The sequence below is a fragment of the Dreissena polymorpha genome, chromosome 2, assembly GCF_020536995.1.
Source record: "Dreissena polymorpha isolate Duluth1 chromosome 2, UMN_Dpol_1.0, whole genome shotgun sequence".
Taxonomy (NCBI): domain Eukaryota; kingdom Metazoa; phylum Mollusca; class Bivalvia; order Myida; family Dreissenidae; genus Dreissena; species Dreissena polymorpha.
The window spans coordinates 35,418,380-35,690,072 of NC_068356.1; the positions used below are offsets into that span (position 1 = coordinate 35,418,380).

The window sequence follows — 271,693 nt, forward strand, 5'->3', positions numbered from 1 at the left end:
ATCATCATTTATTTCCAAGTGTTCTTTGTCTCAATAACTATTGTGTTTGACATAAAAAATCATCACCTTTGAGTCAAACGTTATGTACTTGCGGTCCTTCTTATTGTGGTGGTGCCTAATTTTGTATGTCATTGCTAGATTTCTGTGTAAAATAATAAACTTATACTATGTCTGGTGATCTTAAAGTGTTATTTGACCCCCGAAACCTAGGTAAAGACACCAAAATAATAAATTTTGAGTCGATAGTTGCATAGTTATGATCATAAATAGGTTTTGGCGGCCATTTTGGCGGCCATCTTGAAAAAAAAACTTTCCGGAAGTCAGATTTCGGTAAACTTTCGATATGATATTATGAACCTTCTACCCTACCAGGATCAATCAAAATACCTTTTGTAGCAAATTTTGGGGGTTAAAGTGTATATTCACCTGACTATATCCAAACATTTACGAGCGAACGCGAGACTGGCTTCGGACAGCGTCGGAAGAACGGCGTACTTATGAGAACTACGTCTTGCTTCAGAATCCAATCTCGCGTTCGCTCGTAAATATTCGGATATCGAAGCCGAAAGTTCACATGGAATATAATGTGACACAAAAAATAAAAACGAGCATTTTGTATCGCGTTGAATCTATGTTACCAGATCTAGCGTTGAAATGTTTGGCTATTGCTATAACATTGATTTTTTGCGTTTACTTTATTTTCTAAAATATTGTTCGAAATATTCGTTGAATATGAGTGTTTATGGGCTTTTAACGTTTGAAGTACCAACATTAATTAATAGCATGCCGTGGTAACACATTGGATTTTGCTTCTAAAGTACCCGGGTTCGAAGCACAGGACACGCACATATTTTTATTATATCGTTTTACTTGTTTTTACATTGATATAATATTATACACAATACAGATTCATTTTATGACATTAAAAATCACAACAATATGTGAACACGTCACTTTAAACACGTGTACGCTGATGCTTCAAGTCTCACAGATCATACGTTTACCGTTTATAATTTTTATCTGTGAAAACTGTAGGATCCGATTTAATTCCTCAGCCCATTGATTGTCTGCGCAAGGATCCGATAATCTACCCGGTTCAAGATCTGTGTAGGGGAGAGCCCGGATCCGATGACGTCATGGCCTCACTGTGCTCGCGGGCGCGCCGTCGTAGTTCCGCCACGCTGCTCGTGCGCGTCTCGTGTCCGGCCAGAATGGACGTACATGGTCCACGTGATCCGCAACATCCGCAGAGTGGCATGTAGCCTGAAGGGAGCAAACGTACAGGAGCTGTGTGTTAAAAATATGTCTACAAATGTCTAAATGGTAATCGCTACATGATTGTCGCTAGAATAATGTATGTGTGTAGGGTGAGTATGTATTGTTTAAAAACCGTATTTTGGGTAATAGGAAAACGTGGGCTCTCTTTCTTCTGGTTTTATCCATAAATGCAAGATATACACCACGTTGTCGAGTAGTTTGACCTTCGGAAAAAGCGGAACAAAACACCATTTAGAATAAATGTTTTTACTAGCAATGGAATCACTCTTCAATACGAATGAAAACCAATGCAAATGAAAGTACAATCGTATATACAGCTGATTATGACATTTACATTTGTGGATACCGTTACTTAATATGGACTTATCCTTACTGCGCTGTATCACAAATCACAGCCACATACTATATCGGATTTCCTCGTATGTCGCTCGGCTAAGAGAAGGTACATACCTTTAAATGCTGGATGGGTGGGGAAATGCGATGGAAACATGGGCCGTGGGGCGAAGTAGTTGTCCAGGTACTGTTTATAGCTGCTGTAAATTGCAGTGTACTGTTAATAGTATGTTGGTATAAGATACATTATAAAGATGCATAGACTTCATACAATGTGCGAAGTGTTTCATGATTCATGACTTACAAACATAAAACCACTAGCACATATTAGATACTTTTTATGTTCTATTTCTGGCAAATGATAGGAGGATATGATTTTAATTACAAGTTAAGCAGATTTGAATGTTCAAACATATCTCTAAATCAACCGTTTGATGCGAAAATGGGTATTATGTTATTAAGGGCCAGCGTAGCTTATGACCACGTGTGGTCAAAACCTAACCTGTCAGTTAATGAGTCCATGAAAGCGTGCATGTCTATATAACGGACAGCGTATCTCCAGGCCGCATATGGCGTAACACCCATTTTCGCATCAAGCGGCTCATATATAGACTACTACGGGATCGATAGTGTGATACCTGTCAAGCATCGGGAAAAACGAAGGGCGGTTCATGGCGTTGTTACTCAGCGCCATGAGCGTTTGGGTGAAGGAGTGCTGCAACATGGGCTTTGACGTCATCATCAGGTTCGCTCGTGCGCTGTTAAAGAGCGCCATTGGCGCTAGCGGAGGTGTTGGCGGTTGCGGTGATGACGTCGCATCGACAGCTGTGCTGAGTTTGGGCGCGAACGGTGACGGTGAATCATTATTATTATTTGTAGCTACTAAATGGTGGATTGAGTGCGAATTTGGGACCTTTTCAATATGTTCCCGTTCATTTACAACTACTTTAGTGTCTTTATTCAAATGAACAGCATCACTCTTAGGCATTTCTTGTTCAGGTTCATCAACATCGTTTTTGTTTTCTCGTAATATGTCTTCTGTTTCAGTACCGGGTAAAGTCTCAGTATGCAATACACCCTCTTCGCTTTCTTTATCGTCTGCGTTCGTGCCCGTGTCCGACAAGTCACCGCAAGCATCGGGGTCAGCCTCGGTTTCAGATTTGACGTCATCAGTAGTGTCGTGCTCGTCCTTTGAGCCTGGCTGACGTTGTGTGAAGCGCTCACTTTTTCTCCATTTCGCTCTTCTGTTTTGAAACCAGACCTAAATATAAACAGCGACATAGCTAAACAAATCAAGCAACAGCGACATAGCTAAACAAATCAAGCAGCAGCGACATAGCTAAACAAATCAAGCAACAGCGACATAGCTAAACAAATCAAGCAACAGCGACATAGCTTAACAAATCAAGATATAAACAGCGACATAGCTAAACAAATCAAGCAAGACTCAGCGTGACGTTAATTAATTTATTTATCTATTCGGATATGTACATATTATCCCAAATGAAATTCACATAAAAAGTTGAAAAATAAGCACAACTATTAGATCTTATATTCTTCGCAACTCAAGACGCGGCAGCCTGCTGTTGTCATACAGTATGAAATCCGTCAATACTTATAGTCGTGTATAACGAGCTTCCTTCCATCCGCAAATCTTATATGTCACAATGGAACCTATGGGAAATAAACTTATCTCATTTCCGCGCATTTATATTTCATTTACTGCAATTCATAATCTAATATTGAAAATGTTTATTATGTTATGCAAACCGAATTAAAGATCTCACATTGTGGCACCTGAGACAGGCGCTTAAAGCTCCCGACGGATTAGGAGCCGATTTTTCTATTTTCCGTCTCCCTTTGTCCGTGGATGGGAATTCTATAGCGCCCGTCCCTTGACGACCATGAGCTCTCAAAGATAATGGAAAACTCCACAGAAGACATTTTCTCTGAGCTTTAGGTCTTTGCTAAACAAGCACCGCGATCAAGTAATAAATGTCATATCGCCTTGTTAAGGAATCGTCCAGAGCTTTGGTTACTATGGTAACCGTTAACCTGATCAGTATTGCTATTAGAATGCTTAACTCCATTAATTAGCTATTAACTTCTAATTTAATAACATTAAATGAAGATCAGTAAATAATGTAATCAGTTTTCCCCAGGCAGCAAGTACTCGCACTTATGCCGTCTGAATAAATCAGCACTCGAGCTAAATAAGAAAAAGGCGAACTAGATTCAGAACTTAAGTGGAAGTTTCAAATGTTGTACAACAATTTAAATTGTGTTGAACGTTTAGAACCTAGGTTAATTAGTTGCAATAGTACATCTACGTTAATGGCGTATCCATGAAACTTATAATAAATACATAAATAAAATCATTGAAACATATGTTTTTGCTACAAAGAACAATTTCAATATTTCAACTACATTGTATTTAATTGATCAATTTTAACAACGCACCCGAGTTGCTCTGCTTATTTAAACGCTAAGTTTAAACGTAATCTTATTGAAATAAACAAATGCGTGGCCTTAGAAACGTAACGAAATCGAATAATAAAAGTGTAGAATTCAGTGTAATTATACATAGAGAAGATGGTGAAGAACACGCGCATAATTCCGGAGCTGTCGGGTCTGATTCAAATCTTGAAACAGAAGTGGTGTCAGCCTATAGCTGCACCACGCACCCACACCACGCACTCTGTAATTTGATTTATATTAAGGAAATTGGATAATCGTGATTAGCTGTCCTTTCTTGTCACATCTGGGGCGCCGTCCGTAACTAGAGGAGGCACTTAGATCACGTGACCAGACTCGCTGTTAGCGCGCTAGTGTCATCGGGCGCTGTTGCCCTACGTTGAAGTTGCGAAGCTGTTTTCAGTTAACCCATTTATGACTAGTGGACTCTCCCATCCTTCTAAATTAGATCAATTTATTTCAAAATTAGGGATGTCTAGTATATTTCTTTATTTATAATATTTCTTACAGAAATTCATTCAGCAAACAGCGCAGACCCTGATGAGACGCCGCATCATGTAGCGTCTCATCTGGGTCTACGCTGTTTGCCAATGCCTTTTTTTCTAGACGCTAGGCATAAATTGATTAAGTGCAAGCTTTGAATTTAATTTCTAGAATTGATTTGCTTGAGTATATTTAAACTCTTGATGTATTAAATCAGACCGTAATCGTGTTAAATGTCAGTTTGCAAATCAGAATATTTATGTTTAACGAAACACATCAATAAAAAGCGGATTTTACTAACAAAATCTTTATTTCGGTAAAATAAGTTATTTTTATGAATACAATATATACTAGAAGTGGCGCGGCATAGATGTTATATTAAAAAGCAATTTTGGGTGGACAAGGCCTATGTTGGTCCCCGGGATGGGTGATGTGGACATGGATCGTCGAGATAGACCGTGTTGTCATAAGAGATGTTCAGTATTAATTTGAAGTCAATTAATGAATTGATGAAGAAGTTATGTTTAAAAAAAATGTGTACGAAAAAAAATGTGGGTACGAAAATTATGGGTACGAAAAAAAATTACCAAAAAAAATGTGGGTACGAAAAGAAAAACTTGGATAAGAAAAACATTTGGGTACGAACAAAATGTGGGTACGAAAAAACATTTGGGTACGAAAAAAATGAGGTACGAATTTTTTTTGGGAACGAACAAAATTTGTGTACGAAAAAATAATGCCAAAAAAATTGGGTACAAAATAATAACTGGGTACGAAAAATAATTGGGCACGAAAAAAAATTGTACAAAAAGAATGGGTACGGAAAAAAATTAGGGTACGAACAAATTTGGGTACGAACAAATTTGGGTACGAACACATTTGGGAACGAAAAAAAAATGGGAACAAAAAAAAAATAGGTACGAAACAAAAATTGGTACGAAAAAAATTGGTAAGTAATTAAAAATTGGTGCGAAAAAAACGGGTACGAAAAAAAAAATGGGTACGAGCAAATTTGGGTACGAAAAAAATTGGGTATGAAAACAATGGGAAAGAAACAAAATTGGGTATGAAAAAAATGGGTATGAAAAAAACAAGGGTACGAAAAAAAATGGGTGCGAAAAAAAAATTGGGTACGGCAACAAAATTGGGTACGACAAATTTTCGGTGTGAAACAAAATTTGGGTACACAAAAAATTGGGTACGAAAGTTTTTGGGTACGATCAAAAATTTGGGGGTACGAGGAAGTAGTACCCGTGGACCTCTCGTTAAATATGAAAGAGGACGAGAAACAAGCTGCATTTACCTGTAGGTAATGTGGACATGGATGGTCGAGATAGACCGTGTTGTCATAAGAGATGTTCAGTATTTATTTGAAGTCCATTGGTGAATAAATGAAGAAGTTATGTTAAAAAAATGGGTGGGCGTGGTCGGCCACTATCTCCTCCTACACTATTAGCACTAGAACATTGAAACTTACACACATGGTAGCTATGAGCATATGTGCTACGGTGCACTATTTGGAATTTTGATCTGACCCCTGGGTCAAAATTTATTATCATGTGCGTCGCATGTTGTTAGTAAAATGAGTTTTTTTACCCATTTTACCCATTTATTTACCCATAACTTTTGACCCAGGGGTCAGATCAAAATTCCGTCGCTCATAGCTACCATGTGTGTAAGTTTCAAGGTTCTAGTGCTAATAGTGTATGAGGAGATAGTGGCCGAACGGACGGATAGAAATATGGATACCAATAAAATATCCCCACGCTTTTCAAAGCGTGGGAATAATTTACATTGCATGCGTGTACAAAAATATACCGAGCATATTGATTTCTTTTCAGAAACGCGTTATTTCATCACCGGAGATTAAGATCATTTACATTTTCTTCTTCCCCTCAACCATGGTAAATCCACTCCCTTTCCAATAGCAGTGACCATAACAGAAAACACATTTGCGGTGAAAATTAGCTTCATACAATGCTGTCTTCATGTGAACAAGTTTTCAAGCGCAGAGATTGATATATAAATTTATATCATAACTTAGGATAAAAAAACACACATAATAAATGCATTTCTAAAACGAAAAGTAAGAAACGAAATGCGCTTGTCCTCACCTGTACCCGGGCCTCGGTAAGGTTGATCCTCAGCGCTAGGTCCTCCCTCGTGAACACATCCGGGTAGTGCGTCTGTGCAAACGCCTTCTCAAGCTCCTCCAACTGTAAGCGATACATCACCGTTGTTATATGTGCGACATAGTCATAAGAGATCCATCATCGTGGTAATATGTGCGACACAGTGATCAGAGATCCACCACCGTGTGCGACACAGTGATAAGAGATCCATCAATGTTGTTATATAGGCGGAACAGTGATAAGAGATCCATCACCGTTGTTATATGCGCGACACAGTGATAAGAGATCCATCACCGTGGTAATATTTGCGACACATTGATTAGAGATCAATCACCGTTGTTATATGTGCGACACAGTGATAAGAGATCCATCATCGTGGTAATACGTGCGACACAGTGATGAGAGATCCACTACCGTGGTAATATGTGCGACACAGGGATAAAATATCCACCACAGTGGTAATATGTTCGACACAGAGATAAGAGATTCATCACCGTGGTAATATGTGCGACACAGTGATAAGAGATCCACCACTGTGGTAATATGTTCGACACAGTGATAAGAGATCAATCACCGTGGTAATATGTGCGACATAGTCATAAGAGATCCATCACCGTGGTAATATGTGCGACACAGTCATAAAAGATCCACCACCGTGGTAATATGTTCGACACAGATATAAGAGATACATCACCATGGTGATATGTGCGACACAGGGATATAAGATCCACCACCGTGGTAATATGTGCGACACAGTCATAAGAGAACCATCACCGTGGCAATATGTGCCACACAGTGATAAGAGATCTATCACTTTGGTAGTATATGCGACACGTGATCAGAGATCCATCCCCGTGGTAATTTGTGCGACACAGGGATCAGAGATCCACCACCGTGGTAATATGTGCGACACAGTGAATGAGTATCCATCACTTTGGAAGTATGTGCGACACAGAGATAAGAGATCCACCACCGTGGTTATATATGCGACAGAATGATAACAGAGACATAACATTGGTACTATGTGCGCAAAGGAATAAAAGATCCACCACCATGGCTACACGTGTCATCCAACGGATAAGAAATCAACTGTGTGGTTATATGTGAGACGATGAGATACTACAGTGGTTATAAGCGCGATTGAGTGGTATGAGATCCTCCACCATTGTTTTATGTGCGAAACATTGTTTAGAAATCAACCGCCATGGTAAAATGTGCTATATAGTAATAAAAGATCCGCCAAAGAAGCTTCCGGTATATGCATGATACAGTCATAAGAGAACCGTGGCTATAAGTGCGATACAATAATCAGAGATCCACCACCGTGGTTATATATATTTTCGATAAGTGATTTACGATGCATCTCCATGGCTATGTTTTATCAATATAAAGCATTTAAAAAAGAACTTCATAAAATGTCAAAATATGTTAACAGTTACCTACAAATTTACGACACAATGATTTAAGACCAACTACCGTGGTCATACGTGTTGTGCAAAATGACAAAAGGTCCACGACCGTGGTAAAACCAAGGCACACGTGTACATGAAATCCATAATCGTAGAAAATTGTGAGAACATTTGGCTTGTACACAAAATCCACAACCGTGTTTATAACGTAAAATGCAATGGCAAAATAAATCCATTCGTTGGATACAATAACAAGAGATCCAACGATGGGATACTCCATGCCATTCTTTAACGTTCACACACAAATTAAAGAGACCTTCCACTGCAGTTATACATAGACAATAATGAAAAATTACCACAGCCCGTGGTCATTTGTGCGCTAACAATTCCCAGATGTCGACCGCCGTGATTGTTTTACACGTAGGAACACAATAACAAGAGGGCGAACCAGTATGTTGTTATACGTTAGCTTATAATGACAAGAGATCTAACGTCGTTTTTAGCTGTACCCAAACAGACAGGATACAGTGCGCAAAATAACATTGAGCACAATAATAACCGCTGATATACAATGAACACTAACACTTACGATCCACCAACGTGGTTACATGCGGGAAAAAAATATCAACCGACGTAGTTCAACTTAACTATGATTAGACGCCCACCACTCTGATTATATATTGGCACACATTGACAATAGATTCACCACCGTATTTATACGTGAGCACATGATGAGGACAGATCCATCGCTGCCGTTGAATGTGAGCATACAATCCGGGAAACAATGGGTAAATATCCGCAACAGTAATAACAATATACATGTACACACAATTGCAAACTATCTGTTGATATACATGTACATGGATGCTAAATGACAGGAGATCCACTCCCGTTGTCAACCTATTTATGCCTAGCGTCTAGGCAAACAGCGTAGATCCTGATGAGACGCCGCATGATGCGGCGTCTCATCAGGGTCTGCGCTGTTTGCTTAAATGAGTTTCTGTCAGAAATATTCTAAATATAGAAATAAATAAACTTAACATCCCTAATTTTGGAAATAAATTGATCCAATTTTGAAGAATCGGAGAGTCTACTAGGCATAAATGGGTTAAACGAGGGCACACAACGATAACAAATCCATTACCGTAGTTATACATTGGCACACTACGACAAACGATCCTAGTTACTAGAACGTGTTGACACTTACTTACACGTGATTCATCGTGTTGATTGGTGGAAACGATTTAACAGAAAAAGACAAAATGCACATATGCACATCATAAGTCAAGGGGTATCTACTCTTCCGAACAATGAAAAGAAATCCACCAAGGTTATAATACTACGTGGATAGAATGATAAAAGACGCACCAAGAAATCCACAACAGCGGTCAATCGTTATCAATCGAAATGAACAATAATATAATGACTATACCAACCAATTAACGTATAGCATATTATAAAAAAGATACTCAAGTAAACTAATAAAACTTTAAACTATATGAACTTTTAAGCTGTGTCAACTTAGATTGATATGATGAACATATAACGATGTATATATTACACAATGCTTACAATGTACACGAGTATATGCACTTCATAAACGAAAACAATTAATACATAGTTATTTTGTTTATTCCATATTAGATCTATGTGCACATACTTGTTGCAATGTGAATGTGGTGCGGTTACGCCGTTGTTTCCGTCTCGCAAAGGCGTCGTCATGGAGGTCGCTATGGAGACCGTATCCGGCAACTGAATGAAACGTAACATGTCAGTATATAGCATGTATGACATTTCATATAAATAGCCAACTGACAAATAGAACACAGTTGTAATGTCAAACTTTTTCATAACTGTAAATTGGGCACAAACGGAACTTTTGTCCGTCAAACAAAGAGATAACCAAAATAAATCAAATAAAATAACGCATCATCAATAGACAATGACTTTTTCTAAAATTGTATAAACTTGTGTATGATAATATATGATACGTGAATAATAAACGTATACTCATCTGTGAAGATTGATTACAAAAACAAATATGTTTAATCGCCGAATAATGCGAGTCGTTTGTTGCACGTATTTATGAACAAATAAACTTCAATAAACCATTCCGCGAAATGTATTCTACACTAAAGGCTTTTGTCGTATTCACAAAACAATTCTTAGAATTTAGCGTTATTCGTAAATTTGGAAGGTTAAGAATTGCTTAAATATTGAGTCACATTTGATTTTAACTGCCTCTATCTACATCATTCTATATGTAGAACATTTTGTTAGACATTATCGCCTATGGAAGTTTGTAAATATTGAAACGCCGAACGCATTTTTCTTGGTTCTCAATTATAAGAATGGTTTGGTTAATACGGGCCATATAAATATAGCTGCAGAAACTTCAGCGTTCATGTTTTATAGTTCCGATATATCTGTTTTAATCGCACAAAGTAAGACATTTATGGACGACATTTAAAAGCATGCAAGCCAGAAATAGACTATATTTTAAATCACGATGTAGCCTCAGAGAATGTGTCCTCAAGGATGAGTCGACGCTAATGAGAAGTAAACACGAGCCATAAGATGCTAATTCTCCAATAATTCCATTAAGTGAACTATTATTTCCAAAGGTTTTGTTCAATTGTCCACACCATTAGTCGTTGAAGAGAAATTTGTTTTTGATGACAAGATATCGTGCCTGACCAGTGATCGTGAAATCTCTCAAATGAGTAAAGAGGGGTTTGCTTCCGCTGCTGTCCTATAGCTGCAGTAAATTTTCAATTAGTCCCCGTGATTAGAAAACAAAGGAAGGAAATAAACTAATAAGGCATGGCTACGTAAGCGTTATTAGCAGGTTAATGTGTATCTATGGGCGCAAGCGATCTACAACTTCCGGGATTAAGAATTTAATGCAACCAATCAGATCCACTAAAGATATTCGCTTCGGAACAGCTTCCGGTAATAATTAACAAAGATCTAAGAAAGTATTGAACATGTATCTTAAACATGTAAACAGGGTATAATAACAAGTATTGACATGAAAATAAAAAAATAAAAACACTTTTTTTGTCGTAAAATGTCATCAAATATTTTGCTAAATGTTTTGTTCTTTTCGTGAGAATATACGAAAATGGCAAACCACATGTAATATAGAGTGTCCTGAATGTAGACGCAAGTCAGATACACAATGAAAACGTGACGATTTATCCTAAAGAAACTTTGTAGCTATTGGCTGCAATATAACGTAAACAATGCAATGTAACGTTTTTTACCTGTTTACTTTATATAAAATTTATCAAAGCATTGTGTGTTTGGTTGGTTTATTTTTATTTTTTACCATGGATTTTATGTATCTTTATTCGGCAAAAATAAAGTAGCCAAAGTTAATTCGCAACTTTGTTCCGTTATAATAACAAGAAACAAAAAGGTTTTAACACTTGAGTAAGTGACCTTGTCAAATAATTTCTGATTACTTCTAATATCCAACGATCGGTTTGTCATAATTAGTTCTTAGTGACCGTATGCCTCTTCGCGGATGATAATGCTTCTTAATTGTGTAACGCAGGAATTTTATTGAATAATTGTATTTGTATGTGAGTTTGATTTGATTAAATCCAGCGGCTCCTGCTAGGCCTTTTAAAGAAATGGCATTTTAAAAGCATGAATTCACAAAAGCGCGTGAAATTCAATGAAAGTTTAGATTTAATGTGTGATTCAATTTTCCCGTTTCACAGATAATTCAATTTACCGTTTACCGAACACGACCGTTGAAACATGGCTGTCACATCTCGAAACTTCGGAGACTGCTAAAATGTCGTAAATATTGAATGGCTTATCGTGGAATCAACTGAACAACATTTGTGCCTTGTTCGGAGAAAACGGGGCAAAATGCATATGCGTAAAGTGTCGTCGCAGATTAGCCTGTGCAATCCGCACAAGCTAATCAGGGACGACACTTTCCGCTTTTACTAGATTTTCGGTAAAAAGATACTTCCTTTCAACGAAATATACCATTAAAGCGGAAAGTGTCGTCCCTGATTAGCCTGTGCAGACTGCACAGGCTAATCTGGGACGACACTTTACGCACATGTATTTTGCCCAATTTTCACAGCACAAGACACGTTTATTTGAAGTTATTGAAGCTGTTGATGTATGTTTCGTCATATGTTTAGCTAGATGCAAACATGAAACATAGTGCAAAACAATCTTAACGCAGTAGATTAACTTTAATTATGTGTCGGTGCCTTATCTTAATTAAATATATAAAAAAACATGCACGATATACATCGGGACAAAAGTAGATAGTCACAAGTTGAAGATGTAACAAAATCAATAACTTAATATTGCTGTATAAACGTGTATGTGGCTTTTGCGGTGGAAGCGTATTGGTTGCTTCACGCTTAAATATTCGCCGAAAAAATTACCCGGTCCAGTAATACTGATGATAAAACAAAGATAGCTGCAAAATCACTCTTCGCCGCCACAATAACCAAGCGAATCGCCGACAATCAATTAAAACAAATCCGATCCCTTACAATCCATTATAAGCCTAAAATGACCACTCGAGGTACTCAGATGCTATCGGCGGCCCTTGATCAAATGCAGGGTCTGTCAAACGCTTGTCACTCGGATTGGAATCCCATCCGCTCACCTTGTATTTGAGAACACTTTATCCGATTGTACGCGCAAATGAAATTATGCTTCTAAACCATTTGGCCCTCCAATTTGATAACCAGGATGATATATCGGAAAGAAAGAGAAATCGAAAAAGTTTTGTTATAATTGTTATTGAGACTGTATTATATTTATGCTTCGTGCTTTTATGATCTACATAGAAATATCATAAATACATACATTGATCCTAAAATGCGTCTGTGTACTACAACGCTTTTTTCTCATGTGTTATGTTATTCTACATGTGTAAATCCCACAAAACGTTAATAAATTATATTGATAACAAACACAGCCTGTTTTGTTTCAGAAAGCCGTTAAACAAAAAAGTCGTTTTTAATGTTTATAAGTATTCGAAAACGTATGTCGTTTGTCAAAAAAACAAATTAAAACGTGAAAACAAAATTAAGCGTTTGTAACACCTATTGTAATAACTTTACTAAGACCCACTTCGCATAGTGTCTGATCCGCATATCTTGAATTGATCATACCCATGAATATTTCTTATTATATTCTTTTTTATATGGATTTGTTATACCATTTAAAATATAAAAGACTATTCTCGAAACGAATCAGCTGCGTTCTGGGAAACCTGGGCTTAATACATGAACGTAAAGTGTCTTCCGAGATAAGCGTGTGCAGTTCGCACAGGCTAATCAGGGACGACACTTTCCGCCTAAATTGGATTTTTGCTAAGAAAAGAATCCATTTAAACGAAAAATGTCATACAAGCGGAAAATGTTGTCCCTGATTAGCATGTGCTGACTGCACAGGCTAATCTGGGACGACACTTTACGCACATGCATTATGCCCAGTTTTCTCAGAACACGACTCATATGAATTTGTTATTTTAACACATCTCCGACATGTCTTGAAACAAATGTAATTTATCTTCCAATATGACTTTCCTTCACAATTTTTGTATCTCAGAAAACAGTTCCAGGCAGTTTACACTTTGGCAATACCGTAATTAGATTTAACTTCGTCGAATCGAATGTAAAACATGATTTGAATCACTTGATAGGATAAGTTTTATTCTGTTGAAAATTCAATTGTTAACACGAAGTTCTACAAGGCAGAACATTAATTTGGAAAAAAAATCAATCCAGAGACTTCTCTACAATAACATTTTTGAAGGCATTCTTTCCAAGTTGATTAACAGAATTACTACCCAATCAATGCCTTGGTTTAATTAATGTAATTGAATTTAAAGTCACAAAATTAGTTAGTTAAGAAACTTCGCACAAATGTATGTAACCTAAAAACGCGTTGTTTTTAGCGTATCGCATGTTAATTCTTCGAATCAAAACAACTCCACAAGAACGCTGACAGAGAGTTAATTCCCCTAATTACGTTAGCAGGGTTAATTACGCTGATTAAGGGCGCGGATGTGCTTAAATTTGGTTCCGTAATTCAATATAGGCATACAGATTTCGACTTTTAACCTTTTCATTGCCTCAGTTTGTCTTACGTGTTCCACGTTGTTCCAGATTGTCCTGGGAACTTATCCACGTGCGCACCAATATTCGGGTGAACGTGTGAATTGAATGTACCGAGCGAGCGCGTGAGTTCTTTATGACGCTATATTTGTTCTCTTTGATAAAGCTTTGCATCAGAAATGTTGACAAGATCACGAAATAGTGTTCATTAGAACATTTAATAGTTGAGTTCTCACTTTAGCATTTATAATCGAGGTGGTAAACATAACTTAAATACATTTTACAGAATTTGTTTTATAATTGTTTAACGATTAATTCCTTTGATGAATGAATCACGACTGTATACTAATTTTTGCCTGTAGATGACTCTACACTTATTGAAAGCGCAAATACAATACATCATGTATATATAGTTCGGCACTATAAAAAAAGAAATCATGTAATGTTGGAGTGACACATGAATTTATTATGAATAAAAACCGGCACATGTACAAATCAGTGGCAAACAAAACGCACAACAAAAAATAACTTGTAAGCAAAGATAATTTTAAAGATCATCTGTTAGACCATCCGACATGAAAAACAACGTGCAGTAGAGGTACAGAAACCACATCATTATGTATACATGTACTTACAAGACGGGTGTGTCTGGAAGGGTAGGTCCAGCCCGAGGGGTCGGGAGGCGGGGTGAAGACCCGGGGGGCAGTGGAAGCAGAACATGGCGGCTTGACTGAAATGGTAAACGAAATATAGATGGTATCATAATATATAGGAATACAAACACGACACTTCTTTATTTTTATCTTAATTATTATCGTATTATAGTAATGTCGTTTTTTGAAATTAATGTTATCATAATTATTACGTTATAACATGTATACATGTATGTATAGCTTATTACTTCTTTTAACGATATTTAGACAAACATTACATATGTGAAATTGTAATATTTATACCCTAAAAATATATATTTAAAATATGACTTAAAATTACAGATATCCGTTATACAGTGAGCAATAATTCGGAGATCTGTTGCGTAGATGGCACATGTCCAAGTGTTTATTAGCCACGCATCAGCACAATATATATGTTTATTGGGCTATAAATGACATTCAAACATAAGTTCGATGCTTACACGTCTTAAAATATTGATTTGAGCAAATAAAATAAGAACTATATTTTTCTATTATGTGGTCATGTTCGTGGTTCTTTTGGGTCATTTACCAAACTAGTATGCTTATATTACGAGAAATCGTGTTTGGAATTTATATTTTAATTGTAATCACTTCGTTGGGTTGAAGACTATAATTATAATCATATGTTGATGCAACGTTATTAAATGCTAAAATGATGCACATAATGTCAGTAGTACAAAATGTCCAAAACCGACCTTCAAAATAGTCTTACACTTTACGCGCATGTTTCCAAGTCCCGTTTTCCCAGAGCGAGGCTCATATATAGAGAATAACAGGTTACTGTCCCCTCGTTTTGAAATATATGAGGCGAGGCTTAGAATAATATAACGGCGAGGCTTGCCGAGCCGTTGTTTTATTCGTGCCGAGCCTGATATATTACAAAACGACGGGACAGTAACCTGTTTTTCTGTTTATCATACGACATTTTCCATAAAATCTGCAAAACAATCCATTTCTTTATATTGAATATGTACGGATTCCCTTTGATTTTGCTGATCCGGCGTTTACACGTTGACATACATGTAGAAACGGCGTTCGAAAAGACAACACGAATAATAGCTTATTTTAAACATCGTTTAGAGAAAAAAAGTTGTTTGCCCTACGAATGGGAAGAGTACAACCGCTTTAAAGCGGGTATATACGATTTTTATATGTGTTTAATTGTAATATATTGATACAATATGTTACAAAAACACAAAATAGGCAAGAAAAATTATACATTAAAACCGAATTTCATAAAATGCAGCAAAGACAAATAAGCGCCCCGAGCCGATAGTGACGTACATATTTTCCTACAATAACCGAAGCATTCGTCTTTGTATTAGGATCGGAGTTAGTGTTCGTGTGTCGTAGGAATAGATATCGTTGCAGGGATTCAAATAAACCGTTAAACTAAGTTTCAATTCAAATCGTACATGTATGGTATACATGCTGGCGAATTCGGCTGTACACCCGTTTTCAATTTCAGAATTAAAAATCTGGCTTATTTCGCAGTTTTCGAGACATGTTCTTCTTAACTTTTATTTTAATTTATATTGAACTATATATATAATAAGTGGTTTACACAGTTTATATAAATTCATAAATATTTGACAAAATCGTATATACCCGCTTTAATTATAAACGTCTTGAATTGGAGATCAGGAATGGACTGCAGCGACAAATTTAATCTAAGAACACACTTCACCGAATAATTTGGAGACGCCATTTTGGAGGTGTGTATTGAAATTGAAATTTTGATGATGGTGTCAATATCGACATAAGCGTGTAAAATCGTTTGTTTAAATAGTTGAGGATTAGCATACAGTTATCATTTGTCTTGACTTTCTGTGCAACATTTGCGAGTGCAATGACTATCGATATTTAAGATTTATTGCCCCATTGATGACGTCATTTAACTTATGCAGTAAGGGCGATTTTTTTTTAAATAAACGTTTTGTGATTTATGACTTTAAACTAGAATAAAATATGTACGTTCTTGGTATCAAATTGTTTGTTTTGTTGAACCTGATTCATGTTGATAGAAATTGTTGACTTTATTGAAAAACTCCAAACATTGACTGATATAAGAAATTCCTGTTGACCATGATATAAAAACATATATCAGGCACCGTTATATCAGGCATATATCAATGCGGTGGTATGATAAAAATCCAAGCCGAATGTTTCATATCATTTATATTTAAACAATTGTTATTATGTCCAACAATCATACACTTGTGTTCAAAACTATCGTCGAAAAAACGTTCCCATATAAAAACACGCTTTAAAAATATTTCTAAACCATTTCAATTTATGTTCAAAAATTATAATTCAATTATATTTTGAAATGCGTGAACATATCTGAAATTTTGTTTCTTTCAATTTTGACAAAGTGTGACTATTTCTTCGACAACCACGTCCATATAAATATTTTATTGACCAATGACATATGGGCGGACAGAAATGAATATACATGCAATTAGATATTGTGTTTATTCATCGGTTCAACTTGTAAATCGTGTATCTAATGAATATTTGATTGCGTTTACGTTTTTTTTAATTATAATAAATGACAACACATTTCTTATGCACACTCTTATTACAATAACCTGAATCTTATCATGATAACCTGATAGTGTTACCTTTACATATATGTGCAAGTAATTATAAAATTGTGTAATATGCCAAATTATTATTATTATTATTTTGTATTAATTCAATACTCAAATTCTAAAGAAAAACTTATCTATGCAAAGTAATATAAATTGGCTTGATTTACAATATATACATATTACATAACCATAATGTTAGTTACCCCAATATCAATCCTACTCCAATCTTGCATCTGAACTGACAAAACTGAGATCTACTGAATGCAAGACAAAGTCTTGATATTAATAGCTAAATTATAACCAATTAATTCCATTCATTGTTTATGTACCTTTTCATCATATACCATTTATCGGTGGTTAGAATAAACAAAAGCAAGTCGTAATTCGTTATTATTATTAGCGCATTAAAATTAGTGGAATGCATCTTTGATTGGCGGCACGCGCCCGCACGAGCGGTCCTGACCACAGCAGACGATAGACAAGCAAGAGCAGACGATAAACAGGAGACTCTCAGGGGACCAGGCATTCTTTGATACAGGTGAGTTAGAAATAATGGACGTATGTTGTAATAATGCCACTCATTCAAATAATAATTTAATTCAATTACATCGAGGCGAAGTGGATGTGGTAATCAACACTCGGTTCTGGTTAGTTTGGCGATATGCGTTGCTAGGTTGGCACGTGCCACGCCTGTTCCCTCTCGTGCATATTAAAATTAAAATGAATACAACAACAGAGTCTTATTCGTTAAAACTACATGCAATAATTATATGTTTTTAATTAAACGAAAATAATGAAATAATATTAAAACTTTAAATTTGACATATAACATTTAAACCATATTTCCCAACACAACATCAAGTATACCTTTTGCACTTAATGTCTCAAAACGATTAAACTAGAAAGCTAAAATTCCATAAACATTCAAGTATCACATAAACATTCAAGAATCACGTATTGTTCCACAGACTTCCTCTCGTCTCTGCGAAGAAACAACAGAGCGACACTGGGCATGCAAGTCTTTGAACATAAAACTAAAAATCATCGTCACTAATTGGATTTCCGCGGCAATTTGTAAGGCATCCGAAACCGGTTCCTGATACGAGGACCAGTGCTCTATGATAATTTTTTGTCGATAACGAGCATTGTATTCGATCACAGATTGTCCGATTATTCAGTTGTCCTCACATAATGCCTAATTATGAGCCACGCATGTGACGGTAGGCAGCGACAACCGCCGTTGATAATAGGCAGAAAACAGCTACTGGTGCTTTCGTCGCCATAGGAAACGTTTGAACCAATCGGAAACGTTGCACGCGCAAATATGGGAGGAAACGTATTGCTATCGGAAGTACGACACTGTTTAGAACATGCGCTTCTCTGTGAATGCATTTGAAAAATATCCGTATTTGTGCTCGAAGTTTGAGCGTGTCGGATAATAAACAATTTGTTTTCAATTACATCATAACGCACGTTGATTCGAAAAAAATATGACAAGTACAGACATACCGCTATTTGTTTAGCTGAATTAATTTTCGAATTCCACTTTTGTCGAATGACTGTCCGATGGAACACCATTCTCTTTAAAGTTATATTATTGTAGAAAACGTTATCTAGATTACAGGATCTGTTTACAAAATTATAAAATTATTATTTCCTGAACATGATTTATTATATAGATCGATGTCGTAAAATGAAAAGCATTTAGTACAAGTTATTTTAGAATCCCACACATTGGTGAAGATGAACTCAAAGCGTATCCTCCGCGGGTCTATGGTTACCTCACCTCAGCACGAAGTGCTCATGGTCTATTGTAGCAAGAGGCCTTCCGGCGTTCTATGCCGTGTGTCGTGTGACGAGTATGGTTTGTCGCCAACAAGTTGCTTCAAACACCATCTCCTACTATAACGCTTGGGACATTTTCATTACACTTCACAGGAATTACATATGTTCACATCGTTCCGGTCCGCTTCATATTATGTCGCCAATGCTAAAAGAGATTTTACAAAAATGATTGTTAACATCTTGTTCTCTGAAGCCGCAATGATCAGATGTTTTATATTATGTCTAGTGTGTAATACCGTAAAGTGGTCCTCTAAAAAGTTTGGTCAAATAATGTTCCGTGTGGTCACGCCACTGGGATCAAATGATTTATATAGACTTATATAGTAAAAAGTTTTAAAATCGTCTGGAAGGTTCAGAGGTTGAATATTTGTTATAACATCGTATAGTGGTCCTCTACTACAATTGATCAAATCATGCCCCAAGGGTAACAATCTGCCGTGTTTGGAGTTTTGATTGTAAAATGTTTGATATTTAAAGGGATCTTTTCACGGTTTGGTAAATTGACAAAATTGAAAAAAGTTGTTTCAGATTCGCAAATTTCCGGTTTAGTTATTATATTTGTGAGGAAACAGTATTACTTAACATTAGCCATGGTCTAATATAGCCATTATATGCATCTTTTGACGATTTCAAAACCTAAAAATTATAAAGCGTTGCAACGCGAAACGATTGAATAATTTGGAGAGTTCTGTTGTTGTCGTTTAAATTTGTGAAACTACGAAGATTGCTTATATAACGTATTAAATACGCAACTTATGTACGCTTGGCAGGATATCTCAATTGTCTAATGCGTTTTTACTTCAGGATTCCGGGGGTCACTGGTTCGAGCCCTACTGCGGGCTACTTTTTTTCTTTTTTAAATTTTATTTTTATTTTTTTACTGGAGCTTTTAAAATTTATTGTTTACATTTGTCAATATAAAACATTTAATGACAAACTTCAAAACATGCCAAAATCTGTGAAAAGGCCCCTTTAACCCAGTTATGCCTAGTGGACTTTCCCATCCTTCTTTATTGGATCAATTTATTTCCAAAATTAGGGATGTCTAGTATATTTATTTCTATATTTAGAATATTCTTTACAAAAATTCCTTTAAGCAAACAGCGCAGACCCTGATGAGACGCCGCATCATGCGGCGTCTCATCTGGGTCTACGTTGTTTGCCAAGGACTTTTTTCTACACGCTAGGCATAAATGGGTTAATTATATAGCACACTAACTCAAAATCTAACTGAAACCGCACAGCACACATATTTGATATTAAGTATGTGACATTAGGGTGTAGTCCTGTATAAGATTTTCAAAACATGACTCTTGGTTCGATACTGTCCACCGCCCATTACACAGGCGAGCATGCGACATAAGGCTGTGCTGGATTTCTTGTTTTTATATGTAATTCTATGTCAATAACTCCTAAACAACGCACACAAAAAATCTTGTGTAAGAGTTTGTCGAGAATCGCACGCATAGTGTAAACGGATTTCCACATAGACGGACGCACGCACGCACCCATAAAATGACGCCAAGCATCTCTATATCTCTTTGCCGTGCGGCGGGGTCTTAAAATAAATCGTGTATCTGGTATTGCAACAGTTTAACGATTTTAAAAAAAATCAAGAGACAACTCGAACTCCAAAGTTCAGAATTCATCGAAGCTAGTGGTAAATATTAGGATAACTTCTGTACTTTTAAGCGAGAAGACGCGTGATCTGTCGACATTGCGAAAAGATACGATATGTCTTCTAATTTATACTATATCTTATATAAATCGCTATTTGATTTAAATATAATTACCGATACAACAAATCGTTCTTCTATTGTCTTCAAGAACACGAATAGATCTCTCTTATTTCAATCAAGCAGAACATACATAATAAAAAAGCAAATTAGCATTCTAAACTCAGGACAAATATGATATACTCTAAACAAGACACATGGTACTAGTATATTGTAAGTCTATTGTGAATAGTTGCAAGAGTGCAAGAGAATTCTGGCCAATCGATGCATTTAAAAACGGTTGGCCAATACTAGTGCATTAACTGCATATTTGAGGATTCTTCAGAGCCCTTTTTAATGGCAACACTCAAAACGACGCGGAACATTTGCCTAAATGCACACTTCCTTATGTTACTAAAGCGTCCTACAAAAGTTAATTACACTCTGATCCCTACATACAAATGAATACAACGAATATTGTCGAGAATAGTTCAGTAAATACATATTTTAGAAAAGTTAATTTCCAATACTCTACACAATTGTTATACATAGAATATACTTGGTTCTGTTCCTATGTCACTTTGGTAATGCCGCTTCATAAAAATTCAACAGAACATACGGACATATTTGGTTCAGTGCAGACTCTTCGTGTGATGAAACTTCTAACAATCAAGGATCAAAATATAATACATTATGTACATACTTGGTTGAGTGCAGACCCTACTTGGCAATGAGACTTTAATCGAAAGGTTTGTCGAATTCTGACAAGCCGCTGCAAAGATGTATCCATCAGACAACAATAACGGACAAAAATTTGATTACAAATATGCAAAGACCTTTACTCTGAAAACAATAATTGCATCGAAACTTGTTTGGTTCAGTGCCAACTTACTCTCGGCAATACAATTCGGCTTCACTTTTATTTTCAATTTATTTTAGACGATAACAGCTGAGAAATACAGCAAACACGATAAGATACGGAATACCGTTAGGGCCATCGTGGTTACACATTAAAATCCAGAGGACGACAATGCGATGGTGCGATAGTACAATGGCGACAATGCGATGGTGCGATAGTACAATGGCGACAATGCGATAGTATGTTGGCGATAATGCGATAGTACGATGGCGACAATGCGATAGTACAATGGCGACAATGCAACAATACGATGGCGACAGGTCGATAGTACGATGGCGACGATGCGATAATACGATGACGAATGTACGACAACGCGATAGTACGATGGCGACAATGCGATAGTCATATCGTACTGTCGCCATCGTATCATCGCATTGTCGCCATCGCACTGTCGCGTTATCGTACTGTCGTCATCTTATCATCCCATTGTCGCCATCGTTTTATCGAACTGTCGCCATCGTAATGTCACACTGTCGCATTGTCTTCATCGTACTGTCGCATTGTCGTCTATCGCATTCCGGTACACATTCGCACATCGTAGTTTTTCCCAGATGGAGCCACTTTTAAAAATTCTTTACAGTTCGGCATACCTTACATCAATACCCATTCTATAACTTAAAAATAATCTGATTTCATTATAACTGTAACCTCTTTCAAAGTACATCTTTATAAAGTCATCTATTTTGTTTCTGGTACGATGGCAACAATGCGACAGTACGATGACGACAATGCGACAATACGATGGCGACAGTGCGATAGTACGATGGCGACAATGCGATAATACGATGGCGATAGGACGATTACTATCGAATTGTCGCCATCGTACTATCGCGTTGTCGCATTGTCGCCAACGCACAATCGCATTGTCGCCATCTGGATTTTAATGTGTAACCACGATAGCCCTAACGGTATTCCGTAATAAAGGGACGGGCGACAAAACGGCGACAAGAAGCCGCCCCGAAAGCATAAAGATATACGAAAACATGTAAATGTTGCAGAAAAACACATGAAACCGCACGACGGACGAAGCATTTTAACCATAGGCGCATCATTCATTAAACATGCAAAAGAGGTATTTTGTTCCTAAAAGGGGATAATTAAAATTCAACAGTGTTGCATCATAAGCCATTTTAACGTCAGTTTCGTCGCTTGAGTCGAGCATTTTAGCACAGTCTTCTCTACCATTATAATATTTATAACGATACAATCCAATAAAAAAATATTCAAAAACAGCCTAGGGATCTGAGATCGATATATTCGAGGAAATCTATTGCTTTTGAGAAAATACATCTGCCCAAGTTATTCAACATAATTCCATAAAATTTGCGCGCAACGACAAATCGCCTGTCAAGTCGAATCAGCATAATTGCAAGTTGAGATGAACACAGTTCCCCCATAATTGAAGTTAATATACTTAATTTCGTATATCTAATCGAATGTCTGTTTTTCTATAGCCGGGTGAGGCTTATTTATTCTTTATGAATGTGTTTTATTAAATTTACATGGCGGATTATTGTTTATTATATAGCGGCGTAACTCAATCAGCGGTCGTCTTCTCAGGATGTTCCAAGAAACTGAGGATGGCGGTCTGCCATCTATTGTGAAATTTGCATACAAGAACGGACAGCGTAACGCACAACAAAGTGGTGGATTGCATCTGATAAGCGGAGAAAACGCATTAACAATTGAATTATCCTCAAGTAAAACAAGATCGTGGTCATATCATGGTTTTTATACATTTAGCATTCAATTTTATTTGTTCACAAAACCCATTAAAATTGAATAAACCATGTTATTATAACAAATGCATTTTAGTACTGATAACATACATGTATATATCGTAAATAATACAACCACATGTGATGTATCATCACAGCTTAAATGTCAACTTAAAATTTTTGCACATATTATGTGCATTATAATTATATGCATACGTAAATAACAAAAAACGCGCCCTTGCAAGTATGCACGCTCTTAAAATCACTTTAAATATCTGCATGTAGACATAACATTAAATCCCGTCAACATATAAACAAAAATAACACGCCTGACATTTGGTGCATTTCGCGCCTCCATTGTCCATTAATCACCGATCACTTTCCCGTTTCACGTGCACAGGAACATTTCCGCTGGGAGCAGAGACGCTAATAGTTCGGTTAATCACGGACCAAAACGGTCTCCACGCTCGCGCTGGCATTCACGCGATCCGAGCTAGAGCTGGGCGGGGAATGTCGGGAGCCGCTTCCATGCATTATTGATCAAGATTAAATATCGCCGTCCTCTAGTGTTGTTTACTGTTTAATTAGCCTAATATCCTTAACATTCTCTTGTAAGCTCTCCGCGACCAGATTAAATGATGGTCCATTAAGACAGTCGCACGGGAATATATTTTCAATTACGGTTTTAATGACTTCTCTAATAATAATTACATTAATGCTTTGAAGGCATCTTAAATGCCGAATAACGCAGAATTGCGTTTCAGAACAACAAAGAAATGAGCCGCTTATTGAATTAATTGCAACTGAAATTATAGCTTTCTGTATTAGACGTGGATGTGCTCAGTTTTGTAGTTTACGGCGAACTCGACGATTTGGACCCAAAAGTCCACAAAAACTGCTGATTTCGAGAAAAAGAAAATTAATTTCCAGGTATTTCAAAAATCACGATTTCAATGTGTATTAAGGTTATTATCACAAACTTTCATTCCTGTCGTACGTAGTATACAACACATATTGGCAAAGGTTTCATGTTATTAATGACGCAGTTAAGTAAGTACTTCGGTGTATTATCAACGTTAATGTCATGGATCAAATAAGATACAATTACACTTGCCGAATATGTCATATTTTTCTGCTCAGTTTTACAGTAAAAAACGTATTTGTCACATAGCCACTCACTACATTCATCATCATAATCCTCCACATCATCATCCAAATCACTGATGATAAAATGATAATAATAAGAATTGTCGTCATCGGTCATTAGCAAATATTTATCATCATAAGTATCATTTGTCCACAATCGGACGCGCATTCACGAATTCGCAATATACTGACTTCCAAAACCGGGAAAATATCACAGATATTTACGCTTGATAAACGCTTTGAAACATGATATTTATGTATTTGCTGGGTTACGGTTTATTTGGCCTTTAGTGACTATGGCAAATATAATGACATGATAATCATTACGATGACAGTAATACTGTACTGAATATGACTGAAGCACGTGTGGGCCTACAAGAGCCCCTACTGGCGACCGTCAAACAACGGAAACTGATTTGGTTTGGACATCTCACCAGGCACGTCTCTCTGTGCAACACTGTTGTCCAGGGCACGCTAGAGGGAGGTCGACGTCGAGGCCGTCAGAAGAAAAGCTGGATGGACGATGTGAAGGAGTTGACATCCCTTCCAATGAATAGCACACAACAGATCTGGCTGTAGGAAGATTTTTGTATAGTCGTCCTTCATCCCCCCAACCCCAAACCGGTCAAGAGAATGATGATGAATATTCATGGCGATAAAATGATGGCAACCAAGATATTAATAATAGTGGCAATGTTGTGGAAGACTATTATGATGGTTCCTGATGGGGCTACTGAATATAAGGAAGGGAAACAATTTGTTCGTGGTGTAACGTGGGTTTGAATCGTTGCAACGCATCAAGGTTAGTCACCGCCTTATATCTTAAGTTCGGGTAATCGCCAGATATCGATCAGAAAAGCTGAAAAGAGAATGCGGAAACTTCGTTTGTCGTACGTATGAATCAAACTAACGTCTTAAAATGAATTTAATAAAACATACTATATATAGAGCGACTTTTTCCCCGAAGAAAATGATAACAATAGCATGTGTCAATGTTGTTGTTAATGATGATCAGCGATAAATATAGCGGAAAAAATACGATTTAATATAAAAAGATATGTATTTTAAAATACACATTTGTTCAAACCCGATCTGATGAACGAATTCGTTGCCATTTTCGTTTTTTGTGTCCACTTTCAAGTGTGTTAACAATTTGCTTTGATGTGCACATTAAATCTTATCAGAATATATCAATTATTTGGTCCTATGTTGCACTCTTGATACATATTCGATACCATATTCGCATTGATAAGTGACACATGGTGCAGCAAATTTCAGTATGCGAATTCTTTTCTCCGATTTAAATTACCCTGTAGTACATTTACATAATCATTATTCACATGTATTTAGAATGTTTGACAGTATAATTTGTTAAGAAAGTTGAAACAAATCCATGTTTTAAGAAAAAAAAATGTTTTTGTTGCATACACAATTTGTAGATATTGGTTGTCGTACTCTATATTGACAAGTTTAAGTACAGGGTAATATGTTCCTAACTAATGATAAATTATACTCTATCTGAAAGCTAGTTCAAACAATTGTCGATAACACACGGGTTTCTTGTAAACAATACATTATTTCTTGTGTTCTCCAGTAATGAAATAAAAATTCATAAAAACCATACTGCGCCATAATTCACATGTCATGCAGCACGATATTTGTTTTTGGTTTTGTTATACATGTACCTGTGTACAACTAGCTATAACAAAATGCAATTGTTTGTATAAATATTGTGCCCAACATTTATATTATTCGGTTATAAAATATAAGAATCATTTACACTGGTGAATAATTGCATACATTTTGCGACTGTTCTCAGAGACCTAGATATCTACATCTCTGCTGTTCTCAAGTATAGACAACTGATATGTTTCAATGTGTTTAATTTTATGCAGAATCTGAAACTAGGGCTCCGCTTGTGCCTCATTATTAATATGACTTATATAAACATTAAAAACTTAGTTTTAAGACTAATGGTTTCGTGCTTTCGTTGATACGTTAGGACTTGAAGAACTACACTTTTCAACTATTTTATTTATAAACAATTTGTTCAATTTAAAGCGAGAGACATCTAAGATAAATATTAGATTATTGATTATTTTGGTTTATTTTTGATGTCTTAGTTCAATTTAAAGGGAGTGGCATCTAAGATAGATACTAGATTATTGTATATTTTGCTTTATTTTTATGTCGAGGACTTGGTATTCATAAATGAATGGGACTTAAAATTATATCCAAAACAATGGAAAAACATTACTAAATACATGTAGATAACATTTTGCAATATCTTCACAATTTGACTTTAATGTACATTTGGTAGATGGAAATACATGCCATTGATATTATTATAGTACATTAATGACAGGTTTAATTTGGATATGGCAGACCCATGTTTGCCAAATGTTGAACAATAGGCAACAATTCAATTTCATATTTACAATTAAATATCATGGCTCATAATTGTTAGAGAAACATTGGTTTCCAATACCTATAATGTCTTAATATTTGCAGAAAAATGACTTATATGTTCCAATGACTTTGCATCCTAAACAATAAAGATAACATTTATTTGCACATGCAATAACAAATTCATAGCTAAAGCTCAATTCCTAGAGCAAAATCTTCTGTATCCTCAACTATAAATACTGTTGGTATATTTTCACAAGAAACCTGACATAGTTTCCGCCTCTCAAGTTCAACTTCCTTCAGTCTATCTTTTTCACTGAGTTCTCTCCCTTTTTCCATGACCATATAGAAGAAATGAAAGGCATCACCAACTGTTGAGACTTGCACATCCCAGTTGTACCTGGAACGTGCATACAGGGGCTTCCGAAAATGGGTCTGTGAAAAAGTGATAGAAATGAACTTCCCTCCTGGCTTTAATATATGACTCACCTGCAGTGAGAGAAATATACATTTATTATTATCATTATTATTCAAAAATGTAAATATACTGTTAAAAGTTTATGTCATGTAAAGCTTCTTGTATTCTTAGTATCTGTAAAATAAAATAATAAAGGAAAATTCGTTGAATTGATATCCGCCCGCCAAATAAATTTTGTTGATGGATGGATGTAAATCCATTCTTAAACGTTCTAATAAAAAAACAAGTGTAGGGTTATTGTTCTTGTGCATGACACTTCTTCCAATTGACTTCTACACACGCATGAAGTTTCACGCTGATATCTTGCATAATATCTGAGATATAGCCCTGAACAGTTACATCATAAAAGAAAAAACAAAGGGAACAAGCAAAGTTGTTGAATTGATATCCTCAGCCAAATAAACTTTGTTTATGAATCGGTGCAAATGCCTTGATAAACAGTATAATCATTAAATGTAGGGCAATAATTATGTGTTACTGTAAGGTAATTGTTTTTATGAATTGCAATTTTCCACATTGATATCTACACACCCATGAAGTTTCATGTTGAAATCTTGTAGCTTATCTGATATATAGCCTTGAAAAATTACATCATACAACAAGATATGTGTTTGTTAGAAACACTATGTCCCCTTTCTGCACCTCTTTGAAGCTATATATTTGACCTTTGACCTTGAAGGATGATCTTGACCTTTCACCACTTAAAATGTGCAGCTCCATGAGATACACATGCATTCCAAATGTGAAGTTGCTATCTTCAATATTGCAAAAGTTATGGCAAAATGTTAAAGTTGGAGCAAACAAACACACAAACCAACCAACCAACAGACAGGGCAAAAACAATATGCCCCACACTATAGTGGTGGGGGCCATAAAACACCAAAGGGCATTACGTTAGTTAAGAAAGTGCTGGGTTATGGTTCTTATGCATGGCACTTTTTACAATTTATTGCTTAACACCCATGAAATTTCATGTTGAAATGTTGTAGCATATTTGAGAATGATGTACCGGTAACTCTTATTTAAGAAAATCAAGGTTTATGGTTCTTAAGCAGCCTTGGCACTTCTCGGAGACATTTCAACTAATTATTGTGTTCATAAGTTACAGGTATGCTATACCAAAATGATAATTTTGATGATTGAATATATTTTGTACATATTAACAAAACAAATGTAGTACATTAAATACATTTTGAATTTAACAACAAACATTTAGCTTACAATAAACATAACCTGATTCAAAATACTGTCAATTTTCTGGCAGGTTTCTTCAGAAACATTCCATGGATCTCTCTCCTGAACCATTAGAGCGTCTATAGTTCCCTTCTCCAGAACAATGTCAAAACTGGCCTCTGGAAACTCTATATTGCACATATCCATCACTTGCCAGCTCATTTCAATCATATCTGAGTGCTTCTTGCTCATCTTGTCAATAACGATAGAAGAGAAATCAGTGTTCACGATGTGATGGAACCCGTCTCTGTACATCTCAGCACTCATTGGGCTGTTTCCACATCCTACAAGAATTAATATGTATATTAAAATGAAATCATCTTCAAACAAACTTGTGAAAATATGCATGTATTTTTGCTCAACAAAAATCAAAGTGGACAATGGGAAAAAACTATATTCTGGTTCCATATAACCATTTTATTCAAATTCATTTTAACCCTTTACCACTAAGATTCATATCTTTACCCATTTGTAGTCTCTTATAAAGTTACATTTAAGACCTTTCTTACAAGATTAAGTTTTAAAGGCTTCATTTCAAACCCTAAGATACTGATGAGCTGCAAATAGCACTAAACCTGAACAGACTGCGAGTTACTCACAGGCTGTTCTGGTTTCATGCTGTTTGCACTGTACATGTATAGCCATTTTTACCTTGCTTCTGAGTGAGAAAGGGTTGAAATAGTAGCAGTACAAGCTTTTGAAATATGTTAACATGATGGTAACACACCAAGAGTAAGGATTCTGTGGTGGGCCTGTATATCTGCCTTCAAGAGATGCTTGAATGATGTATAGCCCGAGAACCAGTCATAACTGTCTTCAGAGGTGTACCTCTCATCCCAATAGGATTGCTCTCTGTAGTCTAAGTTAGAGGCTGGAAGATCCATGTTCATTCCAGCTGAAATTAACATGAACATAATACATAAATGTAATTCAGTTGTACAAAACTGTTTCTTTTTAACAAATAAGTGATATTAAGCTTATTATTTGTTATTATATGTGTACTACATTTTTTACCGAGAGGTCCTGGATTTTATCTGATGACAATCGGCACTAGAAGATCTGTTAGTTAAAGACAACCCTGGTTTGTGCCTGGTGTGTAGCAGCAAGTGCACTGCAGCTCAGTCTAAATGTCTGACATGTGCATCCAGCCTGCTATGTTCTGGAGTTACTGACCATTGTCTGCTCTATAATCTAGGACAACCTGGTATGTAGTTATATAGCATATTTAAAAATGTAAAATGGTATGATATGGCATATATACGAAATATGACGCTAGTCAATTATCCATGTGTTTGTAGCATTCATTGGCTTATGTGATGACTTATCTCACGAGAGGCGGAGCCTCGAGTGTGATACGAAAAAGCGCAAGCCACAAAGTGATTCAAACACTTGTAACAATTGACTTGCCTAATATTCCTTTTATTATGTACAACTTTGAATAATTTAAGTTAAAAAAATGAGTTTAAGCATTCATAATTAACCAAGAATGCTCTTATAATAATTTTTTGCATTTAAAGTGACATCATTAAAAGTAGTCCGGCTAGTTCGGTAATACGGAATTGGAAAAGTAGTGAGTAGCCTAATATGGGAGTTATTTCTGTGTAGCTGTATTTTACCGATTGATACAACTTGCATTTTTTGGGAACATAAAGCAGGTATATAATAAATGGCATTACAGAAATGTCTCAAGGGATATGGCATGTGTAGCACTGGAAAAAGGTCTGTATTGATGAGGCAAATATGGCATGGAAATATGTCAGTAGTGAAATGGAATAAATTGCATTGCAAAAACGTCTGAAGTGATATGGAATATTTGGTACAGTACTGCCAAAGTTCTGCTGACAGCAATATTGCCATATGTCATAACAAGAGGGTTTCAACGTAGTATACTGTATTTCCTATGAAGTAGATTTTTGCATAATCTGGGGCTTACAGCAAAATATCATTGAACATCAAGCGTCAATTTGATTGTAATGGCAAAATAAACATTTATTTATGCATAGTGACTTGTCACACAGGTACTTCAATTTTTTTTATTTTAGTCCTTATTATATATATATATATATATAATAAGAACCAACATAATTTGTTCAAGTACCTTAGACTTTTTATATAAAAAGAGATGCGTTTGTCAGAAACACAATGCCCCCTATTGCCCCGCTTTGAAGCCATAAATTTGACCTTTGACCCTGTGAGATGACCTTGACCTTTCACCACTCAAAATGTGCAGCTCCATGAGATACACATGCATGCCAAATATAAAGTTGCTATCTTCAATATTGCAAAAGTTATGACCAAGGTTAAAGTTTTGACGCCGCTTTGAAGCCATATCAGGGGTTCCGCTGTCGATCGCCATTGGCGCCAAATGGCGCTAAATTTTTAAATGTGGCTCCAATTTTTTTAAAGTGGCGAATTTCAAAAAATCGGTAAAACCCTATCCGAAAATGTACTGCGAGTCGAAAGCACGCGACCGAGCATCAGCGGCCAGCGTCTGTCAGTTGTAAATATTGATTTACGATGATGTAAGCGACCTACAGTGCAGAGTGCATTAGAAATCACCGAAGCGTGTAAGTGTTACAAACGGTGTTTTTACTGCTATTGTCAAGTTTTATGGGGGTTATTATCGGATTAACGGCTCCTTTATGATATTGAGCAATAAGTTAAGTAACACGGGGACAAACTGTCACGACGATCAATAATTATAATGATTATTAGGGCCGCTATTTCTTTGTTAAAATCAAAATCATGGCCATGGGGCTGGCAAAAGCATTTAATTCTTCACATCAACAAATAAAAACTTTTTTCAACAGGTATTTGTGAGCATTTCTGTTTAATAGATTCATTATTGTAATGTTCTTGGAAGGAGATAAATTGATTAAGATAACAACAATTTCTGAATTAAATATAAAACATTCACTCGATGTACTATATTTCGGATATGTTAAATTCGGACATTTAAAGATAGGGACATTTGTGAGTTGGTTTGATGTTGATAGTTTGTAAAAATATGTTTTATGTTATTTCAGGCAACTAGAATGGATTGTGGCAATTATCTGGGCCTTTCTGTCAGGAAAAAGGCGTGAACAACAGTCATTTAATTGAACCTGGAAATCATCCACCACTAACAGAAAACTTGTTAACAACAGAAGCTGATGTATATCATGTCCAAATGACCAAATACAACTGTTAAACAATTTGAAGTGAGATGCTTTATTTTCTGATTCCCTTTCAAATGATGAACATTGGTGTGATTTGATGTTTAAATGATTACTTTCGAAACATTTATGCAGCATACTGTTTAATACATTGATGTTAACATTATTATATTATTTTGGTTATCCGTGTTGTTTATCAAGTTGAAAAAAATGTTATTTATATACAAATAAAGCTTATTAAGACTTATAAAGGTATGACTTATGAAGGTACTTATTGTTTTCTTTATGAAATAACATACTTTTTAAAGTGATAATATAGTAAATGACAATAATGTAGTAAGGTTTCTTAAAATGATTGTTCTTATTGATAAGGTGGAATAACTGACAGTATTCACGCCGCGAAAAAGTGGCGACAACTTTTTTTGGGCCAGTGGAACCCCTGCATATATATGACCTTTGACCTTCAAGGATGACCTTGAACTTGACCTTTCACCACTCAAAATCAGTGCTCAAACTGGCCTTCAGAAAATAGTAGCCATCATTTTTTCCTTAAAAATATAACAGCCAAAACAGACGCGGACTTTTCCGCAAAAAGGTACTGAAGGCACAAAGAAAAAACAATGAATCTCATTTTATCTATGTTTTATTAAATGTATATCTATTGGATTTAAGTTATAATATATGCTTAAAAACAAGCATAATATCAGTGTCATTTCCTTATAAAAAATTTTCATGGCTTTACAATAAAGAATAAAATCAAGGATTTGTGTGTGACTTAACAAACCCGAAATCAGCTACAGTTACATACATATATACTTTAAAACAAAAAGATAAATACTTTTATTAAAGTACTATTATTAAAATAAAACAAAAAACTGCCCTTTCAAATTGTTCAATTTTTAAAGTCTGTCTAGGTGCAAGTTCTGGTTAGAAAAATACGAAATATTGTCAACCAGACCATCCGTAACACAGCATATGTATTCGTCATTCTATAAAAATGTTATAAAGAACGTCGAAAGTAAATTAAAATCGAAAAACCATACCGTATCCAAAAAGGACTATCCGAAAACATGTCGAAAAACCTCTTTTGCACTTGAAATAAAATATGCATATCGTTTAAATGCAGAAAATAAAAACCCGTAACCTTGCGAATACGCAATCAATATAGGTTGAAATATTGTTTTAAAATGTGATATTGCAGTGCTTTACTTTTAAGTTTACACATAGATACATAATTTAAAATTGCGTGATGGCGGACATTTGAAACATGCGTAGAATGGTACGTTTTCATAAACTAGCGAAAACGTGAATAATTGCAACATTGCAAAACTCAAGTTTTTATACTACTTACCTATGAGAAGTGCCAAACGTTTTTAACGTTAATTAGTATTCTGAGCAACAAAAACACATTAATAATAGAAAATAACAAAATCGGCTTCTTTATTATAAAGAAACATTAAAGCAGACAACAATTAGCGCCCACTGACTTTAATGCAATTACGGTATCATTTGAGCAACTTGACAAAATAATTACAAAAAAAAAATGAAATCATTATCACACATCAAGAAATGTTGAAGCAGATGACAGATAGCGGTAATGATGGCGATTAAATAATTATTTAATTAAGAAATGTTCAACGTAATCTAATTTACAAAAAAACGACGTGAAAAACTAAATCAGCTGACAATATTCGCGGTGATTTTCAATAATGACGCTTAAATAATAATTGGGGAAAAATAACGAATATCTAGCAGTTACCAATAATTGGTTAAGCACTGGTAGATTAAAGACGTTTTTTCCGAAATATATCACTTCTGTCAGACACTGATTCAGAAAAACGCTCTAGGCCACGATGTCGCAGAAGTTATTGACGCGTGATTGACAATACACAGAGTCGAGTGTGTACACAGGTAATCTCGTTATCATTTTTTGCTGCTTGATGGCCAGATTTACAGACGTTTCGCATTCGCCGGAAAACTTGTAGAGGCAAATTTATTTTTGATGTAGGACGATAAAATAATCGTTATTTTTTTCTCGACAATTTTAAGAAATAATAGCCAGTTGGTTTAAATAATTGCCATTGGCGATAATGTCTGGCAGCAGCGTGAGCACTGCAAAATGTGTAGCTCCATGAGATACACATGTATGCCAAAAATCAAGTTGCTATCTTCAATATTGCAAAACTTTAACCAAGGTTAAAGTTTTCCACAGAATGACAGACAGGCCAAAAACAATATACCCCCGATCATTCCATCCGGGTGCATAGAAAGTGTTATTTAAGATAAACTTAAAATGTTTGATAACCATGGGTAATTACTTTTTTGTCTGCTGTTCCAGCCTACAGGTTTGATTTAAATCAACTGTAAAAGGCGAAGGAATTTTTGTTTCCTTTATATTACTTTAGCAGGGGACAAAAATATTTATAAATTGCACTCGTCCTGCAGGACAAGTGCATTAAAATTTTCACTCGTCCTGCAAACACATGCACTTGTCCTTCAAATATGTGTGAAAGAAAGATTGCAAAGGACTGATATGACAAACAATGTTTCCTATATCACTGCTAAAATGCTGCTTACTTAGTTATTCATGCCAGCTGATCACAGAAGAAATGTTAACTTACTTTATTTATGAGGAACACAAAATAAATAAATGAAGACAAATTTGTTTTTTCCTTTTTCTGATGCTTGCGTGCTTTCCATTTCGGATGGTTGAACATCGCTCCTGCCCCCTTTAAAGAACGCTCGTATGTCAGACATTTTTCAGATGAAATTCAGACTGGTTTAAAACCGTACTTCGCAGTAAAATAATTCTTTAAAAAAAATCAATACTTACAGTGAATGAAGTCAGATGGTTCCCTGTCAACATGGACACGCAAAGTTTACACCAAAAAGCCAATATTTACTCGGGACACAGTCTCGCATAACAACGCGCACCTGCTGTATGAAATTTACAATTACGATTTCTGGTTCATCATCGTTCTACTTTCGGAATAGATATGCTTTAAGAAATGATTTTATTTAATGAAAAAGAGTCTTACTGGTCAGAAAATACATATTTTAACATCAGTTTTTTTTTCACTCGTCCTGTAGGACGAGAGCTTTAGGGAAATTCACTCGTCCTTTCAAGATTTCACTCGTCAATACGAGCGGACGAGTGGAATTTTTGTCCCCTGACTTTAGCTTGTTTTCATTGAAACATAAATTAGTATTTCAAGAAAATTGATTGAAACAACCAATTTTGAGGGTTGAAATTTAGATGTCACAGGATCATCCCTTGTAAAACCTTTATTTTCACAACCTTGCAGTAAAACTTTGAAATCAGAATTCGAAAAGATGTGGTCAATATCAACTTTATTCCTAAATATAGAGATAATTGTGATATTTCGGCTATTTAATGACCCATGACATTAATTTAGTTAATGTCAACATAGCTCGTTCTTAATAAACCTGCTTATACAGTGATTTTTTTTACCTGCGAGTCATGCATCCTAGACTCACATAAACCCCCGGGGATGCAAAGTTTTCAATTATGCGAGTCCCAAAAATGCATTGAAATTTCTAAAAAAAAATAATCGTTTAATATTTGGACTCAATCTTTCAATTCGAGGACTCATAAATTTGCAAGTTATCGAGTCGATTTTTTGTAAAAATATCACTGCTTATAGAACTACTCTTCATATTTATCCGAAAATTGGTGTATCCGAAATATATAGCAAACCATTTACCCGATACTTTACCTTTGTTTCTTGTAAGTCTTTCACAAGCATATACACTAAAACACTTCTTAATATAATTAATGAGTTTCAGTAAACATATCTTGTTTTTTTTCGTATGAGTTAAAACACAAATCAGTTACTAAAATTAATATTGCTGTTCTTGTTGCAAATATTATGGGGAAAATATTGGATTGTAATTATCGCAAATTACTTTGGGTGAAAAACAACCAATTGATAAGCGTTTTGTAGTTCCAGATCCTTTTTGGTCGCTGGGCTGTCAAATCCGCATAAAAGCTCAAGGCTTTGCTCAAGAAGAACTATGTTGAACTGGGGAATGATTGACATACAGACAGTGATACCCTTAAATATGGACAGTTATTTAACTTAAGCATATAACTTAAACATATTCCCACTCAATAATATTTAATTAGAGCAAACAGTTATATTGCCAAAAATTATAATACAACAAGAAACCGTCGGAGACGGGTGACGCTCCCCAAAGTTGTTTTTTTTGTCACAATATTGCACTATATATTCAGATAAAAGGAAATGTCTTGAGGGGCATAACTTTGGACACAATAATACGATGGATGGTTTAGCAACTTAAAAATTTCAAAGGGCCATAACTCTCTAAATAAATCATCTTACCAGAACCCACAAATAACATGCGCATCTCCTCAAGGTAGTTAAGCTTCCCATAAAGCTTCAGTGAATTCCAGTCAGTAGTTGCTGAGAAAGCGCCCAGACAAGAATTGCACTATATGTACAGTTAATGGAAATTTTCAAAGGGCCATAAGTCTGTGAAAAATCATCGGATCATAACTGGCTGATGATATGCACATCTCCTTTTGGTAGTGAAGCTTCCCATAAAGTTTCATTGAATTCCGGCCATTAGTTGCTGAGAAATAGCCCGGACAAGAATTGCACTTTATGTACAGTTAATGGAAAATTTCAAAGGGTCATAACTCTGTGAAAAAAATCATCTGACTAGAACCCGCTGATAATATGCATGTCCTCTTGGTGGTGAAGCTTCCCATAAAGTTTCATTGAATTCCGGTCATTTGTTGCTGAGAAATAGCCCAGACAAGAATTGCACTATATGTACAGTTAATGGAAATTTTCAAAGGGCCATAACTCTGTGAAAAATCATCCGACCAGAACTGGCTGATAATATGCACATCTCCTCTTGTTAGTGAAGCTTCCCATAAAGTTTAATTGAATTCCGGTCATTAATTGCTGAGAAATAGCCCAGACAAAAATTGTGCACGGACGGACACACGCACGGACAGACGAAGCGGGGACTATATGCTCCCCCAAAATTTTTTGGGGGAGCATAATAAACTCATCCTGTGTAACATTGGGATTAGAATTCATGCTTACAAATTTCTTACTCCAATGGGAGGTATTCATCAGTGTGCATGGATATGGCAGATCTTCACAGACATTTAATTCATCCCGATTTAAATTTAACTACTAATTATTTTCAGCATCTGCAAATTAGCTTTTTATATGTAGGCCTGAGAACAAATCTATAAATATATTCTGAAAAGGACAATAATGGAATAAACGTGAACAGAAAATATGTCTACATTTTTATTTGCTGGTACATAGCTACATATACACAATTATATTTTGTTGACCATGCAGGGCCTTTGCAGGCTGCACCAACCCTGATAAACTCTTCATCCGACAAGCTGCTAGGTTTTGACTACCAATATAGATCTTCATGATGAACCAATCATCAAGCACATACCAGATATACATAACAATAAATAAAAATATGACAATAAAAAGAGACATATGTACAGTCAAGGACAGTCTATGAACTAAAATATAAAATAAAACATTAATGTACAATATAATTTTTCCATGCATACCAATAAACACTTGCTAAAGTTCAACATGTGCTAAAGTGCAAACCATATTTACACAGATGACACCTATGATTTTACAATGAAATTATGTTTCAAAGTATTATTTCCTAATGTAAATATATAGTTATTATATGTCTTTGAAACAATACAGTGAGGAATGGTTTCCGTTTATCACAGATCTGTCAATGATTCTTTCATCTACTATTGGACCAATCTGTACCACCTACGGCAGACTCATTCTACTTCTAAGTACAAGCAAATATTCTGTTGAACTCTTATCACAGAAAATGATGTATGGTTATTTAATTTTGAAATAACAACTAACACTCTTCATTGTATCATTCCATTTTCACAAACACTTTGGGTCGTGAGAATATTTTAATGGCTTCCTCCATTTCTGCTAGTTTGTTCTCCAACTCCTGCTTACAGCTTCGAATTCTGAACGTGTCGGTTCTAAGGGGAAGAGAAGCCAGTTTGCTGGTCAGTTCTTGTTGCTCTGAAAACAATAATTTTCAATGAATTTTTTTCTTCTGACAACAAGAACTTGCAAATGTGTCTCTAAATTATATTTGAAACACATATTTTATACACACACCATCACTGCATAAATAATGTACAGTAAATGTTGTCTATTTCTGATCCACTTGTACTGTTCAAGAAGTGACACATTATTTTGAAATTACATACATTTTGAAACAAGTTTAATTACAAATTTTCTAATTATTACTGGCATAGTGTTCTATTTCAGCAATTGTTATCACAGATTTTCTATAAGACAGAACTATGAAAATTGTAGCCTAATCATGAGCAAACATTAGTTCAATCATTTTTCCTGAATGGTCATAAATCATGAGGCATAACTAAATGTGTAACAACATAATTGTTAATTGTCAATAAATTCATAAAAAACAGTCCAATCTGAGCCTTGTTATGGGAAAACCTGGCTTCAAGCATCTGCGTATTGTTGTCCCAGATTAGCTTTCGCCCTAAATGTTTGTTTAGAAGAGACTTCCTTTTAAATGCAAAATTCCATACAAGGGGCCAGTGTTTCCCTGATTAGCTTTTGCGTGCTGCACAGGCTGATCTATGAAGACACTTTACGCACATGCATTAAGCCCAGTGTTCCCAGAACGCTGCTCATACAATGGTGCCTTCCTACTTTGTTTGAGTAGTTCCAGGGTTTCCTTCCTCTCTGCCTCTGCTAATGCTTTGTGGCCATCAGGACAGGACGGGTCAGGGATGTTGGCTATACGTTCCTCCTCTTGCTTCTTCCATTGCTCCTTGCGTGTTTTCAAACTTTAACAGTCAGGCGAATGGTAGACATAAAAGAAACTGATAGTAAAGTTTCAAACATAAATGCAGATTATCTGTTAAATAATATCTTTTTAACATATTGGCCAATCAGTCTTGTTACTTTAAAAGAGCATTACATTTTACTAATTAAATCTAATTGAAGAAACAATTAAACAAGGACATGGGGCATAAAAACCTTTAATATTATTTATCCACAAGCAATTATTGCATACTAACTGTAAACTAATTGCGGGTATTGGAATCATCATCTTAATGAGGAGTGATGTGTTTAAAACCTCTTTGATGAACCTGAAGTAATAAAGAGGCAGTTAAATACTCACTAAGTTGGAACCTCTCCTTTTTTGTGTTGCTTGTATTCCTCCTCTTGCTTCTTCTTGAGGTCGTCTAGTGCAGTGAGACTGGGTGAGCGGACCATGGTGGTATTTTTCACAGCTTTACCATTAATCTTTATAAAGTCAAAGTTGTTCCTTTTTAGCTGCACCTGAACAATCACCATCATATGTTCTGTTACCTTTTATAATATGACCTACGTGCCAGGAGTGAAATAACGTAATGCTCAATTTTGTTTATTACACGGGTGTTATTACACTAGTTATATAACTGTAAAATGACGTCATTTTTTGACGAAATGACGTCATTATTCCAGCGAATTTCTTCAGTTAAACTCTTTTACAATGTAAATAAACAGTGAAAAGAACATAAAATAAAAAGAAAATTTGTTGGTCATGTTATAAATAGAATCTTAGATTCGTGGTCATTTTGTATTGAATTTATTAAACTCTTCATCTGAATAAAGATAAAAACTTGGCAAGCCTCGTTTTAATCTTTATTTAGATGACTTGTTTAATAAATTCAATACAAAACAACCACTCATGCAAGATCCTATATTTATTTGACAATTAAGATATAGGGAATAACAGGTTCCAGTACAATCTTTGTGTCGTGTTTCAGTCAATGCTTTGAATAAAAGAAGTGAGCAATGCAGAGTCATTGTTTTATTCTTGCTGAGTCTGATATATTACAAAACGAAAGAGAAGTATCCTGTTTTTCCTGTTTCAGTATCATATCATATGTCCTCATTTTTCAAGAAATAATGAGATTGACATATAATGGCTTCTATGCTTGATTTAAAGCGGGAATGAATATATTGTATGACATTTGACCTGTTAATCATGCTGTCATAAGAACTTGCCCTCAATATTTTTAAAATGTGTTTTTTGCTATTTTTGTTGCTTTTTGTGTATAAAATATATAAAATCTTGGTATTAAATTGTCTGTTTTGTTGAATCGTAAGTCTGTTTTGCCAAAAGTGATGACTTAATTGTAGATTCTGCATAATATTACCAACTTGCAAACATTGACTGATATAAACCCTGATGGCGTTATATAACAAGAGCACCACATAACGGGTGCCAACAGTCGGCTGGAAAGCTTGTCAGAATTTTTTTTTTTAGAGGTCACAGTGACCTTGACCTCTGACCTAGTGACCCAAAAAATGGGTTTGGCAAAGAACTAATCAAGGTGCATGTACATATGAAGTTTCAAAGTTGTAGGTGGAAGCACTTTGATTTTAGAGCTAATGTTAAGGTTTATGTTTAAGTTTTATATTAGCGGTCACAGTGACCTTGACCTTTCACCTAGTGACCCAAAAATGGATGTTGCGTGTAGAATTCATCAAGGTGCATCTACATATGAAGTTTCAAAGTTGTAGGTGGAAGCACTTTGATTTTAGAGCCTATGTCAAAGTTTTATATTAGAGGTAACAGTGACCTTGACCTTTAACCTAGTGACCCAAAAATGGTTGTGGCGTGTAGAACTCATCAAGGTGCATCTACATATGAAGTTTCAAAGTTGCAGGTGGAAGCACTTTGATTTTAAAGCCAATGTTAAGGTTTTAGCACGACGCCTATGGCGGACGAGCTGGCTATGACAAAAGCTCGGGTTTTCTCCGAAAACGGCCGAGCTAAAAATTATATCAGGCACATTTATATCAGACAGATATCAATGTCGTGGTATAATAAAAGAGTTTAGTAGATTGATAGATTTTATTTTTTATAAGATATTTTGAGTAATGTAATAAATTGATAATAAGTTATATGTGTTATGCCCTGGCACATGAATACTTAACAATATGTGGCTGATTAGCAATAATTTTTACAAGAATACCATTTAAATATCAAGATCCATCTAATACCAGTCGCCCTCTGTATTTTGCTTACCTCACTTGCAATGCTTGCTGGAGGTACTGAAAGTTTGGGGTCAGGTGTGCATGGGCGTGACTGTAGTTGAACTGAAGGCCCCGAACGTGTATGGGCTCTCAGAAAGTGGGCACTGTGAGGTCTCGGGGCATCCGGCTCTTTCTATAAAACAATGTTATGCTGTGATTATTCAAGATAACAAGCAAATTTGTTGAATTGATATCCTCCACAAAAAAGTTTGTTTATGGATGGGTGCAAATCCTTTTATATTTGGTATATTCCTAAATAAATATTTAGGTGTAGGGTAATTGTTTGTAGGCATTGCAATTCTCCTCATTGATATCTATACACCCATGCAGTTTTACATTGAAATCATGTAGCGTATCTGCTTTATAGCCCTGAAAAGTTACACAACACAAAAACAACAATGGCAATAACTCTTATTTAAGAAAGTGAGGTTATGGTTTTTGTGCATGGCACTTCTCTTCATTAATATCAATACACTCATCAGGGCCATGAAGTTTCATTTTGAAGTCTTGTATGGTTTCTGCGATATAGCCCTCAGAGTAACATCATACACAAAACAAAGGGCAATTACTCTTATTTAAGAAAGTGTAGGGCTATGGTTCATGCCCATGGAACTTCTTGCCATTTATATCTATACACCTATGAAGTTTCATGTTGATATCTTATATAGTTTCTGAGTTATAGCCATGAAAAGTTTTGTGACAGATGGACAGAATGACAGACTGACAAACAGGAGATTTTATATCCCTCCGCCTTTGGCGGGTTATAAAAAAGCATTTACAAAAAGGATTAGGAAGCATAAAAAATGTTAAATAATCTTTATGCTTGCTGCCAGTACAAGTCTATAAAAATGCATCAGATTAATTGTCTTGCAAAATACTGTTCCATTATATTTGCATATTATAAAGACATGTCTTAATAAAACAAAACTTCTTTAATTAATATCTGAGAACCATTTGTACAAAGGACTGTTTTGGGTTTACAAGTTAGATGGTAAGTTTCAACAACATTAATCATTTGTATATGTATGTTTACGCAATCTACCTCAATATCTGATTTTATCTTTGAGGGAACATCCTTGTATTTTTCTGATTTCCAAAGTGCCTTCATTGGCTGAACTGATTCCACTTCTTTCTCGCGCGCTTTCCTTTGAATCTGTCTCATACGTCTAACATTTTCCCGGAAGTGGTCCTTAGGCATTTCTGCAACAACAAAATAAACTTTTCTTTTAATTACTCTTTTTCTACAAGATTTCCTTTCACAAAATCAACTTACTTTTGTAGACTTGATCCAAAGCAAATACTGTAGGATCTACAATAAGGTAACGCTTGTACTCACATGATGCTTTACCTAGATCAATACATTCATAGTAGAAATTTATACTTGTTAAAAATCTATTACATCTCACACCATGTATCTTTGTACAGTACTGTATATAAATATGTGTATAATTAATGCTTAGGTTGAATAAATTTTCTGTTCTGATCTGATACAACCCAGTTAGACTTGAGACTTCGATATCAAGAGAAATTTGACTGAGAAGCAGGTCACTCATTTACTGGTATTATCCTTTTAAATATAATGTGTAAAAATGTAGTAACATTACATATAATGATAATAGATATCCAGAGATTTGTCTTGTTAATACCTGATTTGTATTGCTTCGGCATGCCATACCCTTGTCCACTCACTTGAATTGCAAGCCCAAGCATGATTGGTATCTGAAAGTCGAATTAAAGTAATTTTCTCAATTAAAATATTTTAGTTTACGGGTTTTTTTCTCACACTATTTTAGGAATTAAGATCTGGCCCCTGTAAGTGGAAAAATTATATCATTTTGACTAAAATTGAGAAAATAAGACTAATAAGTTGTTGTTCTTTAGCTTACAATACTATACGGTTGAGAAGGTCTTTCAGAACCATTACTTATTTATGTCACGCCATACGTGTATATCAATATTTTTGACAATTATGAAGGGAAACAATTCAAATACAGGTATGTCAGAGTAAATATAGGATCTTGCATGAGTGGTCGTTTTGTATTGAATTTGTTAAACAAGTCATCTAAATAAAAATAAAAACGAGGCTTGTCGAGTTTTTATCTTTATTTAGATGACGAGTTTAATAAATTCAATACAAAAATGACAACAAATCTAAGATTCTATTTATAACATGACCATTGACCAACACATTTTCTTTTTATTTTATGCTTTTTTCACCGTTTATTCACATTGTAAAAGAGTTTAACTGAAGAAATTCGCTGGACTAATTACGTCATTTCGTAAAAAATGACGTCATTTAACAGTTATATAACTAGTATAATAACACCCGTGTAATAAACAAAATTGAGCATTACGTTATCTCACTCCTGGAGAGAAGGTCATGTTATAAATTATCATAATGTGTTTTTTTTGCAGATCAAAATTGTAAAATGTATAGATTAATACCACAAAATAATGTCTCTAATCGTCATAAGGTTGGTTGCTATTGTTGTTTTATCACGTAACATAGGCAATGCTATGGGAGCTTTCTCCTAACTTTATTTTGCATTGTCAGAAATTATAGAAAGCAATATCATAAGTAATGGAAGCTCACCGTAAGCGCTTAAAGGGGCCTTTTCACAGATTTTGGCATTTTTTAACTTAATCATTAAATGCTTTATATTGATAAATGTAAACATTGGATCGTAAAAGCTCCAGTAAAAAATCAAGAATAAAATTAAAAAAAGGAAAAGAACATTGCCCGGACCAGGTTTCGAACCAGTGACCCCTGGAGTCCTGCCAGAGTCCTGAAGTAAAAACGCTTTAGCCTACTGAGCTATTCCGCCGAGTACATATACTTCTAGTATTTTATACCTTATATAAGCAATCTTCGTAGTTTCACAAAATTTAACGACAAAAACAGAACTCTCCAAATTATTCAATCGTTTCGCGTTGCAACGCTTATAATTTTTAGGTTTTAAAATCGTCAAAAGATGCATATAATGGCTATATTAGACCATGGTAAATGTTCAGTATTACTGTTTCCTCACAAATATCATAACTAAAACGAAAATTTGCGAATCTGAAACAACTTTTTTTAATTTTGTCAATTTACCAAAGCGTGAAAAGATCCCTTTAATAGTCAGCGGCGCTAATAATATAAATCCCTGATATTTGTTCCTACAGATATATTCAAATAATAAAGTTCAAGTAGTTTACAATCGTCATGCACTAATAGACCTTTTTTTAGGTCACAACTGTGAAAAATATAAAAGCCTCATTTATTGTGGAAGCAAAAAGCATAACTCATGGCTTAAAGTGAGGAAGGTTGAAAAAGCCTAAAACAAACTCTGGGGGGGCCAGGGGGCTGGAAGACCCCCGGTCAGCTCGAGGGCGATGCTCTGGTCGGGGGCCAAAGGCTCCCGGAAAATAGCATTTTAGATGGCCAAGGAATGCACTATCCTGGCTTTAAATTTGGAACAAAAATTAGGTCCAGAAATTAATATTAGAATTTAGAATGAGTGAGAAAAATCATATCTTATACACCATATTGCATTTTTTATACAGCTGCAGACCATTTCTTGTTTCTTGTCTTCATAAGCTTCAAAGCTTACCTTTTACCAAAAACAAATATTTACAGGTAAAAATTTAAAGAATTCAAATCAGAACCAATTGATGGAAACTTTACACATATCACTATATCTATTTATAAAAACACAACGATATTGTTTGGTGAAGACACACATCACTTTATTGATTGTTGGAACTCATTTTACTATCAGAGCTCCAGATAAGGTTTTGTGAAATTCTTAAATTACTACCAGATTTTCAAAAAGAATTCTTAACTCTGAAATTTTATTCTTAACGTTTCTACTATGTTTTGGAAAATAATTCTTATTTTTTTCTAAATGACCTAAATTAAATAATAATGGTTATTTTCATGCAAAAAAATCAAAATAAACATACTAGCCACTTTATTTATACGAGTTCAGCAGTGTCTTTTCAGTATTATACAATTTTATTTTTCCAATACCTTCATATGCCCAAAATGTGCTTAGATTGCATGCCTTAGATGAATTTTTACATATTTCACATTTAAAACGAGTCTCCCCTTCAATCTTTTCAACGATAAGCCACGGGACTTGTCCCTTCCACTTGTTCAATGTTTTTTTGTGTTTAAGTTTGGACCCATCGTGTCGCGTTTTTGTTTAGCTTTTCCGACTGTGTCGGCAACTGAACATACAACATCGTATAAGATCTTTTCTATAATGTCTTTCTAAACATTTAACTTCTGCTCACTTTGCGTACAATTTGTTAAAAGCGTGTTTTTGGACGCTTTGCAGTTTTTTAGGACGCTCTCTGGGCGCCGCCATTGTTTTTGGACAGATAGACTGTACACGCCGCTTTTATTGGAAAAAATGCGCTTTGTTAAACAAACCCGATAACCATTCTATATAAGCACCGCAAAGATCTTAATTACGCGAAAAGAACTCAATAAAAATCGAAACAAACCGATGTAAAAATAATATTCGTAACTTGATTTTGTAATTCTTAATGGTACGACAAGATTTTAAAATAAATACGTAACGGACTTGAAAATAATTAGTAATTACGAAAATACGACCCTTATCTGGAGCTCTGACTATACACTATTAACACACCCTGATGATAGAAACTTGATTGACAATTAATTATGGAAAACAAATATCACTACAATTACACTTAATAGCAGCGCTTCCGTTAGCTTTTATAAGTTGGAAGTCCTAACTTCCAAGCCTAAAATATTGGACGTCACAGACATAAATTTTGAAGTCCTACTTTTAATTCAGAAGTTTAATATAGGTACATGCTCCAACTCTATCCATTACCCGATAATCCAGTATTATTACGATTACTATTTTCAAAACCAAAATACGGCCAATATTGACGTCCGCCATTTTACGCAAGTGAATATAAAAATTGGGATGGGGGAATTCCCATTGAACATGCGTTAATCACGTGACGCGATTTGAGCGCATAGAGCACTGTTCATATTTAATAATGACGACAAATCAACGACTGAATTTAAAATGTTACATTGAGAATATATGAGTTAAAAGTAAAAGATGTCAATCTTTCCGATCATGTGGTTGATTTGGGTCAATAACTGCATTTAAAAGCTGTTTTGGACCGGTCATTGTTAACTGTCAACTTTTCGGGAATTTCTGGTTGACTTACGGTACCTCATGAGGTTGGTCCATAACTATAAAGTTGAGCCTGTCAAAAATCATAAAACGCAACATTTAAAGTTATGGTAGCCAGAACTAAGTTCATATTTGTCAAACAACAGGTAGATTTTAGATACATACACTTGTAAATACTGTAATTCCCATTATAGTATTGCATTTATTTTTCATTATGGTTTTTACAGACCGGATTTTTCAGCGTTCAGATTTCTCTGAACGCGAATTATTTCAGCTATGATCAGCTGCAGAGAACTGTGGTTGTCTTTATGAAAAAGGTGAATATGGGAATGCGTTTATATGGACTAGATACGCGGTAGTCCTATTTATAAGACGCGCAAAGAATTTAGAGATACTTTTTATATGGGCTAAATTCTTTGGAACGTCTCATCGTTGAAGGACCTTTTTTGTGGTGGAAACCAGAAAGTTAAAATTTTCATCAATTTGCGTAAAATTGCAAAATAACATTACCAACTCATTCAGTTTTAATTCGGAAGTTCATTTTTACATCAAATATCGTCGATTCGAAGTTAGAAAGGCATAAATTCTTCAGTTAAACTTCTGCTTAAATCGCAAAACAATCACTGACCTGTAGCCATGTCATGAAACTGATTTAAATATTGATCCAATCAGAAGAAGGCATTACGGTGTAACGTGTACGCGTAATTTTATTTAACATGAGCTTTTAACACCGACTTTTACGTAACTAGATCTAGTATGCTAAACTTTGTCGATTTAATAAGCATATGTTCAAAACAGATATGGTGCAGTTTCTATTCACTGTTCTAAGTTTCAGAAAGTGTTTATGCATGTCTTTTTCGCACCTGTGTCTGTGTTGTTTTATGTACTTACATTCTACGTTACAAAGGACGGTATACTGTACGATCTGTATCAATATTATTTATGTACAGTATAAAAATAAAAGATGTAATTTATTTCAGAACTTTTTAATTGTCAATTTAGAAAAAAAAAACAATGCTAAATTAATCCAGAAAAGTATAACATCGGTTTACTATGTAACGCGCTGCACCACAACAGACGAACGCAAACTGTATTTTACGCTGTTTATTCTTCCACTTTAAACCAGATGCTTTACATCGAGGTCGTGTTATCGATTTATATCTACACAGCGAGCGAATCGAGAGATATTGAAAAATTGAATAGTGGTTGGATTTAAATTGCTCAGGCGTGAAAAATTCAAAGTGTCATTACACATTTTTTACGGAACATTATCGAGAAATGAATTATCTACACAGGTATGTAAATATTATTGCAATCCGTTGTTATTAAGTGTCTTATATCGGGGCTTGAATGTTGCGCACAAAATCCTTGCGCAACAATATAGACAAAGAACAAAAAATTCCCACCACATAATTGGTCTTTCACCCTTTGTACGCTCCAAATATTACCCATATAAAAAGTAGCTTAATATTTAATAGTCCAAATAATTAGACGTAAGCTACCCCGCTTACGTCTAAACGGCTACCGTCGTTTTCCTATAGCAAATTAAGTTCAACTTAAACTTCAGGTTTTCTCGTTAAATCTTTGCTCATGCATAAAATTATCATTAATTAGACATAAATGTGAGCGATTACCTCTTAAATGTGTAAAAATTGTGCTTTTAAACCACTTATGTACATTTTTAAAAATAAACATACACAACACACGAAGTGTGTTTGTCGTTTATAGAATTACATTGAATTATTTTGAACGAAATTATTTTTTGAATAGGTTACACATAACCAATTGTTGTTGTACAACAAACCACATCACTTTTTAGCTTTCTGTACTCTTTAATTAAATGAAACCTATATGTGTGTGTTAAAACTGCCAGTTGTATCACGGAGTGTATATTGATAGGAGATGAATCGAGTATTTTACCCTTACTGTAGTAAATTCAATCTTATGCAAAAACTATTCATCCGATTTTATTGGTTTATACGTTATCTTGTTGCTTATTAATTCCTCTTTCAAAAAATATACGTTTTAGTATATTCCCGTTGTTATTAATGGATTTATAGCGAGATAAACACAATAAATACACATTTCATGTTTTACCAACGCGCGTTTTATCGTGTTGTGGCTATCGATCTTGTACAATTAGCGTTCAGCGAAGCGCCGAGGTTATACATTTTGATGTACCCACTCACGTCTTTTGTTGAATTATAGTTTCATTTCTCGGCCGATTTTGACAAATTATATATCATTAGAAAGCTTACGTTACGTAGTAAACAGATATATAAATATATATTAAGTTTTTCTTCTGATTTCGACAGCCCGGCGATTTATTAATTTAACTTAAATAATAAGTTGCAAATATCATACCGTTTTGGAGTTTTAGAATCTAGATTTACGGTTGACATTTTCGTACTTAATACCAATTTGTAGCGTTGATAGTTGGAGTTCAGTTTTAAAAAGTACATCTTGCTTAGGAGAATAGAATTCTGTGTCCGATAGAAAAAAAATTGTTTAAAAACGAAAGTAATTAAGGAATGAAGGCGGACGAAAGTAGCGCGCGTTCCTAACGCACTGAACTGATGCTACGGTCTTGGCGATTATGCTTTTGTTTAGAAACCGGCCATTGAATTTCCTTTGCCATGATTATTATATGTTTATGGAATATATTGTAATATTTTGTTCACGAAACATATCAATAAAGCTTATTATAAATAAATCTTAATAAATTAACGATTTCAGCTCTTGTTTATAACACAGAAAGGGTGTTAAATTTATGATGAAACAGCGTATATAGCGGACCCTCACGATTTTATTCGGCTTTGCATGCATACTTGAAATAAAATGGGTGTCAAAAACATTCATCGTTTGCTGTTAATTATCAACGACGGAATTATGTATAATTATATTAAATGTTATTTACCTTAAATTATCAATTTATTAAAGATTCTTGAAAATCACGGTCGGTGTTACGCGGGTCATTTCATATTTTGACATCAGGGCATGATGTCCAACTATTCAAAATCAGATTTTTTTTCACTGGGACGATGGCGGCTTAGATTTAGACAGGCAGACAGATAGTTTATTCAGACTTATACAACAGTACATCGTTTGCAACTCAAATATATAAATTATTTTAAGACAAATTGTTAGGTGATTACACTTATAGCAGTGATGATTCTGAGAATGTTGCCATGTTTCTTATCCGTGTAATCTAGAGTCCGTGGTTTGAGCATTTTTATCGCGGTGTTCAATAAAAGATATCTCAATAATCTTGTTTATTGATAGATCTGTGGTTTTATTGCCCCTGTGTTCAGCACAAACCAATTATCTCGTTATGATCAGATACTGTGCCGACCAATACTAAATAACACTATGGTGTCATACGCCACAGCAGGGACCTATACTTGTGATCATGGAGTCTAAGTGCAAGACTTAAAAAAGTATGTTGTTTCGCTTGCGGTTGTTAAAGCCAAAACGGGGCTTCCCAGCTGGCACAGCTGCTGATATTCGGATCTGAATACTTAAACTTATTCAGACCTTATTCTTAACCGTTGCGCGTTTTACGATATCGGATTTTAGGCGGGAATACAACTCAGTGAAACTATTCAATTTCTTATACAACATTAAGCATATTAACAGTTATTGAAATTAACAATATCAGCGACATCTCTTTAAAGACTAAACACCTTTTCAAGTATCGAATTTAACCTGTCAATAAAATATATTAATACCAAAAAAGGTTTCATTTAATATTGTTCACATTAAACCTTTAAATGAAAGTGTCGCTTTATCTATTTTCCGTGTCTTATTAAGCCGAGAATCGTTTGCTAAAAACAGTTAACAAAACAGGCTACACGTTCTAATTCTTAATTAAATACAAAAATAAGTATAACATAATTAATAACGTCCATAAACACACACGGCAAGATCAAAGTTTTAATGGAAAACTAATATGACATTCCACGTAAATTATTATTTTCGTCTAAATCGAATACTATATATAGAGAAACAATGTATTTATAACCGACCAATGAGGTAACATTATGCAACTTTCAATTTACACAGTGCTATATGGCAACAATATGGAATTTGAACAGTGGTAGTGTTCTAAGGTCTGGACTATCATTACTTGTAAGTTTGTATAAACATTTTTCTAATGCAATTAGTAAAATAATGTTTATATTTAATATTTAATAATTTATTGCATGATTATTCTGTGCTGTTATATGAATTTGATGCCGTTAAAGCTTCCGACATGAATTCATGTCGGAACGATGCTATTGCAAAATAACGTTAAACGATATGAGGTCGATGTAAATCGACCTCATATTTATAGGAGTAAATATTTAAGAGCGTCAAAAATTTGGACTAGATACGCGGTAACAAGAGAGTATTTTAAGTTAACATTCTTTTCTTATTTTTATACTTTAGTTTTTAATATCCTTAAAATATATTTAATTAAGGTATTTACTGCTTACGATGGAATGACAATATCCTTTCTTTTTTAAATTTTAGTTTATAAGCTTCAAATCAACACTTTAGATTTCGTCCTTTTTTTAGCGGAAATCAATAATATGAAGCGTGATTGTTATTGAATAACACTTATTTATTGTTAAAAATAAAAGCAAACCTTTTTAAACAGACGTGTTCTGAAATAAAATTAGTTTTTATGATAACCAAACGTTCGGGGTTTTGAAAATACTTGTTCAGTCCGCCATGTTGTTTATGCAATCACGTGACGGATACTACTTTTTTCAAATAGTCGAAACATTACTTATGGTTCATATAAAAAGATCAATTTTCAATTGAAACTCAAAATTTAACCAAACATTAATATTGAAACAAATAAAACCTGGAAACAAATAATTCCCGCGGTTTTGTTATCAAATTCGAGATGTAAACAACTCCATAGAAACAATGACTTCCGGTTAAAAAAAGTTTGTGTAATAAGTTGTGGGGTAAATTTTTAATATTTTGTGAAATGCTTGCGTAAAGAGATATAATACTTAACATTTGATTATACTTATACGACTGTGTGTTATGGTCCCTGGTACAAATAGAATATTCTTTCCTTACATTACGATTTCCTTATAGCTTTTGTTATTTTCAATTTGATGTTTTGAAGCAAAGTTTTGCAAAATGTCTTAAGAATATTGTAAAGCATGCTATTTTGTGTTATGTAAATTACGGCCTTAATGTATTTGTATTTTTTTATTTGCAGCAACACAATAATGATACAATTATAATGCTAGAACTGTTGCAATGTCTAAAGCTACAGTATCAAAGTCCCGAGCTGAGAAGGCAGGTAAGGTGCCTCCGGCTCAGACTCCAGTCGTCTCCCATGAAATAGTTCCAGGGAAATTCAATGATCATGACTGGTAAGTACATGTCAGAAATTTGGACTATAAGTTTATATGAAAATTGAAATGACAAGTGTCACGTGCACATGAAAGAACTCGGCCCAATGGTTCGCTAAAGATGGTGGTTATTATTTACAGTTATAAGATTGTACAGAAGAGTTGACATTTTCATAGTTTATATTCACAATAAAAAATTCACAGTATTAAATATTACATAACTAACTGCTGTCTGAATAACACATTCAAATGACGGGAAATGCTATTTGAAACTTTGATGTTGTTCTTTTGTTTTTACTGATGTATACTAGGTATTGAACACAATATATGTGCTGGGTGTTTCTTTGGTTACCAAAAAGATCTCTCTTGTGTATACAACTTCATTACAAATTTGTATTCACAAGAAAAATACTCTGAAATCAAACCTTTTTTAGAATAGATTGTTAATGTATTGAAACAAATAAGGATGACAACAAACAACATATAAAGATCTATGTCAATAATAAAATGATACTTCATTACAGCGGATTATTTCACATATTTTTACCATTCTGCTATTGACAATATGCTTGTTACACATGTCTGTATTACTTAACATATTTTCACCATTCTGTTATTCACAATATGCTTGTTACACATGTCTGTATTACTTAACATATTTTCACCATTCTGTTATTCACAATATGCTTGTTACACATGTCTGTATTACTTAACATATTTTCACCATTCTGTTATTCACAATATGCTTGTTACACATGTCTGTATTACTTAACATATTTTCACCATTCTGTTATTCACAATATGCTTGTTAAACTGTAATGGTGTGACGAAGCAAAATGCAGACAGCCTTATAACCATATCCATAAAACCTATGTAATACATGTACCAGCCTTTGTTTCAATAAATAAATTTCCTGTGCTAACTTGCATTAATATGATAGGTATACAACCATTATTCAGGTTCAAATGCTTTTACTTTCAAATTTAGTCAACAATATTAATACATGGAAAAAACATGAAAGTTTTTGAAAATGTATGTTTTTCTGATTTCCTATAGGAATATGATGGTAGATCGAGATGGCGCTGAGGACTTTGTGGATGACATCGTTGATGATCTGATAGGGATTACACTCAACAAATGTTATGAACTGTTTATTCAACGTCAATTAATTCCTTTCACTGTGTCTCAAGCAAAAGATGCCATCTTAAAAATTGTTGAGGTAAAGAAACCTTTTTGTGTGGTTATTTAGTAAGTTTTCAATGACACATGAATGAAAAGTTAATTCAATACGGGTTGTCTTCAACTTTATCCAGATAATACAAAAAAAGACGTTTTCAGTAATCAAAGCAATATTAAAGTAGAAATCAGACCTGCAAATATCTCAAGCATACATTTTTAGTTTCTTTTTACCAGTTTTTTTAGCACTTTCAGCACAAACTTTTTAGCACTTTCAGCACAAATTAAAAAAAAGAACAACAAAAACATGCTTGAGGTGTCTGCAACTTTATTGCATCTACTTTTTCTATAAAACTAGGAAATGACCAGTCAGTGTTTGTTATTTAATTTTTAGGCATATTGTTTTGCAAAAATTTGCTATTTTTTTAACAGTGGAGATTCTTGAAACGTGATGAAGGCGAAAAGTCACCAGAAACAGATCCAGGATGGATGCAGGATGAAGGTTTGCAATATCAACATTTAAATATTTGTTTAAATGTCTTGTAAGAACTGAACACTACTATGTCCTGTGATTTTCGTCCTTCATGTTCTATATTAAAAGATAACCCCTTCTCTTGTGGCCGGTTGTAGCACAGACTTGAATTTCTTTGGCTTGCAAATTACATTTATAATTATTGAACAAATGTCAATTGTTCTTTAATTCACATATTATGTTTTGGTCTTGATTGTTTAGAGCCTGATCCAGCAGAGACCGACTGCTGGGCACAGGGTTCAGTTCCAAAAACATTCTTACCCAGTCAAGCTGTTGAAATTCTTCCTGAAGTGACAGAAGAAGTGGCTGAGGTAGAAGATGACGGCAACCAAATGATGGAAGAACAGTGAGCATGCATTTAGTATTTACCATTTCCTTTGAAGACAAGCAATGGCTTTTATGATTAAAAACTAATAGTATTGTGAACTTTTCCTTAAAAAGGGATGCATATATTGTTATCACATTGCTTGTACTTCCATCCTTCCTCCCATCTATTATAATGTTCCGCTTCTCCTGCTGATTATAACCGAGGAAGTAAAGAAGGGATTCAAATAAAGCTTCATATAATGGTTGAAGCTGTTAGGGAAAGTGCAGAATAAAAGAACCAAAGCTCTTGTCAGGATTAACTGAGTCATTGCCTTTTAGTGAATTTTCTTGGTGAAGAATTTCTTAGTGTTGAGTTGAATGTATTTAAATGAAACTTGTCAAATTGAGAGGACAGGAACCACAGCTCTCTTATCAGTATTTTTATTATTGCCCTTGGGTTATTTTTGTCTATGGCATTGGGTCATTTCTTGTAGGGCATAACTAAAGAAGGAATGGAGGCATTCAAATGAAACATAATGTAATGATATAGAACAGTAATTGGAAATGCAGCATATTCAATACTTTGGGAGCATTAGGTACAAACAGTGACAGTCCTCTTTTTAATTTTACATTTTAAGATTTAAAACAATGTTTTAAACATATTAATCAGAGTATAAAATGGGCATTTGCACAGATTTTGGCATGTTTTGAGGTTTGTCATTAAATGCTTTATATTGATAAATTAGAATATTGAATCTTAAAAGCTTCAGTAAAAAATCAAGAATAAGACTAAAAAAAGAAAAAAGTAACCCTCAGCAGGGCTCGAGCCACTGACCCCTGGAGTCCTGGAGTAAAAGAAAACCACTTAGACCACTTGACCATCCATCCTCATACAATGCAATTAGTAATTTATACCTAATATAAGCAATCCTCGTAGTTTCACAAAATATAACGACAACAACATAACTCTCCAAATTATTATTTAATTGTTTCGCGTCGCAACGCTTATAATTTTTCAGGTTTTTATATCGTCAAAAGATGCATATAATGGCTAGTTTAGAGCTTGGAAAATGTTCAGTATTACTGTTGCCTCACAAATATCATAACTAAAATGAAAATTTGTGAATCTGAAACAACTTTTTTCAATTTTGTCAATTTACCAAAACGCGAAAAGACCCCTTTAAGAGAAATAATGCATATTAAATAATGTGCTTATTTTAAGTCATAGGCAAAAGGCAGTTTAAGTCTAGTTGGTACATTGTTTATTGAAGCTTAATTTATTCAGGGATAATGTTGTTGTGAACGATGAGCCAGAACTGGAGGATCAAGTTTCGGAGCCCGACATGACGAGAGAGGAAGAGTTGCGCAAGGCCAGGGAACAAGAGGAGAAAGCCAAGGTAACAAAGGGGGCACTAAGTTACTTAAGTTTTATATGAGCTTACATACTGACCTAGCTTGCGACTACACAATTATTTAAGTTAAATTGGTTAAATGAAAACCCGGTTTCTTAGTGTTGCCATGTTTCTTGTTCACATTTCAAAGGCTGAACCAGAAAAGAAGAAGAGACGCAAGTTCAAACCATACACAGGCAAACTCCGCCCACAGCCAAACAATTTGACAGAATCTCTAGAACAGACAGAGATGACTCTGCTGTCGGCAGAAATTGCTGCCAGTATGCCGAGGCAGCTAGGTTCCCTGGTACCCATTGTCACCATGCCAGCTTCATGTCATAACATACTTAAGGTAAGCAACAGAATCAAGCTGTAACAAGTGTAAATTATTACTTCATGTAAATAAATAATAAAGCTGGTTTCCTTAAGAAAAAAACATTATGACTCGTGTTACAGTCTGTTGTCATCATTGTATATCATTTCTGAACAAAGTATCAAACTAATATTAGGCTTGTGATATAAATTGAGCCGCGTTCTGAGAAAACTGGGCATAATGCATGTGCGTAAAGTGTCATTCCAGATTAGCCTGTGCAGTCCGCACAGGCTAATCAGGGACGACACTTTCTGCCTAAACTTGATTTTCGGCAAGGAGGGACTTCCTTGAAACTAAAAATACCATAAAAGCGGAAAATTTCGTCCCTGATTAGCCTGTGCGGACTGCACAGGCTAATCTGGGACGACACTTAACGCACATGCATTAAGCTCAATTTTCTCAGAACAAGACACAATTAGTGGGTAATGCGGAATGTTCTTATACATTTCATGTATGATATATTTTCCTATATCCAGTACAATCATGGTATGTTTAATAATTGTGTTTATCTACAGCTAGGCCTTTGCATCTCTACTTCATTATCCTTTGAGCCTTGTTCTGGGAAAATTGGACGACACTATCCACTTTTATGGATTTTTTTTTTTAAAGAAGATTCTTCTTAATGAAATTCTAGTTAAGGCAGAAAGTTTTGTCCCTGATTAGCCTGTGCAGACTGCACAGGCTAATCTTGGGCAACAGTTTACGCACATTCTCTAAGCCCAGTTTTCACAGAAGGAGACTTATTTGTTGTTACTGTATCAACCAGGTTCAGTCAGGCCGGCCCCCTGGCAACAAAGATGTTGAGTATGATGACTATGGCAATGTTGTAGCGGTGATCAAATTAAACCCAGAAAAACTACCTTCACACAGGTATACATGTAATATCAGTTATTCTCAGTATTTATAAAGTGAAATAAATGACAATAAAGCTTTTTATAGGGAGAAAAGATTGGATAACTGACAAGTTTTAAATAAAGTTTGCTTCTTTGAAAAAAGTCAACACTATTACCAATAAATGGTAATAAACATGGTAATCAATTTTGAAACAACTGTTGCTTTATTCTTGCTTAAATCTGTTGAATAAATAATAAGTTTTCAAGGCCAATCTAACCCATATATGTAATGAATTTTGAAATGACAATCCAGGGTGAAGGTCAACTACCAGGTGGTGGATCCAGCAGTTGAGGCGGCACAGGCTAGACTGGATGCCATGAGGACCGGCAGATATGTGGCCCCGAAACCCAAACGAAAACAAACCAAGAAAGATGAACTGACAGACAGCGGTAAGTTAAGAGTGATCACTACTGTAGCATAGTTAACATGGTTCTTAATCTCTGTTGCCACCTCTTTTTATGCCCCCGATAAGGTGGCATATAGCAGTTGAACTGTCAGTCTGTTTGTCTGTCTGTTGTTCGTCCGAAAACTTTAACATTGACCATAACTTTTGCAATATTGAAGATAGAAACTTGATATTTGGTATGCATGTGTATCTCATGAAGCTGCACATTTTGAGTGGTGAAAAGTCAAAGTCATCCTTCAAGGTGAAAAGTAAAAAAATACAATCCAAGGGAAGTAATAAGCTTTAAAGGGGAGATAATTTCCAAACCTGCCAAATGATTTATTGAAATTTTATTTCAAAGCGGCACAATAGTGGGCATTGTGTTTCTGACAAACACATCTCTTGTTTGGAGATGATTCATAAACCTAAATAGTTTAATTGATAGTATTTGATTCAAAGAACATTTTGACCTAGGTAATGTATTGCTGTGTTGTAGACACTAAATAGAGGGGGGAGCTTATAATGCTTACATAAATGTAAGGATCACAAAGAGGGATGTCAGATCCTTGTGCAAGGAAACCCCAACAATTGTATAAAACTTTCTTTTCATAGCATTTACATTTACAAAGACACAAGTTTAGATCCATCAAAGAAGTATTGGCAAACTACATGTTAGGTTTAACTGTTTGTCATAACATACTCAACTTAAATCATTTATTTTACAAAAACAAATAGTGCAAATTCTAAAAACATAATACATAGTAATGGTGGTATCAAAATGTCAATTTATTATAGTTAAAGTATTTATTGGCACCAGTTTCAGTTCTAAGCGCCACCTACTTTGCATTGGTTCCACCTTTTTGGGGGGAAAATGCAAAAATAATAAGGACTGTTAACCAATGTGTTTGTCCATGTTAAAGTTATATTTCATTATGTTATATTTTGAAAGCATCTGTTTATTGTCATTACTGATATATTTGAGTTTAAATGTGTGCTTCACATAGGACAAATCATGGATTTACTGTTAGATTCCTTCATGCATCAAATCATAAAGGTCCTCACATGTGTAAATGTTGTCATCATATCTTTTTCACATTTGTTGATGAATTTATCTTTGCTGAATCACACTATACATGACTTGATTTTTAAAATAAGGCCAAATAAATTGAAAAAACTAAATAAAAACCTACTGCTATCATAGATGTCTGCAAAATAAAAAAAAAACTCGCTTCTAAATGCCATGATGGCACATATCAATGCATCCCCAAAAACAATCATGGTTTAATTAATTACATAAATTTGTTAAAAATATTTAATGTATTTTAGCTGTAATCATATTATTAAGCTGTGTTTATTTAATATTCTTATGCACATATTTACATTAAAAGCTGAATTTCTAGTAAATAAATTTTTATTCTATTATTTGAATATGATTATTTGCAGATGAATATAATGAACTGATGGTTGCTTTATTTCAGTGAAAGAATCAAACTCTAATCAGCTACCAGCTAAAACACCATTACCACCACCTATGGTATGTTGTTATAAAATAATATTATGTATACATTTATGTCACGTATTTAACAATAAATGGCATACATTTTATGATGATTTTTCAAATGTAGCTATCATTCTATAATCATTATTTCACACTACATATGCATTACATTAATATCCTACCATTATAGGCAAAAAAAACACATTAACGAGAACTTGTGAATAAGTTACCAGTTAATTAACATAAGCTTGGTAGGTCTTTAGTTGACATTGCTTATTCCACAACATATAAATGAAAAGTGTTGTTAACTGTATTATCATATAAAGGTAATGTGACATTACCTATGTAATTATTTTGTGTCAATAGATTGAGACCATGGAAGTTGCACCGGGAGTTACCATAAGGGAAGGTGGCCGTTTAAAACAAGGGCCCTCTAGAGTAAGGAAATCTGCTGACATATTGTCTTTTATTCAATATTTGCACTTTAATATTTGGGATATAATGGCTATCTTCGACAAAGATTTTTTTCCTCATAATACCTTCTTATGATGATCATTGCAGGTTTAAAAGTGTATGGTTATTAATGGTAACATGGTGGATATGGTCCACCTAGAAGTCTTAAGGTCTCAGATTTGCTTACCACTCTGGTAGCATTCTCAGGATTTCCGCTTTATATATCATGTACTGGTTTTCTCAGGAAAAGGACTTGAGAGTGTCTCAATAAGCTTAAGGCTTTTAATACAATGGAGCTTAAATACATTGGTTCAAACAAAACTAATTGTGTTTTCAAATGTTTGTTAATTGTATTTCTCAGCTGTTCTCTATTATTTCGTCCAAGATTTTATGCAGAATTCCACTCATACATTTTACTGTACCAATTGGTTTATTTCAGTACATTCGCCGAATAGACATGTTGAATCAGAACCACAAGGGACTTAAGCCTGTTATGACCCAGTCTACCACTCCACGCCTCAGTGTTTCTGAACTCCTCGACAGACACACCCCTATACTGCGGCCAATACACGATAACTCTCCACTACCACCTATCATGGCAATACCCCACCCACCAGAAAAACCTAAAGTGGCAACATGAATAATAGAGATGATAAATGTGATATAATAATTGACTTGTAAAGCACAAATAGAATACATTTGCTTATTGTTACCTTTTTGAATTACCGGTAAAAAGCATAAACTGATATTCATATACTATTTTAAAATACAGACCCAATTATACTCTGAACAGAATTATGTTGTTACCTGTTGTAATCATTCCATATGTTTTGTGTACAGCTGTGAAATCTTAAGTATCTTAAGTCTAATTATTACTCGCTTTCTACGATGAAATTCTGTTTTACAAATACCACTATATAAGCTATTTAAAGCCTATCAAGTTGTCTCTCCCTTGGCAAAAAATGCTGATATGCTTTTGGGGTTTGTGTGATATATACTTGCATCTACATTTTAAGTCTATTGTTAACTGCATTTTTAAATATAATGTTCAAACACTGGTGATGTGCATGTTCTTTATGATGTTTACACAAAATGCGACATTTCATTCAGCATTAATAATTCTTCGTTCAAAGATTCATTACATGCATTGGTATGGAAAACCATTAACACACATTACCTAACCTCATTTTGACCTTGTCATTTACCTCCTTTATGGTACTTGTATAGATGTTATGTATGAACAATCTTTTGGACTAAGACTTATTTAAATCGGTCAATTAATTAATATGGACATGGCTTCCACTGGGGTAATATGTGTTTATTGAACGCTGCATCTTGTTTCCCTTTTCTTTTAAACTTGATTCAACAGATCATCAAAATAATAGCAATATTGCATTGTGATTTAAGAAGAAATTTTAAGTCATTTTCTTGTTCAAGCCTTTATTGAGCTTATGGACATGGACATAATTATCCCTTTTCCACTTAGATACTTATTTTGACGCACTTGTAGTGCCTTAGAAAGTTACATTTAATTATATACTTTCTTACTTAATTCAAGTTTAAAAGGCTTCATTTCCAACCCTTAGTTACTGATGAGCAGCAAACAGCAAACAATCTTTTCATAAAGGGACATTATAAATCCAATATGAAACCTCTGGGTCTTGTAGTTTCAGAGATGTCTAAAGCTTTGGAATCATTAATCTTGTACTAGGCATTTACAAATGCAGCAGTCTCAAACAAATTAAACACCCAATGATTATTTCTGTGAAGTTTAATAGCAATCTGGTGGGTTGATGACTGATGCATTCAAGGATTCCAAGAATATGCAATAAGGACAGTTACAGCAACTGAACAGTAACAATTTTTATCTCGGCTGTTTTCGGAGAAAACCCGAGGTATTGTCATAGCCACTCGTCGTGTTCGTCGTCGTGTGTCCGCAGTCGAGCGTGGCACCCGTTATGCGGTGGTCTTGTGTAAGACACGGACCCTCCTTTTTACACATCACGCGACATGCCATGTTACCTTAATATTCTTTGAAACAAGATATTTCTACATCTGTGTTACAACATAATTTTGGTAAGCATTGTAACCATTTCCCACTCAGAAGCAAATGAAAATGGCTATGTGCAAACAGCATAAAACCAGAACAGCCTGCGAGTAACTTGCAGTCTGTTCAGGTTATATGTTGTTTGCTGCTCATCAGTATCTAAGGGTTGGAAATAAAGCCTTTACAACTTGAATATAGTAAGAAAGGTCTTAAATTAAACATAACTTTCTAAGGGACTACAAACGCGTGAAAATACGTATCTTAGTGGTAAAGGGTTAAGTAAAGAACTATTCCTTTTAGTAAATAAATTCAACAAGAGGGCGTGAAAGGCCCAAAGTGGCTCACCTGAGATAACAAGATATTATTGGGACAAATCTTCTAACCAAGTTTCATGAAGATCGGAAAATGTGGCCTCTAAAGTGTAAACAAGGTTTTACTATAGCCATATAAGGAAAAATGCCCCGCCCCCTGGCAGCCATGTTTTTCAACCAACTGGCATCATTTTTAAACTCATCCAAGATATTATTGTGATGAATCTTCTGACCCAGTTTCATGAAGATCGGACAATAAATGTTGACTCTACAGTGTTACAAGATTTTACTATAGCCATATAAGGAAAAATGCCCCGCCCCTTTGCAGCCATGTTTTTCAAGCAAATGTAACCATTTTCAAACTCATCCATGATATCAATAAGACAAATCTTCGGACTACATTTCATGAAGATTGGACAATTATTTATTAAATGTGGCCTCTAGAGTGTTAACAAGATTTTACTATAGCCATATAAGGAAAAATGCCCCGCCCCCCCCCCTGGCGGCCATGTTTTTCAACAAAAGGGCATCATTTCTAAACTCGTCCAAGATATCATTGGGATGAATCTTCTGACCAAGTTTCATGAAGATTGGACAATAAATGTGGCCTCTAGAGTGTTAACAAGATTTTACTTTAGCCATATAAGGAAAAATGCCCCGCCCCTTGGCAGCCATGTTTTTCAAGCAAAGGTTTCCATTTTCAAACTCATCCAAGATATCATTGGGACAAACTTCTGACCATGTTTCATGAAGATTGGAAAATAAATGTGGCCTCTATAGTGTTAACAAGGTTTTACTATAGCCATATAAGGAAAAAAGCCCCGCCCCCTGGCGGCCATGTTTTTCAACCAACCGGCATCATTTTCGATCTCATCCAAGATATTATTGGGATGAATCTTCTGACAAAGTTTCATGAAGATTGGACAATAAATGTGGCTTCTAGAGTGTAACAAGATTTTACTATAGCCATATGTAGCCATATAAGGAAAAATGCCCCACCCTTGGCAGCCATGTTTTTCAAGCAAAGGTTACCATTTCTGAACTCATCCAAGATATCATTGGGACAAATCTTCTGAGCAAGTTTCATAAAGATCGGAAAATAAATGTGGCCTCTAGAGTGTTAACAAGGTTTTACTATAGCCATATAAGGAAAAATGCCCCGCCCCCTTGCGGCCATGTTTTTCAACCAACCGGCATCATTTTCGAACTCGTCCAAGACATTATTAGGATGAATCTTCTGACCAAGTTTCATGAAGATCAGACAATAAATGTGGCCTCTAGAGTGTTAACAAGATTTTACTATAGCCATATAAGGAAAAATGCCCCGCCCCTTTGCAGCCATGTTTTTCAAGCAAACGTAAACATTTTCGAACTCATCCAATATATCATTGAGACCAATCTTCTGACCAAATTTCAAGACAGTTGACAAGGCAAATGTTGACGCCGCACAATGGACAACGCACGACAGACGACGGACAAAAGGAGATCACAAAAGCTCACCATGAGCACGTTGTGCTCAGGTGAGCTAAAAATGGAGAGGCATACAAACATACAAAGTCATGTCAATATATACATTGTGCACCATTAGTTGGCCACGAGAATAAAGAATTGTTATGCATACAATCCTTAAGTTAGCAGTTCAGTAAACAATATCTTTAGAGTAAACAACAATATAAAATACATTAAAATATTCATATTACGTTAAAGCAATGGAATAAGTGTTCACAACAAATAATTGAAAATAATTGTACCCAATTATATCACTCTAGCAACAGCTGGTGAACAGCTCATGAAGTTGTATAAGTATACACAGAAGTATATCCTGTGCTCTTCAATGTGCACATATGTAACTGGGCGCTTTAAAAATCCTACTGGAGAGAATCTTTAAGATTTATTTTGAAAATAAAGTTTCATAATTTAAAATAACACCAGTCTTCATTTTTGTTTTCTGGCTTTACTGAAATCAAACTCCTTAGCAAAGTCTTCAAAATCTTTGTCAGAAAAAGCAGTTCCAGATTGTTCCTCCTTTGCTTTTGGCGGCTTTTCCTTTTCACCTTTTCTTCTATGTCTGGAGGAATGATGCTCAAACACCTGTCATGGATTTAGAGCGAACTTGTTCACAGATATTTTTGATAAATGTCATTATATGAGTTTAATAACAAAACTGTTTTATTTGGAATACATATAAATAATTATATTGACTAGGAAAAAGTAAAATAAATGCAAATGGGGTTCGAACTTGGAACCTTTAGAAGCAAAAGGTAATACCAGTACACCATTCAGGCTTTTGAATTTAAATGGTTGCTCAAAAGCTAATTGGAGTTTGTGGGCTGCCTAACAAAATTCGTATAAAAGGAGGGGTTATTCAGCTTTATTGCAGGACCAAATTGTGGATCCTGGTCAATCGCCATAATTATGTAAATTTATGAGAATTAAGACATACCGGTACATTTATATTAAATTGCATATCTGTATAAGATAAATGGATATTGAGTTGTTCAACGAAAATAATCACCAGAATTTTCTTAGTATAGTCGCATTATTTGGCCAATTCACATGTCATAGTTACAAGACTTGATAATTGACCTGAAATGATGGTCCTGAAAGCATGTGTGAAGTTAAAAATGAATTTCTGTAGTAAATTGTCACAAAACCAGGTTTCCAATTGGAAAAAAAAAGTCTGATAAAGGGAGACAGTTCAAAATGTGCATTGTTACTGATTGTTCCTAGTTACCCCCCTTGTGTCAAATTCAATGTATTTTTAGTCGTTGCGACCTTGACTTCGACCGAATCATAAAATCCCACCAATATGCTCCAGGGCACTTGGTGCCAATCTTGTGAAAGTTTCATTGAAATCCGTTGAGAAATGAAGGAGTTGTGCTCGGAGGAATTGTTCCGCCTGTCCACCGAAATTCACCAATCTTATAACCAGTTTTTTCCTTCAGAACCTGGTTAAAAATGGGTGTCAGAGTTATAGATTTTGGTCAGTGACCTTACACATTGAGTCAAATAAATACCTGTTGTAGAAACATCAATATAAAGTTGTTAAATGTTCACCTTAACAAGAGCATTATGCAGACGCCTGGCGCCAATAAATAGGTGAGTAATAAAGCTAACCAGTTCATTAATTGTCAAGTTGATGGGTTGCAGTGCAACAATATTCTTATCACAAGACCAGGTAAGAGAAGCTCTGATTATCTGGCTGATGGGTCATATATGAAACATCATAATACCAAGGAAGAAGTTATTATGATAATGCATGAAACATCATACCACTTTTGCAACAGATTCATTTGCTGCACTAAGCTTTGATATTCTGCATAATGACTGGACACTCATATCTGTGAAGTCCACTGCTTCTTTCAAGCCATCTGAATAGGTAAGAATAACGCATTGTGTAATTGTCTTGTAAAATAATTTTCCAACATGTAACAAGCAATTTATGGTTAGTAGTTGGGTTAAGTCTGTGCCTAGACATATTTGCACAGTACAAATACATAACATGCGTGTCATTTTATTTTTTTCGCTCAATAAATAAATCATAATTAATACAATAGATTTGAAAGGGACATTATATCACTGGTTTCAGCATAACTGTTAATTAATCATGTACCCATACAAAATGAATAACAGAGCATGTATAATGCATTGTAATTAAATAAATGCTTGTTTAACATATACAAATAAGTGCAGTTTATTTCAAACCAGGAATCCTGAGCTATTGCTTCATGTATATTCTTATGAAATTTGAGCATCGATCTGGGAAAACTGGGCTTAAATAATGTGCGTTTAGTCAGCACAGGCTAATCTGGGACCGTACTTTCTGCCTAAACTGGATTTTGTATTTAGAACTTCCTATCATCAAACAAGAGATGTGTTTGTCAGAAACACAATGCCCCCTAAGTGTGCACCTTTGAAGCCATATATTTGATATTTGACCTTGAAGGATGACCTTGACCTTTCACCACTCAAAATGTGCAGCTCCATGAGATACACATGCATGCCAAATATCAAGTTGCTATCTTCAATATTGCAAAAGTTATGACCAACCTTAAAGTTTTGGGACAGAATGACAGAGTGACAGAATGACAGACTGACAGACAGGCCAAAAACAATATACCTCCGATCATTCGATCCGGGGCAAAAAAATTTCCATAAAGTTTAAAGTGTCTTACGTGATTAGTGACATTTAGTCTGTGCAGACTGCACAGGCTCATCTGAAACAATACTTGACGCAATTGCATTAAGCCTTATTTTCCAAGAGTGTGGCCAATTTATCCATTTTTCTCACCTGGAAGCTTTTTATCTGTATTCCTTTTACTGTTCAAAGACTTCATTTTTTGTTGTTTTTTTATTCTGTGCAATTCTTTCTTCACACCTTTCTTCTTGCTGCTTATTAACTGCATTGGAGATTTAGTTGACTTCTTCTTTTTAACTACAACACAAATAACTAGGCAAGTTTATATTGGCCAAACTTATAGTTCAGTACTTTTTATCTCGCATAAGTGATTGTATTAAATGGGAACAAATTGGGTTCCCACATAAACCGGGATTAGGACTATTGCAAATAATTCATATTGTCATATTTACTATAGGAAATGGATTTGATTTGTAAAAGTCTCTGTTTGTATTAAGACTGTCATACAAAATATAACAAATTCAAATCAAGATAACTAAAGTGTTGTTTTTTTTCCCAATTGGGAATAAGCACCAACTCGATTGAGAAAAATGTGCACGAAAAAACCTTAGATTGGGAAATTTTGCGTCCTGACGTCTTCAAATTGGGAAATTGGTGTATATGATTGTTTGCTCCCAGATACTTTAAAATTTATAACTAAGTGTTGTCAATATTGTATTTACTAAGGTTCAAACCATAAAGCTGCATAGGGAAACTGACTAAATGTTACATTTTGTTTATAAATGTCTTTTTTTATTTAGAAACCTTCAATTGGGAAGTTTTTTTTAATCAATAGGGGAATGCCCAGAGGTACTCAACGCAGACTAAAGCCACATAGGGAAAAATAACATCAAAGACAATGGTTCAATGTAAAAATTGTCCTTGTCCTTGTGTGTATTTTATGTTCTTGTTGAGTCTTGGGTCCTTTTTGAGTTTTGGTAATAGAGATCTTGTGAAATCCCTTGATAGAATATTTGCAAAGATGCAGTTCGTTATGGTAAATAGATTTGACACAGTCACCATTGTTTTGCTGATAAATTGGCCAAAGAAGGTCAATATTGCAATTCATCATAACTCAATATTGTCTTATCAAATGCATACAATATTTCCTCCTTTATGTACTGTTCATATATGGTGTCTAAATTAATAAAACAAATAGTTTTATATCCGTCTTTTCCAATCTTCATCGTCTGTTGTAACATTTTTTCACAAGACACTAAACTTCCCTGCAAGGGCAGTTTCAAGAATATTTATTGATTGTGTTCGTCCAGAATATCCTACAAGATGAACAGAACATGCACAGTGAGTGACTTGCATTTAACACAAAGGTAAATACTCTTTAGCATGTTGACATTTTTTTTGTCAAAACTTGTTTATACACAATCACAGAATAGTGAATACCTGTTTCTGATTGTGATGATAAATCGTCATCAAAAAGTGACAAACTTTCCTTAACAAGATGATATGACATTATTTATTTATTAATTGGCAAAAATCTTTTAACTAACTACTAATTACTATGACAGTAAGTTGTTTACAATTTTCCATCAACATGCTGTTTCCGGTTCATTGTTGTTGTTGTGCATTCTAGTATAGTCTCTAAAGTCTATAGTCTCTAAAATATTTACTTCTTTAACACATTGTGAAATGTTAACACGTATATCAAGTACACATGTAATAGATATTATATATTCATGAACATTTAATTGTGTATTTATTTCATCAAATTATGTAAATTGATAAATATTCAACAAATTGTTTTCTTTCAATACAAATTAACTAGCTAGCAGCTTATAGATTACAGAAATTCAACAGACTGTTGATAAAAGAAGGTATTTTGTAATTTTGAAACTTTATCTATTTATTTAATAATAATGTTAATTTCTTGAAAATGTTGCATTAATTTCAAGCGGTTATTTGGTAGTGTTTTTGTATAACATAAATTATATTTCAGCATGTGCGCTCTTCAGTTTTTCCCATCCCAGTCATTGTAAACAGGGTGGAGAAATGTGTTTCGATGGCTACTCACTTGTTAAGGCTGGGGTGTAGTATATAGACTGAATAGAGATAACCACAATATTGTTTCACTGAATAGAGATAACCACAATATTGTTTCATTTACTTTCTCAGAATAGACCTCATACCTATTGTTAAGCTATATAGCCAGATACACCGAACAGGTGATTCCTGTGAGTTGTAGATCTGTTGATTGTTATTCTTTACTATATTTTGTCAATAAGAATATTTATTGTTAACAATTAGAATTTTCGTACAATTCCCTGATATAGAGCGTCTCTTGATTATTTGTTAACATTAAGAATGTGGGCTTCTAAAATTAAGTATGAAACTCATTTGAATTTATTGTAAGGATTTGTTACTCTACAGATAAACTATAATTGTAAGTTAATACATACTATTTGATTGCATGTTTTAGCAAAGTTTTTCTGATTTTTTTAAATACTTATTTACTGATATTCACATACCAGCCAAGTTAGTCAAGCGTTTCCAAGTCAACCTCTTTAAAAAACTGCATACATACTGAGCAATTCATCTTTTCTTGAACCTCATCTAAACAAAGCCAAGGTTGATTTTTTTGTCCATGACAGTTGGAACTTTTGACTACAGACACAAAAAGCTGAAAAGGACTGAATCTTGTCAAATGTTTCCTCCTTTATGTGTTGTTCATATAGTGTTTCTTATTAACACGCAATTGTTTATTTATGAGTATTTTTCATGATAGAATGTCAGCTGACATTTTTTTCACAATAGTGTTTTTCCCAGGCCATTAAGCGTGGCGAAAAGCCACGCCGCCCTCCCGGATTGCCACGCTGCCCTTTTCAAAGGCAAATTTTACCCACGCGCTCTTTTTTTCAAAGGCAAATTTCGCCACGCGCCCTAATCGATTACATCTTTATTGCCTTACGATCTAACTTGGTCCGCAAAGTCAGCTTCCTTGATTGTCTGTGACGCTCCGACTGTGCTTGATTTACTCGAGAGACGTCAACGTCTAATCGACTATATTAATTGAGCAGATTTAATGTATAACAGTGCTCGATTTATAGGTAGGTCTTACTGACTGCTCCAAAGCTGTGAATTAGTCATGCGTGAATAACCCCGTGTCAGTATCAATCGATAATGCAGGATTCTGTGTTATACCAAGCACACTTTTCGCTCGGCAACGTGTATTCCTCCACGATAAAATCATTACTTCGGAGACTTTTGATGAAAAACTCTATGTTATTCTCGTGGCAATTGTGCATTGCATGCATTATTCAGTTAATCAAAACATATATTTTTACGCATAATTACATTTAAAATCACAATTTTCTTATTCTTTATCGTTTTCGTCTTTAGGATAATTAGATCTAATTATTGAAATAATTACTGAGACGTATACTAATTTAACAAAATGCGAATCGTGTATACGATTTAACGTTGCTATGCGCACCTGTCGCTTACATAATTTGACATTTTATCAACATGGCGGACTATACCAGTGCTCACACTGGCCTTCAGAAAATAATAGCCATAATTTTTTTCCTTAAAAAAATAATAGCCAAAACAGACGCGGACTTTTCGGCAAATCGGTACTGAAGGCAAACAGAAAAAAACAATCTATCTAATTTTATCTATGTTTTATTAAATGTATATCTATTAAATTTAAGTTATAATATATAATATATAAACAAGCATAATATCAGTGTGTCATTTTTTTATAAAATATTATCATGGCTTTACAATAAAGAATACAATCAAGGTTGTGGGTGTCACTGAACAAACCAGGTATCAGCTACAGTTACATACACATGAGAATAAAGGGCAGAGCCCCCACCCCACCCAGAGCCCTTACTAATTATACTTTTTTATTACAGTTTTTCCAATTGCAATTTCTGGTGAATACAATTCTAAATATTATAAACAACTCCTTCCGTATCAGGGTATGTGTATTCGTAATTCTATTTTTTTAAATTATGAACTTCGAAAATAAATCATAATCGACGACAAAAATACAGTATCCGAAAACGGCAATCCGAAAAATTGTACGCATTTTTCACATTAATGATTAAATAAAAGGTGCATATCGTTCGATTGCTTTATCTCTTATTACGACGTTGCCATCGGCCGCTATATTGTAGGCAGAGGCCAATATCAAATGTAAATGATTTATTCCAACAATAACACTTTCGCAGTGCCGATCATGTTTACATCAAATAACGTCACAGAGCATGATTTAAAATACACCACATCAGTGTAATTCCAAACACGTTTCGTTAAAATTAGCTGGCCATGGCATATGCCGGGACCCTTTGAATGGGGAAAAATTCGCAGCATTTTGACTAAAATTGGGGGATTTGTGTTGTTGCTGCTTTGCTAAAAATGCTTCAAATGGAGAAAAGAAGTGTTTTTCAGTATTATTTTTAACCAGGTTACCTGGTTAAAAATTGAAATCATTATCACTTTATCACACATCAAGAAATGTTAAAGCAGACGACAAACAGCGATAATTACGGGGATAATTCGTTGATGGGGATTTAATAATTATTACATCAAGCAATTTTCAACTGCGTGAAAAACAAAATCAGCCGAAAATATTCGCGGCGATTTTCAATAATGACAAATTATAATTGGCGAAAAATTAATAGATCTAACAGTTACCAATAATTGGTCAAGCACGGGGAGATTAAAGACGCTTTTTACAAAATATATCACTGCTGACTTTTAGAGGCAATTTTTTTTGGATGTAGGCGGATTAAATTATCGCCATTTTTTCTAGACAATTTTATGAAATAATAGCCAGTTGGATAAAATAATCGCCATTGGCGACAATGTCTGGCAGCAGCGTGAGCACTGCTATACAGAATTAAATTGTGACTCAGCAAAAATGGCAAATAACATCGTAAACGATCGAATTAACGATGGAGATTATACATTAAGAAGGTATTAATGAAATGTCTGTGATAATCAACGATGCATACAAATGTTTTAGATATCAACAACATTATTTATTTATTTGTTATCTACTCGCTGGATGTATGTCACGGAAACGAGTGTTTGCATATTGTTAGCGATCAATTTACTCGCAATGTTATTTTAAACATCTGTCGAGATTATTGTTAGAAAATGGGATAAGGCAAACATGGTTTCATTTATATGTTAGTGGATCTGTGTATAATAAGATTCATATGCATATATTGCTTTATTATGTTTGTCGTGCTGTACAGTTTATTGAAACAGCATGGAACTTAAATGTACATTACAAGGTAAATATATTAATATAAATCATAGTAAGTTAAATACATCTATTACCATTAAATTTGCTTGTTTATATGTTATTTTTTCCACAACTGCTTCTGTTGCGATTACATGTTTCCTGTAATTCAGGTATTCAGGAAACGTTTTTGCCCTTTTTTGCCTAAACTGCGCGCTAAAATGCCCTTTTTGAAAGTAATACGCCATGCCCCTTTGCCCTCCTGGGAAAAACACTACACAAGATATTCACCCAGAGAGAAAAATGATGAAGAAAGGCAAACATGAGTTTATTTAACAATATTTTTATACTATTATAATGATATACTATTTTAATATCAATATTCATAAATTTCACTCATAAATAATGAAACTTAATTCCTCTCAATCAAATAATGTACTTTTTGGAGAATCACTGTATTTATTCCATTTAGAGAAAGTAAATATTTTCATTATATATTTGTTTCTTTGTTTATTTTATTTCTGTTACAAAACTGTATTGTAACTCAAATCACAAGCAGATATTAGAATTTTGTTTATGCTAAGCTTGCTTACGAATTCATGGGATAAACATGAATCAAATCGCACATGGTTGTCAATTTGCTTTGACGACGCAGCAAAAATGTTCTGATACTGTATATACACCTATGTCATTCAGAAAATGCAACCAATTAAAAAACATTTACATTATTGGAGTAATTATTATTATTTTTATTTTTTTAAATAAATTTCTTTGTTCCTTCAGATACATGTAGGCTAGTTCGTCAGGAATGCTCAAAGGATGTCTTTTTTGTAAATAAGAAGAGAACTTGCATGAAAAGATCACCTTATTTATTGGATTCTTCCTATTGAAATTTATTAAATGGGCCTTCCAACAGATTTTGGCATGTATTGAAGCTTGTCATTAAATGCTTAAAATGCTTTATTTTGATAAATTTAAAAATTTGAACTAAAAATCTCCTGTCAAAAAAACAAGAATACAATTTAAAAAAGTAAAAAAAAGTAAACCTCAACAGGGCTCGAAACACTGACCCCTGGAGTCCTGGAGTAAAAAGCCTCCCGCCAAGACCACTCGACCATCCACGCTCATGTTTTGAGCGGATGTATTTTATAGCTATATAAGCAATCCTGGTAGTTTACCAAAATATCGTGTGCGTTGATACAACGCTTTATCTGTTGGACGGCCCCTTTAAATACGCCAAAAATTCAGACAAGCATGGAATGCATATGTTTTCCTGCAGCTGTTGTTGGTTTTCAGAAGCCATTAATATTTTAAATCTAGTTTCCTTGTGAACAATCAATAGACTTTCTGCAGCCAGTGTCAGTTTATGAGGCTTTGTGGCTTAGACTGCTTAGTGGAGACCCATTCCTGTTATTATAGCTTCCTGAAATTAAAAGCACCATATACTTTGAGGAAGGAATTGGAACCTATGCAAGATTTAAAAATTACAAAATAGAAATTGTGGGATTATGATCTTCAAACAGCAATTCTTGAAAATTACACGTAAAATACTGAAAACGAAGAATGAGTGGAACTAAATATTGTTGCCAGTTCTGTAAGAATTGTGTATCCTTTTAATTTGTATCTTTGTTTATTGTATGTATTCATTTTTCACACTTCTTCAAATCCTGTTATGAATCAAATAGAGGTAGGTATGAGATGTGCATGTTATGAGTATTGTGTACGGTCTTATATAACATATTGGATCAAATATAACAGTATACAGGGATCTGACAGGAAAAGTCTTATACATAAAGCTAATTTAAAGCATATTTAAACTAGAAGAAAGTGCAAATTCTATCGCCCCAAGACAACATATATGCAAATGTGGGTGATTCAGTGATGTATGAGCTCCATCAGTGTGGGGTCAGTAGCTATCAATAATAGCTGTTGTTTTGCAGTTTAACCCTTTCCCCCATAAAAAGCAACCTGAAAATGACTTCTGCACCCATCATAATACCACAACAGCCTGCGAGTCACTCGCAGTCTGTTGAGGTTGTTTGCTGGTTGCTGCTTATCAATATCTAAGAGTTGGAAATAAAGCATTTAAAATTTCAATTTAGTGTTAGTGGTATTTAATTAAATGTAACTTTCTAAGGGACTATGAATGCGTTAAAATACGTACATGTATCTAAGTGGTAAAGGGTTAATTTAGTCAGGGCTCGGCTGTGAGGGCGACATGGGCGATATATTCGCCCGGGACATAATTATGTCGCCCTTAAATTACACGAAGGAGATGTCGACTTCGCCTTCTTTTTTTACATGGACGTTTTTTTTTCTCAACTTTTCCATCTAAGAATTCTCTATTTTGACATGTCAAAGTCACCGATGACGCTTGTTATGTTATCAGTTTATTATCACAGCAAACAATCAACTGCTGTAAAAGCTTATCCAGGCAACTAGCATACATGGGCATTCACTACAAACAATAAAGGCTTAGATCAAACGATGAAAGCGAGTGTCATTTCGTCGACAGTTTTGATAGTTCTCTGTTCTGTAAGCGCTATTAGTACATGCCTTGCAGAACGCGCGCATTGTATATACATATGCAGTAGTTTACCTAAGCGATGAAATGACGTCGTTATAGACATGTATTTTTGCACAAAATAGTTTACACGCGCGACACATTCCGAACAGTAAAAAGGAATTCGATTTATTCTAGTATGTTCTACTGTTAACTTGTATTGTGTTTCAAAACTCTTAAACACTAATTATCCAGTCGTTGTACAATTTATTTTGTCAGACATTAATTCATAACCATTTAAACGGAAACTAACTCACCTGTGCATAGTGCTAATTTCCATGATTTTATAAATCCATACGTAAACAACTCTTATATCCCGCTTAGTGTATTATGTAAGTTAATGCATACAAATAAAAAAAATTGGTTAAAATATAGTGATCAATTGAATCAAAACACTTAAACTCGAAAAACAAAATGTTTACATTCTATCTAATATGTTCACATTAGTTCTTATTAAACAAGACACGTAGGCCAATAACGAATGTGAATAATCGTGTTGGTATTGACGTAGTGCACACAATCCAATACACCCTCGCTTTCCATGCGGATAACGTGACGTTTTAAACAGGGCCTTGGGTCAACACATTATACATGAACACGGTTTATTTGAAGCATGAATGTTTTTTATGTCGCGTTAACATTAAAATTTGGAAGTGTGTTTCGATAGAAAATCTATTTATGCATGAAATGCTCAATATCCATGAGGATTACACCTGCTTTTCATCATCAGTCTTAAGTAACTGGAAACGATTTTTTCGTGGATGAATATACCCGTAGGGACCGATTAGTGTGGTTTATTAAAGCCTGTATGTGACAGACGGCATGAGAACAGCTGGCATTTTGTCTGCTAATTAAAATAACAGTAGTAAAATGAGATTTCTAATTGGACGCAAGCTCTACTATATGTAATTATCATGTACATAATAATGTAAATAGGGTGTTGGATTGTCATGACAATATTAAAGTACTGTTTATTTTTATGATGCACATGGAAATCATAGGTTTTATTTGTATGAATTGATTTATGTGACTTAATATGTAAGGATTTATTGAATTTGAATTTGATTTTTTTTTTTCATTGATGATAGGCTTGGTGTAATGAGGGGTATAAAACAAGTGAAAATTTTATTTAACGCCCAACAGAAACCACTTCTCCTTTTAGTGGCCTCATTTCTCCCTAATATCAGCTCAGGGAGTAGTCACTTCTCCCTCAAGTTTGAACCTAGGCTGAGCCCTGTTAGTGGGCTTTGTTATACGGTCAACACTTACATATACATGTATGTTCTCCTCAGTGCTCTTCTCCATGATACATTGTAAATATTGGCCAATTACTTTTCAGACTGATTACAGCAAACGGATAATCATCATGGAAAGTGTACATTGTTGCATGATGGTTAAATTGATGTTTTTCATTTAGTTTGACCGGCTAGCTCAGTTGGTAGAGCGTACTTGAAATCTGAGGATTGCAGGTTTTATCAACAGCCCTGCCACATAACTAAATGTGTGGGCATTGGTCCTACAATTCTATTTATGGCCATTCTCCTCCTTCCTCTGATTCAATAAGAGCAGTGGTCAGTTATTGGGATTAATATTGAGACTGAGTTGGTTAACTGACAGACATGATACATTTACATTTAATACAGCATTAACACAACAAGAACACTCAAGCGTGTTTGTTGATATTTGTTAATGTTTTCCCCATATGAAGTATAATAAAAAAATACTGAATTAAATTAATACTATTAAAGGGGTTATGATCAATTGGTGTATTTAAGAATCTATAGATTATTGCAAGTTTAATATGCATGGGGAAGGATATTAACGTAATATTGTCTTCATTGTAAGAAGACATTAAAGCAGCACTTTATAGTATACAAATGCTGTCAAACATGCACTTAAAAACAATTTTAATTCTGTTACGTATACTCATATTTATAATGCTTAACGTTTCCCAATTTCATGGTTTATCGCGCTATTTTTCCCAGTTTCATGGTTTATCGAGCTAATTTTCCCAATCCAAATGGCACAGGCTGTAACAAATAAAAGCAAAAAAAATCACTGCACTTTTAAACATATTAAAACAAATTTTATCATTTATTGATGTGTCAAAACTCTATAGGTAATAGTTTAACATTTAATACAGTTTTTTGCTTAAGCACTATTTTTGGGTAAACACCATTTTTTATAAAATTGAAGACAAAACGTGCGATTGGCATACCTCATGACCTGCCCACTATTTTCCAAAATGTACATGGGGTATAAGATATGCATAGTATTTCAATTAAAACGTTCTTTTCGTTCTCTGTTTAGTCCTCCATAATTTTGCCTTGTATACGGTAAACATTGACCTTTCAAATAATGAATTATTATAATTAATAGAACAAACCAACCGATTTGAGATGACACTGTCACCTTAAATACTTACTGAAGTACTTTTTGGCATCTTATCAATATAAAATTAAAGGGTGAGAATTCCGCTTCTTTAAAAAAATGTTATTGCATGTTTGTTTTAATGTCTGATGCATCAGAATAAAAAGAATTTGGTATATATATTTTGGTACAGAACTCCATGTGTTTTGCTTAATTTACAAGAACTGAATATTAGGGATGCAAGAGGTTAACCGTTTAACCTACCGAAACGACCAGTAAACGGTTACATTTTCGGGAAAAGGTTAACCTGAAAAAAAAATTTAGTATGTTTTTTTTTTCTTGGAATAATGTTTTCTCTTTTTCATAATACAATTCATACGATTAAAAATTAAGTTTTGCGGGTGACATACTGCCAATTTGAAACTAGTAAAAACAACATGCCGCACCATCAATGGTAGAATATAATGTGTCAACAAACAATGCAATAAAGCAATATATCCTATCCTTTGTTATAACAAGCAGGGGGTACGTTTTGATAATTGGCACTGTTGTTTTGTTTAACTCGTGAAAATTTAACTAGAAAACTGCGTTGGTTGGGGACTATTAGCAAAGAGGCAATTGAGATAAATTCTCGCGATAAATTTCAATTGAGACATTGAATGGTTTATTTTGATATTTTGTTAACCAATATCCAACACTTGATTGCCCGCGAAAATATAGTATTTATAAGTAACAGTTTAATCAAGAATTGCATTCGTAGTCAAAATCTTGTCTTATTTGTTCTATCAGAAATTAAAATCATTGTTAGTAATTTACATCATCCACGATGCCACAACTACCGTCTGAGGCAAGTTTTATTTAAGAAAGCAAATAATTAAACTAGTTTAATAAATAATCATTAACAATAAAATTAAAACAGAATACACCAAGAAACACACCATTTGTGAGCGATACGACGCAAACGTAATGTACATGTAAGCGACCCAACCAAAAATAAGCTATTGACACAGGAAAATGAATATTGTGTAATTCTTTATTTTTTGCTCATATTCTTTTACGCAGGAAAAATAAAAACAATATATAGCAAACATTTACAAAATTATTAAAATAACATGTTATCAACGCAAGGGATCTGAAATTACTCCGTTTCTATAGAGAGTAGAGGTACGAGTGGTTTGACATTGTTTACGTATACTTTAACATTTTAACTACTTAAGGTGTTTCGGTTAACCCGTTAATAACCAGTTACGGCAAAAGGTTAACCGGTTAATGATTTTTGTAACCTCTTGCATCCCTACTGAATATACACTTCAATAAATATTTATTCCTAGACACTGAATGCAATCATTCAACGGTAGTGATTACCTGTCATTTCATATGAATCTTAGTTTCTGTCCTTTCTGTGGACAATCCATTTATTGATTGGAACTACAAAATTCTGGGAATTATTGCTGGATTTGTAATCATTAAGCTAATAAATTTCAAACAACCATTACTGTGACATTGCATTATAAATATCAACTCATGTCACACCAGAGGCCAAAGAAAATCAATGTTAATGCCTTTATTCATTTTGAGGAATAACAGTTACAATTATCAGAAAAGTCCAGAGACAAACCACCATCTTTTGAAGCAGTCATTATTATTTTAGTTTGTCAAACCCATATAATATACAAATGTATACGAGTCTCGCTCTGGGAAAACAGGGCTTAATGCATGATGGTAAAGTGTCATCCCAGATATGCCTGTGTAGTCCACACAGCCTAATCAGGGATAACACTTCCTTGTTTCATAGTATTTCTGATTATACACATTAGGAAGTCCAGTTAAGGCAGAAAGTGTCCTCCCTGATCTAGGATGACACGAAGCACATGCATTTAGCCCAATTTTCCCAGAGCAGGGCAAATAGTTTTTATAAAAAAAGATAGTGATCAGGCAATGATAGATGGTAATGATATAGGCCAATATGTAGTAATCTGGCATTCAAATTTCAAAGTAATGATAATCAGGAAATTATCTGCCTACTTGTGTTGCACAGGTTTCACTGGCTGTGTTTCAGAGAAGATGTCCACGGATCTCCCAGACCTCCAGGCAGCCAACAATGCCAAGATCTCAAGTGGAGATCCAGGCTCCCCATTGCACAATAAATTTCTCATCCCTAGCCCTGTACCCACAAGGAGGAATAGAACCTACTCAGCGTAAGTTCCATTGTATTTGTATGTCCCCGGTAGCAGTTGCACTGTCGTCCATCTTTCAGTCTGTCCATCTGGTATTCCGTTTCCGGAGTTTTTTTACGCAAAGCTTTCAGAGATTGAGCTGTTTTTTGGCATGTGAGTCTAGATGTACTGTATGTGGTATGTACATGTATGTGAGACTTACAGATGCAGTGTGAATTTCGTTTGGGCCCATTGATTTTTGGCGAAGTAATGGGCTTTGTGCATAATTTTTCTCTATACTAACAGTTTTGTTGAGTTTTTTTTACACAACACTTTCATATAATGAGGTTACTTTTGGTGTGTGTATCTACCTATATGACTTACAGATGTAGTATGAGTTGCGTTCCGGTCCACTGATTTTTGGCAAAGTTATGGGCCTTGCCGTTGGACCAATTTTCTCTTAAATAGCTGATGTGCAGCTTCAAAGCGCAGTAGAGGGCATTGTGTTTCACAAACAACACATGTCTTGTTTTTATATAACTGCATTTCAGTTGCTAACTTATTTTTTACAAATACATGTACATCATAGGTTTTATGGTTGTGCCACTATTATTATCCCCCGCAAAAGAAGATGGTATTGAATAGGCATTAGTCCGTCAGTACATCTGTCAGTCTGTCACAAAATTTGTTTGGCAGTAATATCAATTGAACAAATTTGCTTTTTTTTAGTTGTTTTCAGACAGTTGACAGCTTAAATATTGCTTTTTACAAGTTAATGAAAAAAAGAATAAGATGTTTCAGCAAGCAAAGTTTGACATGGCAACCGCTCCTTTGTTGTTTTTTCGTTGACTGCATTATGCTATAAGTCTCTTGAGAAAACTACTTCCACTTTTCTAAACTGATTAAATCAAAACTTAAAATATGTAGTGTAAATGTGCATAAATTTTGTACTCTTGAAAGCATTGAGTATGGCAGTTGCATAAAATGTTTTATGTTTGTGGTGAATACTTCTTTCTCATTTGTCAATGTAAATAAGTTGGAACTTCAAATATGTCATTATCAGAGAAGATGTGCATTTTTTCATCCTGTTGATCACAAATATAACTGTCAAAGTGGTGCCGGCATGATTATCAAGTTTGTGACAAAGCTATAGTTAAATTTCACCCTTCATGTTGCATGTATATTTCTTCATAAAGCATTTATTTGGTAGCAACTGCCAGTTTTACTAAATTAATATTGCATATAAATATAAAAAAAACCATAATGTAACAAAGAATTTGTATATATAAAAAATGCTTGCATTAATTGGAGGCAATCTGCTAAAGATTCCTCACACGCACAGTGTGTAGATTTATATCCACTAACTGTCAATATTTCCCTTGCTCAGAGCATGATTGGAGAAGTGAAATGGTGACAGAATTTGCTTTTTAATTGCTGTATGGACAATTTGAAAATAGAAATTTAGCCTCCCTCTGGGAAAACCCAGCTGAATTCATGAGCTGAAAGTGACTTCCCAGATTATCATTTGCAGTCTGCATACGCCAATCAGTGACAATACTTAATGTCTTTACATGCTTTTTTGCAAAGGAAACACTTCCTTTTAACAAAAAAAAAACTCAATGTGAATGTGTGTTCACTGATTAACCTGTGTGGACTACACAGGCTAATCTGGGATCACACATTTTACATGCATGTATTAAGGTTGGTTTTCTCAATGTGTTGCCCAATTACAAGCAAATTGGAGATTTGGCCGCCACATTTATAATTGGAAGTTTCTATTGACAGGTCTGAAAGAGCCATGAACAGTGAGAGCTATACAGGGAAGGTGAAGTCATTTTGTAGGAACAAAGGTCACGGCTTCATCGTTAATAGTGAAACACATGAACAAATATTTGTTCACATATCAGAGTATGTTTGTCTTTTTAATAAACAGTATTACATATTATGAATTAAATTATCTCCATCACTATAACGCATACAGGAATCACCATGGAAGTCTGTCTGCCTGTCCAAAGATGCAAACTTGTTTTTGAAAAGTTTGTGGCATCAATATTTAAAAATATTTATCAATATCATAATCAGTCTTTCTTCAAGGAAATTCATTCATACATGTATATTAAATGTGTATTTTTAAGCCAGTTAAACTTATTGTGAAAGTATAATGTTAAACCAAGTATGTATACTAAGGTTATTTGAGACACTGTCATTCCTCATTATGACCATTGTTTGCTAGGCTGGAATGTGGGAATTCTTCCTTATGAATCCTTAATGATGCCTTAACTTGTTCTGACTATTTGAATGATGAGTCTGAAAGCTTCCGTTGAGGGATAGATATTTTTGTTAAATCATCTTGGACTTGATATACATGTTTTGTGACAACGGTAACAGAGTATTGATTGGATAAAAGGGACTTATGTTTTTCCTGTATTTAAATTATAATTTACAATTTATTAATATTTTTTTGGAAGAATTTAAAATATTCCTTAATCAATAATAATATATGACAATACAATAGCAGTTACATAATGAATTAATCTTGGAGCTTTAAATCACATTTAAGGCAAATACATTAGTAAGCTGTTGTCTCGTATATAAATTCCCAGTATGGTTAATGCAAACCATTTTACAAATACAATTCATAGTTGATTAACATAATACATGTACTATCAATTTGTTAATATGAGCCATGCTCTGTGAAAAGGAGGTTTAATGCATGTGCCTAAAGTGCTGTCACAGATTAAGCTGTGCAGTCTGCACAGGCTTGGCAGGGACTACACTTTCCGCCTAAACTGGATTAAACGAAAAATACCATAAAAGCAGTAAGTGTCTTACCTGATAGCCTGTGCGGACTGCACAGGATTATCTGGGACGGCACTTTACCCACTTTCAATTAGCCCCATTTTCACCGAGCACAACCCGTATGCTTTGCTTGCAGACTACCACGATTGTATAATCCATTTTTCAGTATTGAAGGCGAATATGTCCCAAAGGAAGGTGATGACGTGACGTACAAACTGTGCCCACTGCCTTTCAACACCGCCAAGAAGCAGGCCGTGCATGTTAAAATCACCCATCTGGCCCCTGGCGTGTCCCACGAGACCTGGAGCTCCTTGGCTGATTCACCCCGATAGACTCCGAACGTTTGATACCTCACATTTGCATACTGAACTACATGTACACAACTTGGAATACTTGGAACAAAACCAATTATGCACTGTTTAATGGCATTTTTTCGTGGTACAGTAATGGAGCTTTTAATAATGCAATACGGGATTGTTCAAAGCTTTAATGCAGTTCGTAATTTTTGAAGGTGTATTTTACTTTAATTCATTATTGGTGTCCCAACATACTTTATTTTTATTTCATATCTCTTACATTATAAATTAATTTGAAAACAAATATGAGTACCATAAAACTGGACCATCTTAAATAGCACATACAGTTCATGTATGTACATATGCATGTTCTGCTATTGTAGGCTTCTGGACATATTTAGATGCTCAAACTCATATATGTCAAGCAAATCTCACAATTTTATTTTTTATAACATTTCTTAAGACTTGTTTGTTAATGGTTGAGCCTTGATGTTTTTTTTTAATCATTAAGTAACTAAAAATCAAAATACAATTCTTATACTATAGTTACATAAATAAATTGTTAAGTTATCAACTGGTTAGCAGATAAGATGTCGGCTTTTAACTAAATTAATGAATTAAATGTAATATCCAATAACTTGACACATTAAAACACAAATATATGTTTCATTTGTCAAAAAGTTATTGTGAAACATTTAAGCAGGCAGCTGTATTCATGTTTGTATGTATAAAAAGCAAATGTGTTTGCTGCAAGTTGTTAAAGATTATGTTATTGATACATGAAAACCAGGGTCACTGTTTTTTAGGTGCCACATTAAGGCATAATATAATATTTTTGTTTGAGTGACCATATTTGTTAACCATTTTGTTATACCCCCATTACTGGTAATGGGGGCTATATAGGAGTCACTTTGTCGGTCTGTCTCGAAATTTCATCCGATCTTCACCAAACTTGGTCACAAGTTGTATCTAGATGATGTCTAGGTCAAGTTTGAATATGGGTCATGCCAGGTCAAAAACTAGGTCACGGGGTCACTTAATTTGTGTTTTAAACCGAAAGTTTGTCCGGACCATGACTGTGTCATTTATTGTTAGATTTAAAAATAACTTGGTACATTTGTTCACCATCATGGGACGGTGTGTTGTGTGAAAAAAAGTGTGTTGATATCTCCAATGTCAAGGTCACACTTGGAGTTTAAAGGTCAAATGCTTGTCTGGGCCATAACTTTGTCATTCATGGTGAGATTTTAAAATCATTTGGAAAATTTGTTCACCATCATTGGACGGTGTGTCGGGCGAAAGAATTACGTTGATATCTCCAAGGTCAAGGTCACACTTTGAGTTCAAAGATCATAAATTAGCTTGCCCGGGCCATAACTATGTCATTCATTGTAAGATTTTAAAATCATTTGGCACATTTGTTCACAATCATTGGACGGTGTGTTGCGTGAAAGAATGACGTAGATATCTTCAAGGTCAAGGTCACACTTTGAGTTCAAAGGTCAAAAATGGCAATAAATGAGCTTGTCCGGGCCATAACTATGTTGTTCATTGTGATAATTTAAAATCATTTGGCACATGTGTTCACCATCATTGAACAGTGTCGCGCGAAAGAATTACGTCTATAGTTCCAAGGTCAAGGTCACACTTTGAGTTCAAAGGTCAAAAATTGCCATAAATGAGCTTGTCCGGGCCATAACTATGTCGTTAATTGTGAGATTTTAAATCATTTGGCACATTTGTTCACCATCATTGGACGGTGTGTCGCGAGAAAGAATTGCGTTGATATCTCCAAGGTCAAGGTCACAAAAATGGCCATAAATGATCTTGTCTGGACCATAACTATGTCATACATTGTGAGATTTTAAAATGACTCTGTACATTAATTTTGTTCACAGTCATTGGACTGCAGTCATTCAAGAGTTCAAAGGTCAAAATGGCTATAAATGATAATGGCATAATAATTCTTCAAAATTGCCATAAATTAGATTCTCTTGTTTTGTGAAGACAGCATGCAAATAGTCTGTGTCAATGCGGCAAGTGGGGGTATACATCACGTCTGGGACAAAGCTCTAGTTTTAAATGAGCAACACTGGCCATTTTATGTAAAGTGTAAAAGAGAATTTGTAAATTGCTTTGACATTAACCCATAGTGACTTTGTTTATTACATGTACCGGTATTAGGAGTTATAATGTTTGTTCTTTTAATCACTTTCATGATTGATTCTTGAATGTTTTGATGAAATGAGTGAGTGAGAACCATATTTTGCATGCACAGTACTCTTAATTATGTGTGTTCTGGAAAATGTGGACTTAATTCATGTATGTAAAATGTCGTCCCAGATTAGCCTTTGCAGTCCATAGTGGTATCCTGCTAAAGCATTAATCTGTTCTGTTGCTTAGATTCATTCACACCAGTGATACATTTGGGCCCTTCTCTGAGAAAAAGGTGGTTTAATGCCTGTGCTTAAAGTTCCATCCCAGATTAGATCAGGGACGACACTTTCCCTTTTTATGGTATTCTTCATCTAAAGCAGGTCTCTTCTTAGCAAAAATCCAGTTTAGGTGGAAAGTGTCGTCCCTGATTAGCCTGTGGAGACTGCACAGGCTAATCTGGGACGGCACTGTACACACCTGCATTCAACCCCATTTTCAAAGAGCACAGCCCATTTATGTAGTCTATATTGTTAATATTACAACTTTCTTCAACATAATGATAGCAATCTCTCTGTGCACACATTAGTTGAGAGGTAATGGATCTGATCAGTAATGATTGACATCCCCATTATGACAAATATTAATTACTGTATTAGCATCAGGGCAGTGATGCTGGTATTTATAGAGCTCCTAATGGAAATATTAACTTCTACTGGTCTTAGAGAGAGAAATTCTCACTAATATTTTCAAAGTGAAAATCCATAATCTATATTGATAAAATTGTTAAATGCTAAACCTCTAAGCAATATTTGCCAGTTTAAAATAGTTGTATGTATGAAACAACCACAGCCATTAGGCAAGAAAATTTATGAAAAAGGGTCCATTTTACAGCTCTTTGCAGATATTTTCAGGTAGTTAAATGAGTGCTATCTTTTAATAAAAGAGTGCTTCTTTGAGATGATTACTTAACATAAGCTGACTTATTCTTTATTTGAATAGGATAGTAAACTTTGTGTAGATTAGATAGTGTAAATGTCTTGATACAACATAACCAAGAAAATACTGTCCTAGATTATTTGTGTATTCCAAATTGATTATTAAACACAGAAATGTGTGACAAAATCTATCTTATAAACAAGTTTATTGCTCTTAATTACGTGCAAAAGACTACATGTTCTTGTTTTAAAGCAAATAAATAGTAAAAATGCAAACAAAAATGTCATATATTGAATATGGTTTAGTTGGATATGTATATGTTAGGATTGTGTCTAAAATGTGAGCTATCAATTAATCATTCATTATTATATATGTACGGACAATTTTTGTAATGATGTGCCACAAGTAGTATACAGTAAGATTGTCTGATTTGTTCTTTAGCCATTTTATCTTCATGGCATGTGACACACTAGATACTCAATACATTAGTTGCAAACTTGCATCATGAGTTGATATATATTTTTTATCTCTGTCCAACCAAGTACCGGGTATTGGTCTGATTGATTTTTCATAACATCTATTGAACAGTAAGGCAAGCCTGTAAAATATCTAAAACATTTCATTGACCAAACAATAAAAAACAAGAAATGTGTCCACAGGACACAGATGCCCCCATCTGTAACTTTGTCACTACATAAAAGTATAACTGTGTAAACTGCTTGGTAGAAGTTATTAGCTTTTTTCAAATCCTAAACGCAGATTTCGAACCTAAACGCGGACCCTTAGTTCAAGGTCAAGGTCATAGGGGTCAAAATTTGTGTGCGTATGGAAAGGCCTTGTCCATATACACATGCATGCCAAATATGAAATTGCTATCTGAAGCGACATAGAAGTTATGAGCATTTTTAGAAATCTAAACGCAAAGTGTGACGGACAGACGAACGGACAGTCCGATCACTATATGCCCTCCTTAGGGGGCATAAAAATGTCTTAGAATATCAAAATAAATCAGAAAGTCACATAAACTAGAGAGCGGACAACATGCTTAATCCTTGAAATGCACTAAGTGACCCCGTGACCTAGTTTTTGACCCGGCATGACCCATATTCGAACTTGACCTAGATATTGTCTTAATACAACTTCTTACCAAGTTTAGTAAAGATCAGATGAAAACTACTTCAATTAGAGAGCGGACACCATGCTAAATCCTTGAAATGCACTAAGTGACCCAGTGACCTAGTTTTTGACCCAGCATGACCCATATTCGAACTTGACCTAGATATTGTCTTGATACAACTTCTGACCAAGTTTAGTAAAGATCAGATGAAAACTACTTCAATTAGAGAGCGGACACCATGCTAAATCCTTGAAATGCACTAAGTGACCCGTGACCTAGTTTTTGATCCGGCATGACCCATATTCGAACTTGACCTTGATATTGTCTGGATACAACTTCTGACCAAGTTTGGTAAAGATCGGATGAAAACTATTTGAATTAGAGAGCGGACACAAAGTGTGACCGACCGACTGACTGACCGTCCGACCGACAGTGCGAAAACTATATACCCCCTGTTCTTGGAAATGGGGGCATAAAAATAATTAATGTATTCATATAAGAAAACAAAAAATGAACTTACCATCTTGATCATGTTCATTTTGAAACCCAAATGCTTACTAAGTTTAGAGTAAAACATCATACACAAGTGTAAAATACTAGTTATTACATATATTCTGAAAACTTACTTGAAGCAAATATTATTGATTTGCTAAGGAAGGTATATGCCCAGTTATTTCGTTTAACAAGATTTAAATTTGGTGGCAATGACTGGGCTCCTCTTGCCATGACATGGCAGTTCACACTAATTCTAGGCTACTATGGCCATGGCATGGCAATTCACAGTGATTCTATGCTCCTCTTGCCATGGTATGGTAGTTCACAAAGATCCTACTCTCCTCTGGGCATGACATGGCAGCTCACTATGATTCTATGCTCCTCTGGCCATGACATGGCAGTTTACAAATAAATGAGTCTACTCTGGCCATGACATGGCAGTTCACAATCATTTTATGCTCCTCTGGCGATGACGTGTTAGTTCACAATCATTATTTGCTCCTCTGGCAATGGCATGGCAGTTCATAATGATCCTACTCTCCTCTGGCCATGACATGGTAATTCACAATGAAATGAGACTACTCTGGCCTCGACATGGCAGTTAACAATCATTCTATGCTCCTCTGGCCATGTCATGGCAGTTTACAATAAATCTAAACTACTCTGGCCATGACATGGCAGTTGACAATCATTCTAAGCTCCTCAGGCCATGGCACGGCAGTTCACACTGAAATGAGACTACTCTGGCCATGACATGACAGTTCACAATCATTCTATGCTCCTCTGGCCATGACATGGAGGTTCACGCTGAAATGAGACAACTCTGGCCATGACAATGCAGTTCACAATGAAATGAGACTATGACATGGTAGTTCACAATCATTCTATGCTCCTCTAGCCATAACATGTCAGTTCACAATCATTCTATGCTCCTCTGACCATGACATGTCAGTACACAATCATTTTATGCTCCTCTGGCCATGGCTGGGCAGTTCAAAATGAAATGAGACTACTCTGGCCATGACATGGCAGTTCACAATCATTTTATGCTCCTCTGGCCATGGCTGGCATGGCAGTTTACTATGAATCTAGACTCCTCTGACCATGACATGGTAGTTCACAATGAATCTAAATACTCTGGCCATGACATGGCTGTTGACAATCATTCTATGCTCCTCTGGCCATGGCATTGCAGTTCACACTGAAGTGAGACTACTCTGGCCATGACAAGACAGTTCACAATGAAATAAAACTACTCTTGCGAATGCCATGACATGGCAGTTCACCATCATTCTATGCTCCTCTGGCCAGGAATCACAATGAATCTAAACCACTCTGACCATGACATGGCAGTTGACAAGGATTATACGATCCTCTGGCCATGACATGGCAGTTCACCATCATTTTATACTCCTCTTGTCATGGCATGGTAGTTCACAATGAATCTAAACCACCCTGACCATGACATGGCAGTTGACAAGGATTATATGCTCTTCTGGCCATGACATGGGAGTTTACAATGAAATGAGACTACTCTGGCCATAACATGATAGTTCACAATCTTTCTTGCTCCTCTGGCCATGGCATGGTAGTTCACAATTAGTCTAAACTACTCTGGCCATGACATGGCAGTTGACAAGGATTATATGCTCGTTTGGCCATGACATGGAAGTTCACAATTGAATGAGACTACACTGGCCATGACATGGCAGTTGACAAGGATTATATGCTCGTTTGGCCATGACATGGAAGTTCACAATTGAATGAGACTACACTGGCCATGACATGGCAGTTCACCATCATTCTATGCTCCTCTGGCCATGACATGGGAGTTGACAAGGATTATATGCTCCTCTTGCAATGACATGGCAGTTCACAATCAATTCTATGCTCCTTTGGCCATGGCATGGCAGTTTACAATTAAATGATGCTACTCTGGCCATGACAATGCAGTTCACAATCATTCTAAGTTCCTCTGGCCAAGACATGGACGTTAACAATGAAATGAGACTACTCTGGCCATGACATTGCAGTTCACAAGGATTCTAGGCTCATCTGGCCATGGCCGCCATGGCAGTTTACAATTAAATGAGTCTACTCTGGCCATGACATGGTAGTTCACCATCATTCTATGCTCTTCTGGCCATGGCATGGCAGTTTTCAATGAAACCAGACTCCTCTGGCCATGACATGGTAGTTCACAATGATCCTACTCTCCTCTGGCCATGACATGGTAGTTCACAATGAAACTAGACTTCTCTGGCCATGGCATGGCAGTTTACAATGAAACTAGACACCTCTGGCCATGACAAGGCAGGTTACAATGATTTAATGCTCATCTGACCATGACATGGTAGTTCACAATGATTGGCATGAGGCATGTTAGTGTCATTACCCTTTGTTTGTACACAAAATGCAAAATTTGCTGTTTCTGCTCTCTACTAATAATTTTCTACAAATTATCACCTAACTTAATCAAATGTATGTTGTCATAAATGGTGACTAACAGTTCATAGCATTGCCTTTTTTAACAAGAAATTTAGATTTTGCTGTTTCAGCTGTTAGATCCAGATATCCTAAATTAAACAATGACTTACTTGTAGTCAAATGAAAAACTCACTGAATAATCATGGAAGTGTGAAAACCTGACAATATGGACATGCCCAGTTTGCCACCCTTTCATATTCACAACATGTAGGAAGGACACAAACCGCCAGACCGAATGAGGGACTGACATCGAACACCCCTATATAAAGTTATGAAAGAAATTTTCAAAATGAATACAAATTGAACCGAGTGGCGATTTATGGCTTTGAAGGATCATAATTTTATAATTGAATACAGAAAGCAAAATAATCTTCAAATTTTGGAGCAAACAGCGTTAACACACTATCTGCTTGTTCATTAATCCTAAATGCACCATCAGCTTTCTGGTTATATGGAAACTTAATTGTTTGAAGTTACCAAATACTAAGGAGTTTTTAAGTTAAAGACTGTTAGGGAGCTACCCTAGCGTTATATGGCACAATACCCATGTTCTCATGTAACGGCTCAATTAAAGAGGGCTTTCTGAAGGCCAAAAGGTTGGAAATTTTATAGGACTAACTAAATGACCAAATGGCTTATCATTAAGGACCGAGTATAAAAAGGCAAATGGTTGACTTGTTCAACTGTTTTACTGTAAATACTTTGATGTATAACTTAACACAAACCAAAAATTAGAGCATGATGTGTTTGCAATATCTAGATTTTGGTATGCAATGGATTGGGAAAATAATTCATTTCAATATGGCCCAAATATACACAATAATATGAGTAAACATTTATTATCAAATGTGTATAGCACTAACAATTTCTTGTTGAAATATGTATTCACTGAGACATATGGAAATAAGCAAAAAACAGTGCAGATATATGAAAATAAACAAAAAACAGCGGCATTAATTATACCAGTTACTACGCCAAATTTTTATTTCTGCTTTTAGATATTCTACATACCAGTAATGACAAAAAACAACTTAAACTACAAATTCATCTAATGGTAAGCATTGACCAACATTTGCACTGATTTCATAGACATACTTTTATGTTTACTATGTGGTATAATTGCCCTTTATTTAAGTTTTGCTCATGTATGCTGTGAAAAAAAATAACCAGAAATACCACTGCTAAATTACCATTAATGTAGATGGTGTCTGGGAAAACCGGCCTCAATACATATACGTATGGGCCTGTTTTTGTAGAAAACAACGGTCTAAATGCATGTGTTTAAAGTGTCATTCAAGATTAGCCCGTACAGTCTGCAGAGTGGATTTGAGTTACTTAAGACATTTCCTTTGATTTTTTTTTGCCATAAAGCAGAAAGGATCATCCCTGACTATACTTCACAGGCTAATCTAGGACGACACTTCATGCACATGCATTAAGCCTTGGTTTCCCCAAGCAAGGATCAATTGATCATTCAACACTTTCTAATACAAAGCCAACATCACATTAGTCAGCAAGTGAGTTAAATGCTTTCAATTAGCCTCCCATTCCGACGGGCACTGCATGATGGTAAGGCACAGTCATGTGTTGCGAGTTCTATTCCAGCTTATGAACCATCTCCTCCTTAGTGATAAGGTGTGTGGTCTTGCTAACGAGTTGCATCAGAGTGTTAATGTTCAACGACCAGTCATTCAGAATGTCATTGGGGTCCTTCTGCTCTGTGAAATTCACAATGCCCTCCAGTCGATCTATTTTGGCCTGAATCGTCTTATTTACAACTAATGTGGACAGGAATTCTTCAATTTCCTGGAGATAAAATAGGTGTCAGATGTAATACTGTTAATATGCCATGTAACAACTTACAGAATACATAAGACTATCTCTTATAAACCATGTACCATGTATTTAATATCTTCACAATTGTGACTTAACTATTAGCTTATATTGTCTTCCTACATGGTTAAGCATATAAATGTCAAGAAAACAGTGGTTACACAGTAAATCAAGTCTGTAAACACTCTCTGTCAAATTTGTATTTTTCATTGTGAAACAGTGTAAAACAATGTTCTATTGAAACAATATATTACAGGTCTAGGCAAAAGGTGAACCACTTGTAAAGTTAAGTGAATGTTTAATTGAGAATATTAAAAAAATTCAAGCTGTTAATATCATATGTCTTGAATCCTTATCTCTACCATTAACCATAACAGAAAAACACAGTGCAGCAGGTGTTCTGCTGTGATTATATCTGACTGTGATTATAATAAGTACTTGAACATCAAAATGTCATTATATATTTAAGCATTTATCCTCAAAACAGGTATGTGTTTCCATGTATATTCACCACAAGCACAGTAACAAAATCCACCTGACTTTCGAATCATTAAAAAGCTGTGTTATAGAATAGACTATTTCTGTCTTAATGAATAATTCAAAATTGAATGAGCAAATTCAAAATGTAAAAATAGTTTTTTTGCTTCATAAAAATACCAAAATAATAAAACTAAGCTGCCTAATGTCATACTTACAGCCTCTGTGAGGTCCAGAAGCTCTCCCATTCTTCTCATACGGATTCGTGTGTAGTATTTAGCCATCACACGGATATTCTGTAAATAGCATTATATGATGATGTTGAAACAAGGAACGTGTACTAGGGTACAAGACACTTTATAATATGTCTTTTAAATAAACAAGAGATGTGTTTGTCAGAAACACAATGCCCCTAATGCGCCACTTTGATTTTTTTTTACCCTTGACCTTGAAGGATGACCTTGATCTTTCACCACTCAAAATGTGCAGCTCTATGAGATACACATGCATTCCAAATACAAAGTTGCTATCTTTAATATTGAAAAAGTTATGACCAAGGTTAAAGTTTGATGCAAACAAACCAACAATCCGGGGGCATAAAAACAATGATAGAGTCTAAAGAACAAAACAATCAGCACAAATCATGTCTAACCATTTTATATATTAACATTTTAATTTCCGCAATCAATATAGAAAGACCTCGGCTAACTCATTAATAATTTAGACAATTAACAGTTTTGGAAGCTCCTAGTACAGGTTGTTTTTTTTAGAAAAAGGGGAAGACGCTGGACGCTGGGTAAAATGGGAAAATCGAGCGCGAAAGAGACATATTTGGGGAAAAATTAAAAACTGTTCATTTCAATGTCTATAACTCACCTACACACTTCAGGGTTTTTTTTAGAAAAAGAGGCATGTCTCTGACCTTTTTGTTCTTAAACACATGAACAAGTATGATATTAAAGTCAAAGTCCTAAATAAAGTTGCAGGGGTAGATCTAATAATGGAAAATGATTTCAACTTGGGCCGGGGAACGATGTCAATATTGTGATTTCAATTTCATGATGAATTTTTGTGTGATAATGGTATATAAATGTAAAAGGTTAACATATCATGGGTTTCTTAATGCAGAGTACCGCTACTCACATGTTCAACGACCCTGTTCTTGAGATCCCCCCAGCGTTTGGTCCCTCCCTCTAGCTTGGTGTTGAACACATTGGTGGCGGGACTGCCTGCCGAGCCAAACTTCAGCTCGGACTCAAACTGCTGACAGAACGGCTTCCATTGTATGATCTCACTGGTCACAAAACACTTTAACAGCTCTCTACAAGCATAGAACACAGAATGTTCTCTACAAGCATAAAACATAGAATGTGTGAAATCAGTTCTAGTGAGACCCACCTCAGAAGACATTCAAGTCACTTGTATTCTAGAACAATAATTTCTTTTAATCGCACTTTACAAAAGCAAACAAATAATGCAGCAAAGCTTGACTTTCCAAGTGTTAAACATGTACATAGTATTGAATGTTTCATCTTAATACCGAAAGTCATGACCTACTTGTACTTTGGTATATCATTCAGCATTTTGTCCTCTTGAAGTCTGTGGATCATGTCAGATTGCTCGTTGTCATAAGGGGAGAGAACCATGTACAGGACTACGTATCTCAGGGCCTGTCAGGTGAAATACAGTGAAAAGGCATATCATGATTGTGTTAAGTGAGGTTAATTAAGAAATTATACTGATCATGAACTCACAAATTCCAGTATGGTTTCAACTGCTGGCTCATATTTAATCATTTTCTGTTCAGGGTTCCTGCTGTTGATTGCCATTGTCAGAAATTCCACCATTTTCAGAATTTTTTATGTCCCCCACTATAGTAGTGGGGGACATATTGTTTTTGCCCTGTCTGTTGGTCTGTTGGTTGGTTGGTTTGCGCCAACTTTAACATTTGCAATAACTTTTGCAATATTAAAGATAGGAACTTGATATTTGGCATGCATATGTATCTCATGGAGCTGCACATTTTGAGTGGTGAAAGGTCAAGGTCATCCTTCAAGGTCAAAGGTCAAATATATGGGTCAAAATCGCTCTTTTAATGTACACTTTTGCAGTATTTCAATATTCAAGATAGCAACTTGATATTTGGCATGCATGTGTATCTCATGGAGCTGCACAATTTGAGTGGTGAAAGGTCAAGGTCATCCTTCAAGGTCAGATGTCAAATATATGTGGCCAAAATCGCTCATTATATGAGTACTTTTGCAATACTGAAGATAGCAACTTGATATTTGGCATGCATGTGTATCTCATGGAGCTGCACATTTTGAGTGGTGAAAGGTCAAGGTCATCCTTCAAGGTCAGAGGTCAAATATATGTGGCCCAAATCGCAAATTTTATGAATACTTTTGCAATATTGAAGATAGCAACTTGATATTTGGCATGCATGTGTATCTCATGGAGCTGCACATTTTTATTTTTATTATTTTTTGGCTGCCATAGAAACCACAATGTTTGACGTAGGAACAAAATGAAATGACGTGCATAATGTCCATATTGCCATCTATCAATGTTGTAAGTTTCATGAAAAAATATTAAGAACTTTTAGTTATCGCAGGATCCAGAAAACCACCATTTTCAGCAGTATTTCTAGTCTATTTGTTGCCATAGCAACCAGAATTTTTGACGTAGGAACACAATGAAATGATGTGCATAATGTCCATATTGCCATCTATCCATGTTTCAAGTTTCATGAAAAAATATTAAGAACTTTTAAAGTTATCGCAGGATCCAGAAAAGTGTGACAGACAGACTCACAGACAGACAGACGGACACACAGAGCGCAAACCATAAGTCCCCTCCAGTGAAACCGGTAGGGGACAACAAGAGGGCAAAGATGGCCCTAGTTCGCTCACCTGAGAGGAGTCGGTTCATTCAATATTTACCAAATGTCAAACTTGACCTAGATATTGTCCAGACAAACATCCTGGTCAAGTTTCATCATTATTGAACCAAAACTCTGGCGTATGGAGTGTTATTGTTTTTGTAAGATTTGACCTGGTTACCTATATTTTGAGTTGACCCCCCTTACCAAACATCAAACTTAATTGCTTACAAAAATAAATATTATGACCAAGATTCATAAATCTGAAACAAAATTGTGACCTCTAGAGTGTTTACAAGGATTTTGTATAATATAATGAAAATTTGGACAATCTAAGGGCAATAATTATGGGATTTATTATGTGATTTTGCTCATTATCAAACTTGAACGAGATCTTTCAGCAACTTTGATAAAGAATGCTTAAGAAATGTGAATACTAGAGTGTTTACAAACCAAATGTGGAGGGACGGACGGCGGACAAAGACCAATCCTAAAACCTCACCTGAGCAGTCAGGTGAGCTAAAAAGTGTGTTTCACCGATCTGAGCAATTTTCCAACTTGTCAGAGAAATCAATAAAACCAATGTATTGACTAAGTTTCAGGATGATTAATGTGACTTATATAGTGTTCAAACACAAGGTTTCTCTCTAGTCACATAAGGAAAACTGCCCCACCCCCTTGCGGCCATGTTTTTTTACCGATCGGGACCATTTGCGAACTCATCTGAGATATATATAAAACCAATCTTTTCACCAAGTTTCATGATGATTGGGAAAATAATGTGACTTCTAAGAGTGTTCACAAGCTTTTTTTACTACATAAATATAAGAAAACTGCCCCCCCAGCAGCCATGTTATTCAACTGACCGGAACCATTTTTTAACTCAACTCTTGTATCAAGGAAACAAATGTTCTGACCAAATTTCATGAAAATTGGGCCAAAAATGTGACTTCTAGAGTGTTCCCTTTTTTTCACTATATACATATAGAGAAAAATGCCCGCCCACTGGCGGACATGTTTTTTCACCGATCTGGACCATTTTCGAACTCTTTCGAGATATCAATAAAACCAATGTTTTGACCAACTTTCATGACGATTGGGCAAAAATTGTGACTTCTAGAGTGTTAACAAGGTTTCTCTATAGCCAAATAAAGAAAAATGCCCCGCCCACTTGGCGGAAATGTTTTTCAACGCACCTGAACCACTTTTGAACTCAACCAACATATCATTAAGGCAAACATTTTAACCAAATTTCATGAAAATTGGGCATAAAATGTGACTTCTAGAGTGATCACATGTTTTCACTATATACATATTGAGAAAAATGCCCCTCCCACTGGCGGCTGTGTTTTTTCACTGATCTCGACCATTTTAGAACTTGTCCGTAATATCAATGAAACCAATGTTTTGACCAACTTTCATGATAATTGGGCAAAAATTGTGACTTCTAGAGTGTTTACAAGGTTCCTCTATAGCCAAATAGGGAAAACTGTCCCGCCCACTGGCGGCCATGTTTTTGCAACGGACCCAAACCATTTTTTAACTCAACCAAAATATCATTAAGGCAAACATTTTGACAAAATTACATGAAGATTGGGCATAAAATGTGACTTTTACAGTGTTTACAAGGTTTTTCTTTTTTTTTTGACCTAGTGACCTAGTTTTTGACCCGACACGACCTAGTTTCGAACTTGACCGAGATTTCATTGGGACAAAGCTTCTGACCAAGTTTCACGAAGATCAGGACAAGAAATGTGGCCTCTACAGTGTTTACGAACAAATGTTAACGGACGGACGGACTACGGACAAAGACCGGTCACAAAAGCTCACCTGAGCAATCAGGTGAGCTAAAAATTGGCTACACATTTCGCAAATTGCAATTTTTAGAAAATCAACATTTCTTCTGCTCATTATTTCCTTAAAATGATATACGAAATAAATGACGCTGCCAACTGCCACAAAGTGGCATGTTAAGGTTATAATTGCGATTATTAGGGGTGATGTTACAAAGTAGCATAATTGGATGGCAGTTTTACTGCTTCAGAGATAAGACAAAATTGAAATATACCGACTTTGCACTTAAATTTAAAGGGTTTGTCATATTATACGCAGAAGATTAAATACTGTAATGTTGACACCAACGACATTCAAAAAGCTAAGTATCGATTGTTTTTAGCAAATACAGTGTTATTAAAGGCAATAATTCAACATTTTATATTGACTGGTGCTATATAAATGTAAAACAATATTCTCAGTTTCACTTGTCAAAATGTCAAGTTCATAAGATTCAGATGATGTTGAGACTCCCCCTGAAAGACGTACAGTTGTAAATTATAATTTCCATTCCTGAATATGATTAATTTCCAACACACAATCCTTGCAGAGTGAACTCTGTATATCCTCAAAACTATGTAGTAGGTCATATGCTACAACACATTTATATTATCTATACACTATCAAATGAATTGATTTCTATTATATTAATATTTCCTAATTTGTATTTTCAAATCATCAGAAAGCTGCTGAAGCATCCAAACTGAGGCAATAATGCAGGCTGCTAAGGAGGTGCCAATCAACAAGACTTCTAGATTAATAAATGTCTTGTTCCATCATAAACTTGTTGCTGTAATTAAATAAACATGCTAAATGTAGTTTTCAAATCAACGTATTAAACATACTGTAAAATGCTTAGTTTTTGTTTGTAATATTAAAACATGAGTGCCAAACTCACAAGATATGCCTGTTTGAAGGTTTTGGACAACTTGATAACTTTACCATGACCCATATTTGAACCTGACCTACATATCATCTAGACACAACTTCTGACCAAATTTGGTGAAGATCGGATAAACTACTTCAATAAGAGAGCGGACACCATGCTAAATGCTTGAAATGCACTAAGTGACCACATGACTTAGTTTTTGACCCGGCATGACCCATATTTGAACTTACCCTAGTTATCATTTAGACCCAACTTCTGACCAAATTAAGTGAAGATCGGATGAAAACTACTTCAATAAGAGAGCGGACACCATGCTAAATCCTTGAAATGCACTAAAAGACCCTGTACCCTAGTTTTTGACCCGGCATGACCCATATTCGAACTTGACATAGATATTGTCTAGACACAACTTCTGACCAAGTTTGGTGAAGATCGGATGAAAACTACTTCAATTAGAGAGCCGACACCATGCTAAATCCTTGAAATGCACTAAGTGACCTCATGACCTAGTTTTTGACCCGGCATGACCCATATTCGAACTTGACCTAGATACTGTCTCGATACAACTTCTGACCAAGTTTGGTGATGATCAGATGAAAACTACTTCAATTAGAGAGCGGACACCATGCTAAATCATTGAAATGCACTAAGTGACACAGTGACCTAGTTTTTGACCCGGCATGACCCATATTCGAACTTGACCTAGATATTGTCTAGATACAACTTTTGACCAAGTTATGTGAAGATCGGATGAAAACTATTTGAATTAGAGAGCGGACACTGCTGTGGTCGCCTGCCAAGGCTGAAACTATAATACATCTTTTTAAAGACGGGCCTATAAAAATGATCTTCATTGCCCAAATGAGGCCCCAGTTTGGAGACAGCTTTTTGAATTTGGCAAAAGTAAGTGGCGACAACTTTTTTAATCCCAGAGGGAACTCTGTCTGTTAATTTAGCATGATTAACTCTATACTTTGAATATTTAATCAATTTCAATTTAAAACAAGATATGTGCTTGTCAGAAACACTATGTCCCCTTTTGCGCCGCTTTGAAGCTATATATTTGACCTTTGACCTTGAAGGATGACCTTGACCTTTCACCACTCAAAATGTGCAGCTCCATGAGATACACATGCATGCCAAATATCAATTTGCTATCGTCAATATTGCAAAAGTTATTGCAAATGTTAAAGTTGGGGCAAACAAACACACAAACCAACAGACAGAGCAAAAACAATATGTCCCCCACTATAGTGATGGTGGACATAAAAAGTTTTATTTTATTCATAATTTGACTTCTAACAGAAAACTGTATGCAAACTGTCTACATGTATTATGCAAACTTTCTTTATCAATTCACTACTTTTACAGTTCCTCTAAAAGTTAAGCTATATTTTATTTAAAAACAAAAAACTTTCAATTAACCAAAAGGCTATAACTAATAAATATGTAGCCAGTGCGGGTCTGAATATTCATATTAGAAAAACCACGCTTAATGCATGTGCATAAAGTATTGTCCCTGAAAAGCCAGTGCATTCAACACAGGGACAACACTGCTGGTTGTGTTTAAAGGAGTCTCTTCTTTACAAAAATCCAGTGTAGGCAGACAGTATTGTCCCTGATTTGCCTGTGTAAACTGCACAGGCTAATCTTGGATGCCACTTTACTCACTTGCATTATGCCCAGTTTTCCCAGAAATAAGGCAGTACCTCCCTGGCCTTGTCTGCGCTCTCCTTGATCTCTGCAGTGTCGTACACAGCCCTGTAGTGCTTACAGATGGACAGGTAGGAGCCCTCGTGCTCATCAAGCTCTATCATTAACTGGTAGTACTTCAACTTCAACTCCTGCAACAAAGCAAATGAAACAGTCTAAATAACTTGCAGCATGTTCACTATCTTAGCATGTGTTCTAATTCTCAAATCTTCTATTGGCATCTATTTGGCATCTATCTAAAGAAATCTTATTGTGGCAGACTCACAAAACACAAACTAAATATATTTCATTTTGTGTTTTGTCAACTATTAACTAATGTGGAAAAACTATTATCCGACAAGGTACTATGTTGTTCAGAAGAATAAGCAAGAGGAGCCATTACCATTACAAAAATTCAACAGATAAATGGACAGCCACCTAAATATGTCTGCATTTTAGCATTCACATGCAAGGTTTATGAAAATTAAGATGCCAAATGTTCCTAAATTAGATATTTTAAGTATCTAAATAGTTTACATTGAAGAAAATATAAAAAAAGTGAAAATATTACTAGTTGAGTCTTTGTCGTAAAAGTTGAGTGCTTAAAATGCAGCAAGCAGCACCATGCTTTTTTTCTTCATGAAATCAATATTAAGGCACTTTAACAAATGACCCTTGATCTGGGAAAACTGTGCTTAATGCATGTGCGTCAGCCCTGATAAGCATGTGAAGTCTGCACAAGCTAATTAGGGAGGAGAGTTTCCGCCTATATGGAATTTTTATTATGAGGTATGTTCTAAATGAAAATCCAGTGTAGGCAGACAGTATCTGACTGAACAGACTAATCTGGGACGCCACTTTAAGCACATGCATTAAGCCCAGTTTTCACAGAATGCAGCTACGATGAAGTCAGTTGTCCCAATATGCTGCTACTATAAAGTCTTACTGTTGTGTTGGCATCCTCAAAGTACTTTGTATTGATCTTCTTGCTGATGATCTGCGTTCTTATGAAGTCCTTCTTTGCCAGACAGAGCCGCATTTGTTCAAGGATAAACTCCACCTTTTCTTTCTTCTCCATTGAGCCGAATGTCTCAACCTGGATCACAGTAAATATATTTAATAATATTGCTCATTATTCTTGTAAAACCTACATTGATATAACAAGAACATAAGCTTTATTTCTTCATTAACTTCTCAGAGGCAAATGGATATAATAAGGCACTCAAGAAATAAAATAAGACCCTACTTTGTAACTTACTACATGTTTTATGTTAACTGAGTAAAGGTCAAGTGCAGAAAAAAACATATTCAAAACAAGTTTAAATTGGGGTAGACAGAGAACATCACAAAATTTCAAAATACCAGTTCCTTCATTTTTATCACTGTATTTATTGTAGTTTGGTAATTGATATTTAAAATGTTATACTTTATGATTTTTATTTAAACTCTAAATGCACCTCCACTAGCTTTCAAAAGTTGGATGTCCTGAATTCCAAGTCTTAAACGTTGGACGTCCGAGACAAAAAAATTGGAAGTCCTTATTTTATTTCAGTACTTAGTAAAAACCAACAGTATATGTGTTTATTGCTTGATACATACTTGTTATATTTCTATCCATTACCCTATAATTCAGTATAATTATTATTTCTATTTTCAAAACCAAAATAAGACCAATATTGAAGCTAAAGAATTTCATGAAAACACACTCGTCAGCAATTTTATGAAAGTGCATATACAAAGTGAAAAGTGGGATGGGGAATACCATTACACTTATCAAGTGACACGATGTGCAAGTATCAGGAACTGTTCATATTTAGTAATAATGACCAATCAAGGACTGAAATCAAGGACCATCAAACAGAAATTTGCATTTTTTAGAATAATTTTTTCCCTATTGCATAACAATATATATGGTGATGATGTAATAATAGCATTTAAACAATAAAACCTGCAAAATGCTGCACTGAACTATATACCTGTAACTCTTGCAAGATATCTGCAGCTTCAGCAATTTTTCCAGCATCTTCTCGAATTTTGGCCAAGGTTCTGGTCAATCTGGCTCGTTCTATTTCGACATAGATCTGAAAATGAACATTAATTCCAATAAAATGCCCACTTCACAGTTCGCTATTAGATTATAGAAAAAATTATTCATTAAATTGCTAATAACTAGCAGTACTATGCTATAAAAGTATTATTCGGTCCAATAATCTATGTACCATACAGTATTTTACTATAATTATAACAAATGAACATTTTACTGTTTTAATAGGCTTTCATAATGAATAATAACATGATTCAAACAATTATGGGAAAATTACATATGGTCTAGGTGTTAGTGTCTGGAAAAAAGCCTTGAAGAGAAATTTGACCCTTGTCATGCAAAATGGGTCTTATGCCATAAGGAGACAGCGTAACTACAGGTAGCTACAAAACAGCCTTTGCAGTCGCATAGTCAGCTCAGGAACTGCACTGTCTGCTATAATACCAAGAAAGGTTTCATGGTCTCATAAGCAGCCAGTGAAGCTACAAACTAGCCTGTGCAAATGCACAGGCTGGTCAGGAGCTACTCTGGTTGTATATGGCAGAAGACATATTTTCACATGATTCAGGTCTACATGTAACTGTAACTTTAACAATAAAGCTCTTCTTTGAACAATCTTACGAAAGAGATGAAGACGCACCTTTCCTGCCGTCACCGTCCTGAGTGTGTCTATAAGCTTCAACTTTATGTCCAAGTTTGGTGTCTTTTCAACGTATGAACATGCCTCCTGGATCATTTTTGTCACTGACTAAAACAAAAAAATGCTATCTTCTAAACAGCTGATATTAAATTTCAAAAAAGTGTTATCCATATTTTTCTGCTTTGATAGTGTAAACTACATTTTCTGTCAGTCACAGTGGTCAACATTCACTGACCAATTAGTAGACTTAAATATAATGAATTGACTTTAACTCAAACTGCTTTAGGGTTTGTATATAAACAGACTTCAACTGGTGCTTTTGTAATTTACATAATGTTCTAAATGAAGAATGTTGTAATTAGAGGTAGTTAATGCCAAGTTAGAATGAAAAGATAAGTAATTCTTAAATATTCAAATTTAAATAACGTTCTTTTTAAAAAATCTTACTCTATAATCAAAGATTTGCTTTATGTGAAAATGGCCCTGATATGTGAAGAACTCATTGTACTCAGATAAGCTGAAAATATTGAGCTGTTACACAGAATTACAAAATGATTTTTTTAACAACAAAAGGGGCAATAATTCTGCTAAATTGCTGGGCACAGTTGTGGGCCTTGGGCGATGACATCACATGATCGTCGAAACAAATGGGCAAAGCTCCCACTGAATATCTTTAGTAGAAACAGTGATATGGAGATGTTGCAACCAAACCTTCACATAAATTGTAACAAGCATGCAAACACCTTAAGTGGTTATACAACAAAAGGGGGGGGGGTCCAGCTAAGAAGCAGTTGACAATTATAGGCCATTGTAAGTAAATGTTTATAAAGACCCAGAACACACAGATATAGTTTCATTTTAATATCTGTAGAAGAGATTTATTCCATTAAATTGTCAGTGACCTCGCACAATCAGCGGGGACATATGGCTAAAGTTTCAATTGAATACCTGTAAAAGAAACATAGGCATGGAGATGTTGCATATTTACCTAAACCAAAGCTTTATGCAGGCACTGACAAAAGGATATTGTACTGCACTAACTATTGAGTCAATAGTCAAGCTCAAAATACCTGTTTGATTTGTCCTCTCTTCTTTGTTAGTAGAACTATATTTTCATTCAATGCCTCCCAGCTTTTTGTCTCAAAACACAGCCTGACCACAGTTTCCAAAACCCTGCTTAGTGAGTGCGTATCTGCTCCCTGTAATGTAAGAATATGTCTGCTTTCACATCTACATAAACAAATGTTTTATTGCATATATCAGGGATGGAAACTATCTTTTTACAGTAAGTTGCAGTGAAGGGTAACTATCCCTTGTACTCCAGTCAAAGAATGAGTTGACCAGAAACAAACACATATCATAATTATCCAACACTTATTTGAAACAAAACAGAATCAGACAATAAAATTGCTGTCATGCAGGGCTTAAGATAACTTTTGGGGTATATTGGGTAATCACCCCCTATTTTCGACAACAATAGGGTTTATGTAATTTCAATAGTTTTAGCAAAAATTTTGACCCCCTACTTTTGGGCTTAATTGTTTTTTTCATCCCCGGTTTTTTAACTCAATTGGGTAATTAAGGGAATGACATATATAACAAGTATGGTGAACAAAAGAGCCAAATGATTTAAAAATCTCACAATAAACAACATAGTTATGGCCAGGACAAGCTCATTTATGGCCATTTTTTGACCTTTGAACTCAAAGTGTGACCTTTGATATATCATGTAATTCTTTCGCGCGACACACCGACTAATGATGGTGAACAAATGTGCCAAATGATTTTAAAATCTCACAATGAACGACATTGTTATGGCCCGGACAAGCTCATTTATGGCCATTTTTGACCTTTGAACTCAAAGTGTGACCTTGACCTTGGAGATATCGACGTAATTCTTTCGCCCGACACACCGTCCAATGATGGTGAACAAATATGCCACATGATTTTAAAATCTGACAATCAATTACATACTTATAGCCCTGACAAGCTCATTTATGGCCATTTTTGACCTTTGAACTCAAAGTGTGACCTTGACCTTGGAGATATTGACGTAATTCTTTCGCGCGACACACCGTCCAATGATGTAAAGCAAATGTGCCAAATGATTTTAAAATCTGACAATGAACGACATAGTTATGGCCCGGACAAGCTTGTTCCGCCCGCCAGCCAGCCCGCCCGGTTCGCCAATCTAATAACCAGTTTTTTCCTTCGGAAAACCTGTTTAAATAAAGGTAATATAGGTTTTAAAAAATATAGGAAAAGTCTCCAAAATATAGGAAAATATAGGAATATAGGAATCAGTTGACGGCCTGTAATTCTTTCGCGCGACACACCGTCCACTGATGGTGAACAAATTTGCCAAAAGATTTTAAAATCTCACAATAAATGACAAAGTTATGGCCCAGACAAGCATTTGACCTTTGAACCCCAAGTGTGACCTTGACCTTGGAGATATCAACATACTTTTTTCATACGACACACCATCCCATGACGGTGAACAAATGTACCAAGTCATTTTAAAATCTAACAATAAATGACATAGTTATGGTCCGGACAAACTTTCGTTTTAAAACACACTAAGTGACCCCATGACCTAATTATTGACCTGGCATGACCCATATTCAAACGTGACCTAGACATCATCTAGATTCAACTTGTGACCAAGTTTGGTGAAGATGCTGATCGGATGAAATTTCGGGACAGACCGACAGACAGACCGACAAAGTGACTCATATATAGCCCCAGGGCTTTCCTTAGACCTCAAATCTCATGAGTCAATGACTCTTGGGACCAAATTTTAAAGAGTCAAAATCAAATTTGTATGAGTCATAATAATAACGCAGGAGAGTCAATGATATTTTGCTTTAAGCAAATTACTGAGATTCAGAGACCGTAGGATAAAGGGAATAGAGGACAGAGCCCCTCAAGCCCTTGCTTTTTGTTAATCTTTATTTTCTTTCTATGTACAATGCGAAATTTTATCAATCAGACCATCCGTAACACCGCATGTGTATTCGTCATTCTATAAAAAATGTTATAAAGATCGTTGGAAATAAATTAAAATTGACGAACCATACCGTATCCGAAAACAACTGTCCGAAAACAGGTAGAGATACGTCGTTTGCGAATGAAATAAAATGTGTTTTGTTTGTCAGCAGAAAATGAAAGCCAGTAATAAGTAACCTAGCAAATACCCAATTAATATATAATTCGGTTGACATATTGTTTTAAGTATGATATTGCAGTGCTTTACTTTGCTAATCGATAATTTATAGTTGGCGGACATTAGCAACGTTCCTAGAATGGTACGGTTTTCGGAAAGTAGCAAAGATGTTTCGTCAGTTACTGCTCATGTCAGTGCCAGCCGTTTACCATCAAAATACCTCCTTTAACTAACTAATCGGATTTACATTTATCTCAAAATCGACCCTGGACGGCTCAAATCCGGATTTAATTATTTCATGTGCCATCTTTACCAAAGACGTGTGACAAACACGCCGATTTTCTATGCCGCCTCAAATGGTCAATTATTGCACCTATGTTGTAATCAATTAGCACATGCAGCATCCAAATTTGTCACTTTGACACATGGTCAATTATACCACTTCTATGGTTATTTTAAGCGCCTTTGAACGTGCACTCTTGAATGAAAAGGGCGCTATATAAATCCGGTATAATAATAATAATATTTTTAGCAACTCTGATGCAAAGCATAACTTTCCCGCGTCTTTGAACGGAGCAAACATGGAATAAAACAGGGTTGGGTACACTGTAAATCAGCATTGGAAATGCATTCTGACATATTGTGGAAGTATTTCTCAAAATATTGTGGATATGGATGTTATAATTATATATTGGATATTATTAAAACTGACGCGGGTGAGTCCATTCTGTTTTAGTGGGTTTAATACATGTCGTTTTTGCAAACAGCTGATAACAAACGCTCAGATAAATAATGGAATGTTGATACACGCGTCATCGAACCAGCAGTGTTTTAATTGGTCATTTCTAGATTCCTCATTGGGCAAAACTCCGCCTACTGGGCGGACTTGTGCTTCAACGATTGGAAACGGGCAATAACGGTTAGCGTCTTTCAAAAGATACTCCGTCCCAAGCCAATTATCGATTACTCTTAACAACTTTTGATCTCTTTGACACAAGTCGGTACATTCCCCCGGGTCAAATGTGACGCATGACGTAATTTTCTCAGGAGTCAAACTAAGGTATTCTGTAATTTTCAAGAGTCAAAACCCGGGAGCTCGGGTCAAAGGAAAGCCATGTAGCCCCAATACCAGTAATGGGGGTATAAAACAAATCTACTAAGGTTACTATATTACAACTCTCTTTTTACGTCCACGAGTGGTCATTTTGATTATTTCAGAAAATGAAAGTAGAAATCGGACGGGTCTAGGAATAATTACAATAATACCCCCAAGATTGATAACCGCTGGAAAGGCTGCCTTCTTATCTTCATAGGACGGCATATACACTATCCGGTACATTTTTGTACTGAAAATAACCAGTCTAAAAAATACGCCCGGTGTTTGTAAGAATAGTGTTTCGTGACGCAAGGTTTTTTACTGGAATTACATTATTAAATTTGTATTAGCGTTTTTGTACGCTTTATTTTGAATTTAATTACGTTTTTGGTTATTTTAATTGCGTAATATCAGAAATACACTTGTTATCTATAGCCCTTTTGAACTGCTCATCTGTTATAATGGTCAAGTGGGGTTATTTTTTGTCGCATTACACACGTGAATGCAGTGCTCCAGCAAGCAATAAATAGAGGGGCGCTGCGCCCCTCTAAAATTTGCCCTCTTAAAAAGCGCCCCTCTATTTTTCTGTCAAATTCCCTTTTAATCTATAAATTCCTGCTTTCAGGCCGTATACATCGCCAGAAACATCGACATGAATACACAGATAACACCCTTACAATGACTGCCTGGGGTGTATTAAGTCAACACATTGTGAACAAACAAGCCCCAAGGCCATGATTTTTTATCAGATCACTAATTAGCCTTTTGTTGCAGACGATAGTAACATGCTGTGAAAGATTATCTCTGAGGTCACACTTGTTTAGGCACAATCACACTCGAATAAAATCGAACTCAGCACTATTGATTTTTTTAAACTTCTGAATTCTTTGGCTATATCTTTTTTTTGCTTGCAAAAATAGACACTTTTAATTAAAAATACCCATTAACATTTGAAAATTAATCATCTTTTTTTAATGCGCATATGCAGTTAATTTTTAGTCCAAAATTACGGCATGGAAAACATATTTGTGTTTGGATATTATTTCTGAACTTTAAAACACTGTCTGTCCTCAATCATGATGAATTTTAACATGAATAGGGGCAGACAGTTGTTATTTCAACAAATAAAGAACTTGTTTGGAAGGAGGATTTATCACTCTGCAAGTAAAATGTAATGTTGATATTGCCATATATTTTCGGATCTAACAAAACTGTCAACTTTGTTGACATTAGTTGAAATAACGTGTTGTGAAATAAATCCTATTATTAACAATAACAATATTTCATTTTAATCTCCAGACTGGATGCTACTTCATGGTCATTGTTGATCATTGTTTAGACTTTAAATTTGTCAATATATATTTTTGTTTTAATTAATATTATTATTGTGGACAAACATTGGCTCAAAGTTATTTAAAGCAAAGAATTTAAGTTGTGACAGTCACAACGTTTTTTTGACCCAGTGAAACTCCTGAATTTATTTCATGTTTTCTTCATTTCATTTTCTTTCTAAAAGGCCACTGATGCTGAAACTGGAACCTGAAAGATTAACATGCAGTTCAATGATGATAGGTGATAAAAAAAACCATCAAAATTCCCCCCCCCCCCACACACACACAGCGGAAAGAAATATGATATCTACATATCTCTGATGCGTGAAGTCGGATGCTAGCTCAAGTCGGTTAGGAAATTACCTACTAAGTTGTTTTCCTTAGCGCCAATGTAGATAGTATTATATTTATTGTAATTTCATTACACAAAATGAGGAACAGCATACAATTGGTGAAGTCATCCAATGCACTTATGTTTATAATTAATAAGTATATAGTATAACCAAAGTATATACTTAAGTATATTTATAACCAAATGCCCTATTTTCCAAAATTACACATGAAATGTGCCCTTTTTGGGGAAGCTCCCCTCTATTTTGAAAAGCTGGCTGGAGCACTGGAATGTGATGTACAATGGCCTTTTTAAGTCTTGAAAATAATCTCGTCATAAAACTGTTGAGTTGCCTTTTAAAGTTTCCTGTTTAATTGCGACTAGATAGCCATGTGATGTCATTGAAATGTTGATATACCCTGATCCACTACGTTTTTCTTCTGCTCATAGATGGGACCCATACTTTTTCTCTGAGACCCATAGATTTAAAACCTACGAGTCCCTGGGACTCATCCTTTTGATTTCTAAATTATCACTGCTTTTGATATTTGAATTATTTTCACAAAATTGTCACAATTATTATTGTTAATAAGAAGTATGACACAATAATACTTATGTTACTTAATAATAAACTAACATCATCCCAAACTTACAGTTCTTGTTTGTTTTTCTAATGCAAGGAGTATTTCCAGAGCATCATTCAGTTTTCCTTGCTGAAAACAAATACAAAATGAAGAATTGAAGATCATTAAAAAAAGACAAAAAATTATAATTAAAATCCAGGAATATGACACATATACTGCGACACGGTTGTCCCGCGGTACTTGAGGACTATTCACTTGTGTCTGGAAACGATCTTCATATATCAGATAAATGATTTAAGGGACAATCATATTTAACTTTACTTTATTGGACAACTGCCTTTTTATGAAGAAAATCCTTCAATATAAACTGCCGTAGAAACAAATCCAACACCACTGTCTGCCATCGTTGTTTATTTTTTCTTCCGATTGATTCGTGGTAAATAAGTGAACGAGCACCAATTTTAAATTAAACATGAATAATCAAAGCTCTGATGTACTTTTTAAAGTAACAATAAATAAAGTATATAATAATTTAAATATATGGAATTTAAGACATCAAATCAAATAAATAACACAGTTATTTTCATGCAATTTGGTATTTTTTCATTAGAAAAATTAACTGAACTATAAATATTCAAATATTGTTCAAGTCTGAGTTTTACGACATTTAATTACCAAAAATCGATTCCAATCTGTAGCGAGAGATGTTTTCTGTCAGATTTGACAAGAAGGTCATGCAGGTTTAATTATAAACAAAATCCAGCGGCGCTAATGAAATACCGCTACTCAACCTGACCCGCGAGTTAACCAGGTTTGAGAATACATCTATACAGATCTACAGTGTTCTCCGGAAGCACCGGCGGCCGGCGATTTCGCCGGTTACTAACAATCTAGGCGCCGGCTACTTTTCCCAAAAGTATACAATCGAAACGCCACAAAAACGCCTGTGTTTATACGAATTTCGACGCGGTACTTTCGCTTTTGTGTTTAAACAAACTAGCACAAAGTTAATATTCTAATGCGTATAAGTTTCGCGCAGAGACAAGCACGGATAAACTATCGATAGTTCGTATCTTTACGTAACATTTTTTTACCACTTTATTGCACGCTCGTTTATGACGGAGATTTACGAACACAGAGGTATTTTTAGCTAACTACGGTAAGTTTACGGCTGGCTAATTTAACCTTCGACCGGTCATTTTCCAATTAACGCGCTGTATTTAAAGCGTTTGTTTGAAATAGTTGTTTAGAAGCAGACGTCACGATGCCTCCACCTTAAAAATGACTTACAAAGTGCCAAGTAGACACAAGTCAAAGAACCCTTGCCGATTTTTGTAGGCGTATTCAAGGATGAACAATCCATAAATAGACCCATTATATACGATCAAAACTTATTAGTTCACGTGAAAAATCATTTATAACTCAGCAGAAATCATTTATAACTCAGCACCATGCATGTAACCGGTAGACTTTGTAGATGTTCTTCTGCATTTATTAACGGCTGCTACGTTAAGTTGCTTTGTTTATACCAGTACAAAATCCGTCATATTTATAAAGATGTTTGTATGAGATACGTGTGTCGGACACGTTTGATATATAACATGTTTTTTTCAAATTAATACTGTGTATTAGCAATGGATAATTGTACACGCCTTTGTAGAAAGAATAGTTATGTATTTGAATTTAAGCGTGCACACCAAGCCCTTGACCTAGCGCATGACTCTTACTATAACTCTGATTCAGATTGTTGAAATAAAAAAAGTTGCAATTAAAATGCATTTTTTAAATTTTAGAGATTTCAAATAAATATTTCATTTTCTATGACAAATGCTTTGTTACTTTAATAAAAAAAAAACATACTAAAATGCTCCAGATCACCATTTCGCTCCTGTATTTCAATTGTTTACCCCATACCCCCCTGGACGGAGGGGATACCCCTCCCGAACCTACCCCGCTCGCCGCTTCGCGGCTTGTGAACATGGCGAGCTGTGTGCATTATCGCCGGCTGCTCTGTTACTATCGCTGGCTACTCCGTTTTTTACGGAGAACACTGGATCTATGCCCTTATTTATTAACTATTGTCGACTCATGGCACAACTATAAGTATAAAACATTTTCAGGCTTTTTCCGCTCCATTTTGGGAAAACGCCACACTGGAATTTTGGGAATTTCGCGTCGTGAAAGCCCCCATTTTGGGAAAAAAATTAATCGCAAAATTGGCTCAATTGGGAAAAATTATCGCATGTAAACAGTGTTTCTTATATTTCAAAGAAGCCGTTAACTGGTAAATAACGACTATTTGGATAACTTATTATTAAAATTTTACAAAATATTATGAACATGTGTGATAAGTGAAGGTTTTTTAATCTGAATTTGGGGAAAAGGCTTGGCCTTTTTTGAGGTGAAAAAAAATCGCGCAAAGCGCCGGATTTTGAGGAAAATAAGGAAAGTCTTAAATAATCATTAACATATTTTACAGTTTTTAAAACAAATTCAAGGCAACAGATAATTTAATTATGCAATACTTTCTATTTTCTACACAGGATCAGGTTAACTTATATATTTTAAGGGTAAAAAAAAAAAAAAAAAAATTTTTTTTTTTTTTTGATTTGGGATTTTTTTTTTCAATTGGGAAAAAAACAACCAGATTTGCATTGGGAATGGGGCCGAATTTCGGACCCGTGGCATAGGGCGGAAAAAGCCTGATTTTTTATGACCATATGTCAGGGAAGGCTGTGATTACAATAAATTATTATAATTTAGTTTATGGTCAATTGTGAGATCAAATTACATATTGAACAAGAGATGTGTTTGTCAGAAATACAATGCCCCCTACTGTGCCGCTTTGAAGCCATATATTTGACCTTTGACCTTGAAGGATGACCTTGACCTTTCACCACTCAAAATGTGCAGCTCCATGAGATACACATGCATGCCAAATATCAAGTTGCTATCTTCAATATTGACCAAGTTATGGCCAATTTTAAAGTTTTCGGACGGACGGACAGACGCCATGTATTTGACCTTGAAGGATGACCTTGACCTTTCACCACTCAAAATGTGCAGCTCCATGAGATACACATGCATGCCAAATATCAAGTTGCTATCTTTAATATTGAAAAAGTTATGGCCAATGTTAAAGTTTTCGGACGGACGGACAGACTGACTGACGGACAGTTCAACTGCTATATGCCACTCTACCGGGGGCATAAAAATATCCTATGAAATCACTACATCCCCTATACATGAGGCAGCCACAGTATTTTCTTCAAAACTATTACGGCCGCCCCATTGTACCCCTTATCCACTTACAACTGAAACTTACAATTTAAATGATTCTAAATTAACACTCATATGAGACACCTTTGAAAAGTTTTCACCCTTTAGCCGGCACAAAATCTTTTTAGAAGGATTGCTGTTACAGAACAAAAAGAGGAATACATATCCCCACCCACTTGTTTTCAATAGAATGACATGCAATTTTGTGCATTAAAGAGCTGGTCTTCTTAACACGAATAATGTCTAAACGAAAGTTGTCTGTAGCCAAAATGTATAACCTTTGCTAGTTTTTCACACTTAGGGATTTTTTCGTCAACAGTGGAACTGTAATCCACTTCCATTTTTTGGACACGATCTTCGTTACCGGCGTCGGCCATCTTTATTTGTGTAGACTATGTCAAATATGGACTGTATTTTTAAGTAAAATATTTCTAGCACAGTCTACAAAAAAATTGTGTCATCAAACAAGGAAATGGACCTGACATATTAATCTTTAGATGTCAATTTATTTATGTCAACACTTTTATTACAATCGCATTAAGTGAAGTTTGTAGAAGTGGAAACGACTAGACGACACAAATCAAAATGTATTTGAAGGAATACAGAATTTGCATGCCATTGACAGTGGAAGAGGTAAGCTTTTTAGTCACTTAAGTCTTAAAGGGGCCTTTTCACGTTTTGGTAAATTTACAAAATTTAAAAAAGTTGTTTCAGATTCGCAAATTTTCGATTTAGTTATGATATTTGTAAGGAAACAGTAATATTGAACATTTACCATGCTCTGATATAGCCATTATATGCATCTTTTGACCTGATTTAAAAACCTGAAAATTATAAAGCATTGCAAAGCAAAACGATTGAATAATTTGGAGAGTTCTGTTGTTGTCGCTATATTTTGTGAAGCTATGATAATTGCTTATATATAGTATAAAATGCCTCTGACTTTGTATGCGGACGAATATGGTTGAGGGGTCTAAATCGCAGAATTTTTACGCCAGGACTCCAGGGGTCAGTGGTTCGAGCCCTGTTGAGGCTTACTTTTTTTTCTTTTTTAAATTTTATTCTTGTTTTTTTACTGGAGCTTTTTAGAGCAAAAGTTTACATTTATCAATAGAAAGCATTTAAAGACAAACTTCAAAACATGCCAAAATCTGTGAAAAGGCCCCTTTAACTCTGGGGTACCGTTATTTCTGGCTCTGCATGTCTTTTCAAATGACACTTCTGTTAAAATAAATTTAACTTTATTATACCTCACTTTTATTCACAATGCTAAACTCACATAGGCCATCGTGACATAGGAATACTGTCAGACCCAGCGGGAAAAATTTACTGTCCAAAAAATACTGTCACCTGCTAAAAAAATACTGTTGCCTGCTACCTTAGTCACAGGTGTTTGGCGCCTGGCCAAGTAGTGACTTGGCCACCTGCCCTAAACCTGTGACCTTAGCAATCACGTGCGGAATGGTTAAAAATTATACTGTCCCATTTGCGCATGCGCAGTACACAGTTTTGCATTTCCGTTGTAAACAGACAACCAAATATGTCTTATCAAGATCCAGTGAGTTACACGCAGCGCACATTTTTCATGTTTGAATAATTTTTTCAGTATAATAAAATAAATATTACATGTCTAATTTGTCAACTTTCGGAAAAATACTGTCAACCTTTGCATGAAGCAGACAACTTCACTATAGTGTAAACATGTAGCACTTTCATTTATTTGATTTGTTAAAAAGAAATATACATTCACTTTCTCTCCATTTTCAGGAAATATTGCATAAAAAGTTCTAGCATAAGAACTGTTTATGCATATTGTTTCAGGTGATATGCACATGAAGTGTTTTTCCTAGGTCCTTTTTGCGTGTCGCTGCACCAGGCCACTGTTCTGAAGCGCCACTTTTCCGGGTTTTTCCTTTTCAAAGGCAAAAGCCTTATTGATAACATCGTTATTGCCTCTTGACCATACTTCTAAGCCGAATAGTATCAGAGTATAAACCAAGGCAGGGAAGATGTGCTCGGTTGTGAATTAGTCATGCCGGCAGTGATATTTTTACAAATTTTCTCATCTGAGCCCTGGGACTCGAATACTTGCAAATCTATGAGTCCCCGTATATAAAGAATGAGTTCAAATATTAAAGGATATTATTTTTTGAGAAATTTCAATGCATTTTTGGGACTCACATAATTCGAAACATTGCATCCCCAGAGGTTTTTGTGAGTCCAGGACGCAGGACTCGCAGGTAAAAAAATCACTGGCATGAATAACCCCATTGTGGGCAGTTACTTAGGACAGGGTTCCCAGCAAACCTGGAAATCAGGGAAAACCTGGAAAAAGACTTTCACTTTTTCCAGTCAGGGAATTTGGGGAAAGTTCCTGAAATCAGGGAAAAATCAGGGAATTTTGTTTGGTCAGACTTTCCCGACGTTCTCTTAGTACTGTTGTTCCTGTTACTGTTTAAAAATGTTGAATTACGTAACATTATGTTCCAATAATTGTTGCAAAACAAACATTATTAAAATGAAAATAAATGAAAGGGCCAGGAAAGGATGGCTGTGAGGGGAGATGGGAAGCCATGGCTTTAAAATTACGTAAATAAACTACATGTTATTGTCTGCAACTGCTATTTATTAAGGGTGTCTAAAACAAGAAATAAGTTGAAATTATGATCCTGGAATTTTAATTTTCCATTAGGGAAAAATCAGGGAATGTTGTTCATACAAAAAGCTGGGAACCCTGTAGGAGACTAAATATGATGAAAACTGAGTGTAATCTTCATGGAAATTGTGCATTTCATGCATAATACAGTAATATCAAAATAGTTATTTCTACATGTAAATGAATGTCATATAAAACAAACTGGATCTTTTTTGTTATGGTCTTTTAGATAAGTAATTATTGAAACAATTATTGTACCATATACTAATGCAACAAAATGTGAATCGCGAATATAGTCAGACATTTACGATTTTATGTTGCTATGCGCACATGTCGCTTACATCATTTTAACAATATGGGGACAATATAGAAAAGAAATTGTGACTCTGCAAAAATAACAAATAACAATCAAATTTAGAATTGACATCATACATTTATGAAATGCCTATGATTCTTTACAAGGCATAAAACGTTTTAAATACCAACAACATATATTTATTAGTAATCTACACAATACACAATAAATGTATGTCACTGAAACAGCATAGAACTGAAATGAAAGACATGGCAAGGTAAATATAATATAAATTTAAGTTACTTAAATACGTCAATTACACTTAAGTGTGCTTGTTTATATTTTAATGTTTTTCCCACAACTGCCACTGATGCAATCAAATGTTCCTCTCAAAAACAGGTTTTCATGGAACATTTTGCCCTTTTTTGCCATGTTCAGTGGGAATTCTTTGTCCGGATTGGAAGTGTAATTCATCAAATCTTGAAATAGTAACATATATTCCAAAATGTATTTGAACAAATGACAGACGTTTGTGTTTATGAAATTCTTGAGCTCTTTTATGTGCCAGTGTTGCTCAAAAAAAGGATGACCAAAAGAGGAGAAACTTGTCAAATTGAAAAAGAAGTTTAATTACTGTTTAAAGGGGCCTTTTTACAGATTTTGGCATTTTTTAACTTATTCATTAAATGCTTTATATCGATAAATGTAAACATTGGATCGTAAAAGCTCCAGTAAAAAATCAAGAATAAAATTAAAAAAAGGAAAAGAACAATGCCCGGACCAGGTTTCGAACCAGTGACCCCTGGAGTCCTGCCAGAGACCTGAAGTAAAAACGCGTTAGCCAACTGAGCTATTCCGCCGATTACACTAGTTGATGTATTTTATACTTTATATAAGCAATCTTCGTAGTTTCACAAAATTTAACGACAAAAACAGAACTCTCCAAATTATTCAATCGTTTCGCGTTGCAACGCTTTATAATTTTTAGGTTTTAAAATCGTCAAAAGATGCATATAATGGCTATATTAGACCATGGTAAATGTTCAGTATTACTGTTTCCTCACAAATATCATAACTTAAACGAAAATTTGCGAATCTGAAACAACTTTTTTCAATTTTGTCAATTTACCAAAGCGTGAAAAGATCCCTTTAAGTTTATGAAAAATATGTTCAGTGAATCAAATTCTAAAGATTAATTGGCCTGATGGCTATTGCAATCTAGTATTCTCCTTTTTTGTGTGACATCACATTACTAGGTCACCCAGGTGAGTAGTGAATCTTAATGTGGTGTACATGGAGCTATAGTCTTAGGATGGTTAAACACTCTGAAAGTGAACATATTTGACCTGGATTAAACTGGATCTATATATATCTTTGAAAATAAATCGTTTGTTGTTGCATTATTTACATTAAGTCAGAAATTCTGTTACTTGTTTTATTCAACCGATCTATGATCAGTCATCGGAAGATACATAACGCCCAGAAATGCATTGTATGATTTTATCTTAAGGGAGTAACAGTAAAAAATGTTTTACCTGAAAAGCAACAATTTATGAGCAAAGTCTTTCACAAAAGAACATCCCAAATGCGTAATCATTCAATGCACAATTTGTCACTCAGTGAAAAATAAACAGTACTATCACGTTCCCACCTACCCCTCACAAAATGAAAGATATTAAACAAGCAAAATTAAATTAATTATAACCACTCTTCTTGAAATTAGTGTTTATGGCATAATGTGGTTTTTAAGTACTCGTTTAAATCACTCCTTTTACTCAGTAAAATTACTCAGAAAAAAATAATTACCGGTATGCCATGGGTAACACTACTTTTTTCTAAGATAAAAAATATCTATAGCTCTGTGAAGTATTCATATTAAATAATAGAGATATTGTAATTAATACCTGTACTGTAATATTGTATACATGCACTCTGCAATTGATACATGTTTATTTATGTAAGTTCTTTGGTTATGTTTAGCGCTTGCATGCACAGTTATATCTCAGACTTAGCTCAACGATGTCATGATAATATACAGACTTTACTGTACAAGTGTATTATATCAGGTTCACTGACACATTGTGTTTCTTTGTTACACTTTTACCTTGTTTATTTACATGAAAACCTCTTAATCTTGATCTTTATGAAAGCAAATAGTGCCATTGATTTATGACATATATTCTATTGATATATGAAGACATGAATGACTTGGCAAATATGGCAGCAAGTAAATATAAGATCTGAATATTGGTTGGCAACAATGTCAATGGTCAGCATTTTTAGTGCTTAACTTAGATTCATGCATGGTTCCTTATATAGTAAGTTTGCTCTGTATTTACAGACACCTATCAGTGTGTTTTAACTTTTTTTCCATTGAAAATCGGGTCCGGTAATCATCCCCTTTCCCAATGGAAAAAAGTACATATTTTTCCCAAATGGGAGCTACAAATTCCCAATTAGATTCCCCCCCTCCCACCCCAAAAAAATAAAATAATAATAATTTTTTTTTTTTCGATCTCAATATTTTGTAAATCTCCCATCCATATAAGTTCAAACTTAGTAAATATAATACAGAAAACACCGGTATTCTCAATTTTGACGCATTTTTAGCAAAACAACAACAACACTTATTTCCCAATTTTAGTCAAAATGCCTCAAATTTTACCAATTCAAAGGGACCCGGCTCCATTCCCAAAATGGTGGAAAAAACACTGCCTATTGAGTATTCTAAGCACAGGATAACCTGCCAAAACCACAATGAGTTGGGACCGAGGGCCCTCCGGTATGAAGATCTTACACTTGGCAACATAGGCTGTTTGTAGGTCTCTTTAGATTGAATAAGATCAAACTTTCGATCAAAGTATTCAGTTTTCAGTTCAGACAGGTTTTGGTTTATTAATTTTTTACTGTATCAAATAAAGTTGAAATATCAGGAACAAGGCAGCTGTTCATCTTTGACACCTGTTTGGTTTTCAATGTGTTAGACAGGTTTCAATGTAGTTACTTTAATTAAGCAGTCAGCTGCAATCATGCCATAATCTCTTTTGCTTAAGCAAATGTTAATTAAAGTATGACTTTGGTCGGTTTGCATTATCTTTATCATACACAGTGTTTCCTGAAACTTATTTACTTTTATATGGTTAACATGGCATATAAAACTGGAAACAATGCAAATACTTGAACCTTTACACCTGTAAACAAAATATTCAAGTCTATTGGTATTTTGTAAACCAACAGAAACATACTTAGGTTAGGTTGATACCAGATCATAATTATAGACTGTGTTTCTCCTAAGGACAAGATGTACTGAGATCATGAAAGGTCAAATTCTAGAGCATAGTTTCTTCTCTTCCTGGCATTTTGCTTAAATAATCCGAGGATCATAAACATAGATATTGGGAGCAAGACAACATCTCATTCTATATAACCTGTTGTGAACATCAATGCCAATTATCATCAAAGCTGGGTTTACTCTGTCATTTGCCTTATTAGCCAATGTCTACAAATACTAGTAATCGTATTTGCCTTAAGAAAATTCTGTTTGGCTACAACCATTCCTTCATAAAATCCAATACAGACTTGTGCATACATGATATAAGGATAAGGATTCTTGTTATTTTAGTATCGAATCGGCCAGCTGTTTATGATTGCCAAACACAGTCATGAGCAAAGTCAGAATGGGGAAGGTGTGGAGGTGGTAAAAAATGAACCCTGTGAACATGAGGTGCATGGCAAGGGACAGTACACAGAGAAACGTATACACCTGTCTAGGTAAGATCAAATATTAGGTCCCCAGGTCAAATCTTTGAAAACCCATGTTAACATTAGAAGCAACTTTTATGTCTCAAACTTGATGAACTTTGTTCAGAATGTTTACGTTGACAATATCAAGGTCATGTTTTAATATGGGTCAAGTGGCTTAAAAAAACTGTGTCACCAGGTCAAGACTGCAACATCTGGTGTACCTTTTACTCATGTGAGTGCCAGTGAGTGCCTCAGGGCCACTTATAATGGCTGTCTTGTTTAGAAATTTGCTTCATAAGCCATATTTACAATCAGCAAAAGTAATTTGTAATAGCTCATGTTGCAAGATGTGTAATCCAACATAATTTTGTACATTATTTCAGCAAACTTCCCACCTGGATCCGGTCCATGATTCCTCAGATATTCTACATCACAGAGAAAGCTTGGAACTATTACCCCTATACGATCACAGGTATTTTATTTGTATGAATATTAGATGAACATTTTGAAAATCAATTTTGACAAGTTATGAATAATTTTATGAGTGAAATAACCTACATTCAATCAGGTCATCAATATCCAACAAATCTCTTGAAGTATTGTTCTGCCAAAAATGATTAATGTATTATCTATTGATTTGTGTGATAGCATAAGGATTCCAATGCCAGAACATATATATGAGCTGCCAACAGTATTTTTGTTTTCATCAGGTCATATTAGGCATTCTTTTTTAAACAAAAGGGCAACAGGGCTTTTTTCCCACCTTTGTCATGCAGCCTTAGCCCCCTAATTTTGTGAAACATGAGTAGTGAACTTTTCAAGATTGTGAAAAAAGTCTCAAACGGTTCATAGTATTGGAAAAATGAATTGCTAACTCTTTAAAATTATAAAACATGAAACGCTTAATATTTAAAATTGTAAAAATTGTCTCGCAAACTTCTTTACATTGTGAAAATTTGAGTCGCAAACTTCTCAGATTTGTGGAAAACAGCCATTCTGTAAGAAGGAAAAAAAGCCCTGGGCAATGATTTCTCTAAACACTCTGACAACTGATACTGAATGAGTCTCATTAGGCAGATAACTTACTTAACCCTTTCCGACTTAGAAGCAAAGGGAAAATGGCTATGTGCAAACAGCATAAAACCAAAATAGCCTCCGAGATACTGGCAGTCTGTTCAGGTTTGATGCTGTTTGCTGATCATCAGTATCTAGGGGTTGGAAATGAAGCCTTTAAAACCTGAATCTAGTAAGAAAGGTCTTGAATTAAATTTAACTTTCAAATGGACTACAAACACGTCAAAATACGTATCTAAGTGGTAAAGGGTTATGTTGAATAGTGTTCATATTTCATAAGATTATTGCACCAGTTGACTGCTGTATGAAATAATATGAGCCTTGCTCTTGAAAAATGGGGTGTCATGAATGTGTGTAAAATGACATCGCAGATTAGCCACTGTTCGGCTGTTCTTTTAGAAAAGACTTCTTTTGAACAAAATTTTATGTAAAAGCAGAAAGTGTCATACCTATTCTGCCTTGCACGCTGCTTGGACTAATATGAGAGGTCATGCATTAAGTCCTAAAGCGAGTATGTTATTCCTGTTTTTTATCCTGAAGGTAGGAATTTCAATCCTGTTGGAGACTCGTGTATTACTTGCAAGACTGTCAATGTCAAATAGTGCATTATTGAGGATTGCTTGTTTATTAAGAAAACATAGGTTTATGTTTTTATGCCCCCGGTAGGGTGGCATATAGCAGTTGAACTGTCCTTCAGTATGTCAGTATGTGTCAGTCTGTCCGTCCGTCCGAAAAAGAACGTTGGCCATAACTTTTGCATTATTGAAGATAGAAACTTGATATTTGGCATGCATGTGTATCTCATGAAGCTGCACATTGTGAGTGGTGGAAGTTCAAGATCAAGGTCATCCTTCAAGGTCAAAGGTATTTTTTTAAATAAAATTTCAAAGAGGCGTTCTCATGAAGCTGCACATTTTGAGTGGTGGAAGTTCAACGTCAAGGTCATCCTTCAAGGTCAAAGGTCAAAAAAATATAATTAATTTTCAAAGCGGTGTTCTCATGAAGCTGCACATTTTGAGTGGTAGAAGTTCAAGTTCAAGGTCATCCTCCAAGGTCAAAGGTCAAATTTTAAAAAAAAAAATTCAAAGCTGTGTTCTCATGAAGCTGCACATTTTGAGTGGTGGAAGTTCACAATCAAGGTCATCCTTCAAGGTCAATAGTAAAATAAATTATTTCAAAGCGGCGCAATAGGGGGCATTGTGTTTCTGACGAACACATCTCTTGTTTACTATTAAATTTGTATTTACAAATTATTTTGCTTGTTTTTTCTTTCATTCCTGTCGACTGGATGACAGAATACACTGTAAGTATATTCATAATCTTTTCATAGCTTTAAATGTTCATATAGTCTGATTAAAAATTGTTAATTGTTCATGATTTAATTTTGTAATATTGATTTTTAAACATAATGATTATGTTATGCACCAATATATTTCCACTATTTATTATATGTTATTTCATTAGTTGGAGTGAAGTATGGGAGTCAAGATATCTGGATATGAGAGTAACATTCTTATGATATATGCTTGCATAAAAATATTTCACATGTTATTTCATTTCAGTGTTCCTTTATTCCAAGATTTTCTGTTCATATAACCACAAGATATGAGAACAACAATGGGACCACAGAAAATGTATGTTCAATATCGCAATTACGCCTTATTTTCATGGTCTATGAAATTTAAAGTAGATAACTTCAACGTCATGTACATTTTATCTGGCACATATTTACTAAGAATTTCTTTCCAACTTCCATAATTTAAATACAATTTCACTGACATACCTTCATTTTCATTTATTGTAACTAATAAATTTGCCTGCATTTTAATGTAAATACTTCTAAGTTCTATCATATGAAAATGTATGTCACTCTACCGTATTTATGTTTCCAATGTTTAATTGGGCTGTATTTTATTCTCTTGTATGCAATTTGCAGTGTTTTCCTTGGGGAAATATGTCATTTTCATTTCATGTTTTATTTTATTTATTTATTTTTTGAGATTTGTGATTTTCATGTTGTGTTTTCTGAATGTTTTCTTTGCTGCAAAATGTAATTCTTATAGGATGTTTTCAGTGTTTTCCTTGTAGAAATATTTAAATATAATTGTGTGTATTCAGAGTGTTTTTTCCTTGGAGCAAAATGTAGTCCTCACATTGCTCATGTGCAGTGTTTTCATTAAATATAATGTAATTCTCATTTTGTGTGTTTGCTGTGTTTTCTTATTGGCAATAACATATTCCCTGTTGTGTATATGCAATGTTTTCCTAGTGGCAATAACATACTCTCCTGTTGTGTATATGCAATGTTTTCATTGTGGCAATATGTATTATTCTGTCTGGTTATATTGCCCTGTTAAGACTCATAGGCTGTTTAACATCGGTTCAAACCACATATGAATTTAATGCTTGACTGTGCAGAAGTATAGTTTTATTATTACAGGAACACATAAATATATAAAATATATAGTAAAGATATACAAAATTAAAACAATGTGCTGATGGTGAGCTTTTGTGATCGCCTTTTGTTGATCGTGCGTTGTGCGCAGTGTGTCGTCAACATTTGTCTTGTTAACACTCTGGAGGCCACATTTATTGTTCCATCTTCATGAAACTTGGTCAGAAGATTTGTCTTAATAGTATATTGGACAAGTTCGAAAATGGTTCTGGTTGGATGAAAAACATGGCTGTCTGAGGGTGGGGCATTTTTCCTTATACAGCTATAGCAAAACCTTGTTAGCACTCTAAAAGTTACATTTATAGTTCATTCTTCATGAAACTTGATCAGATCATTTGTTCTAATGATATCTTTGGCTGATCAGTTCCTTTGTATCTCAGGTGAGCAACTTTGGGCCTTTCAGGCCCTCTTGTTTAAATATTCATCTGTCCGATATTCTTGCACCCTTTTGAAAGTGACATTCTTTATTTTGAAATGCAAATGTATGTTATTCTACTCTTTTCTACTCTTTTCATTTAGGAAGCTTATATATCTGTCAATTAGAATATTATAAATAATTTTACTATTCAAAAATACATTTTATCATGGAAGACTTCTTAAATATCAAAGTACCTATGTGTACTTTCGGATTTTGATGATGTTTTTTATGATTTTATCTGATTCATCTCAAAATGCAAATAAAAATTACAGTTTTGAGCCAAACATTATCACTGAAAGATATTTTAGCATAATTATTACATGTATATTCTTTGATAAAAGATTGCTGTTGGTAAAGAAATGCAGCCTTTTGGTATATGGGTCATTTTTATGCCCCCCTTCGAAGAAGAGGGGGTATATTGTTTTGCACGTTGGTCCTTCGGTAGGTCGGTCGGTCCGTCAGTCCATCCACCAGATGGTTTCCGGATGATAACTCAAGAACGCTTAGGCCTAGGATCATGAAACTTCATAGGTACATTGATCATGACTGGCAGATGACCCCTATTGATTTTGAGGTCACTAGGTCAAAGGTCAAGGTCACAGTGACTCGAAATAGTAAAATGGTTTCCGGATGATAACTCAAGAACGCTTACGCCTAGGATCATGAAACTTCATAGGTACATTGATCATGACTCGCAGATGACCCCTATTGATTTTCAGGTCACTAAGTCAAAGGGCAAGGTCACAGTGACTCGAAACAGTAAAATGGTTTCCGGATGTTAACTCAAGAATGCTTACACCTAGGATCATGAAACTTCATAGGTACATTGATCATGACTGGCAGATGACCCCTTTTGATTTTCAGGTCACTAGGTCAAAGGTCAAGGTCACAGTGACTCGAAACAGTAAAATAGTTTCCGGATAATAACTCAAGAATGCTTACGCCTAGGATCATGAAACTTCATAGGTACATTGATAATGACTGGCAGATGACCCCAATTGATTTTCAGGTCACTAGGTCAAAGTTCAAGGTCACAGTGACTCGAAACAGTAAAATGGTTTCCTGATGATAACTCAAGAATAATTAGGCCTAGGATCATGAAACTTCATAGGTACATTGATCATGACTGGCAGATGACCCCTGTTGATTTTCAGGGCACTAGGTCAAAGGTCAAGGTCACAGTGACAAAAAACATATTTACACAATGGCTGCCACTACAACTGATAGCCCATATAGGGGGCATGCATGTTTTACAAACAGCCCTTGTTAATTTACTTAGATTGTCTGGAAACATATACAAATGTGTCGGTATATGGTCTATGTTTTAGCTCTCAGAACAAGTTGTATTCCTAATTTTAAGCAGGAAATAATTCAATCATTGTCAAATTTGTATAGGTGTTTACTAGACCTTCAGAGGAGTGATCAAATTTAGGAATTTTCACCAGCCAATAGTTATAAAACATTTTAAGTAAGACGACATGCTTAGTATGAAAAAAATTGGTGAATGAAAGATATAAAAAAAAATGCATTTTTTAAAATGTTTTGTTTAATCTTAAATTCAAATGTTAATGAATGTTAATAAATAGTTTGCGTCATCTTCATAATTGGCCAAACAACAAAGTTAATTGCAAGATTAACAGACTTGACTATATTTCACTTATGGCATATTTTCAGTGTTTACCTTTGGGCAATATGACTTTTTTCTTATCTTGATACTTTTTTTTATCGCAATTTGTCATGTTGATGTTGTTCATTTGTAGTGTTATCCTTGGGGCCTTATTCAACTCTCATACAGCGTATTATAGGGCAATCATGTATTTGTCTTGTTGTATGTTTGCAGTGTTTGAACCTCAGTGAAGAGGAGTTGGGTCAGCGTGAAGTGGACTTCATTGACATTGTGAATGATCCAATCCAGGAACGCCATTACAAGGACTCTGAGGTAAGCGTGAAGTGGACTTCATTGACATTGTGAATGATCCGATCCAGGAACTCCATAACAAGGACTCCGTGGTAAGCGTGAAGTTGATTTCATTGACATTGTGAATGATCCAATCCAGGAACGCCATTACAAAGGACGCTGAGGTAAGCGTAAAGTGGACTTCATTGACATTGTGAATGATCCGATCCAGGAGCTGCATTACAAGGACTCTGAGGTAAGTGTGAAGTGGACTTCATCGACATTGTAAATGATCCAATCCAGGAACGCCATTACAAGGACTCTGAGGTAAGCGAGAAGTGGATTTCATTGACATTGTGAATGATCCGATCCATGAACGCCATTACAAGGACTCTTAGGTAAGCGTGAAGTAGATTTCATAGACATTGTGAATGATCCAATCCAGGAACGCCATTACAAAGGACTCTGAGGTAAGCGTGAAGTGGACTTCATTGACATTGTGAATGATCCAATCCAGGAACGCCATTACAAGGACTCTGAGGTAAGCGTGAAGTGGATTTCATCGACATTGTGAATGATCCAATCCAGGAACGCCATTACAAGGACTCTGAGGTAAGCGTGAAGTGGATTTCATCGACATTGTGAATGATCCAATCCAGGAACGCCATAACAAGGACTCTGAGGTAAGCATGAAGTGGATTTCATTGACATTGTGAATGATCCGGTCCAGGAACGCCATTACAAGGACTCTGAGGTAAGCGTGAAGTGGATTTCATTAACATTTTGAATGATCCGGTCCAGGAACGCCATTACAAGGACTCTGAGGTAAGCGTGAAGTGGACTTCATTGACATTGTGAATAATCCGGTCCAGGAACGCCATTACAAGGACTCTGAGGTAAGCGTGAAGTGGATTTCATTGACATTGTGAATGATCCAATCCAGGAACGCCATAACAAGGACTCTGAGGTAAGCATGAAGTGGATTTCATTGACATTGTGATGAATGATTCAATACAGGAACGCATTTACAAGGACTCTGAGGTAAGTGTGAAGTGGACTTCATTGACATTGTGAATTATCCAATCCAGGAACGCCAATACAAGGACTCTGAGGTAAGAATGAAGTGGATTTCATTGACATTGTGATGAATGATTCAATACAGGAACGCCATTACAAGGACTCTGAGGTAAGTGTGAAGTGGACTTCATTGACATTTTGAATGATCCAGTCCAGGAACGCCATTACAAGGACTCTGAGGTAAGTGTGAAGTGGACTTCATTGACATTGTGAATGATCCGATCCAGGAACGCCATTACAAGGACTCTGAGGTAAGCGTGAAGTGGATTTCATTGACATTGTGAATGATCCGATCCAGGAACGCCATAACAAGGACTCTGAGGTAAGCTTGAAGTGGATTTCATTGACATTGTGAATGATCCGATCCAGGAACACCATTACAAGGACTCTGAGGTAAGTGTGAAGTGGACTTCTTTGACATTGTGAATGATCCGATCCAGGAACGCCATTACAAGGACGCTGAGGTAAGCGTGAAGTGGATTTCATCGACATTGTGAATGATCCTATCCAGGAACGCCATAACAAGGACTCTGAGGTAAGCGTGAAGTGGACTTTATTGACATTGTGAATGATCCCATCCAGGAACGCCATTACAAGAACTCCGAGGTAAGCTTGAAGTGGACTTCATTGACATTGTGAATGAACGTTCAGGAACGCCATAACAAGGATTCTGAGGTAAGGGTGAAGTGGACTTCATTGACATTGTGAATGATCCGATCCAGGAACGCCATTACAAGGACTCTGAGGTAAGTGTGAAGTGGACTTTATTGACATTGTGAATGATCTGATCCAGGAACACCATTACAAGGACTCTGAGGTAAGCGTGAAGTGGACTTCATTGATATTGTGAATGATCCAATCCAGGAACGCCATTACAAGGACTCTGAGGTAAGCATGAAGTGGACTTCATTGACATTGTGAATGATCCGATCCAGGAATGCCTTTACAAGGACTCTGAGGTAAGCGTGAAGTGGACTTCATTGATATTGTGAATGATCCAATCCAGGAACGCCATTACAAGAACTCTGAGGTAAGCGTGAAGTGGACTTCATTGACATTGTGAATGATCCAATCCAGGAACGCCATTACAAGGACTCTGAGGTAAGCGTGAAGTGGACTTCATTGACATTTTGAATGATCCGGTCCAGGAACGCCATTACAAGGACTCTGAGGTAAGCGTGAAGTGGACTTCATTGACATTGTGAATGATTTGATCCAGGAACGCCATTACTAGGACTCTGAGGTAAGGGTGAAGCAGACTTCATTGACATTTTGAATGATCCGATCCAGGAACGCCATTACAAGGACTCTGAGGTAAGCCTGAAGTAGATTTCATTGACATTGTGAATGATCCGATCCAGGAACGCCATAACAAGGACTCTGAGGTAAGCTTGAAGTAGATTTCATTGACATTGTGAATGATCCGATCCAGGAACGCCATTACAAGGACTCTGAGGTAAGCATGAAGTAGATTTCATTGACATTGTGAATGATCCGATCCATGAACGCCATTACAAGGACTCTGAGGTAAGCATGAAGTAGATTTCATTGACATTGTGAATGATCCGATCCATGAACGCCATTACAAGGACTCTGAGGTAAGCGTTAAGTGGACTTCATCGACATTGTGAATGATCCAATCCAGGAATGCCATTACAAGGTCTCTGAGGTAAGTGTGAAGTGGACTTCATTGACATTGTGAATGATCCGATCCAGAAATGCCTTAACAAGGACTCTGAGGTATACGTGTACACCATGACAGTCTCTTAGTCTAACAGATGTATATGGCAGTTGTATTTAATATTCTCGTGTATATGGGAGTAATGGGTAGTAATGGTCGCTAATGTCTTTTAAATTATAAACTGCAGTTATTTTCATGTATATGGAACTATGGGTAGTAAGGATCATTGCTTGTTTTCAAATTATATATTGCTGTTTGTAGCCATCTTGATTTGTATACCCCATAGATCATCCTGGATGATTTTGTAACATACAGGTTTACTGCTCTATTGGAGCAGTTTCAAACATCAAACCTTTCTGTCAATCCCACACCAGAAAGCTCAATATAGCTCAATATAGCAGTCTTAATGTTCTAGTTTGTGAGCCTGCATGTGTGTATATGTCCCGGCTGTAACTTAGTCATTCATGGTGCAATTTGAAAATATCTTACCACAAATGATCAGTTTTTAATGAAAATTGGCTTGTGCTGTCTACTCCTCTATAATAATGATGGGTGAATATGATCAAATTTTCTCAGTTGAATGACCTTTATGTGAAGATGATTTAAAAGAAAGAAACTTTGGCTGCTACATTGTTTTTAGCAGCAGTATGACTAATTTTGTCTGTGTAATTTTTTTCCACTCGTCTGTCCTCTCAGAAGAAGTTATTCCAAAATAATACTTTTGGTCCAATACCAAAAATCCTACAAATTTTGAAAACTGCATGAATTATGTCTTTTATTACTATCACAACACACCCTCATCACCTGACCTCATTTTAACCTTGACATTGGCCCACTTTTAAGCTTCAGACTATGTTAAAAGTTCCAAATTCATGGTTAACACAAAATGACATGTTTCATCTTAAATTAATGATGCTTCCTACAATGCTGTGATACTTCCATTGATGTTATCTATTGACCATGTTCACAACAACAGCTGGCCTCATTTTGACCTTGACGTTGACCTTAGTTTTTATTTATACTTATTAACACTTTCCCCGATAAGAAGGGACATAAAATGGCATTTGCAACCAGCATAAAACCAGAACAGCCTGCGAGTAACTCGCAGTCTGTTCAGGTTTTATGCTGTTTGCTGCTCATCAGTATCTAAGGCTTGGAAATGAAGTCTTTAAAACTTGAATCTAGTAAGGAAGGTTTTTAATTAAATGTAACTTTCTAAGGGACTGCAAATGCCACAAATTAGGTATCTAAGTGGTAAAGAGTTCAAATGGGAAAATGATCAAACCTGACATGGCTTCCAACAGAGGCATCAACTTTATTGAGCAGGGCATCAATGTTATTGAGCAGGGCATCAATGTTATTGAGCGCAGCATCTTGTCCCACTCTGGTATAGCCCCAAAATTGTGTATAACAAAGTCCTCTTACTGCTTGAAGGATTTGCTAAAACTTTTACAGCTGAATGACCTGAATGTGAAGATGATTATCAAGAATGGAATTTCGACTATGGTCTGTTTAAATTGGATTGATCATAGCCTTGACAACAGTGAATTATTTCCTTTACAGGACCTCACGAAAGTAAAGTCCACCAAAGCCAACCGAGGACCCTTTGATAAGAACTGGCGGGTAAGGCATTTGGTTTTGTAAGTTAAGACAGCTATGGAAACAACATGCTTTAACCATGCAATAACTTATAATAGTTTGTTTATTTAACAAAGTTTACATGTATACTGTGTAGAAGTTAAAAGCGGCCAACTATTTGATGGATTATTTCAGCTGTTTCATCGGATGACACACACATTTTTAACAAATATTTATCCAATTATATTGGGGTTAGTGCCTTCATCTAAAACACAGATAATCATAATGAAATGATACATTATGAATTAATAAGAGAGATGTGTATTTCTTGCCTTATATAAATATTCATAAAAACAATAAAATCTAAAAGTACTGTCCCTGATTAGCTGTACAGACTGCAATATTCTTTCTCTGGTAGTCATTGTGCTTATCTGTGATGGTTTATCATTCCTCTTGCAGAATACCAGTGAGCCAATTATGTGTTCATACAAAGTTGTGCGCTGCTTTTTTGAAGTATGGGGCCTTCAAACAAAAGTGGAGGAATACGCACAAAAGGTACCATTGTGTTTTTGCTGTGTGTGTGTATAAATAAAATCGTAAACAATTAATAACATGTTCGAAAATCTATTGTAAACTGGCTATCAACATTTAATTTCAGATTTAATCACACAATATTATATAGCATGAACATTAATATTGAAGTGTGCAATTTTAAGCATTAAAATGTGCATTTGTTTACAATATGCATGTTCTCTTAGAATTTAAGAAGAATACAATACACTGACTCTGGTTACTAGTATCTGTAACTAATACTGTACTTGTGCATTTAAAATACAGTACTAGTACATTCGAAATACACACAGTTTAGTACATTCGAAATACACACAGTTTTACACTTGAAGTCCAGTACTAGAACATTTTAAATACAGTATGAATTAAGTATGAAGATATAGCATACTGGAGCTCTAGAGCTATATAACATGTTGCAGTCATACCTGTAATCTTTAGTCTTAAGTTACACATATAACATTCTTAATCTTTCCCCATTGACTTCAAACATTCTTTAAGTTTATCATCTTAGTCATAACCTTGAATCCATTCATAGCAGAGCTAAATGGTTAAAGCTTTCTTATTGAACCTGGTCCTGGGAAAACTGGACTTCCATTATAATGAGGCTTCCTTTATACTAAAGATTGAAGTGGACTGCACAGGCTAATCTGGAACGACACTTTTTGCACATGTTTTAAGCCCAGTTTTCCCAGAGCAAGGTTCAATGTATCAAAATGTCATGTTATGAATAAGAGTGGGATCGGAACTTGCATTTTTACATGGGCCCATACTAAGTGTTTGCATCACAAATACTTACATGGTGTTTTGTTTCTAATCATAGTCGTGCCGTGATGTTAATCTTCTGGGACACAGGCAGGCAATATCCTGGATGGATGAGTGGATAAGTAGGTACCATAGATCAGACTGATCTATCCAATTTTGGCTGTGTTTTGTTGTTATTACTTAAAAAAATTCATGGCTATGTATAATTAGCTCGACTATTATATTTATATATTATATATTTATAATATATATAGTGGAGCTATCCTACTCACCCCGGCGTCCGCGTGAGCGTGAGCTTGCAAATGTTTAAGTTTGCGTACCACCCCAAATATTTCCTATGTCCCTTGACATATTGCTTTAATATTTTGCATACTTCTTTACCAACATGATCCCAACCCAAGAGGAGCAGACAACTGTATCAAGTATTTTGTAAGAATTATGGCCTTTTTTCACTTAGAATATGCATATTATTGATAAATCTATGTTAAAGTTAGCGTACGACCTCAAATATTTTCAATGTCCCTTGACATATTGCTTTCATATTTTGCAAACTTCTTTACCAACATGACCCTAATCTATAAACAAGAGCACACAACTGTATCAAGCATTTTGTAAGAATTATGGCCCTTTTTGTCTTAGTAACTGAATATTTTGTTAAATTTTTCGTTTAGATCCACTTGACTTCTAAAGTATCAAAGCTATTGCTTTCAAACTTCAAATATTTTCTTACTATCATGAGGGTACTGTACCTGGCAAGTTCAATTTGACCTTGACCTTTGAATGACCTTGACTCGCAAGGTCAAAAGAATAAATTTTAGTTAAATTGCCATTACTTCTTTATTTATGATCAGATTTTATTAATACTTTGACAAAACAACACTTACCTGAATACCACAATGGATTCCACCCAAACAATACCCCACACCCCAACCCAGATTCCCTCCCCCCCGCCCTCCCCCCCCCCAATTTTTTTTTTTCCTTTTTTATTTTTGAAAGATTGTCTAATAAATGACCACACCCACATTATACCCCCCTCTCACCCCCCCACCCAACCCAAAAAGAATTTTTTTTCTTTGAAACATGGTTTACAAAAAAACAAAACAAAAATTTATTTACTTTATTTTTGAAGGACCGTCCAAACTTCCCACCCAAGCTATTGCTATCAAACTTGAAATAAAATCTTATTAGTTTGTTTTATGTCTTTACAAATGTTCAATAGATTGTGGAAAATATACCTGAACTATTACCTTGACCATATTGAATAATTTGAACAATTTCACCATGATGGCTTACATTATACTGTCAAGCTCTCGAATAGTCGAGCACGCTGTCCTCTGACAGCTCTTGTTTTAAAATTGACTTTTTACAAGATTCAAGTTTTAAAGACTTCATTTCGAAGCCATATGAGCAGCAAACAGCATTAAACCTGAACAGACTGCGAGTTACTCGCAGGCTGTTCTGGTTTTATGCTGTTTGCACATAGCCATTACTTGGTTTTTGACATTTATATGCGTATTTCCAATTTTGGATGTGTTTTTGTTGTTATAATTTTCACAAATTCATGGCTATGTATAATTTAAAAACTAAATGTAAAATCAGAAAATGAATGTTTTTGTTGATTCAACTTGCAAAAAGCTTGATATGGCTGTCACAATGCGCTAGTCTGTTAAAGCTTATCTGGACTGTTACATTTTCATTCATCATGTACTACAAATATTTACAATGACACGAACGATTTTCACTTGTAACACGTACTAGTATTTCCCAACCTCAAAGGTCAAGTTCACACTTATGAGGTCAAATGTCATCCAATTTGGACATCAGTTTTTGTATATTTTCTGTTACTTTGTCATTCTTCATTACATATATCAATAACTCAGCACAAATGTTAACCATCAGTATAAGACTTAACCATTTAAAGGGATCTTTTCACGGTTTGGTAAATTGACCAAAATGAAAAAATTTGTTTCAGATTCGCAAATTTTCGGTTTAGTTATGATATTTGTGAGGAAACAGTATTACTGAACATTTGCCATGGTCTTATATAGCCATTATATGCATCTTTTGACGATTTAAAAACCTAAAAATTATGAAGCGTTGCAATGCGAAACGATTGAATAATTTGGAGAGTTCGGTTGTTGTCGTTTAAATTTGTGAAACTAGGAAGATTGCTTATATAACGTATAACATATGCATGTTATGTATGCTTGGCAGGATAGCTCAGTTGGCTAATGCGTTTTTAACCAGGTTTTCCGAAGGAAAAAACTGGTTATTAGATTGGCGAATGCGGGCGGGCTGGCTGGCTGGCTGGCTGGCGGGCTGGCTGGCTGGCTGGCGGGCTGGCGGAACAAGCTTGTCCGGGCCATAACTATGTCGTTCATTGTCAGATTTTAAAATCATTTGGCACATTTGTTCACCATCATTGGACGGTGTGTCGCGCGAAATAATTACGTCTATATCTCGAAGGTTAAGGTCACACTTTGAGTTCAAAGGTCAAAAATGGCCATAAATGAGCTTGTCCGAGCCATAACTATGTCGTTCATTGTCAGATTTTAAAATCATTTGGCACATTTGTTCACCATCATTGGACGGTGTGTCGCGCGAAATAATTACGTCGATATCTCCAAGGTCAAGGTCACACTTTGAGTTCAAAGGTAAAAAATAGCCATAAATGAGCTTGTCTGGGCTATAACTATGTCATTCATTATGATATTTTAAAATCATTTGGCACATTTGTTCACCATCATGGGACGGTGTGTTGCACAAAAGAATCACGTCAATATCTCCAATGTCAAGGTCGCCACGACTAAAAATAGATTTATTTTAAAACAAACTTACAAAGGGTGTTAATTTTGTTTGTTCATTTAAAAAGTTCAGTTTGAGTTGTCTCCCTTTATCAGATTTTTTTTCACAATGAAAACCTGGTTTTGTGACAATTTTGTCCCTTGTTAATTCAGGATTCCGGGGGTCACTGGTTCGAGCCCTGCTACGGGCTACTTTATTTTTCCTATTTTAAATTTTATTTTTGATTATTTACTGGAGCTTTTAAAATTTATTGTTTACATTTATCAATATAAAGCATTTAATGACAAACTTCAAAACATGTCAAAATCTGTGAAAAGGCCCCTTTAACAACTGTCTCGCTTCTTTAAAGTTCAATGTCAAATGTCGTATTTCGGCACAAAACAGTTTTTCCAGATTCTAACTTTGTCATTCATCATGCAATATTTAAATATATACAGTTGTCCGTCATGAGGATACAGAATATCTTGTGTAACTCCTGTTAGTCTTCCTCAGGGGTCAAGGTCACACAGAAATGTCAGGGATCACAGTCTGGCAAAAAACAGCTCGTCTGGATTGTAACTTCGTCCTCCATCTCGCAATTATAAAAATACTTACCACAAAATGTTGACCATAATAAGGCTGTATATCACTTTTATTATTACCTTAAAGGTCAAGTCATACTTAGGGGTCAAAAGTCAAATTTTGCCATAATACAGCTTCTTTGGACTAAAACTTTGTGATTTATCATTCAATTTTGAAAAAAAAAAAAAAAAATTAAAACAGTTGCATCAATTTCCAACACCTATCTCCATAGCTCCAAGGTTTAAGTAACATTTAGATGTCAAATGTTAAGTCCAAACTGCGAACTTGCCCAAAATGTTGAATGTTTGGAGAGGGTATCACATGTAAGACCTGTGTCTCTTGCTCAAATGTCAAGGTAACACTCAACAGGTGTAATGTCAATTTTAGCATTACATGTATACAGCTTGTCTTTACCTCAAACATATAATTTATCTTGCAATTTCAAAGTAATGTGCCACAAATGTGTAGAAGACATGTCAAGTCTAGGTCCTGTGCCCCTTGAGCAATGGTCAAAGTCGCACTTTGAGATTGAAGATCAAGCATGAGGACACACTCTGATATTAAAAATTAAACATGAGCACACACTCTGAGATTAAAGATCAAACATGAGCATGCTATCTGAGTTTAAAGATCAAACATGAGCACACACTCTGAGATTAAAGATCAAACATGAGCATGCACTCTGAGATTAAAGATCAAACATGAGCATGCACTCTGAGATTAAAGATCATACATGAGCACACTCTGAGATTAAAGATCAAACATGAGCACACTCTGAGATTAAAGACCAGACATGAGCACACACTATGAGATTAAAGATCAAACACGAGCATTCTCTGAGATTTAAGATCATACATGAGCATCTAGGTCCTGTGCCCCTTGAGCAATTGTCAAAGTCGCACTTTGTGATTAAAGATCAAACATGAGCATGCACTCTGAGATTAAAGATCAAACATGAGCGCACACTCTGAGATTAAAGATTAAACATGAGCATGCACTCTGAGATTAAAGATCAAACATGAGCACACACTCTGAGATTAAAGATCAAACATGAGCACACACTCTGAGATTAAAGATCAAACATGAGCACTCACTCTGTGATTAAAGATCAAACACTGAGCATTCTCTGAGATTTAAGATCATGCATGAGCATCTAGGTCCTGTGCCCCTTGAGCAATGGTCAAAGTCGCTCTTTGTGATTATAGATCAAACATGAGCACGCACTCTGAGATTAAAGATCAAACATGAGCGCACACTCTGAGATTAAATATTAAACATGAGCACGCACTCTGAGATTAAAGATCAAACATGAGCGCACACTTTGAGATTAAAGATCAAACATGAGCACACACTCTGAGATTAAAGATCAAACATGAGCATGTGTAGCTTGTGTAATAAAAACTAGCATTCTTGACAAAAGGCTCAACATGTTTTATTTTATAAAATAGGCTTGTATAATGGCCTCAGAATTTAATTAAAAACTATAATAAATTGACCTAATGACATAACTCTAACTTTGCCATTTGTCCAGGTTTCCTGGCTTACATTTTATAATTACCATGTTCCGAAATTATTTACATTATTCATCAACCAGCCAGTGTACATTCCTTTTTCACTGCATATTTTCAGACATGAGCATGACAGACATACGAGACTACGAGAACCACATGCAGAAAAAGACAAATGAGAAAGTACTCAAAAACCAGGATAAGACGACAGCAGAAGAGAACTCCTAACAGACCTTGGCAACCTGCTTGTTGTTTTAAAAATTGCTATAGAGAAAACTGGTTCAGCTATAGATAAAAATGGTAAACCTATAGAGAAAACATGTTATGTAGCTTATTTCATTGATTCGTTATAGTATTGTAAAGTTGACAGTGTCGTTTTTTATATAAACAACAGGCATGTTTAAGTGTTGTTTATTTCATATAGAATTTTTATTAAAAGCTTGAAATCTTTTTATGATTCGGTTTTTTGTTAACTTTTAATCCAAAATGAACAAATTTAGCTTTTGTCTGCTGAAATAGGACTTTAAAATGTATGAGAAATCCAGGCTTGCTGTCCATTGTTACCCTGGTCATATTTGGACCTAGCTGCTCAAAACATGAACTATTCATTTTTTTTTTACTTTGAAACATATCAAACTTGGAAACATGTCAAACTTTGAAACATGTGAAATTAAGGAACATGTTAATTAAGATAAAGAGTTTACATTTACATAACTTGTTAATCATATGTCATTACACTGGTATTTGCTCGACACTGGAAAGATTTTTTTTTTTAATAGACTGACAATATTTTAAGCACCTTGTCCTTGTATATTATGAGATTTTTCCACTAGCGTGTTCAGTATGTGGTCAGGGCTCTTTTCCTTGTTAGAGAATGGCCGTTCTTCACAAATTTGAGAAGTTTGTGACCCAAATTTTCACAATTTATACAAATTTGAGACTCACGCTTTCACAATGTTAAAAGTTTGCAACTCATTATTTTTACAACTTTTCAACAGTTCATGACTCATTTTTTCATGATTTTGAAAAGCTTCACAAAATGAAAGGGCCAAGGCCGGTTCACAAAGATGGGAGAATAGCCCTGGTGGTGCACACAGACGCTACTAAAGTCATATTTCCTGATTACTATAAACATAGACTATATATGAACCGTGCTTTGTTAAAAAGGGGTTTTGATGCATGTGCGTAAAATGCCGTCCCAGATTAGCCTGTGCAGTCCACAGAGGCTAATCAGGGACTGACACTTTCCGCTTTTATGAAATATTTCGTTTAAATAAAAGTTTCTTCTAATCAAAAATCAAGTTTAGACGGAAAGTGTCATCCCTGATTAGCCTGTGCAGACTGCACAGGCTAATCATGGGACAACACTTAAGCACATGTATTAAACCCCCTTTTCACAGAGCACGGCCCATATGCTTATAAACTTTCTTAAAGAGACTTATGCAATGTAATGATTTGCTTGTGCAGTAAGTGTTCTTTAAATTTCTTTATATTGTTGACACACCGGATACATCACCGGATCACCAGCAGAAGTTGTGTTGTTTAGGTATTTATTGGATATATTGTATAATGTAGCTACTTAAACTTCACAGATACATGCTGTTTCTGAATGAATATCTTCTGAAAAAGATGTTTTCAGGAGTGCCTCTTAGTATAAATAGTTTGATTACAAATTGATTGTAACAAACACATCAATTGATTTTAAACATAGGGCATTTATCCTTTTTTTGAAATCCTAGAAAAGATATTGAGTTTAAGATGTTTTTTTTAAACTTTTGAACAAATGTATACATGTTCTTTTAATTGTTTGAACAAATGTATCATTATGAAATGTTGTATTAAGTATACTTTTGTTTTACGCTGTTATTCCATACATAGTTTGCATACTGCATTGCTTTCTTTATGACACATTGTGTGCTCGAGCATGTGGACTTATGTGATGATGCATTTGCTCATTCTTGATTTATTTTTTTTAAATCATTTTTACTCCATATCAAATGTTATTTATTTAATTCAGTTTTATTTTACTTGATTATGTTGACATTGTTCTTTAATAACATCAGCTGAAATGTGGAAACGCCATACATGTGCCTCATCATGCAAAATGGATCTTATGCCATGTGTGTCCAGGGTAGCTCCAGACCAGACAGCGTATCCTTGCAGTCATGTCAGGATCTACCCTGCTGGCTCCTGGCCTGAGGTACGTACTGGATTGCATCAATATTGGTATCATACAAGGAATAGAGTGAATGTTGAAGAGTTAATGCTTTAAAAGTTGAAATGTGTGCATTTTGTACCATATCAGTTTGTCTGCTTGGTTTTTAATACTCGGCCTTCAGTTCATTTCATGTATGTTAACCCTTACAGTGCGGGAACCGAGTTGTGAAGGCCTTTGCAAACAGTTTGGATCCAGATGAGCCGCCACAGAACGTGGCGTCTCATCTGGATCCAAACTGTTTGCTATTCTGTTAGTATTCTTTGAAAAAAAATCGAAGAAAATGCTAATTTTAGAAATTCAGCAGACGACATTTTAGCAGACGACAAATTTCCCAGCATGCAAAGGGTTAAATGAATCTGGCTCTCAGAAAAAGGGGCTTTATGCATACATGTGTGTCAAGTGTTTTCAAGATTATCCTTTGCATACCGCACAGGCTAATTAGGATGAGACTTTACGCCTAAACTGGATTTACAGTAAGAAGAGACTTCCTTTAAACTATTTAACTGAAAGTGTCATCCCTGATTGGTCTGTGTTGATTGCAACAGCTAATCTGGGACAACACTTTTGACACAATCATTAAGCCCGTTTGTTCCGAGCAGGGCGAAAATTGACTTTGAAAAGAGCAGTACTGAGGAATCTAATGTATTTAGTTCTTCAATACATAATTGTCAAGTGTAAGCTTTATTTCATTTACATGAGTCTACAAATGAAAGTGAATTCCAAAACATTATTTGTTACTATTGACTGCATATTAACATTTTATTAGCAGAGTAGAGTTAACATAATATTTAACACAGCAGCTATGTATAATTTTTATTTAATTATTTGTTAATTTGCATTAATTGTTTGATTTACTGTAAATGTTAGTGACGTTGTTTTTTTCGTTTGTGTGTTTATGTTGCTCAATGGTTTACCTCTTTACAGATAAGCAACTTGACAATGTGTAGTATCAGACCTTACCTGTGTCATTGTATAGTTTGATATAGCCTCGTTTTGGGAAAACTGGGCTTAATTCATGTCCTTATATTGTCATCCCAGATTAGTCTGTGCAGTCTGCACAGGCTAATAAGGAAAGACACTCTACTTTTATGGTATTGCTCGTTTAAAAGAAGTGCATACTGCAGAGGCTAATGTGGGATGCCACGTTTATTTAGCCCTGTTTTCCTAGAACGAGTCTCAATAGTTTGATCTCTTTGAGAGCTGTGGTGGTTTTCATAATGGTGCTAAAGGGAAATCTGTGTTGCACTTGTCTGAATAACAAAAAATGGTATAAATTTATCTTATTTTAAAAATATTTCATAAATAAAACATCTCTTTTATGTTTGAAAACTTGTACATATTTTATCTAACATTACATTCCATTTAATTTATACAGCACCTTATTTAAATTATTGTATGAGGTTAAGAAATGTACGTAGGTTCCCCTCTGGTTCTTTGTGAATCTGTACCAGTAATCTGTTTACATGTGATAAAAACAAGTGTATTCCTAATAGATTGCACACATTTAAAATGTTGTTCTGGTATGTGCTCTGATACTGATCAACACAGCACCATACTGTTGAACACAGTTTAAAACACCACAAACAAACGAAAGCTTGTAAAATGTCAACTTATTGTTATTTGATATAACTAAAACAAACAGCGAAAATTGTGTTGGAAACCGTTTATTTAAATATTATACATGTATTTGCTGTTAATATGATAACATTTTATCAGTTAATGTTTTATTTGTTAGATAGTATGCCTATTGTGAAGAATATGTATATCAGTTATTTTAAGAACGATGTTGTCTGTAAAGCTTCAACATTTTACAGTTGTGTTGATATTGTTTTATTTCATTACACTCCATCATATTTGACAGTTTTTGAAAAACAATGCGTAGTATGTGAACACCTGTTGCGGGGGCTATGGGCGATTGGGCACCCGGGTAGCATCCAGAAGAATAATGTCAGCTCAAAAAATCAAAGTTTTACAGTTTATTTTGGATGATGATGAAACTTGGTAATAATTTGTATGGGCTTACTATTTGGGCCAATGATGAGAACCAGCCAGATGGCACAAAGCATTCAGAATTATGGTCATTGACTTATACAAAGTGGCCAATTTAAATGTGCCTGCTCGTTAATGGGTGTTGGCCGGCCAATCACTTTAGTTTACATTAACCAATGTTGATGCAAGTGAAGATATAATAAGCTGCAATAGAGACGTAGCCAGGGATTGAATTTAGGGCACATCCATTTAAGGTCGAGGTCACTGTTATTAAAAATCGAAAAAAGTTTCCGTCCAATAAATTCAGTTTAGATAGTGTAATTGCATTCATATTATGTGCGTGGGTTACTTAAAATAAGGGATAGATTGGCCGTCAGTTTCAGGTCAAGACACTTTTACTTAAAAAAGGAAAAATAGAAAAACGGTTGCCGCTCAATACATTTATTTCATAACAAGTTGTTACAAAATTCTGCATTTGTTGCTAGTCCGGTTGAGGTTACCAACCATAAATGGGAACACAAATGTTTCTGCTCAATAACTTGGTTTTTAATGTAGTTATTGCACTGACATTCACACGTTGCGTACGTGTAGACCTAACTTGGGATTGCATATGGGCCCGCTGGATAACGTTCAAGGTCGCTGTAACTAAAAATAAAATAAAGTTTCTGTTTAATAACCTGAGTTTGGATGTAGTTATTGCGCTGATATTTCCGTGTGTAAATGCAGACCTAACTTGAGATTGCAATATTATTTTAATGTTATTACGGGAATATTAATACATTGAAATTTGAAGATCTGTTTTAAAGAACATTGTCATGTGTCATGTTGTCTCGCCTGTTGTATGTGCATGTACCATCATTGGCACAACAAATTAAGACATCCTTCAAAAATCAATGTTACCTAGACCTTTAAACAGTCTTATTTTTGACAAGTTTGGCACTTGTGTGCCTATTTAAGTTAAAATGAAATAGCGATAGTTATTTAAGTCATGTGTTATCTCGTGGAATGCGTGTAACGATGTTTTGTTGTGTGATAACAAATAAAGTTGGATGAAATCATGCAAGGGTTATTGAAGATTTTCGATGCTGTTTTTACGGTAGCGGTGCCTTTGACATCGTATGTGAAAAGACACAAGATTTAAAGCACAAATCGCTCAGCACACAGGAGGCACGTATAGAAAGATGGTGTTCCGAACTGCACTAGCCTTTCATGTGTTCACCGTACCGTACATTGACATTTCTAGGATTTTTGTAGTTAACATTATTAACATTATAACACCTAAATAATAATTAAAAGATAAATATTAAGCACGAATATTGTATATTGATAAACTTAATTGCATCTTTATGAAAATACGAGTTAGTATTACAGTACAGGTGGTCTACACAGAAGTGTACTATTATTATTAGAATCGCCGAATATCGTTTATACATTGTATTTAAAGCTTATTTTAACATGCACGTATGTTGGGTATTTGATTTTACGGGAAATTAAAACAAATATCAATATCATTATTTTTTGCCCACTTCCTTGTTTTAAATTACAAGCTGTCTTCATCTCTCATTCTCAGATATGCCTGCGGTCATTTTGGTCATTTTGATGTAACTGATATTGCGACATTCTGTTCATTGAATGTGAAAAGCGCGTGCTAAAAACTATTGCAACATGGCTATGACCTCAAACGAATCTAATTAATTATTATGTGCATTGGACATGGGCAGATAAATTTGGTGAGTTCCTAAATGTGTTTTGCTCTGAATTGTATATAAACATAACACGTTATATTATTTTTGCTATTATGTTGTATTAAGGACTATAAGTTCTTCTTAATACGGAAAATGCGAGATCATTTAACCATGCGTTTCAATGTCACATCCGAAGTACGCTATTCGAAAGTACATAGTAGTCAGTTGTCATAAAAAGCTTTGAATGGACTGTTGACGTTATTTTAATATTTAATTCCGCAGAAACAATAATTAAGATATACTATAAATTGAGAGTATTTGTTAAACGTTTTAGTAAAATTTGGCATAATGATAATGTATGTCGATAGCTTTTAGAATCGTTTTCACTAAGCTAGCAAAAAGGAACAGTTAAGAATTAAAAAATATGAACTGGATTGGCAGTTCACCTTTTTTATGATTTAGCGTCAAATAAAGATGTCATTTCACCGATTTCAATTTTCCGCATATGCAAAAAGTTACCTTCAGTTTGAGGTTGAACTTTAATACTTAATGCATGTCGGTTATATGTTGAGTCCGTTTTAATACATGACATTCGTTTAATTAATTACTTTAGTTAATGGAAAATGAATGTCAAATATTACCTTTGAGCGCCGGAAATATTTAATGATACAGTATTGGACCTTAGATCTTTAAAGTGATAGTATGGGCATTTTTCACTGTTGAATTGAGCTGAAAGGAATTAACAGGTCAAAAGAGTTAGTTAAAATGTGGTTACTGACCAATTATCGGCAACTCATCTTGCTACCAGTTGTTTATAAAAATATATTTTATATTCGATATTTTACGTGACTCACCCAGTCCTCTAAGCCGAAATGATCCGTAAAACAAAATTGTGTCTTTGTGTCGTTTGAACAAATCTGCACTAAAACTAAATTTAGGTTCACATCGTACATGTATGATCAGTTGTCAAACGAAAGTACAGTTGATATTCAAATGCATTATTTTTCTCTTTCCGGGATATTGTTTTATATGTTGATGCTGCATTAACAAATATAAGTGTATATGAAGTGAAAACATCAAAAATAAACAACGGTTGCGATAGACACCAATAAACTGTTAGATGCCCGTAATATCACTTTCAGTGTTCCATTGGCCGTTGGACTATCGCCACGTATCGTTCACCTGAACGCTGCCTCTAAATGGTGATCAGTGTTTTGCAAATTATTTTGAATTGCCCGGTGAGTGGTGAAGACGAAATTACTATTCGGTCGGACAAGCCTTAAACACTAAGTGTGACATTGAACGATGAGATAAGCACACATTTCTCGCATGAGACACACAGTGCTGGATTAAGAACCGTGGGGCCCATAGGCAGTGGACTTACAGAACCCACGCGGTGGTGTTGTTTTTGTTGTGACTTCAGTTAAAATTTAGGGAATTTTCGTTATAAAAAGTTATTCTAAAAAGAAGCAAATTAAAATGTGATTTTATATTCAATCATTTATAAGATATATAAATATGATGTTAACACGCGAATGAGTATTCCTGTTTTAACGCGAGCTTTCCGTGTTGCATGCTCAATAATTAAAAAGATGTATATCGTCATGGTCTTCTGTGGCCCCTAAAAGTCGCGGGCCCATAGACAGTTGCCTACTCTGCCTAATGGGTACCGTAATCAGGGACTGGCGACACGCCATCTCCACGATATAACTTTGAATATGCGTTGGTAAGTTTTTTAACATAACTTGGTGTATGTTGAAGAATCAGTGTAGGGAAGCTATAACATTCCTTATTGGACCTTTGATATCCATGTGTTACCATGCCATTTGACCAAGAGGAATGGGTCTTTAACACAGCGTATCTTCTCCATTGGGCTGAACCACGGAGCGTTTGATCTAGAGTCCGTGGCTGAACATGTGGTAAACGATAATTGCACTTAGAACGATGTAATTATTTTTAATTTGCAAACTTTGAGTACTGGAAATCGTTTTATTTATTTCAGACTATGTCGTTCGTTCAGCACATTCTCCGTATTCGAATACATCCTACGCTAGCAGTTGTAGCAGTTTTCATGGTAACAGTATTTGGAGCATACATGTACATCTCAGCATATTCCAGACTGGATGTTAGGACCAACAATACTAACGACCAGATACTAGTGGATGATCAAAACATCGACCAAGCGACTAATGTCGGTAATATGAAGTCATGGCGACCTGAAAGTATTCCCAAATCACATGATTTTGAATTTGTTAGCATCAACAATCGAACACACCAACTTAGTGGAGCTACCGATAATAACACGGCAATTGTCAAGAGCATGTTCGTGGACAGAGATTTATTCGTAAACACCACAGGCGAGATCGCAAAACACAAGATCCTATTCTGGAACCCACCCGGCTGGATGATAAATTGGTTCAGTGACACGGACATGACGCAATGTAATTATAAGAACTGCAAAATAAGTTATGACCAGAGGGAGTTTTTCACTAGTAAGGCGGTAGTGTACTCCATCCCGGACGCAGGCATGGACCATCGTCCACCCGTCAGTCCGGCCCAGCGCAATCCTGACCAGGCATGGATATTTTTCACATTGGAAAGTCCAGTGCATTTAGTGCGCAAGGAATTCCGGTCACCACACTGGCATAACACATTTAACTGGTCGTGGACATATCGTACCGACTCGGACATTTTCCATCCGTACGGGCTTCTTAAAACAAGAACGAAGCTTTTAGCCAAGAACTATACGGAAATCTTCAACCGAAAAACGAAAATGGCCGCATGGGCGGTCAGTCATTGTTCTACATATAGTGTAAGAGAACGCTTCGTCCAATTACTTTCCCGCCACGTCAAGGTTGACATATACGGCAAGTGTGGACTTCAGCCGCCGCAAGATTTGGACGCAATATTAGACAATGACTATACATTTTATCTTGGTTTCGAAAATTCTTTCTGTCAAGATTATATGACGGAGAAGTTGTTTCAGTATTACAAACGTGATCTTATAACAGTGGTACGGGGGTCAATGGGCTACGCGAAGTATCTCCCGCAGGAAACCTTCGTGAATGCCGCTGATTTCCGTTCAGTGAAGGAACTAGGAGAGTTCTTAAACAGGCTGTCGAATAATGAAGACGAGTATATCGAATACCTTAGACGAAAGGACTCGTATGAGGTGTACGAGAGGGAATATGTATTCAGGGACGCAATGTGCAACATCTGCGATAAAATCAATAATTTGGAGAAATATAGAAAGGTCTATAAAAATATAATCGAGTGGTTGGGTAATTGTTATAGTGCGAACGATCTGAACTAATATTTGTTAAAATTTCTATGATATTTATGCAAATAGTGTTCGTTTATGTTTATTAATTTTGTAAAACTTATTACGCGTATCAATTAAATACTCACAGATTTACGGATGACAACATTATTCAACCTGATAATTGTCGTGTTGTAATTTAATGTACATGTACATATTTTTATTAAGTCCGCATATGTGCTCGAGGTTTGTATTGTACTGTAGTGCCATTGTGGTGCTAACAAAATGTTCATTTCTGACATATTGAACACAATACTGCTAAAATAATTATTCAATTCTACACTAAAAGGAAATTAACACCAGATTGTGACTGTTATATTAGTTACCGGTACTGTATGCATAACGGTAAATCCTCCATGCACGACAATTACGACCCGAAAAGTTGTGTTACATATAAATCATATCCGCAATAAATTAATATTGATTTAATTAACTACATATTTAATGGACCCACTTGTTAAAATATAGTTTAAAATTTCAGTTAAAGAATCGGATAACAAAACTGCTACAAGGAACACGAAAATACCACGAAACCACATTTTCAACGTTTTAGTAATTAATTCATTTTAATTTAAATCATGGTATTTAATAATTCATTTCAATATATCAATCAGCAGTCATGAACCGCAGTTATTGAGCGGATATCGCTGCTCTCGTTTGTGCAATAGTGACCTTTACCTGCCTGTAAGGTACCATTACGCAATGTCAATACAATGCATCATTTAAGAAAACGTGTTACTATTTAACCTTGACCCGACTTGCCTTAAATAAAACCTCAAACAAGGTATCCACGCCAGCTTGCTTTATCCGGAGTTTCATTCAGATCGGTAATTGCAAACTCAAGTAATTGATAAGAAATCAAATGTTTGACATCACAGCATCCATTCCGCTAGCCATATTTATACAAGGGACAAAATTGTCATAAAACCAGGTTTTCAGTTGAAAAAAAGTCTGATAAAGGGAGAAAATTCAAAATGTGTATTGTTACCCCCCTTGTGAAAAATTTACCTTGATTTCAATTAGGTAACAAGGGCTGTTTGTAAAACATGCATGACCCCCATATGGGCTGTCAGTTGTAGTGGAATCCATTGAGTGAATACGTTTTTTGTCACGGTGACCTTGACCTTTGACCTAGTGACCTGAAAATCAATAGGGGTCATCTGCCAGTCATGATCAATGTACCTATGAAGTTTCATGATCCTAGGCCTAATTATTCTTTAGTTATCATCCGGAAACCATTTTACTGTTTCGAGTTACTGTGACCTTGACCTTTGACCTAGTGACCTGAAAATTGATAAGGGTCATCTGCCAGTCATGATCAATGTACCTATGAAGTTTCATGATCCGAGGCGGAAGCATTCTTGAGTTATCATCCGGAAACCATTTTACTATTTCGAGTCACTGTGATCATGACCTTTGACCTAGTGACCTGAAAATCGATAGGGGTCATCTGCCAGTCATGATCAAAGTTCCTATGAAGTTTCATGATCCTAGACGTAAGCATTCTTGAGTTATCATCCGGAAACCATTTTACTGTTTTGAGTCACTGTGACCTTGATATTTGACCTAGTGACCTGAAAATCAACAGGGGTCATCTGCCAGTCATGATCAATGTTCCTATGAAGTTTCATGATCCTAGGTGTAAGCATTCTTGAGTTATCTTCCGGAATCCATTTTACTGTTTCGAGTAACTGTGACCTTGACCTTTGACCTAGTAACCTTATAATCAAAAGGGGTCATCTTCCAGTCATGATCAATGTACCTATGAAGTTTCATGATCCTAGGCGTAAGCATTCTTGAGTTATCATCCGGAAACCTTTTTAATATTTCAAGTCACTGTGACCTTGACCTTTGACCTAGTGATCTGAAAATCAAAAAGGGTTATCTGCCAGTCATGATCAATGTACCTATGAAGTTTCATGATCCTAGGCCTAAGCGTTCTTGAGTTATCATCCGGAAACCATTTTACTATTTCAAGTCACTGTGACCTTTACCTTTGACCTAGTGACCTGAAAATCAATAGGGGTCATCTGCCAGTCATGATCAATGTACCTATGAAGTTTCATGATCCTAGGCCTAAGCGTTCTTGAGTTATCATCCTTTCATAGATACATAGTTGTTTCAAAATCAATCTATTTTTAGTTGTGGCGACCTTGACCTTGGAGATATTGACGTAATTCTTTCGTGCGACACACCGTCCAATAATGGTGAACAAATGTGCCAAATGATTTTAAAATGTCACAATGAATGACATAGTAATGGCCCAGACAAGCTCATTTATGGCCATTTTTGACCTTCAAACTCAAATTGTGACCTTGGAGATATCGATGTGATTCTTTCGCGCGACATACCAGCTAATGATGGTGAACAAATGTGCCAAATGATTTTAAAATCTCACAATGAATCACAAAGAAATGGCCCGGACAATCTCATTTATGGCCATTTTTGACCTTCAAACACAAATTGTGACCTTGACCTTGGAGATATTGACGTAATTCTTTCGCGCAACACACCGTCTAATGATGGTGAACAAATTTGCCATATGATTTTAAAATCTGACAATGAACGACAAAGTTATGGCCCGGACAAGCTCATTTATGGCCATTTTTGACCTTCAAACTCAAATTGTGACCTTGACCTTGGAGATATTGACGTAATTCTTTCGCCCGACACACCGTCTTATGATGGTGAACAAATGTGCCAAATGATTTTTAAATCTGACAATGAACGACAGAGTTATGGCCCGGACAAGCTTGTTCCGCCCGCCCGCCCGCCGACATTCGCCAATCTAATAACCAGTTTTTCTTCGAAAAACCTTGTTAATAAACTTATATAATAACAAAGATATTAAATTTTGAAAATCTAATCTATCTTTAAAGACGGGTATCCTTATCAAACTTAAATATTATCAATATTAAAGGCAGAATAATTATTTGTGTTTTCTTTGTACATGTAAAAGTCCGTTGTATCGTGGTGTCGGAAGGCTTGTATTGTCAATTGCAATCCCCGATTTTCGTACTCTTAAATATACCACAATGCAACACTGATACTGAAAATACGCTTAAAGGCACCCGATCATACTCCGTTTACGTTTAAGTATAGTTTTCGTACAAAGGTCGCATCCGAGATTGTATACATACCGAGTACCCGACGTACTTTTAAGTATTTTCTTAGCCGACAATGACCAATCTTCTTATATGCTTCAAATAACGCAAGGCAAATCTGTCAGCCGTAAGGTTCAAGAAAAGTTCGACAATTTGAAAATCTCCCGCCAATGTGAGGCGTGTTCGTAAACACTGCACACTCCGTCCTAATTCAATTGAATTGAATACCAGTGTATATGTGCCATGTAAGAAAAATAATGGAAAACCAATCCAATGGATGTTGTGAAATTTATTAAAACCCTTTATTTACATTTATAACCCTTTATGTACATTGGACAAAACAATACAACAATGTAACCAAAAGAACACAAACAAAAAAAGCAATTCTTCGTTCAAACATTCAGACTATACCGTAATTACTCTATGTTTTCGGACACTTAAAAAAATTCGTGTCAGAAAACTTAGATACGAAATATATTCACAAAATACAGGTGTCCGAAAACTAAAAGTCGAAAATGTAAGTGTCCAAAAATAGCGTCAATTGTATCAACGACTACCGGTAATAGCACGCGCTTGTAAAATACCATGCCGTATAGTATAAATTACAGTTATATATGTTTGTACTGCATTTTAAATGCTTAATTTATTTGACAGAAAGTTACTACAAGGTTGTAATTAGACCAACGAGTTCAAAGATGAGCATGTGATGTACCGATACTCCCTAGTATGAACCTGTAATTAACGCAATACAAAAAGCAAACTATGAATTCTTTGTTTGCTCATTTCCGATAGTTGTTGTCTAATAGCTTCCATTGTTCGTAAAACTTGCAATTGGGTGCATCACACTTTGAAGCGTTTAGTATTTATTTTACTGAGAAGGGGAAGTACCATTGCGGTAGATAATTGAACTGTTAATTGGCACTACTCCTGTTATGTCATAACGCTTATGCTATCGGGCGAAACCATTGTTTAATACCGGTTTACAAGGTTATTTACCCAATGACGCAAATGTCATGGTCCGTTGCCCTCAGGCATGCACCTGTCATGTTTAATGATGTTAATCTGGTTGTAAAACCCCATGATAGAAGTGTCATTAGATATCGAAAACAGGACCGAAATTTGGTAAAATAGCGCTGTAAAATATACTGGCCGAAAACTTAGAGACATTAATTATGGACAAAAACTTGTGTGTCCGAAAATTAAGAGTCACGAAAAATAATTATTTTTGCTAAAAAAGGGGGTGTCCGAAAACATAGAGTAATTACGGTATATAATAACCAAATTTAATGATTGCATAAATACGATTAAATTGCGATATTTGACAACCATATACCGGTAAGCGTTGGTGCAAATGGCACGATGATTATCAGCATATCCTTATGTGTTATGCTACTCTGATCAAAGGTTTATAGGTGCGGTTTATAGTCTGCTTCAATATACATCTTCAGCCGACTTCACAATCAACCCCCCATTCACTGGGATTTAAGTCGTCCGTTTACATATGGCGCACCAGGCAGTCACGGCACATTGGCTTATTTCCCTCACAGGTACCCTTTTATGGAGAGGAGCAAGCGTGGGATTAATTTTTCGCTCAGAAAAATCCAGTGCCTGGACGGGATTCGTACCAGGGAGATTTCGATCCCTAGCCCAGCATCTTACCACTAGACCACTGTCCCCACACCTTTAACCTATTTTTACTCTAATCAAAAAGCATAGGTAACAGGGAACATATGCACTAAAATCACTCCCGTTTAGAGAATAGATCAACAAAAAACGATTTTAGTTTACGTTCAAACTGAATTTATGGCGTAACATGCAGGATGTGCTTCTTTTGAAGGATGTAGTCCAAATAAGCATATTGTCACACAGTTCTTGCACGTAGCATGTATAGCATATTGCCATTGACATGTAATGGAACCACTTTTGTTCTAAAAAGGTCATGAAATGTGTCCTTGCTTGATATACAAGATTTCATTATTTTTAGCGAAGAGTTTGTTTGTATCATAGACTGTGCATGCAGCAATGGATTAGTAAAAGCTTAATGTACTTACCGACCGACATAAATAAATGAAACACAACCCGATGTTTGCTTAACTTTTGTATGACAAAAAATGCAAATAACGCTCGATTGGTCATTGTCGGCTCGGGTACTACTTACATGTACCCCGGGTACTCTTAAGTATACTTACATGTACCCCGGGTACGGTAAATATACTTAATCGTACCCGGGAAATTTAACGCTAAATCAGTCGTTGTCGGCTATTTTTTTGGAATTAATTATATTTACATATATGTCAATTTTCTGTAAAATGGCATCTATATTATCAAAACTCATACTCAAAAAGCATGTTGATGCAGATTTATTAAAAAGAGAAGTTTTATTAAAGATAATCGGTAGCGCGTTTTACGACATCGGATTTGGGGCGGAAATCCTTGGGTACAGTCTAATATCGACCGGGTACGATTTAGTATATTTACCGTACCCGGGGTACATGTAAGTATACTTAAGAGTACCCGGGGTACATGTAAGTAGTACCCGAGCTGACAATGACCAATCGAGCGCAAATAACAATTACCGGGATCTTCATATGGTCTAATGGAAGAATCTGCATTTCTGATATACAATTAAAGCACAATTCAACTCAGGCACTAAACGTACAGATTGGCACCACATGAATGTTTAATTCGTGAAGTTATTGTGATAGAATTTGCGGATCACACAACATATTACAATACGGGAATGCGCAAGCACTGCGGCGTTATCCTGTGTGTATGTCATGGGAATTCTACCGCCTCACATAATGGTTGTAGGTTTCCATGACGACAGCATACTGATGTTGTTGTGATCGGCTCTCAAGTCCATGTAAGCACAAACGGCTGATACAAGATGACGTTGGGTGACAGATCCACACTTAGTATCTGCAAACAAGTAAATAAAGGTGTAAGTGTATTTTATTGTGCTCTCTCAAAATAAATATATGCATGTCAGTGAACAACACACAATAAAGCAGCACAAATAGTTTCGTTTAAACTTAACTTATTAAGATGAAACTTGCGTCAATATCAGTAAAAGTGATGCATGTGGCTTGCCATGCAAGCTTGCTATATCCAAAGTTTCCACCAAAAACGTCCGTTCTTTCTTAAGTTATTTAGCATTAACAGTTTTTATTTTAAACAGTAGCCTTGACATTGGCCCTAATGACCCGAGATGCAAATCAAGCTTGGCATCAATGCAAGCCTGCTAAACCTATAATCTTACAAAGTTCGGTCCGTGTAAACTAGTTGATAATGCCATAAGAAGCTGCCGCGCACGAACCTACCAGTCTATTAACCAGTATTTTCTTTATTGAAAACATGCTATTAAGGTTGTTCTAAAAAATGGATACTGAAATGGGTGGCAACATCTAAGAAACAAATAAAATAAGGTATTTTGTTAACTTTAATTAGATTTGTAAACAAATGTTGTCTTTAAACAAGATGTGTTTTGTGAAACACAATGTCCCCCTATATGACGTTTGACCTTGAAGGATGACCTTGACCTTGACCCTTCACCACTCAAAATGTGCAGCTCCATGAGATACACATGCATGTCAAATATAAAATTGCTAGCTTCAATATTGCAGAAGTGACATTACATGAGCAATTTTGACCCATATATTTGACCTAGAAGGATGACCTTGACCTTTCACCACTCAAAATGTGCAGCTCCATGAGATACACATGCATGCCAAATATCAAGTTGCTATCTTCAATCTTGCAAAAGTATTCATAAAATAAGCGATTTGGGCCACATATATTTGACCTCTGACCTTGAAGGATGACCTTGACCTTTCACCACTCAAAATGTGCAGCTCCATAAGTTACACATGCATGCCAAATATCAAGTTGCTATCTTCAATATTGCAAAAGTATTCATAAAATGAGCGATTTTGGCCACATATATTTGACCTCTGACCTTGACCTTTCACCACTCAAAATGTGCAGCTCCATGAGATACACATGCATGTCAAGTTGCTATATTCAATATAGCAAAAGTTATTGCAAAATGTTAAAGTTGGCGCAAACTAACCAACCAACAGACAACCAACCAACAGACCAACCAACAGACCAACCAACAGACAGGGCAAAAACAATATGTCCCCCACTACTATAGTGGGGGACATAATAAAAAGCGGTATGCTCAATTTCAATATACAATTTATTGATTGGTTGTGCATATGCAAAGGCAATACTTAGTGACTTAAAATTAATTATTGTTGATTCGCTGGCTGGCCTTTAACAAGGTGAAAATTTAACATCCCCCACAAACTCCCATAAAGTACAGCCACAGCCTTGTTTTTTGGAAAACTGGGCTTAATGCATGTGCAAAATGTGTCCACACAGGCTAATCAGGGATGTCACTTTTTGCTTAAACAGAATTTTTGCTAAGAAGGGACTTCCTTTTTAAAAATGAAAAATACCATAAAAACTGAAAAATGTCATCCCTGATTAGCCTGTGCACACTTGACAGGCTAATCTGGGATAAAACTTTACAACATATGGAGACTCGGTCCCAATTAAAGATCCTATTCCGCAGCACTCAAAGACGTCTTTGACTTTTTGAAGCCACTGTTTTTACCTTTTCTCGCTATAGCCTATAAGTGGCTTACATTTTTGGGGTTAGCTTAAGAAATTTAGGGTATTATGTGATCCTATCTTGTTACATACCTTTCGTTGCCCATCATACTGGTAGTGCTGACTAATGTTGTTCAGACGCAGGTCACGTGGATCACTGTCAAATCCCCAGAAAGTCACATGGGAGAGGTTCGGCAAATCAGTGAAGTTGCCATGGCGAATAATGGAAGCCAGAAATGTCTGCAAAATGAAATAAATACAATCAGCTGTCATTGTCCTCATTTAATTTCCCATAATTATTGTTAAACAGACGGTTAGATTCTTACACATTAATGTTGCGCAAAACGTAACTGCAAAACGTGCTGCTAAAGACCTTGGAACCAGTCACTCATGCAGTCAGGGCCTGCACAGCTTGCAATCTTTACATCAGCAGTGATTTGAAAGGTAAATTGATTTGAATTGAACATTATGAAAATTTAAGGCTATATATTTCAGTTGTATAACAGCAATTACTTTCACCTCTTTCAAAATACGTGCATCAATGGACCTTAATGCACACGCATTTGGTTTGTAATCAATATGCACACATTATTATCATTATAAAAATGGTTGAAAAGATCACTTATACCTTTTCAACATCAAAATCAACAAAGAGATAACGGCCACTTTCAAACTCATCTGAAAAACAAACCCACATAGAAAAAAATGTATAATGTCAAACCAATGAATCTATAAACATGTATGCAATAATATCTCTTAGTAAAATCATAAACAATCAAACAGAGACTTAAACAAAAAAATAAAGCATTATGTCTCTCAAATTGAAAAACATTGCGTAAATTAAAATACAAAATGATACTACAGACATTAGAAGATCATTCAACCTCAATGTTCTAAGTTACTTAAAGGCGGTATGAACATTCTATGACAGAAGATATGTATATTAACATATAAAATTTTAATTGTAACTTGTATTTGGCATAAACCGAAGAAAATTGCCTTTCATAGTTATGATGTATTTGACATGTATCTCAAGCACACTAACAACAACATTTGTTATCCTCCCTCTGTGAAAACAGGGCTTAATGCTTGTGCATTCAGTGTTGGCCCAGATCAGCCTTTGCAGTCCGCACAGACTAAATATGGATGAAATTTCCGTGTTTTATGGTATTTTTCGTTGAAATAAAGTTTCTTTTTAATGAAAGTCCATTTTAGGCAGAAAGAGTTGTTCCTGTTACCGTAAGCCTAAGTGAACTACTTAGTTAACTTATTCACATGCATTAAGCCCAGTTTTCGCAGAACGTGGCTCATATATTATGGAGGTGCCCAGTTTGATCCCCACACTAGATAAGTTAAAAAATTGCCAATTTACACACAGCACAGATTTGACACACGTAATGAACTTTTATGGCTTGTAATGCAATAAATCTTCAATAAATAGATTTAAACTAGTTCCCTATACATTGAATACAGAAAAAATATATGATCACAAGAAAGTAATAACAATACAAACTTGTGTCTCCGTCATCCCAGTATAGACTACCGACTGCGGTACCATCAGTTGCCAGAGCAACTAGAAGTGAAAAATCATTCATCCGGCTGAAAGAACAATGTCATTTATACGTTTATAAATATAATTAAGTCAAAAAGGGCAAATGTATTTTAATTCCAATAGTCAAAGTTTATTAGTATTTAACTTTACTTGTATTATTAACTTTTGGCTAACAAATCCACTCAATGTATAAAACTTCAACACAAAGTGGCAATACCATTGATTTATATTAAATCAAGTTTACTAGTATTAATAAGGCAGAGATACCGGATATATTTTTGTCATGTGTCTAATTTCTGGTTAACACCTAAAATCGTTTATGGTGTCTTACATAATGGCGTGTATGCAATACCAACTGCCAATACCTTAGCTTGGTTGTAAGAGCTGGTTCTTGTCTGGGGATTATCCTCCCTGCTCTCACCAGAAGGTTTACCTTGTACAGTGGGGCATCCAAGGTAACATTCTGACCTTGACCTTGAAGTGACTGACCTTCATAGAAGTCATACCACAACGTGTCTGGGGGAAGGTAGACATCAACTTTAGTTGCCATCTGCATAAAAAACACAAACACACAGGCTTATATCAATTAGATATCTACATTATCAAATTTTAATTAAACATAACAAAATGCTGTAGATAGAATATATAACGGAATTGTGCTTATTATCACTGAAATTATGTCAGCAATGACTAATGATAGTCAGATCAGCTTACCTAATGAATTAAATTTACTAATAAAAATATTATTGTCAGAATATTGTTATATTAAGAGATAAGAAAAACGAACAAGGTTGAAAAGTATTATTATACATTGTGTATTTGTTGTATAAATCCGCATTTATTACAAGGCCACACATCCCAACGCAGAAGTAATTGAGCCTCGTGCTGGGAGAACTACCGTAATAACTCTATGTTTTCGGACACTCTAAGTTTTCGGACACCCCCTTTTTTGGCAAAAATAATTATTTTTCGTGACTCTTTATTTTCGGACACACGAGTTTTCGTCCGTTATTTATGTCTCTAAGTTTTCGGACAGTATATTTTACAGCGCTATTTTACCAAATTTCTAGCCTTTTTCGATATCTAATGACACTTCGATCATGGGGTTTTACAACCAGATTAACATCATAAATCATTGCGGGTGCATGCCTGAGGGCAATGGACCATTTCATTTGCGTTATTGGGTAAATAACCTTGTAAAGCGGTATAAAACAATGGTTTCGCCCGATAGCATAAGCGTTATGACAATTACCAGGGGTAGTGCCAATTAACAGTTCAATTATCTATCCCAATAGTACTACTCCTTCTCAGTAAAATAACTGTGACAAATACTAAATGTTTCAAATTGTGATGCACCCTATTACAAGTTTTACATACAATGGCAGGTGTTACACAACAACTATCGGAAATGAACAAACAAAGAATTCATAGTTTGCTTATTTTATTGCGTTAATTACAGGTTCATACAAGCGTGTATCGGTACATCACATGCTCATTTTTGAACTCGTTGGTCAAAGTTCAACCTTGAAGTAACTTTCTGTCAAATAAATTAAGCATTTACAATTATTTAAAATGCAGTGCAAACATGTATAACTGTAATTTATACTATACGGCATGGTATTTTACAAGCGCGTGCTATTACCGGTAGTCGTTGATACAATTGACGCTATTTTCGGACACTTCCATTTTCGACTCTAAGTTTTCGGACACCTGTATTTTGTTAATATTTTTCGTATCTAAGTTTTCGGACACGAAAAAAATTAATTATTTTTAAGTGTCCGAAAACATAGAGTAATTACGGTAGTCTTAATGCATACCTGTAAAGTGTTGTCTTACATTAGCCTGTGCAGTCTTAAATGAAAATAGATTAAAGTCCGATAGTGTTGAACCAGATAAGCCTGTGCAGACTACACATGCTAATCTGGTATGACACTTTATGCACATGTATTAAGCCCAGTTTTCCCAGAACGAGGCTCAATTGGTAAACACCTCAGTGAGGACTGGCGCAATCAGAAGTTCTGAGCCCCACAGAAACTGGGTGTCCACCCCATATGAGCCAACATCTTGTGGAAACCTGAAACCAGTCAAATCACACATAGACTGATGTACCTCGAAATCACATATGGATAAAGAAAGCTTTCATTATTTCACAAGAAAGACAAACAAGAGCTGTCAGAAGACAGCGCGGTCGACTATTCGAGTGCTTGACAGTATAACGTAAGCCATCATGGGGAAATTGTTCATATACAATAATTTATTAGAGGATCTTTTAAAAATAAAAAAAGGAAAAAAAAAATTATTTTTTTTTGGGGGGGGGGGGGGGGGGTTGACAGGGGGTATAATGTGAGGTGTGGTCATTTATAAGTCCATCTTTTAAAAAATAAAAAAATAAATTGGGAGGGGTGGGGGGGGGGGGGGAGTTGAGAGGGGGGGTATAATGTGGGGTGTGGTAATTTATTCAATGATGATTAAAAAATAATATTTTTTTTGGGTGGGGGTAGGGGGTTGGGGGGTGAGAGGGGGTATAATGTGGGGTGGTGGGGTGTGGTAATTTATAAGATGATGTTTAAAAAAGAAATTTTTTTTTGGGGGGGGGGAGGTTGGGGCTGGGAAGGGATTCTGGGTAGGGGCGTGGGGTATTGTTTGGGTGGAATCCATTGTGGTATTCAGGTAAGTGTTGTTTTGTCAAAGAAATAATAAAATGTGATTATAAATAAAGAAGTTATGGCAATTTAAGCAAAATGTTCAATTATCTAAGTGTAAAAGGGGTCATAATTATGTCAAAATGCTTGATACAGTGGTCTGCTCTTATATATAGGTTGGGGTCATGTTGGTTAACAAGCAGGGATCATATTTTTTTCGGTTTTGTCGGTCCTAGACCGATTGGGGTCATGAAAGACCGATTGAAAATCCCAAACAGTCGGTCCGATTCTGTTTGCAATTAAAATTCCCATGTCATGAAATCGATTACACAGTGTACATGCTAACACACCCTAATGACATTCTTATCTCGATTAGGTGTAATAAACCATTCGCTGCAGTCTCTAAACCGGTCAGGACCAGTTTATTGCACGTCAGACCAAGAATCAAAAACTTGTGAACAGCGGATTAAAGACGCATCCGAAAAGACGCGTCTGAATGCACGCGCTGTAACTAAACAAAACATGCCGATACATTTTCCACCAGCGTAATAATCCGGTAATATAATTATGAATGAAAGTCGCGGATCTGATCGACAGAACAGCCGAAAGTTATTTTTATGGGAGAAACTTCACATAAAATAGTACTCAAGAAAAATAATATACATTGAATAAATCTTTAGTAAAACCGTGTTAGAATCGAAATAATTCGTGTACTTTATACTTTGTTGCTGAATAACTCACGACCGGAAAATTAGATGCGTGGTTTCAAATGCTTCGCTCTCGTGATTAAATCCCTACGCATCTAAACTATCGTACGTGCGTTATTTGACAACAAATTACTTCTTAATTATTTGGTTTGTTGTTGTCAGTAGCCAATCTACGCACAAACATTTGTTTGGTTCAGTGCATGTAAGATATTATCGAGTCGACAACAATTTAAAACATCGGTATAGACTTACACAGATTAATAATATTGACAACGATGAAAAAAGTCTGATAAAACAGCACACGAAATAACAATGAAATACCAAATGATTAAACCAGTTGAGAAAACTCGTTCCGTTTTAAAAAAAAATGCCTAAGGGAATTTTACTTGTACATATATTATACCACCGTCATGAATGGCAAAATCAATGGTATATATTTTAACGTAATTTGTCATGATTTCGGATACTTTTCCCCATTTATATCCGGACCGATTGATGTTGCGGGAAAATATGATCCCTGTTAACAAGTATGCAACATATAAAAGCAATATGTTAAAGGATATAGGAAATATTTGGGGAAGAACACAAACTTTAATATAGATTTATCAATAATATGCATATTCTAAATATAAAAGGGGCAATAATTATTACAAAATGCTTGATAGAGTTCTTTGCTCTTGTTTATAGGTTGGGGTGATGTTGGTAAACAAGTATGCAACATATAAAAGCAATATGTCAAAGGATATAGGAAATATTTAGGGTAGTACGCAAACTTTAACATAGATTTATCAATAATATGCATATTCTAAGTTTAAAAGGGGCAATAATTATGACAAAATGCTTGATAGAGTTGTCTGCTCTTGTTTATAGGTTGGGTCATGTTGGTAAACAAGTATGCAAAATACGAAAGCAATATGTCAATGGACAATGAAAATAAATGGGGTAGTATGAAAACTTTAACATTTGCTGCATATTCTAAGTGGAAAAGGGGCCATAATTATGACAAAATGCTTGCTAGAGTTGTCTGCTCTTGTTCATAGGTTGGGGTCATGTTGGTAAACAAGTATGCAAAATATGAAAGCAATATGTCAAGGGACAATGAAAATAATTGGGGTCATACAAAAAATTTAACATTTGCATGCTAACACAAACGCTAACGGAAACGCCGACGCCTGGGGTGAGTAGGATAGCTCCACTATATATATTTCATATATAATAGTCGAGCTAAAAACAAAGTGAAATGTTTGCACAATATACATTTCTTTTTCATTTATTCATTTCACATAGGAATTGGATAAACACCATTTGTAAATGTGCAACGAATGATTTGTAATCACTTTGTGTTTGGGTAGAATCATGTAACCAAAAAAATTTAAATTCATAACATGTTCATCTTATTTAATAATAAATGTATTATAATGACTTTATACTTCTATCTTTTTTTTTGACTACAAATATGCAGTTCCCATGCAATCACAGTTGCATCCATGTGCTATTTTAGACTGAAAACTAGTTTGTATCTAAATAATTTATCTGAGGTGACAAATATTCAGGCTGTAGTTAAAGAGCTAATGAGTGATTACTTGAGTATTGTTCAGGGAAAATTAGGCTTAAAGCATGTGCGTAAAGTGTTGTCCCAGATTGGTCTGTGCAGTCCCCAGAGCCTAATCAGGGATGACACTTTCTGCCTACACTGGACTTTCTTTTAGAAGAGACCTCCTTGAAATGAAAAATTCCATAAAGGTGTTTAGTGTCATCCCTGATCAGCCTGTGCATACTACCAAAGTTTATGCACATGCATAATGCCCAGTTTTCTCTGACTGTGGCTTACTCTATGAACATAGCTCGGGCGACAGTTGACCCTGTGCTATAACTCTTGTAGAACAGCGTGTACAACAGAGGCAGCAGGGAGTAGCGAACCAGGTAGGCGTCTCGCACTGAGCTGGCGAAGAAGTCATCAAATGCACCTGGGTCCTGGTCAACCTTTTGTAATCAACAAAAACTGACTAAAATGGTACCAGGGAATCTACACCAATCTGGAAATGAATGCATCTCTAGACTTAACTGGACATAGTTATATTAGTATAATATTTGTATCATTATTATTATTGTCAATAATAATATTATTGTTATAACAAGAGGGCCAAGATGGCCCTAGTGCGCTCACCTTTTCTTACAAGGCCTTGTTCATTGCTTAGTTAACAAGAGCACTGCCTTGCGGGTGCAGACCGCTCATCTGTTTTCTTTTTAAAGGTCAAGGGACTCTCATTTTCAATCACAAAGGAGGGAGGGGTGGAGTGAAGAGGGGTGTATAGTGTGGGGGTGTGGAATTTATTACATTATCTTCCAAAAATACGAAAAAAAAAAAATCGGGGTGGGGGGGGGGAGTGGGGGAGGGATTCGGTGCGAATCCGGTATTTCAAACATAAAATAATAAAAATAAATATTTGTGTTTTTTAACCGTTTAGAAAAAATATTTGGGGATGGGGTGGGGGGGGGGGGGGGGTAATAGTGTGAGGGTGTGGTGGTTATTTGTGAGATGATCTTAAAAAAAAAAAAAAAATAGGGGGGGGGGGAAGGGGGGAGGGCACACGGGATGGTGTGGGTGGAGTCTATTATGGTATGTCAGGTAAGAGTAGTTTTGTCAAAGTATCAATCAAATCTAATCATAAATAAAGAAGTTATGGCAATTTTAGCAAAATTTAAGAATTTGACCTTGAGAGTCAAGGTCATTCAAAGGTCAAGGTAAAATTCAACTTGTCAGGTACAGTAACCTCATGATATCATGTAAGTATTTGAAGTTTGAAAGCAATAGCCTTGATACTTAAGAAGTAAAGTGGATCTAAACACAAAATTTAACCATATATTCAAAGTTACTAAGTCAAAAAAGGGCCATAATTCCGTAAAAATGACAACCAGAGTTATGCTACTTGTCCTTTTACTGTACCCTTATGATAGTTTGCGAGTGTTCCAAGTATGAAAGCAATATCTATGATACTTTAGGGGTAAAGTGGAACAAAACACAAAACTTAACCAAATTTTCAATTTTCTAAGGATAAAGGGCCCATAATTCCGTCCAAATGCCAGTCAGAGTTACATAACTTTTCCTGCACAGTCCCCTTATGATAGTTAATAAGTGCTGCAAGTATGAAAGCAATAGCTTTGATACTGTAGGAATAAAGTGGACCTAAACACAAAACTTAACCAAATTTTCAATTTTATAAGTATAAAAAGGGCACATAATTCTGTCAAAATGCCAGTCAGAGTTACATTACTTTGCCTGCACAGTCCCCTTATGATAGTTAGTAAGTGTTGCAAGTATGAAAGCAATAGCTTTGATACTTAAGGAATAAAATGGACCTAAACACAAAACTTAACCAAAATTTTCAATTTTCTAAGTATAAAAAGGGCACATAATTCTGTCAAAATGCATGCCAGAGTTATCTAACTTTGCCTGCCCAGTCCCCTCATGATAGTAAGTAAGTGTACCAAGTTTGAATGCAATAGCATTGATACTTTCTGAAAAAAGTGGACCTAAACGCAAAACTTAACCATAATTTTCAATTTTCTAAGTATAAAAAGGGCACATAATTCTGTCAAAATGCAAGCCAGAGTTATCTAACTTTGCCTGCCCAGTCCCCTCATGATAGTAAGTAAGTGTAGCAAGTTTGAATGCAATAGCATTAATACTTTTTGAGAAAAGTGGACCTAAACGCAAAACTTAACCGGACGCCGACGCCAAGGTGATGACAATAGCTCATAATTTTTTTCAAAAAATAGATGAGCTAAAAATTCAGTACATGTACTCTAGAGCATATTTAAGATTGTTTCTCTTCTGTTTACTTTTGCGGTGTGAGCATATGATTAATTCTGATTGAGTACTGCCCATTTGTATGGGTTTTATTGCAATGCAAACATTTGCAAGTAATGCTAATACTACATGTGTATACAAGGTTTTCGTAAGATTTGGACCTCTAGACCAAGATTTTGACCCCACATGACCCAATGTCAAACTTTGCCTAGATATCATCAAGAAAAACATCCTTGTCAAGTATCATCATTATTCGACCAAAACTATGGCCTCTAGTGTGTTTAAAAGGTTTTTGTAAGATAAGACCCCATTAGATTTTGTCCCCACATTACCAAACGTCAAACTTGACCTAGATACATATCATTAAGACAAATATTTTGACAAAGTTACATGAAGATTGGGCATGAAATGTGACTTCTACAGTGTTTACAAGTTTTTTTTTTTTTTGACTAGTGACCTAGTTTTTGACCCAGCATGACCCAGTTTCAAACTCAATCAAGGTATCATTGGGACAAATCTTCTGACCAAGTTTCATGAAGATAAGACAAGAAATGTGACCTCTAGAGTATTTACAAGGTTTCTCTATATCCAAATAAGGAAAACTGCCCCGCCGACTGGCGGCCATGTTTTTCAACGGACCTGAACCACTTTTGAACTCAACCAACATATAATTAAGACAAACATTTTGACAATGTTACATGAAGATTGGGCATGAAATGTGACTTCTACAGTGTTTACGATGTTTTTGTTTTGTTTTGTTTTGACCCAGCATGACCCAGTTTAGAACTCGATCGAGACATCATTGGGACAAATCTTCTGACCAGGTTTCATGAAGATCGGACAAGAAATGTGGCCTCTAGAGTGTTTACAAACCAAATGTGGATGACAGACTGATGGACGGACAGACGAACAAAGACCGATCACAAAAGCTAAAAAGTGGGGTAAAAATTGGCAGGAATATTGAGTTTGTGCACAGATGGAGAAAGTTGTTCCGGTGAGGCTAAAAAAGGAAATAGCCTTCGCTCTAGTTTTGTTTTTGTGCAGAAACGGATAATCTTTTAATTCCCGATACCAACTTTGTTTTCTGTGTTCCAGTTGCCACACAATTTGATTTTGAACTCATTTACTACAAGCTAGACGAGTTTTTAATTGTATGTTTAACAACCAGATTATAACCTAATTACACTTGCAATAATTTACTCTGCCCTCAAAACAACCCATCCGATTTCAGTCTCAACGTTTTTATTGATGGAAATATTGGAAGAAGTCTTCTTTTGAATTTAATGCTGTGTTTGATGTTATTCCACGTGTATGATTACAATATTAAGCTCATAAACCTTACCACTTCAAGATGTCTTGAGATAGGTGAATAAATAATCCTTTTCTTAGGTCAATGTTGATCGTAGAAACAGGATAAATATCATTACATAACTTATATGTGTAAAGATGTGTTCATGATAAACGATGTAAATGTTATGCATTCAGATTTGACACAATATTGCTCTTTAGATTTGAAGATTTTAAAATTTAATTTGACTGGAATTCACAAAAATCATCCGACAAATGCTTATAAAACATAAACTGAAAGTCTGTAACTCCCATACCAACTTACAGTATAATCGACATTGTGTGTCCTACTGAAGGGGTAGAATGCTCCGAGCTGGTAGAAACGCAGGCACAGCTCATAGGTGGCATTCAAATGGAAACCACAAATGTCAGCGCCAGTCATGGGGATGCCGAACATGTTCATATGTAATATGGCTGGAAAATAACGCTTCATATTTGTACAAATATTTGAACGCAGATAAATGAGTCTTTTTCTGAGAAAACTGGGCATAATGCATGTGCGTAAATTGTGGTCCCAGATTAGCCTGTGCAGTCTGCACAGGCTAATCAGGGACGACACTTTCCACTTAAACTAGATTTTCGGTAAAAAGCGGTAAAGGCTAATCTGGCATGTCACTTAAGGCACATGCATTTGCCCAATTTTTACAGAACAAGACACAAATAGTCAAGTCTTCACTAATTTTCTACCTCAAACAGTTATTAACCCTAATGTTCGTTTGCTTTGAATATAAAACAATTAAATGTTCATTAACAAACCTGATATTGACCTATACAGGTCATGCCATGTGTGTGCATTATCACCTGTCCAGTGCCCACCATAATGACCTTGACCTGGAAAAGTTGACCTTGAAATTATGAAAGGCCGCTGTCCCTGTATTGCAGACCTTAGCGCTCTGTAAGGATAAAATAAACTTACATAAAACTTTAACAAATTACTCATGTCCAATAACGTTTTGACTTTTGTTTTAATTAACAATAATCTAAAATCCCATTATTTCATACTGGCCTGTTTGTGACCTGTGTTTCCATGGATCCATACATATTATGGAGATCATAGGCCAGAGATAGGTTCTGTCTACAGGAACAGCACATGGTGCTGCTGAATAGTCGGCCTCCATTCACATCTGTGAACAAAACTAACTATAATGGGCCCGTTTCATAAATATTGTATAAATGTTTCTCTTACAACAGAAACCTTACAAAAATCTTAAGAATTATTTATGAAAGGGCCAAATATGACAATAAAATCATCTCTAATTATAAGCGTGTTCGATAAGAAACATTGTAAAAACATTCACCAATTGTTTTACATAAATCAATCATGAAAATTCATTCTTTTCAACATGTATATTAAAAACTTGATACTAAATGCATTGAACTGCATAGCTCCGTTAAAAAATTTCCAAACAAAAAAATTGTATATGTAAATACAACTACTTTATTCATAATCATATTTTTTCTCTTTCTTCCGTCTTTGAAAATACCGACATTGAAGCATTCATTCTAAAATATTCGTGCATGATAACTTAAGTTCAAAGAAATTTATTTTACTTTCAATGCATTCATTTTTTACATATATGCTTTTATTGTTTAAGAATCCCTTAATAAAAGTCAACACAATAATTAAATAAAATAAAAGCTAATGATGTTGCCTTAAAAATAGTTTGCAATCAAACTTATGTTGTTGTCCATTTTTTAACAACAAAAAACTGTAAAAATGTGCGCAGAAAAGAGTAAAGAATAAAGTACTTTAGTACCTGGAAGGTAGGGTGGGAAATCATAGCGAGTATCAGGGCAAGTTTGTGTGTAGAGGTCACCATCAACAAAATTGGAAACTTCATTCATATCCTTGAATAAGAAGTGCAAGAAACAAGTAATCACACTAATTAGTCAAAATATGTAAATAAATACTGGCACTGTTTCTTGTTTTAAGATTACAGGGTCTATATTATGTTACTATACATGTTTTTTTGCATTTGGATACAAAATTGTAATGTTGTAAAGCAAAATAGTTCATTTGATAGAGTTTTAACTTGTGAGAGCTTCCAAAATGTACATCTTTATTCTTATGTAAACAAGCATTCTGGGTCAGGGCATACCCAACATTCCGGTACCTAGTAATGGCATAACACAGATTCCGGTACACTGCCAAACCATGGTTAAACTTACAAGTTTCTTGGTCAAGACTAACATACAATAGTCTACATGTGGCATGAACTCTCATCAAATCTTGTGTCATATAGTAAAATCTAAAGATATATTTGACAAGAAACCGCACTCAGAACCTTAAACCTTTCCCACTTATAAGCAAAGTAAAATGTGCAAACAGCATAAAACCAGAACAATCTGAGAGAAACTCACAGTCTGTTCAGGTTTTATGCTGTTTGCTGCTCATCAGTATCTAAGTTTGGATATGAAGCCTTAAAAACTTGAATCTAATAAGAAAGGTCTTAAATTAAATGTAACTCTTTAAGGGACTACAAATACCTCAAAATACGTATCTAAGTCATAAAGGGTTAAATATGTATGAAAGTGGTAAAGGATCTAAGTGGTAAAGGGTTAAATACGTATCTAAGTGGTTAAGGGTTAACTGAATAAGAGCCTAGAACTTACGATCCACAGCCCATCAAATGGCACCTCCTGGTGGAATTCTCCTATCAGAGACGACCAGTATTGCTCCGTGGCAGGGTTACTGAAGTCCGGCCACACAGTTGGTCCAGGCCATACCTGTATGAAACAAATCTTGATAGATGTATACAGCATACAAAATCAATTACAGTATCTACTAACATACAGCAAAATTATTGAGGACAACAGTGACTTAATTTTTGCGTATAGTAAATGTCTGTAACACAATTTTCAGTCTACTAAAATATCCGTATTATCAGTAAATATGTATAATATTGGAAATTATTTCTTTCCATGTGTACGTGTAAACAGCTGGTTGCTTAAATATATACACAATCTACCATCACATACAATTTAGACGACTTTTAAACATTCAACAATACCGAATATTGATTGACAAAACGCTTATCTTCTGTGTGGAACCATAACTAAAGCTTTGTATTTTGACCAAATAGTCATTAAATGGTTATCTGTGTTATTGATTTATATGATTTAAATACATAAATAAACAAGGGACAAAATTGTCACAAAACCAAGTTTTCAATTTGAGAAAAAGTCTGATAAAGGGAGACAATTCAAAATGTGCATTGTTACCCTCCTTGTGTAAGATTCAATCTATTTTTACTCGTGGCGACCTTGATATCAATTTAAACAAGAAATATCTTTTAAAAAGATATACGGCTTTGATAGTTCAATGAATGAGATCAAGGATAGCGAATGTCTTTTTCTGTGCAGTTCTTAGCTGCATCACACGCAGTACGGGATGTTACGCGGAGTTTTCGCGGCTTATTTTACATTATTACATATTGCTGGTCATAAACCTATAGATACAAAACAGAAAACCAAAAGAAGAATGGAAGTGAAATTAAAACATATGAGTCAACCAGCCACATGCGAAGTATCCGTATTTATAGGCGCGTTCTTCTAACAAACCTGTTTTAGTGGTTTGTCGGGCATTGCTATTTGATTTGATTATTAACAGTATCGAGAATCATCGAACTCATGCTTAATACATTAGTCAATATGGTGGAATAATTATTGTTAAATTAATCAAAAATAATATTTATCATTGTATTGTTGAAAACACATTAAGAATCTATTATTGACATACCATGATTATATTGCTGAATATCTTCATTTAACAAATTTCTGGTCTAAAGAAAATTCCAGGTCACCTAGTTCACGGATAGAGTCTTTATTATATAACGATTATTTTACTGGCCGCGAACTCCAGTGATGACCTGTATATAAACTCTGACATTCACACACTGGCCGCGAATTGACCCGATATCTCGCGGGTTGAAATGCAATGCATTAAAGTGAGGCCTCGCTTAACCACTGCTCTTTATACTTTTACATGTTAACATGTTGACAGGAATATGGAAGTAAGTACTAAATATGAGAACATAGCTTTTAAGTATAAACGCTTTTGCCCTGGCAATCCTCTGAAAATAAAAGGTGCACGCACAAACTGTATTGCTGTCGAGAATTGAGTGTAAAACTGTTCTCTCTATTAAGCCTTTTCATTAGAGATAAAATTGTTTCATGCAGTAAAACAGTGTTAGAAAGACGCGTATATGTTTCCAATGTTCTGGTGGTATACTCAAATCAGCCAATGGAATAAATGAAGTGTATTCATTCGTACCTAGCCGCGGGAAATTTTATTTGAATTTTATTGGACACTTACAAAGGTCAGGTAAGGTAAAAAGCTGGCTAAATACAGCTACGCCGAAAAAAAACAAGGGAAAAAATTGTCACAAAACCAGGTTTTCATTGTGAAAGAAGGTCTGATAAAGGGAGACAACTCAAACTGAACTTTTGAACTGAACAAACAAAATTACCCCCCTTTGTTTCAAAATAAATATATTTTTAGTTGTGGCGACCTTGACCTTGGAGATATTGACATGATTCTTTCGTGCGACACGCCGTCCCATGATGGTGAACAATGTGCCATATGATTTTAAAATCTCACAATTAATGACATAGTTATGACCCAGACAAGCTCATTTATGGCCATTTTTGACCTTTGAACTCAAAGTGTTACCTTGACCTTGGAGATATGGACGTAATTCTTACGCGCGACACACCGTCTAATGATGGTGAACAAATGTGCCAAATGATTTTAAAATCTCACAATGAACGACAAAGTTATGGGCCGGACAAGCTTGTTCAGCCCTCCAGCCCGCCCGCCGACATATGCCAATCTAATAACCAGTTTTTTCCTTCGGAAAACCTGGTTAAAAAGTATAATAAAGGGAGACCAACTCAAAATGTGCATTGTTACTGATTGTTCAAAGTTACTCCCTTGTTTCAAAATCAATATATTTTTAGTCATGGGGAATTTGACCTTGGAGATATTGACGTAATTCTTTTGCGCGACACACCGTCCAATGATGGTGAACAAATGTGCCAAATGATTTTAAAATCTCACAATGAATGACATAGTTATGGCCCAGACAAGCTCATTTATGGCCATTTTTGATATTTGAACTCAAAGTGTGACCTTGACCTTGGAGATATTGATGTAATTCTTTCGCGCAACACACCATCCAATGATGGTGAACAAATGTGCCATATGATTTTAAAATCTCACAATGAATGACATAGTTATGACCCAGACAAGCTCATTTATGGCCATTTTTGACCTTTGAACTCAATGTGTGACCTTGACCTTGGAAATAGCGACGTAATTCTTTCGCGCGACACACCGTCTAATGATGGTAAACAAATGTGCCAAATGCTTTCAATATCTTACAATGAACGACAAAGTTATGGCCCAGACAAGATTGTTCCGCCCGCCCGCTGACATTCGCCAATCTAATAACCAGTTTTTTCCTTCAGAAAACCTGGTTAAAGATATTTTATCATACTGAATCCTACGTGATAATCTTAACCTGACTTTTTTCCTGACCAATTCAAGGCTGTTTGTTACCTGACCAATCAAAGGCTGTTTGTAACCTGATCAATGAATGACTGATTTTTACCTGACCAATCAAAGGCTTTTTGTGACCTGACCAATAATGGCTGTTCTTTAACTTACCAATCAAAGGCTGGTTGTTACCTGACCAATCAAAGGCTGTTTTTTACCTGACCAATCAAAGGCTTTTTGTTACCTGACCAATGAATGGCTGTTTGCTACTTGACCAATGAATGGCTGTTTGTTACCTGACCAATCAAAGGCTGTTTTTTACCTGACCAATCGAAGGCTGTTTATTACCTGACCAATCAAAGGCTGTTTGTTACCTGACCAATCAAAGGCTTTTTGTTACCTGACCAATGAATGGCTGTCCAGATATATTCTTCACAAAGATGTCCATGTCACGGCCAAGGTCATATGGCCTGTATGTTCCGGCAGGCTGGGTACATGAAATACCCGGGTCCTGCAAATATAACACTTTCATTATTTGAAGAAAAAACACTACAGCCAAACAAGAAGGCCATGATGGCCCTGAATCGCTCACCTGACTATCTGAAATACAATCCCAACCCAGTTTTCATGAACATCGACATTCTGCCCAAATTTCATAAAGATTGGATGAAAACTGTGACCTCTATTGTCTACACAAGGTTTTTCTAATATTTGACCTATTGACCTAGTTTTTGACCCCAGGTGACCCAAATACAATCCCAACCAAGATTTCATCAAGACAAACATTCTGACCAAATTTCATGAAGATTGAATGAAAACTGTGACCTCTATTGTCCACAAAAGATTTTTCTATTATTTGACCTAGTGACCTAGTTTTTGAGCCAAGATGACCCAAATACAATCCCAACCCAGATTTCATCAAGATAAACATTCTGACCAAATTTCATAAAGATTGGATGAAAACTGTGACCTCTACTGTCTACACAAACAAATTGTTGACTGCTTTCCTATTATTTGACCTAGTGACCTAGTTTTTGACCTCAGATGACCCAAATACAATCCCAAACCAGATTTCATCAAGATAAACATTCTGACCAAATTTCATAAAGATTGGATGAAAACTGCGACTTCTATTGTCTACACAAGGTTTTTCTATTATCTGACCTAGTGACCTAGTTTTTGACTCCAGATGACCCAAATACATTCCAAAGCCAGATTTCATCAAGATAAACATTCTAACCAAATTTCATAAAGATTGGATGAAAACTGCAACCTCTATTGTCTACACAAGGTTTTTCTATTATTTGACCTAGTTTTTGACCTAGTGACCTAGTTTTTGACCCCAGATGACCCAAATACACTCCCAACCCAGATTTCATCAAGATAAACATTCTGACCAAATTTCATAAACATTGGATGAAAACTGTGACCTCTACTGTCTACACAAACAAATTGTTGATGATTTTTCAATTATTTGACCTAGTGACCTAGTTTTTGACCCCAGATGACCCAAATACAATCCCAACCCAGATTTCATCAAGATAAACATTCTGACCAAATTTCATAAAGATTGGATGAAAACTGCGACCTCTATTGTCTACACAAGGTTTTTCTATTATTTGACCTATTATGTGACCTAGTTTTTGACCTAGTTACCTAGTTTTTGACCCCAGATGACCCAAATACAATCCCAACCCAGATTTCATCAAGATAAACATTCTGACCAAATTTCATAATGATTGGATGAAAACTGTAACCTCTACTGTCTACACAAACAAATAGTTGACGGACGCACGCACACACAACGGACGCCGGACATCACATGGTCACATAAGCTCACCATGTCACTTCGTGACAGGTGAGCTGAAAATAGAAAAGCTAACTGATAACTCAAATTTCTCAAGCATTCAAAATAGTCCACCCAAAACAAATATTTGACTGATTATCAAATACTAGTAGTGCAAATGTGATATGAAACAAGACTATTGCCAAGCAATTTAGTCCCCTACCGGCTCCACCATTGTCAGAAATTCCACCATTGTAAGATTTTTTATTTTATTTGTTGCCATAGCAACCAGAATTTTTGACGTAGGAACAAAATGAAATGACGTGCATAATGTCCATATTGCCATCTATCCATGTTTCAAGTTTCATGAAAAAATATTAAGAACTTTTAAAGTTATCGCAGGCTCCAGAAAACCACCATTTTCAGCAGTATTTCTAGTCTATCTGTTGCCATAGCAACCAGAATTTTTGACGTAGGAACAAAATGAAATGACGTGCATAATGTCCATATTGCAATCTATCCATGTTTTAAGTTTCATGAAAAAATATTAAGAAATATTTAAAGTTATCACAGGATCCAGAAAAGTGTGATTGACTGACAGACTGACAGACTGACAGACAGACAGACAGACAGACAGACAGACAGACAGACAGACAGACAGACAGACAGACAGACAGACAGACAGACAGACAGACAGACAGACAGACAGACAGACAGACAGAGCGCAAACCATAAGTCCCCTCCGGTGAAACCGGTAGGGGACAATAACCACACTGGACCAATGTTTGATGGAATTATAACCAACTATTATAATATAACAACTGATGAGAAAGTTCCATTCAATAGTTATGTGACCTGATCATTGGACTATGCTTTTGACAAATGTATTGCTTATGAAAGTGTACAGCTGACAACAATAATGTCACCTTGAAACAGTTTTTTTTAAATATTACAAAGCAAGTTAGTGAGATATTGTATGTATGAAATTTAGTGATCTGGCATACAACATGACATACCGTGATTATGACATACTTCAGTCCGCGTGCGTGAAGCTTTTCTGACATTGCAGAAATGTTTCCAAACCTGTCAAAGTCTATGGTAAAGTCACGCCACCCTACAGCATAGTCTATATCGCTCCACTGCACGTCCTGAACAATCATAACCACCCATTAACAGATTTGATATGAGGAAACAAGGCTAAATGCCGTCCAATATTAGCCTGTAAAGTCCAGTCAGGGACCATACTTTCTGCTTTTATATTTCTTTAAATGGGAGACTCTTCTTGATAAAAATCTAATTAAGGCGGAAAGTGTCGTCCCTGATATGTCTCTGTGTACTGGTACAGTATGGATCTTTTATCCACTACTCAACACAGAAATATGTAAGTAAATAGTAAAAATGATTATTAACAATGATCATTTGTGAGTTTAAACTGATATATACTGACAAATGTATTTGAATTCGAACTTGTAAAAAACAAACACATGTTGGCATTTTTGTAAAAATTGCACTGAGGTATTTAATGAGTGATCACAGTGTGATATATATATTCATATAAAGTACTTATGAAACAGATCATACAAATCATTGTTGGATTATCAAGAACTGAATAAATAGAAGCCTAATTAAAGATTTTACTTTTCACAAGGTTATACAACAATTAAAAATCAGAAAAAACTGATTGTCTTAATTTTTTTTAAAGGGTGTCATAATTTATCTTTTTTATCTTCAATTGAAATTAAAAGAAAATCAAGCTCTGCAAACTATCCTTACCTGTGGTATACCCGCTTTTTGTATTCTGTCAGTTACTTTAAGAGTATCACTGACATTTTTATATCCAAAGCGACAGACATGAAATCCAAGACTCCAATATGGTGGCAGAAACGTTCGACCTATCACCTCTGTGTACTGAGAAATAACATCTGCAGGGGAATCCCCCAGGAAAAGATAGAAATCCAGAATTCCTCCAATAGTCCTCCATGTTACTGCTGGCAATGGTTGCAGAATGACATCTGAAATATAAAGCATAACAAATATACAATGACAGTTCGAAATGAATATCTTTTATTAGTTCTTATAATCAAAGACAACATGTAAATCTAACGGCAGAGTCTTTGAGTACAAATACTACAAAACATAGCCTTTAAGTCAAAAAGTATCATTTGCATAATAAAGCAGATACCTTCAGCTCTGATCGAGGAGAAGAAAATAGGGGGATGCCCAGTACACAAATCACTATTAATAAAAAGGAATGTACAGTTTTGTCATTTAAATGATATAATTGCACACAGTCATGGCAATTATATATAGTTCATTTAGGATTACTATCAAACAATGCAAATATCTAGTTACAATATGAGTGTTTCCAAGCTTTAAAATCCAAAATGTGACCTACATGTACCCATAGAAATCCAAAATGTGACCTACCCATAGCATTGCTGTTGAGCAAAAAGAAGCCATTAGCTTTGCCACCTGTTTCCATAGCAACATAAAAGGGGTGGGAACCATAAAGGTTGGAATTCTCCTGCAATTCAAAAGGCATTAAAATCTTACAAATTACAAGATGTATTAAGGATACTTAAGAGTTTCTTATTTAGTGTTTAATACAATTAATACTTTTAATAGCTTACACAGGAACAGTTGATTTTTTTAAAATTATTATAATATTTTCCATTTTAAAGGCAGCATGTATTATCAATCCATTTTACACAAAGCATTTCCTTACAATTGTCCCAGTTTCAAAAACTAGTATATTCTTTGTACTTTACTGAGATAAAAGAGTTTCCAATATTAAGGTTAGAATGCTGTATTGGTTGTAATACACAACTACACATCTGGTTGTAATAAACTAGTAAGCATGTATAATGCTTATGAGTGTTCTGATGCGTTTGAGACTCAAATCATAGAACCTCAGGGCCATGGTCTAGATTCCAGAGAGTTCTACGGGTCCAGTTGACATCCAACATGATTCCCTCACGCTGCTCACCGAGACCAGACAAGAAAGGAGAGGTCAGCAGGCTGGTCAGTTGAAGAAACTGAAAATACTTGCATTACTAAGCAATTGTTTTAAACATAGTGTTTTTACAATTACTGGGCAAACAATCAATGCGGAAACAGATCAGCTTGATCTTTTCACTTCCAACATTTTAATTGCCACACAACAGTACAGTCTTATTTGCTGGAAATATTATGCAAACGCCAGTGTGCCATTGTATACATTTTTAATTTGTTTTATTTCTAAGAGACTCCAGAAGCTGCTGTAGATAACAGAAATTAGTGTTGCAGTTCTGGTACTGACTATAAGATATGCATAAATTATATTTTGATAGCAACAATTAACAAAATTCAATTCAAAACATGAACTGTTGATGATGATAGAACTGAACTTTCTTACCTGATCTGTGAAAATTAGTGGTGCATTTTGTAGAGTGCTAAATCTGAAAGGCAAAGCAATTCAAAAGCATTCATTTTGTACAAATGACAAATTAAATATTTGACACATAATATATTTCTGCCAATTTAATAATGAATTAAATTTGACAAAACAATAGAACAAAATCAGATTGGTGAATGTTGGAAATTTATTTGATTAATTTCTATTTTGAATAAAACCACACCAATCAAGTGATTGGACAAATGTGATACAACAGAAGGGTATTTTCAAGCAACAGAGATTAGTATCTTTCTTTTAATCAATACTATGGCTGAGACCATCATATATATATGGACATTTTAAAGGCTTTAATACAAATTATGGAGCGTTAAATTGTTAGCAAGACAAAAACATACATTCAGCTATGTCCTCTTCAGCACAAAATATTTATTTAAAATGCATTCCAAATTTAAGTTGGACATGATGCAAATGACTTAAAAGTCAAGTTTGTTATTTTTGCAATCAACTCACACTGGCTGCCCAGAACTGGTTCGGGTGACTGTAAGTGAGAATCTGGACCCGACCCCGCTGGCAGTCACATTGTAAGCAGTCATGTTGGCAGGTTCCTTAACCTCTGGCACATCAAGGGGAACCTCAAATCTTGCAGACTCAGCATCAGTTATCTATTAAATAAAAAAGCATTATAAATGTATTTTATCACATAACTGTGTAAGGGATGTCATAAATTATATTACTTATAATAAATTATCATTTTTTCTTTTAAACTTATCTAATTTTACAATAATAAGGTGTCATTTATCAGTATTAAAATAAAACAGCCACAAATAACTTGCATCTTGGACTTTTGGATTTGTGGTTAAATCTTTGCTGGCTGAAAATGAAACATAAGTACTGAAGCTAGAAGAATGAATATTTTATTACAGAACAGTGGATACAGATAGAAATGCACACAAACCTTAACATGAAGTCTTTTGGCTGTTTCAAAGCTGATATCAACACTAAGTTTTTCCACAGTTCCAGGATAGTATGAAGACATTGTCGAAGAGAGCCAAATCTTAAATCCAAGATGTGTATCAACTTTCTTGGTTACAATATAGTCATTATAATCGCTTGGATAAAAGCAGTACGGGACATCTACTGGTGCTAGACCATAAGGGGCTGCAATATCCACTGATGGTTTATGTCTGTAATTGGTATCCAGCCAGCAACATCCTCTTGCTTCACACTTTATTCTAGTTGAATTTACTTCAGGATGACAGTCAAATCGAGCTGATGGATTAGGTATGGAACATGCAGGTGTTCCTATTTTGTCAGGTGTTCCAATTTTGTCAATATTTTTATTCTTTATAGTGTGCGAATTGGTTTTATTTTTAAGTCGGTTGCCTGCTTGACTCTGAACTAAAGGTTCAATCTTGTGATTCAAATTTTCATACGAATTACCTAAATATTTGTGTGCTTGATAATAGTTTTTTTCTGTGTTTTTCGTATATTCTTGAGTTCCAAATTTTGAAAACTGGAGCCATATTATCATACCCTGACATTGGTTTAGCATTTGATAAAAGCCAAGCAATAATAGCATGATAACACAGCAAAGTAAAGTGATTTTAAAATAATGCATTTTTGCAACTTTATGAGGATAATGGTTAAGAATCTGTTTATGTATTACAATCCCATGCCTATGTCATTTTCTAGCATCTGAAACATAAGAAATACATTAATTAGTGACATAATGACAATAATATTTCAGGTATAAAACACGCACATCCAATAATTTATGATGCATCAAAATTTTAGTAAAAATAATCATCTTACAGCAGTCATATTGATTAGTCCATATAAACCGACTCCCAGAGCCTTTGATAATTTTCGCAATGACGGCTCTAGGACCTTACCGATAACGACACTAAAAGGGACTGTCAACAACCTGAACAGAAAAGAAAAGTTTTAAAATACCGTTCTTTTTTACAATTATTAGTTTATATTGATTAAAATATCACGACTGGTGTATTACATAGCTTGAAAAAGGTGTTAAGTTTTCATATTTTCAGTATATTCTGTAATAAATAGTACTGGGTATGTCTACCAGGTAACTTCCAGTTAACTATAAATAACGCCAGTAGATTGATCATCATTGTCATGTGGTTAACCCAGGAATGCAGATTGTGCATGCGTAGTGAATTGTATATATATTATATATAAAATGATCAATCTACTTGCGTTATTTATAATGTGTATATCCTTATTTCACCTATTTTCGTGATGTACTTTCGATATCACATCTCAAAATTTTATTACCAAATATACTGAAAATATGAACTTTGTTCAAGTAATGTAATATACCAGTCGTGAAATTTTTATCAATATAAACTAATAATTTTAAAATCATATGGTATTTTAGAAATTTTATTTTTTCGTCATTCGTGGTTTACAGTGCCTTTAAAGTCCGCAACATTACGACAGTTTCCAATATGGTAGATAGATCATACATAACAAAGAAAATTAAAAGCAATTATTTCTTGCTTTAAAGGTACTTTTTGCATGGGTTTGTGCTTTAGACAGGTTAACGTTGATAAGTTTTTGAAGTATCAGTGTTCCTTGGCCCTTGCAGTGAAGATCAAATATTGCACCTGAGGACAATAGACAGCGCCACAGGTGGTTATGATGTTTTTACTAATTAATAACATAGCCACACGCTAAGCACCCATGGAAAGCGCATTGCAACTCTCAGCAACCCTTTGGGTTATAAAGTTAAGAGTTGAATTATTGCAACTATTATACAGGCAAAAGCCTGTCACCCAGCTGCGTGCGTTGACCGCTATTTGTATCACTTTTTTAATATACATATAACCATACGAATCTGATTCATTTTTTTCTGCCCGCGTCATATATTTTCATTATGTATTCATAGACCACTTGCAGTGTGTTTTTTTCATTCAAAATCTGGTCTGGTAATCAATCCCTTTCCCAATGGAAACAAGTGTTCCACAGTCAGAGAGATATTCCCCCCCAAAACAGGGCTTTGAACTAGTGACCCCAATTTCAATAGGGGTCATCTACTGTCCAATTCCAATGCGAATGTGAAGTATCAAGCCATTCGGTCAATTTTCGTTGATGAGTTATTGATCGGAAACAATTTTTACACTTATTGTGATAGTGACCTTGACCTATGACCAAGTGACCCCAATTTTGCTAGGGGTCATCTACTGTTCAAGGTCAATGGGCATGGGAAGTATCCAGTCAATCGGTCAATTTCTTGACAAGTTATTGAGCAGAAATGCTTTTCCCACTTATTGTGCCAGTGACCATGACCTTTGACAAAGTGACCCTAATTTCAATAGGGGTCATCTACTGTCCCAGGCCAATGCACATGTGATGTATCAAGCCTATTGGTCAATTCGTTGAGTTATTTATCGGAAAGCTTTTTCACACTTAATGTAATAGTGACCTTGACCTTTGACCTAGTGACCCCAATTTCGATAGGGGTTATCTTCTGTCTTAGGCCAATGTACATGTGAAGTATCAAGCCAATCGATCAATTGGTTGATGAGTTATTGAACGGAAACAATTTTCACACTTAGTGTGAAAGTGACCTTGACCTTTGACCTAGTGACCTCAATTTTAATGGAGTTCATCTACTGTCCAAGGCCAATGCATATGTGAAGTATCAAGCTAATTAGTCAATTCCTTGACGAGTTATTGATCGGAAACGATTTTCACACTTATTGTGATAGTGACCTTGACCTTTGACCTAGTGACCCCAATTTCAATACCGGTCATCTACTCTCCATGGCCAATGCACATGTGAAGTATAAAGCCAATTGGTCAATTCGTTGACAAGTTATTGATAGGAAACAAATTTCACACTTAGTGAGATAGTGACCTTGACCATTGACCTAGTGACTCCAATTTCAATAGTGGTCATCTACTGTCCAAGGCCGATGCACATGTAAAGAATCAAGCCAATGGGTCAAAAGGTTGATGATATATGATAGGGAACAACTGGTCTACCGACATTAAGACTGGTCTACTGACAGGACATTTACCGACAGACAGACTGACCGACATCCAGCAAAACAATATTATACCCCTTCTTCTTCGAAGAGGGGAATATCAAGAGCTGTCAGAGGACAGCGCGCTCGACTTTTCGAGTGCTTGACAGTATAACGTAAGCCATCATGGGGAAATTGTTCATATTCACTAATTTATTAGACGATCTTTCAAAAATAAAAAAAGGGAAAAAAAAATTGTTTAATTTTTTTTTTTTGGGGGGGGGGGGGTTGAGAGGGGGTATAATGTGGGGTGTGGTCATTTATTAGACGATCTTTCAAATATAATAAAAGGAAAAACAAATTTTTTTTTGGGGGGGGGGTAGAGGGGGGAGTAGGGGGGGGGGGGGGGGGGGGGGGGTGAGAAGGGAGTATAATGTGGGGTGGGGTAATTTATAAGATGATGTTAAAAAGAAAAAAAAATTGGGGGGGGGGAGGTTGGGAGGGGGGTAAGGGGGTGAGAGGGTGGGGTAATTTATTAGATGATGTTAAAAACAAAAATTGGGGGGGGGGAGGTTGGGAGGGGGGGGGTAGGGGGGTGAGACGGTGGGGTAATTTATTAGATGATGTTAAAAAAAATAAATTTGGGGGGGGGGGTATGGGGGGGTGAGAGGGGGTGGGGTGTGGGGTTTGGTAATTATAAGATGTTTAAAAAAAAAATTTTTTTTGGGGGGGGGAGGTTGGGGGGGGGGGGGGGAAGGGATTCTGGGTAGGGGCGTGGGGTATTGTTTTGGTGGAATCCATTGTGGTATTCAGGTAAGTGTTGTTATGTCAAAGTAATAATAAAATGTGATAATAAATAAAGAAGTTACGGCAATTTAAGCAAAATGTTCAATTATCTCAGTGTAAAAGGGGCCATAATTATGTCAAAATGCTTGATACAGTGGTCTGCTCTTGTTTATAGGTTGGGGTCATGTTGGTAAACAAGTATGCAAAATATAAAAGCAATATGTCAGAGGATATAGGAAATATTTGGGGTAGTACGCAAAGTTTAACATAGATTTATCAATAATATGCATATTCTAAGTATAAAAGGGGCAATAATTCTGTCAAAATACTTGATACAGTTGTATGCTCTTGTTTATAAGTTTGGGTCATGATGGTTAACAAGTATGCAAAATATGAAAGCAATATGTCAAGGGACATTGAAAATATTTGGGGTAATATGCAAACTGTAATATTTGCTGCATATTCTAACAAGGAAAAGTGGCCATAATTATGACAAAATGCTTGATAGAGTTGTCTGCTCTTGTTTATATGTTGGGGTCATATTGGTAAACAAGTATGCAAAATATAAAAGCAATATGTCAAAGGATATAGATAATATTTGGGGTAGTACGCAAAGTTAAACATAGATTTATCAATAATATGCATATTCTAAGTATAAAAGGGGCAATAATTCTGTCAAAATGCTTGATACAGTTGTCTGCTATTGTTTATTGGTTGGGGTCATGATGGTAAACAAATATGCAAAATATGAAAGCAATATGTCAAGGGACAATGAAAATAATTGAGGTAGTACGCAAACTTTAACATTTGCAGGCTAACGAAACGGAACGGAAACACTGACGCCGGGGTGAGTAGGATAGCTCCACTATATATATTTCATATATAATAGTCGAGCTAAAAAGTATATATTTTTCCGGAATGGTAGTTACAAAATCCCAATTGATAGGTTTCCAAAAAAAATATTTTTATATCTCAATATTTTGTTCATCTCCAATCCATATAAGTTCAACCTTAGTAAATATTATACTGAAAACACTTATATTCTCAATTTTTAAGCATTTTTTTTAGCAAAACAACAACGACAGTTATTTCCCAATTTAAGTCAAAACGCTGCAAATTTTCCCAATCCAAAGGGACCCGGCTCCATTAAAAAATGATGAAACAAGAGATGTGTTCGTCAGAAACACAATGCTCCCTACTGCACCGCTCTGAAATAAAATTTCTATTTATCATTTGGCAGATATAAAAATCATCTCCCTTTAAAGCTTATGACTTCCATTGGATTTTGTTTTTTGACATTGAAGGATGACCTTGACATTTCACCACTCAAAATTTGCAGCTTCATGAGATACACATGCATGCCAAATATCAAGTTGCTATCTTCAATATTGCAAAAGTTATGGCTAATGTTAAAGTTTTCGGACGGACACACAGACTGACTGACAGACAGACGGACGGACTGACCGACAGTTCAACTGCAATATGCCACCCTACCAGGGGCATAAAAACTTGCGACAGGTATGTAAAGCTCTTAGAACCTAGACCACTGTGTTGTGATCATTTTTAATTTGACAGTGTACAAGTAGCAACAAGCTTGTTTAAGTAATTGATTAATATGATTTCCTGTTAATTGTAAAATACATAATTTTGCTGCTACTTGTTGTTTCATGTTAAATATATAATACGCTGGTACAAAAGCAGTATACCGTCATTATGTACTCTATAATTGATAAGAAAAGTCTCTGAATAGTTTTACAAATTCTATTTAATTTTTTCTTTTGAATGATTAAACACAAATTTGACACATTTTCTGTTTATAAAAACGAGTCTTAAGTTTAAAACCTAGCCGCAAGTGTGTTCTGTGCGTGATTTCACTCATCTTAGATACAAATCAATAGACAGGCATTTACATTAGTGTAACACTTATACTGCATCGCAATTTAACATATTCAATGATTATTTCAGTCTATTTGACTTGCTAAATACAATCATTATGCATGCCTGTGGTCTAATTGAGAGGAAATTAAACAAAATTACCTGATGGCATGTACTTGAATTGACATTTCAAATAGTAAGGTTAAAATTGTTTGTCATGCTATATACATGTACATTTTCTCCGGAATTTTAAACAAACTAGAGCTTTGTCACAGACGTGACGAATACCCCCACATGCCGCATTGACACAAAATATTTTGCATGTCATCTTCACAAAAAACAGCGGACACCATGCTCAATTTTTAAAACGCACTAAGTGACCCCTTGACCTAGTTTTTGACCTAGAAAGGCCCATGTTCTAACTTGGCCTTAAGATCATCTCCACAAAACTTCTGACCAAGTTTGGTGAAGATCGGATGTAAACTACTTGAATTAGAGAGCGGACACCATGCTGAATGTTAAAAAACGCACTAAGTGACCCTGTGACCTAGTTTTAGGCCCGGAATGGCCCATGTTCAAACTTGTCCTAGAGATCATTAAGATAAAACTTGTGACCAAAATTGGTGAGGATTGGATGAAAACTACTTGAATAAGAGAGCGGACAACATGGTGAGGTTTAAAACGCACTAAGATACCCCATGACCCAGTTTTTGACCCGGCATGACCCATATTCAAACTTGTCCTAGACATCATCTAGTTACAACTTCTGACCAAGTTTGGTGAAGATTAGATGAAAACTACTTGAATTAGAGAGCGGATAACATTGTGATGTTTAAAACGCACTAAGTGACCCCGTGACCTTGTTTTTGACCCGGCATGACCCATATTCAAACTTGCCCTAGACATTATCAAGATACAACTTCTGACCAAGCTTGGTGAAGATTGGATAAAACCACTTGAATTAGAGAGCGGACAACATGGTGAGGTTTAAAACACACTAAGTGACCCCGTGACTTAGTTTTTGACCCGGCATGACCCATGTTCGAACTTGACCTACACATCATCTAGTTACAACTTCTGACCAAGTGTGGTGAAGATCAGATTTAAACTACTTGAAATAGAGAGCGGACACCATGCTCAATGTGTAAAACATACTAAGTGACCCTGTGACCTAGTTTTTGATCTGGCATGGCCCATGTTCGAACTTGGCCTTCAGATCATCTAGATAAAACTTCTGACCAAGTTTGGTGAAGATCGGATGAAAACTACTTGAATAAAAGAGAGGACACCATGCTGAATGTTAAAAAACGTACTAAGTGTCCCCGTGACCTAGTTTTTGTCCCGGCAAGGCCCATGTTCGAACTTGGCCTTAAGATCATTTAGATACAACTTCTGACCAAGTTTGGCAAAGATCTGATGAAAACTACTTGAATTAGAGAGCGGACAACATGCTGAATGTTTAAAACGCACTAAGTGACCCCGTGACCTAGTTTTTGACCCAGCAAGGCCCATGTTCAAACTTGGCCTAGACATCATGTAGATACAACTTCTGATTAAGTTTGGTGAAGATCAGATGAAAACTACTTGAATTAGAGAGCGGACACTTAATACGGACCAACAGACAGACCGGCCGACAGACAAGTTCACTCCTATATACCCCCCTAAACTTCGTTTGTGGGGGTATAATGATTTGTATCAGAAATTAAGAAAGTAGGTATTTTATATAATACTGCAGAACATTTAATAATAATAATTCTATGTATGATTTATTAACATCTATTCTAATCTTAATTTTGTAATAAAAGTTGTATTGTTCTATGAGAATATTTTCTAATATCCAAGTATTCTATTAACTTTCGATAGGTATTTGTTAATAGTTTATAATTTATATATAGTAATTACCAATACTATTTATCATATTACCTTTTGATAAATAGATGTATTTATAAATTCCAAAATTAACTAGTTAATACATAATAGTGTACAATGGACTTCTATTATTTTATTACAACATTAAAACATCTATTAATAATTTCTAAAAGTCAATTTTTATATTTATGTTAGATGATGTACAATAAAAGTCGTTAGGTTAGAGCCGCATTGTTTATTATTTTAAAGGTAATACAATGTTATGATATTGTATTGAACAACGGCATACTATAATGACTGTATAATACTTGTTTTTCATACATGCACTGAATAGTTTATATATAATACATAATTCAATCTGTTGTCGACTGATTTTCAGAAAATAGTTTGTACATATTGCATCAATCTAAATTTAGACTTAATTGAATAAAATTGGCTGGGGAACTACTTAAATGTACCTGGGTACTCTTAAGTATACTTAAATGTACCCTGGATACAGATATATACTGAAATGTACCTGGGAATTCTAACGCTAAATTGGTGGTTGTCTGCATTTTTTTCTTCAAATTCATTATGTTCATATTTATGTCAATATTCTGTAAAATATATAATGGCCTCTATCTTATTGAAACCCCTTGCTCAAAAAAGCATTTTGAGGAAGTTTTTTTTCAAAGAGAATTTGGTTTGGTTCTCCGTAGCGCGTTGTACGACATCGGATTTTAGGCGGGAAAAAAACTTGGGTACAGTCTAAACTGGCCGGGAAAATGTTAGTATATTTTCTTTACCCAGGGTACATTTAATTATATTTAAGAGTACCTAGGGTACATGTAAGTAATACCCGAGCCGACAATGACCAATCAAACGTAAACAAGAGTTTGTCACAGTTGTGCCAAATGCCCGCCGAAATAAGTTTGCTTGTATGACAACATTTGTTTTAGAGAATATAATAATATTTGTATAGCATGGCACCTGTGTCATCTTTTATATTTCAAGGATCAATTAGTTATATAGTGTTGGAATTATGCTGTAGAGAACAAAATATATGGAAATGAAAGAAAGGGAGGTTATTAAAAAAGAAGACTATAAACAGTTACTGTTCCTGATCACTGTATTTTTCCTTAATAAACTCATCTATTCATTTTACAGTGAATACTTCAGTGTTCAAATTAAAATATTATTGTTAAATTAGATAAAGGGAGATATTAAAAATTGAAAAGCTAAAATATTTACTATGAAATTAAATTAAATATAATTTAAAATTATAAATACATAAAATAACAAGGGACAAAATTGTCACAAAACCAGGTTTTCAATAAAAAATATTTATAACTAGAGCTTTGTCACAGACTTGACATATACCCCCACATGCTGCATCGACACAGAATATTTTGCATGCTGTCTTCACAAAACAAGAGAAGCTAATTTGTGGGGATTTTTAAGAATTATTATGCAATTATCATGTATGGCCATTTTGACTTTTGAACTCAAAGTATGACCTTGACATTGGAGATATTGACGTAATTCTTTTGTGCAACACACCGTCCAATGATGGTGAACAAATGTCCCAAATGATTTGAAAATCGCACAATGAATGACATAGTAATGGTCCGGACAAGCTTATTTATGGCCATTTTTGACCTTTGAACTCAAAGTGTGACCTTGATCTTGGAGATATCGACGTAATTCATTTGCGTGACACACTGTCCAATGATGGTGAACTAATGTGCCAAATTATTTTAAAATCTCACAATGAACAACATAGTTATGGCCCGGACAAGCTCATTTATGGCCATTTTTAACCTTTGAACTCAAAGTGTGACCATGACCTTGGAGATATTGACGTAATTCTTTTGCGCAACACACTGTCCAATGATGGTGAACAAATGTGCCAAATGATTTAAAAATCTCTTAATGAACAACATAGTTATGGCCCGGACAAGCTCATTTATGGCCATTTTTGACCTTTGAACTCAAAGTGTGACCTTGACCTTGGAGATTTCAACTTAATTCTTTGGCGGGACACACCGTCCAATGAAGGTGAACAAATGTGCCAAATGATTTTAAAATCTCACAATGAACAACATAGTTATGGCCCAGACAAGCTCATTTATGACCATTTTCGACCTTTGAACTCAAAGTGTGACCTTGACCTTGGAGATATCGACGTAATTCTTTTGCGCACACACCGTCCAATGATGGTGAACAAATGTGCCAAATGATTTTAAAATCTCACAATGAACAACATAGTTATGGCCTGGACAAGCTCATTTATGGACATTTTTGACCTTTGAACTCAAAGTGTGACCTTGACCTTGGAGATATCGACGTTATTCTTTTAAGCGACACACCGTCCAATGATGGTGAACAGATGTGCTAAATGATTTTAAAATCTCACAATGAACGACAAAGTTATGGTTCGGACAAGCTTGTTCCGCCCGCCAGCCCACCAGCCGCAAGCTGACATTCGCCAATATATAACTAGTTTTTTTCTTCAAAAAACCTGGTTAAAAATAAAATAAAAAAGGGGAGATAATTAAAAAAGAGCTGTCAGAGGACATCGCGCTTGACTATTCGAGTGCTTGACAGTATAACGTAAGCCATCATGGGGAAATTGTTCATATTCAATAATTTAATAGACGATCTTTCAAAATAAAAAAAAAGGATTTTTTTTGGGGGGGGGGGGGGTTGAGAGGGGGGTATAATGTGGGGTGTGGTCATTTATTAGATGATCTTTCAAAAATAAAAAAAAAAGGAAAAAAATTATTTATTTTGTGTGGCGGGGAGGGGGGGGGGGGGGGGGGGGGGGGGGGCGGGCATTCTGGGTTGGGGCGTGGGTATTGTTTGGGTGGAATCCATTGTGGTATTCAGGTAAGTGTTGTTTTGTCAAATAATGGAAAAAGGGCCATAATTTTTACAAAATGCTTATTACAGTTGTCTGCTCTTGTTTATAGATTGGGGTCATGTTGGTAAAGAAGTTTGCAAAATATGAAAGCAATATGTCAAGGGACAAAGAATTAAATGGGGTAGTACGCAAACTTTAACATTTGCTGCATATTCTAAGTGGAAAAGGGGCCATAATCATACAAAATGCTTGATAGAGTTGTCTGCTCTTGTTTATAAGTTGGGGTCATGTTGGTAAACAAGTATGCAATATATGAAAGCAATATGTCAAGGGACAAAGAATTAAATGGGGTAGTACGCAAACTTTAACATTTGCTGCATATTCTAAGTGGAAAAGTGGCCATAATTATGAAAAAATGCTTGTCTGCTCTTGTTTATAGGTTGGGGTCATGTTGGTTAACAAGTATGCAAAATATGAAAGCAATATGTCAAGGGACAAAGAAAATATTTGGGGTAGTACGAAAACTTAAAAATTTGCACGCTAACGCAGACGCCGGGTACGAGTCTTTGTATTTTCACAAAATTAAACGACAACAACAGAACTCTCCAAATTATTCAATCGTTTCGCGTTGCAATGCTTTATAATTTTCAGGTTTTAAATCATCACAAGATGCATATAACGTCTATATTAGACCATGGTAAATGTTCAGTATTACTGTTTCCTCACAAATATCATAACTAAAACGAAAATTTGCGAATCTGAAACAACTTTTTTCAATTTTGTCAATTCACCAAAACGTGAAAAGATCCCTTTAAGTAGATTTAGAGTTATGCTTCAGTGCCCCATATAAGCTGCGTATCTGCGTCTTTCACCCTATTAAAATGTTTAAAAACGCAAAGAAATACAATATCATGCGTATTGAAAACGCAACTAATTTGACTTTTACGCAAAATCGTCAAATTAAATGCGTACAATACAATAGCTTTGATAAAAAATGCTTTGCTCATTTTCTGTATTATCTCTTTATGATACGAAATAAAAATGTCTAAGAGAGGTTGAAAGACGTCCGCAATAGTCGCGCCAAAATATCAGTCGATATGTTTGACAGTTACAAAGATGTCAGTTAACATCAGGTTTTTTTATTAAAGTTTAAAATTTATATTTATATATGGACAGTTTCAATGATTAATGACGCTATGAAACATCAGTTTATGTAAGTTAATTATATTAGATTACAGTTTTATTGAATCAATACAAGGGTGCAGCTTCAACTGAAGTAAAGCAGCGATGATTTTAAGGTTTGCATTTTTATAACTCATTTCACCCAATTTCGAGGATGAAATCACCCTATTTTTCTAAATCAATGGGTGAAAACCCTATTTTCCAAATAATTATCTGGGGCACTGATGCTCCGGACAAAAAATTACATTGAAATTAAATAAAGGGAGAGAATTAAACAAAATAAGGTAGATAGAGTTATGGTTCTTAGTCACTGCACTTCTCCTACTTGTCATCTGTTTATATTTCAAGTTTCAAGTAAATCCCTTCAGTAGATTTAGAGTTATGCTCCGGACAAGAATTTAGTTTGAAATTATATAAAGGGAGATAATTCAAAAACTAAGGTAGATAGAGTTATGGTCCTTAGTCACTGCACTTCTCCTTCTTCCTTCTTGCCATCTGTTTATATTTCAAGTTTCAAGTAAATCCCTTCAGTAGATTTAGAGTTAAGCTCCGGACAAGAATTTAGTTTGAAATTATATTTAGGGAGATAATTCAAAAAATAAGGTAGATAAGAGTTAAGGTTCTTGGTCACTGCACTCCTTCTAGTGGTAATCTGTTTATATTCTAAGTTTAAAGTAAATCCATTGCATAGATTTGGAGTAATGCTCTGGACAAAGTTTCGGACGGACCAATTACTATATCCCCTCCGAAAAGAAACCAACAATTATTTATTTTTTCAAAACTTATAAAGGAGCTCAACCGAAATATATTATTGTAATTATTTAATTGATACTATTCACTTCACAATTATCCGAACTAAACAAGTCCGAAATTAGGTCATACATAACCATCAGTTTTAAGAGCCTTTTTTAATTAATAAACACAATTAGGCTATAACAACCAGTTTTGTTTACAGACTCTTAGATATATGATGAAGGAAACAGTATGTTGCATGACACAATTAAATCGCAAATAATTTATAATAATATTGTAAACTATTTACATTTCGTCGTCCTATCTGTAATATCTCTGAACTCGTTCGCGTGTAACTCACAACTGACTTTATTCATAGATTCACACAGATATAAACCTCAATACAGATAACTCATGACTGCATGCTTTAACAAGACAATACGAGTTGTTTCCCTTACATTACAATACATGACATAACCTTTTCTTTCTTTTTTTATTTTCGGCGTAGTTGTATAAGCCAGCTTTTCAAAATTCAAATAAAATCTCCCGCGGCTAGACACGAATGAATACACTTCATTTAGTCCGTTGGCTGATTTGAGCAAACCACCAGAACCCCAGAACATTGGAAACATGAACGCGTCATTGTAACACTGTTTTACTGCGTGTTCAGCATGAAACAATTTTATCTCTAATGAAAAGGCTTGATTGACACTGTGAATGAACAAAAACTGTCACGTGACCACAAAAGTCAACGTTAGTAGTCATTTTTGACAACAAATAGGAGGTTTTGGGGATTCCGATAATGACGTCACGTTTGCGCATGCTCAAATTTTGGCCGTCAAAACTGCGGCCATTCTGCTATAGATTGCATTGATGAAGCGCATCGTGATAAGGTTACAAACAAATTCGCGACCCTTTTGAAGAACAAAAAATACTCAGAAATTGAAATTCTTTCAGATTAAATTGAATCCAATGAACGAACACAAATAAGGACGAAAACAAACAACAAATTGATTGATTTTATGTAATCAACATATAGAAACTGATTTGAACCTGTTTGTCTGTAAAAACTTACCTTGTTACAGATTAACTAAATCCTCTTGATAAATGTTAATGTTTTTTTTATTTAATTGTTCACACCAATTTTGACACTCTTTGTTTCAGCAGTTTAACCCAGTGTTTAATTGAAAAAAATATCCCGGAAAGAGAAAAATAATGTTCCTGGGTACATGGATTTTTTGACGTCATACGATCAACTTTCCAGTTGTAATCTACATGCATAGGTCATTGGGTTTATATCGTTCAATTTTATTTATATTTTCTCTCTGATAGACGTTTCTTGTTTGATTTAATTATTATTATTATTTTTTAGTAGTCACATAAACAGCCAAGCAATGTAATATGGATTTTTTACACCCATTATTGCTGCTTCTTCCTGTATTTCCGCGATGATTCATCTGAAATATTAACTTAATGACGTTATATTCTTAAGTCTTTTTTCATATAGAAGGAATGTAGTTGACACTTGTTTGTAGTTTCATTTGATCGTTCGTCAAAAAGTTGTAACTCTGTTGCTCTGGTATATTCAATACCATTGAGTAATTAAATTGAAATTAAATTGAATGCGTTTTAATTCCCTTTTATTATTGTTTAATTTGAGTTACAATGCTATGACGTTAAATTTTATTTACACTTAAATGAATTATGAATATTGCTTGGCCAAGTGTGAGGTTGAGCGCTCTATAACCTTTACTAGTAAACCGCCAATTCTTTGCTTTGACCGTTCCAAGGCGGTGACCCCAGCTTTATTCATATTTTGTGTTTATGTTGGTTTGTATTGTGCTGTATTGTGTTGTTTTGTACTGTTTGGGCAATCGGTCACTTGCCTTAAATAAAGGACCAACTAATTGTTTATGATGAGAATTCAATACTGCTCTTGCAGCTGGAGTTTCACTTCTTTATTTTGAATATCAACCGTACTTTTGTTTTGACAACTGACGATAGGAATGATTCGATTTACAGTGTGAATCTAAATCGAGTTTTATGCAGATTCGTTCATACGACACAAAGACACTATTTTGTTTTAAGGATCATTTCGACTAAGAGGACTCACCAGTCACGTAAACTATCGAATATAATATATATATTTTTTTAACGGGTAGCAAGATGCGTTGCAGATAATTGGTCATTAACCACATTTAACTACATCTTTTGACCTGCTAATTTTTTCAGCTCAATTCATAATATCAATTTAATAAAATGAAATGCAATCTTATTGATTTGTGACGTATACTATTTTACTTGTTTGAACATTACGAAATGATCCGTGAAACAAAATAAGTGTCTTTGTGTCGTATGAACGAATCTTCATAAAACTCAATTTAGATTTACATTGTAAATCGAATCATTCATGTCGTCAGTTGTAAAAACGAAAGTACGGTTGATATTCAAAAGCATTATATTTCTCTTTCCGGGATATTTTTTCAATATGTTGATGCTACATTAACGAATATACGTGTATATGAAGTGAAAACACCAAAAATAAACAACGGTTGCGATAGACACCTATAAACTGTTAGATGCACATAATATCACTTAAACATTAGTTCATTTTTGTTGTTGCAGAATTTATATATGTCGTGCATTAATTTATGACATCAATCTTAACTTGTTATATCTAATTTAAATCTAAATTAGCATAAATTATATTGTTTCACATGTTTTTCATTAAATTAAACGCTTGCATTTATTCGGCTACTGCCGTTTGCATATTTTTGCTACTGACGTTTGCCATTCCTAAACGTACTACTGACGTTTGCCATATTTGTTTTCACTCTTTAAACGTTTATTCAATATCTGGTATATATTTGCGTTTGTTTATGCATAGACATATGTAATAAATGTTCGTCCGGTAAAGCATAGACAGTTCTGTGATCGTTAATTTTCGAGAACACTGACTCTTTGTAATTTTACTACTGACGTTTGCTTCTTAAATGGAAATTTGCGCCGAAGTGTTCTCGAAAACCAGAGCAACACACAAAACGCGTGATATACCGATCGAAAGCTATATGCATGCCATATTGCATGCACTAGGTCGTATGAAAGTCAGAGGATGATCAGCAAAGATATTGGAAACAAGAAATATCTTTAAAAAAGATATACGGCGTAAATAGTTTAATGAATGAGATCAAGGATAGCGAATGTCTTTTTCTGTGCAGTTCTTAGCTGCATCACACGCAGTACGGGATGTTACGGGGAGTTTTCGCGGCTTATTTTACATTATAACATATTTCTGGTCATAAACCTATAGATACAAAACAGAAAACCAAAAGAAGAATGGAAGTGAAATTTAAACATATGAGTCAACCGGCCACACGAGAAGTATCCGTATTTATAGGCGCGTTCTTCGAACAAACCTGTTTTAGTGGTTTGTCGGGCATTGCTATTTGATTCGATTATTAACAGTATCAATTATCATCGTGCTAATGCTTAAAGTGATATTATGGGCATTTTGCACTGTTGAATTGAGCTGAAAAGAATTAACAGGTCAAAATAGTTAGTTAAAATGTGGTTACTGATTAATTATCTGCAACTCACCTTGCTACCAGTTGTTTATAAAAATATATTTTATATTCGATATTCTTACGTGACCCACCCAGTCCTGTAAGCTGAAATGATCCGTAAAACAATTTCGTGTCTTTGTGTCGTATGAACAAATCTGCACTAAAACTAAATTTAGGTTCAACTCGTAAACGCATGATCAGTTGTCAAACGAAAGTACGGTTGATATTCAAATGCATTATTTTTCTCTTTCTGGTATATTGTTTTAGTATGATGATGCTGCATTAATTAATATAAGTGTATATGAAGTAGAAACATCAAAAATAATCAACGGTTGCGATAGACACCTATAAACTGTTACATGCTCATAATATCACTTTAGTACATTAGGAAATATGGACGAATAATTATTGTTAAATTTATCAACAATAATATTTATCATTGTATTGTTGAAAACACATTAAGAATCTATTATTTACATACCATAATTATATTGCTGAATTTTCTTTAGACCAGAAATATGTTAAATTCAGCGATATAATTATGGTATGTCAATAATACATTCTTAATGTGTTTTCAACAATACCATGGTAAATATTATTTTTGATTAATTTAACAAGAATTATTCCACCATATTGACTAATGTATTAAGCATCAGCGCGATGATTCTCGATACTGTTAAAAATCGAATCAAATAGCAATGCCCGACAAACCACTAAAACAGGTTTGTTCGAAGAACGCGCGTATAAATATTTAAAATTTGTACGGATACATCGCGTGTGGCCGGTTGACTCATATGTTTTAATTTCACTTCCATTCTTCTTTTGGTTTTCTGTTTTGTATCTATAGGTTTATGACCAGCAATATGAAATAATGTAAAATAAGCCTCGAAAACTCCGCGTAACATCCCGTATTGCGTGTGATGCGTCTAAGAACTGCACAGAAAAAGACATTTGCTATCTTTGATCTCTTCATTGAACTCTTTAACATGTCACCAACTCCTACCACAATCAACGCCGTGTATCTTTGTAAAAATATTTCTTGTTGGCGTCGCTCTGGAGAGCGGCGACTAGTATGTAATGCATTTTTTTTTCGCTTATGGGAGGAGCAGTTATTGTACGGATCAATGTATATATTTTTGTTTTAAGAATATCTTGCATAGTGGTGATTTTTTGTGTAAATTAGTGTAAATAAGTACTGCATTTGTGCCTATTATATTTATTACAACATTTATTGCCAAAAATGCAAAGCAGGGACCTAAACCTGTTTGTATAGGTCCCTGTGCAAAGTTAATTCTTTAAATTAATAGCTTAACACAGGGACTGGGCACTAATAAAAGATCACAGGGACTGGGCAAATACGCGAACCGGTGAAACTTTAAATGAATAGTCAACATTTTTGTCTGAAACTTACAACAGACGCCGTGATGTAGTGGATGATGTGTCCGCCCAGCGATCGGGAGTAGGTGGGTTCAATCCTGGCGCAAAGCATTTTTTGATATATTATTTATTTAATTTATATATATATATATATATATATATATATATATATATATATATATATATATATTATTAATAGAATTTAAAAATACTGCGTTTTAATGCGACCTAAATACAACGTTGCACATTTTTATTAAAATTAATGGGTGCCGCGTGGTGACAACGTTAATTAAAATTTCTTACATCTCTAAAATATCTTACAAAAAATACACGTGTTTTTTATATTAACAAATAAATACAAACAACACATCTATTTTGCATGTATTTTTGTTGTTGTTTATGATTGTCTATCATAGGCCCTAAGTACTATCCCTACCACATATAGAGCGCGAAGCGCGACACGTATTATTGATTGTAACAATGAGTTGTGATAAAGGAAGCAGCCGCTTATCAAGGAGGAGCTGTGTCCCAGCAACCCGTTTCTCTAGAGTCAAGCACTCCTCGGAGTTTTTTTTAAGAACCACATATAGAGCGCGAAGCGGGACACGTTATACTATCCAGGTGGTATAGACCCTTTGGTGTGGACTTTTTTAGGTGACACTATCAATGCGCATTTTGTGAGATGAAGCAGATTTTTTAAAACACAGTTCTGTTCCATTAATGAAAATTGCACACGGATTCCAGTAAAAAAAGGAAACCAATGTTAATAAAATGAACTATGGAATATTTGGGGGTTACAACACAAAATCATAGATAATGGTTATTTGGGGGTTATAAAACAGCATCATAGATAGTGGTTATTTGGGGGTCATAACACAAAATCATAGATAATGGTTATACCAGTATCTTTTTCTATTTTGATTAAAATAATCAGCCAATATATTAATATTTACAGTAGGAAAATATCGTTCCATGTAACTTCATTGAGTGCCTTTTACACTGAAATTCCCGACGCCCTTTGATGCTTTGCATCAAAACTTAGCTTGTTTATATTACAAATACATGATACATCAACTACTCTATCGTTACGTATGCGAATAGGTTTAAATTTAAGAAAGAAAGAAAATATTAAACATAATGTACTTTTCTGTTCATAAAATCAAGTTAACACTTTAGCAACATGTAGGGACAACATTATTCCTAAAATACTAGTCAAACTTGTTGACGCTCTCAAATATTAAGCTACTTTTTATATTGGTAATATTTTGAGCATAATTTAGCACATATAAAAAGTATCTCTAAATTCTTTACGCGTCTTATAAATAAGACTTACTAAAATACATGTTCGCTAAGTTTCCACAAGATTATCGCTGTTATCTCAGATTCAGGCTTTATACAGGACAAAATGTTTTTATGACATATGCCAGATACCAATACACTAAATGTCGGGTTTCAGCTAGGAAATGATAACACACTGTGATCACACCGAAAACAAGCTAGGAGTAGATACACCTATAACAATGAAGTATTAGATTTCCGTGAGAAGAGAATTTTATGAACATTTTGTTGTTAAGAGAAAAACAAAACTGAATCTTTAACCATTAACCAAGATTTTGATATGATAAAATAAATGTGTGCAGCAACATCAAAACGAGTAATTATTTTGATGTAACATGCTTTATTGCCCAATACAATGCTAGATATTATATATGAAATATATAATACTGTCTTAAAAGGAAGTAGACTTGCTACAGTACTTTGATTAAATTAGCGTCTTTGCGTAAACTATTGCATGATTTTTGTGCAATAAACTAAGATTATTAGTTTAAAAATACTGTGCTTCATTTTACACCTGTATGTTATGAATAGATTTTCGTAAATCAAATAAAACTGTATCATATATGAACTTGATAATGATACAACACTGTGTTATTTCTTCACACCATAAATTGTGAAACGGAATTATTATTACCATGCAACATAATCTTTGAGATAACTTGGTGTTTCACTGCTCGTCCTGAACGCATACGCATTTGTTCTGTCGCGTCGTTTCGCTGCTGTGCTGAATGTTGTAGCACCGGTGGCTGCTCTCTTGACAACTCTCTGTTATTTGTTGGCAATTTCATGTCGTTCCTTGCCAAATTTCTGTTGCTCATTGACAATTCTCTACCGTTGTTTTGTAAATCTCTGGGAACCATCGGTAATTTTGGTAATGTTTCATCGTGTGTTTCAATGACACGTGTGACTCTTCGGTTTCCAAGAGCATAGACGTGTTACGCCGATACTCACGTCCACTTTCGCCAGCCTTAACGATGTGCGAACGAGGATATGGCGATGTCCGCACATATTATGCAGGTCTCCATCCTGTTGGTGTTTTTATTCGATTTTTGAAGGCTTCTCTGGCTTCTTTTGTCCAATACCAATTTTCCTTATTTTTAAGGTCTTGTAGAGGAGCATTAATTCAGTTTACTCAATCAAGGAATGAATTTAGCGACATAGGAAAGCATTCATAGTATCGTAAGCAATTCACTCTGGTTCTCGGGCTCTTTCATTTTAACTATTGCCGTAATGCGTTCCTCTGTCGGTTTCAGCCCCTCTCCTGTCAGTTTGTGACCAACGTAACTCACTTCAGGCTGTGCACAACACACTTCTCTTTGTTGAGTTTTAGCTTAATGCTTTTTGCTTTTTTCCAGTACAGCTCGTAGCATTAAATTATGTTCCGCTATGGTATTTCCATGGACTAGAATACCGCAAACAACGATCTCTACACCGTCCATTGCTTCAAAATGCTTCTCCATTTTTCTCTGGAACACTTCACTTGAACATGGTGCACCAATTGGCATTGTAACGTATCGGTATCGACCGTATGCTGTGTTAAATGTTGTGAGTTTTGAGCTCCTCAGTCAATTTTTCTTGAAAATAATCAATGTTCACATCGTATGTAGTGAAATATTTGCTTCCATGCAATCTTGATGCAAGTTCTTCAATTGCGTTCATTGGATAGTGTTCACGCATGATCGCCTTGTTCAGATCAGTTGGATCAATAAATATGCGAACTTTCCATTCTTTTTTCTCACGCACACCATGCTATTCACCCATTCTGTCGGCTCTGTTTGTTTTGCTACTATTTTGCATCGCTCAAGATGGTCTAACTGCTCTTTCAATTCACCTCGTATAGCTACTGGAACTGAACGAGGTGCATGTATCACAGGTGTTACTGTCTCATTGATCTTGATGTAATACTCCGCTGTCAAACAACCAATTTGATCGCCTAAAACATCACTGATTTCTTTAATCAGTTGCTCTATTTCCATCTGGGTACTGTTTACTCTCGCGATGAAGCCTAGTTTAACTGAATCATCTCTGCCCGACAGATTTAAATTTCTTTGTCCATCAATTACATGAAATGTTAAATTTTGCTTCACGTTCTTGTTTTTGCATGGTAAAGTTATTTTTCCCAATGCCTTGATCAGTGTTCCGCTAACACCATTTATGTGGGCATCACTCTTCAATATTGGGAATTCTGCACACAATTTCTCAGCGATTTGTCTCGAGAGCACGTTGCATTGTGCACCACTGTCTATCTCCAAACGCAAAGGCTTGTTGTTGACCTTCATGTTTACTGTCCACTCTTTGTTACTCGTTTCATTGCCATCGTTTTGTACTGTGTAAACATCATATGTGGATGTATTTTGTTCGAACATATCAGATAGTTTGTCTTCTTCTGCGTAGTGAATGCCCATTTTTACCACATACATCGCATATTTTGTAGAATGCTGGACAATTTTTAATTGCATGCATTTTGCAAAACTTTATGCAAAATGACATGATACTGTTTAACTGTTTTGTTTCGCACTACGTTTGCCATATTTACACAGACGCGCCACGTGTGCTGCTGGATGTTCTTGCAAAGTTCAATGCTTTGAATTGACCGTTCCGAGGCGATGTCCCCAGCTTTATTCTTATATGTGTTTATGTTGTTTTGTATTGTGCTGTTTTGTACTGTTTTGGAAATTGGTCACTTGCCTTAAATAACGGACCAACTAATTGTATATAATGAGAATGCAATACTGCTCCAGCAGCTGGAGTTTTACTTCGTTATATTAATGTGAGCGTTTGTGAGTTCGATAGGACGACACGGTTGAATCACCCTTTCTAATGTTAATTGGTCTGGTGGAATTTCCATGAGCTTCTCCGAACACTTTTTGTCGTTTATCCCATTAATAATCATGTCACACATGAAACCATCCTTTTGCGCTCTAAATTGGCAGAATTCCGCTTTTCGTTGCAATTCTGCTATGTAATCCATAACAGATAATTGACCTCTTTTGGTGTTCAGAAATTCCTGTCGCTTAATGTTTCTAAAGTAGTGGACATCAAAATGATGATCAAATTTTGTTAGCACAGTGTCCAAATCATATCTATCTTCTGCCGGCCTGTGTGCATTACCACTGTCTTCATCTGCCAACACTTCTGGCATCCATACAAATGAATCATAAATTTTGACACATTCGCGACCCATATTGGATAATAATACTCCAACTTTTCGACGTCCTGGTTTGTCATGCAGACCTAATGCGTCCAGGTGAACTAGGAAATTACGTTTGTAAATCTCCCGTACACCCACATTTTTTTGGTACCCAATTTATTTTCGTAACTAAATTTTGTTCCTACCCAACTTTTTTGTAACACATTTTTTTTCGTACCCACTTTTCTGGCATAATTTTTTCGTACCCAAAATTTTCGAACACAATTGTTTTTTCGTACTCAAATTTTTGTTCCCACATACGCAATTGTGGTGATGAAGATAAACTAAAATTAATGCTTTAATATCCAGTCTCTTCAAAAGCATCGTCACACCAGTACTGTAAGTACTTTAATTGTCAGTGATATTCATTAATGTTTGACGGATGCAATACTTTATTTATCTTAAAAAAAGATATGTTTAAAGTATAATATTAGTAGAAACAATTCGACATGTGAAAATATTTTGGGAATATTTTATAAACGGATTAATATTTTTCCTGTGGTGAACACTTTATCAACGGAAACATACTTACAATCACAATGTGTCTGATAAGATATAATATAGACCAATTACTGGATTTATCTGCAGTATCGAGAAATCATATAATACCAAACAAAGGAACATTAACCATTTTAAAGTATTACAATCTTTCGAAATATAGAGGTACCCGAGGTGGTATGGATAAAGAGTGTCGTGTATGTGACACAAATAGCGGAATAAATTTAAATAATCTACAAAGTTTACCATCACAATTTCCAACTGTTACATCTTTGAAAAGACACAGCACACAACACAGTTCAGGTGCAAACTTAAATAACCTCTCATACCCCAAGAAATGCAATACACTCAATGTTCTAAATGAAAAAATATATTGCCTTACATTCTGTTGTCAGAATCAAAGATGTTTTGATTGGTCAATATTTGAGAGAAGAAAATATCGACTTTGCCGTATTCACAGAAACCTGGTTCTCAGATGAAAGCAACACCAAATAGATACCTCAGACTTAACATAGATATCTCAGACTAAAATCAAAATGGTTAGTTTAAACATATTTATTTCAAACAATGCACTTTTGTTTACATATAATTTGTTTACATATAATTACAACAATGTTTATAATACGTACATGTTCGAATAGGATAGGAACGAAGAACAAAGTCTTATATAGTTCTTCTCCCCATACAATAATAGTTTCATGTTGTCAAGCGAACATACTTGGATGTACATGATTTAAACAATAATAACATAAGGGTAAAAAAAGAAAGACTCCGTATATATATAGTTTCAAGTGTGCAACACAGATAACGGATTGACACGTGAACAATGTAGGAGAGAAAGTAGCAGAGGTTTAGAAAGAAAGGAGATGTTTTGAAAGGCTTCTTGTGTCAAAGGGGAGAAGAAGGGTTTAGAGTCGTTCTGCAGCATATTACGAATCAAATCGCTTACTCATGAAAATAAATTTATGAACTGCATCAGCTATTTTAGTATTGATTAAGTAGTCACGAGTGGTGTCTCCATATAATATAGTTTCAATGGAGGGGAAGGAATACATCGATATTGAGTTTATAAGTTCACCGCGAATATGTTCATACTGAGTACATTCCAGAAAGTTATGCGACGTCGTTTCATTGAGTCCGCATATGCATAACGAAGAGGAAATAATATTGCGTCTGAAGAGATGGTCATTTAAGGCGCTGCACTTTGTTCTTAAGCGCGTGTGTAACATTTGAGTGCGTCTTTCACCGTAGGAAAATAATGGATTTGGAATCGGTCGATCTGTGTTAATAAGCCTTTTGAAGGAATGGATCGATTCAGCGTTCTTAACGTCACCGGGAAGATTATTCCATTCAGATACAGTAGATGGTAAGAACGAATTCGAAAACAGTGATGTTCGCGCTTGAATTGTTTGGAGATTAGAAGCATTTCTTAATGAGTAATTGCTACGCGATCCAACTGTTGCGGGTAAAAGGGATTGTAAGTAGTTTGGTACATTGCCAGAGTACATTTTATACATTAATATTAATTTATGTTTGCGTCTTCGTTGACTAATAGTTTCCCATCCTAACTCATTATACAGATCTTCTAATGAGACTAAACGCGTGCAACCAGATACTATTCGCGCTGCTTCAGTTTGGATTTTGTCAAGTTCATCTTTTTCATATTGCGTACAATTATCGAATACAGCATCTGGGTATTCAAAGATTGGTCTTATAAACGACACATATATTTTCTCGAGAGTCTTTCTATCAAGCTTTATTTTAATTTACGCAATATATGAATTCGTGTCCAAGCCTTTTCCTTTATGAAAGATATATGCGCATGCCAGGTACAGTCATTTGAAATAAAGACACCTAAATGCTTATGGACATCAACAGTGGATATATTTACGTTCTGCAGAGTCAATGGGTGATCGGATAGTTGATTTATTTTGCGGGATATGAGCATTGATTCCGATTTTGATGGGTTGAAACATACCAACCATTTATCAGCCCAGCTGGATATTTTATCAATGTCTGACTGCAGTACGGCTGCAGTTTCGTTTGGCGAGTTAACTACCATAAATAGGCTGGTATCATCAGCGAACAGATGAATGTGTGCTTGTATGTCAGCGATGATGTCATTAATATACACAAGAAACATAAGAGGCCCTAAGATAGAGCCTTGAGGGACACCGGCGAGAATCTCGATAGGGGCTGAATGCGCTCCCGGTAATATTACTTTTTGTTTACGATCAGAGAGATAATTAGCTAGCAAAGATAATAGATTTCCTCGAATTCCTGCTTGTTGTAGTTTAAACAATACACCTTTGTGTCATTCTTTATCAAAAGCTTTACTAATATAAAAAAAAAAAACAACTCTGAGTTCAAGGCCATTGTCTAAGGCTCTGCAAAATGTATTATAAATATAAGTTAACTGATTGGCAGTCGAGTCACCTGGCAAAAATCCAGATTGAGTTGGTGTAAAAAATGAGTTCGAACGAAGAAAATTAAATATGTGTTTATGTAATATCCTCTCAAAGACCTTCTCGATAGTGTTAAGAAGTGATATGGGTCGATAATTGGACGTTAAGGATGGGTCACACATTTGCGATTTTCCAACAAGAAGGCATTTTGCAAGAAGTAAGACAAGAATTAAACAAATCACACAAAGGGTAACTTAATTGATGCATTGCCTCTTTGAGAATACAATTGTCTATTTCATCAGGACCGGACGCTTTTCCTATCTTAAGACATTTAATTGAATCAATAATCTCCTCCTGTGTTATATTTATAGACTGAAGACTGTTTACGTTTGTATTGTGCATAGTTGGAAGTTCGTGGTTGCTTTCATCAATTGAACACTGGCCAGCAAAATACTGGTTTAGCATATCAGCTTTACTAATGTCATCCACTACACAGATGTTAGTTTGGTCATCGTAAAGAGGTGGAATAGTGTTATTTGATTTCGTAGGAATAAATGTTTGAAGGGTTTTCCACCAGTCTTTAGCGCAAATGTCGGATGACTTTAGTTTCTGTGAAATATTGTTGAAATATTCTAATTTCGAATTGCGTAAAAGCAATACAACCTCATTTCTAACATGACGGAAATTTGTCCAGTGTATATCACTATTGGATTGTTTTGCTTTTTGGTATAGGCGTTTCCGTTTTCGAATTTTTTTCTTTATGTCATTATTTATCCATGGAATATCACGAGAACGGATACAAACATTTTTGTTCGGAATGCATGTGCTTGAAATGTGTAATACTGTTTTAGTAATATTTTCTGCGTAGATATCGACATTTTCGCATTTTAGAAGACCCCAATTAGTATCCGTCATTAATTGTCGTAGTTTCGGAAAATCTCCAATATCGTAACGCCAGATGTGTCGATAGAACGTTTTACATCTTGGTTTGGTAAATTTTAATGTAATAAAAACCGGGCAGTGGTATAGTACAGTTTGATCTAAAAAGGAACCGCCTGTTCCAGAAATAAGTACACTTTTCCGGTTACTTACAAAAATTAAACCAATTATAGACGAAGTGTATTCAGTATAATGTGTTGGTTCGTTTATAAGTTGCGTTAAGTCATGTTGTTGACATAAATCATTTATTTTTTGTGCCGACGAGTCAGCGAGAGCATTAATGTTGAAATCACCTGTTATAATAATATCATTTATTTGTGTGTCTCTTGCTAGCCCTATAGAATCTTCAATGGAAATCATATATGATCTATCCGCACTAGGCGGCCTATAGAACACTCCAAAAAGAATGGATTTATGTTTTGAGGGAAAAACTTCAATCCATATACATTCTACGTTAACTTCTAGATCATGTCTGCGTTTGAAAACAATACTTTCATTAACATAGATAGCAACGCCACCATGAGAATCTGATGGGCGATCCTTACGAATTGGTTGGTGGAAGCCATCAAATAGGAGATCAGTAGATGAGATAGAGCTATTGAGCCATGTTTCAGTAAAGCCAATTATATCAAAGTCGCGTAAACCTGAGTAAAGAAGATCTATTTTCTGCATTAGACTTTGTATATTGTAGTGAACAAAACTAATGTGGCTTGCAGATGAAGAATACCAGATGGAAGTGGAACTGTTTGCATCTGTATCAACAGATTGATTAGACGAAGTAGGTCCTGGGTTTGGATGAATATCACCTGATCGCATTAAGACTATAGAGATCCAACAACATAGTACGACACACAAGAAACAATTAAGGAGCATTTTGAGAAAAAGAATGTCAGTGTATATGTTTTTTCCTATCGGGACACGTTTGCGTGGGTGTTCGATTATCAGAGATATATTTGTACACATGCGTACATTAATATGTAATGATAAAAGGCTTGTTACATTAATATAAAGAAGTGAAACTCCAGCTGCTGGAGCAGTATTGAATTTTCATTAAAAACAATTAGTTGGTCCTTTATTTAAGGCAAGTGACCGATTGCCCAAACAGTACAAAACAGCACAATACAGCACAATACAAACCAACATAAACACAAAATATGAATAAAGCTGGGGTCACCGCCTTGGAACGGTCAATGCAAAGCATTGGGGGTTTAAACCTGGTTATAGAGCGCTCAACCTCACACTTGGCCCAGCAATATTCATAGTACATTCAAGTGTAAATAAAATTTAACGTCATAGCATTGTAACTCAAATTAAACAATAATAAAAGGGAATTAAAACGCATTCAATTTAATTACTATTTAATTACTCAATTGCATTGAAGATACAAGAGTAACAGAATTACAACTTTTTGACGAACGATCAAATAAAACTATTAACAATTGTCAACTACATTCCTTCTTTATAGAAAAGATTTGAGAATGTAGAATCATAGAGTTAATATCTCAGATAATCATCGCGCAAATACAGGAAGAAGCAGCAATAATGGGTGTAAAAATTCCATATTACATAGCTTGGTTGTTTATGTGACTGCTAAACAAATTAAAAATAATTAAATCAAACAAGAAACGCCTATCAGAGAGAAAATATAAATAAAATGGAACGTTATAAACCCAATGACCTATGCATGTAGATTACAACTGGGAAAGTCGGTCGTATGACGTCACAAAAATCCATAATGACATAATGACGTGAACAAATTCCAAGGGCAGTACTAAATAAAAATATTAATCGGGCTGTGCTACTAATAAAACAAGTTTACGTGATTTAATATTAAGAAGCAAATGAATACAAATGGTAATTCCATTAAAGCGACATTATTGGAATCAAACAGTATATAGGTGTTTTGACAACTGAAGACAGAAATGATTTGATGTACGATTTGAGTCCAAATGTAGTTTACATGCAGATTTGTTCATACGACACAATGACACAATTTTATTCAACAGTGACAAATGCCTATAATGTAGTATTCATGCAGATTTGTTCATACGACACAATGACACAATTTTTTTCAACAGTGAAAAATGCCTATAATATCACTAATGATTCCAAATTTTAAGCCATAACTGGCATGCGTATAATACGTGTATGAAAAGCGAGAAAATAGCTGGTGATCTATATGCAACCATGACAGCGTTTACTGGTCGCTGTTTAATGTACGACATAATAATATCCTCCTATAAATACGAGATGAGCCAGAAACGCTGACATGATACGTTGGTTGCATTTGACAGTAATGCAATAATGCGATTGAGTTGGCAATAGGATTTGATAACGCCGTTTGCTACAGAACTGCTTCAAATAGGAGCTTAAGATATAATAGAGATAAGAAGATAGGAAAGGAATGAAGAGAACGATAGAGGATTTTGATAACTTTGGTATCATTTTCATGATATTTAAAGTTATGTTGGGTGTATAAATAAGCACATGAATAGTCACCAAGGATTGGCAATCAAACTGGGAACCACTGCAATAGTAAAAATACACGTGAGCAGAACAATAAAAAGTGTTAGCAATAAACTATAGTAAGCGCCACCATAACGATGCTAGTTTACGAAAAGGTACACTTACACATATTATAATGTGAAAGCATTACGCAAAATGCAGGAATATAGTGATACAATGAAGGCATGCAATATGAAATTGTATGCACTCAAGATTTCTATAGTTTGATGTAAAACCAGGTGTACGTAACATCATCACTTTTGATCGCAAATAGTATTCTACAAAATTTTGTTTTTAAATTTCGTTTAAGTTAACTAAGTGATCGTTTAAGTATTATGTGGACAGCAAAGAAATAAGAACAAAACATAATTTAAAGTGTCAGACAAAATAAAGGTTTATAATTATTTTGTTTTTGTATAATATTGAAAGCACACGTAAGAACAAGGGATGGTTTCACGCACGCCCGCACACCAGACACATACAATACAACTTTATATAAATTCAGATGCATCATTGCACAAGCCTATTAGATAATAGACCTATACGATGCAGACCCCGTTAACAAGTACTATACATGCTACATGCGTTGTATTGAAACTTAAACAAAAATCATTACACCATACAGAGACCCTTGTTGAAATCAAAATGGTTACACAACGAGTACTTAAAATCGTTCAAATAGAATAGGCGGCCGAGTGGCTTTACCTTGTCTGACTGGGGTTACTGTACAAACAGTGTCAAGTAGTAATTCCCGGACATTTGAACATCGTATATGGCAATTGATTCTCAAAAACATTACAATTAATGTAATTGTCGTTTACAGACCACAATCATTAGGGACTGGACATCACCTTTTGACAAAATGTTTCGAATTCATGGAGAAATTGTTCCCAACTATTCAAATCTTATGCTTCTTGGAGATTTTAACTTGCGCGTCAACAAAACTAACGGTGCTGTGACTGAATTTAAGAATTCTCTTGTAGCAATGGGTTTGGAACAACATGTAAATTTCAGCGCGCACACAGAGGGAAATACACTCGACCTTGTAATCTATGAGGCTACAAATGGTATTGAAATCAATTCGTGTGAACCAGGCCCTTTCTTTTCGGACCAAGTCGTTACCAAATTAATCAGAGAATATCAAGAGTCAAACCATAACATTTCGAAATTTTAAATACATGGACCACTCAGCATTTACTAACGACCTTAATGAATTTCAATTACAGCAAACAAAATAGGTACTTTTGTACAGCAATTTGCAGATGAAATCTGTAGAATTCTTGATAAACACGCTCCATACATTGAGAAGAACAAAATTTGTCGTGCACCAAAACCATGGTTTAATGAAAACATTATTGAACTAAAACGCAAAACACGCAAACTGGAACGCATGTGGAGAAAATAAAAACAACCAGACCAGTATGAACTTTTCAAAAATGCCATAAATAAATACACTTTCGAGTTGAATTCAGAGAAGCAACGATCGCTTAGTCAAACAGTAATTGATTTCCAAGGAGATTCTTAAAATCTCTACAAGTTTGTCTCAGAATTAACAGGAAAGAATACTGATAACCCTATGCCCGAAGGTGAAAGCGACACCGTGATAGCTGAACATTTTGCCGATCACTTCCTGAATAAAATTAACAAAATTCGAGATGCCGTTGCAAGTTTCGAAAAATTCACACACGATAACAAGATGCAATGCCAACAAGAGTACTAAAACCATTTTTAAACGAGTTACTACAGTTCGTGACAAAATTGGTTAATATCTCTCTGAATCAAGGAGTTTTTCCTTTAAAATTTAAACAGGCAATAGTTAAACCACTCTTAAAGAAAATTGGACTAGACCTGAGTTGTGCCAAACTCCGCCAAGGACGGTCTCAAGCCCGCGCTGAAAAAGGAGGAGGGTTGGGCGTGGGGCTAGCAACTCCACCCCGCGAAAAAATGCTTGCTACGGAAACGACAACAAGGGAACAAGCGACAAACGGCACCGGGAGTGAAGCAGACCAGGCAACTGGGCTTATGAAGGATGGGGATCAAAGCCGCAAGGACGTCCCCATCCCGATAGCAGAACTCTTGACGCCAAAGCGATGGATCAGAGTTGGATGTTGGAACGTGCGAACACTCTACCAGACTGGAAAGCTAGCGCAAGTGGTGAGTGAGCTGAACCGATACAACCTGACCCTTAGGAGAGTAACAGAAGCAAGATGGACTGGCTCTGGCAAGCAGAAGGTGAGTACCGGAGAAGTCATCATCTGGTCAGAAAAACTGACAACGACCATCGGGAAGGAGTTGCCGTCATCATCAGCAGGAGCAAGGCCAACACCGTGCTACAGTGGAAACCTGTGTACGAGCGCCTGCTGTACGTCAGGATGAACTCCAAGTACGCCAAGCTGTCTGTTGTTGTGGGCTACGCACCAATAGACGATGCGGAAGAAGAGGACAAGGATGCATTCTACGACGCCCTTCAAAGTGTTTTAGAGGACATCCCCCAACACGACGTGCTGATGTTGCTCGGCGACTTCAATGCTAAAGTTTGCTGCGACAACAAAGACAGAGATAGGACCATGGGACGACATGGACTGGGTGTGATCACCGACAACGGGGAGAGACTGGTCAACTTCGGTCAACAGAACGACTTGGTCATAGGAGGGACCCTATTCGCGCACAAGGAGATCCACAAACCAACATGGACATCACCAGACGGCAGAACCAAGAACCAGATCGACCACATCATCATCAACGGTCGGTGGAGGCACTCTCTGCAGGACGTGTGTGTGATGCGATATGCAGATATCGGCAGCGACCATATTCTTCTGGTGGCCAAGGTGACTTTGAAGCTCAGGAAAGCAAAGACGGGAGACATCAAGAACCAACGCTACGATGTCGTCAAGTTGAAAGACCCAAAAATGAAAGAAGAGTTAAGGTTAACCCTCAGGAATAGATTTAGTATTTTGGAAGATGAGGCAGCATTGACCATCGAAGGCTTCAACAGAGTAATGAAAGAGACAGGAGAGGAAGTTCTGGGCTTCAGAAAAAGCAAGAAGACAGAATGGATCTCAGAAGAAACATAATCTCGTATAGAAGAAAGAAGACAGATCAAAAAGAAACTGTTGGACACCAAATCCCTAAGACTTAAGGAAAGAATCTCAAAGGAATATAGTGAGAAAGACAAGGTGGTGAAGACATCAGCCAGAAGAGACAAGAGGAGGTACATTGAGAGACTGGCAGAGGAAGCGGAGACAGCAGCCGAGCACAATCACATGAAGACAATGTACCAGAACACAAGGAAGCTGAAGGGCGACTACGGCCAGCACCATTACCTTCCTGTGAGAGCTGAAGACGGAACTCATGTCACTGTGGAAGAGAAAAAGCTGAAGAGATGGAAGCAACACGTCAAGTCCATCTTAAACCGCCCTGACCCACCAACCCTAGCCGACATTCCTGAAGCTGGTGAGGACCTTGACATCAACCTCGGCAACATCACTGGAACCGAAGTCAATGAAGCCATCCATAAGCTGAAGAATGGGAAGGCGCCTGGCGACGATGGAGTGTGCCCTGCGATGCTAAAAGCAGAAGAAACTGTGACGCCGCAGCTTATTTGCCAGATTCTTCAAAAGATTTGGGACAGTAAGGAAGCGCCAAGCGAATGGAAGACCGGCACCATCGTCAAACTGGCCAAGAAAGGAAACCTGGGGAACTGTAACAACTGGCGAGGCATCACTTTACTATCTCGCACCAGTAAGATCTTCAGCCGCATTATTCTCCAGCGCATCACAACAGCAGTGGACGGTATCCTTCGCCAGGAACAGGCCGGCTTCAGGAAAGGCAAGTCCTGCATCGACCACATCTTCGTCCTTAGGCACTTCCTTGAGCAGTCCCATGAATAGAAAGGATCCCTCTACGTGGGTTTTGTGGACTTTGAGAAGGCCCTCGACAGCCTACACAGAGACTCCCTCTGGAAGATTCTGCGACATTATGGCATCCATCAGAAACTTGTCATCGTCATAAGGTCCCTGTACGAAAACTTTGAGTGCAGAGTCGTCCACAACAACCAGCTCACTGAACCATTCAAGGTGGAAACTGGGGTGAAGCAAGGATGTATCCTCTCGCCGCTCCTCTTTTCAATGGCAATCGAGTGGATCATGCGCCGCACCTCAGAGGGAATGAGACAAGGAATACTGTGGACGCTGACCTCGCTGCTAGATGACCTGGACTACGCCGACGATATTGGGCTACTTGCTAGCAGGAACCAGGACATCCAGCAGAAGACACAACAGTTGGCACAGTCAGCAAGCACCATAGGTCTCAGGGTCAACATTGGAAAGACTCAGGTCATGAGGAAGAACACCAGAGTGGACAACCCAATCACCATCAATGACCAGCCTCTGCAAGATGTGGACGAGTTCATTAACCTGGGCAGCAAGGTCACCACAGATGGAGACTGTGCAAGGGAGATCAACACGAGAATCAGCAAAGCCAACCAAGCCTTTGCAATGCTGATACCCATCGGGAGGACCACAAGTCTTAGCATGCACACCAAGCTCCGCATCTTCAAGAGCAACGTGCTGAGCGTCCTTCTATATGGGTCTGAGTGCTGGAAGACTACTGCTACCATCGAGCGCAAACTGGAAGTCTTCCAGAACAAGTGCCTACGACGTATCATGAAAGTCTTCTGGTCAAACATGATTACGAACATGGAACTGTGTGGAAGAGCTGGCACAAACAGCATCGCTGAGACCATCGCTTTGAGGAGATGGAGATGGCTAGGCCACGTCTGCAGAATACCACCCGACTCACTACCCAGGGTGGCACTGAGATGGACTCTACAGGGGAAAAGAAACCGTGGACGACCTAAAGAGACGTGGCGCCGAACCTAGGAGCGAGAGCTCAAGAACAGATGCCTCACTCTGCAGACAGCATCCGCAACACCAGCTTACAGACCAAAGTGGCGCTCCTTTGCCGTCGCCTAAAGCACCAGACGGCGCAGAGAGGATTGAATGAATGAATGAGTTATGCCAACTATAGGCCAGTGAGCAAAAGGCTGCTCTGTTTGCACTCAACATACAGGTAAATGAAAACAATCTCCTTCCAAATAATCAGTCAGCCTACAGGCAATTCCATTCGTGTGAAACTGCTTTAATTAGGCTTGTCAATCATATACTCGAAGGTTTGGAGCAACACGAGTTTAAAGCACTTATCGCCAGTTATCTGAGTGCTGCCTTTGATACAGTCGATCATGACATTCTACTAGACGTGTTGCAAATACAATACGGTGGATGTGGTGCGGCACTAAACTGGATACACTATTATCTTCGTTCAAGAAGCTGTCGTATAAGTGTTAATTCAGCTTTAACGTCGACACGTTCTTTGGAGTGTAGTGCCCCCCAGGGTAGTTGTCTTGGTCCATGGCTTTACCTGACATACGCTGGAACACTGTTTGATGTCGTTCCTCCAGCCATCACAGTCTAAGGTTTTGCAGACGCCCACACCGCAAACAAGCGATTCAAACATACTCTGAAACCATTTATTTTCGTCAGCACGAAATTTCGTCCTTTAAAAAAAATGACTTTTTCGTCAGCACCTAAATTCGTCCATTTCTGGTTTTGAAAAAAAGCGTCCGATTTGTTTGTAATGTTTGTAATACATGTAATACGCGGTTGCGAAAAAATCGTGCTGGGGAAAGAGGGGTGACACTTGGTAGTCACTTGCAGGAGGTGGGCCTTGTTTGGCATATGCCAATTAACAAGTCTGTTATTTCAGGTGATACCGTAGTAACTGTCCCTTATTATTTTATGTCATTGACACGTTCTATGTTATGATTAGCGGATAAGTGGGACTGAATAACCGTTAACGAGTGTTTTAAACAACGAGGCGAATTGCCAATTAGTCTTTTTCCATTACAATCACGGACAACCAAACACAAATCAATATGTTCTTTATTAATTTGTCATAAAAGCGCAGAATATATTTCAGTCAGGTGTTGATCACACATCGTCATATTTTAATTGCGTTTAATAGTATTGTCTTTAATCCGGATTCGCCGCGTCACGTTGGCTGTATAATCTGCAACACCCCTGAAAAACACAATACACACAATGGGTAATAAAGTTGTTAACAATTAGCGCTAATCAACACTATTATACCTAAACGAAGTCGACGCATTCGATACAGCCTTATTGCATTCGCGTTTTACAGGAAATGTCAGTTGTCAGTACACTGTATAATGTACACCCCTTTGTGTCAAAACTGGATTTAACTTGAGTGTGAATATTCGACTGTTTCATGTTCTTTGTATCTATACCATCCGGGTATCTGTACTATAAGTATACCCGTCTACAAACAAGGTGCGCGCTTCCGCATATGGGTATTCGGACGTTCAAAAAATTGACCTACGGTTTAGCGTTCACGCCGTCGAACGCATTTAGCAATATAACTCGTTTTTTTCACTATTTCTTTACTTGCAAAAAATACTAGTGGCTTATAACTTACCTTGCAATCTTTTTTTCTCGCATTTTGCGAGTGTGCGAGTGTTATTTCGAGCCCTGTTTATATGCGTGGATTACGCTGGATTTAAATGCCTCATGCCTACGGTAATTCAGTCTTATTTGTTTCAAATATGGGACATGATTGTTCGTTAGGATCTTGAAAAGACGAAAATTAATGTCTGGCGAATAATAATGGTTTCACAGTACATCTTTTCTGTTGAAATATCTGCCATTCATGAACTTGAACGTTGCGCACTCGTTATTAACAACTGGATGAACGAGAATAAACTGAAAATGAACGCATCAAAAACGTCATGTTCGGTAGTAGACCCCCAATTAAATAAATGTCAATCTAAAGAAATAGATATTGCTGGTGACACTGTTAAAGCAGAAAAAATGCATACGGTATTTGGGTGCATATTTAGATGAAACACTGAATTTTAAAGAACACATCGAAATTAATTGCCCAACAGCCATGAACAACTACCTTAAAATCAAAAACATAAGGAAATAGTTAACAAAAGAAGCAACAGAGATACTCGTTTTGTCTTCGGTAATGTCACATCAGGATTATTGTAATCTCATCTTTTGTTTGGAACAGCTTAATGCGAAGTAAATACAATGCAACGTATCCAAAACATGTGGCCAAATTGTTACTCGGCCGACAGAAATATGACAGTTCAAAAGATGCTTTGTATTAATAACATTAAAATTACTGACTTTCATGTATAATTGTTCTGTTGGTCACGCGCCAAAATACCTTACAGGACTTTTAACAGAAAAAGTACCAGCACGTAACCTACGATCTACCGTCTCGTATGACGGATGTTATGATGTTAAACGCACAAAGAGAAAAACTTTAATGGAAAGGAGTTTCGGAGTTGTTGGTCCGAAACTGTGGAATGAACTACCATTAAGCATCCGGACTTCTGTCTCGATAGACATTTTCAAAAGGAATTTGAAAAAATTTCTCTTCAGAGACTTTTACAACCTATTTGAATTTGAATACCTGTGATTTAAAAAATAATCGAGACTCAGTTGTATGGGCTTATTTGTCCAACAACCAGGACTCGGGGGACCAGGAAATTAAAGAATTGTGCGGGCTTCTTTTCTCGACAAGGATATTTATTGTACAAGTAACCAAACATCATTAGGGCTTCTTTGATCAATGATTGAATGACATCACCCAGCTGTCTTTTAGTCACGCTAAGCCCCTCTAGTTGTGTCTTATAGTCACACAGAAATTTTAACCTTCACGTTTTGTCTTGTAGTCACACTTGGTCAGTCTATTTGTGACCGGTAGCTGCGGAGTCCGACAGCCAGAGTGCATAAATATCCTTTCACGTATCCTTTCAGTTAATGAAAAACAGTGTCTTTATGTTTCAAAAAATTGCTGATAATATCATTAGAAGTATTGTGTTAACCCTAATTATATCAATTTATAATATAATATTTTACTTTTACTGTGTTTAAGTATTGTAGCCGGCATTGTTTTATTGCTTAAATTCCTTACAGCTTTTTTTATTTATATCACACAATTTTAGATTATTATTCCTTTAATTAATGCTTCATATTAGTATCAATCACTCTCATTTTTGATCAACTTTATGTACATATATTTGTTTTACTACGCCAATGATAATTGAATAAATAGGCGTTTTATCAAATTAGAAAGTTTCAAGTTTCAATTCACACAGATATAAACCTCAATACCAATAACTCATGACTGCATGCTTTAACAAGACAATACGAGTTGTGTCCTTTACATTACAATACATCAAACTCCTCACAGCAGTTACTTCCCTTGGGCATTCGACCGGTCATTAGTCTCTTCAAGTATAAAGTAGACCACTGCGTAGGAGATTGACAATACATCACACTATGTTATTGACGCTTCAGGATTTTTTTTTATTCGATCAATTCGGTTACAAACCACCAGTATTTGTTGATGTATACGGCACAGCATTCTATGCATAGACATTTATGGTGACGTCCTATATGTTATTGTCACTAAGACCGTTGTTTACACAATGTACGGCACAGTAGTTGTTCACGGCGATTACACGGTTATTACCTGCGCTCGCTTAACCACAGATCTATCAATTAACACCAAATGCTTGCAAATTTATATATCAGATTAATATGATGATATATGCTACCTTATTTACTGGCAAAAGCTTAGATATTTGATTTCAATGTATTGAAATAAACATTTGGACATTATTGAATTGTGTACAAAACATAAAAATTGTTTCAATACAAAAATACTGCATACAAACAATTGAATATTTTTTTTTATCCCATCATCAGACGTGCATTGTCGAAATAAACCACTGGAATAAATTTTCCTCTATTTCGGCAGTGCTGAAATATAGCTGTCACGCGCGGCGGAGAATGGTCATATTACTCGGAATCAACTATAAAGTAATCATTTTTAGTAAAATCGAATCAGATTCAACAAAACGAACAATTTGATACCAAGATGTAATATATTTTTAAAACATTATGCAACAAAAAGCAAATAAACAGTATTTACAAAAATATTAAGTGCGCGTACTCGTGACGTCATTATTAACACGTCATACGACACAATGCATGTTCTTTCATGCCAAAGCTGCAGTTGTTTAGTGTGTTTTTTTCATTATTTCTTGAAAATCGGGGACGTAGAGGTATTATAATCAGAAAAACAGGTTAGTTACTGATCTTTTTGTAATGTATTAGGCTCGACAGGATTAAAATAATGAAACAATGTTTGCTTAAAATAACTTTGGGATTTTCCGTGTAGTTCGATTTTCCTTGTCTATTAAAAAAAACTAATTTACGACTAAGAAAATTGATGGGATAAATCGAATACTAGGTCGGTGCCGAATAAAGCAAAGTTTATTTTGCTCGGCACAAAAATCTGAACCACGAGCCTTGTCGAAATTTTCTAAGCCTCGCAAAATACACCCAGTATTCTCTATTTGCTGAATTGTGTGCTTCTTAAGCCTTTAGAATTCAAAGATAGTTTGGTGGCTGCAGCCTTGTGGATATGGTGTCCGCTTTGCGACTCGGAGGTCTCGGTATTGCTCCTTTAAGTGGAGTCGTTCTTTAGATCACCCTTTAGAAACCAAATACTGGTTCTACCCAGGAAACTGATTGTTTTAATATTAGGAACTGTCGAATCTTGCATAACCTGATTTAACAGGTTAGCAAAATAACTGTATGTGCCAAATAAATTTTTATTGTCATGATTATCAATGTATAATGATGTAGAACTGAGGAAATCAAACTTGTTTTGCAATTGAAATAATTCATACATATAGGTGTCTTACAGGGTTTTCTTACGAAAATTTGTGTTGCCTATTAAAAATTTTGTCGACACAAAAAAACAGCAATTGAAAAGTAATTCAAAAATCACATTCTTTACTGCATACACTTAGTTTGTAACTGTATATAAAAGATTTGAAGGCAACCAAACATGTCATAATCCATATTTTTAATTTATACATTCTAATAAAACCTGGAACAAACATAGATATATCAGTAATCATATGAGCTTATTTATATGTCAGTTACTATCTTTCTATGCTTAGCCGATAGAAAAAGCATACAAATAATGTTAATATATTCAGTACATAAACACAAACGTATATGGTAATGTATTGCGCTACAAAACACTTTACATAATTTACATATTTGAACGTAAAAGAATAGTAACACAATACATAATACTAAATAACTGTCATCAACTTACAAGAATGTGTACGTTTATGTGCTTGCAAAGTGATAATGTAATTTGAAAAAAAACTTGAATTAATGAATTATGTGTTATAAACCATTCATTGCATGTATGAATAACAAGTATAAATACAGCATAGTTTGCAGTTTGGTCAATACCATATGGTAAAATTGTATTACCTTTAAAATAATAAACAATGCTGCTTTTGTACCAGGGTATTATAAATTTATCATGGAACAACAAGTAATAGCCAAATTATGTATTTCACAATGTACAGGAAATCATATTAATGAATCAATTAAACATACTTGTTGCTACTGTACACTGTCATACTAAACATGATCACAACACAGTGGTCTAGGTACTACGCGTTTTACATACTTGTCGCAAGTTTTTATTACTAGTTTAACATTTATCTGCAGGCAATGGTCGATATACAGACTCAATTTTCATTGGAACAATCGTTTCGTGTCCTCAAATCGTTAATTTAACAACCAATTGACAATGTTTGAAAATCTGATATTTATTATTCCATAGCTGATTTTGTTTACAGACAGACACATATATGCTCTCTAAAAATATATGCAAGTTCACTTATGTTCCATCTAAATAAACCAACAGAACCAATAAATAAGATCACCGTGGCTAATATCTTAATTCCTTGGAAACTTTGAGAGTTCAGGAATCGCTCTTTTGTTTGTTTATAGAAACAAAATCGGTCGGTTTTGCTCAACAGTCTCAGAATGGCTTGTGTGATGCCCAGCACTATGCAGAGCAGTTTCTAAAAAAGGAAAACAAACACAAATCTTATAATTTGATAAATGATGCAGATGATATGTAAATGTCATGTTTTGTGTGTGTTGATTTTGAACAATCTGGAAGATTTTGGTACGAAAATCCAACGGTATGTAATTTAGGCCTTATCTTTATGCATGAATATATGAAAATATATGACAAAAAAACCACATCGCCCAAAAAACAAAAATTGCTACAAAAGGTATTTTAACTGATCCTGGTAGGGTAGAATGTCAAAAGTTTACCAAAATCGGACCAGCGGAAACTTTTTTTTTCAAGATGGCGTCCAAGCTGGCCGCCGAACCCTATTAATGATCATAACTTTGTAAGTATCCACTCAAATTTCATGATTTTGGTGTCTAAACTTAGGTTTTGGGAGGCAAATAACACATTAAGATAATAAAAAATTATGTTAGTATGTTACGTAACGGAGAAATCCAACACGGCGCCAAAATGACCGCAAGTGCATAACTATTGACTCAAACGTGTTATTCTTTTTTCGCAATTTTATAATAAAAAGATTTTCATGTTTTGATTTAAATATTTATCCCAAGTATAACCCTGTATGCCGTTATTGAAGCTCAAGCGTCATAAACAACAAAATATAAAAACAGACCACCATTATACAAAAATATCAGACCTGCGTGTGCTTAACACTGTCTCATGCTTGTTTGTTTTTAGGGTTGCGTCAACAATTCCATTATATTAAGTCCGTTCTGTGTTAATTGCAGCATTTCAAATCAGAGCATTAAACAAGTTAATATTGTCTCATTTTGTAATAATGGTTAAATAATGAGTGCATCCAAGCAAAATTTGTGTTCAATATGATAGGAGGAGATTGAGATTTCAAATAATAACTGAGGTGCTATTTTATGGAAGGGCGTGAAGGGAATAAATGAAGCTAGTGTGAAGCGGAAGTATTACCGGTATCTTAGTTAAAACCTATTTATTTTAGCTCGATTGTATCGAAATGCTTAGGCTTATTGTTTCAATAAGGTTAAATTGTACACAGAGCATTTTGGCTTGGTAGGTACTGACCAATTTGTTTTGGAGGCCTGCGATTCCCGTTCAGATGTCATTTGGTTATTCTATGGAAAAGACACAAGGCGCAAAGTTACGGCAGTTGGTCATGCTATTATCGAAGCCGTTCGTTCACAAGCTGTCATTGCATTACTACAAGTGGGACTTGCTGTTCAAAATAATCATCTACATCGTCCAAAGGTAATTGTCGAATGAGACGGATTTTGTGGAAACTGACATACTGGCAACTGATATAGATTTGTTGAAGATGTCTGTGCTCCCTGCCGCCGATAGTGTTGATCACAATACTATCACCATTGACGGCACATGTACTTTTCATGGGACGGGTGTCAATAAATCTATACCCCACATCCAAATCACGGACTAATTTTCTGATTCCGCAAAAACAGAAAACAGCTGAACAATAGAAATAAGACAAATCTTGGAGAACCGAGGCATGCTTGTACTGAGGAAGTATTCGAGGTCCTGACGCGATTTCTGGATTATGACAAGAGGGTCGATATTTTGTGAGAAGTCTTCTACAGATTCACCAGGCTACACTGAAATGGCAGGACATTATGCATACTTTGCCACAGGAAAGCCAGCACCCTAAGCAGTCGCCAGTCAAATTCTTGCCTATGATCATTTATATTCTGGGGATAGTCGTGCATTATGTCAACATTAGACTCTGTTTGTTTTGCTTGCCATGAAGCACAACCTTCTCACTATGTTAACGCTTGACAAACCCTTGAATTGGAAGGCTGCTGAAATCATCATTGATGTTCCACAAAGTAGTAGCATGAAAAGTATTATTCTGATGTTGGAGTGTTTTCATACACGCATGAACTTGCTAGAGGCCATAAGATTCATCATTGAAGGAACCGGTCTAAAACATACTTGAGACTGTCTATGGGGAAAATGCCATTGTGCACATTTTGAGAGGCAGGGAAAGCTACTCAGACGGCTATAGGGGCCATTTTCGTGTTGACATGTGCCTACAAAGCCAGCTCATATCAGGAAGATCTAGAGATTCAGATACTTCTTGATCAGGCAGAGGAGTTGTACTCTTCCATTCTTAGGGGCGTGCGACACAGATGCTTCATGTTCTGACGTTTAGATCAAAGTCGAGACGGCTACAGAGAAGAAGAAACATGTCCAAACCACAAAGACAAGCCAATTATTGCTGAATTATCACCTTATGGTTAGGAAGGCAAGAATGGTGATCAAGGCGGGTTGTACTGGTTGTCGGAGGATGCATTTGACAGGCAGTATCCAATTGTTGTTAGGTCTTTGCTGCAGCTGGGTACTTCAATTACCTAAAATCTGCTAATTAATATCTTCAGCCAATGAGCAGCCTATATGAAACGCAACCAAAAGTTAATCGAAAAGCCGTTTATGGTTTAAAGTTGTTCGTATGAGCAATCAGTGCTTGGCTCGGCTAAGCAGTGGTCTTGCCATTTAGCAAACATTGATGAGGTCTCTTAAGAACACAGTTTGTCTCAGTCGCGGCAGTTGGAACAACGAAGTAATGAAACATTGTTGGTCCCTTTCTGCATCTGTAACATCCGAGTACAACCGTACAATGCAGGATTTCACAGAACTGGCCTATACTACAAGTCCACAACACAAAGACTCAACTGAGGAGCGCATCAAAAGAGATTCTTCTGATCTGGAGAAAATTCAAACAAAGATTGCAACCTGCTCACCCTACACAGCTGATCCTCTTTGAAAAACATTGTCAATTGGATAGTGGCTGGATCAGGTGTGACTGTTCATGCATTTTAGGAGGTTGGGAACAAAATCATAAGATATATCATAGGAAAGTCGACTTTTGTTTTATAAAGAGAAAAGACAGATACCAAATTCTTGGGAATAGACCGTGGTATTTATCCTGCTCTTCTGTTTGAGCATTTCCTGGTAGTGTCAAATTTCAAGTTTGTTTATTTGTGATATAGGCCTCCGGCCCCTGACACATATATATTACAATCCATGCAAAACAATGATGTGTGCACAATTGGTTGGCATAACATATAAGCATATAATCGAGTGGCATACGATTCTTACAATAACGTGCTAAAAGATTGTACAACATTTGCATTTAGTAGAGCGGAAATGTATATTATATATAGATATACGCATACATTCACAAACATATACATACATATACACACATATATATATAATTATATATAACATACATAGAAATATATACATGTTATAAAGTAAATATACAACGTTATAGTCCCTGCATATAACCTACCCCAATAGAAGAGACTTTCGAATAGTATTCTAAAAAATGTATAGCGGAATTTAGGTTATATGGGTAGGGCCTATAATAAATTGACACAAATGGTTTACCGAGTAGTAGGGTTTATGAAAAATTTACGCTGTATATATGTTTTTCGGATGTCATGCAATGCAGGGCACTTTAATATGAAATGTAATTCGTTTTCTACTTCACCAGTATTGCAAATTGGGCAAAACCGTTGTTCTCTAGTTATACCGCGATATCTGCCCGTTTCAATTTCTATCGGAAGAGTTCCGGAACGAAGTTGTGCAAAACTGCGCCTAAATTTACGCACAGATAGGATGTCTAGGTATGCTTCATGTTCGTATTGGGACTTAATATGTTTGTTAAGTTCCAATTTGGGAGATGTATGTACTGTACTCCATACTCCACCAGTTCTGTAAGTATTGGGACTTAGCCCGTTCTATTAATTCATTTACAAGTTTGAGTGGGTTTGAGACATGCTGGTTCATCCAAATGTACTGAAATCCATTTTTGCTTAGTAAGTCCTTAATTTCATTGGCCCAATTAAAGAAGAGATTTATGTTTGTGTTCAATAAGAAATTGTAGCATTTTTTTACGTATCTGGTGTCGGGCATGCCTATTATTTTTAGCCAATATTTTATGCATCGAATTTGTGACGTTATAACAATAGGGTATCGACCACAATCTCCGAGACTCGTGATATTTGATGTTTTTTTCACCGACACAGAGGTACCTTTTACAGGCGTGTCGGTGGACCGATTCGATACATGGTAAATCTTGATAACCCCAAATTTCGCTGCCATGTAATAAAACAGGACCTATTTTGCTGTCGAACAGTTTAAAAAATACTGAATTAGATAGTCGACCATATTTATACAGGGACGATAATATGCCATTCAAGGCACGTTTCCCCTTAGTTGCATTTTCATTAGTCATATTAGTTTATGAAAGAGAAGAGAAGAAGCAGACACCAACGTAGGTGAAGGACTGCACAACGTCAATTAAAGAACCCGCATAACTCCATTGTTCATTTCTAGCTAGTTTTTCCCCCTTTCTGAAGACCAAAAATTTTTGATTTCGGTATGTTCACCTGTAATCCTATTCTTGTGCAGAATTGGTGCTGTAAACCCATAACTGTATCAGCTAAAAGAGCAACATCGTCTGCAAACATAAGCAGTAAAATTTCAGCATCATTTGGTCCAATTTGTATCCCCCTCACGCCGCTATTTAACAGTTATTGTACCAATTCGTTGATAAAGAAGGAAAATAATTGTGGTGAGACCAAATACCCTTGTTTGAGACCGATTTTGCAATCAATGTAGTCCGTGTACCCGTTACTGCATCGGACACGAGCCTTGACGTTTTCGTACATAGCCTTTAGTATATTAAAAAGTTTACCCTGTATGTTAGCTTCTTGTAAGATTTGCCATAGGATACTGCGGTCTACTGAGTCATAAGCAGTTTTAAAATCAATAAAACCTACGTAGAGTTTCCCGCGTTTTTTGGACAATATTTTTGAAATTAGCGTTTGCAGTACGAACGCGTTATCTATTGTCGAATAACCAAATCGAAATCCGGATTGACTCTTATGTATTTTAGCAAACGCGTTAGCAAAGAACGTTAATCGTCTATTATTCACACTAGTAAACAATTTACCAAATATATCCAACAATGAGATGCCTCGATAGTTTTGAGGCGAGTTAGGATCACCCTTTTTATGTATTGGAACTATTATAGCGGAGCTCCAATCCGATGGAAAATAGCCTGTATTTAATATTCGGTTAAATAAATGCACTAATATTTGTAAAATAAATGTATTCGAATATTTAAAGAATGCAGGGGGAATTTCATCTTGACCTGGGCTCTTGGATTCATGAAGAGCTTTTATACTTAATATAATTTCTTCATCGGTAATTTTACCATTGAATAGTTCTTCTTCTACTTCGGACAAGTGACTGGTAATATTATGGTCAGACGGTATATTGTCAGTGTTAGCATTTGCCGTAAACAGCGTTTCAAAATGCAATTTCCAGTCGTCAGAGCGAATTGAATTTTTGTTATTATTTGTTCCGGACAGATTCTTGAGTTTCTTACAAAATGATTTAGGGTTATTGATATTTGCGCATAAGTCATCAAGCTTGGTCTTATAAAAAAAGATGTTTCTTATGGTTACAACAATCCTTGAATTCTTTTTTCGACTGAACGTATTTATTCAAATTAGTTTCCGACGAGTTAACGCGAAAATTATGCAAGCACGAAAGTTTCGCCCATTTATAATCGCGACATTTTTTGTCAAACCATTGTGGTCGGAGCGTGGATACTTTGCCTTTTGATTCTTTGAGGCAAACAGATGAACATTGTTGAAAGATACCAACAATATGACTAACGATACTATTGATATTATTGGAATTGTCATTTATAAAGCTGAGCGTCCGAGACATAAACTCATTTGTAAACGTATCTTGTAGAGAACCCATGAAAAGACTTAAGTTGTTTTGCTCAAAACAATATGTTTTGCGGTTCTTCCTAGGGTTCGGCCTATCAGTGGTTTTTTCTACTTTACCTTTAAATTTGATTTCTAGCGGGAAATGGCATGACTCCGTTCGCTCGCCGATTCGAAATTTATGACCTCGTTGAACAAATATTTAGACAGAATGGCATAATCAATGACACTTTTGCCATTGGCGTTAACAAACGTAAAATGCCCATACTTTTTATCTTCACCAAGTCTACCATTCGCGATAAGAAGATGGTTTGAAATGCAAAAATGTAATAAAAATTGGCCCTGACTATTACATACTTTGTCCATTGAATTACGTTTGTCAAATGAGCTGGTTAATACGCCATCGTACTCCCTAAGTATTGGTAGATTCTCCCGAGAAAAATCAACAATAAAGTCTTCCTGATCTGATGTTCTTGCGTTTAAATCACCAAGAAGTACAAAGTAGTACTCGTTTAAATTAAGGGGTAGCTCACTCAATGCATATTCGAGGTATTTAATGCCAGAAAAGCGCTCCTTTTCATACGATGGTGAATTGTCTGGTGGTAGGTAAGAAAAGATTAAAAGCAAATCTTTTGTTGTGGCGACAATGGACTTTTTAACTTTAAAAAACATACAAAATTTGTGTGGGGTATCAATATGTGACACATAGTTTTAAAGAGAGTTATGGACGCACACACAAAAACCTGACATAGATCTACCTACATTTTGGAGACGAAGTGACTTTTTTGCATACATAACATAATCCGGAAAACTATTCAACCTGTTCAGGTCATGTTCATACCATGTTTCAAGTAAGCAAAATATTGTGAATGTTTTTTAATAATCAATAAAATCGGAGAACTCTAATTTTGGTAATAGTCCTTCAATATTCCAGCAGCACACATTAAGCGAGGCCGAAAAATTGTCAGATAGGCCTTGACCATCCTCCTATTCGTTGATGGAAGTGATTTGGTCCCCCTCCATCCTTACATGTTCGGAGATGTCACCCACATCATGTACATTTTGGTCAACGTCGATGAGAGTCGGTGGGGCTTTGCGTCTACCGGTGACGGTTCTGCGTTGCGAGGTAGGCTGTTGTAATGTATCTTTTACGTTCAGCTGCCCTTTATAGAAGTAGCCAAACTTGCCATGCTCTCGAAGGGAACTTAGCGTATTTCTCTGGGTCCTCGTGAGGTCGTCACCTATGCGGATGCCTTGCTTGCGTAATTCTTCGCTACCTCTATACGCACGTGCCTTGTCGTCCTCAAATCGAAAGGTGAGAATGGTCAAAGAAGGGTAGCCATCTTTAGTGCTGTTAAGTATTTGAATACGTTTAATGTCATCAGGAACCCAGTTTGTGGTTGGGCTTGCGACCTTAAGTATGTCTGATATTGCTCTTGACTTATGCTCCTTTTCATCGAGCCTTTGGTCAATGTGCCATCCAAAGATCCTCATGTTACTCGCAATCGCTTTACGGTTTAAAGATTCGATATTTTCCTGGAGAGACTTTATAAGATCATCATGTTCGTCACATTGGTTATGCAAATGGTCCACATCAAGTCGCAGGTTTTCTGTAAGGTCCTGCCCATCGGAGATGTTGCGTTCATCGGAGATGTTGCGTTCAATGTCAAAAATACGAGTATCTGTGTTTTCGCATTTCGTGTTTAGTGTTCCTATTTTACCGCGTAAAGCTGTATTTTCGACTTTAAGATTGTTTACATCATGTTTAATTTCTGACATTTCTGCGCGAATCAACCTCATTTCGTTCAAAAGAATTAACTTGTTTTTATCAAAAGGATACGATGCTTATGTACTTAAAAACACGTGTTTGATGGTTTTCGATTCACTATATCTTTCTTCCCTTAAAATTTGGAATCATTAGTGATATTATAGGCATTTTTCACTGTTGAATACAATTTTGTCATTGTGTCGTATGAACAAATCTGCATGAATACTACATTATAGGCATTTTTCACTGTTGAATAAAATTGTGTCATTGTGTCGTATGAACAAATTTGCATGTAAACTACATTTGGACTCAAATCGTACATCAAATCATTTCTGTCTTCAGTTGTCAAAACACCTATATACTGTTTGATTCCAATAATGTCGCTTTAATGGAATTACCATTTGTATTCATTTGCTTCTTAATATTAAATCACGTAAACTTGTTTTATTAGTAGCACAGCCCCATTAATATTTTTATTTAGTACTGCCCTTGGAATTTGTTCACGTCATTATGTCATTATGGATTTTTGTGACGTCATACGACCGACTTTCCCAGTTGTAATCTACATGCATAGGTCATTGGGTTTATAATGTTCCATTTTATTTATATTTTCTCTCTGATAGGCGTTTCTTGTTTGATTTAACTATTTTTAATTTGTTTAGCAGTCACATAAACAACCAAGCTATGTAATATGGAATTTTTACACCCATTATTGCTGCTTCTTCCTGTATTTGCGCGATGATTATCTGAGATATTAACTCTATGATTCTACATTCTCAAATCTTTTCTATAAAGAAGGAATGTAGTTGACAATTGTTAATAGTTTTATTTGATCGTTCGTCAAAAAGTTGTAATTCTGTTACTCTTGTATCTTCAATGCAATTGAGTAATTAAATAGTAATTAAATTGAATGCGTTTTAATTCCCTTTTATTATTGTTTAATTTGAGTTACAATGCTATGACGTTAAATTTTATTTACACTTAAATGTATTATGAATATTGCTGGGCCAAGTGTGAGGTTGAGCGCTCTATAACCAGGTTTAAACCCCCAATTCTTTGCATTGACCGTTCCAAGGCGGTGACCCCAGCTTTATTCATATTTTGTGTTTATGTTGGTTTGTATTGTGCTGTATTGTGCTGTTTTGTACTGTTTGGGCAATCGGTCACTTGCCTTAAATAAAGGACCAACTAATTGTTTTTAATGAAAATTCAATACTGCTCCAGCAACTGGAGTTTCACTTCTTTATATTGATAGCTGCGAGAATCGCGTCAAGTTTCGTTGGGCCGGGGTTTAGTTCCACGTCTCCTGCTAATAGAAGCACAGTTTCCTTAATGTTGAATGCAAGGTTTACCTGCGAGGGAGCGTGCGGTAGACCAATATTAGCTTGGTGGATTGAGCCTCATTTTTCATGAACTGGCACATGCTATTACCTGCTAACGGAAGGGTTGCCACAAAATGCATGCATGGCGGCCACGTAGTAGTGTAGTATAAGGAGAATACATATGCTGGAGGCAAAGACGCGAAAGTGGATGTCCGATGATTTTACATACGGGGAATAATGTTTGTCTTTATTTCCAGGTTTATTTCCAGATTGTCTATGCCTTCTCGATGACAAAAAGGACCCAATCCGTATGCGAAATGTTACTGCATCAACACCCATTTTAATAGTTTTCCTCGATTAACACTTGGATAGCTAACACACTACTAGTGTAGACAGTGGTTTGTATTTACCTAGGTATTGTGTTTACCATTGTCCACCGTCTGTTAATTCGATTGTCGATACATGTAACTGTCCAGCGGCTATTTATGCAGGTGTACACTTTACTTGTTCTGTATGCAGTTTAAATATTTAAATTAGTTGAAAATTTATTTCCTAAATACACCACTAAATCTTCACAATTTTCACTTGAAACTTGCTAATTTGATGAAACGCCTATTTATATAAGTATATTCAATGGCGTTGTACAAAACATATATATGTACATAAAATTGATAAAAAATAAGAGGTATTGATAATATTATGCAGCATTAATTAAAGGATTAATGATCTTAAAATGTGTGATATAAATAAGAATGCTGTAAGGAACTTAAGCAATAAAACAATACCGGCTACACTATTAAAACACAGTAAAAGTAAAATATTATGTAATAAATTGATATAACTAGAGTTAAGACCATAATTATAATGATACTATGAGCAAATATTTGGCAACATAAAGACACTGTTTTTCATTAACTAAAAGGATTCGTAAAAGGATATTTCTACACTCTGGCTGTCGGATCCCACAGCTACCGGTCACCTATCATACTTAAGGACACTTCTTTTGGGTTTTAACCTTATTTGAACTATCGTGACTACAAGTTACATATAGACTGACCAAGTGTGACTACAAGACACAACTTGAAGGTTAAAATTACAGTGTGACTATAAGACACAACTAGAAGGCCTAAGCATGACTAAAAGACAGCTGGTTGATGTAATTCAATCATTGAGCAAAGAAGCCCTAATGATTCTTGGTTACCAGTCACTTGTACAATAAATATCCTTTTCGAGCAAAGAAGCCCGCACAATTCTTCAATTGCTTGGTCCTATGAGTCCTAGTGACAAATAAGCCCGTACAACTGAGTCTCGATTATTTTTTTAAATCACAGGTATTCAAATTAAAATAGGTTGTAAAAGTCTTTGAAAAGAAATGTTTTCAAATTCCTTTTGAAAATGTTTATTGATGCGAAAGTCCGGATGCTTGATGGAAGGTCATTCCACAGTTTCGGACGAACAACTCCAAAACTCCTGTCCATGAAAGTTTTTCTCTTTGTGCGTTTCACATCATAACATCCGTCATACGAGACGGTAGATCGTAGGTTACGTGCTGGTACTTTTTCTTTTAAAAGTTCTGTAAGGTATTTTGGCGCGTTACCAACAGAACAATTATACATGAATTTCAGTAATTTGAATGTTATCCTAGCCTTTACTGGTAGCCAGTGTAGTTCATACAAGGCATCTTTTGAACTGTCATATTTCTGTCGGCCGAGTACCAATTTGGCACACATGTTTTGGATACGTTGCATTTTGTTTATTTCGCATTGAGCTGTTCCATTATAAAGAAGTGAAACTCCAGCTGCTGGAGCAGTATTGAATTTTCATTAAAAACAATTAGTTGGTCCTTTATTTAAGGCAAGTGACCGATTGCCCAAACAGTACAAAACAGCACAATACAAACCAACATAAACACAAAATATGAATAAAGCTGGGGTTACCGCCTTGGAACGTACAAGATGAGATTATTATAATCTAGATGGGATATTACCAAAGACAAAACGAGTATTTCTGTTGCTTCTTTTGTTAAGTATGTCCTTATGTTTTTGATTTTAAGGTAGTTGTACATGGCTGTACGGCACTTAATTTTGATGTGTTCTTTAAAATTTAGTGTTTCGTCTAAATATGCACCCAAATACCGTATGCATTTTTCTGCTTTAACAGTGTCACCAGCAATATCTATTTCTTTAGATTGACATTTATTTAATTGGGGTCTACTACCGAACATGATGAATTCCGTTTTTGATGCGTTCATTTCAGTTTATTCTCGTTCATCCAGTTGTTAATAACGAGTGCACAACTTTCAAGTTCTTGAATGGCAGTTCTTTCAACAGAAGAGGATGTAGGTTTGAATCGCTTGTTTGCGGTGTGGTCGACTGCAAAACCGTAGACTGTCATGGAGGGAGGAACGACATCAAACAGTGTTCCAGCGTACTTCAGGTAGAGCCATGGACCAAGACAACTACCCTTGGGGACACTACACTCCAAAGAACGTGCCGCCGATAAAGCTGAATTAACACTTATGCGACAGCTTCTTGGACGAAGATACGAGTCTATCCAGTTAAGTGCCGTGCCATATGCACCGTATTGTTTTTGCAACACGTCTAGTAGAATGTCATGATCGACTGTATCGAAGGCAGCACTCAAATCAATGACGATAAGTGCTGTAACCTCTTGTTCTTCTATACCTTCGAGTATATCATTGACTAGTCTAAGTAAAGCAGATTCACAAGAATGGAATTGTCTGTAGGCTGACTGATTTTTTGGAAGGAGATTGTTTTCATTTGCGTGTATATTGAGTCTAAACAGAGCAGCCTTTTCAATCACTTTCGATAGAAATGATAAGTTGCTCACTGGTCTATAGTTGGCATAACTCAGGTCTAGTCCAATTTTCTTAAGAAGTGGTCTTACTATTGCCTGTTTAGATTTTGAAGGAAAAACTCCTTGACTCAGAGAGAGAGATTAACCAATTTTGTCACGAACGGTAGTAACTCGTTTAAAAATGATTTTAGTACTCTTGTTGGCAATGCATCTAGTTCGCATGATTTTGTTTGAAGATGATTGATGATCTTTTTCACTTCATCTTGGGTTAGCTCCTCGAACATACCGAAACATGGCACTTCCTTGTGATCGGTTGTGAATTTTTCGAAACTTGCAAGGGCATCTCGAATTTTGTTAATTTTATCCAGGAAGTTATCGGCAAAATTTTCAGCTATCGCGGTGTCGCTTTCACCTTCCCGCATAGTGTTATCAGTATTTTTTCCTGTTAATTCTGATACAAACTTGTAGAGTTTTTTAGAATCTCCGTGAAAATCAATTACTTTTTGACTAAGCGATCGTTGCTTCTCTGCATTCTACTCGAAAGTGTATTTATTTCTGGCATTTTTGAAAAGTTCGTATTGGTCTGGTTGTTTGTATTTTCTCCACATGCGTTCCAGTTTGCGTGTTTTACGTTTAAGTTCAAGAATGTTTTCATTAAACCATGGTTTTGGTGCACGACAGATTTTGTTTTTCTCAATGTATGGGGCGTGTTTATCAAGAATTCTACAGATTTGATCTTCAAATTGCTTTACATAAGTGTCTACTTTGTCTGCTGTAATTTACATTTGTTTTTAAAATTTCGAAATTTTATTGTTTGACTCTTGATATTTTCTTTTTGTACTTTTGTACTTTGGTAACGACTTTAACTACACAATGGTCCGAAAAGAAAGGGCCTGGTTCACACGAATTGATTTCAATACCATTTGTAGCCTCAGAGATTACTAGGTCGAGTGTATTTCCCTCTGTGTGTGTGCTAAAATTAACATGCTGTTCCAAACCCATTGCTACAAGAGAATTCTTAAATTCAGTCACAACACTGTTAGTTTTGTTGACATGCAAGTTGAAATCTCCAAGAATCATAAGATTTGAATAGTTGGGAACAATGTCCTCCACGAATTCGAAAAATTCTGTAAAAAATTGATATTCAGTCCCTAATGATTGTGGTCTGTAAACGCCATTTACATTAATTGTAATGTTTTTGAGAACCAGTTGCCATATACCATGTTCAAATGTCCGGGTATTACTACTTGACACTTTTCGTACAGTAACACCATTCCGACAAGTTAAAGCCACTCCGCCGCCTGTTCTATGTGAACGATTTACAGTACTCATTGTATAACCATTTTGATTTAAGTCTGAGGTATCTATTTGGTGTTGCTTTTCATCTGAGAACTAGGTTTCTGTGAATACGGCAAAGTCGCTTTTTTCTTCTCTCAGATATTTACCAATCAAAACATCTTTGTTTCTGACAACAGAATGACAGTTCAATGTAAGGCAAGATTTTTTTTCGTTTAGACCATTTAGTGTATTGCATTTCTTGGGGTATGAGAGGTTGTTTAAGTTTGCATCTGAAATGTTTTGTGTGCTGTGTCTTTTCAAAGATGTTACAGTTGGAATTTGTGATGGTAAACTTTGTAGATTATTTAAATTTACTCCACTATTTGTGTCCCATACACGTAACTCTTGATCTCTACCGCCTCGAGTACCTCTATATTTTAAAAGATTGTATTGCTTTAAAATGGTTGACGTTCCTTTGTTTGGTATTGTATGATTTCTCGACACTGCAGATAAATTAAATAATTGGTCCCTATTATATCTAATCAGACACATTGTGATTTCAAGTATGTTAATCCGTTTAGAAAGTGATCACCACAGGAAAAATATTAATCCGTTGATAAAATATTCCCAAAATATTAACACAGATCTACTAATATTCTACTTTTAGCATTTCTTCTTTTTAAAGATAAATTAAGTATTGCATCCGTCAAACATTAATGAATATCACTGACAAAAATCACATTTTTCCTGTCACTGGTATTCTCAAAATATTCCGAAATATGAGAGCACAAATTTTGGCAGCCTACACATTGGCGCCCACTTTCACAATTCAACAAGGTGTTATAATCCGTATAGGTTTATATAGTTAGCAATTACAATCTTCGGTATTTATCGTCACTTTAAAACACGTTAAATCACACAAATATTCACAGCGCAAAATCATACGTCTGACCTGTGCGCACACACCGGAGTAAAAAGTGTCATAGTCTGAAGATCTTTCCATTGAAGATATATTGTTGTACGACACACACACAACGCAATAGCCGAGTATTGTGCAGGTTTCACGGACAGACAACAGCGACATTTGATGGTAACGAAGACTATCCTTATATCAAAGATATCACACACCAGAGACTAGGACAAAAACGTGAACCCGAGTATGAGTTTCAACAAGGAGCAGATTGATCATGTAAAAATGAGGTCTTTTTTCTCGTGACAAAAAAAAAGCAGGCGTGATTGCTCTGATCAGCACAGCTCTGACTAAAAGGGGATTTTATGTCATTGTGTCACCAGGGGAAGCAACAGTAAAATGATCCCGTCCATAGCCCCACAACCTTAATCGGCGAGGATACAGATTGTGTATCAGGTGATAGTGGACAGTTGAATGTCATAAATTGGATTATATGTTGAATCAACTGCTTGGTGATATCAACAATGCAATGAAAGTGTTCTTTGTCTCCAAAATTATGATGATTTTCCTAAACATTCACCTTTTGAATCAAACGTTATGGACTTAGGATCCTTCTCATGTAGGCGGTGGATATTTTTGGAGACCATGTTGGATTTATGTGTTTCATAATAAACTTACACTATGTCTGATGGTCTTGAAGTGTTAGTTGGTCCCCGAAATCTGGGTATAGACACCAAACATCAAATTTGAATGGATAGTTACATAGTTATGAGCATAACAAAGGTTTTGGCGGCCATCTTTTCGGCCATCTTGAAAAAAATATTTTTTCCGGAGGTGCGATTTCTGTTAACTTTTGGTATGTTATTAAGTACGTGCTGCCCTACCAGGATCAGTGAAAATACCTTTTGTAGCAATTGTTTGGGGTCAAAGTACATATTGACGTGACTGCAGATCTTTTTTTTTAATAAGCCTAACTGATTTATGAGGATAATAATAAAAATAATATTTTGAATATATTGAAGCAAATAAATTAAACATAACTTGGTATTTATGCTATACATTTTAGGCGGGTTATATTTACCAAAATTGTATTTGGAAAAAGTTATCGTGATTTGATGTAAAGAAGTCTGGGACTATGGCTTATTACCTTAAGGCCGGGAAACAGACAACAGGAAGCAATTCAAATGACAGCATAAAGTCGTATTTTGGCGGTGAAAAAAACTATAATTCAAGAAGATAGAGAACAATGCGCTTTAAACGATCATTTCCTGGTGTATTTCGTCTCGAGGTATGCATATACGGGTGATTTGTCGGAGTGTCTATGTAGCTAAATGGCCCATGATTTGCATCGCAAAAATATATGACGCGGGCAGAATAAATTGAGTCTGATCCCCTGATATATATGGCTATATAGATTTATTTAGAAAAAAACTGATACCAAAAGAGGTCAACGCCCGCCGCTACGCCGCGGGCTTTTGCCCGTATCAAGATGACATACGTCACATTTTTAAAACATTTAAATAAGAAACAAAAGTTGTGAATATAAAGCGTGTTTTATCCATCACACGATTACAGATAAATTAAAAATAATTAAAAACAAAACATAAAACAAAAACTAACAAACACGAACTGTTATCTTTTGATGTTATGTTTATTTCGCACTTTGTTACATTATTGTTTAGTAGTTTACAATTCAATCAACGATTCCTCACATAAAAAAATGCCGATATTGACCCATTTATTGATAAACAGCCGACCTGATTTATCACGTGACTTGAATCTCGGGGTCGCGAGAATCAACCGAAACTCGCGATAATACGAATCGTTGTTTTTATGTTATATATATGGCTAAATGTATTTGCATACAAATCGTTAGCATGCTACATATTCTTATTGATCTGGCGATCACTGGACAAGCACTTACAGTGAAGAAGTAAATGATGCAGTTGAAAATATACTCGCATGCTGGGACAGAATTGTGCACACGTGGATATGCGAAGTCTAGAATGCCATAATAAACTGTCATTGAATAAATACACCGGAAACTGGAGTTCGCTATATTACAACATCGTGCGAGATATTAAGTGATATTGTTATTTAAACTTATGAACTATCGTTCTTAGCACACATTTCAGTTAATTTTGGTCATGTTATTAATTTATATTATATACTTTGCATATCATTGATTTTAAAAATAAAGACCTGTGATCACCAAGTCAGATTGTTTAAACACCGTGTCATTTACTACATCTCTTATCGCTTTCGTAATTTTGATGTGGGGGGGCGGGGGGGGGGGGGGGGCAATTTCTTCCAATTATCACGGTTGTTCACAGACACACATAAACAGTCAAATAAAATTATGTTGTTACGGAAAAAAACACTACACGCCGACAGATTCACATATATAACCTGAGTAATGTTGAAAAGTGCGTTATGTTGGAAGTTATATATGTTCCAATATCTATAGTTGTAAGTATTGTGTTATAATATGTTTAGCATTAAAGATATGTTAACTCTAATTGTTACACTTATGATAATAAAGCACGATGGCTATGTAATAAATATAATATAGTGAATTTGATCTATTTTTGAACTTGACATAAACATTACCAAGGCGTGGTATATTTGGCTTGTTTAAACAGAGATACGTCATAACGAATTAAAACAATGCCTTTCATTTTAAAACATGTTTTATGTTTTGCGTTTGATAAAAGTTGTAGATGTAATAGAAATACTGCTTTCGCGCATGGTATCTGCGTGACGTTTGTACATTATTTCATTTGGATTTACGTGTATGGATTGCTAGTTACCTTGGACATGGGTTTATTTTTAATGGCCCGTGCCCAGCGCCAGTGCCTTTGTTTTGGGGTACATATCGACTGCGTGCATTAATTGCTCTACAAGATTCCTGCCTTTAACTTGCTTTTTAAACATATACAAGACTAACATCCCTTGAACCGACAATTAAGTTAGAGCGCATTGAGGTAACGTCAACTGACGTTCATGCTTTCGCTTGATTTGAGATCTAAAATGGCTGATAGATCTATCGTTGTCGTCAAGAAATTGCAAACGTTAAATCACCGAACGTGCTTAAAGGCTATGTGAAGGTCCATCGCACTGAAGCTTTCTTTGGATCTAGAAAGCTTGAACGTCTTTTAATCGCTTACTCTCATCTAGTGGCCATACCTTGTGATCTGTGTTACCTACCGAGTCTCAGTATATTGAGGTAAAAAACAACATATACCAACAGATGCAACGAGCTGATGTCCGTCTGCGCTTTGCGCGCTGCGGCCACGAACTGTCTCATCGGTATGCATGTATAACAACGGAGCAACATGTTTTTCTCGTTTAAGTTTTGCTTAGTATTCCCTTAATCGGTGCCATTCACATATCTCATCTTAAGTCGAATGGACGGACTTTGTACTGAATTATATATTATATATATTATTTTTTTCTCACAATTGGTTCATCCCCGTTCCATATTCCGTTGCTAAAATTTCACAGGTGCTCACTGCTCACCACAATCGCCAGCAGCAACTCCACAAGCGCTAGGAACGTCGTCACGTTCGGAAATATCCGCAACCATCGAACTGCTACGTTTTTGACGTTCACTTGCATAAGATGGATCCACACGCATTCACGTCCAGCTATGCGATCCGTATGCGGCTTAAAGTACGACCGAGTCTGACCTTCGTACCAGCGGCAATCATGCACTGTGTCGACCGGGAGGACAACAACTTCATGGAATCGCCTATACTCATAAGATTATGGCCAGTGTAGAGATTTCATACGAACGAGAAACCTATTCGTCGTATGCGCATTTACACTCAGACGGACATTCAGGACTTCATTATTGATAATCCACACAATGGTAAATACAGAATGGTGGAAAAAATAAATCTTCGAATTTGCATCCAATGCGCTTAATACAGAACCGGTGTTATTACTTTGCATAATCTAGATCCGCAGATAGATAAGCTTCTTTTATTAATTGCAAAAACAGAAATGTACGAATCTGTTTTTTTCAGGGGACAAGACTGTTATATGCGTTAGATCAGGCGGCCTTTGTTAAAACCTATTTATTTAAGATCGATTGCATATAAAGCTTAAAGCTTATTTGAAACGCTCTCGTGTCTGTTTTCTTGGCCTAGAACCAGCAATAGGTGTCTATCTAAGATCTAAACAACGCTCTCAAAGTGGGGGTCGAAAGTGATTGCATAGAAAGCCTAAGACTTATTTAAAACTCTCTCGAGTCCGTTTCCTGGGCCTAGAACCAGTACTTGGTGTTTATGGGGAAGATCTAAAGAACGCTCCCATAGTGGTGATCGAACCCGTGACCCCCGGTCGCTAGGCGTACATGGTATCCACTATGCCACGGCGACCTCTAAACCAGGCGGCCTTCATACTGCAAAAAATGCAAACATGATGTTAAGTAACATTATACAAAGTTATAATTCAAATTCGAAGGTTCTGCGATAAGTTTCAAATAATATTCGAAACGGGTTATTTTCAAACAAAACAATGCAGTGAAATACTTTAGATAATAGCATGAATTAATGATTTCCTTTCTAGATCGACCCAGACATCAATCACGGTGTCAACATGAATGCTGTTTAGACAATGTCCATATATTATAGAGGGCACATTGGTTCTATGGTTTTCGTCATTCGCAATTGGACTTGAAACGGCATCAATGACAAAGCTATCTGCAATATTTCACATTCACGAAATTGGTCGTTGAACTACCATATAAATAATTATTTGTAGTTATTTATTATAAATCAAAATGATTTTCCAGAGGTCATTATTTATATTGTTTGACATACTTTGGTGCTCACTGTCATATTATATTATATATTTAATATGAAATTGAATGCACTAATTTAGATATATGAAGGATCCCTTATATGAAAATTTCGTTCTTTGTTTGGATTTTGGCTCAACACAATACATCGAATGCTCAATTTCATATATAGAACATGGAGTTGTTATGTTTTAACATTCTCTCAATCTCTTTTCAATATTTAAGGATATGCAGTTCGCGCTTATCTTCTACAGAGAACAATCGAGAAATCATTCATTATTTTATCAATCTTACAATAACTTTAAATTTTTATTTCTAATATGAATAAACGGCGGGGTAGAAGAGTTCTGAACTAATCACGTGAATGTATTTAAGCAAATGACGTTTCAATTAAAGTAGAGCACCCAAGAACTTTGAGCATAAACGTTTGTTCTCAGCAATATCGATAGTATTCTTGCTGATTTAATTGCATACTTGTTTTGTCATTTTTACAACTGGTTTATGTCCATGTGTTCATCATTAAATATTGGTGCAGACTGTTTTTGTCGAAGGATCAATTTCTTTTATATGCATACCCAAACACAAACTGTTATTGGTTGTCAAGAATGTTGTGGCATAAAGCACTGGTCTTAGAATACCAAACTTTGCACATTTATAATATGTGATCAGTCGTAAAATAATTGGTTATACGTACACTCAATATTTGACAATTTCTAAAATTGAATAAGCAGACTTTAGTTCATCACGTTATAGAAGAGACATATTCTTTATATAGAAGAAGAGTCGCAATTTCAATTGCTTGTGGCATGCGATACTTATCATATGCGATTGTCGAACAATAAATGTCTTTTATAGTATGCAATCTGCACATGTCATGGTATTTTATTTTCACACGTTGACAATTGATAATGAGCCACAAGGCTAGCACGCAAAGACAATGCACTTCCCTGGAGACAAACTTCAATACTGAATATAAAATATTATATATTTTAAGCACTAAACGTCCTCCACTGTTTCTTAGAATGTGTGCAATATTTTTCCACGTCAAATGTCCTCTTAAAATCAACACGGTTGAATTTATATTGGTATTTTAAAAGAAATACTTGCTTGCAGCATTACTTAATGAAATAACGAACTATGTAAGTGTATAGTTTGTTGATTTTTTAAAATGTCACAATACTTTTTAAATTACTGCATCGCCGAACTTTCCGTTCCACCAGAATGCAACCGATTTTGTTTTGTTAATGGAAGTGAAATTGTGCAAAACTAACTTCTGCTGAACGCCTTTGGGATTAATTTTGCTGACAATTGCCATTGATTTAAACCGAAGAAGCTTGCGTGCAAATGCGATATATTTCATTTCGGACTTTCATTGAGTCAGGAATGATTACGGAGAAGTTTGTTGTGATTCAACCCTAACCAATATTCTCAGTTGTGTCAAGTGTAGTTTTTCTTGTGACATAACTAACTTTTTTTTCTGCCATTCAATTCATAATCTATTGATTTATACAATCCATTTCTGTCAGAGGTGACAGTAAAATGTGCACAATTTGTTCAACGGATTTAAGAAAGCAATATATATTGTCTGCTTGTATTCAATAACATATATCAAGGCATTTCGACATCATTCTCACCGAAATATGGACAGTTATGAAAACATTACAAATTCCCTCTTTTCCGGGAGATATGAATCTTATATCGTAAGAACCAATGTACATAGTACGAAAAATATTTTTCGTTTGATGGATTTAAACGCATGCCTATAAAAATCAACGAAGGACTTTGCACACTTTATATCATATGTCGAACAGGGTATCGTTGAATCTTTCCAATTGTAGTCTGACTGCACACTTGTCTTGAGCATTTCTGGGTTTATTTTTGGTGAAAAGGTTTTTGGAGTATCAGTAACCTACGAAGCAAGTATGTATTGTCACTAATAAATGCTGATTTTAAACAGTGTAGGTGCGACTGCGAATGGTGCTGAGTAGTGAAGTACTGGGTCGCTTTTTCAGGATATTGATCATCGTATTCAATATTCATTATTTCACGTATCAACAATTTATATTTGTGATTAAAGGTTATCACATCGATTATATATAAGGCCCCATATCAGTCATGTATCTTTTCCTCATATATTGGAATATAAATATCCATGTCCTTTCTTGCCCGTTAAGCATTAGAGACACAAACGTCCCACGGGAAATGTGCTAAAAGGCTACACATTACTTGAACACCTTCTAGTTAATAACTCACAGTTATCTTGCTGCTTGATGTTGCACTCTGTCAGTATGTTTTATGGCGTGCATATAAAAGGTCATAAAAGCAGTAAACAAACTCTACTTAATAATTAAAATTGTATAATATTGTTTGCAGCTTAATCAAGTTTGACATTTATGCGATGCAATGAATTTTAAGGTCGGACAAACAATGCTGTTAGAGCAGAACAAAAATAAGGCATTCAAAGAGGCATTCGAAGATACTGAATACAAATCGAAGTATTCTTAAATGTTTAAGAGTAATTCATGTGTTTTCATGTATATTATTCTTTTGACAGTATAAATGTCGTCTATTAATACAAATCCATCTATAAATGTGTTTATTGGCGAATCACATGGCTTTTTTAATTTTCTAAAGCGGATATCCCTGTATTGGTTGAGTGATAAAATTACACTTGGAGACTTTTCAAACGCAACACTTTTCAAACTTGAACAACTCAGTTATTATTTAAGATTTGGATTTAATATTTTGCATGTGATCAGTTGACTACATTCTGAGCTAGCTCACGATAAAATCCTTCATCTGTGACAATTGGACGCTTAAGCACGTGGGGTGTTATGTTTTCATCTTTTTGGACTTGGATATGGTTTCAGAGTGACGATTTATGTTTTATTTTTATAATTTGTTGTAGAAAATGTTTGGAAATGAAATTAACCGTTGTGCATTTCTCCCTGCATCATCAAATAAACTTTTCGGGGTTTATTTTTCACAATTTTTATTTTATTTAAATTTTCACTACAAGACGCGACAATTAACGTTATAAGAAATACCGAATGGGCAAATTATTTGGCCGAAATTTGACAATAGTTTTTATATGAAGCTCAACTTTCTCTGTTTGCTCGCTGTATATGTAAACTTGCTGTAGACAGCGTTCGTGTACCAGTGCGTACCGAATCCTGTGTTTTAGTCCTACTGAGTTCGACACACACGCAAAACAATCCTAGTGCTAGCCATATTACGTAGTTAACCTTGCTGTTAACCTTTTGATTATGAATGCACATATCATGAAAGTGAAATGGCACACACTTTGAAATGTGCATTCGATGTCAAGTAAACACATGACACATTCGTTTGAGTAATTACAATTCACGGAAGTCAGGAAATTCAATGCTCAAGCACATATAAAAAATGGTCATTTTTTCCCGCGATAAATTATAATACCATTTTATCGAGATAAAAATCCTATTGCAAAAATATAATCGCGTATTTGAGCATATTATGTCACTCCATTGTTCGGTGTTTGGGTTATAAAAAAGTTGGAAATACAAGAGTGCATCATAATTAGCTATGGGTATGAATGAGTTTCAACTTAGACAGAAATCTTTAAAATATGGTAACACCATTCAACAGCAACCATTCTGGTGTCTCGTTGGAAAAATCTGAAACCGCTTCTTGCGTGATATTTGTCAGTTGCTGTATATTCACAAGGTTTGTGTCCCAGCTAGAACAATCATTTGCATATTATGTATTCAATGGAAGATAATAACAACATGATTTATCTGTCTGATATTGCTTCTAAACGCTGCTTACGGGACTTCTCTATGAAGCCAAGAATGTCTACTAATACTATATCCAATAATGGAGTTGAATGTCCGCCTACTTGATTTTGACGAATTTGATGTTGATCAAAAGTTCAAATTTCGTACTGGTAACAATATTGAGCACAAGTAAACGTGACTTATTTAATTAATATATTAATATTAATATATTTTTTACATATTATTCAGTAACATGCAAAATCACATGGACATCTTTTTTAGTATCAAACACAACGTATTACTTTAAAGCTTAAAACTAAACACGATTCATATATAATTTTAAGGATATTGTGAGAATCTGAGACATTTCCTCGTTTGGAATACAAGATACAAATGGCATTATTCATAAACCACAATTTGTGGCGTAGCATAATTGCTTTGCAACAATAAACACTGTTATTTATGGCAATTGTAATAAATTGTCTTGTTTGATTTAAATATGTTTAACAATATTAGTAATGCTTGTAATTAGTATGTAATGGTACATTTGTAGATATGCATATACCATGAATTTACCATGTGTATTGCAATGTTGGATCTTATTTTGAATAAATAAAATTCTTCAAGCACGTGTGAAACATACGATCTAATTCTTTAAAATCGATATACAAATTATGTATACAAATAGTTTTTTTTACACAAATTGTCCGCACATATGGTTGACTTTAATCCGTCTTTTAATTTAAGAGAAATAGTTTTGCCATTTTGATTGTCAGTGTCATTGAAACATTGAAGTTAACGGCTGGCAAACAATACAGAGTCTTTCATGATAATCTTTCAGAATATGCCGTGCTTTTAGTTGTGATGTTTTGAAAATGTTAAATAATCCACTAGGCTGTTACCGTAAGACAACGAACCACCCTAAGGACTAAGAGTATTTTGACGACTGATTTTTTGAATATGTCTAAATATGTTTATATGCTACTGTTCATTTGCAAAATTATTATTTTTAAAAGAAATGCTTCATTTGAATACTTACCTACAAAAGACAGAAGAATGCTAGCCAACATGCACACATTATAGCATAGACAATATTTCAACATTTAAAACACAATTTTAATGACGACAGCGCCTAACTACCCTCTCTGTCAAAATATTTCGTTCCGTTTAAAAGACTTGTAATCGTAAACAAATCACTGCTTAACGCCTCTGGGATTAATTTTGCTGACAATGACAATTGCTTTAGACCGAAGACGCTTGCGTGCAAGTTCGATATATTTAAATCCGGATGTTCAGTGAGTCAGAATTTCTTGCATTGTTTGTATGACTCGATGGTGTCGATCTAAATTTTCCTGTAACAAAGCTGTAACGTTTGTTACCTTTTCTACTCGTCAATAAACAGTATACAGGTTTATTTTGTCTACTCGTAATTTAATATTATTTTCATTTATATACAGCTTTATATTCTTGTCGTGTTGAAGTTGGATAAGCATTTGTGAATGCATATATGATAGTGTTAATCAGTGTATACCGTCCAATTAAGTCAGACATCGAATTTATGTTCAACGAATTAAGGGAAACTATCCACACTTTTGTACAATGTAAGCAAACAAATTATACAGTTGTTAATAAGTTACACATTAGTTATTGGTGTGTATATGTTGTAAATGTAAATTGGTCATTTTAGGGTTATCGTTTCAGTTATTTATACAGCTGCTTATAAAATATATTATTTGTTTCATTCCTACTTACGTCACTTGTGTTCATTATTTTTTTATTCAGTGCAGAAGATGGACGTCCAGTGGAAAATGTCATTAACCCATATATGCCTAGTGGACTCTCCCATCCTTCTACATTGGATCAATTTATTTCCCAAAATTAGGAATGTCTAGTATATTTGTTTCTGTATTTAGAATATTTCTTAGAGAAATTCCTTTAAGCAAAGAGCGCAGACGCTGATGAGACGCCGCATCATTCGGCGTCTCATCTGGGTCTACGCTGTTTGCCAAGGCCTTTTTCTAGACGCTAGGCATAAATGGGTTAATGGCTACAAAGTGCTATAATACTAAAGTCTAAAAAAATAACTCGCGGTTCTTTATGCTGTTTGAAGTTGTACTCAGTCAGTATGGTTATTGCATAATAATTATAGCAGTCACCAACTACACTTTATAATGAAATACAATTTTTGCAGCTGAATTCATTACATTGTTTTGTTTGACAGTACAGATACAATTCATTTGACGTAATCCACGAAAATAATCTCAACGTAATGTTAAGCTGAGATTACATATAATAAAATAATCAGTCAAAAATACTGAATGTAAAATGGAATGTCTGTTACACTTTAAATTTACTACAGCTAGGTCTTGACCAACTAATGTTCACGTATGGCTTTGTTTTCTTTCAGTCTTTTAGTTAAACAGTTAAAAAGTCATGTAGAGGCATGACAGTTTTGATTGCCAAGTGTTCACGGCTGTAATTTCCAAAGGGCACTAGTTGGAAACCCGTTAGGGGTTGGGTTATATTATCTTTTTTGAATTATATTTATGTTTTGTTTTAATTGAATTCAAAAGGTCTCATGATTTTTAATCTAGCCGCCTAAGGCAGTTAATAAGATACATGTGTTTAAAAATGCCAAAATGTGTTAAAATGACCCTTTAACATTTAGTGTTTAGCGTCATCGAACATAGAAAGTGTACCCATCGATTTATTTATTATAAAAGCTGATTTAAATAAACTAATGTACTAATATTTTATAAAGTCAGTTGTGGCTAAAGTCTATAGTTACATCATGGAATACTACTTTTTCAGAATCAGAATACATAGTGGCCAATCTGTTTAAATTGTGCATATTTTGTGAAAAATTTAGGAAACCGGCAACATCTCGTATGATTGATCTCTGTTCACATCTTATGGAATAAGCTACAATATCTGAATACATGCTTCGATTAAAATTATTTAACGAACTTCACACAATCTCACTTAATATATGTTGTAAGTCGAAAACGAACTTTAAAAGGACTCAAATTTTAAGATAGCAAGTAACAGCATTCAGTAGGTAGTGTGTTTCAACAGTTCGAGCAGCATTGATGGACAAACACTAGTTTGGTTAATAATGAGCGAACAAACAGGTTGGTTACATATGAAGTCATTGTTAATAAGGATTGTATATATGGTTCAAATTTATACCCGGCAACTTAGATATATGTATGCATATACTCTGTTGCTCTTTTTAAATTGGTCTTTGCTAAGAATTCGAATGTCCGCACATATGGTTGACTTTAATCCATCCTTTAATTTAAGAGAAATAGTGTCGCCATTTCGATTGTCTGTGTCATTGGAACATTGATGTAAACGGCTGACAAACAATACAGGGCCTTTCATGGTGTTCTTTCAGGATATGCCGTGCTATTAGTTTTGATGTTTTTACAATGTTAAATAATCCACTGGGCTCTTACCAAAAGACAACGGACCTCCCTTAGGACTATGATCATTTTAACGACTGAATGTTGAATATGTCTAAATATTGTAAAAGCTAATTTTCATTTGCAAAATTGATATTTTAAAAGAAATGCTTCATTTAAATACTTACCTACAACAGACAGAAGAATGCTAGCCAACATACACAAATTATCGCGTGGACAGTATTTAAACATTTAAAAACACAATTTTAATGACGACATCGCCTAACTACCCTCTCTGTCAAAATGCAGCATATCTCGTTCCGTTTAGAAGGCATGTAATCGTAAACAAATCACTGCTTAACGCCTCTGCGATTAATTTTGCTGACAATGACAATTGCTTCAGACCGAAGACGCTTGCGTGCAAGTTCGATATATTTAAATCCACATGTTCAGTGAGTCAGAATTCCTTGCGCAGAAACGTTTGCGTGACTTCACTTGATCAACATGCTCGATGGTGTCGATCTACATTTTCCTGTAACAAAGCTGTAATGCTTGTTACCTTTTCTACTCGTAAATAAACATTATACGGACATATTTTGTCTACTCGTAATTTAAAATTATTTTCATTTATTAACAGCTAGATATTCTTGTCATGTGTAAGTTGGATAGGTATGTGTGAATATATTTATGATAGTGTTAATCAGTGTATACCGTCCAAATAATTCAGACATCAAAGTTCAACGAATTCAGGGAAACCATCCACACTTTTGTACGATGTAAGCAAACACATTATACAGTTGTTAATAAGCAATTGTTTTGTATATGTCATCAATGTAAAACGGTAATCTTAGGTTGAAGTATCAGTTATTTATACAGCTGCATATAAAGCATATTTTGTTCATTCCTATTACGTCACTTATGTTCATGTTTTCCATTCAGTGCAGAAGACGGACGTTCAGTGGAAGATGTCCTTAATGGCTGCATAGTGCTATAATACTAATCTCTAAAACATAACTCGCGCTTCTTTAAGCAGTTTGAAGTTGTACTCAGTCAGTATGGTTATTGCATAATATAGCAGTCACCAACTACACTTAATAATGAACTACACTATTTGCAGCTGAATGCATTATATTGTTTTGTTTGACAATACAGATACAGTTCATTTGACGTAATCTACGAACATAATCTCAACATTATGCATATATATTTAGGATCTGACACGAGTTGTCATATCATACCATATTTTATTAAACGAGTTCAGGAATTGTGTTTGTAAGCGTGCCTTTGGCGAGCTTACTTACGAATTTCCTGGACGAGTTTAATAAAATATGGTATGATAAAACAACGAGTGTCAGATCTTTTTTATCACATGCTTTTAAATGAGCAAATTAAATAAATACGCAAACATAATGATAAATCCCGAATGTTGTTTACATTTCCTGACGTCATTTGACGTTGAAACGTCATTTCAGCAAACAAAAATGCGATTGGTCAATAAACAAAAACTAAGCCAATGAAAACGCTTTACATGTTGTATTACCCATATGTAAATTAAAAAAAAATATATGTAATGGTTTTATAGACAATCCCAGAAATTGATAACTCCTAGGTTACCGCCCCTGAATACTTGCGCGCGCCTCCAACACGATACTGAAGAAAAAAACAGGGACATATATGATTGTATAGGTCCCTGAACAAAACAAGAAGGCGAAACAATTTTATCGAATATATTTGAAGAGTTAAATATTTTCTGTTATCGATCTGATAATCAAATAATAGTTCGTGTTTTTTTTAAGATCAGTTATTACGTAATTAGTAGGAATAAGGTTCATCTGCATTCATTTAAGAGTAATACAACTCAGCATGAACATGGACCTATTTATAAAGGTCCCTGGCAAAAATAAGGTATTGATTGTTATTTAAAGGCGAAACGTGCTATGTTATCTTAATTACGGTATATACACATGCGAAGACACGTGGTGTTACGGGGATACCCATAAACGCTTTTAATCCACACTTGGGACATCTCCTCCCATTGAGAGGATTCGTTCGCTCCTTTATCGCTGATGTTTTTTTTTCAAGACCTTTATCTTACTGAAATTGATTATCCGTAATAAACGAAGCAAAATCACTTATTTTTTTTGTGTTTTTTATTTTAATCGTAAATGTAGACTTTATTACGAAAATTATATAAAGACACACGTTTAGAAAATCTAAAGAACACACTTGGAACTATTCAAGTTTATTTAAGGCTCCATATTTTTCATGTTGAACATGTTTATCGTGAATTTAGATGTTATTAAGAAAATTTATTAAATAATGAAATCAGTTTAGAAAATATTGAGAACAGCCTTAAGAGTTTTTTTCACACTATAAACTTTGATATAACATGTTAAATGTTATTTAAATAATAATATAAGAAAGTTATAGGCTAAAGCTGATATATGTCCTTTTCAATAAAAAAGTATGCCATGTGTTGACATCTTACACAGTTTTGCAAATGAATAGCTCCGGTACTTGTCCAGTTTGAATCACAAAATTCATATCCGGCTAGTGATGTTTGTATTAGCTTGAGAGCGATTTTTAAATAAAAGAAATTGCTAAAAAGTACTTAAGTTTTAGACTCAACCAGATACATACATTTAGTTAAAAAAAGTTTGCCTTTACCTGAAATCTTACAGCGGTTCGCTAATGAATATTTCCGGACCAATTTTAGAATCACAAACTTCATTTCGGCTATAGATTTTTATATTACCTTTAAAATGACACTTACAAAGGAAATATTAATAACGAAAGGAAGTTTTGTAGACAAACACAAATATGAACTATTCAATAAAAAAAGTCGGCCTCGGTCTTTAATCTTACACGGTTTTTTATTGAGTATCTCCGGAATTATAGAAGTACGGTATTTTATTAGAAATAATACAGGCTTAAACAAAGGCAGATGTCTACTTTTCAATAAATTTTTCGACCTCGGTCTTAAATCTTTCAAAGTTTTTCCAATTAATATTTTCAGCACTATATACGCAAAGATCACAACGTTTAAGTCAGACTTTAAATATTTCTATAAACTTAATAATTTTCATTGTATAATTTTATTCCATAAAGAAATCATTAAATTTTATACAAAGGCATAACTGAAAGGTATGCTTAAAAGCAAACTTGGCCTTAAACATTACGTGCTGTCACTGAATATTGTTGCAGAGACACATATTTTATAAATCTATCGTGTATATTTCTTATCTAACTTATATTGATTAACGATGTTTAACAAATCGACACTTGGTTTCATGTTTCAATCGTTTTAAATCCTACTGTGCGAAGTCATTAAGTACTGTTAATTGGAATAAAGCGGGTGTACACTATGATTACGCTGTAATCTGCCAAATTTTTCAGTACCGTCAGGATCAGCGGGTCACGTGATAGCCAATATGGCGGCGGTCAATTTATCGATTTTGAGATTGTATATTACATGGGAAACAGGGTAAAGCATATGATAAAATAAAATAATCGTCGAAGATACTGAATGTAAAATGGAATGATCTTAATACTTTAAATTTAGAACAGCAAAGTCTTGACCAACCAATGTTCACGTATAGCTTTGTTTTGTATCAGTATATTGGCAAAAAGTAAAGATAATAACACCAATCGTCATCGTTTATGCTTTATGGCGTAATCCATTTTTCAAACCAAATGTTTTGTATTGTGTCTTTAACGTTATAGGATAAGTAAAATTAAAAACGTGATCATACACACGTTAAAAACATGCATTTTTACTGTATTACTTCTGCAAAAGTGAAATATGGGATGATGAACGACCATGGCATTGTTATCACGATCAGTTTTTAAGTGTTCTTTAAACTATATTTGATATTTGTACAAGTACACTGATACACATTGAGATATGGATAAAAGTTAAACCGAGGTATTTAAGTTTGTTATGTTTTTACTCAAAATAAGCCAAAAATCACATTGCAGGTGTTTGCAATTGTTTGTCTTGCTAGACGCCCCAATTCACAAATACCCTTCTTGAAAATTGTGAGAACAATATATCAACACGTCTCGTGATAGGTAACGAAGGAAATGGCATAATCGCTCTTCTGGTATTCGTGCAAATATATTACATGAGCCACTAATATACTCGAAATACATATTGCGAAAGGTCACCAATTTAGATACATTGAACCAATAAGAAGTTAACCTAAAATTATTTAGTAGCACTATGTAATAAAATTGAAATAATTTATGTATATGTAATCGAACAAAATTACAGATTTATTGACGAGATAAAAAAGTGCGTCATATTTGCATAATTTAGATTATGTAATATATAAATCATTAAATTAAGTGGTTTAGTTAACATAAAGATCTTATAAGCATTTATGTGCCATACATCATTGCGGATATGATTGGGGGATCTGATAATATTTATGAGTCTCGTCGTGCGATAATGGGTCTTTTTACACATCCAAACAGTGCAACTCCAGGTAGGCGTCTTCATCCGTGAACTCCGCTAAAGAGTACTAATTTTCGCTCATAAGATCAAGAAACTTTGAGTGACTTTCTAGCGGACAGTGTAGCTCCTCACTGTGCGAATGCACAGGCTGGTCTGGAGCTAAATATATATCATGGTGCTGCATACTGCCAGACGTTAACACAAGTTTTCTCTTTGTTCATGTTTCATCGTTTCTTGACAGATACTGTTTTGTTGATTCAATTATTCGAAAACAAAAAATACATATTGTTTTATAAACCCGTCCTTATGTTTTAATTTAGTTCATTATTATTATGTTAATGCATTGATTTGCCTGCAAAGGTCCGCTTTTTGTGTAAAGTTTGCCCATTTTTCAAGCACACATTGACGGATAAAATCTACATTCTAGCGATATGTTTCTGGAGTTTCATTATTTATTATTCCTTTATCGTATCAGCCCATGTCTTGTAATGCACGTGAATAAGTCACACACACTGCAAAAGTGTCATAGCAAACCCTAAGGCAGTGGATAAAATATTTCAGTATATTGTTTTGTTTCTTAACATATATAATGAAAACAATTCATGGTATATTTCTCAGGGTAATGCTTACGCCTGTATTTGGAGATGAAGATGAGAAAAAGTCTGCTTTAAAAGCCCATAAACACGGAAAATCAACGAATATTTTGTTTAATATTTCGAAAAATAAAGCTAACACATTAGAAATCAATGTTCCTTATAGCAATAGCCAAACCTTTAACGCTAGATGAAGTCTGGAAACAAAGATTTAACAAGATACACCATGCTCTTTTTTATTTTGTGTGGGACAATATACAGGGTCCAGAATAATCGGGGTTTTCATTGATTTACACACGGGCTGGACACAATGTAAACACACCGTTAGGAAATTTATGTTTGCAAATATCTCAAGTTATTGAAATACATTTGCATAAATCTTTAGTGCACAAAAGAACGTTTTTCATGCAGTTTGTGCAGATATCTTCAGGTATAATAATAACTCATTGGATACGACTGAAATCGGTGGCAAAAGTTCACGTGGCGTGAAACATAATCGTGCAGTTTATACATGGAAATTTTGAACAAGAACACATGCTTATTAAATAAAGTAATTCTGATGTATTTCACATTGCCATAAGCAGCTTAAACAGGGTGCAGAATCAACGGGGTTTTCAGGGGTTTACACACGGGCTGGACAGAATGTAATCACACCGTTAAGAACTTTATTTTTTGCAAAAATCTATTGTGCATAAAAGACAGTTTTTTCGTGCAATTTGTGCCGATATCTTAAGGTATATGAATAAATCCTTGAATAAGTCTGAAATCGGTGACAAAATTTTACGTTGCTTGAAACATTACCGGCAATTAACCGTGTACAACGTATGCCGTCAAAATGAAATTTCTACACAAGAACAGATGCTTATTACATACAGTAAGTGTGATGTTTTGTACATTGCCATAAGCAGCATAAAAATCTGTCTTTTATGCACTAGTTTAAATTCTTAAGAACATTTGTTTAAAAAAGTTATTTAAAATAAAGCACCACTTACCGTCGTATTTAATCCTATAAAGTTTAAAAGTGGAATCCCAAAATGTCACGTGATCCTGCACCCTGTTAAAATCTGTCTTTTATGCACTAGTTGAAATTCTTAAGAAAAACTGTTTTAAAAAGTTATTCGAAAAAAAGTAGCACGTACCGGTGTGTTAACTTCCATTAACGTTTAATTGGGAACCCAACAAAGTCACGTGACCCTGCACCCTGTATATTCAATACATGTTTATGTACCCATGTTAGTGCTCGTGTGCCGCATGCATAGATTTTGTTGAAGGAAATTGAAATGGTACCACAAAACGAGCGTATTTTATTTTGTTAAATCTATATAAACATACCACATATTACGGTGAAATTGTGGCTTTTGGCTATTGCTAAAAGAAACACTGATTTTTTTTGGGGTTAACTTTATTTTAATTTGATAAAATAATACATAAATAAATAAATATCATAAATGTTGTGCTCTAACAATATCAGTTAATCGTATTATTATTATAATTCAGTATTTGATTGAATTAAAAATAAACATACGGAAATGTGTTATGGTAATAATGCTACAAAAGTGAACAGTTATATACTTGTTTGATACATGAAACGACCGTTAACATCGGCTATTCGACCGTCTTGTTGTGCAAAGGTATTAACTATTGTCTCATAACTTGCATGTTAACTACCTGACTACTCAATTTACAATAAACCTTATTACTGTTCGGCATATTAGAAACCGGTGTTATGAACTACACATGTTTTGCATACCTGTGTACGTAAAAGTAATATACTCATTTTTGATGAGTGTAAAATGTATTATGTCAGACACATATGTAAATAAATGGGCATTTCTTCTGTTAAATTTGTATTGTATGCTTTAATTGAACAAACCACACGTTTCACAAACATGTACAATATATGATCTCTTGATCCTGTCTCTTTTTGCAAATCACGTTTAAACAACAACAACAACAACAACAACTTCAACAACATTTATTCAGCAGTAAAGCTTATACAAGCTCATAGCCGACATTATATATGCATTATACAATTTATAAGTTATGGTAGAAGATATAAATGGACGATAGTGCTATGAACTGGTTAACATGGTTAATTATGTAGGGAATACATAATTGCATCTAATATTGCAACTGCACATATTATATTAACTAATTTACATACAAGACATACGATTAGAAGAATATTCACAAATATTTGGAGAAATAAACTTTTGTGCATACGAATGATATATATGGTTGTGTCTGAAATAACTACAATGTTAAGAATCTTATTTACTTGGAATATTTTAAATAAATTACTTTAAAAATTTAAGTAAACCACGTTATGCACAGTTTCATCATATTATTGTACAATTGTTTGTGTGTGTATGTTAGATATACATATATATATATATATATATATATATATATATATATATATAATAAAAGTAAAAACACGTGTCTGGGATTTTAAATATATATTGATTTAGCCTTTTATTACTTTTACGTTTTTACTTTTATTATATAATATTCACAATCTGGATAATTACATTTTACTTATATAACTATATATATATATAACTATATATATATATATATATATATATATATATATATATATATATATATATATATATATATATATATATATATATATATATATATATATATATATATATATATATATATATATATATATAACAACAACACCATTTATGCATCAATAAAGCATATACGAGTTCATAGCTCTCACATATGAAAATGAGTATTAATTTAATATATGCAAGTATACAACAACAGCAAAATGTATTCATCAATAAATATAAAGAAGTGAAACTCCAGCTGCTGGAGCAGTATTGAATTCTTATTGTAAACAATTAGTTGGTCCCTTATTTAAGGCAAGTGACCGATTGCCCAAACAGTACAAAACAGCACAAAACAGCACAATACAAAACAACATACACACATATAAGAATAAAGCTGGGGTCACCGCCTTGGAACGGTCAATGCAAAGCATTGGGGGTTTAAACCGGTTATAGAGCGCTCAACCTCACACTTGGCCCAGCAATATTCATGATAATTTACGTGTAAATAAAATTTAACCTCATAGCATTGTAACTCAAATTAAACAATAATAAAAGGGAATTAAAACGCATTCAATTTAATTACCATTTAATTACTCATTAGTAGAAAATATACATGGCCCCGTGTTCACAAAGCATTTTTGCAATCGTAAATCGATTTTGCTTGTCATTGAAAATGGATTTCCATTGTAGTTGAAAGGCAAAAATGAAAATCGATGTCAGTTAAAATCGATTTTCGATTGCAAAATCGTTTTGTGAACACGGGGCCAGAGCAACAGAGTTACAACGTTTTGAGGAACGATGAAATGAAACTGCGAACAAGTATCAACTACATTCCTTCCTTATAGAAAAAGATTTTAGAATAATAGCGTCATGAAGTTAATATTTCAGATCATCATCGCGCACATACAGGAAGAAGCAGCAATAATGGGTGTAAAAGATCCATATTGCATAGCTTGGTTGTTTATGTGACTGCAAAAAAAATCAAACAAGAAACGCCTGTTAGATAGAAAATATAATTAAAATTGACCGTTTTAAACTCAATGACCTATGAATGTATATTAAACAAGTTAAAGTATGTGGTATGAAGCATTATATAAGCGATGACGTCACAAAAATCTATGTAGCAAGCCTATACAAGTTCATAGCCCTCACATATGAAAATGCGCATTAATTTCAAAAATGCAAGTAATGGCAAAAGCACACAAGGTACACATTCCTAGCATTCATATGTATCAATTTAACAATTAACATCAAAATAACTAATTGATTAGCGATTAAATATAGAATTACGAATAAAGATGTCGTCTTAAGGTATTTGCTTCGTAAATAAATTTCGCAGTACTTATCATTTAAGTTTTACTTTTGCTGGACATTAATCTTGCAAATTAATTAATAATTTGCCATCTGCAATAGTGCTGTTTAAAACAATCGTAGATGTGCATATATTGGACATACTAGTAGAAAATGATATTCATTTTCTATTGCGTTCTTGGTGCAAAATGTACACTTCCGATTTTTTAGTAATGTTTTTATTGACCCATAGTTCAGACATCCCAATGCTTTCCAGAATGCTTTTCACGTGTTAAGCCCAGTTTTGATTGCCGTAAGTATAACCGTTATTTGCATCGGTTTTAGCTCGACTTTTCGAATAAAATTGAGATCTATACTACTCGCCCGGGCGAAGTCGAATAACTTAAACACTATCAAAGATAATTTACTCAAACTTGGAATACTTCTGTATAGCAACAAGACAATTGTGCAGGTCAAGATGCATCACTCTGTCAGCATTAGTTTTAGAGTTATGCCCCTTTTTATACATAGCAAATTGAAAAATGTGTTAAGTTTTGTGTTTAGGTCCGCTTGATTCCTAAAGAATCAAAGCTTTTGCTTCCATACTTGCAACACTTACTAACTATCAAAGCGGGGCTGTGAAGGCAAAGTTATGTAACTCTGACTGGCATTTGACAGAATTATGGCCCCTTTTATACTTAGAAAATCGAAAATTTGGTTAAGTTTTGTGCTTTGGTGCATTTTACTCCTAAAGTATCATAGCTTTTGCTTTCAGACTATGAACACTCGCTAACTATCATAAGGGGACTGTACAGGACTGGTTGGTATTTTGACGAAATTATGGCCCTTTTTGACTTAGTTACTTTGAATATTTTGCTTAATTTTGCGTTAAGATGCACTTTATTTCTAAAGTATCAAGGTTATTGCTTTCAAACTTCAAAAACTTTCTTACTATCATGAAGGTCCTGTACCTGGCAAGTTGAATTTGACCTTTACCTTTGAATGACCTTTAATCTCAAGGTCAAATAAATAAATTTTGCTTAAATTGCCATAACTTCTTTATTTAGGATCAGATTTGATTCATGCCCTGACAAAACAACACTTACCTGACATATCACAATGGACTCCACCCAAATCATCCCCACGCCCCACCCAAGAATCCCCTCTCCACCCCCCCCCCAAAAAAAAAACAACATATTATTTTTCCTTTTTTTCTTATTTTTGAAATATCATCTAATAAATTACCACACCCCCACATTATGCCCCATCTCCACTCCACCCCAACACACATTTTTTTATATTTTAAACGTGGTAAAAAACACAAATATTTATTTTTATGATTTTATTTTTGAAAGACCGTCCAACCATCCCACCTAAGCTATTGCTATCAAACTTGAAATATTATCTTATTAGTTTGTTTTATGTCTTTACACATGTTCAATAGATTGTGGAAAATATATACCTGAACTCAGAATCGTCTATAATATACCACTTTTTTAAACATAAGCGATCAATATGTTTCAATTATGGTCCTCTTCCAGTTAGAATATGACTATATTACCTTGACCTTATTGAATAAAACAATTTCCCCATGATGGCTTACATAATACTGTCAAGCACTCGCAAAGTCGAGCGCGATGTTTTCTGACACCTCTTGTTTCACATGTTGTATGTAAGTCGGATCACGCTGCTTTCATTTGACGATAGAAGTTTACACCAGAACTTGACAATATTTTTTTGTATTTCTTTGAAAGCAATTCGTGCACCGTACAGGGCGCTGAGATTAGTTGACTGATTAACGCATATCTTCCTTAGGAATTTCGTGTGAACGGCTTCAATAGCAGTTGTTCGTGATGTTCCCCATATTTCGGATGAGTAGTTTAAGACTGATGCAACTATGATGTCGAATAATTTCAGTTTGCTTATTGCACTATATTCGTATTTATTGAAGATAGAGACTAGTCGATTGATTTAGAAGCGTGCTATGCAATACATTTTTGTGTTTTGTTAAAACTGCCATCTTCAAAAAGGCATACTCCTGAATATTTGAAGGAAGTGACGACTTGGAGTTTTTTTAACCGTTAAGGAAAATATCGATATCAGTCAAAAATTAAAACTTTTGTTTTGGCTGTATTGATTTTTAATTTCTACGAGTTACAGTAAGTTTCTATGTTGGTTAACATCTTTTGCAGCGCTACTTGGGATGTTGCAAAATAATTGGTCATCATTGTATAATTATTACTATTATTATTATTATTATTATTATTATTATTATTATTATTATTATTTTTCCGGATTTATATAGCGCCCTTTTCATGCAAGAGTGCACGTTCAAAGGCGCTTTACATAAAAACATTTGACGTATCGCAGATACGAATACATTTTACAACATTTTTTTTTAAAGAAATCGATCAAAACTACTCAATTATACTATAAAACTACTCTATTATACTATATGTACTACGTAAAAACATGCACAGTAACCCTAGATTAGAAAGATCAACAAGACACTATAAAACTACCCTATTTGTATAGCTATAAGACAATTAATGAAACAATAAAATCTAAAACTTAAACAATAAGTACTACGTAAAACAACAAAAAACATGCACAGTAACCATAGACTTGAAAGATCGGCAAGACAAACCAGAGACAAAACAGAGACAGAGACAAGGGTAACGTCAGGATACCATTACCACGAGTCCACAAACCCCCAAAGGAATAATTATGCTTACTTTAAAAGAGTAAATTCAAGTTCATGCTGATGCTGATAATATTAGAAAGAGTTTCAACTCGTTTATGATGAATACATCATCTGTGTTTGTGTCAATTTGCTCTAGTATGTCATTGACGAACATCATGAACAACAAAGGTGAGCTGCAGTCGCATTGTTTGACGCCTTATTGAATAATGATGGGGTCTGACAATGTTTGATTCAACTGTATTATTGATTTATCGACACTAGACATGACGCTTAAGACATTTACCATTTTTGAGCATATATGTTCTTTCATTAATTTTAAACAAACAGTACTATGAAAGATTCGTTGGCCTTATTTCTTTACACCACCAGACTGTTTTCTTTTACCTTTTTCTTTTTTCGTTATGTTAAACATATTTAAACAGAGAACATGAAATGGCTAACAAATGATTTAGGCCCCTTTTATGGACGAATTTTAAGCACAATCTTATGTTGTTTATATAACTAGATATTATTCCGGTGTATCGGCTAGTTGTTGCAAAATTGCTAAGAATTGAAAAAAAATGTTGATTTTGAATGCTTACCGTTATTATTTAGATCTATTCCGTATTTGTTGCAGACCGAGCGTCGCCATTTCAATTATGTATATCAGCTGACAATTGTGATATGTTACTCTCACACGACATAGGTTCTATTACGCTATTCCACCAGAATATTCCGCGCTATTATTGTTGTTCGTTTTTGACATTGTTTGGTTATATACTTGGTAAGCACGCAAAGATAACAGACTTCCTTCCGGATGCACATTATTTAAATCGACTAAATTTAAGATAATACCCAATTGAATCACGTGTATTGCATATTTCATCTCTTTCTCTAAAACTGACAATTTTCTAAATGTACACAGACAAAATAATTTGAAACACCGATCCACAAATAGAGTAGTATACATGTACAGTGTGTATCCTTTTGATTTTACATACACTTAAATAAAGTTTTGATTTACTACTGAAGAAACAAAATTTATTCACTCTGTTATATATAAAGGAAATTGGATCAGATGTTAAACTTACTTATTACTTATATTAGATAATTAACAAAACTTGCAAAAATCGACCGGTATCGATGCACTTTGGACATATGATCATTTTCTGACCAACTCGTATGTGATATAGAAACCTTAATATTGCATTATAAGAACGTATCGCCGTCAAGTACTAATTGCATATATCTACAGAACTGAAACGATACTTAATAAATATAGGCAATGAGGTAATATATATAATTGCATATACACATGTGTTACGGGCGAAGACTGCAATATAATTCATAGAAATCAGACGGTAAGTCTTAAATTAATATCGCATAAGCGCACAAAGTGATGCATCCTTTTTTTTCTAAGCAGCTGCTATATTTGTAAGATTTGTATATGAACACTAACAATGATGCCTTCACGTACATACCATACTGTAATCCGGTTGCAATGAACGAGTCAGGTAAGTGCGAGCAGGATTCCCAATCCTATTGCTAATTTAAAATTGTCTTTCTTTTTTCTTTTAATGGCAAGGGACGTATAATGACCCGTGGCTCAATATCAGATTTTAGGTGCCTTCATCGTTTCCCTTAACCTCATTTTTTAGAGAACTTTACAAATGGCAGGTATAACATGAACATAAAGCATTATTCCAGCAAACCATATAAATAATATATGGTAACGTTCATTTTCGCATATGAATATAATAAAAAAGCATACTTAAAAAAACATGGATACACGTTTGAATATTACCAGAAACAAATAAACATGCAAACACAATATTCAAATTATAACAACCAAAAGCTTATACTTTTTAATAGTGCAGTTAAATCATTATCATTCGAATGTTATAAAAGTGCAGATGCTGAAATTGTGCTGCCCTTAGCAGACACCATTATCTAGCCAGTCACAACACAATGGGCAGATAAAGTCATCGTTTGCAAATATAGGAAATTAAGACAAACTTGTTTATTGAACATTGAGTATAGTGCACATGAAATAGATATCACTTAAACCAAATAAAAATGATGCAAAAACACAAACTCACTACTAATTAGCTCGTGTTGAATTTAGTAAAGGTCTTTCAATAAATAATTTGTTAACATCATATTTACGAAACTAATACAAACACGGGGACATGCGAATGCGGGAGATTACCGGATTAAAAGGATGCTTTTTTGAACTTACTTTCAAGATCGTTTGCGTGTTTTTTCGTATATATATATATATTGTTTAAATGATTACGCCTTTTCGGCACTGCAGTGTTTGCGCTTCCCTCGTGTTTTTTTTCAAGATCGTAAAACAAGTTATTGAAAAAAAACCCGTCAACAAATATATTATTTAGTTACATGACGTTCGAGAAATGGTATGTACCAATATCACGTTCTCTTATAATACACAGTATTGACGCACGTGTTCATTAAAATAAAACAACGCAACTTGAAAGTAAGTTCCAACTAACCTCACTTAAACCCGGTAAGCTTCCGTATACGCATGCCCCCCCCCCCCCCCCTCCCCCTCCGACAAAGATCTTAATAGGTTTTTGAATTATCGACGGCGATTCACAAATAATTTAAAAACAGCAAAAACAGCACAATAATAAAGCAAGGCATTCGTTAAGAGGCATTAGTGGGTCATCTATCTATCTGTGGAGCAAGTATTATATTTATTTGCTTAATCATGGTACTGGAAAATCGCTTGTACTGCTCTTCTTTGAACAAAAGCATTTATACGTATCTGCAATGCGGGAAGCTTCGCATTGGTCTCGGGTCGATTCGTAATTAAAAACAAAATAGGACCATAATTACATATAATTAACTTAATAATCTGTAACACCATACTGTGAGAGACAAAATAAATAGTTCTACAATTACATGACAAATGCGTCCATTACCGAATAAGTCCTTTCAAAATATTGCGGTTGCCACAAATATAAAAGGTGCCTTTATGCACTACGCGTTTAAGGATAAAAATATTGCATTTATATTACACTAACCATATTTCTTTCTATTCTTATAACGATATATAGTTTTAAGACAATATACGTTGAACATTAACGTAACTAAAGGTCATTTTTCCGTCGAGTTATCTAATGCGTAAGCTACTGTTGTGGCGATTTCAATTTTTAATATACAAAAGCTGTTAACATTAACATGAATGATAACTGTCTGTGGTTTGTGTATTGTATTGTGCTTTCTCTAATTTATTGTAGAACGCCGTTTATGCAAATTAGGCGTATTTTTTCCGACAGTTCATACACCGATGAAATGCAGAAAAATGCTATTCAATTCTAAAATGAACATCAGACCGTGTAGAACCGTGAAACGTGGCGGGTAAAGATGTTCACCAAGCACACATTAGCATTTCATAACGTGCTGTCACACGCACATCATAGCGTACAGAAAGACCACGAGTTAAGCATAACCAATCATAACCGGTAATAAATGTTCTTTTGTATGTGTGCTTATCCGTATCGTGCAATTTTTGATGTTCAAATATTTATTATTAATGTGTTTAATACAATAGCAAAAGAACTTTATATTGCGTGTACATATTTTTTGTATTATGTTTATTTACATTTTACCTGAAATACATCAGCCCTGGCAAGATGATACATTTGTTTTCATAGTATTTCAGCGCTCGACTTTCATTGGTAAAATAGGGGCCTTTTCACGTTTTGGTAAATTGACAAAATTAAAAAAAGTTGTTTCAGATTCGCAAATTTTCGTTTAAGTTATGATATTTGCGAGGAAATAATAGTAATTTTGAACATTTACCATGCTCCAAAATATCCATTATATGCATCTTTTGACGATTTGTAAACCTAAAAATTATATTTGCGTTGCAACGCGAAACGATTGAATAATTTGGAAAGTTCTTTTATTGTCGTTATATTTTGTGAAACTACGAGGATTGCTTATATAAAGTAAAAAATACATCCCATGATAGCATCAGCACGGATGGCCGAGTGGTCTAAGCGGAAGAGTTTACTCCAGGACTCCAAGGGTCAGTGATTCGAGCCCAGTTGAGGGTTACTTTTTTGACGTAGCTGTTTAACGTCACTTTTGACCTTACCTGACCTTTGTAAGTGTCCAATACAATTCAAATAAAATTTCCCGCGGCTAGACACGAATGATTACACTTCATTTATTTCAATGGCTGATTTGAGCATACCACCAGAACATTGGAAACATGACCGCGTCTTTGTAACACTGTTTTACCGCGTGTTCAGCATGAAACAATTTTATCTCTAATGAAAAGGCTTGATAGATAGAAAAGTTTTACACTCAACTCTTGACATCAATACAGTTTGTGCGTGCACCTTTTATTTTCAGAGGATTGCCAGCGCCAGAACGTTTGTACTTAAATGCTATGTTCTCATATTTAGTAATTACTTCCATATTCCTGTCTGTGTACTAGTATATTTAAGGTCATAAAAGTATCGTTTTTCCTTATCCTGATATTCGTTTAGGCAAAACCATTTAAAATTGTTTTCGAAATTGAACATTTAACATGTAAAAGTATAAAGTTTTAAACAAGCCGTCGTTCCAGCAGTTGAAGCGTGGCCTCACTTAAATGCATTGCATTACAACTACAACCCGCAAGATATCAGGGTCAGTTCGCGGCCAGTAAAATAATCGTTATATAATATAGACGCTATCGCGTGAACTAGGTGAAATGGAATTTTCTTTAGACCAGAAATATGTTCAATGAAGATATTCAGCGATATAATTATGGTATGTCAATAATAGATTCTTAATGTGTTTTCAACAATACCATGATAAATATTATTTTTGATTAATTTAACAAGAATTTTTCCACCATATTGACTAATTTATTAAGCATGAGCGCGATGATTCTCGATATTGTTACTAATCGAATCAAATAGCATTGTCCGACAAACCACTAAAACAGGTTTGTTCGAAGAACGCGCGTATAAATATTTAAAATATGTACGGATACTTCGCGTGTGGCCGGTTGACTCATATGTTTTAATTTCACTTCCATTTTTCTTTTGGTTTTCTGTTTTGTTTCTATATGTTTATGACCAGCAATATGTTATAATGTAAAATAAGCCGCGAAAACTCCGCGTTACATCCCGTACTGCGTGTGATGCAGCTAAGAACTGCACAAAAAAAGACATTCTCCATCTTTGATCCCATTCATTTAACTTTTTACCTTTCACCAACTCCAACCACAATCAACGCCGTATATCTTTTTTTTTTTTAAAGATATTTATTGTTTTAATTTTATTCGTGTTTTTTTACTGGAGACTTTTAGGTCCAATGTTTAAATTTATCAATATAAAGCATTTAATGACAAACTTCAATACATGCCAAAATCTGTGAAAGGCCCCTTTAACATCCTAAGTATAAGGAAATCTACATTCAGCGTGTTCCAGTAGGTTACGTTCATCAAATATATCAATCATTATACATCGACTACATCCTGAATGCTCCACAAGATTGACGTATTCATTTGCACGGTCTGCTGATCCAGAGTGGCTGATATTTACGACAAAAAAATGACATCAATATAAATTTCTACACCGACTTGCCTTTTTGTAAAGAAAGTTATTGTTAAAATATGTGTAATATATGAAAGGAGCGCACAATCTTTTGTTTAACAAGTTAGGCATTTTAAATATTAAAGTGTTTCTCCCGTTGCTTTGATAAGTATAATTTTGTCCTCTCATTTGAACACAAAATTAGACCTTACTTGAATGCTGAACAAATGTTTACAGGTACGTTTTGAAAATATTGAACACTGATAAATCAGTGTGTTGCTGAATCGGTATGCTGTTTGTATTTAGATACAAATAATCCAATTATTTTATTTATAATCTAATCTTTATTAAACATTCATTTATTATATATATTTATTTCCCTATATGTAACAATATCTAGGGACTTATAATAATTATTAACGGAGGACGAATATTTTAACTAACATTCTTATTATGATCTGCAATTAAAATTCCATAATGGTTCTAGACCAAAGTGTGCTTATTATTTATCGCACTTGTAATAATTCACAGAGCTTCGACATAAAGAAGACATTTTAGATGTTGTAACATATTTAATCTATTAAAAAACCCATGAATACCAATGACCGCTTTAATTTAAGGAATTCTCACACACTTTACACCGCAAGAGCTAGAACTGCGCTCTACTACAACTCTTTTATCCCATTCACTACTCGTGCTTACAAAAGCCTTCCAACTGAAATCGCGAACGCAACATCCATCATCTCATTTAAAAAAGGTCTTCCATCATCAGTGGTCAAAATTCCAAAATACTGTTACCATGGCAAACGTAAATCCTAAATCATGCATACGCGACTACGCACACAATGCAGTGTGCTTTCACAAGATCTATTTAGTAAAAGCATAATACAATCACCTCTTTGCTCCTGTGGCGAAGAAGAAACAGCTAGCCATTATTTGTACACTGTCTATTGTACTCGACCATTCGAGTGCGCCTCTTGAATTCTGTATCACACTTCGGCATACCCTCAACCAAGGTATAGCTTTTGGAAATCCTCTTCTTTCTTTTGAGGCCAACTGCAATATTTTTGCAGCAGTACATATCTTTATTGACAAATCTAAACGCTTCGATGAGACGCCGACGCCTTTGGTATCGATTCTCTCATAATCTTCATGTGTTCCCCAACTCCATTCTAACTTTTGCTCCTACTAGTCCGGTACTTGGTATGCGGACCCGTTTGCAAAATGTAGTTGGGGGCCTTTCTCAGTGGAATTGAGTTTATGGGTTTGTAGACATGCAAAACAACCGAGGTGCTTGCCTGACATCGTGCCACGTTCTTGCTATTATCGATTCAAAGATGGCCGCCATTGACATAAAACAATTTTTACTTTTATGTACCGTAACATCAATATACATTTATACTAATTATATATACTGAATAAATATAGTGTTGTGGATAAATTTATATTATCAATATATCTTTTCAAAGTCAGAATGACCTTGAAACGGCATGTACAAAGTCATTTCTTCATTAATACCGCTCAGTCCTTTGATTCGTTGATTTGATGAATTGACAGCTTCAATTTTACAAAAATGTAACGCTTATTTATGCAGTTTAAAATTGTCAAAAGTTTATTTGCATATGATATTTGTATTAAAATCTATCAAAATAGGCAATAGAACCATTCTTCTTTATAGATAACCATTTAATTGTATGCTTATTAGTTCAATTTACTTGCAAACATTGATCCGGTCATTTTATTTACAAAAGCGGCTTCTCAAATATACTGAAACGTGGTGAACGTGTTTACTGCGCATACAGGCAGGAGAGAATATTTAAGAAAGCCAAAAAAATCAGTTCCACCATTTTAAAGAGAAAGCCCCCCAAGTTCACTGACCATCTTAAACAGACATTATTGACATCAAAAGCTTTTCTTAAGGAACCGAAAGCCCCGTCATCCAAAGATATGGCAGATGCACAGAGGAGCATGGACATTGCAAAGGAACGAGGCATGTCCCTCAAGCAGATATTATCTCATGATTTGATTTCTTCATCTCCATTATTTGATGGTGACCTCCCAGCCCATGTTGATAAGTCAAAACTTATTGGGGAGATTGAATCTAGACTGGACATCAGTAAATGGAGTCGGGAATCTCTTCTTCCCACTCATGTCATCGTGGACTTCATGTCTAAGATGCGACAGATGCCACTTGCACAATGTTCCACTCTGGGTGGTGCAATCAATGCTGTCATCAACTCAGCGTCAAGCATATGTGAGGGGCCAGAGTACATTCATCTTGTACTAGACTCATACGTTGAAATGTCTTTAAAGGAAGGTGAACGGTTGAGGCGAGGAGACGAAGCAACAGGTATTGCAATTATTGACATGAGCAGATACACACCACTCCCACACCAACTTTAAAAATTCTGGGAATTCGAGGAAAATAAGCGTAATCTTCAATTATTGGTAAGGGATATAGTGTGCAATGACGTCTATGCCAACGCTATCATTGCAAGTTCAGTTGTCTCTGACAATGATGTTCTTCCAGCAATTAAGTTTGGTAATGAAGTCATTCCTGAACTGTTAAACTGGATTAAGAAGGCCGATGCCAGGGTAATGGCTCATGTTGAGTGGGCTGCTCGTATCAAACAGTGTAAACGAGTTGTTATGATGTCAAACGACACGTGCAGCTTTGCATGATTGCTTCATTTCACTCCATATTTTCAGACACTCGGTATAAAAGAAATATGGCATCAGTACGGTACTGGTGAGAAGCGTCGAATGCTCCCGTTGCATCAGGAAATTTCTCGGCTTGGGACACCGCTGGCAAACACAATGATAAAGGCTCACATATTGATAAGCGACGACTGCATGAGTAAAGTGGAAACCAAGCATGCATCTGAGACATCTGACCCGGTACAGTTTTTAATGAATTTTGGAGAGACAGATACCTTGTCAGAGCAGGATGAAGCATTAGCAGACAAGTATCTGGTACGCGTCTGGGCAGGTCCAGATCAACGACAACTGCAGAAACATTTGATCATCTCCGACTATAGAACTATACCAGTGCTAGTGCTGGACTTGATTGCCTACCTCCTACAAGCAGTGTAATCAAAGGACATATTCGTAAAGGAGCTTTTCTAATACATAGGGTATGTAAACTGCATATAAATATTGATGGCCCCGAGACACGGCTGGCACCAGTTACACATGGTGGAAAGGAGGAGCACCCGGGCATGCTGTTGCCCACAAAGTGCCTGGAGCCTTTACCACGGAGCTTGCTGTTATTGTGCAAGTGTACAGGAAAAAGCGATACTCGACGTTGTCCATGCCGTGCTGCTGGAGCGCTTTGCATCACATTTTGTCATGGTAAAGTGGACAATTCACCTTGTGGAAACCTGACTTGAAATGACTAACTTTGGAACAGTATGTAATCTATGTGAAACAAAGTATGCTTTAACCTATTAAAATGAGAATGATTTCATGTTGATGAGTTGTGTGCGTTTTTGCTACAATGCCCTGCGGAATAATGTGTTAGCCCGTTAGCCTGTCCCTAGGACTGGGGATGACTCAGTGATTACCCAACCAACACATGCCATTGGTTCAAAGTCTTCCCGACATCAAATAGATGTTACGTCGGTTTGACTTTGAGCCAACGTTGAACAAATATCACGGGTTAGCTTGGTAAGTGGTTTGGTCGATTATCACATTTTCATACCATCTGCATTTGGGTTTGAGTCCCGCTCACTGTAGTATTTTTCCACAGAATGTGAACAATTTCAATTTACTAGTCACTTGTCTGTGAGTACAACATGCATACATGATCTAAATGTGCCAATATTACGTAAAACGTGCACAACAATAGTGTAATTGAATTAATTAAGTCAAAATTTGTCATATCAAAGTTTATACACTGGCTTTTACTGTCATAGGTCAACTCAAGGTCGTTGATGTATCATATGACCTTGTACTACCCTCCATATTTAACAAGACCTCTCATAACTGAGTACTTAGGAAAAAATACATAATTTAGAGGTAAAACATTTTATTTTACTCCAAAAGGCAATTTGTTTTTCTTTTTCAACATGGCCGTCGGCGGCCATATTAGATTTTGGTATTTTGAGGCTCCTGGCAGTGTAACGGACAAGCACCTCGGTGATTTATCATGTATATGGACTAATTAACTCACATCAAGTGGGAAAATCCCCCAACCCAATTTTGCAAACGGGACTTCAGACCTAGTCCTGCACTAAACCTCGTTCTTGTACTCTTAGTCCGTTTCCATCTCTCTATCTACTCCATTCCTTCACTATCTCTTCCTGCAAGTACTTTCCACCTCAAACACTCGACATTAACATATTTATCAATTGAAATGCTTCTCGCCTAATGCGTCGTTTTTCTTCATGCTCGTGGAACGACTTACAATAAGCTTAGTTTAGCTTCCAGGTCAATCCACATATTACTGTGTATATTATTCATGTATATGCATTCCAAAATAAATATGTTTAATACACACACGTTATATTTATTTTACCCCTAAATTTATAAATTTACATAATACCACTGCTTCATTGTCCATGTAATTCTGAAGAATTTCATACATAAATCAATCAATGAATTTGCAATTAGTATTTATTTAAATTTGATATATTTATGTATTTATTAATTATTTAACATTTTCATTTTCTAAGAAAAATTACTTATTTTAACATCAGTCGTCTCTTTAGAAACTCGCGCTAGCACGAAAGGCAATATAATAAAATATGTTTTCGTTTTTTAAATTTGCGGTCTCCAATAATATTTAATCAAAACAAACAATTTGGTGTTGCCTATTATAAAAGTTTGAAGTATTATAGTATTTAATGCGAGAAATACGGAATGTGTTCTACTGATTCATTTAATTTCTTCAAAATTTAACGTGTGTGAAAGATGGATTGGAATTCTACAATATCAGTTTGAAGGTCTTTACATTTAAATATTTATGATGCAGAGATGCACAGAGGGAATAATTATGTATGATGCACAGATGACCCTGAAGGGTTTCGTCTTCTACGACGTCGGTGAATTGTTATGAATTATGGACACTGGGTCTGTTATTTCGTCATCGAAAGGTGATTCTTAAAACATCCTTTATCATAATAGATAGCACATAGAAATAATCATATAATGGTTACGTAACGTTCAATTTCTAATTTGTAACATTGTTATTGATAAGGTGTTTGTCCGATACATGTACACAAGGTTAGCATGTTTTGAATGTATTTAATTTATATGTGAACACTTCGTAAAATTAAGTTTTGTTCATACAGCGGCTGTCGATATTTAAGAATATCGTATAAGTTCGGATAGTGTCCTCTTTTTGTACTTGATCAACGCTATTATATACACACTTGTTTTTTAAAATATTATTGTTTCGATATTTAAAGTTAAATTTTCACACATATACACAACGTTAGGTAATAACATTCTATCAATCAGACAAGAACAATTACTGGTCATAAGTTGCCTTTGAGGGTGTCAATTTTTAGGTTGAGTTTATCTATTGATTATACCCTTACCTTAAAAATGACTATATGAGACCAAACGAATAACTTACCGTGCATTTCGAATATAATGTGGTGACGTTGAACGTCATTCAACCGATTTTTTGTCTATCTTCTTGATATTATGAGACAATAAAATAATGCACGTGGAAACCGTGTATATTTTGGTAATCTAGATTTTCAAAAATACACTATGTTGAATGAGTTTTGAAACCTTAAAGACAAGTACATGTATTGATTGTTAAGTATTATATTATTATTACTAGTAGTATTATTATTATTATCATTCCATAGTTGACCACCTATACGAAAACGAAACTATAGTTGATCTATAGGAATTTGCTTCCATAAGGAATATTAAATACTATCATATGAAAGCAGTCTTTAAGCTATATATGTAATATATACTATATATATAGGCATAGTGGACCACCTATGCGAAAAGAAATTAAAGATGATCTATATGGGTATATTTGCTGGTAAGAAATAAAATAAAATAATATGGTATGACTAAGACAACACATGCTATATAATAGATAAAGCAACAATTAAACAATGCTTTTTTGCAATGAACAGACACTATAATTTTATTTATAGGGGTATAATTGCTTTTAAGAAATCGAATAGCATGGTACGATTTAGACATCAAATGCTATATAATAGATAAAAGAAATATGAAACAATGCATTCAATATTTCTCAAGGAATATTTGATTAATTGTAGTACTATATAATCTACCGAATGTATAATTGTTAAGCTGTATATATTAATATTTCCCTTAATTTGAAGACTTTATAAATATTTTATATGACCGTTTGTTGCTAATTTTTATGGTTGTTTTCGCTTTGCAGTAAACGAGTACATTCAATCATACTCATGTGGATATATAAATATTTTGGAATTTATTCTTTTCGAATATTGATTATATGGGCAAAATGGAATTCATCTTCAATATCATTGAGATCGCATAGAGTACATTTTCTATCCTGTCGTGATACATAATAGTGCCGAACGATTGAAATATATAATTTAAGGAATGATACATGTAATTTTGTCAATATATTGCTGTATTTTGTATTATCTAACTCGCTTCAATATGCTGATATTTCAAAAGTAAGTTTAATTTCCCTATGCGCACTAAGAGACGTTGAATTTTCTAGTCCTGATCGCCAATTACTAATATAGATATCGTGCAGTCGAGTTCTTAGCCTTGGGATGAATGTTTCGCCAAGGTGATGATAAAAGCACATTTCATTAAAACCAGATGATTGCAATAAAAAGCGTACCTGTGAAACCCAGTTTGTAAGAGAACTGTTAACAGAAATTTACTTATTCATTAAAATGGTATTTAAAATACAATTTGTTTGTTAAACAGGGTCAATCTTGACAAAGGATTTTATTATTCTAATATATCTTTCGATGTGCAATCGAAATATTCCAACTTCGATATACAATGCAGAAGTTTTCGTAAACAGTTTAACATTAAAATAACCACTATTTGTGTGCTGTTTCTTACGTATCTTCTTCTTCATAACCCACACTTTTAAACAGTAATTTAAGATTGATTTTACATAAGCATCAAATAGGTTGCGCATTATATTTAGTGGTACATAAGAAGCTTATTGTTTTTAGAATGAACTGACAGTTGATAGTGATTTTGATCTGAAGAAAGCTGCGTCAATACTGTTAGGTCAAATTCAGATATTCGTTCAAGACCACCGAAAAAAACGGTATAGTGATTGTTGCAGGTTTAAACTGCTAAATGGTTTTCTTCTGTCCAAGGAATGAGACCGTTCGGGCAGAAGAAGAATCCTGATGATATGTTTGCTGGTTGTTTCATTCTGAGTGTACACATACGATATAGCTGATATAGGTGGCTGATGAGGATGAGCAGGACTTCCCGTTTGAATATATCATGTGTACATCTGACATTATAAGCATTTATTGTGTTAGCTTATTTGACACACCTTTAGTACGTGTATTGCAGTTCAAAGATAACGTAGTAATATATAAAATTAGAAATAATTTTTTATTTAAAGTTATATGTAGGAAAATTAATATTTAAAAAAGTTTAAATATACCCGAAAATATGCCCAATATAAAAAAAATACCCGCTATTTACTTATTGATTGTGTCCCAGTTTGTATCGTTAATAAGGAAAATCTCCAGTTTACTAATTAATCGAATTAACACTGAGGATCGAATATACACTAAGTTACAAACAGTCGATATTGTATAAGTAGCATCTAAGTGGTACAACTGGTTTTGCCTTAAGTATCTGCAAATATCCACAGTCGCTCAAAATGTATTCAGACAACTGTTGTATTTGGTTTATTCAACTAAACGTATTGCATCACACATTTTAACTACCAGTTGCTTATTTTGTAGAAAAGTACTTTATGACATAACAATTGAACGTGTTGAAACATGCAATCCAACATATAGAGTTTGTATTTTATTCTGCTTATCAGTTTTAACAAGCAAAAACTGTTTCATTTCAAATGTGACAGATTGTCCAACGAACATATTGTGTATGTTTTGTAAATTAATAGCAATAGCTTTCATACTATTATACTATCTTATATCTTATATATTATATTTTCATTACTATTTCATACTGAATTTCAATGTTTATGTGTGAATACGACCATTCGGTCACAGGAACTTTAATCACATGCCACATGTATATGCGTCGGGTAATTTGAGAAGCACGTGATAACGAAATGTTTAAATTTTCACATGTTTACGCCTCCATAGATCTTTTTTTATGCAGTGAATTGTTACATCTATGAACTAGTTTGATAAAACTGTTCGTGCTTCTTGTTTGTTATATTTGAACAATGTGAAAGTGGTTCCAGTGATTTTTGTATGAGAATTGCTTGAAATGTCGGCTTTATCTCTGGTATATTGGAAATGATATTCTACAATTACTATTCTCGTGTCTCAAAGGAAACATCTGAAGCCATATTGTCGCGTGACATTTGTCAGTTTCCGTATATTCACAAGTAGTATGTCCTTACTAGACTGATCATCGGCATATCAACTCTCCCTAAAACAGGACTGATTGATTGTTTCCATATTGGTCTCTGTGGACCACTGTAGCAAGAAAACAGGATCTGAAAATGTATCGAATACTGGAATAGGTAGCAGGCATTGTAGAAGCATTGAACAGTAAAATAAAAATAATATATATATTGGACGTTACGATATTTTAAATTTTTCCCCCAAAATAACACACATATAAAGAATTTTAACGATTGAAAAAGCAAAACATTTCAATTTGCAAATATATCATTTCCACAGGAATTTATCATTTAAGTTTTGACAGATACCGGGTAAGTTTCTTGTTAATTGTGTAAACCATATATGAATACGCTGAAAAGAGAGCGCATTTACAAACTTGAAAGATTAATCCCGGATTGTTGTAGACGTTTGAAAACAAACTGCCACACTTATGGTTTATGCCAAAATAAGCATTTTGCTAATCTCGAATTTAACTTAGCAATTCTTATTTGAAATATGCGCTGCTAAATTTGATTTTTCATAACGTATCTGTATGGAATTATATGCACAACTAGAGGTTATTTTCATATAATAAAATCTTAAATGGGAATTTTTCAAAACAACACTTTGTACACCTTTTTTGTAAAATGCAATAGATGTTTTATCTGAACCAGATTTGTATTAAACGAACGCACAAAAAGTTGCATGAAACGGTGTCGTTTGTCTTTTGTAAGAAAAACGTTTAGTGAAAACAGTAATTAATACGAATAATTGCTTAGTGCATAACAAAGCGTATTGCTATTGGACGTACTGTATGCAATTATATTTACCTAACGATGAAGGACCGAAAGCAAGGTCCAATTCACTAGCTCCCTAGATGGCTCGATAATGCATGTAAAATTATAAATTGTTTAAATTTTCTCAATGTGTGTATATTTATGTACCATACGAACTTTATTTTGATAATTCTTTTATAAGAATGGCATAACATGACAACTAAACGTGTGTTATAGTGTTATCAACATGCCTCTTATGTCATTTCGGTATCTCACGGTAGATATATATCATAATATTTATTGCGTGATATTTGTCAGGGGCCGTATATCTGTGAACATAATATATTGAAGAGTACTTATAATAATGTGACGAATAGCTGGGATATATGACCAATAACTAGGATATTATAAATATGATAAAGTGGTAACAGAAATATAGAACTCCCGAAAAATTCATTGCATTTGCTATTTATTTTTTATACTTTTATATTAAGCAAGATAAATAAAATATAATATATATATATAAATCAATTCTTAAATATATATAATTTATATACAAAAGTCTTCGTTCACTGCGAAAGTTTGTGTTCAATACATGTTCTGTAAAACGAAAAGAAAGATAATAACATATAATTGATAACAATGTTTGAAATGAATCATACATTTAATGTCAAATGTCAAACGTCGTTGATGTCCATATTTTACAAGTGTATGTGTGCATCATATACAAAAATTATATGTGTATTACTGGATTTGTAAACTTCAAAAGTTCAATTTATTCTACCATATAAATGCTTAAATATGTTATGATATGATAAATAAAATACTAGTGTTAGTGCTGGATGCCTGATGTGTTTATGTTTCCTCAAATTGAAGACCTGTCTCCTTAGCACATATATATACAACAGAATCCCTAGTAGTTCACGTATTCACGATACTTATATTATTGCTTAATGTGCATATTTACTTACGTAGATAATACATAAAATATTGATTAGCAAGGAATGGGAATATTGATTCCTTCCCGGTTAATATTAACCAAATCTGTACTTAAAATAGCATTTAACTTCATGATCCAAGAATAATTTCCGTTACACGTAATAACATGCATCCACCGATACAAACTATAGAAGTTATGTCACCAACAAAAATGATTATATCAAATATAATTTCACTAAGGTTATTATACAGTGATTACCGATTTTACATTAGTATTATAAAGTTGTAAATTAAACGTAACACATTTTCAATTCCCAATCGATGCTGATGCCTCTAGAATGAACGTCGTCAGTGTGGGAAACCAAATCACGTCCTTATGGTTTATTAGGAACAAACGTGCGATAATGGGTATACATGTATGTGGTACATAAATAAGAAACGTATTGGGTTCATAATAGCGCCTTAATTGTGTTGGCAAAATTTGTCAGTCTTCAAAATAAGAACCACAACATCGCCGTGATGATAAAACCGAATCGGATCGCATTTTTAACAGGCTGTTCCTGATAAATTAATATCAATATAAATATAGCTGGCATAACCCCAAAACCCATATTTAGCATTTGTTCCTGAGTGGTGTTTCATTAAGCAATTGGGAATTCTGAGCAAAAAGTTCAAATAATAATCAAGAAAAAGTATAAACGAAGAGAAACGTCAGCTAGCAGGAGAGACCTTATTACAGCATGAGGTCCTTTATTTATGACAAGGAATTATCATCGCTGCAGCACATTTAAAATTAAATTGCCCCACAGTTAAATTTTAATACAAAAACTATTTAAATGCTCAATGTTTATATGCACCCAGAACCAACATAACGGTTACTTGTTTGGCACGAATTAAAGTATATCAAATATAAACTTACTATCGCCCTACATCAAAAAGCTGTAGAGAAGATCATCGTTACAACCAAGCCATAGTAATTGTTGTTAAAGGCCAAAAATATAAATCGACGGCAGATGTTTATATCTCTCCACCTAACGACGTCAATCTATTTCAATTGAAAATATTTTAATTTGGTCAACACTAACAATATGCCACAGAACGTTAACACTTACACAATACTGTTTTATGCCTATATGATATTAATTTATTCATAGCTTACTATAAATATTCTTCGTTTTATTCAATGCAAATACCATCAATAACGGCAGAATGAGGCATGTGGTCGTGGCGCAATCGATATGGTGTCTGCCTAGCGACCGTGAGGTCACGGGTTTGATCCCTATTGTGGGGGGCGTTCTTTAGATCTCCCCCAAAGACACCAAGAGCTGGTTGATAGGCCCACGAAACGGACTCACTCGAGAGCGCTTAAAATAAGCCTAAGGCTTTCGATTTAACCGAGCTAAGATAAATAGATTTTTGATTAATCTGGCACGATCTGTTTATACGATCCTTATCAATCACAAGGGCGACGCACAGCGCTTTAAATACATGTATCACTTTAAAGTGATATTATGGGCATGTCGAATTGAGCTAAAAAGAATTAACAGATCAAAAGAGTTAGTTAAAATTTGGTAACTGACCAATTATCTGCAACTCATCTTGCTACCAGTTGTTAATAAAAATATACATTATATTCGATATTCGATATTTAACATGACTGTACAGTCCTCTAAGCCGAGCGGCACTGTCTTTTTATTAGGATCGGAGTTAGTGTTCGTGTGTCGAATGAACGAATCTGCATTAAAACTAAATTTAGATTAACATCATACATTGAATTATTTCTGTCGTCAGTTGTCAAAACGAAAGTACGGTTGATATTCAAATGCATTATTTTTCTCTTTCCTGCATATTGTTTTAGTGTTATGAACTGCATTAACAAATATAAGTGTACATGTATATGAAGTGGAAACAACAAAAATAAACAACGGTTGCGTTAGACACCTACCAACATAGCATATACTTTTTGATGAGCATTATATCATTTTAACATAAAAGCGATTACGCATTGCCCTATATCTTCGAGAGATGGCTTAAAACAGCACCGACAATGATATGAGCTCATATTGTCTTGGCCGTCGTGTACCTCAGAGGAGTAATTAATAGACACATTCATGTGCTATTTTGACAGTTGTCAGATATCACAAGAAAGTTATCATACTTACAACAATTATCAATGTATACCAATTCCCTTATGCGAATATACAACATTCATTTTTATTGTGTATCCAATGTCGTATCACATTTAAGAATGAAGAAAAGAAACTGTCTGACATTGATATGGCATCAATACTGGTATACAAACGAAGCATAGATCATTACTACTGAACCGGATTCTACAGTTTTCATAATCCTACGCAGCCCTCTAACATCAACAACACAAAAACACAGAAACAAACAACAGCAACACAAACACAACACACTTAACAAACAAAACAACATGAACAAAAAACAACAACTTAAGTTTAGTGGCACCTTTTGATCATTTTATTTTAGGAATATAACTATAACTAATACAGCTTGAATCAGTGGAATTGTCACTGATATTCTTTGTACGGAATTTGAGTTGAGTAATAAGAACGAAATCGGACGTTATTCAAATATGAGCTAGTTTTTCGATGTGAAAACACATAGATAAAAAACTAGTTGCTAAAATGGTTTATTCATGGAAATGACGGACCTTTTTGTCGTTTCGTGACACTTAATATTTTGATTTTCAAATGTACATCGATTTATACAGGTGTGTTTGAGTCCGAATCCCTATTGTATCTTAACTGGTCTCAATAGTGAAGCACTAAGAAATTATGAGCCTCGTTATGCGGAAATTGGTCTTATGTCATATGCGATCAGGGTAGCCAAAGACCACCTTGGTTGGCATGAGCGTAGTCGCGTAGTCTGGGCAGGTCCTTGGCTGTCCGCTATACAATGACGCAAGGTTTCGTGGTATCTAGGCGGACAAAGAAGCTCCTTTCCAGACTGAAACATTTGCCTCGTATTGAAAGTGCAGTCTGGGTGGAAAGTTTCGTCCCTGATAAGTGAAAACTGCAAAGGCTGATCTGGGACGACACTTTACGCACATGTATTAAGCCCCATTTTCCCACGCTTATTTGTTATATGAATAGTCAGCGGTCATACAGATTACAACAAAGAAAACACGTAATTGTATGGCATTTATTGGGAATTCGTACTTGGTATCCCCAACTCGCAAATCGTATAATCAAATCATATGATAACATGCAGCGTACAAGGAAAGTCTGATCGCAAATACTCGTTAAACCTATTTCGACGCAATACATGGTTTTATGCTTAAACGAAGTATTATTTTCACAAATAAAACAAAATGTGAGATACAAAATAAAATGACTGATTGGCACATAACTGTTATGTAAATAAATAAACAGTTTTCTATTTTAAGTTATTGTTTAATAATTACATATGTAACCGATTAAGTGCGTTTGAATCGTTTTGTAGTCGTGTCATTTGTTCTTATTGAGTAAGTCAAAATAGTGTTGGCATTACGACAATAGATAAGTATAAACGGAAATATGCTTGACTTAATTTCAAGAAAATACAATCGAAATTCCCATTGAAAACAGATGTAATTATTTGAAGACATTTTTAATGTAAAAACAAATGCCTTCACGAGATTAACATGCTCTGACACATTTCAGGGCATACGCTAGCACAGTTTACATAATGAATATGTCAGTGCATGAAACACAACACTGCACCATGACGCGGAATGTTGAAATGTTGACAGTATTTCTAAGCAGCTCAACGTGCCTCTGATTTCTTAGAAACACTTCAAATGTTCCGATGAGTGATTCCTAATTGGATTTAGAACGCGTGACAATTGAGCATATTGGCATGTGTAGAGTTGTTATAGAAAACCGGTATTGGATAAAGTTCCAACGCGCACAAGATATTTTACAATTCTAAATCATTAGCCGAGAACAATAATGTACATTTTGCTAATTTCCTGTTTTATGTTTGCTTTCATGAGATCCTCAATACGGGCAACATCGGTTTGTATATACATTCATTTCGACTTGTAAATGGTCTGTGTGACCATCTGTATATAAAAAATTCATCACAGAATGAGTGGTTACACTTCAGACTTAAGGCGACATGTATTTCTCATTAAACAAATTGCTTGTATCAATTAAGCAATAAATGAATCATATAACTATAACAGTTTTGGCCTAAACGTTTCAATGAGTTTAAAGTAAGATTACATTGTACTTTTACAAACAATAAAAAATGTACATGCGGTTTATTGGTGACATATTTACACCATTAAAGCACTCAAACAACTTTATCAGCAGGTTAAAAGTGCAAACTGTCTGAAACGAGCTATCATAAGTAAGTCACACATGCATGCTAGGGTCGGCAAAACATAGACACGCTATTGTCCCTGCCTTTTTATTGCCGTGAACTGTAAGCTTGGTTGACACGCTAGGGCTTAAACTTCGAGGTCGTTTGATGTTGGTGTTATACATGTATAACCAATAAGAAGCACGACGTGGAACGGTATGTTGACCTACCAAAACACGGCAATAAATACATTGTCATAAATGCACGTGAGTACAGTCATGAAATTGACGATATAATATTAATGATTTGGCCAGACAGCAAAAAGGGTACAACCCGTCATTAAATATTTAATATAACATAACTACATGTTCCGATGAATCGTATCGCATGTGTTAATTGTTTGAGTTGAAAGAGCGATTGCAATACGATGTCACACATCCAATCGGAACACCCCAACCATAAAATATTACTTATTATCATACACCTTCTAACAAAGAAAAACAACAAAACAATATTACAAGTCACCAACGCAACCATTTTTGCATAAAAAAGCATAAACTCCGAGCACAGCATTTTATTGAACTTTGCGAATAATAACATGCCATCATGGCGTCAAAATAATATGTATAGTGATGCCGCCACTTATCCTGTTAACCAGCCATTCAAAATCGATTCAATAATGTTAAACAAATCTTCGGAATTCCCAACTAGTATTTTGTATTCGCTACCTACTATAAATGCATCAGTATTTCAGTCTAAATATATTTAAACAATTTATTCTCTAATTATTAATAATTACAAAATGCATGCTTAATAAATCCTTTAAATACAAATCGACCATTAATTAACCCATTCATGCCTAGCGTCCTGAAAAAAGGACATTGCAAACAGCGTAGACCCAGATGAGACGCCGCGTAATGCGGCGTCTCATCTGGGTCTGCTCTGTTTGCTTAAAGAAATTTCTTTAAGAAAGATTCTAAATATAGAAATAAATATACCAGACACCCCTACTTTTGGAAATAAATTGATCCAATTAAGAAGGATGGGAGAGTCCACTGGGCATTAATGGGTTAAACATTCCGTATTATGCTACTCGGTATTTTTCCGATTTTATATTATAATTCTAGCTGGACTTCTTACAATAACATCACTATAGATCTATGCAAACAAAAACTACTCTAAAGTTTAAGCTTATAATCGGTTGACTTTGCATGCAAACATCAAATTCTGTCATTTGTAATGTAAACACCCATGTATACAAAGATAACCGTATATTTAACCAGCATTTCAAGCAGCAGTACCTGACTTTACTGTTGACTTGCCACCTCAACACATTTAGTACTAATCTAAAAATTCTCAACAATGTTTCATTTTATAATTGCCATAAAAACTATTGTGCAAAATCGCGTACATTAAACAAGGGACTGAACGAATAAAAAATGACCGCATTTGTCTTTAAGCAACATTAAATCGACAAAAGTTTATAGTCCATAACAAGCCTTTTTTTTGTTTCACATCGTCCAGAGATTGTGTACCAGATTGGTGACTGAACATAATCACGTCATAAATTCTTATGCGTCACTCGAAATCAGAAGACGTAATACTACGTATTATAATTATTTTGTTCAAAATATATTGAACTTTTAGTTTTATTTATTGTTCATGTTTTTTGGTATGAATTAAAAGTACAATTACATTAGTACGGAATCCGGATAGGGCCAAGTTGAGTGTCGCGTGTCGACCTTCGAGGTCGATGCACGACATTCTCGCGACGCTCTCTCGACGCGCGACAAATCAGTCGACAGTCAATATTTGAGTGTCGCATATCGCGCTGGGTTTTAGAAAAAAAAATCGCAGAAAATCTTGACTGTCGACTGATTTGTCGCGCGTCGTATTGAGCGTCGAGAGAATATCGCGAGAATTTCGCGAGAATGTCGTGTGTCGACCTTCGAGCGCGACACTCGACATTCTCGCGACATTCTCTCGACGCACGACAAATAAGTCGACAGTCAATATGATATATCGCGAGAATGTCGCCTGTCAACCTAAAAATCAAACGACATTCTCTCGACGCTTGACATTCTCTCGACGCTCAATACGATATATCGAGCAAATATCGCGCAATTGTCGCTTGTCGACCTAAAAACCCCATGGTCGACACAAGACATTCTAAAATCACTAGGTCGACACAGGACATTCTCTCGACGCTCAATACGACGCGCGACAAATCAGTCGACAGTCAAGATTGACTGTCGACTTATTTGTCGCGCGTCGAGAGAGCGTCGAGAAAATGTCGTGTGTCGACCGGTGTGGGAGTAATTTTTTTTATCTGCAAGCAAGGTGTTATAGTTACTTTTTCAGATTAAGTAAAAATAGCGGCTTCTTGTAGCAGCAATAACAGCAGCAGCAACAGTAGCAGCAGCAGCAGTAGCAGCATCAGCAGTAGCATCAGCAGAAGCAGTAACAGCAGTAGCAGCGTAATAGCATCAGCTGCAGCAGCAGTAGCAGCAGTAGCAGTAGTAACAGTAGTAACAGTATTAGTAGTTGTTGTAGTAGTAGTAGTAGCTGCAGTAGAAGCAGAAGCAGCAGTAGTAGCAGTAGCAGCAGTAGCAGGAGTAACAGCAGTAGCAGCAGAAGAAGGAGTAGTAGTAGAAGCAGTAGTAGCAGAAGTAGCAACAGCAGTAGTAGTAGTAGTAGCTGAAGTAGTAGTAGTTGTAGTATTAGTATTAGTAGTATTAGTAGTAGTAGTAGTAGTAGTAGTTGTTGTAGTAGTTGTAGTAGTAGTAGAAGTAGTAGTTGTAGTTGTAGTAGTAGTAGTAGTAGTAGTAATAGTAGTAGTAGTAGTAGTAGTAGTAGTAGTAGTAGTAGTAGTAGTAGTAGTAATAGTAGTAGTAGTAGTAGTAGTAGTAGTAGAAGTAGTAGTAGTAGTAGTAATAGCAGTAGTAGTAGTAGTAGTAGTAGTAGTAGTAGTAGTAGTAGTAGTAGTAGTAGTAGTAGTAGTAGTAGTAGTAGTAGTAGCAGTAGTAATAGTAGCAGTAGTAGTAGTAGTAGTAGCGGTGGCGGTAGTGAGACTGGTAGTAGTGGTAGTGGTAGTGAGACTGGAGGTAGTGGTAGTAGAAGTTGTAGTAGTAACAGAATCAGGAGTAGTAATAGTAACAGTAGCAGTGTAGTAGCAGTACCAACACCACCAGCAGTAGCAGAAGTGCTATTTGTTGTAGTAGTAGTATAAGCTACAGTAGAAGCAGTAGCAGCAGCAGCAGCAGTAGTAGCAATAGCAGCAGTAGCGGTAGAAGCAGTAGTAGCAGTAGCGGCAGTAGCGGCAGTAGCGGCAGCAGCAGCAGCAGTAGCAGTATTATTATTATTATTATTATTATTATTATTATTATTATT

General features: G+C 35.2%; 10 protein-coding genes and 1 long non-coding RNA gene across 21 annotated transcripts; 5 read left to right on the forward strand and 6 right to left on the reverse strand.

Moving 5' to 3' along the window:
- Positions 1-1,008: 1,008 nt before the first annotated feature.
- On the reverse strand, positions 1,009-14,934 carry LOC127869654 (diencephalon/mesencephalon homeobox protein 1-A-like). The gene is made up of 6 exons (XM_052412312.1): positions 14,850-14,934; positions 9,771-9,862; positions 6,684-6,785; positions 2,250-2,872; positions 1,729-1,811; positions 1,009-1,263 (listed from the first exon to the last, which is right to left on the reverse strand). The coding sequence occupies exons 1-6, from the start codon at positions 14,932-14,934 to the stop codon at positions 1,097-1,099; spliced, it is 1,152 nt and encodes a 383-aa protein (XP_052268272.1). The 3' UTR covers positions 1,009-1,096.
- A 12,183-nt stretch (positions 14,935-27,117) lies between these two features.
- Positions 27,118-36,042, reverse strand: LOC127866598 (EEF1A lysine methyltransferase 4-like). 5 transcript variants are annotated; one of them, XM_052407252.1, is made up of 5 exons: positions 35,856-36,042; positions 29,978-30,164; positions 29,691-29,858; positions 28,964-29,247; positions 27,118-27,687 (listed from the first exon to the last, which is right to left on the reverse strand). In XM_052407252.1, the coding sequence occupies exons 3-5, from the start codon at positions 29,851-29,853 to the stop codon at positions 27,442-27,444; spliced, it is 693 nt and encodes a 230-aa protein (XP_052263212.1). In that variant the 5' UTR covers positions 29,854-29,858; positions 29,978-30,164; positions 35,856-36,042; the 3' UTR covers positions 27,118-27,441. The 5 variants fall into 5 exon arrangements, with proteins under 5 accessions (XP_052263212.1, XP_052263211.1, XP_052263208.1 ...); XM_052407251.1 differs by having other exon boundaries at positions 27,118-27,741; XM_052407248.1 differs by having other exon boundaries at positions 27,118-27,741; positions 28,952-29,247.
- On the forward strand, positions 31,298-32,878 carry LOC127866604 (uncharacterized). Its single transcript, XR_008043046.1, has 2 exons — positions 31,298-31,530; positions 31,990-32,878. It is a non-coding gene; the product is annotated as an uncharacterized LOC127866604 (long non-coding RNA).
- Positions 36,043-37,414: 1,372 nt separating the features above from the next.
- Positions 37,415-51,170, reverse strand: LOC127866597 (enkurin domain-containing protein 1-like). 3 transcript variants are annotated; one of them, XM_052407245.1, is made up of 7 exons: positions 51,039-51,170; positions 42,896-42,968; positions 42,292-42,449; positions 41,242-41,382; positions 39,343-39,503; positions 38,868-39,004; positions 37,415-38,204 (listed from the first exon to the last, which is right to left on the reverse strand). In XM_052407245.1, the coding sequence occupies exons 2-7, from the start codon at positions 42,957-42,959 to the stop codon at positions 38,047-38,049; spliced, it is 819 nt and encodes a 272-aa protein (XP_052263205.1). In that variant the 5' UTR covers positions 42,960-42,968; positions 51,039-51,170; the 3' UTR covers positions 37,415-38,046. The 3 variants fall into 3 exon arrangements, with proteins under 3 accessions (XP_052263205.1, XP_052263207.1, XP_052263206.1); XM_052407247.1 differs by having other exon boundaries at positions 39,343-39,467; positions 51,039-51,167; XM_052407246.1 differs by lacking the exon at positions 51,039-51,170 and adding an exon at positions 48,046-48,122.
- Positions 51,171-51,211: 41 nt separating this feature from the next.
- On the forward strand, positions 51,212-59,833 carry LOC127866589 (uncharacterized). Of its 3 annotated transcripts, none has more exons than XM_052407226.1 (12): positions 51,212-51,345; positions 51,630-51,786; positions 52,822-52,984; positions 53,374-53,443; positions 53,675-53,819; positions 55,065-55,176; positions 55,322-55,522; positions 56,310-56,413; positions 56,690-56,826; positions 58,301-58,356; positions 58,687-58,758; positions 59,213-59,833. In XM_052407226.1, exons 2-12 carry the CDS (start codon positions 51,671-51,673, stop codon positions 59,411-59,413), a joined length of 1,377 nt encoding a protein of 458 aa, XP_052263186.1. In that variant the 5' UTR covers positions 51,212-51,345; positions 51,630-51,670; the 3' UTR covers positions 59,414-59,833. The 3 variants fall into 3 exon arrangements, with proteins under 3 accessions (XP_052263186.1, XP_052263184.1, XP_052263185.1); XM_052407224.1 differs by having other exon boundaries at positions 51,234-51,366; XM_052407225.1 differs by having other exon boundaries at positions 51,338-51,458.
- Positions 59,834-60,529: 696 nt separating this feature from the next.
- Positions 60,530-66,962, reverse strand: LOC127866600 (uncharacterized). 3 transcript variants are annotated; one of them, XM_052407256.1, is made up of 5 exons: positions 66,710-66,885; positions 65,423-65,566; positions 64,405-64,502; positions 63,937-64,079; positions 60,530-63,222 (listed from the first exon to the last, which is right to left on the reverse strand). In XM_052407256.1, exons 1-4 carry the CDS (start codon positions 66,777-66,779, stop codon positions 63,978-63,980), a joined length of 414 nt encoding a protein of 137 aa, XP_052263216.1. In that variant the 5' UTR covers positions 66,780-66,885; the 3' UTR covers positions 60,530-63,222; positions 63,937-63,977. The 3 variants fall into 3 exon arrangements, with proteins under 3 accessions (XP_052263216.1, XP_052263215.1, XP_052263214.1); XM_052407255.1 differs by lacking the exon at positions 63,937-64,079 and having other exon boundaries at positions 66,847-66,962; XM_052407254.1 differs by lacking the exon at positions 63,937-64,079.
- Positions 66,963-66,978: 16 nt separating this feature from the next.
- On the forward strand, positions 66,979-84,294 carry LOC127866601 (calcium-regulated heat-stable protein 1-like). Its single transcript, XM_052407257.1, has 4 exons — positions 66,979-67,140; positions 77,510-77,648; positions 79,392-79,514; positions 80,572-84,294. The coding sequence occupies exons 2-4, from the start codon at positions 77,515-77,517 to the stop codon at positions 80,735-80,737; spliced, it is 423 nt and encodes a 140-aa protein (XP_052263217.1). The 5' UTR covers positions 66,979-67,140; positions 77,510-77,514; the 3' UTR covers positions 80,738-84,294.
- Positions 84,295-88,716: 4,422 nt separating this feature from the next.
- Positions 88,717-110,408, reverse strand: LOC127866591 (26S proteasome non-ATPase regulatory subunit 12-like). The gene is made up of 11 exons (XM_052407227.1): positions 110,248-110,408; positions 106,760-106,819; positions 101,253-101,381; positions 100,183-100,290; positions 99,475-99,579; positions 98,445-98,594; positions 97,516-97,650; positions 91,761-91,873; positions 91,347-91,524; positions 90,422-90,499; positions 88,717-89,699 (listed from the first exon to the last, which is right to left on the reverse strand). The coding sequence occupies exons 1-11, from the start codon at positions 110,344-110,346 to the stop codon at positions 89,490-89,492; spliced, it is 1,365 nt and encodes a 454-aa protein (XP_052263187.1). The 5' UTR covers positions 110,347-110,408; the 3' UTR covers positions 88,717-89,489.
- On the forward strand, positions 110,406-134,405 carry LOC127866603 (cytoplasmic phosphatidylinositol transfer protein 1-like). Its single transcript, XM_052407259.1, has 10 exons — positions 110,406-110,602; positions 116,543-116,691; positions 117,048-117,136; positions 119,034-119,041; positions 119,301-119,372; positions 122,452-122,550; positions 126,830-126,889; positions 127,304-127,399; positions 128,235-128,298; positions 133,172-134,405. Exons 1-10 carry the CDS (start codon positions 110,555-110,557, stop codon positions 133,276-133,278), a joined length of 792 nt encoding a protein of 263 aa, XP_052263219.1. The 5' UTR covers positions 110,406-110,554; the 3' UTR covers positions 133,279-134,405.
- Positions 134,406-140,958: 6,553 nt separating this feature from the next.
- Positions 140,959-142,309, forward strand: LOC127866592 (3-galactosyl-N-acetylglucosaminide 4-alpha-L-fucosyltransferase FUT3-like). The gene has a single exon (XM_052407228.1). It carries the CDS (start codon positions 141,014-141,016, stop codon positions 142,253-142,255), a length of 1,242 nt encoding a protein of 413 aa, XP_052263188.1. The 5' UTR covers positions 140,959-141,013; the 3' UTR covers positions 142,256-142,309.
- A 3,330-nt stretch (positions 142,310-145,639) lies between these two features.
- On the reverse strand, positions 145,640-184,566 carry LOC127866586 (lysosomal alpha-glucosidase-like). Its single transcript, XM_052407219.1, has 21 exons — positions 184,301-184,566; positions 171,671-172,410; positions 171,226-171,377; positions 170,716-170,758; positions 170,231-170,356; positions 169,749-169,845; positions 169,095-169,333; positions 168,338-168,469; positions 165,936-166,046; positions 162,652-162,765; positions 161,796-161,886; positions 161,045-161,162; positions 160,795-160,931; positions 160,304-160,452; positions 156,712-156,863; positions 153,521-153,605; positions 151,897-152,081; positions 151,493-151,578; positions 150,608-150,657; positions 150,073-150,219; positions 145,640-148,284 (listed from the first exon to the last, which is right to left on the reverse strand). Exons 2-21 carry the CDS (start codon positions 172,331-172,333, stop codon positions 148,219-148,221), a joined length of 2,943 nt encoding a protein of 980 aa, XP_052263179.1. The 5' UTR covers positions 172,334-172,410; positions 184,301-184,566; the 3' UTR covers positions 145,640-148,218.
- Between the last annotated feature and the right edge of the window lie 87,127 nt (positions 184,567-271,693).

Bases quoted from the DNA above. Each gene is read 5' to 3' on its own strand.
- LOC127866603 (XM_052407259.1), top strand. From the start codon at position 110,555: ATGTATTTGAAGGAATACAGAATTTGCATGCCATTGACAGTGGAAGAG. The intron at 122,551-126,829 runs GTAAGCGTGAAG...TTTCCTTTACAG, and splicing joins GCCATTACAAGGACTCTGAG to GACCTCACGAAAGTAAAGTC. The intron at 127,400-128,234 runs GTACCATTGTGT...TTCTAATCATAG, and splicing joins TGGAGGAATACGCACAAAAG to TCGTGCCGTGATGTTAATCT.
- LOC127866591 (XM_052407227.1), bottom strand. From the start codon at position 110,346: ATGGCCGACGCCGGTAACGAAGATCGTGTCCAAAAAATGGAAGTGGAT. The intron at 106,820-110,247 runs GTTATACATTTT...ATTTGTTTTCAG, and splicing joins AGTGTGAAAAACTAGCAAAG to CAAGGAAAACTGAATGATGC. The intron at 91,525-91,760 runs GTAGGTCATGAC...CTATGCTTGTAG, and splicing joins AATGATATACCAAAGTACAA to AGAGCTGTTAAAGTGTTTTG.
- LOC127866600 (XM_052407254.1), bottom strand. From the start codon at position 66,779: ATGTCATATCATCTTGTTAAGGAAAGTTTGTCACTTTTTGATGACGAT. The intron at 65,567-66,709 runs GTATTCACTATT...TTTGTGTTGTAG, and splicing joins ATCATCACAATCAGAAACAG to TTAAAAAGAAGAAGTCAACT. The intron at 63,223-64,404 runs GTATGATGTTTC...AATCCATGACAG, and splicing joins ATGAATCTGTTGCAAAAGTG to GTGTTTGAGCATCATTCCTC.
- LOC127869654 (XM_052412312.1), bottom strand. From the start codon at position 14,934: ATGTTCTGCTTCCACTGCCCCCCGGGTCTTCACCCCGCCTCCCGACCC. The intron at 6,786-9,770 runs GTATGTGCACAT...TATCGCTTACAG, and splicing joins CCACATTCACATTGCAACAA to TTGGAGGAGCTTGAGAAGGC. The intron at 1,264-1,728 runs GTATGTACCTTC...TGCTCCCTTCAG, and splicing joins CACCCATCCAGCATTTAAAG to GCTACATGCCACTCTGCGGA.
- LOC127866598 (XM_052407249.1), bottom strand. From the start codon at position 29,853: ATGAACATGGATCTTCCAGCCTCTAACTTAGACTACAGAGAGCAATCC. The intron at 29,248-29,690 runs GTGTGTTACCAT...TAATTCTTGTAG, and splicing joins CCACAGAATCCTTACTCTTG to GATGTGGAAACAGCCCAATG. The intron at 27,742-28,951 runs GTAAGCTAAATG...CTCTCACTGCAG, and splicing joins TGAATCAGGTTATGTTTATT to GTGAGTCATATATTAAAGCC.
- LOC127866592 (XM_052407228.1), top strand. From the start codon at position 141,014: ATGGTAACAGTATTTGGAGCATACATGTACATCTCAGCATATTCCAGA.
- LOC127866589 (XM_052407226.1), top strand. From the start codon at position 51,671: ATGTCTAAAGCTACAGTATCAAAGTCCCGAGCTGAGAAGGCAGGTAAG. The intron at 51,787-52,821 runs GTAAGTACATGT...GATTTCCTATAG, and splicing joins AAATTCAATGATCATGACTG to GAATATGATGGTAGATCGAG. The intron at 52,985-53,373 runs GTAAAGAAACCT...TTTTTTTAACAG, and splicing joins CCATCTTAAAAATTGTTGAG to TGGAGATTCTTGAAACGTGA.
- LOC127866601 (XM_052407257.1), top strand. From the start codon at position 77,515: ATGTCCACGGATCTCCCAGACCTCCAGGCAGCCAACAATGCCAAGATC. The intron at 77,649-79,391 runs GTAAGTTCCATT...TTCTATTGACAG, and splicing joins AGGAATAGAACCTACTCAGC to GTCTGAAAGAGCCATGAACA. The intron at 79,515-80,571 runs GTATGTTTGTCT...TCCATTTTTCAG, and splicing joins ATATTTGTTCACATATCAGA to TATTGAAGGCGAATATGTCC.
- LOC127866586 (XM_052407219.1), bottom strand. From the start codon at position 172,333: ATGCATTATTTTAAAATCACTTTACTTTGCTGTGTTATCATGCTATTA. The intron at 170,357-170,715 runs GTAAGAAAGTTC...AAGTATTTTCAG, and splicing joins CACTAATTTTCACAGATCAG to TTTCTTCAACTGACCAGCCT. The intron at 162,766-165,935 runs GTAACAAAAAGC...TGTTTCATACAG, and splicing joins GACAGCCATTCATTGGTCAG to GTATGGCCTGGACCAACTGT.
- LOC127866597 (XM_052407245.1), bottom strand. From the start codon at position 42,959: ATGCTTGGGCTTGCAATTCAAGTGAGTGGACAAGGGTATGGCATGCCG. The intron at 42,450-42,895 runs GTATTAACAAGA...TTGTTGTTGCAG, and splicing joins GCCGAAGCAATACAAATCAG to AAATGCCTAAGGACCACTTC. The intron at 39,005-39,342 runs GTGAGTATTTAA...TGACTGTTAAAG, and splicing joins AAAGGAGAGGTTCCAACTTA to TTTGAAAACACGCAAGGAGC.